Source organism: Pongo abelii, chromosome 3 (genome assembly GCF_028885655.2).
Source record: "Pongo abelii isolate AG06213 chromosome 3, NHGRI_mPonAbe1-v2.0_pri, whole genome shotgun sequence".
NCBI lineage: Eukaryota > Metazoa > Chordata > Mammalia > Primates > Hominidae > Pongo > Pongo abelii.
Window position 1 is genome coordinate 195,366,970 of NC_071988.2, and position 229,611 is coordinate 195,596,580.

The 229,611-nt window shown below is 38.7% G+C and overlaps 1 protein-coding gene across 2 annotated transcripts; it reads left to right on the top strand.

Moving 5' to 3' along the window:
* Positions 1 to 72,769: 72,769 nt before the first annotated feature.
* On the top strand, positions 72,770 to 222,097 carry GALNT7 (polypeptide N-acetylgalactosaminyltransferase 7). 2 transcript variants are annotated; one of them, XM_009240459.4, is made up of 12 exons: positions 72,770 to 72,983; positions 150,308 to 150,768; positions 190,179 to 190,345; positions 193,468 to 193,598; positions 193,836 to 193,915; positions 195,882 to 196,064; positions 200,142 to 200,259; positions 202,104 to 202,226; positions 212,057 to 212,275; positions 215,760 to 215,858; positions 216,561 to 216,689; positions 219,711 to 222,097. In XM_009240459.4, the coding sequence occupies exons 1-12, from the start codon at positions 72,858 to 72,860 to the stop codon at positions 219,846 to 219,848; spliced, it is 1,974 nt and encodes a 657-aa protein (XP_009238734.1). In that variant the 5' UTR covers positions 72,770 to 72,857; the 3' UTR covers positions 219,849 to 222,097.
* The last annotated feature ends 7,514 nt before the right edge of the window (positions 222,098 to 229,611 follow it).

Consider the following 229,611-nt stretch of genomic DNA (forward strand, 5'->3'; position numbering starts at 1 on the left):
GGGTTAGAGCTTCAACATATAAATTTAGGGGAGTGGGAGGCACAATTCAGTCCATAACAGCATCCCCCAAAGTATCCACAATACCATGTAAAATGATGCCTGAGTGTAATTTCTGAGCACAATGGATGCTGTTTTTAACTTACTTATTAATGGTCACTTATGTTCTGGAATCGTTTAAGATGGTAAAGAATAATTCATGACTTAGTTTTTCTTTTTCATGGCAGATATTCTTTCTCTCTTTCACACACACAGAGTATATATGGTCATGTATAACCAAATTTTAACTATGTATGCTAGTGAAGCTGTAGAGTGGGTATTCAGATTACCTAGGAATCACAAGTATTGTTGTAACTGTTCTATTCTAGTAATCAAGTGTTCTGCAGGAAGAAGCAGTACAATTCAGATGATACAGGCCAAAACTTTGCCATGCCTTTATATGTAGACATACAAACTTTAAACTTAGTAGGAAAAGGTTGTCTATTAGAGTCATGTAGATATCTCCATCCTATCTCATTTTGTAAGGGAGAGGACTGCAGGGCAAGGAATCATGAAACTGGACCTCAAAGCAACAGAAGCGAGTAGATGTAATAGCAAAGCTAAGGGAACTCTATAATATGCAGAAGTCAAATTAAGTACATCATCTTTATCCTACTACTCAGAAGATTCTAACAATTTAATGGTGACTGGAAGAATTCCCCTTTAAACAAATGCTTCTCAACTCTGTCACTGAAATTCATTCACTCAAAGCCAATGACTTACTATTCAAATACTACTTGGGTTCCACTCTGAAAGCAAAAATCCTAATATCTCAGGAGCTTAGGTATATTGTTCTACTGCAAGCAAATACTTCTGAATATTTTGGTTTTCAGAGAGCTAGCAATATGAAAATATTTTTAAACTTTGAGCAAATCAAAGACTGCCCAAAGAATGCTACCCTAACTCTGCCATGCCCAGTATAGCTACCAATGAGAGGAAAGGAAACTGACACTGACTGAGCACCTACTATGTAGTAGCACATACATTATCTTATCTATCCAGAATGTTTTTATTTCTTGTGAAACTACTGATAATCAGACACCTCCTTCAAATATAGAAGATAAGAAATAAATGAAAATCTACCATATTTGTCAATAAATTAATATTTGTAATTTTTGTTATATAGCTATAAAGCATATGCAGTGTAACATAGTGTTTAGGGATAAGAACTCTAGAGTCAGAATGTCAAGTTTTAAACTCCATCTCTTATTAGCTATGTGACCCTAAGCAAATTACTTAAGCTCTCTGTGCTTCAGTTCCCTCATTATTAAAATGGATATAATAATAATGCCTACTTCATTGGGTTGTTGGAAGGATTAAATGAATTTATAAATGTAAATTCTTAGAGAAATGCCTGGCACAGAATTAGTACTATGTTAGTTTTTGCTATAATTACAACTTCTATTATTTCCACGTTAACTACTGTGGTAGGCTCACTCTAAAATGGTCCCCACTTCCTGGTATTCATACCCTTGTATAATCCCTTCCCTTGAAATATAGGTGAAATTTTTGAGTTGCTTCTAACCAATAGAATACAGCAGAGGTGATGAGAGGTCACTAACATGATTAGGCTAAACAAAACTAAGACGTCTGTCTTAGACTCTATTGACTTGCGTATTTTGATGAAGCAAGCATCCAGATTAGAAAGGTGGCATGTGTGGGCCAGCTGCAGTGGCTCATGCCTATAATCCCAGCACTTTGGGAAGCCAAGGCAGGCGGATCACTTGAGATCAGGAGTTTGAGACCAGCCTGACTAACACGGAAAAACCCTGTCTCTACTAAAAATACAAAATTAGCCAGGCGTGGTGGTGCATGCCTATAATCCTAGCTACTTGGGAAGCTGAGGTAGGAGAATTGCTTGAACCCGGGAGGTGTAGGTTGCGGTGAGCCGAGATCGTGCCATTGCACTACAGCTTGGGAAACAAGAGTGAAACTCCATCTCAAAAAAAGAAAAAAAGAAAAAAAAGAAAGGTGGCCTGTGTGGAAAAAAATTGAGGGCATTTCCAGCCAACAACCATCTGGGAACTGAAGTTGCAGTCCAACAACTTTCAAGGGATTAAATTCTTCCAACAACTATGTGAGCTTGAAAGTGAATACTTCCCTAGCTAAGCCTTCAGATGAGACTGCCTCCCTGGCCTACATCTTGACTGCAGCCTATGAAAGACCCTGAAGCAGATGACCCATTTAAGACACGCCATGACTGCTGATTCATAAAAGTTGTGATATAATAAATGTATGCTTGGTATGGTTTGAAATGTGTGCCCCAAAAGTTCATGTGTTAGAACTTAATCCTCAGTGCAACAGTGTTGGGAGATAGGGCCTAATAAGAAGTGGTTGGGTCATGAGGGTGGTGCCGTCATGAATGGATTAATATAAGTATCTTGGAAACAGGTTAGTTATTCCAAGTCTGTCTGTCTCATGCTCTCACTTCCATTTTCCACATGGGATGACTCTTGCCAGATGATGGCATTATACTGTTGGACTTCCCAGCCTCCAGAACTGTTTTCTTTTCTTTTCATTTCATTTCTTTTCTTTGTAATTTATCCAGTCTGTGGTATTCTCTTACAGCAGTGTTGTTGTAAGATGCTAAGTTTTGTGGTACTTTGGTTTCAGCACTAGATACCTAATATCCCTACATAGTGCTTAACACAAAGTGATTGCTCAGATAAATATTAATTTTCTCTCCATCCTCAGTTATATTTATTTTTTAATGTGATTTTTGCCTAAAGGCAATTCTTTGAAGCATTGTTTATTATAACACACATGGGATTGGCTCACACTTGGCTTATGTCTCCTTTGGTCATCATTATTCTGTTGCTTTGATTCAGTTTCTTCAACAATACTAAACACTGCTTATGAAGTCCCTACATGCAGCAAGCAGAGTATGTACCAAGCACCTTATCCATAATATCACATCTAATCTTCATAAAATCCCTGAAAGGTGACTGTTATTTCCTTCATTTTAAGGGAGGAGACCACCCCTCATATTGTTTTATGCCCAATTTCTGCCTCCAAAGAAAGAAAAAGTAAAAACTAAAAGGCAGAAATGACATCCACAAGCAGACAGCCCGGCGCCACACCCTGGGCCTGGTGGTTAAAGATCGACCCCTGACCTAATCAGTTATGTTATCTATAGATTACAGACATTGTATAGAAAAGCACCGTGAAAATCCCCATCCTGTTTTGTTCCGATCTAATTACCAGTGCATGCAGCCCCCAGTCATGTACCCCCTGCTTGCTCAATCGATCATGACCCTGTCACGTGCACCCCCTTAGAGTTGTGAGCCCTTAAAAGGGACAGGAATTGCTCACTCAGGGAGCTCAGCTCTTGAGACAGGAGTTTGCCAATGCCCCTGGCCAAATAAACCCCTTCCTTCTTTAACTTGGTGTCTGAGGAGTTTTGTCTGCGGCTCGTCCTGCCACATTTCTTGGTTCCCTCACCGGGAAGCAAGGTGATTGGCAGACGGTCGAGGCAGCTCCTTAGAAGGCTTAAGCCTGCCCTGTGGAACATCCCTGCGGGGGATGTTCCCAGCCCAAGCGACACAGATCCTGAGAGCGCTCCCGGGTAGGCATTTGCCCTGGTGGGACACCTCGCCAGGGCAGTGTGTGGCAGGCCCCTGTGGAGGATCAATGCAGTGGCTGAACACCGGGAAGGAATGGGCACTTGGAGTCTGGACATCTAAAACTTGGTAAGACTAGTCTTTGGAACTTCCCCACTCCATTTGAGTGGAAGCGTGGCCTGATCACCCATGGCATGCCTTTATTGGCACTTTGGTTTTGGTTTTGGTTTTGACTTGGTTTGAATTGCTTGACAGGACTGGTCTTGGGAACTTGCCTACTCCATCTGAGTGGAAGCGTGGCCTGATCACCCACAGTGTGCCTGTATCGGCACTTTGGTTTTTGTTTTTGATTTGACTTGGATGGCTTGACACTTTGGTTTTTGTTTTGACCTGGCTTGGATTTCTGGATACTCTGATTTTGGTTTTGATTTTGGTTTGGTGCAAACTGCAAAAGTGTGTGTGTGCCCTTTTTACCTGTTCTTTGTTTTGTGGTGTGCGTGTGGCGTAAGCATGGTGTTTTGTCTCAAAGAAGCACAGGTCAGGCACAAATAAGCCCACCCTACTAGGAACTATGTTGAAAAATTTCAAAAAAGAATTTAAGGGAGACTATGGAGTACTATGACACCAGGAAAACTTAAAACTTTGTGTAAGATAGACTGGCCAGCATTAGAGGTAGGTTGGCCATTAGAAGGAAGCCTGGACAGGTCCCTTGTTTCAAAGGTGTGGCACAAGGTAACCTGTAAGCCAGGGAACCCAGACCAGTTCCCATACATAGACACTTGGTTACAGCTGGTTTTAGACCCCCCGCCCCCAACACACAGTGGTTGAGAGAAAAGCAGCATAAGCGGCTGGCAGAGGCAAGGAAAGACCAGCAGAGAGAGAGAAAGGAAAGAGACAGAGAGGAAAAGAGGCAAAGAGAGAGAGGAAGAGACAGAGAGGAAAAGACAGACAAAGAGGGAGTCAAGGAGAGAGAGAGAGAGAAAGAGGCAGAGAGAGAGAGAAAGAGACAGAGGCAAAAGGAAAGTCAAAGAGAGAGAGAAAAAGTCAGAGAGAAAGAAAGAGAGAGATATACAAGTAGTTAAGAAAAAAAAAGTGTACCCTATTCCTTTAAAAGCCAAGGTAAATTTAAAACCTATAATTGACAATTGAAGGTATTCTCTGTAACCCTATTACACTCCAATACCACTTTGTTTTCAGTGTAACCAAGGGCATATCCCGAAAGCACTGAGGCCTTCCTATCAAAAATCCTTAACCCAGTAACCTGCGGATGGCCCACATGCATTCAATCTGTAGCGGCAACTGCTTTGCTAACAAAAAAAACAAGCAAAAAAAATAACTTTTAGAGGAAACCTCATTGTGAGCACACCTCACCAGTTCAGAAGTATCCTAAGGGAAAAAAAAGGAAAAAGGGTGGGGGGGGGGGGGCGCGGAAATTTATACAAAAAGAGTATTATATGGTAAATTCTTGTCCTGAAATAAATCAACTGCTTATTTAAAGAAAGAAATATTTGTAATAAGTCAGAAAGTTGAGGCATGTCGAAGAATTGTCTGTGAAAGTCATGAAAGAGAAAAATGTTATAAAAAAGAATTTATGCAAAAAATGTTGTATAATTTAAAAGTAACTAGGCCTCCTGAATGTAAAACTATTAAAAAAAAACAGTTGATGTGCAAGGTGTATAAGAAAAGTAAAATATACCTTTGGTAAAAGGATTATAAGGAAGCATAAGAATGTATATTTTTACCTACATTAAAAAGTTAAAAAAAATCATTGTCTTGAAAGTTTAAGCAAGTTTTAAAACGTTAATTGTAAAGAAAATTCTGTGTGTAAAAATATTAGCTAAAGTTAAAGGAGTATCATCCAGTTTTCCGTGAACTGGACATTAAAGTAAAAGCATAACAGGCTTTTCTTAAAGCACCAACCTGCTCTTTAGCAAAAATTATAAAAGGTTAAAAAGAGTCTGTAAAATCTTACCTTATGGGCAAACATTAAAAATTAGATATGTCTAGAAGGTTTTATTAAAATTAGGTTTAACATTAATAACACACTAATATAAAGATAAAATTTAGCTTATCTGGTATAAAAATCATACGAGAAGCACTGTTAAATGTAAAATGGTATTTGGCTTTCTTTGGTTTAAAAACTAATAAAAATAGGTGCTAAAGGAAATTTCTCAGTAAAAAGGCACTAAGAACAATAAAGTCCATTGCCGAGGTCCCCACATTTAAAACAAAAGGTCAATTTCTTAAAAATTATATACTTGGTTTATCTTCCACTTTCCTTTCTCTCAAAACAAAGTCTTTTAGCACATGTACCACCCCTAGAATTTCCGGTAAACCAGCACCAGCCTGAAGATCATGTTCTCATCAAAAGGTGGAAAGAAGAAAAACTCGAGCCAGCCTGGGAAGGACCCTACCTTGCACTGCTAACCACCAAGACTGCTGTTCATACAGCAAAACAAACAAACAAACAAACAAACAAAAGGATGGACTCATCACACCTGAGTCAAGAAAGTGCCACCCCATCCAGAGTCGTGGGCCATAGTCCCAGGGGAAAACCCTATCAAACTAAAGCTAAGAAAAATTTAACTCTTTTCATCTATTCTATTACTCTTTCTTCTTTCCTTGTTCTACTGCTGACCATCTAGTTATTAACATAACCAAGTCAATTTTGCCTCAAACTACTGCATTTCATGCTTGCCTTTTTAAACCCTGTGAGGACTTGCCAAGTCAAAGACAGCTTTCTACTTCAGAAAATTACTTCTGTCCCTCCTGACTCTCCTCAGACTGGGCATTAGTAAACAAGGACCATTTAATTCGGGGAGATTTCGATAAAGACGCCAATGCCAACCAGGAGTCTTGCCCCCCGATGTACAGCTTTTATGCCATAGTTGGTCCAACGTTCTGTGGACCACTAAAGAGCAAGGATGGACTGCCCCAACCGGTTTTTGTAATTTCCTAAAACCATACATCCATTTTACTAGAGAATCATAGAAGTTAAAGACTTAAAACAAACTTTAGCAATATCAAGATGCAAATGCCTGGTTAAAATGGATCCAATATTCCATCTGCACATTAAACAAAAGCAATTGTTATGCTTGTGCACATGGCAGGCCAGAGGCCCAGATTGTCCCCTTTCCACTAAGGTGGTCCTCCAGTCGACCAGGCATGGGCTGCATGGTAGCTCTTTTCCAGGATTCTACAGCCTGGAGTAATAAGTCATTCCAAGCTCTCTCTGCTATATCCCAAAGTCCAGCACCCTGCAGGTCAGCCCCCGAGGGCCATCCAGCCTCCGTCTCCCAACACTAAGTTCACTTCGTGTCTCTCACAACAAGGAGGAAACTTAATGTTCCTTGGAGACCTGAAGGGATGCAGTGAGCTTAAGAATTTTCAAGAGCTTATCAATCAGTCAGCCCTTGTTCATCCCCGAGCGGATGTGTGGTGGTATTGTGGTAGACCTTTACTGGGCACTCTGCCGAATAACTGGAGTGGCACTTGTGCTTTAGTCCAATTGGCTATCCCTTTCACCCTGGCAATTCATCAACCAGAATGAAAAAAAAAAGACTTCATAAAGCGAGAGAAGCCCCTTATGGGTCTTTCAACTCTCATGTTTATTTAGACGCAATTGGAGTCCCACGAGGAACACCAGATCAATTTAAAGCTTGAAATCAAACAGCTGCAGGATTTCAGTCAATATTTTGGTAGGTGACAGTTAATAAAAATGTAGATTAGATAAACTACATCTGTTACAACCAACAGCAATGAGATTTCCAAAAGTTAAAAGAAAAACTCATGTCGGCCCCAGCCCTGAGGCTACCTGACCTGACAAAACTCTTTACACTCTATGTGTCAGAAAGAGAAAAAATGGCAGTTGGAGTTTTAACCCAGACTGTGGGGCCCTGGCCAAGGCCAGTGGCCTATCTCTCAAAACAACTAGACAGAGTTTGCAAAGGCTGGCCCCCAGGTCTAAGGGCCCTAGCAGCAACTGCCCTGTTAGCACAAGAAGCAGATAAACTAAACCTTAGGCAAAACCTGAATATAAAGGCCCCCCATGCTGTGGTAACTTCAATGACTACCAAAGGACATCACTGGTTAACAAATACTAGATTAACCAAGTACTAAAGCTTGCTATGTGAAAAATCCCCACATAACCATTGAAGTTGGCAACACCCTAAACCCCACCACCTTGCTCCCGGTATCAGAGAGCCCAGTTGAACATAACTGTGTAGAAGTGTTGGACTCAGTTTATTTTAGCAGGCCCAACCTCCGAGACCATCCTTAAACATCAGTAGACTGTGAGCGGTACGTGGACGGGAGCAGCTTTGCCAACCCCTGCAAAGTGACTCTGAAGAAGACGACAAGCCCTGCTCCAGTCACATCCAGAAGCTGACTGGTCCATGCATGGCCGAAGCATGAGAAAACTCATCGTGGGACTCATTTTCCTTAAAATTTGGACTTTTACAATAAGGACTTCAACTGACCTTCCTCAGACTGAGGACTGTTCCCAGTGTATACATCAAGTCAGTGAGGTAGGACAAAAGGTTGCTACGGTCCTATTGTTTTATGGTTATTGTAAGTGTACTGGGACTCTAAAAAGAATTTGTTTGTATAATGTTAATCTATACAAGGTTTGTAGCCCAGGAAATGACCAACCTGATGTGTGTTATGACCCATCTGAGCCTCCCATGACCACAGTTTTTAAAATAAGATTAAGAACTGAGGACTGGTGGGGGCTCATAAACGATACAAGTAAAGTGTTAGCCAAAACAGAAGAAAAAGGGGTGCCCGAACAAGTCACCTTAAAATTTGATGCCTGTACTGTCATTAATAGTAATAAGTTAGGAATAAGGTGTGGTTCTCTTCATTAGAAAAGAGGCTATATGGCAGAAAATAAGTACATCTGTCATAAATTAGGACTGTGTGGAAATAAATGTAAACACTGGTCTTGTGTCATTTAGGCCACTTGGATTAAAAAAAAATGAAAAGGATCTAGTCCACCTTCAGAAAGGAAAAAATGGCCCTTCCTGTACTAAGGGACAATGTTACCCCTGAGATCTAGTAATAACCCATCCCCTTGATCCTCGCTGGAAAAAACAGGAGCGTGTGACCTTAGGAATCGATGGGGCCGGACTGGATCCTCGAGTAAATATCTTAGTTCGAGGAGAAGTTTACAAACGCTCTCCTGAGCCAGTGTTTCAAACTTTCTATGATGAACTAAATGTGCCAGTACCAGAAATTCCACGAAAAACAAGAAATTTGTCTTTGCAATTAGCCAAGCATGCAGCCCAGTCTCTCAATGTCACTTCATGTTATGTATGTGGAGGAACTGTAATAGGAGATCAATGGCCATGGGAAGCCCAAGAATTAGTACCTACAGACCCAGTTCCTGATGAACTCCCGGCTCAAAAGAATCACCCTGATAATTTCTAGGTCCTAAAAGCCTCAATTATTGGACAATATTGCATAGCTACAGAAGGAAAAGAATTCACTCACCCCGTAGGACGACTTAGTTGTCTGAGACAGAAACTGTATAATGGTACTACAAAAACAGTCACTTGGTGGAGTTCAAATCACACAGAGAATTTAGTAAATTCCCAAAGTTGCAAACCGTGCAGACCCACCCGGAGTCCCACCGGGACTGGACAGCCCCCACTGGATTATACTGGATATGTAGGCATAGAGCTTACACTAAATTTCCTGACCAGTAGGCAGGTAGTTGTGTTATTGGCACTATTAAACCATCTTTCTTCCTACTGCCCATAAAAACAGGTGAACTCCTGGGCTTGCCTGTCTATGCTTCTCATGAAAAGAGAAGCATAGCTATAAGAAATTGAAAAAATGATAAATGGCCCCCTGAGAGAATCATACAATATTATAGGCCTACTTAGGCACAAGACGGCTCGTGGGGATACCAGACCCCCATTTACATGATCAACTGAATCATACGGTTACAAGCTGTCTTAAAAATAATCACTAATAAAACCGGCAGAGCCTTGACTATTCTGGCCCGGCAAGAAACTCAGATGAGAAATGCTATCTATCAAAATAGATTAGCTCTCGACTACTTGCTAGCAGCTGAAGGAGAGGTCTGTAGGAAATTTAACCTTACTAATTGCTGCCTACACATAGATAATCAAGGGCAAGTAGTTGAAGACATAGTTAGAGATATGACAAAACTGGCACATGTGCCAGTGCAAGTGTGGCATGGATTTGATCCTGGGGCCGTTTGGAAAATGGTTCCCAGCACTGGGAGGATTTTAAACTCTTATAATAAGAGTTATAATAGTAATAGGAACCTGCTTACTGCTCCCTTGTTTGCTACCTGTACTTCTTCAAATAATAAAAAGCTTCATCGCTACCTTAGTTCACCACAAAGTGTACTATATGAATCACTATCGATCTATCTTGCAAGAAGACATAGGTAGTAAAAGTGAAAGCGAGAATTCCCACTATTGAGTGACAGTCTCAAAGTGGGGCAATAAGGGAGGAGACGATCCCTCACATTGTTTTATGCCTAATTTCTGCCTCCAAAGAAAGAAAAAGTAAAAACTAAAAGGCAGAAATGAAATCCACAAGCAGACAGCCCGGCGCCACATCTTGGGCCTGGTAGTTAAAGATCGACCCCTGACCTAATCAGTTATGTTATCTATAGATTACAGACAGTGTATAGAAAAGCACTGTGAAAATCCCTATCCTGTTTTGTTCTGATCTAATTACCGGTGCATGCAGTCCCCAGTCATGTACCCGCTGCTTGCTCAATCGATCACGACCCTCTCACGCTCACTCCCTTAGAGTTGTGAGCCCTTAAAAGGGACAGGAATTGCTCACTGGGAGCTCAGCTCTTGAGACAGGAATCTTGCCGATGCCCCCCGCCGAATAAACCCCTTCCTTCTTTAACTTGGTGTCTGAGGACTTTTGTCTGCGGCTTGTCCTGCTACAATTTCACAGGTGAGGACACCGCTGTTCTGAGAGATTGAACCTCTTTTCCAGGGCCACAGCTAGGTCCTCTCAACTCTCAAAATACACTGGAAAGCCACTTCCAATTATGCTCAAAGCTTTTCCCAAGATAAATACTATCTTTATACAAATAGTATATAAAGACTTCCAAGATGTTATTTCTCTTCTTTCTCCATTTCTTTCCCCTAGAAAATTCTAATACATCAAATACCATTCAATCTGTCCTTCTCTGTGTATTGATACCGCAATCTAAGCAATGCCCATGCTGAAGGGCAGTGAGATCAAGTTGGCATCCTATATGAGGAGATACCTTCATACCCAGCTGTATCTGAAAAAACCTAGACAGCAACTACAATAGACCAGAGTCAGGCCAAATGCTATTGTTACAATATGCAAATAAGCCTCTAAAACATTTTTCCTCCTAAGTTAAAGGCTTAGGTAGAAACAGGGCTGAGATTTATGCCCACAAATATCAGGTTCAAAATTATGGTTCCCATGACAGTCATAACTTACCCCCAAGCATATAGGTAGTATTTTTAGTTGTTAGGCTGTAGCAGGAATGTTGCAGCCTAAAATATATATGTGATATGTTCAGATTACAGCTAATACAGGACCAGTTTATTTAGATTTCCTTTACTCTAAGGTTGTTTATATTTATATGTAAGCTGATTCACTTGAGTGTGATTTTTGCACTTAAAGAAATCTGTGCATTTCAAATTCAAGAGGTAATAATTATTTGCAAATTTAAATTAAAGTACTTAGAGCTTAAAATAGCCAGCGTTTGAGCTCAGCACTCGATGACAGGTAGTGGGAATAAGGTAATCTCAAAGCACATTCAAATATTTAAGTTTAGGAGACTCAGGAAAAAGAAGGGCTGTCTTGTTTATAAGGTAGGAGAGAAGTCTCATGGTTAAAATAAACTAAGCTAACAAATGTGTTTCTTGTTGTATTTTATGTCCTAATGATCCTATACATGCATATAAGTAATTCTTGTAAATGCATTCATGCATGTAAAGTCATTCTCAAAAACATAGTATAGAGCAGATATGAACATTTAATCTAGAAAACTAGTACATAATCATGTGCCTGGGCCTGAAAATGAATTCTGAAGAAGAAAGGAGAAACAGGATATGAGACTAAAGGAAGCAATATATATTTAGCTTCCCTCATCTGTTTGGATTCCTTAGGTACTAGTGGCTACTTTGGGAAAATCGTGAGTGGATTGGCTTCAGGAGATGATTAAATTATCTGAGTCAGTCTCAGACAATGCTGTAGAAATGTACCTGACACATAGCACTTTTTAAAAACTATTGTAGAAGTATATGTTTCTGAAATAATGTTTATATATCTAAATTATTCTTTGTCTGTAAAGCCACATATTTAAATATATGAAGATATTAAATGTTCTTACACACACTGATTTTTTTTTCTTCATTCAAAATTTGAATTATGTGAAAACATTGAGTTCCAGAAGACAATAGGGGCTATGAGGAGTGAAATATTTGGAATAATTTTAAATGGGTAAGAAGCATGGAGAAGGATATTTATAACTTGAAAGTAACATTGTATTTGGTTTTCCTCTGAGCTTTGACTACTCATTATAAAAATCTTGGATTTTTAAAAATAAAATTTGTTTAAAATGATTCAAACTTATGAGACTGAATCAATATGGAAAACCAATCACATATGCAGAGTTGTCTTTCCAAATGTCCATTAAGTAACAGTATGACTTTTTAAAGTGACTCTCAAATTGTGGTTCCCCAGGCCAACAGCATCAGTATCATCTGGAAACACAAAAATGTAAATTTCTTCAGCCTCTCCCGACATCTGCTGAAACATTGTGGGTAGGTTTTAACAAGATCTCCAGGTGATCCTGATGCAGGCTAAAGTTTGGGAATACCTGGTTTAAAAAAATAAATCCAGAGAAGCCCAGAAACCTAGAGTACCATCATCAGAAAAAGTTTTTCGAGCCATTTCTGGAAATAGAAAGCAAACCAAATCCAATTCTCCAAGTAACCATATAAGAAAAAACCTACAAATCTTATTATGTGTAAGAGAAAACATCATTAAGGTAGACGCAGTTCATGCAAAGGATTACTTTACCAAGAAAAGTGGTCAGGTGTGTTGGGGAACTTAGTGGCTAGTGGACAGGGTGGGAGGTGTTTAAGAAGCTCTTGGTGATTAATTAGGCAGCTGTGTTGAATGGCTGGCTACTCTCCTCATTTTCTGTGCCCCTCTTCTACCCCACTAATGGTTGCAATATAGCTGCTAAAGCTCCAGACCACAAAGTAAAAAGTAGAAGACATAAAAATGACAGTATCAATGAATTCGGCTAGAATTATGAATGTGACTATAAATTCCAACACCTAGGACAGAGACAGGCAAGGTTGTGAACCTACAGAGGATCTACCACATAAGCATAATTATTGTATTCAGAGATTTAAGAATATATTGCATTGGTGAAAACTTTTAAATGTAATTGACAAACTAAAAACTCAATTGATGGACTTAATTGCAGAATGGACATAGCTGAGGAGTAGATTAGTGAGTTAGGAAATCAAACTAAGCATTGTTAGAAAATGTCCCAGAGCCAATGTCTTCACGAATTTCTAGTAGGATTTGAAATACATTGATGGAGGAATTTCAGAACACCAAAGACAAAATTTAAAAATCCAAAGAGCTTCCAAAAACACAAAACAGGTTACCTATTTATATTAGCTGAGAATAAGCCCTGTCTGTGGTCTGTCCCTCCACTCTGCAATCACTGAGCAGGCAATGCTAAACTCTGAATTTAGGATCATTATGGTTGATTAAAGATTTTCGTCTTCAGGCAGAGAGCTGTAATAATGTGTCAGTGGACTATGTCTTAGTATATTAGTCTGCTCTGGCTGCTACAATACACAGTTTTAAAGGCTGGAAGTCCAAGATCAGGGTGCCTTCCATTTACGTTCCCCAGTGAGGACTCTCTCAGCTTGCAGACAGCCACCTTCTTGCTGTGTCCTCACATGTTGAAAAGAAAGAATCTGGTCTCTCTTCCTCTTCTTCTAAGGACACAGATTCCATCATGGGAGCTCCATCCTCATGACCTTATCTAAATCTAATTACCTCCCAAAGGCCTCGCCTCCAAAGGCCATCACCCCGGGTATTGAAGCTCCAACATATGAATTTTGGGAGGACACAATTTAGTCCAGAGAACCTAGATATTATTTGGGCGTTGCATAAAATATAAAATAATGAGTAGGTAGGCTTTTGACTGATCTGTATTATTTCATATTTCTCATATTGCAATAAGACAAATAAAATTATGATATGAGCCAGGCAGCTATAGTGTAGGCAGACCTTAAAGCAAACAAAATTACAAAAACAGGTGAAAAATAAAGTGATATAAAAAGAATGTAACAGACTAATTTTGGCAAAAAGAAAGGAGGTATGGCAATATTAATATTAGACCAAACAGAATTTAAAGAAAAAAGCATTTGTTAGTTTTTAAAAGGCATATTTTACATTTATAAAAGATACAAGCCACAAAATAGTGTAACAGTAGTAAACTTTTATGCATCTGTGAGCACAGCTGAGAAACCTATGAAGCAAAGGCTAATAGAAAAACCAATAAGAAATTGAAACTTTTATAATTACGTGAGAATGTGCTACATCTCTTGTAGAAATAGGCAGACCAAATAGATCCAAAAAAGGTAGTAAGTTTGTTCTAGTTTATATTTGTTCTCTCTTTCTCTCTCCCCTCACCCTTCTTTCTCTCAATATAAATAAAAGCTAATACTTTGGAAAGACCAATAAAATAAAGTTTTGACAAGAAAATAAGAGAAAACACACACACACACAAAACCACAAACAGCATTAAAAATTAGAATGGAGTATGCCTCAGGTAAAGATAAAAATGTTTTTTAATTATAAGAGAAGATAAAAAATAATTTTGCTCCAGTAAATCTAAAAACCTAGAGAATATATATTATTTCCAAGGGAAAAAACTGACTCAAAAACTGGTAAAAACAAAACAAAACAAACCAGGCTGGGTGTGGTGGCTCACACCTGTAATCCCAGCACTTAGGCCGAAGCAGGTGGATCACCTGAGGTCAAGAGTTCAAGACCAGCTTGGTCAACATGTGGAAACCTGTCTTTACTAAAAATACAAAAATTAGCTGTGCATGGTGGCGGACACCTGTAATCCCCTACTTGGGAGGCTGAGGCAGGGAGATTTGCTTAAACCCGGGAGGCAGAGGTTGCAGTGAGCCAAGATCGCACCACTGCACTCCAGCCTGGGCAACAGAGCAAGACTCCGTCTCAAAAAAATAAAAATGAAAATAAAAGCTTAATGTATCAATAACTACAAAATAATTTTTATAGACAAAACAAATGACACCCCTAAAAGTACACCAGGATGTTTTAAGGCAAGGCTACCAAATAAAGAACAGATCATTTTGTGCCATATAAATAAATCCAGAACATAAAGAATATTTTAAACTTGGCATATAATTTTGATACCAAAGCCGAAAACATAATACAAATAAAAAGGTAGGCCTATATCACTTTGTAAACATATATATAAATCATAAATATGGTATTAGCATATAAAATCCATCATTCTATGCCTAGGTAGGGTTTATGCAAGGGATACAAAGATTCACTACAGAAAAGGAAAATTTGAGAAAAATAATCATTAAACTTGGAAACAGAGGACCTGTATTCTAGTTCTAAATCATGCAGATCACTTACCCTGTCTGAGGGGTGATAGTGTTTATTTTTAAAAATCTCTTCAAACTTTAAAAACAAATTATTAAAAATAATATTGCAGAGAATGGGGAGAACATTTTCACAATGCTCTTGTCAAGGATTATTAAGTTAAATGTCTTAAACACGTATTTCTGTAAACATGAAAGTGTTTCCTGAGTCATAGCTATATGGCCACTCCTAGCCATTTAATGAAACACCAGATCTCTGAAGTGAAAGAAGAATGAGGATTAAATAGTACTTACATTATGCTGATTGCTCAAAAAGTAGTTACAGAAGGTAAATAACTAGGGTGGACCTGTAAATTAATAAGAGCCACTCAAGCACATTTAATTGTCAAGAGTGAATCTACAAAAAAGCCGAAAAAAACCTGAGAACCATTAAATCAAACAATTTAGGTCAAACATTATATTTTCTAGGCACAGACTGAATTAACTTTAGATTATTCCTCTGTAGTTAACCTACATGAGACATTAATAATGAAGTGTTGTTATGCAACTTTATGAAGCATCATGACATAATGCAATATCCATGGATGGAATATTATGCAACCAATAAAAATAAAGTTTATCAAGGATAAAAATATAACTTTAGAGAGAATATCTCTAAAATAATGGTAATTTTAAAAAGCAGAACATAAAAATTTTGAATATAGTGTGATATTAGTGTATTTCAAATAAACACATTTTATATATACATGAAATGCATAATATATATAAGCTTTAGGTCCCAATATCTACAGGCATTTGGATTCACTCTTTCCTTCAAAGTCAATGTTATGCCTTCTTCAATTTTTCTAAACTTTCCAGCCTTTCCTTGCTTATCTATTTCTGCACATAGTTCCATTTCTGGCACCAGCTTTTTTAAGGTGGACACTCCCAATCCCATTATTCCTGAGAGGACCACTAACATAAGGCTATTGGTGTGAAGACCTTTACTAAAAATTGGGGATTACAGAGGGAAATTCCTATAACACATACAGGAAACTACCTAAAACAAGCTAGAATAAGGGGAGATTTCCTGACTAAGTGTTAAATCTATTGTAAAGTTACAAAATTAAAGCACTGTGGTACTGCATTCAGAATAAATGGATTGAATAAATGCTATATCCAAAAATTAAATCCAATATATATATAGTTAGAATATAATTTTTAAGTGTTCCAAAACAGTAGGAAAAGAACAGACCCTTCAGTAGTCAACAAGAAAACTGGAAAACTACTTTTCTAAATTAAGTTAGATTTCCCATCTGATGTTGTATTCCAAAATGAACTTAAGATGGGTTAAAGATTTATATATACAAAATGAAAACATTCAAATTAGACATTAATAAAAGTAAACATTGATAAAATAATCTTGCAGTAGGGGAAGGAATTTCTGAAACATAAGAGAAAAACCAGAAGTTTTAGAAACGAACTAGCAAGTATACTTCCAAAAAGTGGTCCAAAGGAAATACCTAGGTAAGAAGACAAAGGTATAATTAAAATGGTGCTTGAGGGAGTGTTGTTTATACAGTCTAAATGTCTGAACTAATTTAAACACCTACCAAGAGAATTGAGTGAAATAAATTATAATACTTCTATGCAGTAAGATATTATATTGCAATCAAAAATAATATATGTTTATATTTATTGACACAAAAAGATGTCCAAAAAACTTAATCAGTGGGATGGAGAAGAAGAAGTTACAAAACAATATGTAGTGTTTGCTTTTTGTTTTAAAACAGTCTGGCTTCCTAGGCTGGAGTGAAGTAGCAATAATCATTGCTCACTACAGCTTTGAACTGCTGGGCTCAAGCAACCACTCCGAGTAGCTGGGGTGGGACTACAGGAATGAGCTGCCACAACCAGTTAATTATTTATTTATTTATTTTTGTTTTATTTATTTATTTTTGAGACAGAGTGTCGCTCTGTCTCAAAACAGAGAGCCTGTTGCCCAGGCTGGAGTGCAGTAGTGTGATCTCGGCTCACTGCAACCTCCATCTCCTCGGTGTGGCCACACTGCTTCTTAAAGTGGGTCCCCAGTCCTGTTCCTCCTCACTGGGCAGGACCTCCCAAATGGGGCCTCTAGCCACCCCCACCGATGTTCTCTGGCTGCTAGAGATTTGAAAATTTCCTGGGACAGACCTCCCAGAGGGAGGGGTGGGCTGCCATCTTTACTATTTGGGCAACTTAGCTATTCCAGCCTCCAGGCTTTCGACAGCCCAAGCCAGTCATGGGTGGAAGCAGTACCCCAGCACAGCACGGCTGCTCTATGAAAGCGGCCAGACTGCTTCTTTAAGCAAGTCTCTAATCCTATTCTTTCCAGCTGGGTGATACCGCCCAACCGGGGTCTCCAGCCACCTCCTACAGGTGTGTTTGGGCCGGCAACTGGTCTGTACCTCCCTGGGACAGAGCTCCCAGAGGAAGGGTCAGGCTAGCATCTTTGCTGTTTTGCAGTCTTCACTGGTGATACCTATAGAGTACTAGAAGATCTGAGGTGACTAGGTACTGGAGTGAATCCCCAGCAAACTGCAGCAGCCCTACAGTAAAGTGGCCAGACTGTTAAAAAAAAAAATTCCAACTGTCAAATGGTCAGCAACCTCAAAGACTGAAGGTAGATAAGTCCACAAAATGAGATAGAATCAGCACAAGAACACTGAAAATTCAAAAAGCCAGAGAGCCTTCTTTCCTCCAAATGACTGCAAGGGTTCAGAGCTGGGTTCATAACTGGGCTGAGGTTGAGATGGCTAAAATGATAGAAGTAGAATTCAGAATATGGATTAAAAACAAACTTCACTGAGCTAAAGAATCACATTGTAACCCAATGCAAGGAAGCTAAAAATCACGATAAAACATTGCAGGAGCTGATAGATAAAACAGCCAGTATGGAGAAGAACGTAATCAACCTGATAGAGCTGAAAAACAGGATATAAGAATTTCATAATGCAATCACGAGTACTAACAGCAGAATAGACCAAGCAGAGGAAAGAATCTCAGAGCTTGAAGGCTGTCTTTCTGAAATAAGAAAGGCAGACAAGAATAGAGAAAAAAGAATGCAAAGGAATGAACAAAACATCCAAGAAATATGGGATTATGTAAAGAAACTAAATCTATGACTGATTGGTGTACTTGAAAGAGATGGGGAGAATGAAACCAGTTTGGAAAACATATTTCAAGATATTATCCACGAGAACTTAAACTAGCTAGACAGGTCAACATTCAAATTCAGGAAATGCAGAGAAGCTCAGTGACATACTCCACAAGAAGACCACCCCCAAGACACATAATCATCAGGTTCTCCAAGGTCAAAAGAAATAAAAAATGTTAAGGACAGCTACAGAGAAAGGCCAGGTCATCTATAAAGAAAATCCCATCAGATTAATAGTGCACCCCTCAACAGAAACTCCACAAGCCAGAAGAAACTGGGGGCCAATATTCAACACTCTTAAAGAAAAGAATTTCCAGCCCAGATTTCATATCCAGCCAAACTAAGCTTCATAAGTGAAGGAGAAATAAAATTCTTTTTAGAGAAGCAAATGCTGAGGGAATTCATTACCACCAGATCTGCCTTACAAGAGCTCCTGAAGGAAGGACTAAATATGGAAAGGAAAGACCATTACCAGCCACTAAAAAAATACCATGAAGTACACAGACCAGTGACACTAGAAAGCAACCACATAAAAAGTCTGCAAAATAACCAGCTAACTTCATGATGACAAGATCACATCCACACATAGCAATACAAACCTTAAATGTAAATGGGCTAAATACCCCAATTAAAAGACACAGAGGGCTGGGCGTGGTGGCTCACGCCTGTAATCCCAACACTTTGGGAGGCCAAGGCAAGCAGATCACCTGAGGTCAGGAGTTCAAGGCCAGCCTGGTCAACAAGGCAAAACCCCATCACTACTAAAAATACAAAAATTAGCTGGGCACAGTGGTACATACCTGTAATCCCAGCTACTTGGGAGGCTGAGGCAGGAGAATTGCTTGAGCCTGGGAGGCAGAGGTTGTGGTGAGCTGAGATCATGCCACTGCACTCAAGCAAGACTTCGTCTTTAAAAAAAAAAAAAGACACAGAGTGGCAAGCTGGTTAAAGAACCAAGACTCAATGGCATGCTGTCCTCAAGAGGCCCATCTCACATGCAGTGACACACACAGGCTCAAAATACAGGGATGGAGGAAAATCTACCAAGCAAATGGAAAGACAGAAAAAAGCAGGTGTTACAAACCTAGTTTCTGAGAAAACAGAATTTAAACCAACAAAGATTAAAAACAAAAAGACAAAGAAGAGCATTACGTAATGATAAAGGATTCAATTCACCAAGAGGAGCTATTCTAAATACATATGCACCCAATATAGGATCACCCAGATTCATAAAGCAAGTTCTTAGAGACCTACAAAGAGACTTAGACTCCCACATAATAATAGTGGGAGACTTTAAACCACATTGACAATGTTAGACAGATCATTGAGACAGAAAATTAACAAAGACATTCAGGAGCTGAACTCAGCCCTAGATCAAATGGACTTGATAGATATCTACAGATCTCTCTACCCTAAAACAACAGTATATACGTTCTTCTCAGTGCCACATGGCACTTAATCTAAAACTGATCACATAATTGGAGGTAAAATATTCCTGCACAATTGCAAAAGAATTGAAATCATAACAGTCTGTTGAACCACAGAACAATCAAATTAGAACTCAAGACTAAGAAATTCTCTCAAAACCATGCAATTAAGTAGAAATTGAATAAGCTGCTCCTGAAGGACTTTTAGGTAAGTAATGAAATTAAGGCAGAAATAAAAAAGTTCTTTGAACTAATGAGAACAAAGATACAACATACCAGAATCTTGGGGACATAGCTACAGCGGTGTTAAGAGGGAAATACATAGCACTAAATGCCCACATAAAAAATTAGAAAGATCTCAAGTTAACAACCTAACATCACAACTAAAAGAACCAGGGAACCAAGAGCAAACAAAGCCTAAGGCTAGCAGAAGACAAGAAATAACGAAAATCAGAGCGGAGCTGAAGGAGATAGAGACACAAAAAACCATTCAAAAGATCAACAAATCTAGGAGCTGGTTTCTTGAAAAATTAATAAAATAGACTGCTAGCTAGACTAATAAAGAAGAAAAGAGAGAAAATTCAAATAAACACAATCAGAAATTATAAGGGGATATTACCACTCAACCCACAGAAATACAACCAACCATCAGAGAATATTATAAATACCTCCATGAATGTAAACTAGAAAATCTAGAAGAAATGGATACATTCCTGGACACATAAACCCTCTCAAGACTGAACCAGGAAGAAATTAAATCCCTGAAGTTCTGAAATCGAGGCAGTAATAAATAGCTTACCAACCAAAAAAAAAGCTGGGACCACATGAATTCACAGCTGAATTCTACCAGCTATACAAAGAAGAACTGTTACCATACCTACTGAACTTATTCGAAAAAATTGAAATAAAACTAACTCATCCTATGAGGCCGGCATCATCTTGATACCAAAACCTGGTAGAGATACAACAAAAAAAGAAAACTTCAGGCCAATATCCTTGATGAACATCAAAGCAAAAATCCTCAACAAAATCCTCAACAAAATACATCAAAAAGCTTATTCACCACAATCAAATAGGTTTCACCCCTGGGATGCAAGGTTGGTTCAACATACACTACTCAATAATCAATAAATGTGATTCATCACATAAACAGACCTAAAGACAAAATCCACGATTATTTCAATAGATGCAAAAAAGGCTTTAGATAAAATTCAACATTGCTTCATGTTAAAAAACTCTCAATAAATTAGGTATTGAAGGAACATACTTCAAAATAATAAGAGCTGTATATGACAAACCCACAGCCAACATCATACTGAATGGCCAAAAGCTGGAAGCATTCCCCTTGAAAACTGGCACAAGACAAGGATGTCCTCTCTCACCACTATTCAGCATTGTATTGAAAGTTCTAGCCAAGTCAATCAGCCAAGAGAATGAAATAAAGGGCATTCAAATAAGGAGAGAGGAAGTCAACCTGTCCCTGTTTGCAGACGACATAATCCTATATATAGAAAACCCGAGTCTCGGCCCAAAAGCTTCTTAAGCTGATAAGCAACTTCAGCAAAGTCTCAAGATATAAAATTAATGTGCAAAAATTGCTAGCAATTTTATACACCAACAACAGTCAAACTGACAGCCAAATCATAAGCAAACTCTCATTCACAATTGCCACAAAAAGAATAAAATACAGCTAACAAGAGAGGTGAAAGATCTCTACAAGGAGAACTACACTCCACTGCTCAAATAAATCAGAAATGACACAAACAAATGGAAAAATGTTCCATGCTCATAGATAGGAAGAATCAATATCATTAAAATGGCCATACTGCTCAAAGCAATTTGTAGATTCAATGCTGATACAGTTTGGCTGTGTCCCCACCTAAATCTCATCTTGAATTGTAGCTCCCATAATTCCCATGTGTCATGGGAGGGACACAGTGGGAGGTAATTGAATCATGGGGGTGGGACTTTCCCATGCTGTTCTTGTGATAGTGAAAAGTTTCACAAGATCTGATGGTTTTATTAAGGGGAGTTCCCCTACACAAGCTCTCTTGTCTGCTGCCATGTAACACATGCCTTTACTTCTCCTTTGCCTTCCACCATGATTGTGGTGCTGAACTCCCCAGCCATGCTGAACTATGAGTCCATTAAACCTCTTTCCTTTATAAATTACCTCGTCTCAGGTATGTCTTTATTAGCAGCGTGAGAATAGACTAATGCAAATGCTATTCCTATTAAACTACCATTGACATCCTTCACAGAACTAGAAAAAACTATTTTAAAATTCATATGGAACCAAAAGGAGCCTGAAAAACCAAGGCAATCCTAAGAAAAAAAAAAAACAAAGTTGGAGGCATTACAGTACCTGACTTCAAACTATACTACAGGGCTACAGCAACCAAACAGGTACAAGAACAGACACATCAACCAGTGGAACAGAATAGAGGATCTAGAAATAAGGCCACACACCTACAACCATCTGATCTTTGACAAAAACAACAGAAACAAGCAATGGGGAAAGGATTCTCTATCAATAAATGGTGTGGGGATTACTGGCTAGCCACATGCAGAAGATTAAAACTGGACCCCTCTTCACACCATATACAAAAATTAACTCAAGATGGATTAAAAACTTAAAAGTAAAACCCCAAATTATGAAAGTCCTGGAAGACAACCTAGGCATACCATTCAGGACATAGTCACAGGCAAAGATTTCATGAAGATGCAAAAAGCAATTGCAACAAAAGCAAAAATTGACAAATGGGATCTAATTAAACAAAAGAGCTTCCACACAGCAAAAGAAACTATCAACAGAGTAGACAGACATCCTACAGAATAGAAGAAAATATTTGCAAACTATGCATCTGACAAAGGTCTAATATCCAGCATCTATAAGAAACTTAAATTTACGAGAAAAAAAAACAACGCAATTAACAAGTAGACAAAGGACATGAACAGACATTTCTCAAAAGAAGACATACATGCAGCCAACAATCATATGGAGAAAAGCTCTGATCATTAGAGAAATGCAAATCAAAACCATGATGAGATACCAACTCACACCAGTCAGAATGGCTATTATTAAAAAGTCAAAAACAATAGATGCTGGCAAGGTTGCAGAGGAAAAGGAATGCTTATACACTGTTGTTGGGAGCATAAATTAGTACAACCATTGTGGAAGACAGTGTGGCAATTCCTCAAAGACCTAAAGACAGAAATACCATTCAGCCCAGCAATCCCATTACTGGGTATATACCCAAGGGAATATAAATCGTTCTATTATGAAGACACATGCATGTGTATGTTCACTGCAACACTATTCACAACAGCAAAGACATGGAATCAACCTAAATGCCCATTGATGATAGACTGGATAAAGAAAATGTGATACATATACACCATGGAATACTATGCAGCCATAAAAAAGAATGATATTATGTCCTTTGCAGGGACATGGATGGAGCTGGAGGCCATCATCCTTAGCAAACTAGCACAGGGACAGAAAACCAAATACCACATGTTTTCACTTACAAGTGGGAGATAAATGATGAGGATACATGGACACATAGAGGGGAACCGCACACACAGGCCTATTGGAGAGTGGAGGGTGGGAGGAGGGAGAGGATCAGGAAAAATAACTAATGAGTACCAGGCTTAATACCTGGGCAATGAAATAATCTGCACAACAAACCCCCATGACACTCGTTTGCCTATGTAACAAACCTGCACATGGACCCCTGAATTTAAAAGTTAAAAAAAAATACTCAGCAAAGTACTTAATAATTCTACCCCCAAGACAATCTGTATTAAAAATTTAATACATATACTGATATCACGGGGGTGGTTTCTAATGGTTTAGTACCATCCCCCTAGTGCTGCTGGTTTAAAAATGTGTTAGCACCTCCTCCCCCAACCCCACTCCTTGCCATTCACGTGAAGATGTGCCTGCTTCCCCTTCACCTTCTGCCATGATTGTAAGTTTCCTGAGGCCTCCTCAGAAGCAGAAGCCTGTATCATCCATAGAACCATGAGATGATTAAACCTCTTTTCTTTATAAATTACCCAGTATGTCTTTATAGTAGTGTGAGAACGGACTAATACACAATTTGTTTTATGTATATGTGATTTTATGTATATATGATTTTACCCTTACACAATTTGTTTTATGTATATATGATTTTGCTTCAAAAATTGCATCATATCAAAATTTTTTTCAGATTAGCAGATTCCTCTCCTTAACTTTCTGATTAAAAAAATGCAGAGTATCAGTTTTCTTCAAGATTCTTCCTGCTTCTTTCACAGATTAGACCAGGCATTTATTTGCTTTTCATTTCATTCAACTCCACCCATAAATCCTCAATTTTTCAGGTCCTTTTATTATAAGGAGGCAATAATTCATGGTCACTTGGCTTGTCTGTCCAGACTTGCGTGTCTGTCTGACTCATGCCTTTCACCCAGTCTTGGTTGGGCTGACTTTGAGCCTTCTCATTACTGGGCTTATATGGTCCTAATTACATGTTACTGGGGTACACACAGAAATCACCAATTAGCTTTTGACTTTAAACAGATCCCTTACCTCTCTGGGGTAAGTGATTCATGCAATTGTTTTCCAATCAACTTTTGAGCATCTTTTGCACACCTAACCAAATGTTGGGAATTCTACAATTAATATGACCCAGCCCTACCTTCCAGGAATAATAGGGAAAAGCAGAGAGGCAAATAACCACAGATAGGTAAAAGTCCATGGAAATGAAGAGAAAAAGACAGCCTTGAAAGAGTATGACCACAGGTTTGCCAAATCCCTTTTAAACTCTAAAAATATACAGTTCCGATGGAAAGAAAGTAATTTTTTCATGATCTGAGGTACTGTATTTAGATTTCCTCCTCAAAAACACTGAAAAATAGGGATGGAACTTGGAAATATGTAATGTGGGTTGACTCGTATATTCCCCAAAATACAAGCCTCCCAAGGTGGTCTGGAATTGCCACCAACATTCGGACAGCAGATGTGGGGATGTTCCTGTCAGTGTCTGCCACATGGGAGAGTTTCATGAATATTTGGTGAATTAACTAGTAAATAATTAGCAGACATAACAGACCAGAGTAGAGGAAACTGTATAGCTTTTTTTTGTTGGTATGGATTTGGCAAAGGCTAAGACGTGGTAAATGTGACTCTGGGGACAAGAGTGGAGCATGAATTCCTTGGGACATGAACTTGGGCCGTTATTCATCCTGCTGTGTTTCCAAAGCTGATTTTCCAGCAAAACAATAATAATAATAATAATAATAATAATAATGACAACAACTTAGCAAGCTTGGAGATAGTTACCAGAACTCATAGAGTTACAGATTAATGCTTCGGCCTACAACAAAGTGAAACATTTTTCAAACATAGAATATGCCTTTACCATTAAGCAGGCCTACCACAATTCTATGTAGACATTTAAATTTTGGCAAATCATTTACGATGTCTGTAAGTTTCAGACATGTGTAGGAAGGAGCAATGACAGACTTCTCTGTGGTATGCATTGCCTGCTTCAGTCTGTCCAGTGACATTCTGGGCTTCCAGGTGTGGCAATCAAGCAGGAAGTGTGCTGGGAGGGTCACAGCATAAGGCAGCTGCCTGGGGAGCAGATTCAAAGCACAGCTGTTTGGCTCAGAGAACAGCAGATAGGAAGAACACTTCTGCCTGCCACAGAAATCAGCTGGGATATCTGCTATTCTTGCAAATTGGTCTATATTAAATACGTAATTCAGAAACTAAAATTAAAACTAAAACGAAGCCACAATTTCTGGAGCAATCTTCAAACATTCCAGTCATAGCAGCACTTCTTTTAATACAGCCAGCTATCTTTTGAGGCTAAAAAGGAATTTCCTCTAAGCAGAAAAGTCTGAAGAGAGTTCTTCAGAGATCCTTGAGGGGAGCTCATCTGACAGCAGGAAAGGAAAGTTCAAGATGCCTCAGAGACTACATGTATGGAAAAACACTTTACACTGTCAAGGGGAGAGGAGGTCATCTTAGATGATACATGAGAATGCAGTATCTAGGTAGAAATCCTGCTCAAAACTAAAAGAAGAGTATGTAAAGCTATAACCTTGTAAAATAAGGACTCAAGAATGTGTGTGTGTGTGTGTAATACATTATATATATGATTGCACATATATTAAAGGCAGGGGTGATGTCCAAAATATTTAACAACTGCTGTAACAATATACAGTGATCAATGGCCTTAGTTTGTCTGGAACTAAGGGCTTTTCTGGGACATGGGAATCTCAGTGTTAAAACTAGGACAGTCCTGGGCAAACTGGGATGGTTGCTCACCCCAGGCACTAATCAACTGGAATACATGCTAGCAATACACAACTGATGTGGCCTTAATAACAACACACCTGATCTCTCATCCTTAATACCTGAGGATGTTTGTACAGGATAAGTCCTGGGAACCATGCAGTCTTGCATTTCTCCAAATTGCTCATGCATTCACCTCCCTCTGTGCCTTTGCACACACTGTTCCCTCCACCTAGAAAATCCTTTCCTGACTTGGCCAACCCCTGTTACTTCCTGCAAGAAGACTTCCTGGCCCTTCAAAAACTATATTAGGCACCTCCCTGAAGGTGATCCCTAGGACTCTGTATTTACTCCTATATTTAGAATTTTGGAGGAAAAGATAAAGAAGAAACATAAATCCAAAGAAGCAAGACTATGAATCCCAATTCATTTATGAATGAGGATGAGTGGGAGAGCATCTCCCCAAATTCGGAATCAAAGTAATTCAGTGACAGTTGGTAATGTTCTCCAGGAGGCCACTAAAACTACTACAGTCTTTTGTTCATGCTGCCAGATCCCCCAGGCAGAGTAGAAAAGAATCTGAACCTGATGATTTCAGGCACAATAATGAAGACGAGATTTTCTGCAGGTGTTAACCAGAGTTCTGCTAATTAAAGAATTTCCTCTCCTCAAGTGATCCGCCTGCCTCGGCCTCCCAAAATGCTGGGATTATAGGCGTGAGCCACCAGGCCGGGCTCACAGTCAACTTGAGTTTGGCCATAAGCCAGATGAGGCATGGGTGTGAACTCAGGTGGAACCAGGTCAGGAATGGGGGAACATCCAAGAGACTGCATCAGTTAGGGCTTCGGCAGGAAATAAGTGGCATGTTCATAACAGGAAAATTGAAGGAAATTTTAATAAAAAGGAGAAATCGTAAGGGGTTAGTGCAATCTCTGGGGCTGGTACAGCAGGTGTTACCACCCCAAGGCCTGAAGTGGAGTAAGGGAGGGAGTGGTTACCAGAACCCAACAACAGGAAGGGCTGCCTGGGAAGGGCCATAGGACAGGAGCTTGACACTATGGGGGCAGGATTCAGCCAGCAGGCCGTGACATGCAGAGGTAGCCTGTGTGTTAGTTAATGGTATACAGTAGGTGCTCAATAAGTGTTTGTATTAATGTTTCTGTTATCATTATTACTGCTTTTTGATACACATTATATATTCCATGACATCTGATGTTTTCCCATTGAAGAGGCTGAAGTGTCAAGGGAATAAGGGAAAAGTAAAGGAGGGAGGCTTCTTCATTACATTCTCTCCAGCACAAAGAGAAGACAGTCTCTGAAGGTGTTAAGAAACAGAGGCTACTGTGGCAGCCAAGAAACCCAGAATGCCAGAGACAGCAGAGGGATATCTGCAGGAGAGATGGTAAGGCCAAACTTCTGGATTGTCTCATGTTGTTTAAAACATCCGCCCCTAGGAAAGAGTTGGGAGGCTCACAAATTCCTATTATACTTAAAAGAGGAAATAGACCAGAAAGGTGAAATTGAGTTTATGTAAAACAATGTATGTATTACACAGAGAAATGAAAACTCTTCAGCAATTCATTGGCGATCTTAGCGCATGTCTCAGAAAGCAGAGAAAACTGGTTACCTCCAACAACTGCAAAAAGTCATGGTCTGCATAAACTTTGTCCTGTATAATCGGCCACAACATAAGAGCACTTGCAGAAATTGATGCTGTTCAAGTGTCCCCTATATTTGGGAAGCCAGGATTTTCTCCTCTCTACCCCCAATAAGTATAATCTTTTATAATAAAAATTTATATTTTAACAACCTGACATAGCTATGTTTAAAATCAAAAATTAGTAATGGCAAGTTAATAGAATTCTGTGGATCCATGAGTCACTAAGTTCGGCATCAAATAAGAACACAGAAACAGAGAACGCAGAACACAATTTCTACCAGGAGAGTTGGAATGAGTTGAGGGCAAACAAGGGACTAACACTATGAACACATAAGATAGAATCCCTTGGCTTAACATTTCAGTCTTAGATTATCTTGCCTGTTTTGATTCAAGAAACTTGAATAGACATTGATAGGTTGTGGAATCCTTTTTTTCTGTCAGTTTTAGATTTTTCTTTAAAAAAAAAACAGTTTTATTGAAATATAACTCACACATCATATAATTTTCCCATCTAAAGTGTACAATTAAGTGGATATTAGTATATTCACAGATACATGCAACAATAACCACAGTCAACTTTATTATTTTTATTTATTTATGTTTTATTTTTTAGACAGAGTCTTGTTCTGTGGCCCAGGCTGGAGTGCAGTGGCACGACCTTGGCTCACTGCAACCTCCACCTCCCGGATTCATGCAATTGTCCTGCCTCAGCTTCCTGAGTACCTGGGAGTACAGGTGCGTGCCACCATGCCTGGCTAATTTTTTTGTATTTTTAGTAGAGATGGTGTTTCACCAAGTTGGCAAGACCAAGTTGGCAAGACTTGAACTCCTGACCTCAAGTGATCTGCCTGCCTCAGCCTCCCAAAGTGCTGGGATTATAGGCATGAGCCACCATGCCGGGCCCACAGTCAACTTTAGAACATTTTTATCACCTCAGAAAGAAACCCTGTACTCTTTAGATATTGCCCATCTGTCCCACATCTTCCACTGACACCTCCCATTCCAAGCAACTACTAATCTATTTTCTGTCTCTATGGGTTTGTCTATTCAGGCCATTTCATATAAATGAAATCATATAATGTGAGATCTTTTGTGACTATCTCCTTTTACTTAGCATAATGTTTTCAAGGTTAATCTATGTTGTAACCTGTTATCACTGCTTCATTCCTTTTTATGGCAGAATAACATTCCACTGTGTAAATATACCACGTTGCATTACTACTCATCAGTTGATGAAAATTGAGTTGTTTCTATCTATTCTAAGATGAGTTAATGCTGCTATAAACATGCGTGCATGCATTTTTGTATGGATATATGTTTTCATTTCTCTTGGATAGATACCTAGGGGTGGAATTGATGGGTCATGTAGTAACTCCATGCTTAACTATTTCAGGAACTCCCAGACTGATTTCCAAAGTAGCTGCACTATTCTCCATTCCCATGACTCCATTTTTCTTACTTCCCTTAGGACTGTTACAAAGTTAGTCAACTTAATATCCAAGTGAAAGCACAAAATACTAGGATGGTCTATACACAGTCACAACCACAAATAATTCTCAGAATAATTCTGTTTTCACTTTCCTATCCATTCCCAAAAGTATACTGACCTTCTACAGCAAGTCACAGCAAATCTTGAGAAGATTCACGTAAGAACTCTGTAGTCCTTTGTAGTAGCTCTGTGAAATGCAATCACCTTATGTATTTTATCCTCAAAAAGGAAGTGAGATAGGAATGAAGGGCATGACTGTCTCCATGAAGCAGATGGAAAAACAAAAACACAGGCAAATTAACTTCACTTGCCTTAAGACACATCTAAGTGGTGATGTCAGAGAAAGTATCACATATTTCAATCTCTTCCCTCAAGGAAGTTATAATTGAGTAGGAATAATAAGGTCTTACTAAGATCATACATGATAACAGTACAAGCTGCATGTGCTATGAGTCAAATGAATGACAAGCCAAAATGTAATAAGAGCATGGTAAAATGTGAGAGCAGCGGGATAAGCGTGTACTGGGGAGGATGAAGGAAGATACAAGGAAGACCTCCTGAAGGAGAAGAAAAGGAGGCACCAGAACTGAGCTTTAGAGGATGCATAGGAGTTTGAGAGTTTGACTCAGACTAAGTTGAGAGAAGACACTCCTGGCCTACAGAGCAACAAAACCAATGATTTCGAAAATGCAAGCAGAGCCAAGGAACAATGGGTAGTCCAATCTGGGTGGAAAATATTCCCTTAAATTTGGCTGCGTAGTAACAGGTTTTGAGTTTGGTTACAGATGACAGATTAAAGAGTCTGGTCTTGGCCGGGCACGGTGGCTCATGCCTGTAATTCTAGTACTTTGGGAGGCCAAAGCGGGCAGATCACCTGAGGTCAGGGGTTCAAGACCAGCCTGGCCAACATGGTGAAACCCCATCTCTACTAAAAATACAAAGACTAGCTGGGTGTGGTGGCTCATGCCTGTAATCCCAGCTACTCGGCAGGCTGAGGCAGGAGAATCAATTGAACCCAGGAAGCAGAGGTTGCAGTAAGCCAAGATCATACCACTGTACTCCAGCCTGGGTGAAGGGGTGAGACTCTGTCTCATTTAAAAAAAAAAAAAAAAAAAAAAAAAGAATCTGGTCTTTATTCAGTAGGCAGTAGAGAGAAATTGGCAGAAATTTTAGCAAAGGATTTTCATAAACAATGTGGTGTTTTCATGACATTATTTTGGCAATGCTGTATTAAAAAAAAGGTAAGAGGATAGGTAATGAAAGTGGAAACAGTAGATATAAGACCAGCAAAGTAGGCCAGATGCAGTGGCTCATGTCTGTAATGCACTTTGGGAGGCCGAGATGGGTGAATCACTTGTGGCCAGGAGTTTGAGACCAGCCTGGCCAACATGGCAAAACCCCATCTCTGCTAAAAATACAGAAATTAGCTGGGCATAGTGGTACATGCCTGTAATCCCCGCTACTCAGGAGGCTGAGGCAGGAGAATCACTTGAGCCCGGAAGGAAGAAGTTGCAGTGAACTGAGATTGTGCCACTCAAACTCCTATGCATTCTCTAAAGCCCAGCTTTGGTGCTACCTTTTCTTTTCCTGTAGTGAACAGACATCCCTTTGAGACAAAGGGGACTCTGTCTCAAAAATAAAATAAAATAAAATAATAAAATTTAAAAGACTAGCAAAGTAGTCCAAGTGTAAAATAACAAATGTCTAAATCAGAGATTCTAAACCAGGGGATTATTTTGCTCCTAAAATGTCTGGAGACATTTTAGGCTGTCATACCAGGGAGAGTGCTTCTGGCATCCATGAAGTAGAGACATCCTACAAAGCACAGGAGAATACCCTACCAAAAAGAGTCTCCTGACCCACAATGTAAATAGTGCCCAGGTTGAAAAAACCTGGTCTAAATCAAGGTGGTGGCAAGGGAAAATAAAAGCAAATGACAGATATGAGAATTACTTTCAAGGAAAAAGTGATAGGATTTGATGACTGATTGGGTTTGGGGGCAAAAATTGGGGAGTAGACAGTTTATAACTTGCATGGTTGACAAAATTATGACAGTGAAAACAATTTTTTTTGAGACAGGGCCTTGCTCTGTCACTTAGGCTGGAGTGCAGTGGCACCATCACAGCTCACTGCAGCCTTGAATTTCCAGGCTCAAGCAATCCTCCCACCTCAGCGGATCTACAGGCATGCACCACCATGCCCAGCTAATTTTTTTTCCTTCCTTCCTTCCTTCCTTCCCTTTCTTTCTTTTCTTTCTTTCTTTCCCTTCTTTCTCTTCCTTTCTCTCCCTTTCCTTTTCTCTTTCCTTGGCTGATCTCAAACTCCCAGGCTCAAGGGATCCTCCTACCTTGGCCTCCCAAATTGCTGTGATTATAGGCATAGGCCAGTGTGCCTTGCCAAAAACCAAAACTTTTTTAAAGAAATTGGTAGTAGGAGGAAGGAAGAGTGTAGTGAATATATATTTTTTAATCCTCTCAGTATCCCAATTTTTGGAAACAACCTCTTTCCCAAAATGTAATGTGATTTGGGTGAGGAAGGTAACACCCGTAACCCCACCCCAAATGGTACTTTCCTTACCTAGGTCTGGCCAATCAGAATCCACTGTAAACTTGGCCTTAGGGAATGGTTCTCTAGGTGGGCATGCGATCCAGGCATCCCAATTAGAGTTCTTGCAGGAATTCTACGCATATCACACATGAAGCTAGCCTGTCTGAGAGCAAAATTAAACAAAGGCAGGCAGAGCAGAGTGAGTGAACGAGAGAGAGAATGAATTTAAATAATATCGTTTAAGCTCCTGGATTCTGCTATGCCTGAAATATAAGATTTAGATTTAGATTTCCCAGTTAGATTAAGCCTATATGTTTCCTACTTTGCTTATGCTAGTTTGAGTTGGATTTCTATCACTTTTAAATGAAGAAGTCTCAGCTAATTACAAAAGGATGAGATTAGTTTTAGATATGTTAGTAGATGGAAAATATATTGAATAGGTGTAATTTGGGGAGTGGCTAAAATTTAGGAGATTAGATTAAATTAGAAAATATATTTTGGAAATCATTTCTTCATACGTTACATTTGGATGCGAGAATAGTTGCAATCCTTTGAAACAGGCCAAGGATAGACAGAAATACTTTGTATTTTATAATTTATAATAAAATAAAAGGGATTACAAATTATTATTTAAGAAGTCTAAATTATTATTTAAGAAGTCTAAATTATTAACTTGTGATCATTCAGAAATAGTAATCCCAGGAAAGATGTTGCAAACAAGTTACTTAAGAGCTATTTAATTATTTGTAGTTTCCATCACATGTAGAATAGCTTTGAATGTGTTCAATTCTGCTCTATCAATGTGTTAAGCATTTGCCCATTTACTCTTAGATTTCTTTTTTCTGCTTCCCCTGTTCTGCTCTGTATCACAGAGGGTTGATTTCTGCAGAACACATTACCAGTGCTTCTTTGCTAGCTGGCTCCTGTTTAGTTTGGTTAGTAAGCATCACTGGCAGGAGTCTGGAATGTAGGCGGGGAGAAGCCAGTGAATGCTCTTCCATTCCTTGCTTTGGCCAGTACTTCTGATATTGCTTGTGTCTCCTCCGTGGTCCCAGCTTCCCTGGGGAAGCCTTACCCTTGGTGGTCCCAGCACCCACTGAGCAGCCCCAGCTCCTAAACTGTGGTGAAACCACCTCCTCCAGAAAGGTGATGGTAACTTCCTACTTTTGCAAAGACCTGCCTTCACCATTTGTTGTTTGCCTTTTTAGCACTTCCCACCTCTTTGTTAAGTTCCCCATGTTAAATTTTCTCAGTGAAACCACTTGGTCTGGGTTCTTTTTTCCTGACTGTACTCTGACTGATTAATTTCGCTTGTAGTCTCCAATTCAAACAACCAGAAATGGGATGATGAACACGGGAACCAAAGGAGCACATTGACCATTTTTGCCCCTTCAATTAAATTATATAAGATGTATACAACTATTGCGTTGCTAGTGGTAGACACAGACATAGAAAATATAGTTCATAAGGAGCATATAATGTAAAGCCACATATAAACAAAATAAAAATATAAAATAGTATAGCTGTAAGTTTTAAAGTTCAGAGGAAGGAGAGGTTGGTGTTAATAGTAGGTAATGGAGGAGATAAGACCAGAGCTGAATTCTAAAGGATGGAAAACCAAGTGGTGAAAAAGAACAGCCAGCAAGATGTGGGGGAGAAGGGTGGGGCACAAGCAAGGAAGCAGGATCAGGCCCAGTGTGTTCATGGATGGAAGATGGACTGAAGTGAAGGCATGGCAGGTAGGGTGTGTAAATTGTTTCAAATAGTCAAGGAAAAGTCACACCACAGAGGTTCCTCAATAACAGGAAGAAAATCATGAGGTCTCTATTCAGAAAAGCTGAATGGAGAGACTATGTCCTTAGACGATGAGGGCTGTAGCCCCTTCTTCATCTGGTTATGAAACACAGAACAAGGAGTCTGAAAGCCAGATTTTATTCCCATGAACCACTTTGTAATCTTAAAATCCTTAGGGTCTCGGTTGCCTAATTGCAGGGGAGTTCATAATAAGTCAGAGTCACCTAAAAAAAGTTCTTTGTTCTGTTTTTCAAGTTGCTAAGTGTTTTAAAGATATTTACTACACACCTAATCTTACACTCTAGGAGGTTAGTTTTATTTTTGCCAATGCCCAATGTACTCCTTCACAATAAAGATGACTCTAGGTTGCATAAGAGTAACCAGAAAGAAGGGTATTTTTCCTAGTACCTAGTTCTAGAACATGCTGAATTGAGTGTAACTCTGACCTCAAAAAACTAGAGTAGATAAAATGAAGTAATACTTTTCACGTAGTATATTAATTGCTATTAAAAAGTGAAAGCATACATAACCCCTAGAAAGGGCACGTCATTTGAAATTTGATGAATTTTTTTGAGAATGAAAATGAAAAGCAACATTAATGCAAAGGTTAAAAACAACATTAGAATTTCTAAGTCGGTTAGTTTGACAAGTGGCTGATGAAATAAAATTCTACATCCCACATTATATTAAAGTGAATTTGTTTTGTCAGGTGTATTATAATTCACATTAGAAAAGCTAGTAATCATTTTACTGTTACTTCCACCTTTATTGTGGGAAGAACTTGGAGAAGCAATAGCTTAGTTCTTATCCAATGCCAGGAATGAATTGCAGTCGGAACAAACAAAAGACTTAATTATAACCTTTAAGTGAAAGCAGGAATAGCACACATGTAACTGACATCTTATCCCAGACAGATTTTTTTAAAAAGAACAAGAAAGAGAATAAAAGAAGTGATGCTAACTGGAACTTTAGCATCTGGAAGAAGAAATCAAACTTAACTTCTACCATTGTATAAATTAATATTGGTAAAAATTAGGTTTACATTTTGAGTCTTTGAAAGGATTTTCAACTGTCTTTGAGTCTGTTTTAACTTCCACCAAAACTGTCAGAATTTCAGTACTGATAATAAAAAGAATTACAGTAGATATGGTCTATATAATGTTATGAAATGAAGACATATGTGACTCGAGCATAGTTTGCAAAACATGTAATTTCATTTATGGCTTAAGCTGGGGGTAAGGGGCCTTTAATAGAAAGTAGGTAAAAATAAACCTCTTAACAGAAGGCGAATCAAAACTTGCCAGGGTCCCATAACCACGTCAATCAATAAAATGAGCAGGCTGGGAAATGAAGAAAAATTAATACAAAGGGCGTTTTCAGTTCTGAATAACAACATGGCAAAGCAAGAGCTTAATTGTTGCACTTCCACAAGATGATGATGATGCTGAGCAGTCTCCTGAGTTTGACAAGAATTTCAGTGAACCCTTAATTGTTAAGTCATAACAACTACCGATGTGTCATCCCTACTATAATTGCTTTAGGCTCTTTCCAGCACCTGTTTTGCATTTAGTGTTAGCATTAAGAGACTTAACACACATGTAAAATAAGACTATTACTCTGTCAGCTGCATGTATACATTTGTTATAAAGCTTTTTTAAAAACACACACATAGCCAGGCGTGGTGGCTCACGCCTGTAATCCCCAGCACTTTGGGAGGCAGAGGCGGGTGGATCACCAGAAGTCAGGAGGTGGAGACCAGCCTGGCCAACATGACGAAACCCCATCTCTACTAAAAATACAAAAATTAGCTAGGCGTGGTGGCGCATGCCTGTAATTCCAGCTACTTGGGTGGCTGAGGCAGGAGAATCACTTGAACCCAGGAGGTGGAGGTTGCATTGAGCTGAGACTGGGCCATTGCACTCCAGCCTGGGCGACAGGGTGAGACTCTGCCTCAAAAACAAAACAAAACAAAAAAACACACACACAACACAATGGAATAACCTGCATCTTTTAGTGCTGTGCAAATGAGATTGCCTCTTTGAGCTCTGAAGTTCAAAAATTATAAAAGGAAACACAACAACAAAATTCATGCAATCAATCCAAGAGCAATTTTACAAAAACCTTGAAAAAAGAGAAAAGCAATAATTTTCACATAGCCAATATTCTGAGGAAAGAGGATTTATTTACCTTGGCAGCCACTACATCCTCCACACCTCCTAAAATGCCTGTGCCCCAACATCATTTACATGGCCAAAGCTGCTTTCAGCTCAACCTCCTGGCCCATGAAAAGGCTGAGAAGTCATGGAAAATGGAGTCACTGGAAACAGAAGTGAGCCACGACCCCGCCCAGTCTGCTCTTCTCATAGCACCCCTCCGTAACGAGCGGGCAATTTGTAAAAAGAAAGCCCTTGAAAATCACCTGTTTACATTCCAGTTCTTTCTCTAAAAACAACCGTGGTCCTGATCTGAATAGATTGACACTGAATTTATGCAGATAATTTACATGAATATTTCAATCTCCATTGATGGAAGTAGAGGTTTATGGGATCTAACCTCAGAGCCTCATTTGTCAAAACAAAAACAGCCATTATTGGGAGCCTCAGAGTAATTTATTCCCATCACAGTATTAAAAATATATGTATCAGGATGCAGCTGTGAGATCAAGGTACCTTCAGTTCCCCTCTCTTGTCAGTCTCTGGAAGGATAAGAAAATGTCCCCACTCTGATCACTGAGTCAGTGCAGAACCACAGGTCCTGGGTGGGTTCTGTGGGATGGCACTTCTGTGAGAATAACTTAAGTTACACTTTAGCAGGAGCGGCCTGTGTGACCTGCAGCATTCCGTCAATGGCACACTGGGCAGCAGCTTCATGTTGATGCCTCAGGGTGGGTATATAACTCATCCTCCACAGGGAAGAGGTTTTGAAATACTAATACTTCTGATATCAAAACTACCCAGTAGCAGGCTGGCCTCCTCAGCCCCAGAGCTGGTTATCTTGTTTTAGAGATGATGTTTCCATTCTTTCTTTAATATGAAAGCACAGTGGATAGACAGAAGTTTTGAAAACCTGTACCAGAAAGATTTATCAACTAGTCCATTTTATCATCACTTGAGAAGAGTTCAGAAAGTATACTTTCCAACATGAATAATCTAGAAAAGAAGAGAGTTAAAATAAACTGCTCTCTAGAGGTATTACACTAAAGGAAAACATAAAGACCTATAGTGGCTATTCAGGACCTACTATTTTTGGTTTTGGTGACAAAAAATAATTTGGAATAATATCAGTAGCTAAAATAGTGGATATGCAGGGACTGCAAAATGAAACCACAACACAGATACAATCTGAAAGTAAATGAGCTGTGACTCTTAAAAAAATTAAAAATTCTCATACCAAAAAAATGCAATGCTAAGAGAGTTCTCAAATATTTTTTTCTCTTCCTACTGTAGTAGATAAAAGTCTGTGTATATTTTACAGAAAGAGAATTCCAAGTCACAGGACACCCAGAGAGTAAGAGAGTTGTCAAAGACTACATAGCAAGGTCATTCTTGATTTTCAGACTCTAAACACACTGCTCTGACCACATTACTGCACTGTTGTTTCAGAGGTCATTTTACATGAGAGCATGTTTTCTTTCATTGCCAAAGAAAAAGAAGTAAAAGATTTCACTAGATATATCGGACCAGGTTTAGGTATTAGAGGAAAAACAAAATCACTTGTTTGTTGTGGTTGACTTAATGCCTTATAGCCTCATTTTCTTAATGCTACAAGCCAATAAAATGTTTTACTTTGCACTTGCTTGGAAGCCAGTTGAAAGTAGGCAGATAGTTTCACAATGGCCTATCAAGGCACTTTTTCTGATCTCTAACTTTGTGATGGATGTAGCATAGTTTTAAACCCAAAAATTTTATGGCAAACTGTGAGGTTAGAAGGAAGAAACAGGTGTTGAGTGATACAAAAATACACAGGATCAAGTTACTTGAAACACCATTTTCATTTTTTTTTTTTAATACTTGAAAGCCAAGGAAGGGGTTTACTCCCTACAGCGAGGATATTTTGAAGATGAAAATGCAAAGTTCGGGATTTTGGACTAAAGTTGTCTCTCCATCATAGAAAAAGCATGAGTTTTATCGCTTTTGAAGAAGATTAAGGGAGAGATGGGTCTTTGAGAAAGGCCTGTTAAGGATATGAATTGTTAGGATAGAATAGTGCAAGTGTAGCAAATTTCTTTACTCTCTGTGAATGGCATGGAAGGAGATATACAATTGTATTTGTGGAATTAAAGGCATTCTAAAGATTTATGACTTTTAACATTCATTTTAAGGCGTTCTGAAGATTTATGTCTTTTTACATTCATTTTAAGGCATTCTAAAGATTTAGAACTGAAACTGATTGTAAAATATGAGTCAGGCAATGTCTGCTTTTTGCAGCTATTGCAGGGTTTGATTTGCAAATGCATTTGATTTGGAGAAATGGCACTTTGTAATTTATCCACTGGCATAATAGATGATTCAACATTCATTTAGTCCCTTTCCCCATGCTGCTAACAAAATGCATTATGATTTAGTAAAATTACCTGGTATTTGGGGCAGGAAAGGGCCTCGGGAGATTAAAGGTGAGAAGGGGTTATATTACACAATGATGTCTTCCAGGAACTAATCTTGCCCTAGGGCGATACAAAATGAGCTACTAGTGAAGGCAGTTACAGAATAGCTCATATTTGTTTTTTTCAGCTGAGTCCAGTAATACTTGATGGTTAGCATTATCAGTACATACACACAACTATACTGCATTTCCCTTGGTTTTGCTTTCATCTTATTTAATATTCCTTCATAACTTTTCACTTAAAACACAGCGTAGAGATGTAGCAAGAAAATCATATGGGTACATAAATAATTCATGTGCACCTGAAGGCGTAAAATCATGCTAGACAAAAACAAGTAGTAAGAAAGGTGAACGAGAAGTTAAATTTAAATGTTGTTAGAGGGGGAAAAACACCCCAGTGTAAATCTAACTGAAGGAGTCTGAAATTTAATAAAAAGTGACATGGCTCTCTCAATGAGAATGTATGTAACCTTAATCTTTGGCCCACATCAGAGCAATTAAACTGATTCATCAGGGATTGTCTTGAGTTTGAATAATTTTAGTGTCTAGAAGATTGTTAATGTTAAGATACAGAACTATCAGCTCAATATAAAGATTTCCAACTCTATTTACAGAGTGTTCTTCTTTACCTTCTAAGATAATTTTCTGAACTATGCCCACACTTCTTAGGAGCCTGTCAATCCGCTTGCAGACTTCAGTGGCAGTAGCATTATGTCTCCAGACTTTAGAATTAGAGGTTCAGCACTGAATAAGGGATAGTGACTACTTTTTAAAGATAATATGTGTATTTAAAACATAAAACATATTTTCAGGGAAAACAATTTTAATAGCCTTAGGTTTGATGAGGCTTTACAAAGCATTTAACCATGTTGTATATACTTTAGAGGGATATTTGATAGATTAATATTCATTAATTTATTTTCTGAAAGTATTGAAGCAAGTACACCAGCAGAAAAACAATGCACGGTAACCTAAAATCTCAAAGAAATGTAAGTGCACAGGTATAAAAGGCAGCAAAGCTACCTTTTTACGTATTAGTGTTATACTTCCTTAGGTATATATTTCCTTTAATTCTATATACTGATAAACTAATGATACTAACAATGGTTAATACTTATTTAATACTATGTCAGGCACTATGCTGAGTATTTTACAAGATCTATCCCATTTAATCCTCCCAACAACCGTATCAGTTACCACCAATGTATAGATGAGGGAACGTAGTACAGATGAGGGAATCTGGATAAGAAACTTACACAAATAATTAATGCCACTAATGACAGAACTATCTGCAATCCAGATCCACTAGAATTTCTCTCTGACTTCAATCATTCTTCTTTATAATGAAAGATACTTGCAGCCAAGGAAAAGGGAGATCATTTGCAAGTGACTGAAAGGCCACATCCCTATCTAGAATTTTCTTCTCTGTAACGGTTAAGATTCTCTCTCTCTCTCTTTCTCTCTCAAGAGATGGTGACTCACTCTGCTGCCCAGGCTGGAGTGCAGTGGTATGATCCTAGCTCACTGTAGCCTGGAACTCTTGGGCTCAAGTGATCCTCCCACCTCTGCCTCCCAAGTAGCTGAGACAACAGGCACAGACCACTATGCCTGGCTATGTTTTTTTTTTTTTTTTTTTGGTAGAGATGGGATCTCACTATGTTGTCTGTCCAGGCTGGTCTTGATCCTGGGCTCAAGCAATCCTCCTGCCTGGACCTTCCAAACTGCTGGGATTACAGGCGTGAGCCACCATGCCTGGCCTAGGTTTGTCTCATAATTATCCTTGGTTTGGGGAATAAAGAATCAAGGAAACAGTCACTGCAAGTCCAAAATCATTTCAGACTCCTCAGACTGGAGGTTGAATGGGGCACCAACTGCTTGGCTGGAAGGAAGTAAAGAGGAGAAAAGGAGAGATGGGGCAAAGGCAGAGAAGACAATGGTGGAGACAGCAGCAGTGATGTTACCTGGCTCTATGATTTCTCTTTACTGATCAATAGCCAGCCCTTTATTTAATTTTCCTGTGCTCTGTCCAGGACAAAAGTGTTCTTCCTAGAAAATCCTTGATTTATAAGAGAAAATGTATTCTAAAACAAAAATTGAAAGGGTGTCTATGAAAGAGATTGTGGGAAAATGCAATTAGTCTAAAATACATGCAATTATTTTCTAAATATTTAGAATTATTAGTCTAAATACAATTATTAGTCTAAAATACATGCAATTAGTCTAAAATAAAATCCTTCCTGAGAAAGTTCATGTAAAAGAAACAGTATTTCTAACAGATTTGTCTCATGCTTTTTACTTACTATAACATCATACTGGAAGTTGGAAGCAAAGTCAGGGGTCATCCAAATAGGAGTTTCTTCTAAAACTCCCCAAGAAGTAGTCATGTGCTAAACACCATCTGTGGTAGAGAATTCTACCTTCATAAGACAGTCATTTCTTCCTTATTCTGAAATAGAGTCTGTCTCCCTTCATTATTCCACTCATAGGTAAGAGATCAACTTCTTGGAGCATCAGAAATTTCTAATCTCTCTGCCACCTAGCAGTCCTTTTACATTTGAAGACAGGTGTACGTATAGAAGCCCTTTCTGTCTTGCTATTTTGCAGAGAAAATAACATGGGATTTGGGGTCAGTCCTAGATTCAAAACCCAGCTCACCATAAAGCACTTACAGAAACCTAGATACAATATTAAATGTCTCTAAGTCTGTTTCCTTAATGAGAAAGCAGAGAAAATAACACCATCCCATTTTATTGATAAATGGATTAATGAGTTCATATATGCAAAGTGCCTTACATTAGAGGTGCTGGATTAATTGTGGCCTGTATAATGACTAATTTTGTGGATTCTGTTTCCCTCGCCCATCCCAGCTGGTTTTCTACGGACACAATAGACTACAGCTTCTCAAACTGGGTGTTACAAGTGTGCCAACATATTATTTTCTGTGGGTGTCATGGCACTGGGGTGTGCATGACAGCATTATAATCATTTTGTTTCCTGAGTATTACAGATTTTTTAGAATAAAAAAGTATCCCTCCTTTGTCATATAAATATTCTCTCATTATCAGCATTTAAACAGCAACTAAGAGAAATTTGTTAGTTCTTGACAGCGTCTTAGTCCCCCAGCCTTCAGATGAGCAAAACCTTTTTTACCCATTTGTATCTTACAAATATTACCATTTTCTAGGGTCACCAGGATGGAAAAAAAAAGTTAGGGAAACACTGCACTAAAATGTATTAATGTCAGTCTTTCCTGCTGTGTAGTACTATATTTAACTAAGTGTTATACTCCAGAATGAATTATGTTCTTCATTTATCCTGGATCTGACACCTCTATTATTGCAGCCTAAAATGGCATTTGGGTTTTAGGAGAACCACATCAGACTGTTAACTCACATTGACCTTGCAGTTAATGAGTACTTCTAGCAGAAATGCAGATTCATTCACTTAAAAAAATATGTATTTTTGAGGTACTTATAATGTGCACTATTCTAAGCAGTAGGGATGTAGTTTCTAACAATATCAACAAGATTTGTTCCCTCATAAAAATAAAAAAAATAAAAATGCAATTTTAAATAAAGTCAAAGGAATCTACAGTATCATTTGAATGTCTTTTTAAAAAGGAATAAAAGGACTCCCAAGTTGCTGCCTTGGCTAATTTCTGATCAGGAGAATAAATACCAGAACCCAAATGGGATAGGAATAAATTGCTTTAAAAAAATAAACTAGGCTGCTGGGGCCTGTTGTGGGGTGGGGGAAGGGGGGAGGGCTAGCATTGGGAGATATACCTAATGTTAAATGACGAGTTAATGGGTGCAGCACACCAACATGCCACATGTATACATATGTAACAAACCTGCACATTGTGCACATGTACCCTAAAACTTCAAGTATAATAAAAAATAAAAATAAAAAAATAAACTAGGCTGGGCGCGGTGGCTCACCCCTATAATCCCAGCACTTTGGGAGGCCGAGGCGGGCGGATCACCTGAGATCAGGAGTTGAAGACCAGCCTGGCCAACATGGTGAAACCCCGTTTCTACCAAAAATACAAAAAATTAGCTGGGTATGGTGGCGGGCGCCTGCAATCCCAGCTACTCGAGAGGCTGAGGCAGGAGAATCACTTGAACCCAGGAGGTGGAGGTTGCAGTGAGTCAAGATGGTGACATCGCACTCCAGCCTGGGCAACAGGAGTGAAACTCTGTCTCTAAATAAATAAATAAATAAACAAACTAATATTTTTCCTGTTCATTTAGTATAAATAAATGCAGAAGGATGCACAACAGGCTGCCTGACATTCTTTCAGCCAGTGTGTATTATAATATGCAACATCTGTCCTACTTGAGCAGGCACAATTTTGTAGTATTCAAATTAACTGAGACAATTTGGGATAGCTTTCTCATAGCAACTACTAGTGGTTCTTTTGTTAAAGCAAAGCAGAATTGAGAAGAGAACCTGTCTTTATTTCACTCTTGATGATGATGTCTAAAAATCAGATAGATGCTTGCATACTTTTGCACATGGCATTGTGACAGGACAGACTAGGTTGTGACACAGTGACAAACCCCAAAATCTCAGCAGCTCAAAACACAAATTTTAACTATTTCTTGCTATGCTGTATTTCTTTTGCAAGTTGGAAGCAGGACTCTGCCTTTGGTAATTGTTCAGGGATCTTGGCTGGCCAAGCAACTGCCATCTTAAATGTTACTCATCACAAAGCCAGAGGGAAAAACAGATGCAGTGAAGGAGACGCTGTCTCTTAAAGCTTTCACTGTCTCTAGCCAGAGAAATTAATTGCCACACCTAATTCCAAGTGCACAGCAAAGTACAATCCTACCATGTGTTGAGAAAGAGAGACAGTCTGGGATTTGTAAACCGCCATATGATGGCCACAGGAGCACAAATTTTATTCTTCCCTCCCAAATTACTATCAGAATTAGAATACTAATTGTATTCTTCCCTGCCAAAGTAATACTACTTTAGGGTCTTCTGAATCTTACTTTGACAATTATTCTAATATGACTATTGGTGCAATTTTAATAGTGCATTAAATTTAGGAAGTTCTTATATTATCTGTCAGTTGCCATCATAAATCTGGAGTGTATGTATTCTCTAATTAGATATTTCACTTTTTTAATGTCAAAGAAGTAAATCATTTTATCCTTTTGTAATAGAGTAATATTGATGTAAAGTACTGACTTAGGTCTCTGAGAGGTATAAATAAATCTGGAATGATGTGGGGGCATTTATGGTTTTTTAATAAATTAGGATTTAGGAATTTACCAATTGTGGGTGGTTTTGGTTGGCCTGAATGGTGACACTGGCAGAATATTTTTGTGAACTGTTCTGCTTTAGTGTTGGATATGGTACTACTGGAGTCCTTATAAAGTGAAACACTGTCTGGAACTCAGTTTGAAAGAAGTATCTGGCTAATAGTCTGTTTGGGCATGTCTTTATTTTATAAAAATTCTGTTGCAAATAAAATTGTATTTTTTTAATACCGTTTACCTCTAAAGAATGTGGCTTTGATCTTCCTTTCCTGAATTCCTACAGGCTTTGTGGCTAGTGCCTGTTTTGTTTGTTGATGCTCTATTGCTCGCATGTTGGATAGAAGTGAATATTTTTCTTATTCTTTGTTTAATACAGAAGGCTGCACTGTGCACTCTCCTGTTACTTGAATGCATCTCAAACAGTCTTTCAGAACTCCCACATGAGGATGACAATGAAAGTAGTCAGTAATTGTTGATGAAAGCTTTGTAACTTCTGCATCATGTAACAACATTGAATTGTTAAGAACAAAAGCTAGTCCCTTGACCTCCTTTGTATTCTGAGACGGTTTACAGGAAATTCAGGTATGGCCAAAGTTTTGTTATTCTTCCAACTTAGCAAATGCAATATAAGACAGAACTTGATGAAAAATTAACAAGATAATCTGACAAACTGAATATGTATATGACCAGTAAATATTCTCTCTTACTGATAGGTTTGGTGTTATGTCCCTGAGATATTCTAGAACTGAACTTGCTGAAGAAGATTTACTCATCTTTGCATTTATTATTGCAGTAAAGTCTCCATAAATTATCCATTGTTTATTATAAAATGTTTATTTTTTGGAAGGCCTGAGTTATAAACACTTATTTGTTGGGAGCATAAACTGAATCTAATGGTTTGTTCAGATTATTTATTTATTACCTAGCCCATCCATTTTGATACAACTCACAAAAATACTACAGTGCAAAAAAAGAGAACAATAATTGAGAAAATTCAGGATATACGGAAAACATGAATGAGAAAAATGAAGCTATGACAGCCATTAAAACTGAGAATCAAAAATTGATATTGCAGCCACATCTCTGATGCTTTGCATTACTAAGACTGCAGCAAAACTTCAAAAATCACGAAGCTTATTAAATCACATTGCTCTTCCTTTAATTTTAACAAGAATTAAAAATTCTTATTAATAATATATTTAAGAGAAAACACGTTTTTGTTCTTGAATAAATAATGTAAAATAATTATTATCTTTATTATAGTCTTTTAAACATTTTAAATATGAGTAATATGGTATCAAGGTAGTACCTGTGTATAATAAATACCTCTGGAGGCTACTGATAGCAGAGAGCACAACTGTAGGGGAAGCCTGACCATTAACTTTTGTTCTAAATAGTGAGGGTAGGGGCATGAATAGATTTATATTTTGGTGACTGTGAGGAAGATGAATCCAAGGGGTAAGACCAGTTAGACAGTGACAATAATACCCCAGATTAGAAATGACAAGGACATGGGGCAAAGAACAAATACAAAAGGAAAGTGGGGGCAAGTTCAAGAAATATTTAGGGGGGAAATCAATGATTTAATAGATATAACAATTGTCTTCGTTTTGCAAATTGTATCCAGGCCAACTTCCCAACGTGCAGACTCCATACACATCTCTAAAATATTTTATCATGAGATACATCACACATGCAAAGGGTTTAGAGTATATATATGCACAACTTAAAGAATAACAATAACACGAACAACCTTGCTTCTCTACCTTGCTTCAACTTAAGAAAGGGAATATTATGAGAAACTTAGAAGCCCCTGGCGGCCCCTCACCAAACAGAGCTGCCTTTCTTCTTCTAGAGCTAACCACTATGCTGAAACTTGTATTAAGCATTCTTTTGCTTTCCTTAGGGTTTTACCATTTGTATTATATATAAAAAAGGTATTTCTAAACAACATATCACTTAATTTTGCCTGCTTTTATGTATCCATTAATATACAAAATTGATATAGAAATACAACCGTGTTTTGATATACCAATTAATGATACACCAGCACAACTATATTTTGTGTATTACTGTGATACATTTCTTTTGTTTTGCCTTAGGTTTGTGAGCCATCTGTGTTGACATATGTGATTGTAGTGGAATAATTTTTGTTACTTAATACCTTCCAGTGTATGATTATACAACAGATTATATATTCATCCTCCTGTTGATGAGTGCTTCTAACTTTCTGCTATTAAGTATAGCACCCTATCTACCAGTTAAGACTAGTTGTAACAAAATAAAGAAGAATGCTGACAGATGCTGTGGTGCATGCCTGTAGTCCCTGCTACTGGGAGGCTGAGGCAGGAAGATCTCTTGGGCCCAGGAGTTCTGGACTGTAGTGCGCTACGCTGATCAGGTGTTCGCACCAAGTTCAGCATCAATATGGTGACCTCCAGGGAGTGGAGGACCACCAGGTTGCCTAAGGGGGAGTGAACCAGCCCAGGTTGGAAACAGAGCACGTCAAAATTTCCGTGCTGATCAGTACTGGGATCACGCCTGTGAATAGCCTCTGCACTCCAGCCTGGGTGATATAGTTTGGCTGTGTCCCCACCCAAATCTCATTTTAAATTGTGGTTCCCATAATCCCCATGTGTCATGGAGGGACCCCATGGGAGGTAACTGAATCATGGTGGAGGTTACCTTCATGCTGTTCTCGTGATAGTGAGTTCTCACCAGATCTGATGGTTTTATAAGAAGCTTTCTCCTTATTTGCTCAACACTTCTCCTTGCTGCTGCAATGTGAAGAAGGCTGCGTTTGCTTCCCCTTCTGCCATGATTGTAAGTTTCCTGAGGCCTCCCTAACCATGCTGAACTCTGAGTCAATTAAACCTCTTTCCTTTAAAATTACCCAGTCCCGGGTATGTCTTTATTAGTAGCATGAGAACAGACTAATTCACTGGACAATATAGTGATACCTTGCCTCTAAAAAAAATTCTTGGGAAGCCGAGGCAGGCAGATCACTTGAGGCCAGGGCTTCGAGATCAGCCTGGCCAACATGGCAAAATCCTGTCTCTACTGAAAATACAAAAATTAGCCAGGTGTGTTGGCACGGGCTTGTAATCCTAGCTACTCAGGAGGCTGAGACATGAGAATCACTTGAACCTGGGAGGTGTAGGTTGTAGTGAGCTGAGATCATGCCACTGCATTACAGCCTGGGTGACAGAGCAAGACTCTGTCTTAAAAAAAAAAAAAAAAAAAAAAAAAAAAGCCCTATTAACATTCTTCAACATGTCTCCTATTCAATTTGTGCAAGATACAGTACACCTAAATGTGAAATTATTGTGTCACGGGTTATGCATATATACTACTTTACTAGGCAATGCAAAATTTCTCTACAAAGGGAATGTACTAGCTTCCACCTCTGTCAGTAATGAAAGTTTCCCTTGCTTAATATCCTCAGTAACATTTAGTGTTATAAGAGTTTTCTAGGCCGGGTGCGGTGGCTCACGTCTGTAATCTCAGCACTTTGGGAGGCCGAGATGGGTGGACTGCCTGAGGTTGGGAGTTCAAGACCAGCCTGGCCAACATGGTGAAACCCCGTCTCTACTAAAAATACAAAAATTAGGTGGGTGTGGTGGCAGGCGCCTGTAATCCCAATTACTTGGGAGGCTGAGGCAGGAGAATCGCTTGAACCCGGGAGGCAGAGGTTGCAGTGAACCGAAGTCACGCCACTGCACTCCAGCCTGGGTGACACAGCGAGACTCTGTCTCAAAAAAAAAAGACTTTTCCTTGTTTTTCGTTGACATAATTATTATATCATTGTCTTTTATTTGCATCTCGCTGATTACTGATGTGGCTCAGCATTTTTTCCTAGGTTTATGGCCATTTGTATTACTTCTCCGAAATGTCTTTTCATATCTTTTGTCTATTTTTTTTTTTTACTGGGTTACATGTATTTGTGAGAATTCTTTCTATTCTAGATATTAATCCATTGTCAGTTATATGCATTAGAAATGTCTATTTCTAGTTTATCTTTTCACATTCATTAAGCTGTGTTTTGTTTACTTCATAATGTAATCAATTTTTCTAATATTTTTCTTTTCATCCATTTCACACAAGAAATAACCCACATCAACTCCTTCAGTTTTACTTCATGATATTTCTATTTGTTCATTCACATATAAATATTAATGTATGTATAATATGGAAAATAGCCTTTACATGTTGAGGGAAAAAAATAACATACTATCTTACCCTTCACAATAACCATGCTATTATACTGACCACTCATTACATAATTTACCAGAAAAATTATGCAGAAGGTAGCATAAGTCTTTCCAACATTAATGCAAAGACATCATCACTGATTTTGATTTTGAGATGTGGTCTCAGGTAAAGTGATAATTGTATTAAAACTAATCTTTTTTCAAATGCATTCCAAGATCTCAATTTTCTCCCTCAAATATTACCATAAAAATTGATGTGTTAGCCCACGCAATCCTTTCTATCAAATTCCTCACAACCAGGCTTTGGATAGAGGGAATATCTAAGCCCTGCTGTGGTTGTCTCCACCTGCTCTTCCACGCCATTCCTCCTTCTTCCATGCCCACATTTGTATCTCTAAGAACCTATCTCACGAATCAATATTCTACCTCTGTTAGCTCAACTCTCCCAGTCATTCTAGTTGAGGAAAAAAGAGTGGGAAAGTAAAATTACCACTGTGGTCAAGATTAAGACAACTTAAACCAGAAGCTGAATTCCAACCTCTGTGAAGCATGAAGAACACCGAGAAACACAGGCTGCTAGGAATTACTGCCTTGACTCTACCTTGAGATTTCAGCCTTTCCAGTTCCCCTATACCTAGTAAAGCATCATTAATTTGGGGCTTCACTAATTCAAAAATTGTTAGAGTTCACACAGGTACTCTGTTGAAGTTTAATTTTACACTAAGAATAATGACAGATGGCAAACAATACTAGTAGCATTAGGAGGATATTCACCATAAAAAACCCTATCTTCACAATACATATAAAGAGGATAGTCACAAAAAATGTATCTTCATAAGATATAAGGGGGATAGTCACAAAAAAGATCTTCAAGTACTGCAAAAGAACTTGTTTGTTTACAATATTATGCTTAAAATATATGTTACATTCCCTCTCAGGAAATTCTACTAAGCAGTCATTACATTATTACACATTGCTAGAAAGAAATGATAGTTTTCAGACTAATTTGAAGTAGCTTTTCTCCCAAAGATTTCCAAAATATTTTTTAATAAACACAAACACATTGCAATACTGTTTAGTGCATTTAATAAAATGGGAAATAATACTGTGATTATACTTTAGTTTCAAGAGATAATTGTTAATATATATGTATATATTTTAGATAGGGTCTCACTCTGTTGCTCAGGCTGGATTGAGGTGGTATGATTTTGACTCACTGCAGCCTGGCCTCCCGGGCTCAATTGATCCTCCCACCTCAGCTTCCCAAGTGGCTGGGACTACAGGCACACACAACCATGCCTGATTAATTTTTGTATTTTTTGTAGAGACAGGGTTTTGTCATGTTGCCCAGGTTGGCCTCAAACTCCTGAGTTAAAGCAATCCAACCGCCTTGGCCTCCCAAACTAATTATTAATTTTAAAATGTCCTGTTGGTAACCACTCTTAACATATTTTACCCGTAGGGAATTTTTCTGGAGAAAAATAATTAACATAGAAACAGAAATGTCAATATTTGTCTAATTATCTAATTTACTCATTACTGACCCATACTGGTTTTATTGATTTTATTTATATGCTATGTGTTTTAATTATCTATTGTATAATAAATTACCCCAAAACTTAGCAGCTTAAAACAACAAACATGTATTATCTTACATGGTTTCTGAGAGTTAGTTCTCTGGGGGTGGCTAAGCTGGGTGGCGCTGGCTTGGCTGTCATTCCAGCTGTTGTCTCAACTGAAGGCTGAGGGAGGATCCACTTCCAGGCTTGCTCCATGGTTGTTGGCAGGCCTCAGTTACTTGCCTGAGTTCTCAGGCTGGAGTCCTCAGTTCCTTAGCAAATGAGACTCCAGTGGCTGTTTGAGTGTCCTCTCATATGACAGTTTGCTTCCCCACAGCAAATGATCCAAGAGAGAAAGAGTGTGACCGCCTACGATGGAAGCCATGGTCTTGATGACCTAACAACATACCATATGACATATCATCACTTCTGCTCAGTTCTACTGCTCACATAGACCAACCCTGGCACAAAGTGGGAAGGGACTTCACAAGCATGTGGATACCAAGACACGGGGTATGAATACCAGGAGGTGGAGATCACTGGGATCCATTTTGGGGCTTTGCTAACACAATATGATTTTTTAAAAAGAAGAATATTAAAAAAAGGGAAGAAAACACAATATGGGGGAAGGAAATGTTCACTCAGAAGGTCCAGAAACACATTCAAATATATATGAAAATATTGTATACAAAAGAATGGTCTCTATATATTTGAGTATATTTCTGGGCTTTACTTTTTTTATTTTTTATTTTTTTGAGATGGAGTCTCGCTCTGTCGCCCAGGCTGGAGTGCAATGGCACGATCTCGGCTCATTGCAACCTCTGCCTCTGGGTTCAAGCAATTCTCCTGCCTCAGCCTCCCAAGCAGCTGGGATTACAGGCGCACACAACCACACCTGGCTAATTTTCTGTATTTTAGTAGAGAGGGGTTTCACCGTGTTGCCCAGGCTGGTCTTGAACTCCTGAGCTCAGGCAATCCATCCACCTCGGACTCCCAAAATGCTAGGATTACAGGCGTGAGCCACTGTGCCCAGGCTTTATTTTTATTTTTTGAGACAGGGTCTCACTCTGTCACACAGGCTGGAGTGCAACGGTGCAGTCACAGATCACTATAGCCTTGACCTCCCATGCTCAAGTAATCCTCCCACCTCAGCCTCCTGAGTAGCTGGCACTACAGACATGTGCCACCTCACCTGGTAATTTTTTTTTTTTTGAGACAGAGTCTCCCTCTGTCACCTAGGCTGGAGCGCAATGGTGCGATCTCAGCTCACTGCAATCTCCACCTCCCTAGTTCAAGCAATTCTCTTGCCTCAGCCTCCCAAGTACCTGGGACTACAGGCGTGCACCACCATGCCCAGCTAATTTTTGTGTTTTTAGTAGAGATGGGGTTTCACCATGTTGGCCAGGCTGGTCTCAAACTCCTGACCTCGTGATTCACCCCCTTGGCCTTACAGGTGTGAGCCACTGCACCTGGCCATCTGGTGAATTTGTTTAATCTTTTGTAGAGACAAGGTCTCTCTATGTTGTCCAGGCTGGCCTTGAGCAATCCATGTGCTCAGGTGATCAAGTGATCTCGCTATGTTGCCCAACTCCTGGTCTCAAGTGATCTGCCTTGGTCTCAAAGTGCTGGGATTACAGGTATAAGCCACCATGCCCAACTCATTTCTGGGCTATTTCAGTCCATTGATCTGACTATTATAGCATCACCATTATACTGGTTTTGATTATTATATTATTAAAATATAGTATCTGGTAGAAGAAAAAGAGAAGAAAATTTTAATTTTTAACAATAACAAAAGTGTAATTAAAAAAAAAACTTTGCAACAGCTTTTTTTGTTTGTTTGTTTGAGATGGAGTCTTGCTCTGTTGCCCAGGCTGGAGTGCAGTGGTGTGATCTCGGCTCACTGCAACCCCTGCCTTCCAGGTTCAAGCGATTCTCCTGCCTCAACCTCCCAAGTAGCTGGGACTACAGGCATGCACCACCATGCCTGGCTAATTTTTGTATTTTTAGTAGAGATAGGGTTTTACCATGTTGCCAGGCTGATCTCGAACTCCTGACCTCAAGTGATCCGCCTGCCTCGGCCTCCCAAAGTGCTGGGGTTACAGGCGTGAGCCACTGCACCCGGCCTTTATAACAGTTTTATGCTCAAATAATCAATTCTGTTCTCTTCTTTTTGCCAAATTCATTAATTCCAAAAAAGTGGTTATCAACAATTTCTGAAAAAAAAATCATTTTTTAAAACTTGGAAATGGAATGCAGGATAATAATGCTCAATAATCAAGGGGAAAATGTTGTGAATGGAATAAATGAACTATTGGATTCCAGGGGCCAGTCAAGAAATATGTCAAGGGAAATGTGATACAGATATACAGAATTTACTTGAAGAAAAGAATGGATGGTAGTGAGGTACTCAACCACATTGGATCCCTGATATATTGGTTTGGTAACTTTTTGTTTATGTCTGACACTTCTATCATGGGGTATTACTATTACCATATTCACTTCCACAGGGAGTTATATGCAATTAGTGGCAAACTATAAAGCGAAGATATCTGCTTTCTCATTCTCCTACCCACCATCTTCCTTTACCAACTGTATTATTCATCACGTATTAACTGCAATGATTAAAAACTAAAGCATCTGGGTATAATGCAAAATAGGTTAATTTCTTGCTCAGGTCACAGTCCAACACAAGTTTAGTGGGAGGAAGAGAGGTAAAACTATTCTGCACACGCCCTCAGTGTGCCTTTCCCATCCCCCTAGACCTCAGCCTTTCCCTGAATTCTGTGCATAGTATGGGCAGATAAGACAGAACTTGGCTGGGCATGGTGACTCATGCCTGTAATCCCAGCACTTTGGGAGGCTGAGGCGGGTGGATCACCTGAGGTCAGGACCAGCCTGGCCAACATGGTGAGACCCTGTCTGTACTAAAAATATAAAAACTAGCTAGGCGTGGTGGTGGGCGCCTGTAATCCCAGCTACTTGGGAGGCTGAGGCAGGAGAATTGCTCGAACCCAGGAGATGGAGGTTGCAGTGAGCCGACACGGTGCCACTGCCCTGCAGCCTCGGTGACAGAGTGAGACTCCATCTCAAAAAATAAAAATAAAAAAAATGACAGAACTTTGTGGACTATGCAAGATGAGTTTTAGGGACCAGGCCTGCAAGTGTTGCACATCATTTCCATTGGTTAGAACTCAGTGACGGGACCCCACCAAGGGCATTTGGGAAATGTACTAAAGCTGTGTGTCCAGAAAAAAAAAAAAGATGGGAGTTTGGTGAACATGTAGTATCTCTATATATTGCCCCATTAGTCTACCTGGAGGATGAGTGTGGGCTCTGAGGAGAATGTTAAATCCTGATAACTAGTCCTTCAATGTATACTTTTCTTGTATTTTATGCTTTGAAACAGTTATCCTTCAAATTTGTAGAAATAAGAAGAGACTTCACTGAATCTTAAAGCTACCTAATAAGCTCTGAGCTTGGTGGTAGACAATAGGCTCAGAATGAAGGGAAAGGACTCGTTTGGAGCTTCTGTGAGTTATTGAGTGAGGTTGTGCTATTATTAAAATCACTTGTGCTCAAATTCTGAGTGTTCAATAAATACAAGTTTATGGCAACTCTAAATGGCAAAGTTCCTCTTTTGATGTTCTGATCCAAAAGTATGAGAATGTATATTTAAAATGATGTAGAGTTTTTTTTTAATTGTCTACTTGCCCTAGGCAGGTGTGAATTCTTATTCATAGCACCTTATCTCTGTGCAATCGACATTTTTAAAAGCTATCAAGTAAATCTTCACTTTAAAATTTACATATGTAATTCTATGAATTCAACAGTCACTTGAGACTATTTGAAGAAAAGAGAAATGTAATGACAAATTCTGATTTCTAATGCTGAGATTTAAAAATTAAAGAAGTGAAATAAGTCTCAAGCCTCAAAACCAACAGATTAGAACTGCTATTTTACCTAACCCTTGATTGATTTACTTTTGTTATTAAGCATTAGATGACTCATGAAATCAGACATCACTTATTTCTTTGCAATCATTTATCTAATTGACCTATTTCTAGGCAAGAGACATAATTCTAGTCACTTGGTAGGCTTTATATGGGCAATTGGTGGCTGAAATTTTATTTCTGGCTGAATTAAGGAATTGCAATACATTATTTCCTCTTGATGACATATCTAATTTAGGATCTTCTCAATCATTAGGTTATGTCATAGGCTTTTATTTAGATTGCATTAACTATTAACCTTCTGTTTTCCCAACCTTGGTTAAAAATAATTCTGATTTGTTGTACAATTCTACCTATATTTCACTTTGCCTTATCTCTGTGCTCTCAAATTGCCGCTTCCCAAATTTTCCTTCTTTTATTATACATGTACCATAAAAAGCTTCAGAGGTAGCTATGTTAATCCTTCCTTCCTCCCTTCCTTCCTTCCTCTCCTTTTTTCCTTCCTTTCTTTCCTTCCATCTTTTTTTTTTTTTAAACAGAAAAATTCACCACAGTGAATCATGGCAGTAATCTTCCTTTATAAGTTCATGATGTGAGCCATTGTAGCATCAAATTAAAGATACCTAGAAAAGCAGTGGTTTTAGGCAATTCTAATCAAAGACAGTATATGAAAATACTAATAAAGTATGACCTTCAATTTTTTGTTAAAAGTATTAGTAAGAAGAATGGTCAAGAAAAAGAATCACCTTCTGTAACTATTCATTACGCCATCAGATTCTATAGGCTCTAGGTGCTCTAAGGGCAGGATTCTGTATCCTCACGGTCTGATACAACTAGTCACTCAATACTTACTGAATACATGTATCAATAAAATCTTATGTGAATGGTAACAGTTATGACTCATTTGCATATTTTGAATAAAAGCAGAAACCTTTCCATGTTGATTTATGAAAAATTGTGTATAGCATTTAAGAAGCAAGCTATACAAATGCTTTTAATACTACGAATGAAGTCTGTTTTTTTAAAAAAGCAATGGACATTCTTAGAAAGTTTTCTGGGATCTAGTGTATTGGTTGATTTTCTTTAACCTGTGCTGACAGAAAACTGCCTAATCACACTGAAAATGTCTCCTTCTGATTAAAACAGTTTCATTTTTGGAATGCAATTTGCTACCTGTTCCTTTTCTGATTACCAAAAGACTAATTCTCCAAACAAGAAATGGTTCATGACTCTTATAACTTTATTAGACAAATAAATGTTCTATTTAGAACATTTCAGAAGAAAACAGAAATGTGTTGGATTTCAAGCATTTTATTTAAAATTGTGTCAATAAAAATGCAGGAAATGGGCTGGGTGAAGTGGCTCACACCTGTAATCCCAGCACTTTGGGAGGCCGAGGCAGGTGGATCACCTGAGGTCAGGAGTTCGAGACCAGGCTAGCCAACATGGCGAAATCCCGTCTCTACTAAAAATAACAAAAATTAGCTGGGCATGGTGGTGGGCGCCTGTAATCCCAGCAACTCAGGAGGCTGAGGCAGGAGAATCGCTTGAACCCAGGAGGCAGAGGTTGCAGTGAGCCAACATCGTGCCATTGCACTCAAGCCTGGGCAACAAGAGCAGAACTCTGTCTCAAAAAAAAAAAAAAAAAAAAAAAAAAGCAGGAAATGCATTATTCTCATTTTGCAGTATGATGGAATGGAATAAATTAAACAGGTTTACAAAGTTGCCCACATTACTTTAACATCTTCTAACATTTTTATAGCACATCCCACCATAATATATTTATTGTTATAGTTCCCACTTGTTTGCAAGCTTCTCAGAGGCAAGGAACAATGTCCTCAACTTGTATCACTGGTACAATGCCTGGCACATAATATGCACTTATATTTTTGAGCAAAAATTAATTTTGTACCTGTACTATAAAACTGAAATTAGTTCTAAGTCTTTAAAAAATAACATTAAAAACCAAAAATTCTCTTATTGTTGGATATAACCCTGAGATCAACTTGGTTGTTTATTAAAACATTAAGCAGTGTGCATAATACCTGTTTGTAGACAGGCCTAGTTGCTTATTTTGTTGTGTCCTACTTCCAGTGAGATTACTGTAAACGAGGCCCACAACTTCATTTATAATCACCACAACTCTAAGAGTGTAATGGGAAAGCACTCAATAAATATTAACTTGTATGTTGAATGTTCAACAGTGCTTAGCATAACGTGGTACATGCCCTTGAATATACCAGATATTCAGTAAACATACATTAAATAAATTGAAGAATAGCATCCAGTAAGAGAGCACTGGCTTCTCTTTCCCCAGTCTACTTTTAGGAAAGCAGATATATGTGCATTCTTAACAGTATCAGATAAGATGAGGCAAGGGACTCTAAACTGAACTCTGTATATTCTGGTGTGTTAAGCTAATCCTGGTGCTCTCTGTAGCTCTCCACACATAGTCACTTGATAGTCTGTTTTCCTCCCTTGCCCATTGTCTTTAGGATTGCCTCGAAAACCCTGGGTTTAGCTACTGCCTACCCTGGAATACTCACTCCAGCCATCCGGATTTCCTCCTATCACTGTAACTCATCTCAGGCATTCTGCACATTCTCCTTTCCACTCTACCCCCTTGCTTGGGTAATATCTGTGCATCTGCCAGTGTCCTCTTGAATGGCCCTTGTTCCAGAAAGCCTTTCTGGATCACTAGAGTAGATTAGATATCACTAGGTGCCTCCAGCATCCAGTGCTGGATCATAAATATCTCTTATCATAGCATTCATCATATAATTTAATGTCTGCCTTCCCTATGGACCTATAAACTTTGTGGAAAGTAGAATTCTTCTACCTTGTCTATCATCGTATCTCTAGCACCCATGTTCAATTTATAGTTAATGAAATCCAACAAACTAATCATGTCTTCAACTTGAAATAGGAGGCTCAGTAGAGTAAAGGGAACTCTAGACTGGGAGTCTGCAGAAATGGGTTTAAATCCTATTACTACTATGGTGTGGCCATCTGCTTTGACTCTAGTCCTTTTCTTCCCCTACAAAGCAAGTTAAATAGCATAATTTAGTTTGCTCATATCACAGTTTGTGAAGCTAAGAAATACAACCACTATTGTAAATTGAAGAGGGACACTTTGGTACCCTAGAGAAAAACTGTTGTCCACAATGGGGCTGAAAAGGCCAACAATTGAACAACAGTCTTTTCCATGGAGCTTGTCCCTGGCTGTGCAGCTGGAACTGCTTGCAGTGTAGTTGGCTGGGTCTGCCTCTTTGCCTCGCTCGGATGCACCAACCTGGTGACTCCTCCAGCCTACTCACCAAAGGGGGCCGAGGGGCACATCGTCTATTGTCTCCCTGGCAGTTTACGCAAGACAGAATCGTCTATATAATTTTATTTATGAACTCCAGGCATTATACCTTGGCGTCAAAACAATGGAAATGTACATTTGTAGGTCTCAATGATTCCCATTTAAAGTCTAACGAGCTCAGTCAAAACAGGCTAAATCCATGATCTTTTATTTATAACTTGTATCCAACGTCATAAAAGATGAGGCTGTGTAGGGTAATACACACATGAAACCAGCTGTTTAGATAATATATGAAGACACCATTGGAGATGGAGAAGGGCGTGCCAGGACATGTGATCACTGCAGCTCCGTAAGGTAGAGGTTGGGGCTCCGGCATGTTGTGGGGCAAACGGAACATTTATTATGGGCCTAAAGCCAGAGTGTCTCATTCCTCTATTTTCTTGATCTTTCTCTTTATCTTGTAGATGTGGAAATATTTCTATTTCATAAAAGGGGAAAAATCAATTCATAGTTCCTCACTAATAGGACAATACAGAAGATGGATATTTTTTCTTAGGTATCCTTTCTAATTATTCATTTTTTTTGTTCAATAATTAAAATACACCCATAAATTGAATCGCATGATGGAATGACTAGGTATAATAGAAAGTCAGTCACACCTCATTCGTAATAATAAAAAATAGCTCAGCCCGTGTGTTCATAGCCATCAGTACGCAGGGAAGGGCTTATTCCAAAAGTCTGTGCTCCACAAGAATGCTAATGTTCGTTTATCAGCTGTTGTTTTACAAGATTCTGCATGGACTTTGCAGGTGGGGTTTGTGCTGAAAGTTTTTATTTGTCTTAAAAACACAGAAAAAATAAAATTATACAGGTTTTCCACCTTAACCTGTCTAGTGTAACTTATTAATTCATTTGGTTTAATAACTACTTGGGTATGAATCACAATTATTAGATTGCTGACTTCACCCAGTCTTGCCTTGCTCCCAACCATTTCTTAATACTTAGCATTAAGAAAATGAGACACTTAATCATAATAACCACAAAGTCAGAAATAACCTAGAAACAACATCCATATTTTCAGACATCCCATAAATTCCAAACAGGTCTCTATTGTAAGGATTTCCCCCGATCAATTCTATAAGTTCCTTTGTATTTTTTAAGTGTCTCAAAACCTAAAGTTTGCCTATTCTTTATCATCTAAAAAAAAAAAAACCTTCATTCAAAGTGTAAAATTAATGATTAATCTTCTTTTATTTTAGTTACTTATCTTCTCTGAGAAGAGGATTATGATCTCAAGAAACAGTAGTTAACTCTCTATTTTACTCACTTGAGCAAGGTACACACCAAAGCAATCTACTTTTAAAATGTTTCCTAATTAACCAACTTATTAAGTTTTGCCATAGAAACATTTTATGTCACATCAGTGAACTTCCACTAAAAATGGGGTGGTGGGAGAGAGACAGAGTATTAATTGTTTAAAAAAAAAAAAAAAAGCAAACTGGCATGCTTAAGAAAAAATCAGCCCATACAGCACCTGTTAAAGCATTCACTTTTTGGTACCTATATATATGCACATATATAAACATAAATGATGAAACTAGATCATAAATCATAAAAACTAGATGACAGCTGGGCAAAACATATGATGTTCACGGTCCCCAAACACATAGAAGTTTGAACCTAAAACATTAAATAGGGAAGTACAATATATTATAAGTTAGTTAATCCTAAAGTGTGGTAAATCCAGGGGTAAAAAGATGATTAAGTAGGCTGGGTGAGGCGGCTCACACCTATAATCCCAGCACTTTGGAGGGCTGAGGGAGGTGGATCACCTGAGGTCAGGAGTTCGAGACCAGCCTGACCAACATGGTGAAACCCCGTCTCTACTAAAAATACAAAAATTAGCTGGGCATGGTGGTGGGCGCCTGTAATCTCAGCTACCTGGGAGGCTAAAGCAGGAGTATCGCTTGAACCCAGGAGGTGGAGGTTGCAGTGAGCCAAGATCATGCCACTGCACTCCAGCCTGAGTGACAGAGCAAGACTCCATCCCCAAAAAAAAAAAAAAAGATGATTAAGTAGATAGAACACAAACATTTAAAATTTCAATAATTACACATTTATATTTTAATATGTGTAGAAAAAATTGGTGTTTAATACAATGCTAAATTTAGGTTAATAAAAAGTAAGTAATTTTAATGAAAAATATGAAAGCAATAGGATATTGCTAATTTAGGTAGGACTGAAAATAGTATACATAGTACCAATATGAATAAAGTTCAGGAATCATTAACACAGGTAACTCACTAGTATTAATGCCACACTTATGGTATAATTTAAGTGTTATAAAACTGAAATCAAGGTAATCATATAAAGAAGAAAGTATGGTAATTTGGTTCATCGGTTATCACATTTTATATGGTGTCACTAGGGAAATAACTTTCCTAACACTTTGTTCTTAGGCTATTTACACTTAATTATTCTATTCAATGGTACAATGATTCAATCAGTGAATATTTATTAAGCATCTACTAGGAGGACAAGGTCCTCTAATAGGTAATTTTAGGGAATAGAGAAATATTTTTAAAAACACACCATTGTCTTTAAAAATTTTTTTGGTAATGCTCATTTTGAAAAGTAATAATTTCACTGTTAATAATGTAGGTACAGAAAAACATTAGGAATATTCCCAGCGATCCTACTATTCAGATATAGATCAAAATGTTAATGGGTTATTTTTTAAAAGTTGTTTGAAAAATGAAAATATACAGATTTCTTTTATTAACAGAATTAGAACCAGAGTGTGTTTAGCTTTGTATCATGTTTTCTTCTCCACTTAATGGTCTATTGTTTCCTTTACTAAATATTTTTTAAAACATAAAGGAACAGATACACTGTTTAATGATTCATCTACCAATAGGCATGTGGCTGAGTTCTGGCAACAGAACTTGGGCAGAAGGGACATTTCCTGCCTCTAGGCCTGACTCTTAAAACACTTCCTAGGCTGGGCGCGGTGGCTCATGCCTGTAATCCCAGCACTTTGGGAGGCCAAGCGGGGTGGATTGCCTGAGCCCAGGAGTTCAAGACCAGCCTGGGCAACATGGTGAAACCCCGTCTCTACTAAAATACAAAAAATTAGCCAGGCATGGCGGTGGGCACCTGTAGTCCCAGCTACTTTGGAGGCTGAGGCAGGAGAACTGCTTGAACCCGAGGGGCGGAGGTTGCAGTGAGCTGAGATTGTGCCACTGTACTACAGTCTGGGTGACAGAGCAAAACTCTGTCTCAAAATAATAATAACACTTCCTAGTGATCCTGCAAGTGCTCTTTTTCACCTTCCACTGCCAGCTAGTTGCAATGCATCAGTGGAGGCCTTTGACATCCCAGGAGATAGCAGATCTACCAAATGGAGAGAGTCCCTTCCCCACCCCTCAGCAAACCCACAGAGAGAAATGGGCTGTGCTGTGATGAATTTTTATTGCATTAAGCCCCTGAAATTTTGGAGTCATCACAGCAACTATTCATTTATGTTCTTCTTCCAAGTCTTAAAAACTTCCAATCCTCTGTTCCCTTGTTTTGCAGCACTTTTTCTATGGGCCTGATTTTGATTTTTTTTTCTTTTAATCTCAAATGAAGACGTCTATCTAGTGGTCTCCCCGTTGAGTGAATATACTTGATTTCACTTACAACCACTTCTCAAATCCAAGGTAGGAGAGTAGGTTGCTGTGTACATCACCTAAGACAACTTTTAATGAAAGATTTATCTAATATGATCCTACAGAATGTTCTCTTTCTCTGCCATCTATCTAGTTTTCTAACATTCGGTATCAAAAAGTCCATGAAAAGCTATAATCTTCTTGATGTTCTCCAACCAGGACACTGACGCTGTACTTTAGTGCTTTATTTGAGATGATACTTCCCAGGATGCAATGAATGACTACATCTACGGGTGAACCACTAAAGGCTTTTGCTCCAAGAGTGGTATGATTGAACTTATATTTTAGAAAAATAATTCTGGTAGTGCTAGAAATTACGGTTTTAAGAAACAGGATCCTAGAAGGTGGGAAAATGATGAAGGAAATGGCAAGGGACCCTGAATCACAGCAGTGAGAATAGATGCAAAAGTAAATACCAATGATAGAATGGTCTTGACTTGACAACAACTAAATCTGGGAGGAAAAAGTGGAGGAAACTGTGGAAGATGTCAGAAATTTCTTGTTCAAGTGTCAATGACTAAATCAGGAGCCTGCAAAGAACAGGTGACTCAGTGGGGAAATAAATAAATTCCATTCTGGAAATGCTGACTTTGAAGTGCTAAAGGAACATCCATTGAGAAATGTCCTGTAGGTTTAATGATCAGCAAACAACCCGTGCCAAAAGTTTAGGTGTGGGGATTATTAACATAAGTTGAAGCCTTGTGAATGGGTTAGTCCAGGAAGAGATTACAAACTGAGGAAAAGAAAAAGAACTAGAACGGACTGAATTCTAAATGATGCCTTTTTTTTAGAGATAGTAGAATTTCAATGATAATTCCAATATGCAATTTAACCCATTTAGTAATAAAAAATTTTTTTAATTATATTTTTTATTTCTGGAAATTAGGTCTTTTCTCAATTTCATTCATATTTTCAGGCCTCTTTTTTCACTTCTTGAAATGTATTAAACACACTTATTTTACATTCTATGTCTGATAACTGCAACTGCTAATTTTTTATGTATCACATTTTGCAGTTTATGGATTTTGCTGGCTCTCCCTTATGGCATCTTGAGTGTTCAGTGATTGTCAACTGTGAGTAACCCATTGTTTTAGAGACCACATGAACAAAACATTTTTCAAAGCATGAGGTGAAGGGGTTCTTGCAAAAAGTATTTGTATTTGCTTTTCAGATGCCTGTGCCATTATTGGCCTGGAACCACTTTAAACTTATTGTACGTCTTAAAATAACTAAGAGTATAATTGAAATGTTTATAACACAAAGAAATGATAAATGCTTGAGGTGATGGATACCCCATTTACCCTGATATGATTATTACAACATTGTACTCATGTATCAAAATATCTCATGTACCATATATATATATATATATGTGGTATATATATATATGTGGTATATATATATATGTGGTATATATATATGTGGTATATATATATGTGGTATATATATATGTGGTATATATATATATGGTGTATATATATATGTGGTGTATATATATATGTGGTGTATATATATATGTGGTGTATATATATATGTGGTGTATATATGTGGTGTATATATATGTGGTATATATATGTATATATATACACAGACACCTACTATGTACCTATATACATAAAAAATTAAAAATAAAAGAATAGGCTGGGTACAGTGGCTCATGCCTGTAATCCCAGCACTTTGGGAGGCCGAGGCAGGGAAACACTTGAGCTCATGAGTTCAAGACCAGCTTGGGCAACATGGCAAAACCTCATCTCTCCAAAAAATACAAAAATTAGCCAGGTGTGGTGGTGAATGCCTGTAGTCTCAGCTACTTGGGGGGCTGAGCTGGGAGGATCACTTAAGACAGGGAGATCCAGGCTGCAGTGAGCTGTAATCGCACCATTGCACTCCAGCCTGGGTAACAGAGTGAGAACCCATCTCAAAAAAAAAATAAAAAATAAAATAATAGAAAAAGAAACAAACAACCATCTCCCCCCAAAATTATTGCTTTAAAGTTCTTCTAGCCATCCAGATAGTGTGAATTCCTGACATGAGGGCCAATTTATGATTATGAATTTCTTAGATGATGGTGTGAATACGTGTAGAGGGAGATTTCTCTTCAAAAGTTGAGGAAATGAGTTAATTTTAGTTCTCTCTCACCTTGGGGATACAGCCCTTTGGGAATCCTGGTTTTGGCAGACCTATCTGGTTTTCCATTTTGGGGAGGGCCCTCAATTGGTTTTTTGTTCCCAAACTCACAAACTGAGAATATATATGATACTCAGGTTCCTCAGTTCTGGCCAAAGCCCTTAAAGTAAAAGCCAGCTTCAGTGCTCAGCTTACCTGCCTTATCAGTCTTTGACCTTAGCATTCTTTATTTTCTTGTTACCAATGGATGCATTTAATTTTTTTTTTTTTTTTTTTTTGAGACAGAGTCTCGCTCTGCTCTGCCACCCAGGCTGGAGTGCAGTGGCGCGATCTCGGCTCACTGCCACCTCCGCCTCCTGGATTCAAGCAATTCTCCTGCCTCAGCCTCCCAAGTAGCTGGGATTACAGGTACGCGCCACCGTGCCTGGCTTATGTTTGTATTTTTAGTAGAGATGGATTTCACCATGTTGGCCAGGCTGGTCTTGAACTCCTGACCTCGTGATCCGCCTGCCTCGGCCTCCCAAAGTGTTGGGATTACAGGCGTGAGCCACCGAGCTCAGCCTATATTTTCAAAGGCAACAACCTGTATTTAGAAATTAAATCTCCTATGCAACACTGGCAGTTTAGGGGCCAGGACAACTGATCTCACAAAAACAACTGAAAATGCCAGGTAAAATATTTTTTAAATCTTTTTAAGGCCGGGTGCAATGGCTCATGCCTGTAATCCCAGCACTTTTGGAGGCTGAGGTGGGCAGATCATGAGGTCAGGAGTTCGAGACCAGCCTGGCCAAAATGGTGAAACCCCACCTCTACTAAAATACAAAATTAGCTGGGCGTGGTGGAGCATGCCTGTAATCCCAGCTACTTGGGAGGCTGAGGCAGGAGAATCACTTGAACCCGGGAGGCAGAGGTTGCAGTGAGCTGAGATCGCGCCATTGCACTCCAGCCTGGGTGACAATAGTGAAATTCCATCTCAAAAAAAAAGGAAAAGAAAATATTATATTATTTGATACATGAAAATCTAAACAAAGATGTTTAACAAAATGCCAACTAATTGCTTGCAGTTTATTTAAATAATGTGTGATGCCAGAGCATTTCGAGTTTGCTTTACAGGTTATTAATTTAACTACTTATAGAGAGCCAGGAACCAAAACAACAAGCCTAATTAGTTGGAATCATAATAGCTGAAGAATAATCAAAATATATCCCCATTCTGACATATTCTACCCACCTCTACTCTTACAAACCTACTCTATGCTATCACAATGGCCTCCTAACTGATCCTTGCTTTCATCTTTTTCTTTTCCAAACCAAACCCAGAAGCCAGAGGCTGTGATCCTATTTAGATGTAAGTTAGATGACACCACCTCTCTCCAATGGCTTCCCCTGTCACTCTAAATAAGTGCCACAGTCTTTACTATGATCTAATGCTCTCCCTTCACTTTCTTAGCTACAGCTGTCCTTATGTCCTTGCTTTTCCTCAAACAAGCAGAACATTCTTGCCTCAAGGCCTCACATTTGCTGCTCCTTGTGCTTGGAGCCATCTCCCTTCAGATACCCATTTGGCTGTGCCCTTATCTCCAGGTCTTGTTCACATATTATCTTCTCAGACAGTGTAAAATGGAAACCTCCCCTCACCCCTCTCCAGCATTCCACATTCCATTTCCCTGGCTTATTTCTCTCCATTGCATTTATCTTCTAACATGCTATCTAAATGAATGAGTTAATCTTTGTATACTCTTAGAACAAGGCTTGGCACATGGTGATACAGCAGTTTATTCAATAACAGTATGTAATAATACACATATTTGGCTTATTGTCTGACTCTATGGGGACAAGGATTTTGGCTTTTAGTTTACTGCTGTATTTCCAGCATCTAGAACAATGAATAGCACATGACACATGCTCAAAAAATGTTGAATAGAAATATCTAAAAATATACAAGAAAAGATCATAGAAAAGGATGCCATTTGTTAAAAATAATTTTATATGGTTTGAAAAAAGAAGTTATCCCATAAAACCAAGTCCTCAAAGATCACTCTCCAAAAAAGAAATGTAATTAAAATTCAAATTTCATAACTCTTTGCAGTATGCTAAAAGGTACATTTATCTAAATGGCAGTATTTTGAGCTCCCCGGAAGATCAGCACTCTTAGCTCACAACTTTGTTGTGGCTCTCCAAATAGTCATTTAATACAGAGCCACATGTTCAAATAAAAGAGAAAATGTACTTGTCATTGTTCAGTTGTTACAAACTAAAGAAAGGATGAAATTTCTGGACATTAGCAAGATGGCATAGTTGGGAAGTAAAAGGTTTGGAATTAACAGATCTCTAGTCCCTGTCCAGCCTCTTAATTCCTGGATCATTTGGGAAAATCTCTCGCATCATAATCTCTCTGTAGTCTGAACCTCAGTTCCTTTATTTGTGTGTAACTGTTTATGTCGTCTCAAATGCCTAAAAAGGCTTGAAGACATACTCCATTACTAAAATAACCCAATTTTATACAAATTAATCAAAAAACGTTCAGAAGATGGTCAAGCACAGGAATGTCCCCTCCTCCCTGACTTTTTTCTCCTGTCCACACATCTTCACACACCTCCAGGGATCCTGCTTATCCAGCTATGCCCAATGTAGTTTAGCCAAACCTCTCATTTTACATATGGCAGCATGGGTTATCTGGCCTTTTCACTGACATAGTTTCTTTCTATTCCACCCCTGTTGTGCCAAAGTTATGCTCTAAGAGATAACCACAATATTAACAAGAGAGAGGCTAGTTTGTCTTATAGGTTCCCACAATAAAGAATGTCAGGTTCTAGGCATAGCTAGATAATCAGGATCTCTGGAAGGATGTGATAACAAATTGATAACTGTCTGAAACTAGTCTGCTTGCTGATGGAGAGGTTTATGTGCACAAACTGTAAGACGACTTACAGTAATACCTTGATAAATACCAGTTTTCAGGTCATTTAACTAACCGCACTGCTGAGAACCTGAGTCTTTCTTCAGTGCATTTCATACCCTAGTTTTAAGAAATTTGAGCATTTGAAAGGAAATTAGAAATTTGAGTCTAGCCAAATCTCTTAATCTGCATATAGCAGGGCAGGTTCTCTAGCCCTTTCACTGACAGAGTTCCTTTCCATTCTACCCATTATTTAGAAGTTATGCTCTAAGAGATTATCAATAGTAACAGAGAGAGGCCAGTTTGTCTTGTAGGTACTGGGTTCCCACATAAAAGATATGAGGTTGTGGGCAATGCATTTTCCCTTCAGTGAGCCAACAGGCAGTTTCAAATAGCTATCAGCTTATTATCTAGGAATTACAGTACTCATTTTGGTCAGGTAAAATGTAGAATACCGTACCCTTCTTCCCCAACACCCAAATAAAGGCAAAACCATCTACCTATAAAATGCTTCTGCAAATCATTTAGATATTATCATATTTTAAGAGCTATTAAAGAATGCTTCTTAAATCAGAAGAAGACTACTGAATTACAGAAGTCCAAAAACAGTACCAAATTATGAAGAGGTGGTGTTCCACACTGTGAAATCTGAGGGCTTTTAAATTAGTATTTTTACTTATGCAACTCCTTTTTCCCCACGCTTAACAGTGAACACAGGAAATATATTTTCACTCGTTCAGTCTCTTAATACTGAGCATCTCTTCTGTGCCAAGCGCGGTCAATATCTAGAGACACAATGCCAAATTCGAACATGGTCCTTGCCCTTAAGGAACTTGGTCTAGGCCAGGCACGGTGGCTCACGCCTGTAATCCCAGCACTTTGGGAGGCCAAGGCGGGCGGATCATGAGGTCAAGAGATTGAGACCATCCTGGCCAACACGGTGAAACCCCATCTCTACTAAAAATACAAAAATTAGATGGGTGGTGGTGCGCGCCTATAGTCCCAGCTATTTGGGAGGCTGAGGCAGGAGAATCGCTTGAACCCGGGAGGTAGAGGTTGTAGTGAGTTGAGATGGTGCCACTGCACTCCAGCCTGGCAATAGAGCAAGACTACATCTAAAAAAAAAAAAGGAAGAAAAAAGAAAAAACTACTTGGTCTATATGCTCTGAGGGAGAACTTACAGAGTGCTTTGAGAGCATGAAGCAGGGTCTTCTAACCTAGCAGTGGAGTCGGGGGCTGAAGACAATTAGAAGTTTCTGAAAGAACTGATGTATAAATTGAAATCTGAAGGATTATCAGGGAGTTCATGGGAGAGGGGTTGGTGTAAGAACTACAGAGAGAGTGTTCTAAGCGACAGAATAACACACACAAAGATCTAGAAGTGAGAGGGAAGTTAGCCTATTTCAGAAATGGAGAGAAAATCAACATGGCTATAATTTAAGTTGCAAAAGAGGGGATAACTGACCAGCCATGGGGCTGCAGACGTAAGCAGAGGCAAGCTCACACAAAGGCTTTGTAATAAATGGAGGAGTTTGGGCTTAAATCTAAGAGCAATAGGAAGCGTTGAAGAGGTTTTAAACAGGAGTGGTAAGAGACAAAATCCATTTCAATCACCTCTTAAATAAATGGTTAGATCAGAAGAGCACTTCTGAATTATGGGAGTCCAAAAACAGTACCAAATTATGAAGAGGTAGTGTTCCACGATGTGAAATCTGAGGGCTTTTAAACAAATATTTTTGCTTTCCAAACACTGTAGGAGACCCTTAACCTCATCAAATGGAAGCCCTTGACAACAGTCCTTTATTCCAGATGAGCACAACTCAGGAATTATCCATCTCAAGCTCATGATAGAGATAGTACCCCATGTCAGAAAAAAAGTACAAAGGCAGGATTTTATCTCATAGTATTCCACATGAAAGCACAAATTAGTCTCAATCACACATCGGCATCATAGGAAAATCTCAGAATTTCAGTATTGGAAAGAATGTTAAAGATCATTTGATCCAACACCTTCATTTTACATATGAAGGCAGTATACAGATTATTTCTTATACAAGACTGTGGATTCTGCCTTGGGCTCTCTCTCCCTCAGATCTTTCATGAAGGGGGGAAGTCAGCTTGGCATGTCATGAGTAGCCCTGTGGAGAAGCCCACGTGACAAGGAACTAAAGCCTCCCACCGCCTGCCAGTGAGGAACTGAGGCCTGCCTGCTGGCCATGTGGGGGAACTTGACAGCAAATTCTCCAGGCCCAGTTGGTTATGATAGTGGTCCCAGCTGACAGTTTGGCAAGAACCTCATGAGAGACCCTGAGCCAGACTACCTTGTTAAGCCACTCTTAGATTCCTGACTTCAGAAACTGTGTGAAATAAATGTTTGCTGTTTGAAAGTGCTAAACTTTGGAGTAATTTGTTAAGCAGTAAGAGGTAACTAATGAACAGTACACAAAATTAATAAATTCTTAACAAACTTACACTATGCTTCCTTTGATATCTAAATAGTAGTTTTTTTCTAAATAATAAAATGTATCTTCCTTTAAAGATACTACCAATTGTGCTCTTCTTCTTTGAAAAGAGGTGATTAAATGGCTTATAGAATAGGTGATAGGATATTTAGTCATTTAGAGGTCACTGACTCTAATTTAACCTGAGTTCTTGGCAACCAGACATGGTTAATATTGAAATCTGTTTGCAAATAATTCCCTATGGCTACATATTCCCATTTTAATGCAGCTGTTTTTTTTAAATCTCCGTACATACAAAAATATGAACTTAAATTAAAATTACCCTTTCTTCTTAGTTCTGAGTAGCCTTAGTAGGATGCTGAGTAAGGGGGAAACAACAGCCTATCAATTGATGATGACCATGTGTAAAATGATCACTTTTCTAATTTAATAAAACCTCCAAAGTTTTATCCTTGGAAGAAAAACCTCCCAGTGAGGAGGAATAGCATTTGAAGTAAACCCGGCCCCTCTTCTAAGTTTCGTCTGTCTTTTATATTTTCAATCCCATTATTCATTCAGCATTCCATCAAGAAACACTCACTGAGCCCTTTCCACATACCAGACACAGATAACAATAACGAACTAGATAGACAAGTCTCCACCTTCATACACATTTTTATCTGGATATAGGAAAAAGAAATTAAGCAATTACAATATAGTGGTAATCATTAGGGAAGAAGAAGTAGAGGGTGCAGTGGAAGCACCTAGCAGGATACCTACCCTAGTACATTGGTGGGAAGAGATATAGGGGTGTGGAGTGGGACATGTGAGAGAGTCTAGAAAAAGCTTTTTGTAACTGACATCTAAGCGTAATGTTAAGATGTCAGAAGGTATTTCAGGCAAAAAGAACTCCCTGTACAAAGGCCTGAAGGTAAGTGAGTTACATTTAGAAACTTAGAAGTTCAGCTTGGCTGCAGCACAGCATTGGGGTAGTGTAGCCCCAAAATGGGTACAATTCCCTCTGCTCGGCTTCCCTGTAACAGAGTTGACATGGTGGAGAAATTAAAAAATAACAAAGCTTTAGGCTCCGGTCTCTTGCATATTATGCTGCCTGAAAACATTTATGTTCCAGATGCAGAAGGCTAGTCACTCTGGCAAGAATTCTGAGGTTGGAAAAACCTGCTTTGAATCCCAGCTTGAGAGCAGTAATACCCACAACAGGTTGTGTAGAGGTTAGGTGAAATAATAAATGTGAAGCATCTTACACACACTAGGTGCTCAAATAATTCTCTCCCTTCAGTTACCTTGCTTCTGAGCCCCCAGCTGGACTCTGAGCTGAGGACACCATGTCACCATCCACCACACATGACCCCATGACTTGGCAGAGGACGATACTTCTCTTGGCCATCTCTATGTCCATCTCATTCAGTTCTAGTCTCTACCCTCTTCTTCAGTGACTATTATCCCAGGAACTGCAGCATTCATAAAACAAGAATTATAGCCACACGCACCTGAGACTTGTTCCATTACACTAATTGTACTTTATATTTGTATATGTACTTGACCTCAATTATTCCTTTTGAGAACATTGTGAGGTTGAGTATTGTAATCACTATTTGGCAGATAAAAGCCCTAGGTTCAAAGAGGTACGTGATTTATCTTGACCAAAGCTTTGAATGTAGCTCCTCATTTTCTAAACAAGTTCGTCAACCCTACAAAGGCTGCCTCCCAGCAAATACTGCAATGGGCATATGTTTTAAGGTATATTTGCACTTTTTTTAAACTTTTAAGTTCAGGGGTACATGTGCAGGTTTGGTACATAGGTAAACTTGTGTTATGGGGGTTTGTACAGATTATTTCATCACCCAGGTATTAAGCCTAGTACCCACATTAGTTATTTTTCCTGATCCTCTCCGTCCTCCCACCCTCCACCCTCCAATAGGCCCCAGTGTGTGTTGTTCCCCTCTATGTGTCCGTGTGTTCTCATTATTTAGCTCCCACTTATAAGTGAGAACATGCAGTATTTTGTTTTCTGTTCCTGTGTTAGTTTACTTGCAGTTTCTTTTAAAAGTTATTAGAACTCAGAGAAACATAAACTTTTACAACTATATACCTATTCATCAATATACAACTGTATAACTATATACTCTTTCACACATATTTTAAATTCTGTATGTGTAAAACTAAAGGTGGGGGTTGGTAGTGGTGGCAGGATGTTCTCAGAATACTAGGGCCTTCAAAGGACCATCCTCAATACTTTGATGATAGGTATCACTTTCCATTTGCATACTTGCCCAGCTATGCTCATAACAGTAAAAATAAAGCTTCCTACCTTCTTAAGAATAAAAAACTGTCTCCCCTGTGAAAATAACACAAGTGAAAGATTTAATTATTCAGGTGGACTTCAGCTGCTGATTTCAAATGGAATTATTCTCTTATGATCACAAGATACCTTGTAAGTTACCTGTTTCAAGCCCAGTCTCTGCCTAGGGAACTGTCTCCTATGAAAAGGAGTCCAGGTGGACCATGGTGGCTCATGCCTGTAATACCAGCATCTTGGGAGGCCAAAAAGGGAGGATCGCTGGAGTCCAGGAGTTTGAGACCAGCCTTGACAACAGGACCAGACAATAGACCCCGTCTCTACAAAAAATAAAAAAAAAATTAGCTGGGCATGATGACTCACACCTGTGGTCCTAGCTACTCGGGAGGTTGAGGTGGGAAGATCACTTAAGCCCAGGAATTCCAGGCTGCAGTGAGCTATGGATGTGCCACTGCACTCCAGCCTGGGTGATAGAGCAAGACCCCTACTCAAAAAATACATAAATAAAAAAGAAAAGGAGTCCACCTCACTTCTGAACAGTTCAAGCTGAGTCCATAAATGAGCCTATTCCTGCCTTCCAAAGATATCCATATAAGACTTTTCCCAACCCCTCCTGCCACCCACCTTGCTTCCTTTCAGTGTTTCTCCAAAGGTGGTGCCCAGATTACCTGGATCAAAATCACCAGGGTACTGATTAACAGGAGATTCCTGGATCCCAACGCTGACCTGAATCATCACCAAGAAATGGTGCATTCGCTTTTCATATCACATTACCCAGCAGATTCATACTTCGTGAATTACACACTGGAGATCTCTGTCACCAAAAAAAAATGGTCTTAGGCAAAATCTCTCTCATCTTCTACTTAAAACAACTAGTTTTAACCTAAGGGGCTGATATAAATGCTAAGTCAAGCAGTGATTTGTGTTTAACACTTGACAGTCCCTCTTCCAGGTACTCTATATAGTGGACTTTTATACAATATGATGTACAGTCATTCAGCCAACCAATACTACACCTAACTACAATCCATTCTACATTTCCAGAACCACGCTGTTCATGAGGATATCACTTCAGATATTTTGTGGAAATTCTGAAATCATGGCATCTACAGAACTCCCCGATATACTAGCTATTGTAAGCCAAGCCAAAAAGCACATGAAGGTAGTTTGGTACAATTCTTTATCTATCTTGATGATTGAAATTGTTTCACTGTAAAACTTTACATAACTGGGCTTTGTTTTAAAGCAAAAAACTTGCAGATATGAGACAGTATGAGAAAAAAGAATCAGCTGTCACCATCTTAAAACTTAGGATAGCCTAGGCGTGGTGGCTCACACCTGTAATCCTAGCACTTTGGGAGTACGAGGCAGGCGGATTGCCTAAGCTCAGGAGTTCGAGACCAGCCTGGGCAACACCGTGAAACCTCGTCTCTACTAAAATACAAAAAAAAAAAATTAGCCGGGCGTGGCGGTGTGCACTTGTAGTCCCAGCTACTGGGGAGGCTGAGGCAGGAGAATTGCTTGAACCCGGGAGGTGGAGGTTGCGGTGAGCCCAGCTCGCACCACTGTACTCTACTCCAGCCTGGGCGACAGAACGAGAGACTCCGTCTCAAAAAAAAAAGAAAAAAAAATCCAAAAAACTTAGGATAAAATCTTAAAACGTTTTGTTCGATTTAAATTTAAATTAGCAGTTTAGGTTATAGTACACTGATAATGTAATTACATACATTCTGCTATAAAGGCATAAAGGCATAGACATCTTTATTGGGAGATATGGGCAGAAAAACTATTTCCTCAGGGTGGGGCATTAGGCTAAACACTTGCCAACATCCTTTACTGTGTAATTTAGGTAACACAGGCAGAAAAGGCGTTTGAAAAGCACAAATCAAGTGGCAAAAATCAGATCTGAGGGACGCAATGAGGGTGGAGTTGAAATCCGTGGTCCTTGGATTTGAAACTTACCAGCCCGTGAACAAGGTTGGTATTGCTTTTGGCGTAAGACGACAGCCTTTCTTTTCATTAGCTCAGGAGAAATACTGGCTTTCCAAGTGAGCTCCTCCAATCCAGTGATATTTGCACATCTCACCTGGGCCTTTCGGTTACAAATTCACCACCTTAAGGAGCCGTGTGAAAAAGCAAGAACAATCAATAAGAAGGAAAAAAAAAAAAACCCTTCAGCTATAAATCAGCCACGTGGAGCTGCTGCAGCAGCAGCGGTAGTCCCACTTCCTGGTTGGCTTCCTGAAAGCCTCTCGGCAGGGGGCTCAGGGAAGTGGGTCTAAAGGTGCAGACAAGAGCGACTCCAGGTCCAACGGAGGGGGCGGCGGGCCAGAGGATCCCGGAGGGCACAGGCGTTAAGGACGGAGTTATGGTCCATAATTACAATAAAAGTTTGGGGATCTGAAAGCTTTAAGGAGCTGAGCTGCAGGGCAAAGGCTAAGGACCAGACTCGGGGAAAGTGCAAGTTAGTTGCAAGGTAGCAGGAGACTGTGAAGGGGGCTCGCGTGGAGAGCAGGGGACTGCGGATCTGGAAGGGGGCAGGTAGAGAGGAAGGCAGCCTGGCAGAGCGAGGCACACGGGTCAGTCGGAGCTCTGCGGTGGCCGCCGGAGGGGAGGGGGCCGCGGGGAGGGGCGGAGGAAGAGCCCGGGGAAAGGTGTAGCCGAGGGGAGTTCCGGATCTGGAGCTGGAAAGGGCAGGCAGCTGAGAGGGCGGTAGCCGTAGCGGTAGGGGTGGGGGAAAGAGGAGGAGGAGAGCCGGAGGAGGGGGAAGGAGGGAGGGGAGAGCGGTGGCGGCGGCTGCGCCGGGCTGTGAGTCTCTCGCCGCCAGAGGAAGATGAGGCTGAAGATTGGGTTCATCTTACGCAGTTTGCTGGTGGTGGGAAGCTTCCTGGGGCTAGTGGTCCTCTGGTCTTCCCTGACCCCGCGGCCGGACGACCCAAGCCCGCTGAGCAGGATGAGGGTGAGTGACCCGCCCGGCCCCCTCCCGCGGCAGCGACCGGCAACTTGTTTTGTTTGCCCGCGTGTGGAGGGAGCAGGGGGCGGCGGGGTCGCGGCACGGCGTGGGCACCGCAGCTCCGCAGGTGGTGCTGGCGCAGCGCGGGCCGAGGGGGTGCCGAGCCCCGCGCACCCCGACCTCCCTGGCCGCCGCCGGCCCGCCCCCTCGCCGCCCCTTCCTCCGCTCTTCCCCGCCCCGGGCTCCGCCGCCGACACCCGCGCTGCCGCGGCAGCGGCTCGGGCGGCCGCTCTCCACGCCGGGACTGCGGGCGGAGCGGGCGGAGAGCCGGGTCCGGGGGGCTGCGGCCGCCCGGCGTCCCACTCTGGGGGGCCGGGACCGCAGCGCTCACGGCCCGGGGACGCGGGGTTGGTCCAGGCTGCGGCCTGTGGCGCGTGCAGGCCTGAAGGAGGCGAGATACCGATGCCGCCACCGCTGGTCCGGTGGACCAGGCCCCTTGGTCCAGCCTCCCCTCCCGCAGCCGCCCGTCTAGGGGTGTTCGCAGCCCCACGCTCCCCCGGCCCGCCCGCCGGGGAGTGGGAGGGCGATGGCGCCCCGCCTCCGGCTCTTACGGAGAGCGCGCCTCCCCCTCAACTCTGGCGGCGGGGAGTCGGGGTGCGATGCGCGGCTGAGGCCTCGCCCGGACCGCCGGTCCCCCTCGCGTCCCTGGGCGAGGGAGGGGCGGTTGGCCGGAGATGGCGGAGGGGCGTCCCCGCCCCGCCCCGCCCGCCGCCCCCAGCCCTCAGCGCCTGGGGAAGCCCATGCTCTGGCAGGGCTCGGGCGCTGTCCGGGGGAAGAGGAGCAGTTCCTCTTCCTTGGCTGCGGCAGGGCTGCTTGGGCCGGAAAACTAACTTGTGTCGGCGCCCGGCCGCCCCGCGCCGGCTGCCGGCTCGCTCAGGCCGACGCCGAGGGGAGCGGCGGCGTGGAGCTAGCGGCGGCTCCGCTGGGAAGCATTTGTCTGCCGCCCAGGGCGCGAGTGTTAGCGCTGACATTCCTTGGATTTGGAGGGTTTAGTCAGGCGCCTCGGAACATTAGTTACCCGGAGCCGCGCCGCGCGGGGAAGGGACCGCGGCCACTGCGGGTTCCCTGACCGTGCAGCGGGCGGCGCGCACCGTCCTCGCCCCCGACCCTGACCTGCTTCTCCCGGGATGAACCGTTGCACCCCCTGCTTCCTCCTCCCCGCTGGGACAGCCAACTGGGCCGGCTGCCAGTGGGGGTAGGAGAGGGTATGAGGGGCTCACGACCGCCTAGGCGGCGGGGCTGCAGGAGGAATCGAGTCGCTGTCTCTGTTGTAAAGTGCTTTTTGCAAATGTGATCAGCATCCCTTCTAAGTCATGTTTATTTAACTTTCCTTCTGGAAAGTTAGCATCAGGAAGTTGGGCAAAAAGGCTTGTGGCGTCCTTTCAAGAGTAAGAATCGTAGGAGGAGATCCCATTATCAGCTCTTTGCCTATATCATGAGATTAGATGTAATCTGGAAGTTTGAGTATTTGAAGTCTCTACAGCAGTGGAATCCCTTTGTAATATCTGGGATAGATTCCCATCTAAGTCATCTAAATTGATGGTAATAAAAAGTATCAGTTTTCCTTTTCAGTACATTTGCGGTTTTAAGCTTCTCAGCTCATGGAGTGATGGTGATTTTTTAATAATTTTGCTCTGAATATGACTTATTGACAAAGGATAACTGAATATTGCAATTGAGGATATTTGTTTTAAGTCATCAAATGGCTTTTTACATGTAGCTAGAAATGTTTAACCCCGTATTTTCTGTTAGAGAAACTGACGAAAAACTGACAAAACTAGCTAGGTTCAGAATGTCCCGCCCTTCTGATGATCTTTTAAAGAGGTGGCGGAACATCAGCATCACTTGCCAACTCGTGGAACATTTTATTAGTGCAAATAAAGGATGGGCCATAATGCCCATTTCAATACTATATGGTGATGGTAAAGAAGGTGATGATATCTTGATTTTTTGTTTGTTTCAGTGTACTTGATAAAGTTTCTCAGTGGATCCAGTGTAATTTCTGTCATTTGTCAAAAACAAAAGTTAGATTTTAAAGACTTAACATAATTAACATTAAGAAGAATGCTTAGGTATCAGAAGAGCAAGAAAGACCGTTTTATTGGCTTCCCAGGTAAATAGTAATACAAGCAATTTAAAGTGTAGCTTATAAATAATAAGAGCATAAATAAGGGATTATTGTCTTCCTTTAATAAAGACTAACCTAGGAGTTTTTAAGGTACAGTGCTAGAAGGACAAATCCTGTAGGGAGGATTCTGACTCCTGAGTTTCTCCTCCCCCTTGTGGTTCTTTTACTTCGATGATTATTGCATATATTCCACCCATTGTGAGATCTCTGCTTCTCTTTAATGCTGATCTACACATGGACTTTTTTGGATCCCTTTAAATAGCCTAAACGATACAGTTTACCAGGTATGGGTTCTGCCTCTACTCCAGCAAGCTTGTACCTGTGGCTCCATTCACCCTGTGCCACTTTTTGTCTTGAACTATGAATATTTCAGACACTAAATTCTGTTACAGCCTTGACAACTTGGGATGGTCCTTCCTCATCTGCACTATTTCCTTGTTTTAGGTCTGTCCACCTGTGGAGTCAAGACAAAAGAAACATGTTTCTTATTTCCTTCCCATCTCTGGGCCTCTTGCCCTTTCTCTGAAGTGAATGATGTGAAAAATGACCTTACATTTCCAATCATATTCTGTTGTGTGATTTTAAATATTGATTTATTTGAACATTTTTGAGTGCCAATTATGTACCAGGCATGGTACTAGTTGTTAAGGAAGTACTCCTTGTCCTTAATCTCATGGATCTCGTAAAAACCACACAGCAATCAAACCTCGATAAATATATAAATAAAAATTGTGCTACTGCTTTCATAGTGAAAACCATAGGGGGCAAGAAAATGGAGGAATTTGGTCATAAAAGCCTTACTTGAAGAAATGACTGTTAGCAGTAGCAAATCCATACAGGTCTGAAGCAACTCGATTCTTACCTCCTGTGGGAAAGAATTTATTGGAGGGGCATAAGGCAGAGTGAGAGACCGAGGCAAATTTTTGAGCAGGAATGAGAGTATTAAAAAGCTTTAGAGCAGGAACGGAAGGAAGTACACTTTGAAGAGGGCCATGTGGGCTACTTGAGAAATCCAAGTACCTCGTCTGACCCTGGACTTGGGGTTTTATACATTGACATGATTCCAGGGTTTGCGTTTCTTCTCCCGTGATTCTTCCCTTGGGGTGGGCTGTCTGCATGCGCAGTGGCCTGCCAGCAGTGGGGAGGGGCTGCATGCAGTGTGTTTACTGAAGTTTTACTCATGCTCACTTGAGGCATTTTTCCCTTACAATTTGAGCCTTCCTAGAGGAAGGGCATATACTAGTTAAAAGCTGCCATTTTGCCTATTAGTGCACATGCTGGAGCCCACTTGCCCAACTCCTGAGATCTTAGTGGGAACCTGCTGATAACCAGCTTTAGGTGTTTTCCATCTAATGGGAGACTGCCTTTCCATGGTGTTGGCACAACCAATTATTATTTTAGAGAGACAGTTTAACAACTGCCTGACCATCACCTGATGGCCGCCTGACATTCCTGGTGGTGGGGGGCCTTTCCTGCCCTGCTCATGTCTGCCTAGCTGCCTACTCTGACTTTTGAGGCGAAATCTGAACATTTCAAGACAAGTAGTTAATCTGAAAGTGGGTGGCAACATTCTTGGGAAGGAGCATTTGGGCAAAGGTCCTGAGGCAGGAGGTAGCATGAGTGAAATAGTGAGAAACTAGGAGATAAATACTGTTGGAACGTGGAGAGTGACAAGTAGAATGATGCCACACAGGAAAGCATGGGTCTCGTAGTCCATGCTAAGGAGGAGATCTGAAGTGCAGTGAGAAGCCATTGAAAGATTTAAGTAGAGAAGAGTGGATTTGTGTTTTGAAAAGATCACTCTGGCTGCCTACAGAAAGTATGTATTTGTCTATAGAACAGGTAGCAGAAGTCCTGGTGGGGGTCGTCATTATTCAGGTGGGACATAATCCTTGCTTAGATTGGCAGGGTGGTGGTAGAGATAGAAAAAAATAAATTGATTCAAGAGCTCGTTAAGATGCAAAGGCATCAAGATTTAGCTACTGGATATGGTAGTGAAGGTGTCAGGAGGCCTAGGATGATAGATTATTTGTTCCATTATGGAAAGTTCTCAAAGCAAAATGTATACCTTCTTGTATTGTATTTTATGATTATGGGAAGTTTTTTTTTTTAGTGTTTGTCCTCTGGATATTTTAAGGTCAGCATTTATTAAGATTATCTGTTTGGACTTGCAAAGCACAGAAAGTTCCTTTAAGTAAATAAATTGTGTCTCAGACTAACACCATTTATCCCAGGTTTTAGCCCTGAGTGACTGTCTACAGTTGACTCATAAGCCTCTGAAAATAAAGGTTTTTAAAGGAAATGTTGACAGATCCATTAAAACAGCAGTCCCCCACCTTTTTAGCACCAGGGACTGGTTTTGTCAAAGACAATTATTCCACAGACTGGGGGAGTTGGGTTGGGTGGGGGATGGTTTGGGGATGAAACTGTTCCACCTCAGATCATTAGGCATTAGATTCTCATAAGGAGTGCACAACCCGGATCCCCTGCATGCAGTTCACAATAGGGTTTATGCTCCTGTGAGAACCTAATACCACCACTGATCTGACAGGAGGCGGATCTCAGGCGGTAATGCTCACTTGCCAGCCCACTACTCACCTGCTGTGCGGCCTGGTTCCTAACAGGCCATGGACTGGTACCTGTCCATGACCCGGGGTTGGGGACCCCTGCATTAAAACATTCAGTACTGGTGAGAAGCTGTTTGTAAACTAATGACTCTCTGGATATGCAAATACAACTTTAGTAAAGTCATTAATGCCACTTAGGTTCAGGGTGTACGTAATAGGACTAATTCAGGAACTACTAGGCCAAGAGGTTTTATGTGATAGGCAAGCTAACAGGTTTGAAAGGAATATAGCTTAAATGAGGATTAGCAGCTGAATTGATTACCCTGGCAGTCAAGTTCCACCTTACCAAAGCCATTTTATCTCAGTGATGATCAGTTGTAAGCTGAAAAATTCTGCCCTTGAACATGAGATTGTACTTCAAATGGAAGCTCTGTTTATGCTATTAGGGATGGAGCTATCACTTAGTGAAAGTGTAGTGTCTTAAGTGGTCACTCTTCTCTCAGTTTCCCAGGCTATACACCTTAGGATTGGTTTTTGTTTCCTTTGCTGTTTTCAGTGTCCCATCCCCCTTCTCCCGCCACACATAATAATGATTAAAAATCTCACATGACCAAGTCTGAGAAGTTTGGGGTTTATAGACTTCCTGAAATTAATGCAGAACTTTTGCATACATCTACATTTTTTTCTAGGTTGATAATCAGAAGCTTTCATGTTTCCTAAAGTGTCCTCTAAACCATACAAGGCTTCCAACCACTGACCATGTGCCCTTTGAAGGCAGGGTTCATGTTTCCTGTTTGTTGAGTATTTCCTCCATCTTCCCTGGTGCTAATTTTATGGAAGACACATATTAAATGTTTTTCAAAGAAACTAAGGTAGATCCATTTATGTCTCCCACATAGGTCTGAACATTTCGGGAATGTTTGGTGAATTCCTAAGAATTGCTGTATTTAAAACTTCTGTGGAAATGTTTTCCATCCAGTGGTCTATGTGAGGTCAGGCATCAGCCCTGTTACCACCTGCTTGCCCCTCCTCCGTCCCCATCCTCCCCTCCCTAAGACCTCATGAAGAATACTGATAACACCTGAAGTGGGAGTTCCTGCTCTCACAATCTAGTTGGGGGTGGGGAGAGCTATTCCTTAATCCAGTAGCAATGTAAAGAAATAATATAAGAACTGTCATAAGGATATGTTTCATCAGTAGTCAAACCAGTAGGTGGAGAAGGCTTAAAATGGCCTTTGGGGAATGCACAATTATTAGTAAAGAGAGAATGAAAACTGTTGAACAGCAGTCTATTTTGTGACTTAGGCTGGTTGCATGGGATGGGAGATAACGTGTAAGATACGATTTGGGTTTCTGTATAAAGTGTGTTAGACAAAAGTAAATTGGAGAAAGAGGAAGAGAGAAAATAATTCATGAATGAAAAGCAAAATTCTGAGCTTGAGCCATCTGTAAACAGAATATGTGGAAATTCTAACTTGAGTTATTAAAAAAGTTGGTCAGCAAGACTTGAGTAGCTATTGAATGAAGGAAAATGACTGTGATTATTTAGCTCCTAACTAGATAATTGTCTTTGTTCATATTTTGAATTTCGATTCTCATTCCTGAAGAATGAATGTACAATCTGAAAAGTAACTAAATTAAGGATTTCAGTAATAACAGCAACAATAATAGTTTACATATATTGAATCCTTTCTTTGGGCCTAATAAATATTCTACAGGTATTTGGTTGTTCATTTGTAACAACCACCCTCTATTGCAAGTCCGATGGAATCCCGACTTTATAGATGAGACTGTCGTGGTATAGAGAGGTGAACTCTTTGTCCAAGTTTGTTCACTTAATTAATTGTAGAGCCAGGATTCAATCTTAGGTGTTCTAACTTCAGAGCTGTGCTCTCTGATCTTGCACTACAGTTTTTAACAACACAGACAAGTACACATGGACTACATTGAAAGGTGGATATGTAGACGCTAGCTGGGTAATTTCAGATAAACACTGAAGACAATATAGATGGTCCCTGACTTACCATGATTCAGCTTACGATTTTTGACTTTTCAATGGGTTTATTGGTGTGTAACCCTGTCATAAGTCTGAGCACATCTGGACTTAAGATGTCTTATGATTCTTCAAGTTTACGGCGGGTTTGTTGCAGGCTGTTACACCCTGGTAAGCTGAGGAGCATCTGTACATGGTAATATGAAAAAGAATGGGAGGCAGGTGCGGTGGTTCACACTTGTAATCCCAGCGCTTTGGGAGGCCTAGGCAGGCGAATCGCTTGAGGTCCAGAGGTTGAGACCAGCCTGGCCAACATGGTGAAACCCCATCTCTACTAAAAATACAAAAACTAGCCAGGCACGGTAGCACGCCCCTGTAATCCCAGCTACTCAGGAGGCTGAGGCAGGAGAATTGCTTGAAGCCAGGAGGCAGAGGTTGCAGTAAGTGGAGCTCACACCACTGCACTCCAGCCTGGGCAACAGAGCGAGACTGCATCTCAAAAAAAAAAAAAAAAAATTAAAAACAAAAAAAAAAGAGAATGGGGTGGAAGGGACCACTTAGGGAATGTCAGGGAAGGTGATGGCCAGAGCAGAGACTTCAGGAGTAAGTGTAAGACTATCGTGCAAATCTGGGGGAAAGAGCATTCCAGGCAGAGGGAACAGAAGTGCAAAATTCCTGAGGTTGGAATGAGGCTGGTGTGTTTGAAACCAGTGTGGCTGGAGTTTGTTGAGTTTGGAGGGAGTACAGTATGGGATGAGCTTGAAGATGTAGTCAGGACTCAGATGATGGGGGTGTGTGGCTCCCGTGGTCTGTTATTAGGGTGATTATTTGTTTTAGTTTACATTTGCTGCCCGTTAGCCATTATTATCCTTTCACTCTCAGAAGTGTCCTGGGTTGGATGGTAAATTATATGGATATCTTGCTTAAAATGTATGTTCCTAGATAAATAAAATGAGTAATAACCCTTTTTGGCCACAGTTTGTGGGCCAGATGCACAAGTAAACAATTGTGTTGGGTAAGACAAAAACTGTGTTAAGTCCACTGAGTCCTGTGGGATCACAGAGAAAGGAGCATCTAGTGTATGGGGCTGGATGCTGTCAGAGAGCTTGTCTTATAAAAAGACATGCTGGAGAGATGAGGACAGAGGAGACTGTGCAACAGCATAAATGACTGTGACCAATCCTGGGGACTACATGGCTGAAAATTGGGTTGGAGGGGGTGGAATGGAAGAGAGGACCCTAGAAAGATAAATAGAATCTGAGCCATGAAAGACTTTGAATGGTCAGAGCTGGGCTATAAGGAATAATCTGGAAACAGTGCAAGCTAGATTTCAGTGAGGAGAAAATTATGTCCGAGACATCACGAAGCTTAAACTAAGGAGAAGGACCTAGAAACTGAATACAGAGGAAGAGATTACGGAAGTATAATAGAATTGCCCAGTGGGAGGAGGAATCATTCTTGATGGTAAAGGAAAGGATGTTGATGCCTTTAGAAGGAATACAGCTGTCCAAAGCACTGGCTCTCAAACTTCTTTAGGCTTCGGAATCACCTAGAGGGTGTGAGAAAACGGATTACTTGGCCCCATCCCCAGAATTTCTGATTGAGTAGATTTAGGGTATAGCAGATAATTTGCATTTCTAACTAGTTCCTGGGGATGCTGGTGCTGCTGATCCAGGGATCATGCTTTGAGGAGTGCCAGTCTAGAGGTTATATAGATTTAGGGGCTGCAAAATGAAAATGAAAAATTTGGTTTGGTTTGGCATATAATATTTTATAGGCCACAGGTCAGTCAAGTGAAGGTGTCTTAACCAGGTAGATGGAGCTCATAATGGAATCGGAAGTGGATGCATTTCATTGGCCAGAGGGTGGTGTCTGAAGCCCAGGGAGCAGATTGGTAAGTTAAAGGAGCCTGTGTGGATGGAGGAGAAAAATGTGTATATTAAGAAAGAAACATGGAAAATGCCTTCTTTTAGGCTCTAGGAGGTTGGTGGGGAGAGAAGAAAGAAGGCATAGACAGGAGTAAAATGACTTAGACAGTATTGCCTAACCTTGAGCAAAAATAATTTCTTTAAGGGCAGGGCCATCAGCAAATTCAAATGTTACAATATTTGAGAACTGATTAGAATGAAAGCTGAAACAAGTGGCTGTGGAAGCATCACCTGCCTGCTAAGCTAACCAGTAGTACTTCGGTCTAGAGAGGGACTACAGCAGCATCATCATTAGCATCTCAGTAAATATTGTGGCCCAGGAAAACTGGTTCAGATGATAAAGAAGTTCAGGTCATGAAGAGTCATCTTCACTATGGGAAAAATACAAATAGAGAAAAAGGTTTATTAGAGAACTGTAACTATCAAAGAGGAACTTAACCCATTTTTGGTTATATCTGGGCTACCATGACTTTATGTGCCTTTCCACCTCTCCCTACCCACAACTCTGTGTGTGTGTGTATGTGTGTGTGTGCGCACGCGTGTGCGCGCAGACACCTATGTATATATATTTTAGTTGTGATCATATATAATACTATATAAGATAGATATTGCAACACATATTAGTCATTTTTTTACTCATGTCTGAAATCCAGTGATTTGAAAAGCTGTGACTAGAAAACCAATTTAATATTTAAAGTTGGAAAATAAATTTTATTCTGAGAACATTAGGCAATTTTTAGTTTTTAGTACATTAATTTGACTGAAGGGTATTAAAAAAAACAGAATAGCAAAACTATGCTGTTCTCAGCGTAGAGAAAATGTATGTTCAGCATTTCAGTACTCTTAGTTTTTAAAAATGAGGTTTATCATTAAATTATAGTTCAGCCTTGTGATCCTGAAAGCAACACTGAGACAACATGAACTGCAGTCACCTAGGGCCTATGTCGTTTTGGAGAGGGAAGAGCTAACTTTCAGTTGCTTCATTTGCTAAGAATCCTGAATATTTCAAAATGAGAAATGTTCTCATTTCTGCACCATTATAAATTCCCTTCTGGGCTCCCCAGCCTTCGAAGCATTTTCAAGCGTCACTCCCAAGGAGCATTTAAACATGCCAACAGGGAGACCTGATTCACTTCACTGAATACAAGAACTGGTACACTGAAACTTGAGGAAAAATTTAACTTTACATCATCTGATTAGGTTTATAGAATTGGTGCAGAGCAGCCTGGTTTCCCAAATCTAGAAGGTACAATTAACTACAGTATTATATCAATACCAACTAGTCTGCGAATAGGCTTCTAAACAATAGGAATCTGTTATTACCAAGAATATTTTAAACTGGATAAGTTAAAATTAAGTCACATACTATCGGAAACCATTCTGTATGAGAATAGAGTAGATGACCTAGTCATTTTTTAATTTTAATTTTTACCAATTCCCTGGGTTTAGGAATACATCTGAGCCTCAAGAGGTATGCTACTGTCTTCAGTAGTAAACTTAACATGCTCAATGATTATCTGGCTTAAGTGTAATTTTGGCATTTGTAGTTACCTTTATGAAATTATTTTTTATGCATAGCTGTTTACTATGAAAACTGTATTCATTGGTAAAGCTATGCTTCCTATGAAAACTGTGTATTCGCTGGTATCTTATAAAAAGAAATAGTATTATTTATTATGTAAGTATATCTTAAACAGGCAGTAACTGAGAAATTGCCAAAACTTTTTTGGAGGGAATTCACTCTTATCAGAAGTTGGGTATGTCAGCATTTTTATTTATTAAACTGTTTGTATTAATAATTCTCCTTTAACTTTTGGTTTTCCTTTTAATAGAAACATCAGCAAGGTGTGGTGGCTCATGCTTATAATCCTAGCATTTTGGGAGCCTGAGCCTGGAGGATTGCTTGAGGCTAGAAGCCTGGGCAATATAGCAAGACCTTGTCACTTATAAAACAAACAAACCAAACCTGATAAGATATTCTTTAATGTGAGCAAGGTTTGCAAGTAGCTTTTACAACTGTGCAAATGCCTAAATCCTTCTACAAGTGGAACCCTTGATTTACAACCAACCCATTGATTCTAGTTATTAAAGTGAAACAATAGTTTCAATTCCTAATGTAGTATGAAGAGACCCCTTTGAACCGTTTCACAGAATTTTAAGAATTAACACTTGTAGAGAAGTGATATCATGACAACATCAATGTAGTATCTTTATGTGTCTGTGAGAATTTGGTTTTTAAGAAATATATTCCTTAGAAAGCCTAAATAGAAAACAAAACAAAAAAAAGAACAGTAAGGTACAGTTGTACATTGCAAAAAAGAAGTCCTTAAGTCATGATGCGTGAAGTTCTCTAGAAGTTCTTGTCAGTAGTTACTGCTGTACTTCAAATTTTTTATTCTGTAGATTTGAAGTAAATATTTTATATACTTTTTATTAACATTTATTATTGCAAAAATAGTTCCCTTACAACCCTAGTATAAATTAAAACTATCAGTATACTTAAGTGAGTCATGCAAGTGTCATTTTGCCAGGATATATAAAAGATATCTGAGTAATATTTAGAAGTGGAAAATGTGAAAATAGCATCATTATAGGAAGATTCCAGTTCTGTTTAGATTTATAGTTTATGGTCATTTATATAAACATTTTAAAAATGACTTAGGAACAGTCTAATTAGGTTAAGTCAATTAAGTTTTTTTTTTGCTTGATTGTTTAATGCTCTTATGAAAAACACATATTTGTGAAAGACATTATTTGCCTAGAAAAATTTACCATGCAATATATTTCATCATATTGGAGTTCCTTTTTTTTTTTTGAAATGGAGTTTCACTGTTGTCACCCAGGCCGGAGTGCAATAGCACAATCTCGACTCACTGCAACCTCCGCTTCCCAGGTTCAAGCAATTCTCCTGCCTCAGCCTCCCGAGTAGCTGGGATTACAGGCGCCCACTACCATGCCCGGCTAATTTTTGTATTTTTAGTAGAGATGGGGTTTCACCATGTTGGCCAGGCTGGTCTCGAACTTCTGACCTCAGGTGATCTGCCTGCCTTGGTCTCCCAAAGTGCTGGGATTACAGGCGTGAGCCACTGCACCTGCCCAGTTCTTTGTTAATAAAAGCCTGTGTACCTGGAAGTCAAAGGTATACTTTGCATAGCCATTTCAAAACTTGTCTTAGGTATTTTCTAAAATGTTTGTCTCATTGGATACAGGTTTTGATTGTGCTTACTTGAGAAGACTTAAATCTTTACCCTTCTCCTGGTAGTTTTCTTCTGGCAGTTCAGTATTTTGCCATGCAATTTTTATTAGACAATTTGATCATTGTGTTTCTTATTGCCTAATCCAACAGATTTAATCTTTTAATCTCAAATACAGCAAGGTGTGCTGTGCCTTTACAATCTGTTTGCAGAGTTTTACATCTTCATTTGAAAGGAAGTGTTTAAACACTCCTTTTCAAAAATCTGCTAGTTCTAGCTAGGATGATTTAAAATGAATTTTAAAAATCCATTAGATTTTTGGCAAATAAGCTCTCAATTATGGTACAGAATAAATGACTACAAAGTGCTTTTTAGAGTAATGGAATAGAAATGACTGAAATTTTATTACTTGTGGTACACATGCAGATTTTTCTACTGTGGTAGATGTTCTTAAACTAAAAGATTACTGTCAAGATTGGAAATTTTTATCACTTAAAATATATAATTATATTCGAACATTTAAGCGAAAGATTGCTGGAATGGGGATATACAGGCCTGCAGTTTCGTTAACTGTTGCTCCCTGTGTGATGGCCTCGGAGGAAATTCTAAGTCCAGTGTTCGTCAAAGAAACTGGAGAATGTTTTTCCATTTTAGTGATCAATGAAAATAAATTTGCTTACAGTCCAGGGAGATCATGGTAGTAGAGAAAAAAATACTTTAGCAAATAATTTTCTAAAATTCTCTATTCTAAAAATGTACCAAGAGAGGATGATTTTTAAATACCTTGGTATTTTAAAGAAATACATTTTCTGTATGAAATTAAGATAACTCTATTCCTCTTCTTATAGCTAACATTTAGACTCTAAATCATGGCACATGTAACACTTCTATTTTAAAATAAATGTAGGGTACGTAAAAGCACAGTTGTTAACTTTGAAAATTTTGAAGAGTGGAATCACCTACAAACATAATAGAGCTGAAATACCATGCCTTTTCCCAGGTCCTGCTGTTTGCTTAGCCTGAGAAAGGAACTGCCGGTATCATCCAAGTATTGGTCAAAATACGTATATACTGTATGGTCATTCTCAGATTATTTTTCCCAGTGTCCTGTTTGAAAATCTGAGGAAGTTTTTAATGAATGTGGCTTCGTCTTACTTTCCATTAATTATGACTGCAAGAAGAGTACAGCCACTCTTGTTTGATCAGCCTATACACTATGACTAATGGAAAGCGAATCACAGCCAGAGAGTCTAATAGTTTCACAGTGGTAAAATCATGTTTTGTAAGAAGCAGTTACCATCCTTGACTCCTGCTCTGTTAACTGGTAACAGTAAGATAAAAGTAAATGTTAAAATCTTTCTTATACGTTGGCAAAAATCACTTCCTAAAGATAAATGAATGGCTTGAAACATTTATTTGCATCTACTTCTTTAGCTTAAGTGACAGGTACTTATGTTTAAAAATAACGTGTCTTGTGTAATGATTTATGACTTCAAAGGGCTGATAAATGTAGAAAGAATAACTAAAAGGAATTTGTAAGTGTCAGTTAAGGAATAGATGCTTTTTTAAATATAGAAAATTAGAAAACTTAAGATAACAGCAAAAGTAATACACATTTTTTCAGTATTTTTGTTTTCTGGTGAATTAAGATACTTTTCCTACTATTCCTTTAATTCTTTTTAAAAATAACTACAATCTATTTTTTTCTCCCTTGGGAGAGTGGATTCCTTTCTCTGATTATGAGGCCTGGAATTTGAGTGATTCATTGGTCAGTTTCTTTTGGGTTCCAGTGGGTGCTAAAAGTAAGAATGATTCTTTTAAGGATAAAAAATGTCAGTTGTATATTTTATAGAATGCAGGTAGCTAGAAAAAGTAAACTTGCCATGTGGGCACACTCTGAATGATGAGGCTAGCAGGTTACTCATAATACACACACACACACACACACACACACACACACACTGAATGATGAGGCTAGCAGGTTACTCATAATACACACACACACACACACACACACACACACACACACCCCCCGTGTTGCCCCTGAATGATGAGGCTAGCAGGTTACTCATAATACACACACACACACACACACACACACACACTCTGAATGATGAGGCTAGCAGGTTACTCATAATACACACACACACACACACACACACACACACACAGAATGATGAGGCTAGCAGGTCACTCATAATACATACACACACACACACACACACACACACACACCCACACCCCGTGTTGCCCCTGAATGATGAGGCTAGCAGGTTACTCATAATACACAGACACAACAGCGTGTTACCTCTGAATGATGAGGCTAGTAGGTTACTCATAATACACACACAAACACATACACACACACACACACACACACACACACAGAGCTTTTTCTCTATGTATCTGATTCTTTTAAAGATAACCAAACCTTTGAATGATGAGGCTAGCAGGTTACTCATAATACACGCACACACACACACACAGACACACACACTGCTTTTTCTCTATGTACCTGATACTTTTAAATTAAAGATAACCAAACCTTTGAATGGTGAGGCTAGCATAGCAGGTTACTCATAATCCACACATGTAAACACACACACACACACCGCCCCCCCCCACACACACACTGCTTTTTCTCTGTGTACTTGATACTTTTTAATTAAAGGTAAAAGGTAACCGAACCTTTAACTCTTGAGCCAGTGATAATGAGAAAATAAAATTTCATTTCTAAAATTAGAGATAATGGAACTTTAAAAAAAATGTGTTCTCTGTGTCATCTCTGTGCACCCCCCCCCCACTGTTCCTCTCACATGCTGCACTTTTTTTTTTTTTTGAGCTGCATTAAGAGGCTGTTATATCCTTTGAGATACCACAGGTCTTGAGAGGGATGAATGATGAAAATTAAAGATCAGTGATTGAGCAGGAATGGGAGAAAGATTAGGGATTGGGTTTTCTGGCACAAGGCTCCTTTCTGTCAAAGGACTGCAAATTTTCCTGGGTTGATGTGGGCTTAATTTAAAATTGCTTTATATATGCAGTGATGAAAATCAAATCAAATTTAAATTACTATATGGAACATCTTCCTGATAATGTAAAAAAAACTGATTTAGGAGAGGGTTTTCGGTACTTTGAAATATTAATATTCTGAAAGTTGAACACTGATGTTTCAATCTGCTTCACTCCATCCCCATTACTTCTTGTCAGCTGTCTATGAGCATTGGGCCACTTGCCACAGTTTTACATGATAACCATATTGAAGTGGTAAAAAAGATCAGAACATATACAGTGCCTTCTTAAGTCAGGTTCCTGATTTATTTCTGGTACTTTCCATTTAGATACATATTGATTTACCTAATTTCTTAAATCCATGGACCAGTACTGATATTCCTGTTTGTCTTTATTTAGGATTTTACATGTGTATGTTAAAAAATACATTGGTAACAGCTGACTGACAACCAAAAAAGTAAAAAAGCAAAACAAAAATCACCATGCTTTAACAGGTTTGTCATGAAGCAAAATGCATGAGAAATTTGATCTGTTTCAGTTTGCTTGTTATCAGTCAGAAATCACCTTTGCCTTGCCCAGAGAAGACTCAGGTTCATTGAATTCTCTTCACCACTCTGTGAAAGTGTATAGCAGCATGGACAGCACATGTTAGGTATATGTACAGAGTAAATGGTGCACTGGGTGGCATTTGGAATCTTGAAAGGACAGTGTCTCTTAGATGCTTAACTTACTACTGGGAGTGAAGAAGATCAATGATTCTCAAAAAAAAAAAAAGTGGAAAAATTCCTTGTGGGGAAAAGAAGCTAGGATAATTTAGGGTTTTAATTATTATCATACTTGATTGAGAGAAATCCCTTATTCTTAAAATAATACAGGTACTGCATTTCTTATTTTATAATACTGTTTAAATGCTTCCTGTCCCAGGCAGTATAATGAATTAAAATGTAGTAGATATTTAGCACAAGCAAAAAGGACCTATAGTTTAGGAATACTAAATTCAGAACTTTGTATTGTAACAAGTTACCAGGAAGTAGTGGGGGTTAAATCTGTGCTGCTGGGAAAGTGCGTTTTGTTTTTTTTTTTTTTAATTTCCTTGTATACACGTTAGAGTCTACAGTTTGTATGAACCGTGTGCTAGTCAAGAAAGAGATAAATAAGCATTTTTTAGGTTCAAGAGATTTAGCAATGTTACGGTTTTGGGATAAGCTGCTATCCTAGTGATGTCTTCTTGTCACTGTCTGATTGAGATTTTTAAAAACTCAAACACATCCTTAATCAATTTGAAAGATTCCTAGGGAAATTACATTCAACTTGATTATGGTATTCCTTATGAGAGCTTGGGCATGGGGCAAGGAGAGTGAACTTTAAGGTGTGGGAAGAAGATAAGTATGTGCCACATAAAAGGAGGAGGGGCCTGCTATATAGTACAAGGTCATGGCTTAAGCCAATCATTTGTCTTGGGGTTGGGGAGTCGGAAGGATGAGTGGGTCTATTTAAAAAAAAAATTGAGTTGATAACCATGAACATTAATCCTTATGAATACTAAATGTTCTAGAGAAATTATATTCATGTGTAATTTTCCTTAGTGTGTAACATATAGCTCCCCAAGGACAAGGTGGCAGCTGGCGGATTAAAAATAAAAGCTGACATCATTATATAGTAGAAGTACACATGGACTCTGACATGGGTTAAAATGCTGGTGCAATCACTGTTAATGGCGTTAGTGAGCTTGGCCGAGTGATTTACTTTCTGAGAGCTTCCTTTTCCTCATCTGTAAAGTAGACATAAAATCAACTTCATAGCAATGTTCTTGTGCTTCCTTTAGATACGTTTATCAGAGCTTCTATGGCAGGGTTTAACTTGCACTTTTATGCATACTGTTTTTCCTTCCTTCTGTTTCTTCTTCTTGGATGAGCACCATAATTTGTACATAGTTTCAAGAGTGCTTTAAAAATGAAAATACTTAAGTTCTGCAAACTTATTATGAATTCATTATTTTGAATTATAAGTGAAGGAGGGCTGAATATTGTCTTTTCTCCTGGACTTTTAGACTTTTGCCTTAAAAGTTATATCCTTAAATGAACCAGTGTTCTCAAATGGGGAAAGAGGAAAATATTATTGTTTACTTACTTTTTTTTTTTTTTTTTTTCAGATGGAGTCTTGCTTTGTTACCAGGCTGGAGTGCTGTGGTGCAATCTTGGCTCACTGCAATCTCCAACTCCCTGGTTCAAGCGATTCTCCTGCCTTACCCTCCCGAGTAGCTGGTATTACAGGTGCATACCACCATGCCCAGCTAATTCTTTTATATTTTTAGTAGAGAGGTGGTTTTGCCATGTTGGCCAGGATGGTCTCGATCTCCTGACCTCGTGATCCACCTGCCTCGGCCTCCCAAAGTGCTGGGATTACAGGTGTGAGCCACCGCACCTGGCCTACTTACTTTTAAAATACATTTACACTAAGAAAAAAAGAATGTATGTTCATTGTAGAAAATATTACAAAGTTAAAGCAAGTAAGAAACAAAATTATCTACAACCCATCCTATCCAAAGATAATTATCATTAGCTATTTGGTGTATTTCTTGCCTAAATATATGTACTATACATAGACATAGTCCACAGTATAAATAAACTCTGTGGATTGCTTTTTTAATTTCACTGTAGAAATATTTTAATTGTTTTTAGGATATGTATAGATTTGTAATTTTTTTTTTAACCATCTGGTCATTTTAGTATTGAGACGGTTTAAGGAAAGAGGACATTAGGAAAAAAAAACCTGTGTGCTGGGAATTAGAGATCTGAAATTGTCATATACACCACATTTGCAAAATGTTTTCACCTGCCCTTGAAAAAAAACCAAGGCATGATTTTGAATTTTATAAGATGGTCTATTAAGATGGCTGAAACTTGGAGTGCTTTCTGGCAAAACCAGCAATTAAATGAAGAGAAACAGAAGCCATCACTAGAAGAGCAACTATTTTGTGGCAGTTACTTATTTCACTATCTCTTCTCTATTCTTTACCCCAACATAGTTCATAACTTAAAGTTGTGGACTTTAAAGCACTCTAAAGCTTTTAAACTTCTGCCTAGTGAGTTAGTATTAAGAAATTTAAGTCACTGCCATGGGGTTAAATATGAGGTTTAATAAAAATATTGGTTTCTTAATTTTGTTTATTAGTCTTACTCCTATAGTCTGTGTGTCGTGAAGCATAATTTCTCTCTTCTTTCTCCTGATGCAACTCAGCCACTCCAGGATTTTCTCATTTTCCTTCATATTATGAATATGTAAAAATTAAAACAATACCTTTTCTTTTAGTCATTGCATAATTGGACTACATGTATTTCACTCTGAGGTTATAGGGCTCTTCTTTTCTATGTCTTTGCATCTTAAATACATACAGACATTATGCATTTATTTATAATACAACAAGTCAGCACAGTCACTCCTCACCCATGTGGGGAGCCAAATTCCAGTCTGAAAATTGAGCATCAAATACTAATAAGTAACTTGTACTGAACTCTTAGGTATGTTTACATTCTTAATTTAATCTTCTGACATTTTACAGTTGAGGAAATTTGTGGCTTAGAGAAGTTAAATTACCTTGCCCAAGGTCACTTGGTCTTGTGGGTAACAACTAGAGTTCAAACCTAGGCTGACTGCAGAGCCTACCTTTTCAGGTGGGATTCAGTACCACCAAGTAGCACTTTCTGAACTGTGTTCTATGAACCAAGGTGTATTAGCAGGCATTACTTTAAAAAGGAGTTTTGGGCCAGTAAGGTTGATAAGTGTTGCATATTGTATCACCCCCTCAGAGATTTCACAGCGTACATTGGTATGTTAAAAGCTTTGAAAAGTACTATTGAAAATTAACTTCAGCATTTTAGCACATCTTTCACAAACTGACCTGGTCACTGATCCAGTTTTTAAAGAACATCTAGTTTTCTTTAAAGAACTTTAGTGTCCTGAGAGAAGAGAAACCACTGTGGACAGATGGACCTGTCTTCAGGGGAAGAATCTGGCTGCCTCAGCTCGCTGAATTCTGCCTTGAGGCCTTCCTTACGTGTTCATGTGCAGCATGCTATCATCCAGCTGTGTAAATCTTACCATCCTTCAAGGTCAGTTCAGGATCTACCTGTTCTCTGAAGATTTTCCTGACCACTTGAGTCCACACCGATATATCAGACCTCAGCAAAATTCCTCATTATGTACCTGATTATGACTGATGGTAATGCTCTTTAGCATGTGGCTGTTTCCTCAGTTGGTTCCTAAACTCCTCAACAGCAGACACACCCTACTTTATACTATTCCCCTGTCCGCTGCTGAGTAGTCCCTGGCCTTACTGCCCTCGAGGGAGAGGTTAAAGTGTTCCAGTGGTTTTTGTTTGGTTTACAAATACTCATTGTCTCCCTGGTCATGAACCCTCCTGAGACCTGCAGTTCATTCTTAATCCTCAAACTTGAGGTGCTCATGTGATCATCTTACACTCATATCAGCACTTATGCTCCCCATATTGTTTCCTATCTGAACACATCTCACTGATCTTGTGGTTATTTATCAAAAAAGATTTCTGTTTACAGTGTATTTCACAATTACAGAAAAATTCTACTGATAGTTAAAATAGGTTTCCTAGAACAACCCCTGCTTGGCAGTCACCTCCATCTTGCTACATTGCCACAGAGCGTGATGAATCTGCTAAGTATTTTGTTTAGGAATTTCTTTTATGCAGGGAACCCCAACATAAGTGGTTCCTTGACTCTAGTTATGAGTCAAATGGTTTTAAGTATAACCCATATTAGATTTCTATTCATATAGAAATAGATGTCCAGTGTATGAATTATGTTTCAGTTATTGGAAACTCATTTCATATCATGGAAATATCAAAATAGTTCCCCCAAATCAAATATACTTCCAAGAACATTTTGCAAGCACTAGAGCCATATTGTGTCTATTAGTTGGATAAATTTTTCTGCATAGGCAAGATTGAATGAAGTGCTTTAAAATATTAGTCTAATAAAAGTATGCACCGAAAACACCACCTTTTCTTTTGGCAACTCCCTGCAGTAGTCATGGATATTCTTCCCTTGCTCCAAGGGAATTCTGTGTACAAAATTAACATTATCTATCTTCAACATTTTTACTCCATATTCAGTGTTCATGAATGGCTCTGGAAGTCTTTGAATGGTACCTGCTGGGAAACATTATTTCTACCACTATCCCAATCTTAATGGAAATACATAAAGGCTGAACGATAGATTCAACTCTCAGCTGGTTCTATTGACTCTGCGTGAACTTTAAGGGATAGTAAATATTTGAAGTTTATGTTAATTAAAATATAGATTTGGCTACTGTAACAGCAATCCAAAATGTTAGTTTTTCTTTTTTTCTCTTACATAAATACCCAAACTGATAATGGCAAAATAGACTTCATAGTCTTTTATGGTACTGTTAGGGATCCACGCCCCTTTTCTCTTGTTACTCTGTCATTCCTGGAGAGTTGCTTTCATCTACGTGGTCTGAGATTTTACTACCATGTCCACATTGCAGCAGTAGGAAGGAAGGAAACAGAAGGGATTTGCTTCTTCATCTGTACGTATCACTTTCAGTATCTTTATTCTAGGTGGCCATGTGCATAGCTAAGAATGGTTTTAGTGAGTGGGTAACTAATGAGATAGAAAGGGAGAAAGGACATTGGGAGGAATCGTAGTCTTTGCTACGAGGTAATACCGTATAATTTTTTAAATGATAAGTTGTGTAAGTAAGGGTCAAAAGTCACTTGTAGCTGACTTTCATTTGTTCCACCTTCTCCTTGCCTAGCACAGTTAGCATGGTCTTGGTATCTAGTGTAAATCTGATCTTATCCAAACATAAATTTGTTACTTTTTATATTACTTGGTTAACTGTTGATTTCAAGTCTCTTTTCAGACTTGTCTCCCAAGTTCACATGAATAGGGCCAGGCTTTAAGTTTTTTTTAGTGCATTCATTATTACCAAGCAGTGCTTTTTAACATTAGTGTTCAGTAAGTTTATTGAACATTGGGTTATGATGATTTATTGAAATTCTACATTTATTGCTTTGCTTGGTTGTTAATAGATTCAATGTCTCTTGTCTTTTTTCTGCCAACTGAAATAATCCCTACTCCACGTATGTGAGCTGTATCCTGTATCAGAAATGTAGAGGAGGCATGGAATTGGCAAAGATTTGTTACCAAAAATCACTATCAGACCCCATTGCTGTTGGCAGTCAGGGAACCATGGAAAAGATTATGGGTCATGGAAGGTTATAAGCAAAAGTCTGTGGATTTGCATGGCAGCATTGAGAGGTAGGTCTTACAGTGGGCAAGTTGTATTGGAGGACTGAAAAAAACAAAATGGAAATATTAAGGAAACACACAGATAGTGATTCCAAGAAGAACTAGCACCTATAGGGCTAAGGCAATAAAAGGAAGAGGTTGGGTTTATCAAAATTTGGAAGCTCACAAAAGCGCCTGGCAAGTTGGGGTTCAGATCTCTGGGGGGTGGGATGGGGGAGTACTTGGCTGGCTGGCTGCCTGTTGTGTCTCTAGAAAATAATGGGGCTGGTTTGGGGAGAAGGAGTAGGGTTGAGTAAATGCTGGGACCTCTCCAATTACCATGGTGAGTTGCCTTTATGCAGTGAGCAGAAGGATGTAAGTCTCTTCCGCCAGCCTTTCTGCTTCTGTCTAGTGTCCCCTGTTTGGTAAAGCCTAATGGGAAGGCTGTTGGCAAGAAATTTTTGCAAAGTTCTAGAGCCAGATTCACAAAGCAAAATATAGAAAGGTGGGTTTGGAACTGAAAGATAATAATCACTGGCACAGTAGTGGATATAAAGTCTTCCTTTGGAAAGTTCAGCTGAAAGATATTGTGCCAAACAGTACTGTGACAGAAATTAGAGGTGGATCTGGGCCAGACGGTATGTACAAGATTGAGTACAAGAGTGGTCTACTCAGTCTTGAGGAGTGTCTTGCACATATACCAAAGTCACTTTTACGTGAGAAAGCATGCTTTCTATGGCAGTCTAGAGTTTCCTTTCTTTCCTTAGAAATCCATTGTGAATCTATTATTCATGAGTTTCCATGACGCTTTGTTGAATTTGTTTGTTTTTAGTTTCTGTGACTCATCGAAAAACTACTTAGTGGGTTTTTTTAGGTGTCTTTTGTTATACTGGACTTTGAGGAAACAAAGGTGTCTAAGATATAATCTCTGTTCTCAGGTAAGCCACACCCTGGTTTGTGGTAGAAGGTGAATGTGAAGACACTGACATTGTATGTTAAATACTAAAATAAAATGAATCATACCTGGGAAGTGGAAAAGGGCAAGTCTGGAGAATTAATTTTGTGCTTGTCTTTCAAAGTAGGACTTTGTCAGGCTGAGGGAGAAGTGTGTGGAGGAGTGTGTGGTGGGTGAGGACAGCAAGTAGAAAACACAAATTTAAAGGGCATGGAGAAATAATTATTAAGATGACACGTGCTGTATATTTACCAGTTACTGTGTAAAGAAGCGTTGTTCCTTTGCCCTGAAATCTTTCTTCTTTTGGCTTCAAGGGGTCTTCCTTGTTTCACAATTTTGTATTTGATATATACCCTCCCCCATCCATTATGATTTTTCTGTACTTCAGCCATATTGCTGAGATATTCAACTTTATAAGCAACAGGTTCCTTTAAAAAAAATACCTTTGTCTTCAAACTGAAAGCCGTCTCATCCCTGTTTTTATATAAGTTGCCCTTTGCAGAACAATTTGTAGTTTCTGTATGTGGATCCTCCCTACTTCTGAAAGGTTGTCTGGAGAGGTATCAGAATCACCAAACAATGAAAGATGCCCAAGCTGCCATGCCACCAGAAGGGGGCATGTCTCATTCATATGTACACTCGAGTTCTTGAATTATCATCGTTGCCTTGAAAGGCTGTAGAAGTAAATTGTTGGGAAACCATCAGAATGCACCTGCCTGAGCCTGTCTCCCCTAGTCTTCCTGTTTGTGTTCAGTGGTTAATATTATCCTCTCCACGTATAAAATTTGAATTCAGCAGGACCTTGTAAGACACATGTGTTTCATTTTAAGCTACATCCCATTCTCAGTTCTCTGTCCCTATCCATGGGTGGGAAGGTTCAACCCTGTTCCATGGACATAGCTGATGGGACAGGAGTATCCAAGCTAGGTCAACTGTATTCTGTGTCCTGGGATTTTTGAATCATGTGGTGTTGTCCACTAGAGATGGCACAGAGTTGGTTGGTAGGCATGGTACCAGGGTCAGCTCCTTATGCATCAGTCACATACCAGGCAAAGTTAAGGGGGAGGAAAACCTAAAAGGTTTGCCAAGGAAGCCAGTCTATAGAGAAAGGAGTGAAGTAGATTTTCACTTTCTTTCCAGAAAAAGAGATAAAAGAAAGATGATATGGAGAGGAACAAACAGACGAAAAGGCTCAGCCTCTGCCTCTGCCTAAGGACCTTCTAATATTACCATGAGACGTGCCTGTTCTTCCTGCTGATTAGGTTGTGATATAGGCCTGAATCCTTATAACAAACACTATTTTATTTAAGCTAGCTTAAATTGGTTTCTGTAACTTGTACATAAATCATTCTAGAGTAACATACACTCCTTACAGAAATAATCTCCTGCTTTACCCTAAAGGAATTTACTATTATGGAAAATTCACAAGGAAGCCAGGAAGGGAGATTTTTGAGCAGGACCCTTAAATCACATACATGAAGTTGCTGCCTAGCCCTTGTGTCTCATCTGTCTTTTCTCTCCCCTCACCCCAACTTTATTTTTTTTAAAGGCATTACATTCACAGAAGACAAAGCATGTTTTCGAGAACCGTAAAATTATTTTTCTATAATTTTTTAAAGTGATACTTAGCTTTTTGTTGATCTTTTTTGACAATAAAATAATCATCAACTGTGATATATAGTAAGAAATTTGAAGAAATTTCTGTGTAAATAAGCGATAAAGCAGAAGGCAGCAAACAAGAAAAAGGCATTTACCAACCTCCCAAATAATGAGTAGTGTGTTTGCTTTGATTACAATCCCAAAACTAGTTTTTTTGGGTGGCTAAGGTTTTCATTTTTAAAATCCTTTCTAAATAATATAAAATTAATGAATTTGAAATAAATCTGTTATTAGGGAGGCATCCGAGTGGCTTATAAAATAGATGATTTTACCAAAAACTATTGTTTTTTTAAAAAAGGAGGCTAAATATATTCGGTTGTTGACAATACTAATTATTGCTTTACTTACTATGTAGTTACTGTAAATTTTATTCATATGCTATGTAGTTATAATGAAAGCAATTAGACTTTAGTTTTCAACTTTCCTATTTGTAAATGGATTTAAAGTCTTTTTGATAGTCTAGGAACCAATTAAATATTTCTTTAATGGCTCAACTAATTGCTTTATAACTATTACTTATTTTAAAGTGTTTGCTTAGGGTACAGAGAGTTAAAAGCATTAAGAGATAATAGGCTAAGGAGACTAATGATGTAAACTAATTGTAAATCTTATTGTCAGATTTAATATAACATGTTAACATACAGCATTCTTTGTACATGCCTTAGGTTGTTTAAAAGGGCAATTTAAATTTAAAGTAGGCAATTTACTTATCGTCTCAGAAATTCTGTCTTATTGCCCTAGGGCTAGTATACACCATATTGCATTTAAAAAAATGTTTGGAAAGCTGTTGGAAACTTTTTGTCAACACGTCCACATTTGCAGTAATATTCTGTGGCTTTGAATGTAAATTTAGGAATTTATCATGTTCACAAATAAAGGAGAGATGAAGTTTACCAATAATAAAATGAAACTGATAATCAGTTTTGAATCTAAGCAGTTGTTTCAGAGGCGGTTTCATGTGAGTCTTTGATTAGGATTTTGCCTTATAGGAGATAACTTTATTTATTTATTAGTTTTTTTTTATATTATACTTTGAGTTCTAGGGTACATGTGCACAACGTGCAGGTTTGTTACATATGTATGCATGTGCCATGTTGGTGTGCTGCACCCATTAACTCGGCATTTACATTAGGTATATCTCCTAATGCTTTCCCTCCCCGCTTCCCCCACCCCACAACAGGCCCCGGTGTGTGATGTTCCACTTCCTAGGAGATAAATTTAATCTGGTTTTCAGCCATAGTAGCATTCAGACTGAATCCTGAAAATGTCCTCTCCACTTTTTGCTGCTGTTGAAGAGATCAGTGAAGGGTTTTGTAAACCTGAAAACTCTGGCTTAGATTTTCTTAGCTAAATTTCTACTTAGAATCAGTGAGTAAGTGACAGATGTTAATTTTCAGTGCTAGTTTAATAATAACTTTTTCATAAGATTTGGTTTCACACACACATAAAGTCTTTATAAAGCCATTTGTTTCCTTTAATTTCAAGACCCAAAATATTAATTTGGAATTAATATTGAGTGTTTTGCTCCTGATAAAGTGTCCTTAAACAAGTCTGTCATATTGTTTGAACTTTTATTTCTACTTCCTCATCTTCAAGTATTTGTGACTATTTCTCATGTTGCTAAATTTAGTTATTTCTGAAAAAGTACCAAAATGACCTATAAACGCAGGAAGAACAGTCTTCCAAAGCCTGAAGGGGGCTCTGAGTGACTGGCTCTGGGTCTAGGCTACTTTGAAGTGCAATTCACATTTGAAACAGTTCACGGAGCCTAATGCCCTTCCATTCAGAAGACCTGTAAATGCTTGAGTTGTTTCTCCATCTTCTCTAAATAAAACCTGACTGTGTAATTTCTCTAGGATCTTAGGGTCATCCTGCAAAGGAATAAAGGTGACATTTAAAAACACTGTACTTCCTAGTTGCCAATAATACCTGAGTATAACCCCAAAACATATTTCTTCTCTAGGAACACTAGATCCTGAAGGTAATCTCTCAAAGTAGGAGCAGAGTTGTCCTTACCTGGCTAATCTCCTTGGACAATCCGTGATTACTGTCAAGAACTTCTGTTCCATTCCATGCTTACAGTGAAATCAGATAAGATGATGACTTCCATGAGACAGGCAAAGGAATTTATATGTGGTTTACTCAGATGCATAGTCTCTTAGTGAAGACACTAGATCTGGCATGTGGGATTTAATAGCGAGGACAGAGAGTGCACACACATATCACTATGTGGTTTCTATTAACAATTTAAAACCTAAAACTAAAACATGCCTCTTATTAATGTTATACAGTCAAAAGAATAACTGCCTTCAAGTTAACATGGACATGACTGATAACTTCAGCTGCTTACTTTACTTGCTTTCAGATGTGGAAGAGATACTTACTCGCAAATTCCCTAATTAATAGGGGAAAAAAATCTAACAGTTGGACAATACAGAATTACATAGCAATTTGCTAGTTCATATTTTAATACAGAAGACAGTTTTAAGTTGGAATTTTTTTTTTTTTTTTGAGACAGAGTCTTGCTCTGTCGCCCAGGCTGGAGTGCAGTGGCGCAATCCTGGCTCACTGCAAACTCCACCTCCTAGGTTCAAGTCATTCTCTTGCCTCAGCCTCCCAAGTAGCTGGGATTACGGGCGCCTGCCACCGTGCTCAGCTAATTTTTGTATTTTTAATAGAGACAGGGTTTCACTATGTTGGCCAGGCTGGTCTCAAACTCCTGACCTCAGGTGATCTACCCACCTCAGCCTCCCAAAGTGCTGGGATTACAGGTGTGAGCCACCACGCCCGGCCCAGAATGTATTTTAAGCTGTTTAAAATGGAAGCATTTTATATATTCTATAAGACCTTCTAAAAAGAACTTGGAATTTGGAGCAGGGATAAGGCACTGTTATTTGGTAACGTGAAGATTTTTTTTCTTCAACTTTTAAGTTCCGGGTTACATGTGCAGGATGTGCAGGTTTGCTATATAGGTAAACATGTGCCATGGTGGTTTGCTGCATGCATCAACCCATCACCTAGGTATTAAGCCCGGCATCCATTAGCTATTCTTCCTGATGCTTTCCCTGTCCCCACAGACAGGCCCCAGCGTGCGTTGTTACCTACCATGCGTCCATGTGTTCTCATCATTCAGCTCCCACTTATAAGTGACAACATGCGATGTTTGGTTTTCTGGGTAACATGAAGATTGTTGTTGTCATGAAAACAGGTTTGATGACTATAGTGCAATAGTGTAATAAGGGCCTAACCTCAGAGACACTTTCACATTTGGATTTTTCTTTGCTTCCTAAATGTTATCTTTATTCCTGTTGCTTCAAGAGCCAGTTTAATGCATATAAAATTTGGGTTCTTTGCCCAGACACCCAGAGGTACACTTGATAGGTACATGTTTCAGAGAAGGTGAAAATTTTAGATTATCTATCTCTCTCTCTCTCTCTCTTTTTTTTTTTTTTTTTTTTGTTGACAGGTAAACAGAAGGAACTATCATTTGGGGGTATCAAGATGTGGGTAGTAGATACCTAATTCCATGAATACCTTCTCTGTGCAAGTTCTGGAAAGTAACCTCAGAGTTCCAGACTCATCACTGAGATTCTTTTTCTTAAGCAAAATAGTGATGCTCTGCAGGATTTCTACAACTGAAGTTTTCTAAAAGATGAATTTATATTGCATTAAGAGGGTAAAGGGTAGTATTTAGAGCTATGCTCTCTTAAAAAAGAGTAAAGAAATTTCATGTATATGAAGGAACAGAAAGCATGGGGATAAGTTTTATACACCCTAGAGTGGACTTTTATGATAAAAAGTAATTTACTTGTTAAACAATTTAATTCAGCAATGGGAAAAAGATCTTTCTCTTCTTTCTGAAATCTTACACAGTAAAGGGATGAAAATGGTTATACTACTGGTAATCAGAGATGTTCCTATTTTGTTTTGATGTGTAGATTCCATAGTACCTAGTGTTGTTGGATATTAGGAAAAACTCTAATCCCTGTTCTTGTGGGAATTGCACAAGGAGCAATGTAAACACAGGTAGTGGAGGTAGAGATGTGCTGTCGTCTACTTCTGCTCTAACTTGAGCAGCCACATCTCACTCAGGGTCATCCCACAGGATGTCCAGGCTGTGGTTGGAGAGAAGTCGGGGGATGAAGACGTGGGGTGCAATAATGGGAGGAGGATGGGCTTTGGGACCAGAAGGTTGTGAATTTGAGTTCTGGTCCATCCTCTTGGCAGCTGGGTGGATTAGGATGGTGAATTAGCTGGCTGAATTACTTCACAGATCAGAGCCTCACTTTCCTGGTTTGTAAAATGCAGATTGTGCCCCTCTCCCAGGGCTGCCACGAGGGGTAGGGAGGCCAGGAATTAAAACATGTAAACCATGCATTACGCTGCATTTAAACCACTGCAAGGGTGATGCAGCTAGCTTTACCTGATTTTACTTGGATTGTTTCTTTTTTCTTTGAGATGGAGTCTTGCTCTGTCACCCAGGCTGGAGTGCAGTGGTGTGATCTTGGTTCACTGCAAGCTCCACCTTCTGGGTTCACGCCATTCTTCTGCCTCAGCCTCCCAAGTAGCTGAGACTACAGGTGCCCACCACCATGCCTGATTTTTTTTTTTTTTTTTTTTTGTATTTTTAGTAGAGACGGAATTTCACCGTGTTAGCCAGGATGGTCTCGATCTCCTGACCTCATGATCCGCCTGCCTCGGTCTCCCAAAGTGCTGGGATTACAGGCATGAGCCACCGCACCCGGCCTGGATTGTTTCTTTAGTGAAGAAAAGACTGGGGAGAAGGGCACTTCTTAAAGCAATGTCAACAGCCTCTCATATAGTTAATACATCTCTATGTGGCCCTTCCCAGAGTGTCCTTCTGTGAGGAGGTCCATTACAAATACAAAAAATTCCTGTGGCCAGATAAGTTCTATGACCAGATAAGTTTGGCAAAAGCTGTTTATTATACCTGCCTCTTAAAGATTCACAAGCCTGAAAAGTCCTGAAGGAATGTAACTTTCTGTAACCCAGCATTTCACAAACTTATGAAAACAAAATCTTTATTTAGTATGATAACCTATTGGCATCATTTCATGTGTTATTTCAGTAAATGTTTGAGGACTTGCTGTGTGCCACAGACACCATCACAGGCTGCTTCAGCGAGGACTGGGGGAGGATAGAGAGATGAGTAAAAAGATTGAAATGATGATTCCAGATCATGAGGGATACGTTGAATATAATAAATCAGTGTGGGTATTCTGGGTGAGAAGTGAGAGCTATTTTAGATCAGATGGTCATAAAAGGCCTCTTGAAGGGGTGATATTTGAGCTGGAATCCGAATAATTCAAGTTAACTGGCCTTGCAAAAATCTTGGAGGGTAGAACCTTCTAGGCAGACATAAAAGCAAGGGAATTAGTGTTCTTGAGAGCACACTTTGAGGAAAGCTGTTGCAATAAGAGCAAAGAGCATGTATAAGAAGTATTTCAATCAAATTTTTGTATACAAAATATGTAGTAAATCTTTATGGAGCATTATGTGCTAGATACTGTGTGCCACAGACACAGAGATGACAGTTACATTTAAAGAGTAGAGTAGTTCGGAGAAGCAAGACTCAACATCTAGGGCACTGAGTGACAAGTTGCGTGGTGGAGGTAGCATGTTGTAGTGGCTGAGGTTAGAGCCAGACTGCCCAAGTTCAGATCCTAGATCCGCCACTTACTTGATAACCTTGGGCAAGCTACTGACATCTGCATGCGAACATTGGGGACATTCCTAGTGCCTCTCAGTGGATTGTTAGTATACGCAAAGTTGTTAGGATAGTGCCTGGAACATAAAGACCACATGCTAAAATTGAAGATGATGATGTTAGAGATATTCCTGTCATAACCATCATCGTTACAGTTGTCATCACTGTAATCTTTTAGTGCCATGGTCCAGCTCAGATGCCCGAGTCTTCATGCCCTCCTACTGGGCCCCAGGTTTGCCCATCAGAGTCTTACACATGATCACCCACACCATGTAGGCACTATTCTTATCCAGCAAAGAGATTAAAACTTGCTTCATCTGTTTTCTACCCAATTTAACTTTGTTAACCACCCTCTTAAAAGAAGTTTCTTGAGGATTTATCTCTGGTTGTCTTCTAGTTTGGGCGGCGGGTCGTGGGTGGTGATGGTTGGTAATAGGGTTGAGGTAGGATGGAACAAATCAGAATCTGCAATGAACCACTTGCTGGATAATTAGGGTAGATGAGAACCACAGTACTGTAATAAAAATGGATTATCATAACAATGACCCTACAGTGCTAAATGATGCACCATGTTCCTTTTGAATCAACAAAAGTTAAAGTCTTCCTGGAATAGTTTTAGTACATTATTGATTTCTAATTCTTAGAAAATTGGCAATCCATGTATAGAATAAGAAAGTCTCCATTGCTGCAAATATTCATAACCTGAAGAACCCATTCCCTAACCATTTTAGATAAATAAGATTTTTATAAAGTTAAAGCAATTATTAAAATTCTATTTGTGCATGGAAGAAGCCATTTAGCTAACCAATTATATATCTAACTTCTGTAACAGCACTTTGGAATTAATCTAATTGCATCCTATTGAAAGTCAGTCACCTTTTGCAACATGACAATTTTATGCCAAGAGAATGAAAATGTCAGGTCTTTCCATTACAGAGAGTCATTCTGACTCTCTGTAATCAGAAATCAATCTGATTGTTTAAGGCAGAAAGAAAGTGACTCAGATTAATCTGTTTAGAACTATTTTCAGTTATCTGTATATGTCATACATGCTGTCATGTTCTAAGACCACTTTGTTCTTGGATACTGCTTTCCAAAATCTATGGGATTCTACTCTTAAAGAAAAAAAGAAGATCTCGCTTTACATATCATTTTATTCTGGGGAAGCCTAATTAGCACACTAATATCAGAGAGCTGACAACCTCCTACATGTTATTTTAGGATTCCATGTGCAAGACCATATTATTCTAGTTATTTGAGTGGCACATATTCTCCACAGCTTGCTAACAGCAATTTTGTCTTTTAAAATTTATGTGTTTCCAGTGTTTAGGGTATGCTAAGGAGTGGGAGGTGAATGTGTAATCATAAAGAATGTTGCAGCAAATATATTTTGCAGGATACAGCCATTTCCATTTTTTTGTAGTACAAAGATGCTATAATCCTGAAATTTTATATTGTAGATTGTGTTATGTGCTGCTTTTTATTTCAGTGAGATGAAAGTAATACTATGAATGAGAAAAGAATTACAGTAGCATTTCTCAAATACCAGTTTTGAACCTAAGTTTAAAATAGAGAGATTTATCACTGAAAAGATTAAGAGCAAAGAAAGAACATTTATGGAATAGGGATTACACTAGGTATTTTCATAGAGGTATTTAATTCTTGCAGTAAACCTTCAAGATCTGTGAGATTTATCCATCACAAATAAATGTATTCAGATTAAGTATGTGGCCTAGCAATTTTGTGAATTACTGTTTTTTACTTTGCATTTAACATTTGTGTAATTCCAAGCCAATATTTTGAACCTACTTTTAACAGTTACATAAGACCTTTTAGAATGAATTTTGTATTTATCTTTTTTCTCCTGATTTTCTGGCCTTCATTTTTCTGCCAAATATTTTTAAAAATAGTGTTTTACTGTATGTTTTTAGATAAGCCACCTCATGTCATTCTCGATATAAGTTGTGGTTATTAAATTAATTTAATAAATTAACTAATTATAAACTTGGCCAAAGTCACACAGGTAAGAAATGGTAGGTCCAAATATATAAACCTAAATATGATAAATTTCCAAGTACTTGCTGTTCTCATTGCACCTTGCTGCCTTATGGAATCAAGGTAAAAATAAAGAAAAAAATTTAAGCGCTTTGAAAGGGTTCACAGCTATTTGTATAACTAGAATATAATCTATTTTGAGCAAAGAGAATTGGGTTATATGCTATTTCTAGATTGAGCCAAACCAGTAAGTCATTTTCGCTTTACAGGATTCAATTCAACATTGTATTAACATTAATGAAAATGCCAACTCCCATTCAGAGCAGATGAGCAACAGGTGATATCAGAGAGGACATCTTAGAAAAAGCACCCTTTTTTTCTAGTAACTGCTGATTGTGTCCTACAACCTTCTGTGTTAATTAGCTTGAAGTGCCTCAATAATGCATCGGCCAGGTTGCCCAGAACCCTGCAAACATCTTTTCATCATCCCGCATGTTGTGGGCTTTCCTTAATAGGAAGGCAGATCACTTCAGATCTTTATGTCTCTTAGATTTTAAAGTTTTGAAAAAGTGACAGTCTTTTTGTCAATAGATGCCTGGGTCTTATACTTCTGAAGAGAGGAAAATCAATCCAAAAGAAAACACAATAGATTCTAATTTTATGAACTGTTCATTAGGAAGTCTGGTTTTGCTTAAGACAACTGTGCTGGTCTAGAATTTCATAGTATTTATTGATTTTTCTTCTTTCTGATGATCATTATTGCCATTTTGTAGCAATATTGATATTGTATGATATAAATTTTTTTTATTTTGCTAAAGGGAAATGCTTCTGTATTCTTAAAAACTGAGAATCAAACAGTATTTAAAGTACTTTTTCTGGTTTATCCCCAGTGTCTATCATATGGCATAGCTCTAAAGAAGTTCACTCAGATATCAAGGGTGAATGAAAATTCTCTGAAAGAGAAGTACAAATTATTGTGGGTCCAACTCTTTACCATACATTATAGAAGGCAGAGAAACCATGACCACCTAAACTTGTAGGACACTGTGGGGATAAGAGCCTATGAAGTTGATTCCTAATGTAGGTCTGCAGTGGCCATGGAGCTGAGAAATCACTGAAATGGGAAGGAGAGGAGGGATCTGTCTGCCTAACTTTGGTAATATTACTGCCTTTTCTTAGATAACCCTCTTTACTCTTTTCTGTCTCCTCAATCCTTATCTAGCTGTCAAAGTCTAGTTCAAATCCTGCCTCCTCCAGGAAGCCTTATCTGCTCACTACAACTCAAACTGATTTGTTTACCTGGCCGTTTACAGCATTTGTTTGACCATACCACCTGGCCCTTAAGACTGCCTGGCATTTTCTAATAAAAGCTATCATTTTTCTGAATACAGACTATTTGCTTGCTTTTATTTCTCAGCAGCTCCATGAGATACATACTGTCATTGTCCCAAATTTATATTGTCTGTCTCTCCCTTCACATCTATTAATATTTGCTTTATGTTTTTAGGTGTGCTAATGTTAAGTGCATATATATTTATAATTATTCTCTTGATGAACTGTATCCTATACCACTATATAATGACCTTCTTTATCTCATTTTACAGTATATTTTTATCTAATACAAATATTGCTACCCTGAAAGTATAGCTCTCTTTTGATTGCAAGTTTCATGGACTTTTTTTTTTAAATTTCTTTACTTTCCGTCTATGTGTCCTTACAGGTGAAGCGAATCTGTTGTGGGCAGTAATAGTTAGGTCTTGTTTTTTTTTGAGAGGGAGTCTCGCTCTGTCACCCAGGCTGGAGTGCAGTGGTGCAATCTAGGCTCACTGCAAGCTCCGCCTCCCGGGTTCACACCATTCTCCCACCTCAGCCTCCCAAGTAGCTGGGACTACAGGCACCCGCCACCATGCCCAGCTAATCTTTTGTATTTTTAGTAGAGACGGGGTTTCACCATGTTAGCCAGAATGGTTTCCATCTCCTGACCTTGTGATCCTCCCGCCTTGGCTTCCCAAAGTGCTGGGATTACAGGCATGAGCCACCGTGCCCAGCCAGATCTTGTTTTTTCATCCATTCAACCACTATATATTTTTTGAGTGGAGAATTTAATCCGTTTACATTCAAAGTAATTATTGACAGGTAAGGACTTATTATTGCCATTATGTTCACTACTTCCTGGTTGCTTTATAAATCCTTCATTCTGTTCTCTCTTGCTGTCTTTTTTATGATTAGGTGATTTTCTCTGCTGCTATGCCTTGATTCCTTGTAATTTAAATTTTGAGTATCTGCCTTAGGTTTTCTTTGTGGTTACCATTAGGTTTATATATAACATCATCTAGTTATAACAGGCTATTTTAAGTTGATAACAACTCAGATTGCATTAAAAACCTACACTTTTACTCTACTTCCTCCCAACATTTTATGCTTTTGATGCCACAATTTATATTTTTATATTGTGTATCAACAAATTACATTATAGCTATTATTATTTAAATAATTTATATTTTAACCTTCATACTAAAGTATAAGTGATTTATACACCACTATCACAGTATTCTGAATTTGACTGTGTACTTTTACCAGTAAGTTTTATGCTTTCATATGTTTTCGTATTACTAATTAGCATCCTTTTCTTTCAGCTTGAAGAACTCCCTTTACTATTTCTTATAAGACAAGACTAGTGGTGATAACTCCCTCAGCTTTTGTTTGTCTGGGCAACTCTTTTATCTCTCCTTAATTCTGAAGCACAGCTTAGCCAGGTACAGTATTCTTGGTTGGTGATTTTTTCTCTTTCAGCACTTTGAATGTATCATCTCACTCTCTCCTGGCCTGTAAGGTTTCTGCTGAGAAGTCTACTTCCAGTCTTTCTGGAACTCCCTTATTACGTTATTTGCGTCTTTTCTCCTGCTTTCTTTATCCTCTTTTTGTCTTTGATTTTTGACAGTTTGATTATAGTATGTCTTGGTGTAGTCTTGTTTGTATTGAATCTGAGTGTAGATTGTTGACCTTCCTGTACCTGGATATTTATATCTTTCCCTAGATTTGGAAAGTTTTCTGCTTTTACTTCTTTAAATAAGCTTTCTGAGCCTTTGACTCTCTTCTTCAATTCAGTTCAAATATTTGCTGTTTTGATGCTGTCCTGTAAATCCCAGAAACTTCCTTTGTTCCTTTTCTTTTTTCTTCTCTGTATATTTTCAAATAACCTGCCTTTAATGTTACAGATTTTTACTTCTGCTTGAGCAGTTCTGCTGCTGATGCTCTCTATTGCATTTTTCATTTGACTCTTATATTTCAGCTTTAGAATATTTGTTTGAATTTTAAAAGATACTTTCATTTTTTCTGTTGTTTCTCATTTTGATCATTTATTGTTTTCTTTACTTTATTGAATTATTTCTCTGCATTTAAGTTTCCTTAAAACAATTATTTTGAATTCTGTGTCAGACAGTTCATATATCTCCATTTTGGCAGGGGGCAGCTCCTAGGAGATCTTTTGTGTTCTTTTGGTGGTATTATGTCTCTTTGGTTTTTCATGTTTTTTGTTGCTTTATGTTAATAATCTGTGCATTTGAAGAAGTAAGGACTTATTCCAGACTTTGCATACTGGGATTTTCTGGGGAAGCCTTTCACCAGTCGGCTCATCCAGAGATTCTGAGCAGGTCATCTGGTGTGGTCCTCTGGCAGACTTACTACTGGAGCCATTGGACTTTGTGCCTGGATCAGCAGGTGGGTGGGCCTGGTACCTGGGTCTCTGGGTCTGTGGGGTTGGACCTGGAGCCTTGGATCCCCTGTTCATTGGATCTGTAAGGGTAGGTCTGGATCCCATATCCTCAGAGGTTGATCTGAAGCCTGGGGCCACAGGGGCTGACCTGGTCCTGGGGTAGGTCTTGAGTGTGAGTCTACAGAGGCTGGCCACGTACTGGGATGGGCCTGGTACCCAAGTCTGTAGGGTTGGTCCTGGAGCCTTGGTTCATGGGGTCCAGCTTGGCAACAGGGTCTGCTGGGCTGGGCCTGGACCCTGGGTCTGCTGGAGCACGGGGCTGCAGGGACTTCATTCTGTTCTTCTCTCTTGCTGTCTTTCTTTTTTTATGATTAGGTGGTTTTCTCTAGTGGTATGCTTTCATTTCTTGCTGCAGAGACCAGACTGGCACTGGGAAATCTTGAAGCCTATGTCCAGAGGTGCCAGCCTGGTGCCTCAGACCCAGTCCAATGACAGGTTAGCCAGCCAAATGACAGACCCAGCCCCTGTCATTGGGCTGGGTCTGAAGTCTGGGGCTGTGGTCTGAAGTCTGGGGCTGTATAGGGCAACCTGGCCCTGGGATGGTCTGAAACCCGGGGTGGGACCTGGGGTCATAGAGGCTGGCCTGGTGCTGAGTGGGTATGGAGCCTATACCTGCAGAGGCCGGCCTCATGACTAGGGCTGCAGGGCCAGCTTGGTAGCTTGGGTGGGCCTGAAGTCTGGGGCTAATGGGGCTGTTGCGGTTGGCCTGGTGGTGGGGCAGGTCCAGAGACCAGGCCTGCCAGGCTGGCCTAGAGCCTGGGGTTGCAGGATCCTGCCTGGTGCTGGGAAATACTTGGAGGCTCAGTCCACAGGTAGGTACCATCCTGGAACCTGGAACCTCAGGGGCTGGCCTGGCTCTGAGTGGGCCTGGAGCCTGTATCTGCAGCCGAGAAGCAGGGTCTGCACGTGCAAGCCTGATGACAGGCTGCAGGGGACAGCCTGGTGCTGGCTTTTATTGAGGCAAGCTTCATTTTGCCGGCAGATCCAAAGCAAAGTCTAGTGCTTATTTCTCTCTCCTTCCCCCATGCTGAGGATACCTTGCTTTAAGCTGTGCTGCCTGGGGTTGGGAGTGGGGTGATGCAAGTGATGTCAAACTGTCCTTCCTACCTTCTTCAATGCTACATCCAGGTGCTATAATCTCTCACTTGGTTTCCTTAGTTTTTGTGAAAGGTGTTTTTCTATGTGGATGGTAGTTCAAACTGCTATTTCTCTTGGGTGGGGGGATGTGTACTGGAAAGTCCTATTCCTCCATTTCTTCATATCTGTCTCAAATTGTCCCAGATTTACAGATGAAGAAACTAAAGTTCAGCAAACTTGAATATCTTGCCAAGGACACAAAACTATTTAGTAGAGCCAAGGTTCAAACTTCAGTCTTTGTGAATTCAGAGGTTGCTTGCTTCCACTGTGCAGATGTGGAATCTCAAACTAGTCTTTAGATTCTGCGAGATTTTTCTTTCTTATGTCCTAAGAAATGGGAAGTGGAAAAGAACAGTGATGGATGAGGGAGAACTGTCCTTGAGTCTGCACCCTCCACAGGAGTTTTGTTGCTGGGGAAGGTTGGGGAGGGGCTGTGGAGAGAGGGTCCTTAGTGCCCAGCTGAAAGTATTTCTCCTACTGGAATGGTTCCAGATTTACCAAACTGCCATGAAACTTGCAACCAAGGTGTGACACTACCCCTGGATACAACTGTCTACCGTTGCCAGGCCTTTGGAAACTGCTGCTTTTGCCACCAGGGCCTTTGTGCAAAAGGGCACTTTGCTTTCTGTCCCTGTGGCCATCACCAGCTTCCCATTGATAGCTCCTGTCTATAACTGTTGGGGTTTACCATCCAACAAGCAGACTCTATATCAGCTCTCTTCACCTGTGTTGTCTCATATGTTGCTGTGTGTCTGAGGTGTGATAATTTGCCCTTTCTTCACTTGTTTTTCATAGCTGTCTAATTTATATTGTTCTGAGTACCAGGACTGTGCAGTGGGCTCCAGAACTTTCTCCACAGGGAATCTGTTGCCTTTTAACTGGGGCTGTTCTAGTGTGTGCTACCCAAGAATGCCCCTTTATATGCTTTTTGAAAACCTTAATTAAAAAATACATTTTTTGTGAAAAATACCAAAAAGAATAAAATAATTACCACCCAAAGACAACTTGCTAAATTTAGTATATATTATTCCAGCATTTTCTACATTTATGTATATATATTTACATAAAGAAAACATACTTTTTAAATAAAATGGCTTGTTTTGTACCTATAGCTTAGTGTCCTGACTTTCTCTCGAAACTATCTTTCATACCATTAAATATTTTCCATATCGTTTAGTAGTAAAATTGTTCAGCTAATCCTCTATTAAGGTTGTTTCTCACCTCTCCGCTGTTGTAAACAGTTCTGTAATAAGAGTTGATGTAGCTAATTCTTTGTGCACATTCTTAAATATTGTACTTTTCTCCCCTTTCTGGTTTATTTTTCAAGTAATATGTGTAAATGAGGGAAGTAACTAAGTTGCTCTCCCTGCTGATCCACAGTGTCATGATTTCTTTAGGGTACATTTCTAGCATTTTAATTGTTGGATCAAAAATTATGCAAAATTTTAAGTCATTTGCATTTTAGAAAGGTTATGTAAGTTTACTCTTTTACCAATAACTGAAAACCTTTGTGGACAATAGATATTTTCATTTCAGATTTTGTCAACTTCATAGGTGAAAAATGAATCTCATTGTTTTTAACTTATATTTTTAAATCGATAGTGAAGTTGAATGTCTTTTTAATTTACAAATTGGTTATTTGGATGTTTCTTCTTTTGTAAATTGCCTGTTTGTTTTTTCCTATTTTTTTACCATTAATGTGTTTATGTGTTCCTATTGATTTGTAAGAGTTCTCTAGGGGAGGGAACTTGGATTTAAGAATATTAACAATTTGGGTGTCATAAATATTAGTTACTCCCCCCAGTTGTTTTTGTTTTTATTTTATTTGTGATATTTTAAAATATTATTCAAGGTTACAGAAGATGTAAAAGTTAAAAATGAAAAGTATAATCATGCTGTTTTCATATTTTCTACCTAACAGCATTAGAAAATATACAATTCTTTATATTTTTGTTTTAGCAATAGAAAATTTCTATACACTTCTTGATAGAAAAGATGTGAATTTGACTTACCCTTTCCCATTTGCCTCTTATCCTATTAATATTTGAGATTTTAAAAATTATTGTTATTTACCCTTATGAGTTGAAGTAACTCACCTAATTCTATTTTGTATTCCATTGTCATTCAGCGGCATCTCTTGACTCCCTACTTTATAAAATGAGAATATTAGCACCTTTATCCCTTCTTACCCCCTCCTCTGCACCCGCAGACTGAGCCCAGAGCATTTCCAGGAGTTTCTCCTTCCTCCATAGTCTACACAGGACAGGCTTTGATCTCCACTGCAGCTCTTTCAGCTGGTTCATCTCCCAGCTGGCTCTCATCTGCTTCCTGTCGTTCCAGCCCATCTCTTCCCTGTTACAAGTTTTCCTCCTTGTACCTCCGTCTTTTTATTTAAATGGTTCTCTAAAGATGAAAGGCAAATGTGCCTAGCTTGCCATCTTGAGCTGAACATTGCAGTGCTTTGGATATATAGAAATTTTAAAATTTTTATGTGATGAAACCTGCAAGTGATTCCTTTTGGTTTCTACCTTTGCTGCCATGTTTAGAAAGTCCTTCTCCAATTTAAGATTATGTTTTCTTTTGTACTTTTGTGAATTACTTCTTACTTTGAAATCTTTGTTCATTTCTAGAATTTATTTTGGTGGGTAGAATAGTTTGGAGATTCATCTTTTGTTCAAATGGTTAGCCAACTACTCAGTATCATTTATTAAATAATACAAAGTTTTGAAGTACTGAATTCTTACGTATATTTGTCCCTGTTGCTGAGCTTTGCTTCTTTAACCTGTCTCTGATGCACACTGGTGCCAAACTTTTAATTATTGCCATTTCAGAATTTTAATATCTGGAGGGCAGGTCTTCACCACCATCCCTCGACATCATCGTTCTTTATCAAAATGTTTTTAGCTGATGTTGTATTCTCTCTTCCCTGCTGCAAAAGGAGAAGTTTACTGTAATATACACGTTTGAATGAGGCTGCCTTGGTCAGCCCACGTCTTAGCTCTTCTTGAGTATTTCTTTCCAGCTAGGCAGAGAGAGTAAAACTTCTGTGTAATACTAGTTCCCTGTTCCATCCAGGTTTTGTCTTCACTTGCTTTTAGGTCTAGGACTGGAAAATGCAGTACATGCCAATAATTCTAGTCTTCTCTGATCTGTGAACATATACCTCCACTGACATTTATGTAGTTACTTGGAGCCAAAAGGAAAATGGTCACTTAACCAGATTTCACTCTCAACATTTCAGGTCTCCTTCCGGTACCTGACACCTGCTAGTACCTCCCAGTCACCCAGTCTGATCTCCTAATCTCTGGCATCTGACGCAGCCTCCATCACTGCCTCCTCCCTCAGGAATGTGTAGATGGCCTTCAGGCCATTTCGTCAGGCTCCCTCTTTCCCACCCTACCTGCCAGTCTATCCTTCGCCTGCATGCCTTCCTTCCCGGGTGCCAGCACAGAAAGTTTGTGATCTCAGGTGCCTTTGTGCTCAGGCAGAATTAGGCACCTAGCAATTTACGAAACACTCATAGCTGGGTGCGGTGGCTGACGCCTGTAATCCCAACACTTTGGGAGGCCGAGGCAGGTGGATCACGAGGTCAGGAGTTCCAGACCAGCCTGACCAACATGGTGAAACCCCGTCTCTACTAAAAATACAAAAATTAGCTGGGGGTAGAGGTGTGTGCCTACACTCCCAGCTACTCAGGAAGCTGAGGCAGGAGAAATCGCTTGAACCCGGGAGGCAGAGGTTGCAGTGACCTGAGATCGTGCCACTGCACTCCAGCCTGGGCAACAGAGTGAGACTCCGTCTCAAAAAAAGAAATACTTATTTAATTATGCTTACCTAGAAACATTGCAGCATCAACATAACTGGCTCCAGCCAGAAGAATGAGTACTTGTTTCCTGGCAGGAAGGATGCCAAGAAGCCTATGCTTTGGAGTCTCTGTGAGCACGGAGCCTGTGTTTGAGGCAGATGGAATTTCATCCGTCGGAAACTCGCCGTCATTGACTCTTTCCTAAACATACTTAGAGCTAACTGAAAAATGGTCACCTTTGCACTTTTGCACAAATCTCTATGAAAAGCCAGGGAGAACAGAAAATCCCTTTTACTACTTTTTTATTTTCCTTTTTTTTTGAAACAGGGTCTTGCTGTGTCGCCCAGGCTAAAGTGAGATGGCGCCGTCTTGGGTCACTGCAGCTGCCACCTCCCGAGTCCTAGCGATCCACCTGCCTCGGCCTCCCAAGCAGCTGGGACTACAGGCTAAATTTTTTGTATTTTTGTAGACACGGGGTTTCACCATGTTGCCAAGCTGGTCTCCGACTCTGGGCTCAAGCGATCCGCCCACTTCGGCCTCGCAGAGTACTAGGATTGCAGGGGTGAGCCACCATGCCTGGCCTATTTTTTCCTTTTTCATTTGCTGATTTTTGTCCCATCCTTCTTTTTGATTCTGCAACAAAAAAATTAAAATGTTGAATATTAAATATATTTTGTAGAAGATACTTTATTAAAATTCTATTTCAGTGCTATCCAGTAGAAAAATAAATGCAAGTCACATTTATAATTGTAAATTTTCTAGTAGCCATATTAAAATAGCTTTAAAAACCCAGATGAAATTAATTTTAACATTTAAGCTAGTGTATTCAAAAGAATGTATCAGCATGTAATCAATATTAAAAAATATTGAGATGCCTTACATTCTTTTTTTTTTCCATTTGATATCTGGTGTGTATTTTATACTTCTAGTACATCTCAATTTGGGCCAGCCACATCTCAAGTACTCAATAGCTACATATGAAATCACTTTACCTCCAAATTCTGAGTGATTTTACTAGTGTCTTTATATTGGAAATAACCACATCTAGAAGTTCTTATCTAGGGATGCATGTTCAGAATCACCTGGAAGCTTTTTCTAAATGTGCATTCCCGCCTGTACCCTCACTAGATCTATTAAGGTAAAAATCTCTGCTCTGTGTGAGCCTGGGCATGTTTGTCTTGAGAAGGGTACATAGGTGATATTGACAAGTACATTTAATTAAAAACCACTAAGATGGTCCAGCTTCTTCGGTCTACCTATGACTAAACACGTCCGGTGTGATCAAACAGCTTTCCCACAGAGAGTAATGATACAGACCTCAGTCTTCCATTCACAAATCTGGTGTCCTTTTTGCCTCATCATTTCTAACATATAGGATAAGAATGTAGACTAATATTATACACAGATTTGTTCAATAACAAGAGTCAGCAACAAAAGGGATTTTCAAGTTACTCTTTAGATTCTCAGGAAATTAAATGTAAAATATCCTACCTGCACATGTGTGCGCGTGCACACACACATTGTCTAAATAGTCTTGTTAATTGAAGTTTCATTGTGATGGGCATGACTGTGTAGATTTTATATGTATTTCCATGTTCTTGATACCTTTTAGACTCACCTCATAGATTATACTTTTCTGAAACTGCTTTTAAAAATCTATATCAAAATAGATACCAAGGGCTATTGTAATTATTTTAGTATGTCTCTGGACATCATGACCAAATACAAAAGTTCTTCAGCCTGTCAAGTTTTCAAAGTGTCAGCTCTGGATTTTTCGGGTTAAAATTTCATATCTTTAATAACAAGGCTGCCAGATATCAGCAGGCAGTGTGGTTGACTACTCTGTAATTTAATGGGAATTCTTTATAGGTGAGTCACAATGGCTTGCTTCTCTTTCTTTCACATAGTGCTGACAGGGACAGCACACGTGCTATACTGAAAGATAATAAGTCTCAGAAAGGTCATCCAAAGGTAATTCGTGGATTATTTTTGATGAGTTGGAGATACGGAGAAAAATGTTTGCTCTTTAACACTTAATTTTGTATGAAGTGACCAAGCTTAGATTATCTAGTTTTATTTCATGCAAGTGAATTTAACAATTAAATATTTTCATAGTTCTTTAATCCATATCCTTATTAAAAATCAACTTAAGTCTACAAAAGTCACAAGTAATTAACAAGGCCTGTCAAATAAAATAATGGTATCCATAATAGCCTACAAATAACTACTAGAATTTTTAAAAAGCATTTTAAAGGTCCAAAACGTTTAAACAGGTTATTTAACAGTAATCAGGATGGTTATATGACACTCACTTGACAGAGACTTCAGTTTAGATTATCTAGACTAACTGTCTTTTTACAAATGGAAAATTCAGAGAGATCCAAAGAGAAGAAGGGATTAACTCCACTCACATAGATTCCCTTCCAGTGCTAGTTTGCCACTGTCTTCTGACTCACTTCAGTTGGCTTTGTTTTTCTTTTAATCAACTATGATGACTTCCTTTTGCTAGAATGTAATAGCATGTTAAGGTGTAGTGATTTGCTTATAATAAAATGATTTAAAATATTTTGACACATGTCTATTGGACATATCAATACAACAGAACAAAGACAATAGCAGCATGACTTCAGTGCTTCAGAGTTCCATGTGTGTTTCCTTCCGCGTGTCTACCAAAAGACATTAAAGAGCGTGATCATTTCTTCAAAAATAGGTTCCTTCGAGCTGAGTACAAGATCCAAATTTTAAAAATACCTTTTGTGGAAAATGCTAAAACTTGGAACCACAACCTTGTTTCTCTCTTTTAACATAATTGCTCACTTCATGAAAAAAACATCCCCTTTGGACAAATGGATGTAATTGTATATGTAATGCACTGGGAAGTATGAGTTACTATTGATTAACTTGTATTAAATATCTGAGAAAAAGGTATGTATTTTATTTGTAATTTTAAGTTGATGAGATGATAAATAGAAAACCCCTTATTTGGAGTTCCCTGATGTATTCTTAGTGTTCAAGACCCTTAAAACAAAAAATATGATTTCTCGTTTTATATTATCCTCCTTTCTAGTGTTTTTTTTCTTCTTATGTAGAACAGTGATTTTATTGTAGAATTAAAACAGATAAACCTGATCCCTCAGCTCTGTGCTATTTTGTTTACCCCATGAGGAGTTGCTCCCCATAAACCTGAGAGTTTGTTAGAAGGTACCTTGTTCAGCAGATTATCAGGTTTAAGCAATTGCCATTCGAGAGAGTAGAGAAGAACTAGTCTAGAAGCTGGCAAGAAAAAAAGAGTTGTTATTTGTAAGTCAGTGTTTGTAGAACAATTGCCTGGTTAGGCAATGAAATAGTAGTGTTTAATACAATTGAGCTGTGATGTATAATATGAGTAGTCATACACTATTTTATAAGAGTCTTGGATTGATATTTTTGTTATACTTTGTAATCAAATAAAGGAGGCTGTTTGCACATACCCTGAAAACTATGATTTGATAACTATATAGTGATTATTTCTTAGTAATTTTTGAAGGTCTACTAACCAAAAAATTCTAATAAAATTCATTCTTATGAAATTAAAGATTAAGTCACAAAAATACAACTGTTTAGATAACTATTCAAGCACTGACAGGCATACAGCACCTCAGTTCTGTTTGTTTGCTGGCCATTATGTTTTTACCAGCTTTTGTTTTAAAAGTCCCATCTTTCTCCTTGATTAAATTAAATGAACATCCTTTCCTATTACTCCAGAGGATTCCTTATAATTTTTTTATAGCACCTTTGATTTTAGACTGAGGGCTTTTAGATAGACTTAAATAGATTCTTCTACTGTATGTTTCAGAAATATTGGCCCCTGTACTTTAGTAACATACATTTCACTTTATAAAGTTAATGTAAGGGCTTTTCAGTGACTCCAGGCAAACCTCAATCTCTGATTTGCAAAAAGATCAAGATACCTCTGGAAATAACACACAACCCAGTGTTGTTATTATTATTTTTTTGCAAGACCTAACTAGAGAAGTGATCATTATACTGTATATTCTTTAATCTTGATGTTTTTAAAGAAGTTTAAGTGTTGTGTCCTTTAAGCAATTAAGTTCAGTTCGAAAGACAGAATAAATACAAAGCTCTTAAAAAAAAAAAAACCCTTAAGAGACCACATTGTGGTAAGTATTTCAGCCTCTGGATTTTGATAAACTAGAAAGCTTTATTTTGAGGAGTCATTAACTTGCAATTTGGCCCAGATCACTCTGTAAGGTCATGGTAGCTTCAGGCCCCTTATCTCTAACTAGCCTGCCCGCTGGGACAGAAAGTGTGTTCCAAGAGAAAGAGCAAGATCTCTGTGATTAGATTGAGTTTACAGGGGACTGAGAGCCCTAAGAAAACTCCAGATTTTAAGAAATCTTCAAAGAGAAAAGGGACTAACAGATCCAGATGAGCCATGGGAACAGTGAAGTGCTTGGTGCATGTATATATAAGTTCTCAATAGAGCTGTTTCAACCACTAGTCCAAATTCAACGTCTCAAGCCTGGTAGAGTCAAATTTCTGGCACTTGGCAGCAGAGATTTTATAGAATGCCTTGATGGAATCAAGTAGTAACCTGTCTTCCTTGTCTTCCTTTTGCTTCCAAACTTATGACTTGGATATTTTTTTTGTTGTTGTTAATGCTCCTTCCAGCCCTAGTAGTGACAGCATTTTCCAAAATGTTACTCAAAACCTCTCAAATAGCAGAGGCAGTACCAACACATCCTGGCATCTAGCCTACGGTCGTGCTTCAGGAATACACTGACTGCCTTTGTGATGGCCAAATGCCAGTTCTTATAGTTAAGTTGTGGCTTGGACATGTGGACCCATTCCTTTCTGTAATCCTATCATGATCCCCTACTTACTTTCTTCCCTACCAGAATCTAAGCTCCTGGAAAGCAAGTGCTATGACTTTTATCTCTTGTATTCCCACAGCCATGTTGGCTAGAAACATGGTGGATGCACAAAGATATTAGTTGAAAGAACAAATCCAACTATCCCAGAGGTTCTGAATACCCACTGGCCCCACCACCAACCTCTGCTCTTCTTCTTCTGTTTTTTGAGATGGAGTCTTGTTCTGTCGCCCAGGCTGGAGTGCAGTGGTGTGATCTCGGCTCACTGCAACCTCCGTCTCCTGGATTCAAGCGATTCTCCTGCCTCTACCTTCCAAGTAGCTGTGATTACAGTTGTGTGCCACCATGCCTGGCTAATTTTTGTATTTTTAGTAGAGACAGGGGTTCACCATGTTGCCCAGGCTGGTCTTGAACTCCTGACCTCAAGTGATCCGCCGCCTCAGCCTTCCAAAGTGCTGGGATTACAGGCGTCAGCCACCATGCCCGGCCTGCTCTTCTCCTTTTAATGCACTCAAGTCCTGGGGAACCCAACTGAGGATCAGAGCTGTCAGCTGGGGGAAGGCCCATTGTTTTGACCCTAAGACCTGGCCTGACTTGAGAAGTTTCAGGATGTGGAATTTCATCAGGCTCAAGGAATCCTTTCAAGGAGCAGTCTGACAATAGAACCATATAAAGTCCACTATTCTTTTTGTCAATTATTTTAAAACTGTTCTAGTAATTAAGATTGAGCTAGAAAATATGAACTACATTTTTACAAACACTTAGACCTTCAAAACTGGTTTTAAAAGGCCGGGTGCAGTGGTTCATGCCTGTGATCCCAGCACTTTGGGAGTCCAAGGCGGCAGATTGCTTGAGCCCAGGAGTTCGAGACCAGCCTGGGCAATATGGTGAAACCCCTTCTCTTTCTAAAAATAAAAAAATAAAAATAAAAAAAAGAAATCAGCCGGGCATGGCAGCATGGGCCTGTGGTCCCAGCTACTTGGGAGGCTGAGGTGGGAGGATGGCTTGAGCCTGGAAAGCAGATGTTGCAGTGAGCTGTGATCACGCCCCTGTGCTCCAGCCTGGGTGACAGAGCAAGACCCTGTCTAAAAAAAAGCCCACAAGCTGGCTTTAAAGTGAACTAATAATGATGTCTATGTTATTATTCTATATGATATTTGAATATGTTCACCCTTTTCTCTTTTAATATTGTTTCAACTACTGATTTACTTTAGCAAACACTTTCTTCATTAAAAGTGCAAAGGTAAACTTAAACCATCCAAATAATCAGCCAAATCAGTGGAATCTACATGAAATATACAACAATCTAAATGCTTAAAATAGATAAGTACAGCAGTGGAGGGCATTATGTGTTACTGGGCTTTTGACATCAAGGACATCTATGTTCGAATCCTGACTTTGTCAGTTGTTAGTACCAGTTGTATTGACTTAGATAAATCATTTCACCTTTCCAAGTCTCAGTGTTTTCTTTTATAAAAACTATGTTTGTCAGGAGGATTTTGTGAGATAATTATATATGAAAGAACCTACTAGGATGTATTCTTTAGTAAACATTCAGTATTTGGCTCTCTATTTGGCAACTGAGTGGTGGGTGTGTTCCCCAGGTGTGAGGGTTCCTGGGCTGGGCTGGGGTTACTGTCTTGTAGTTTCAGTAATTTGGTTTCTTGTGTACTATTCATATATATATATATATATATATATATATGTTTTTTTTTTTTTTTTTGAGACGGAGTCTCACTCTTGTCCCCCAGGATGGAGTGCAATGGCGCGATGTCGGCTCACTGCAACCTCCGCCTCCCGGCTTCAAGTGATTCTCCTGTGATTCTCCTGTCTCAGCCTCCCGAGTAGCTGGGACTACAGGTACCTGCCACCACGCCTGGCTAATTTTTGTATTTTTAGTAGAGACGAGGTTTCACCATGTTGGCCAGGCTGATCTTGAACTCCTGACCTCGGGTGATCCACCTGCCTCGGCCTCCCAAAGTGCTGGGATTACAGGTGTGAGCCACCATGCCCGACCCTTATTATATATTTTTATATACTTTAGAAAATTTAATCTGTGGAAAATCTGGTTCTTGTTTTTTGGCCACATTATCAGATCTATCACTCATCTACTCTAAGTACATTAAAAAGAATACATGGTCACTTTGCCCAATTAACCAGAGAATGGTGCCATTAAGTTAAAAAATGCCTATACATGTATAGGCATGATCCTCATAAAGATTAGTTTTGTTAGCTGCACAGTCACAAACCAAATCCTGAGTTATTACCCTTCTTACAGAAGGGTGTGTCGCTTGTTCATGGTGGGGACAATGTTGTCAGTGAGGATAGCTTGATAGTAATAAACTATTACTACCATTGGAAGAACATTTCAAAATACAATATTATGCATCCTACTTAGGTTATTTTCACTTCATGTGGTAATAGTCCATTAATTTACCCTAATAATATTTAGTAGATTTTGACATCTACTAGAACATAAGGTTGAAGTGAAAAGCATGTTTTAGTTTGTGCATTTTAAAACAATTTTCTACAAAAGAAAACCAGAATTACCTTGCATAGCTTTCTTATTTAAATTAGACTTAATATTTCTATTGTTTTTAAGATTCACCTCTTGGAATCTTCTACATTTCTTTGCCTAAGTAATAGGGGATGGTTTATGTTTTTTGCCATTCATAATTTTTCTTAAACCTTCATACCCACATTTAGCCATATGCGCTTTAAGTCACACAGTGAAGATGAAATTTAATACACATCAAACTTCTGTGCAGACTTGGTGAGAAACAGATATTTTGCAGCCTGCTTTCACTCTGTGAGTCATTAAGGAGTGGGTTGATAAACTTGCATTGCAACCTTGGCTTATAGAAGATTGTGCCTATTGTAAGATACTCCCCATAAAGCCAAAAGATAAAAAAATGTTAAGGGTACTGACAATTGTTTATAAAATACAGTCATAAAGACATCAGCCTCCAGAGAGTTCTCTGATTAAATTTCATAGTAACTGTAATTTCTCTGCCTGAATCACTTTGTTAAATTTTGTCTTGGCTTCTGGAGACAGGGTAGGGAGACAGATTAAATTTCAATACCTTATGCTATTCATTGGGCTTGGGAGAGTTTCTTCAGCTTAAATGATAATGAAGATAGATTAGTGATTCTGGTTTATCCTCTAATCTTAGCATAGACATTTTCTGTAGATTAGAAGTCATTTCATTTATGAACAAAATACAGCTTCTGATATAAAAAGAAAAATGAATCTTACTCAGTTCCCTAAGGCTTAGAAAAGATTGCTGGAATTTAGGAGTTGGGTAAACGGTTTTACTTTAGCTACTACTCTAATTGAATAAACGTGAGATGATTTTCTGAAAAGCTAAAAAGCTCTTATAGTAAATTTGAGAGGATTTTTTAAATTATGGAGAACAAGATAGTATTGCCCTTACCTAAAATTCTCCCTCAATATTTTGTTTCCTTTGCTTTGGAAACAGCATCCAAGCAGGGCCACTGAGAAGGGTGTGTCGGGGTGGGTGTTTTGTAGACAGCTGTTTGAAGGAAATTATGCACAGGTACCTAAAAAGAGCAACTCAGGCAAGTTTCCCAGCCACTTAGATTTCCTGTTTCTTTAAGTTAAGCATTGCTATTCACATTGTGTTGACTGTAGAAGGATTGATAGTGTCCAGTACAAATAATAATAGTAAAATAGAATTTCTGCTTAGAGTTTGTGGTAAATATCAAAATATCTTAGTGATAAGCACATGTATTCTTTTAAATTTTGTCAGTTGCCCAGTGCTTCCATTCATTTATCACTTGTTTATTTTATTCAACCAGCATTTATTGACCCCCTGCTGGTTCTGGGTTTCCTCTCATACTGTGCTAGATGCTTGGTATGCAACGATAAATGAGTCATGGTCTCTCCCCTCAAGCAGCCACCAACTAGCAAATTCTTGGTCATTTTAGTTGTTTTCTTTTTTCTTAAAAAAATTTTTTTTTCAATAGGTTTTTGGGAACAAGTGGTGTTTGTTTACATGAATAAGTTCTTTAGTGGTGATTTCCAAGATTTTGGGGCACCCATCATCTGAGCAATGTCACTGTAGCCAGTGTGTAGTCTTTTATCCCTCTCTTCCCTCCCAGTCTTTCCCCTGAGTCCCCAAAGTCCATTATTTCATTCTTATGCCTTTGTGTCCTCTTAGCTTAGCTCTCACTTATGAGTGACAGCATATGATGTTTGGCTTTCCATTCCTGAGTTACTTCACTTACTTACCCTCCAGTTGCATCCAGGTTGCTGCAAATGCCATTATTTCATTCCTTTTTATGGCTGAGTAGTATTCCATGGTATATGCGTGTATGTGTATATATATATATACATACACACACATACACATACATACCATGTTTTCTTTATCCACTTGTTGATTGATGGGCATTTGGGCTGGTTCCATGTTTTTGCAATTGCAAATTGTGCTGCTATAAATACGTGTGCAGGTATCTTTTTCTATAATGACTTATTCTCCTCTGGGTACATACCCAGGTGTGCGATTGCTGGATCAAATGGTAGATCTACTTTTAGTTCTTTAAGGAATCTCCACACTATTTTCCATAGTGGTTGTACTAGTTTACATTCCCACCAACAGGGTAAAAGTGTTCCCTTTTCGCCACATCCATGCCAATATCTATTATTGTTTGATTTTTTTGATTATGGTAATTCTTGTAGGAATAAGGTGGTATCACATTGTGGTTTTGATTTGCATTAGTGATATTGAGCATTTTTTCATATTTTTTGGCCATTTGTATATCTTCTTTTGAGAATTGTCTGTTCATTTCCTTAGCCTACTTTTTAATGGGATTATTTTTTTCTTGCTGATTTGTGTGAGTTCCTTGTAGATTCTGGATATTAGTCCTTTGTTGGATGTATAGATTGTGAAGATTTTCTCCCACTCTGTGGGTTGTCTGTTTACTCTGCTAATTATTTCTTTTGCTGTGCAGAAGCTTTTTGGTTCAATTAAGTCCTGTGTATTTATCTTTGTTTTTGTTGCATTTGCTTTTGGGTCCTTAGTCATGAAGTCTTTGCCTAACAAAGCTATTGTCTAGAAAGTTTTCCCAGGGTTATCTTCTAGAATTTTTATGGTTTCAGATCTTAGATTTAAGTCTTTGATCTATCTTGAGTGGATTTTTGTATAAGGTGAGAGATGAGGAACCAGCTTCATTCTTCTACATTTGATTTGCCAGTTAGCACCATTTGTTGAATACAGTGTCCTTTCCCCACTTTATGTTTTTGTTTGCTTTGTTGAAGATCAGTTGACTGTAAGTATTTGGCTTTATTTCTGGGTTTTCTATTCTGTTCTATTGTTCTATATGCCTATTTTTATACCATTACCATGCTGTTTTGGTGACTGTGATCTCATGGTATAGTTTGAAGTTGGGAAATGTAATACCTCCAGATTTGTTCTTTTGCTTAGTCTTGCATTGGCTATGCGGGCTCTTTATTGGTTTTATTTCTTTTCATAAATATTATTTCAGGAGATCTACTAGGTGCTGGAGTTACAGCAGAAGAAAGACAAGAATAGTTTCTTCCCTTATGGAGTTATTCTCTAGCCTAGGAATAAAAGTCAACGTGAATAAAATGGAGAAGCAATCAATGCTGAGCTGAATTTTTCAAATAGAGTAGAGCTATTAATCATATTAGGTCAGAGATGTAATTCTTTGGTGAGAGACTAATAAATGAAATAAAATTAGAGGTCTTTTTGAGACTAATCGAAATTATGGAACAACCAGTATAGTAAAACTACATTCTAAAATTGTAGTTTCTAGATTCAGACTTAGAATTCTTTAATTAACTTAGCATTTGATTTATAGAGAACTTTAATATTTCAATAGTATTATCTATCAAATAGTTAATGAACTATTTTAACTTTCTTTGAGAAAGTTAAAAGGAAGATATCTCCAGTTTTAACATTTGGCTCTGACTCAAATTTTGGTTAAGTTTTGCTGTCACATCTGTTACATAAGCAAAGATTTAAATTAATTACAGTAATTTCAATGGGATATATAATTCAGATTTATTCAACTTCACTCATTCTTTAATTACTACTGTTCAGAGATTGTTCTTGTCAGAGATACACTATTTTAGCATGACTCAGAAAAGGGGCCACAAACCTTAATAACAAAGTGAACATTTTAAAAGCATACAAAATACAAGCCCAAATTAGATTCAGAAGACATAAAATTAAGCTATCGGATGCTGTAGTTTCTCAGTGCTGGTGTGACTCTCTGCCCCTGCCTCATGATGGAACTAGGAACCATAACAGTTCACTGAGTCATGCTAGGCCATGGTGTCAGCGCGTGCTTGGCAGACCCTCAGTAAACCTTTGTGTGAGTGGGGGCATTTGTTGCATGATGATGATCTCAACATCACTTTAATAATCTATACCCCATATTTATGCTTGGTATTGGTTTGTTTTAAAATGCGATTTTTAATTTAATTTTATTATTATTATTTTTTTGAAATGGAGTCTCGCTCTGACCCCCAGGCTGGAGTGCAATGGCGTGATCTCAGCTCACTACAACCTCTACCTCTTGGGTTCTAGGATTCTCCTGCCTCAGTCTCCTGAGCAGCTAGGATTACAGGTGCCCACCACCATGTCCGGCTAATTTTTGTATTTTTAGTAGAGGCAGGGTTTTGCCATCTTGGCCAGGCTGGTCTCGAACTCCAAAATCAGCTATTCTTTAAAACTTATGTGTTTGAAACAATGAAGATTTAGCCATTCTAAACACTTCTTTAGAAACTTTATGCCTGCCCTTCCTTAATCGATTACATTTAGATGGAACTTTTGTACAAAGTGCTCTCCTACACATGATCTCCTTTGATCTTCTTGACAGTTCTGTGACTGATATTGGACACTTATTATTATCCCCATTTTATCAATGAGTTAACTGCTATTTACCTGCAATTATATAGCTAATTAATGGAAGGCATTGGCTGTACCATGGGATTTGTGACTCCCACTTTACAGCTGAGCTCAATCCTTTCTACCATTGACCTGCAATGATGTTTTAAATAAAATGACTACTAAGGTTAGACTACTAAGGTTAGAGGTTAGACTGCTAGTTTCTGCCAATGGATCATTTTTGCCAATAATAGGATAATTTTTTTTCACAATAAGAATCATCCTAAAAAAAAAAATTCCATCCTAGCCTCAGCACTTCTCTACATCAATTCTAGGAAACACTTGTACTTAGGTGGAGTTTCCTAAGGACCAGCAATCTTTTTAACAAAAGATGAGCCCTTCAAAAGCTGCCTGATAAGTGAGTGCAAGAATTATAACCATTGATACTCACTGTAGTCATCAAAAAGTCAAAGCACACAGTCTATTCTGCATACGACTCCATTCATTGCCTTTTAAATGCAATAAATTTCCCCTCCCTTTTTCACACCATATCCTGCCTTTTTCTAACCTATATTAATTATTCAATACATATGGTGAATAAATTGATAGAGTTTTTTTAATTAGCAAGATTTTTATATAGCAAGATATAACCTGAGTTATACCTGTATTTCACTTTGATCTAAGAGAAGCAAATCATACTAGCTCTTATATAAAAACTCTGTAATGGTAGCGTAACTATTCAATAATAATAATGTTACTAAATGAAAAAGAACTGCACAATGCATTTTGTTATGCATATTTTCTTTAGGAATTCCTTCACTCTTGGAATAAACTTAACTCTTTTCCATAAATGAGACACCCACCCCCCGCAGTCCAAAATTTATCAAGCTGAATGATCACTAAAATCACCTAAAGAACATTTTTAATGTTATTTTTCTCAAGCTTTTTATAACTAAAATTTTCTTCCCGTATACAAAAAGCTGAAAGACTAGTACAATGAACATTCATACAAGTACCTCGTAAATTCAATAGTTGTTAATATTTTAACAAATTTGGTTTCTCTCTCTGCCTTTCTCTCCCTCTCTGTGTATATACATAGACCTATCTTATAAGTCTTGGCTTGATTTGAGTTTAGGTAAAGCATTATTGATAAAAATACTTCTTTACTGATGTGTGTACTTCATATTGCATTACATCAGGTGGCAAATGACGTCAGGTTGTTTCATTGCTGGTAATTGTATTTAATCATTTGTTCATGGTGGTAAGTAGCAGATCTCTTTTTTTTGTAAATAACAAACGTGCCTGGGTGGTACTTTGGTACTATGTGGATATCCTGTTGCTAACATTTCACCTAAAGGAAACCATCCTTTTGTCCCTACCAGAATCTATTGTTCCATCAGACTCTGTTGTTACATCTACATTGATTAGCTGGCCTTCTTCTGTAAAGGTGAGCATTTCCTTATCAACTGTGGGTCGACTACAGTTTCTTCTAAAAAGTTAGGGTAATTTGTAATCCTTCCCCTTTACCATGTTTCGAGTAGATCTCACCATATCGAATTTTTCCCATTATTTTTTCAAGGCTACTTTTCTTTCTGACACAACTAAATTTGCTCACTTTCCAATTTCCTGCCTCAGACCCCAAATCAACCATTTCTTCAAGGAACCTCAGTTCTTTTTAGTGAAGGATGGTATGTACAAATCAAGCTCTAAGTGTAGGCATGCCTATTGTACTTGTATCATTGCTTCTAGACCTTTTCAGTGTACAGTGCAAGGAAATATGTGTATTTCTCTTAATCATGAGTTCATGTTAATATTTGTAATTTAAATTTAACATTAATTTTAAAAATTATATTTGTATATCACATTTAAAACTTGCAATATATTTATTTGATTCATATATACATATATAGTTTTAAATTACAATAAAATTCTGAACAAAGTTTAAGATTTCTTTGCAATTCTTTTTGTCCCTGGGGAGTTTTTAAAAATACAAATATTGGCCGGGCGCTGTGGCTCACGCCTGTAATCCCAGCACTTTGGGAGGCCGAGGCAGGCAAATCACGAGGTCAGGAGATCCAGACCATCCTGGCTAACACGGTGAAACCCTGTCTCTACTAAAAAATAAAAAAATTAGCCAGGCGTGGTGGTGGGCGCCTGTAGTCCCAGCTACTCAGGAGGCTGAGGCGGGAGAATGGTGTGAACCTGGGAGGCGGAGCTTGCAGTGAGCCGAAATTCTGCCACTGCACTCCAGCCTGGGTGACAGAGCGAGACTCCGTCTCAAAAAATAATAACAATTATAATCATATCTGTGCCCACTTCCACAAGATCTTCTGAATTAGAATCCTGGAGAGAGAATTTTGTCAGATTGTAGGTTTGTATTTTAAAATAACAAATCCATGATCTCCTGCCCTAGTCAGCCTCAGGCCTCCTGGAATATGTGAAATCTGTTTTACTTTGGGTCATATCTCTCAATCCTCCCTGCCCTCTTTTTTCCTTCTTAGACATTTTTATAATTTTGTTATAATGTAATTACAAAATTATTGGGCACAGGGAGAAATGTTTAAGGAAATGGGAAAAGGGTTGACTGGGAAGTAAAAAGAAAAATCAAGAATTTGCAGGAAGATGGTATAGGGAGCTTAGAAGCTACTGGCATGAACAGTAGCTTTTCATAAGCTATCATTATCCTCAATATCTTCCTTACAGTTCTTCAGAGGATTTTAAACAGTAATCCTGTTTTAAAAAACAGGACTTATTTAATAATGGCTTAGCATTTATTGCATATTTAGGGTTGCCAGGCAAAGTATTTTATATAGTGCCTCATTTAATCCTTGCAGGAACCTTATTGTGCTCACATATTATTATTATTATTTTTTTCTTTTTATTATTATTATTATTATACTTTAGGCTCTATGGTACATGTGCGCAACGTGCAGGTAAGTTACATATGTATACATGTGCCATGCTGGTGCGCTGCACCCACCAACTCGTCATTTAGCATTAGGTATATCCCTCCCCCCTCCCCCCACCCTGTGCTCACATATTAATATTCCAATATTGTAAATGAGGAAACTGACTTAAATATATGTACTCTGCTTAATGAGCTACTTTCTAAGGAAAACACAAGTTTTATCTTTGCCACAGGTTGGGTTACCCAGGAAGCGCACTCTGAGATTGAGATTTGGATGCCTTATGTTGTTAGAGATACCTGACAGATCTAACAGAATTGATCTCTGGGGATCAATACCTTTGGAAGGGAGGAGATGCAACCACAACCACTCAGTGAAGCTGAGCTATGAAGTGGTTCTCCACCAAGTCCTGAACCAACCCCACAGAGAGCTCTGGAGCTAGGGTAGTTGTTCAAAGTCTTTCCAATTTGGAGCAGGAGGACTGGCCTTTTTACCTCTGCATTGACCCATCGCTGTGTGCAGACTGCCCCTGGAAGGAGGCTTGATCTTGGATGGGGACTCTTTTCTGCTGGCACTCTCTGCAGCCAGGGGAATAAGTTTTTTAATCCTGAAAGGGCTTCTGGGGTAGAAGTGATCACTGATCACAGTGTCCACCACATCTCCAAAAAGTTTGCTATAATTTCTTCAAAACAAATTTTCTTGATAAAGACTTTTTCCCTATTGGCTATTCTTTTCTTATTTTTCCCATTGCAGAATATATATATTCAGAGACATTTGCTCTTATGTCATTCACCATAAACTCAAAGTCTTTTTTAACCCAGTTTTACCAGCTTTTAACTCCTTGCCTTATATTACATCGGATAAACCAAAATATTTTTATGCAGATAACTTGCTGTTTTTTTTAAACATCAGGCATTTAGCATCTCCAGTTCTCAACATTTTACTCTGCTTGTCTTTACAGCCATTCTTGAGAAGGTTCTCAAAGAGGTCAATGCAAGAGAAAGTCTTCATATTAATCCATGCTTAGGATCGCCTCAATTTCAACCCCTTCTTTGTTAAAGCATCCTCTTTGACACTCAGCATACGTCCTTCATCCCATGATTTTCTGATGGAGAAAATTGCTCACTCTCAGCTTGCCGGCTGACTGTCCCAACTGGCTGTCTTCTCTGTGAACTTGGAGGCAGAAGGGCTGTGTGTGCTATCACTCCCTGGTGTAGAGAAACACGTCCACCTCCTCCTGCCTCTGGTGTACCTGGTCCCTTGTGTATGGGATTATATGCTCTCAGCATAAGAAATGCCTGACTTTTCCATTTAAATGAGGTGAGGCTATGTTACAAATGCACTATTTGTTCTCTTCTTCCTTTGGGAGTATTTCTGGTCTTCATTTTTATTGGAAGAGCTCAAAATACTTTAAATATGTTTGTTCTATAGTTTTTTAAAAATGAATCATTTTTGAGTATATTGAAACTCAGTACCCAGCAATATAATTTTCTTTGGTTAATAATTTTTCTAAACTAGAAATGAAATGCCTTAAAATTATGCATTTGTCATGTATGCTTTAATATATGGTTAAAAGCCAATCTAATAAGGAAAAATAACCTAAAAATTAGTCCAACCATTCCTTTTAATTCCTTGCTTCCAATTTACCACGCATATCTACCGCTTTGGAGAGAAAAACTGTTGATTTAACCTTAATTTTTAGTTTAATTTAAAAATTTTAAAATGTAACTGCATTTAAAGAAGTATCTTGAGGAAGATTGAACCTGGGAGCAAGTAAGTAGGAGGGATCACTAAAGAGCAAAGTGTAAGGTAGAGCATTTGTTTCCTTCTTTTTTGTTTGTTTGTTTTTGTTTTTGTTTTGAGACAGTGTCTCGCTCTGTCGCCCAGGCTGGAGTGCAGTGACTCGTTCTTGGCTCACTGCAAGCTCCGCCTCCCGGGTTCACGCCGTTCTCCTGCCTCAGCCTCCCATATAGCTGGGACTACAGGCACCCACGACCACACACCCACGACCACGACCAAATACTTTGTATTTTTAGTAGAGACGGGGTTTCACCGTGTTAGCCAGGATGGTCTCGATCTCCTGACCTCATGATCCACCCGCTTCGGCCTCCCAAAGTGTTGGGATTACAGGCCTGAGCCAACACTCCCGGCCTCCTTCTTTTTTATAAGGATGTGTGCCTCTTCACATAGAGTGCTGTGTAGGACTTGAACTTCTATCTCATGAGTGTCTCATGTTGGGGGAGGTCATGCAGCATGATTCTCATTGCTTTTAAGTGATGGATAATTGAGTGATTAATAATTGATTTCACTGCATTCTGTGTTTTTTACACCTTTTTTTAAAAAATCGCTTAAGCTAGGGTTTTTGCTTTTGTTTTTTAAATGCTACCTCAAGTTCGGTTGTGTTCTCAAGGGAAAAATATTGCTAGCTATGCCGTGTGTGAACTTTCAGCCTAGTCATTTTGTGGCCATAAATATTGTTTCTATGAGCCTCTTTTCAGCTGTGCTAGTCATGTGTTTTCTGTTTGTTCCTTAAATTATGTAAAATGACCCCTTTGGCAGCCAACAAATTTTTTAGCTTACTATGATAAAGAACTTCCTTATGGAAAAAATATTCAAGTTATACAAAGTGTTTTCCAGCAGGTCAAATTTTTTCTGAATAAATAGTTTTAAAAACAAATTTAACAGGAAGCTTAACAATTTTTTGAAAATTTGTACAAGCAGTGCTCAATGTAGGGAATAAGGAAAACCCAAGAGATGAGAAAAATTAACACCCAAAAGCTCATCACCAGAGAAAACTGCTTTTACTCTCTCTTCTTCTAGTCATTTCTATGCCCCATTATTATTTTTGCATATTTGAGGTGATGTGGTGTAAACAGTATGTATATTCAATGTGTATATTCTACTTCTTCAAACTAATATTATATATAAGGATTTTCCACAAAAATTATTTTTTGAACGTTTTATAATTATATACTATTCAGTTGTGTTAAGTTCAGTTAGCATAATTTTTCTAACTGTTCTCATTAAGGGCATTTTGTTTGTTTCTAGTAAATTGGCTAGTATACAGGTTGCAGTGAGCATTTCTGCATAAAGTCTCTTCTGTAATTAGAATTGTGTCCCTAGAATATAGTCACAGGTCTGAAATTTTGTAGTCAGGAGGAATGAATGCTTTTAAAGATTATGATACTCACAGCCAGATGGCTTTACGAAAAAACTCTACCAACATTAAATTGTTTTTACTTTTTCCCCCCCTAGGAGGGTCTAAGATCTTTGTGACCCTAAAAAGGTTAAGAGCCACTGGTATGTTTATGAAAAACAGATTTTATGCTTCTTGAGGTCATCACTGCCTTTTAACTTCCTAGAAGCCTACCAGTAAGCATACCCTGAAGTAGATGTGCAAGAAATTTGTTGAAAATAATTATCTTAGTGAGATCTGCATGTGACCAAAATTGAGGATGCCTTTCAGGAATCCTAACATGCCTTAGGCAGTGGAAAGGGTGGCCAACTCCTCTTTGGTGTCAATTTGAAAGCCTTATTTTATTTACTTCATATTGTCAGTGGCAGACAACAGATTTTTGAAGACCATTTTGTGTTTTTGCAAAATCAAAATAGCAAGCACAGTAGCTCAGTTTAATGGTCCTATGTGCCAAAGTGACTAGCTGAAAATAAAGTGTTTCTTTTTTATCTGTAGGAATCAAGTCACATGAGATGAATATATCATGTCCAACATACTACAATTTATTACATCTTAATATTCACCTACCCTAGTGGGCGTCATAGTAAGTTTTTACTTCTATTACAGTAGCCTTTCCTGAGCTACTTTATTATGAATTCTAGTTAGTAGTATTTTATTGGTTTGAAAATAAAGGAAATTTTTATTGAAATAAATGTATTGAAATTAACAGTGATTCTAAGGAATATATTTGTTTTAGCATTTAAATAGTCTACAAAGATAACTATCAATTTATTTAGCTAGAAGTTCCCTAGAAATTCTAGTTAAGGATATGAAAAGCATGGATGCCTCCCTCTACCTAGAGAGAGTACAATAGTTTAAGAACATGGAATCTGTAGCCAGAGACCTTGGATTTGAATCCTGCCTTTACTGCCTCCTTGGAGCACGGCTTTTATCAAGTTACTTAAACTCTGTGCCTCTGATTTCTTAACTGTAAAATGGGGTAATAGTGGTATCTAGCTCAAAGAGTTGTTGCAGGAATTAAAAGAGATACGTGTAATGCAGGCGGAATCATGCTTGTTTCATTGTATGGGTTCTTCTACCTTCTCCTCATCCTATTATCGTCTTTGTAGCAGTCATCATGATGGAAGTCAGTATTCAATGAAATACTTTCTCTGATAAATTGATTTACTACCTTTTTTTTTCTTTTTTCATTTGTATCTCTTCCATTTTTCTTGGTAAGCCTTTGGAGGTTCTGTTCCAACTTTGACGATGCTTTGACTGACACATTGGCAGGCTGTCTTAAGTGTGTGCTGTAGTAACAACATGCTTCCTTTTTCATTTATTTGTAGATACCAGGTAAACGTGCTGCTTACCTTCATTATACCAGGTAAAAGAAGGAACCTTTTTAATAGAAAACAAAAAACCTGTATGACTTAGGGTCATCAGAAGAGTATGGCAAAATAAAACTGAGATATTCAGTAAGACTTGCCAGTGTAGTCTTCCAATAAATTATGGCATATTATTTGCCAGAGCTTCACCTTTTGTTGCAAACAGATAGCAAATTTCAGTTGTACCACTTTGGCAGCTTATGTGTGAACAACTGAGGTTGGTTGGAATGTGTCAGACCAGCTAAATTTAAGCATATGTGATTAGCTTTTTTCAGTTAATTGGTAGAGTTGCTTCCTGTTGCTCAACTACTGCTATGTTTCCTTCTCTCAAAGTGCCAAAAAGTTTTTTGAAATAAAACGATTACTTTAATTGTTTAGTATTGTGAACATGGTTATGATAAAATTAGAATATTGCTTCTTTCATCTAAAAGGTGGTAGGTAGCAAGATGAAGAAATGGAAATAGAAAGTAATGGAAAGTTAAAGTTAACTATCATATTTGTAATGTTTTAATATAAGTATAATCTGTTTACTACATAAATCAGAAATTAAATTAGGAAAACATTCCATATTATTCTCTATGAAAGTAGTGTTTTGATATGTCACTCCTAATCCTCACTTGGGTTTCATAGTGAACATTCTCATGTGTCCTAGAAAATAGACTGTTGGTTGTATTTCTGGATAAGTACTCTGTGAGGGATTTTCCCCCTTTCTGTCATTGATACCTCTTACATTATGGGAGGGAAAAAAATGGAACTCTGGTCTTATATATAATATAGTTAGCATGTCCTGGGAAATATAGTAAATTCTTCTGTGATAGTGTAATTATCTTCTGCTGTTTTTATGGAACCAGGCATTTGATAAATTTTTGGTTAGAGTAGAATATCAGCAAAGCTATAGGAATGGGCTCAATTGTGAATAATTTAGTTTTCCTCCATAGCCACAGCACTACTTTTGGTCACAAAAAGGCAAGAGTATTCATGAGCGATAGTTTGAACATCTAAAAATTCACAGTAGTACCTCAGTTGGAACAGTCTGCTTAACATAGGATGAAAAGCACTTTAGTCCTTACTTATGGGACAGACTGATTTAATTCTTTGTATCAAATTTTTCAAAATGTTTTTCTCTTTATTTCACAAGCTGTCAGGGGAAATCATGACCTAACACATTGAAGGAACAAAACACGTTTGACAGGCAGATCTCATTGTGCAGTGTCAGAATTGGCTTCTTTGGTGTAACTGGTTGCCAAAGATAGCCTTATAACATGATTTTAAAAAGCAGAATAAAGAGACATTAAAGTATATATTCATCGCATGTTTTAAAGGCCCCTCAAGTTCATTGTTTTTGTAAATTTCTGGGTTTCTACAAAGTAGAAGTCATTATCAAGCAGTCTTCTTGAAGTTGTTTAGCATTGTAGCCACCAGCACAGGATCAGGAGTCACAGGCCAGGGTTCAAACCTAGATCAGTGGCTTACTGATTGTGTGACTTAATGATGTATAATCTCCTCTCTAATCTTTGGCTTCCTCAACCATAAAATGTGAGAGTAAAATTACAGGTCCTGTCTCACTGGATAGTTGTGAGGATTGGAGTATGTAACATACTTAACAGTGTCTAGTAGTTTTATTTTTTAAAATCAAAAATTGCACTGCTGTTGCCCCAAAAATCCATCTAAAAAACATAAGGCAGACCCTCCTTTTAATATATGGAGGCCAGGAAACATGTTTCCTCTTGAATAACTGTTATTATTTTGTATATGGGAGTAGAAATAAGGGAACTAGAAATGGCACAGAATTTAGGAGAAACGAAGACACATAATAGAAGTTCTTCCTGTGCAAAAGGATCAAAAGAATAAGACTCTCCTCAATTAGAGCTTTTTAGTCTGGTTGGGGAAGAAAAACTAACATATAGGACAGTTAGAGAATTATAAAAATATTGAGTAGAAATTCGTAAGAGGGAAAAATATCACTGGAACTAGAGCAGATGGTGGGGGCTGAGTCTTTATAAATGGAATTGGAACTGAACTTAGAAGGAAGAGAGGAGGAAAGCAGGGCAGTGCTGTAGGCTAAGGCTGGTAAGTGAGCAAACCCTAGAGGCAGGACTGAAAATAATTTTTTAAAATCATCTCCTGAAGGGACATGACTGACTAATGAGTACAGGGACACCTTGAGTGAGTACATAGTGGGTAACACTGAAGCCAGGCAAAGAGTTTGAGCCTGGTTAGGGAGCCTTTCAGTCTCTTAAAAAAAAAATCCCTGACATATACTAGAAAGCAGTGGTTTTTATAAATTTTTGATTGATACATATGAATTGTACATATTTATGGAGTGCATGGGATATTTTGACACATGCATACGGTGTGTGATGATCAAATCAGGGTAATTAGGATATCTGTTACCTTGAACTTTTTTTTTTTTTTAGAGACAGAGTCTTGCTCTATTGCCTGGGCTAGAGGGCAGTGGCACGATCATAGTTCACTGCAGTCTCGAACTCCTGGCCTCAAGCAATCCTCCCACCTCAGCCTTCCAAGTAACTGGGACTACAGACACACACCACCATGCCCTGCTGATTTAAAAAATTTTTTTGTAAAGATGGGGGTCTCTCTATGCTGCCGAGGCTGGTCTCAAACTCCTACCCTCAAGAGATCCTCCTGCCTCAGCCTCCCAAAGTGCTGGGATTACAGGTGTGAGCTTGTAACATTCCTTTTCTTTGTTTTGGGAACGCCTCAGATCTTTTCTTCTAGCTATTTTGAAATGTACAATAAATTGTTGTTCCCTATGGTCACCCTACTGTGGTACTGAACACTAGAACTTATTCCTTCTATCTAAGTGTATGTTTGTACCCATTAACCAATCTCTCTTTACCCCTTTCCCCTTCCCAGCCACTGTTAACCATCATTCTACTCTACCTCGGTGAGATCTACTTTTTTAGCTCTCACGTATGAGTGAGAACACGTGGTATTTGTCTTTCTGTGCCTGGCTTATTTCACATAGCATAATGACTTTCACTTCCATCCATGTTGCTGCAAATGACAGGATTTCTTTCTGTGGCTGAATAGTACTCCATTGTGTGTATACATACCACATTTTCTTTATCCATTCATCCACTGATGGACACTTAGGTTGATTCCATATCTTGGCTATTGTGAATAGTGCTTCAGTCAACCTGACAGTGCAGGTATCCTTTGATATACTAATTTCCTTTCCTTTGGATAAATACCCAGTAGTGGGATGGGTGGGTTGTATGGTAGTTCTATTTTTAGGTTTTTGAGAAACCTCCATACTGTTTTCCATAATGGCTGTTGTAACTTACATTCTCACCAACAGTGTATGAGAGTTCCCTTACTCTGCGTGTTTGCCAGCATTGTTATTTTTTGTCTTTTTGATAATAACCATTCTGACTCAGATGAGATGATACTTCATTGTGGTTTTGATTTGCATTTCCCTGATGATTAGTGATGTTGAGTATTTTTTCATATATCTGCAGTGTTTAACAGAGCTAAGTCTAAATGCAACATATAGAATAGGTTAAATGGGAGACACTGTTGGATTAATTCAGACTGCAGTGGTTGAGGATTTGGATCCCAAAGAAGAGAACAATGCCAGTATCTTCACCAATTCTATCTTTCCTATTACATCAGAGTGGGTGTCCGCCTCCCAACCAGGCCAGTCCCCATGACTTCTTTGGCTCCTATCCCTTCTTCATTCTCAAGAACTTTCTACACTTGATTACCCCTTCTCTCACATGCTTTTTAATGTCTCACCCTTGCCTTTGCTTTTAAAAACCTTCAAGCTTTTCCTATTAAAAACAAACAATTTTCTCATTCCACTTCATATTTCTTCTAGCTGCCTCTTCATCTCTATTCATCCCTTAACAGGCAAATCAAATTTTTCAAAAAATGTTGTCTATTCTTGTTTGTATTGTTTCCACATCTCCCAACTCCACACTTCCACTCACTCCAGTTGGGCTCTTGACACTATTACCCTACCAAAACAGCTGTCACTAAAGTTATCAGTCAGCTTAAACTTCACGTTACCAAATGGAATCCTCATCTTGCTTGGCTTCTTGACATAGTTCACCGTGCCCTGTGTCTTGAACACAGTTTTGGTTTTTGGTTTTCTTTCCACATATTGGGCTAGTCATCTGTCTCTTCTATGGTCTCACCCTCTTCCATCAATCAAGTAAGGGGTGGATTCCTCGAGGCGGGATCCAAGGTCCTCTCCTTTTCTCACTTTATGATCTCTCCATCATTCGTCTTATTGGCTCTTGAGTCAGTTATTATCTGCATGAAGATTTCTGCCAAATTATATTCTCCAGTCCAGACCTCTTCACTGAGCTATAAATTCTATGTTTCCATCTCCTCTTGAGTGTTTCAGAAGCACTTCAAATCAGCATATCTAAAAGGGAACTCATCAACTTCAATTCTGGTCTATTTCAGTGTTTCCTCTCTCAGTGAATAGTATCCAGTTGTATAAGTTACAAATCTTAAAGTCATTCTTCATACCTCCCTCTCCTTCATCACACATATGCAATCCATCATGATTGGATAGCAAAAGTAAACATTTGCTCATTTTACTTCCTAATTGCTATAATTTGGATGTCTGTCCCCTCAAACTTCATGTTGTAATTTGAGTCCCAATTTTGGAGGTGAGGCCTAATGGGAATTGATTGGGTCATGGAGGCAGATCCCTCATGTATTGTTTTATTGCCATCTTCACTGTAATAAGTGAGTTCTCATTCCGTTAGTTACCAAAAGCACTGGTTATAAAACAAAACAAAACAAAACAAAAAAAACTGGCACCTCCTCTCTGTCTCTTGCTCCCTGTCTCGCCATGTGATCTCTGCACACACCTGCTCCCCTTCCCTACTGCCATGCATGGAAGCAGCCTGAGGCCCTATTAGAAGGAGATGCTGGTACCATGCTTTCTTACACAGCCTGCAGAACTCTGAGCCAAATAAACCTCTTTTCTTTATAAATTATGCAGCTTCTGGTATTTCTTTATAGCAATACAAATGGACTAAGCCACTAATTAACCCTTGAATCTGTCCACTTTCCACTTTTTTTCTTCCACCACCAAGATTCTCATCCAGACTACTGCTGTCTGTTCTGGAATCTATCCTCAGTCACTCTGGCCTGTTTCCAGGTCTGTTCTCTGACTACTTAGCCAGGGGATTGTTTTCAAAATGCTTCTGTCCCTTCCAAGGTACATTAAAGCTATTAACTTGCTTTTTACTGCTCTCAGATGAGGTCCAGATGCATTACCATGGACATCAGGCCTGGCTTGATCTAGCTACTACCTAATCTTCAGCCTCACCTTGCCCCAGGCATGCCTCACTCTGTACTCCAGCCATATCTAGTCCTTCTTGCTTGGCATAGGCCTTCCTGCTACAGGCACTTTGCACAACACGTTCTCTTCCTGGGATACTCTTCCCTCCTCTCTTTACCTAACTAATTTCTCTTCTTTCAGATCTTTGCTCAGTGATATACTCATTCTCAAGAAAGCCTTTTATTTTACTTTATTTATTTTTTTTGACACGGAGTCTTGCTCTGTTGCCCAGGCTGGAGTGCAGTGGCATGATCTCTGCTCACTGCATGCTCCACCTCCCGGGTTCACACCATTCTCCTGCCTCAGCTGGGACTACAGGCGCCTGCCACCACGCCCGGCTAATTTTTATATTTTCAGTAGAGACGGAGTTTCACCGTGTTAGCCAGAATGGTCTCGATCTCCTGACCTCGTGATCCGTCTGCCTCGGCCTCCCAAAGTGCTGGGATTACAGGCGTGAGCCACCGCGCCCAGCCACAAGAAAGCCTTTTCTAACTTCCTAAATTGGATCAATTCTCCTTGAAGCTTCTTACAGCACCATGTTTATATGATTATTTGTTTATCTGTCTGCCCCACTGGACAGAAAGAGCCACAAAAGCAGGGATGTATTTGCTTACCTTTGTATCTCTGTAACCTGGTACACAGTAGATACTCAGTACGTATTTGTGAAACCATCAGTTAGGCATTTGAAAGGAATGTCTAGGGCACAGCAACAAGGGGATCACAAAAATGCTTTGTGTGCTGTAGAAGGTAGAAAGCAGTATAACAGATCCATCCCCTAGCTGGGTAGGAGAGAACTGTGAGGAGTCCGGAGGCCTTTCTAGTTCCATGCTCCTGGGGCCTCCACTGTTGTCTATCAGAGAGCTGGGAGCGAGCCCCACTGCAGCACTGCCATTACCATACTTCCGTGGCCTGTACCTTCAGACTTTGTCATTCTTGTTACTTCAACATCATGACTGCAGTTTTTAGCCCTGTTGACCACTCTGGTCTTGAAATTCTCTCCCACTTTGCCTTCTGTAGTATTTTATTTTTAAGTTTTTTCTTATCTCTCTGACAACATCTTGGCTTCTCTTCCCACTCATTTGCTCTATCCGTGTACTCATTCCAAAATTCAGCTTTGATCTCATGGCTCCCATGTAAGAGGATAAAGTCTGAACCTCTCAGCAGTTCTTAAGAGGCCCTCTGAGGAACTTGCCGGTATCTCAAGTTTCATCTCCTGGCCTTCTGTTATAGCAAATGATTTGGCGTTCTCTGACCACTCCATGTTTTTATGATTTTGTGCCTTTTCCTCTTGCCCCACCTTGCATCCCCACCGCCTGTGTCCTGGGGAGCCTCTACTATTTTCAAAATGCAGATCAGGTCACTTAGGCCTGCTCAGGCATTCCCTTCCTCCAGTCTGTGACTCCCTTAGAGGCAAGGCCTTTTTCTATAACATGGCACTTTTATATAGAGTACCTGGCATATAGTAGACCTGTAATAAATATTCAGATAACTAAAAGGACAGTTCTTTTATCTTTTAATGATGCGTATAAATAGTAACCTGAATGACAAATAACACTCATGATAAACCAGAGTATCACTGAAAAAGCATTTCCTCTTGAGAACAGACCTCTTGATAGTAAAAAAGTAAAATGTCAAAAAGTTTATTACATAAATAACCTTGATCTACTCTGACTGTATTTTTCTGTCTCACATAATTCTGTTACATTGTTACACCCTCCTAAAATGGATGTCTAGTCATGACATGGTAATAAAATGTTGTTCCAGGCTTTAAAATGATACATCTGCCCTGAAAGCTTTGAGGTATTTTTTTCCCTGGGGTGGTTATTTTTTCAGATTTCCAAGAGAAGGTTATCATATACCAATCATAATGTATGTGTTGTAAAGCCACACATTGCAATACTTTTTTAATGAGCTGTTATGTAAGCCATGCTTCAGGGCAAAGCGGGGATGCAGTGGAGGAAGAGCCGTTTTATGCATTTCCAGCTGCACAAAGTAGTAACATTTCATGTGGCAGTGCTATATTCATTCTCGAGTTTCTCCCCTAGAGGGATAATAGGACATTGCTTTTTTGCCTTTCAAAAGGGTATAACAAAACATTCTCTCCCAACACAAATGCCGCATTTGACCTCATTCTGCTCTCAGTCAGTAAAATGTTTTTCTTAGTGTCATAAGAATTATTTTCTGTTGGTGACTTTAATTTCCTATAAGGTTTTTAGGGAGGTTTGGAAATCATTATATGGTTTCACTGGGTTTGCCAGATGTGAAGGAGGATTAAGAATTAAACTGTTTGCTTGGCTTTGGCTAGTATTAGATTATAAAATGCACTTTTATTGGAAACAAGAATCAAAGGATGGGCCTAAATAAGTACTTCCCTGGATTAAAAAAAAAAAAAAAAAGTGTTAACAGTGTGGTCTCCAGGGATTGATATTCGGAATGCTATTTTAAAATATTTTAAAGAGGATCGAGAAAAGAGAGAGTCTTAGCTCTTCTAGGTACTAAAGTAGGGTTGATTGGCACAAGCTGAAAGTTCATTCCAAAACATGATGTGAGTGGGCAGAAGAGGAGCAGATGTGACCTCATTTTCAATCAGTTCAGCTTTTAAGCCGTTCCCCTTTCTCCACCTGATGAAATGCTGTGGTTGTTCTTTTGAAGGGTCTGTTATCAGGGTTAATTTCTTATTATCCTACTAAGCCATTTGGTTTTTAAATGTATATTTCCTCTCTCCATGTGCATACATAATATATATGCGTACATAAATTATTCATATGTGTAAAATTTCTCAGAGATTTTATTTTACAATCTTTCTTTCATTACTTTGCTTTCATTTTTTTTTTCTCTTCACTTTCCCAGTACCTTTCTTATTTTTAGACAGATCATTTTGTAGGAATAATGTGGTAAGATATTTCTTGTAAAATATTGACTTTTATTAAAATATTTTGTGTAATTTATGATATCTCATCTTTAGAATAAAAATGCTACTTAGGAGCTTTCTTTTTAAAATTCAGGAATTGCTTAGCTCCTAAACATGAAGAGTTAAAATCTACTAGATCCTTTTATTATTTCTAAAAGGTATAATTATCAGCCTTTTACTACCTATGGGAGATGGGCTTTTCAGTGGCATTCGTATGCCTTGTATTTATAGGCCTATCTTGGCATACGTGCTCTTACCACTGAAATGATGGCATAAACTTTGACAAATGCAATTTTATCACCTTTTGAAATATACTACAAAACGATGTATTGACTGTTTAATATTTATGTGTGATTTTTTTCAAGTTCAGTTCAAATCAGCTAAGGAGTTAATGTTAAATATTCACAATAAAAAATATTTTTTTAAACCTGTAATGCATATTTATGATTCAGTTTATGAACCAAAGCATGAATTTTTATAAGTTCTCTGAAAGATAGAACTTACGTAGATTTCATAAATATTTTCAAATTTCTTGTGTTACATAGACTTCTTAATTAGTTGTCTATGATGATAACTTTGATCTGCTCCAAATAAACAGTCTTAAGAATAAAAGTTTTTCTGTAAGACAATAATCAATTTGTTGTTTATTTTTCTGTTGCAAAAATTAACCTGTATTTTGGTCCTTTAATTACTTGGTTGTTTTTAAAATTTATTCCCACTTGAGTATTAACTCATGTTTTTCTGACCTGATTTAGCAGGGAACTGTTTGCAAGACAAATTCGCCAAGAGAACTAAGACTAACATCAGCAGATTTACTTTTTCATGTTTAAATAAAGTACTCATTTTCCATGAAGTGCCAACATGATTTATCCAAATCTGAGGAAGAGAAGAAACTAAAAAAAGGATTATTCAAATTTTAGATTTGTAGGGAAATAATGTTTTCACTTATCTCATTTGGATTCCCAAAATGCTAGCTTAAACCAAGCCAAGCAGTGGCATAAGATAATAGACCCAAAATCAGTTTATCTTCCAGCAGGATAATAGATGAGCCACAGCTGGATGTTCTCCATTTACTCATCCATGAGCAAACATGCACTGAGTACCTGCTGTCTACTAGGTACTCGGGACACACAGATAAATAATACACAGTATCTGTCCTCAAAGAGCCCTCAGTCTGACTGGGGAGAAACATACAAACAGATACTAAGGCAATACAGAAGTGCAATGTTAGAAATATTCACAGGTACGAAAGCAGAAAGTGCATCTGTGTAAACAAAACAAAACAAACAAACAAAACAGGACCCAGGACCGTGGGAGGAGGGCAGAGTTTCCCAGGAGCTGGTTCCTGAGTTTAAATGTGCTGGTTTGAGCTATTGTGTAGTTAATGGTAAGTTCACATTTACAAAATAGAACATTAGACATTACAGTGTTAACACAAAGAAGGGTTTTGTATGAAATCTCCCTTTTTCCAGTAATAATTTTAACTTATATGTTGAGAATCGAAAGTTTTTATTTTGTAATTTACCCTGATGCCTTTAAAATATGCAGTGCATTGTTATGGTTCTTTAAAAGTAAATTTAGCATAACTTTAGTAAATTTGATCACCTACTTCAGTTTGGATGAACTAAATTTTGTTGAAAATTGTACTGTATACTTCTGAGTAAATATAATGGATTTGTTACCCATATTTACTAATATCACTACCAAGACCACTTTTAAACTATACCTAATCACTGGAATAATCTAGAGTTCCAAAAGATCAAACTTGTGACTTAGAAGATTTTATATTTCTGAAGTTTTTCTTCTTAATATAGCCTCTTATCTCGGAAACACTTTAAATAAATGTATATCATCTAAAGAAAGTTATACTTGTCCATTAAGATTGGGTTCTGGTAAAATAAAGGTAATATTTCTTGTCAGTTGAAGGGCAGTTTTCCTAAAGCCTGAGTGAAGAGGTGCCTCCCCACCAGAAAGTATATTCACTCACAGTGTCTAATGATCTGAGATTAAATGTCAAATACTTACTAATGTATCTACTTGAAATAGAGATGGCGATGGAAATTGGACACTGGCTAATTTTTTTTTTTTTTTTTTTGAGACGGAGTTTCGCTCTTGTGCCCAGGCTGGAGTGCAATGGCGCAATCTCAGCTCACTGCAACCTCCGCCTTCCAAGTTCAAGAGATTCTCCTGCCTAGGCCTCCCGAGTAGCTGGGATTACAGGCATGCGTCACCACGCCTGGCTAATTTTTGTATTTTTAGTAGAGATGGGGTTTCTCCATGTTGGTTAGGCTGGTCTCGAACTCCAGACCTCAGGTGATCTGCCCACCTTGGCCTCCCAAAGTGCTGAGATTATAGGCATGAGCCACCGTGCCTGGCCGAAACCAAGACTGGGGATACCATCAGTGCATAATTATTGTCCAAAGACAGAACATATGGGACTAATGTGTCAGTGTTTTTTATATACTAAATTGAAATAAATCTGGTGGGAACAAACCTGTTTAACCCTTGTTTGGCTTCTTCAATGTTTTAAATGCTTAGAACGGTTCAAAGTTTTTCACATTGAGATCCAGCTCCCCATCTTTCCCCTGGAGGAAGAAGCTCTGTGGGGTGTTAGAAACAGGGGGATGGCTGTGCATGCTTTGCTTCTGTTTAAGAAGGGAATTCAGTCTCCAGAAGGGAGGGGATTGCACTGGATGCTTGGAGCAGGCATCAGAACCTGTAGATGGTTTTGGATAATCTTCATATGAGGTTATCTTCAATAACTCAAAGAGTTGATTGACAAAAAATAGTTGATTAGCCAGGCACAGTAGTTCATCCCCTGTAATCCTAGCATTTTGGGAGGCCGAGGTAGGAAGATCGCTTGAGTCCAGTAGTTCAAGACCAGCCTGGGCAACAAAGTAAGACCCCATCTCTATTAAAAAAGAAAGAAAAGAAATAGTTGGTATTTTTCTGATGAGCATGTAGTGTTTTTGGTACATTTAATTTTCCTGTTAAGTCAGGCAAATCACGAAATTATACTAATGATGTAGGAGAAATTGCATTAAAACTGGGGGAAAAGAGCCCAGGATTTAAAACTTACCTCATCTAGATATTCTGTAGTTGATCACAATTACTGTACAGAATGCAGAGATCTTTAGACAATTATCGTGTTGATACAGATGGGGACTTCTTTTAAGAATTCCAAATGGTAATGCATAAAAATCCTAAGATTGGTTAACAAGTTGCAAAATTGTGAGATTTATTGGGAGGCTCTTATATAATGGAAATCTTCCTTTTATTCAGATGACTAGGTGTTCAAAAATGTGATATAGACAACTTTTTAAGAAGATACCTTTGTTTTTGAAACAGGGTCATGCTCTGGTCCGCAGGCTGGAGTGCAGTGGCACAATCATGGATCCCTGCAGCCTAGGAAGATACTCATTTATTTCAGTATTCTTCATTATAGTACAGGATAGATCTGTATTATATACTGTGTTATATATTTTGCTTGTTTGGTTAAAGGGGGGTGGCATTTAATTGGCTCAAAATGCCCCCTTAGAAACCTGATAAAATCTTTCCAGTAGATGGCTAAAACTGCTTCACAGACTTACCCACTTGTAACTGCAGTTGCCATAGTGTATTAGAAGTCTTGAGATAAAAATAAAAGATATAACTATTAGCTATTCCATAATAGGCATCACTCCATTGTCAAGAGTCCCAGTGTTTCAATCCGTAAAGTAAGTTTGGGACGAACTGGTTTACTGTGTAGTACTCAGCCTGGTTACCCTGCTTAAGTTTAATATACAGTATTAGAGTTGCTGACTTTGATTTCTTTTAGTGGAGCATTATGATGTCAACTCTACTATTTTCTCTATTTTGTTACCCTTTGGTTTGTATCTTGGCCTGATACTTAAAGAAAGGGAAAAAAAAAAAAGATAAAGAAGAATAGGAATTCCTCTAAGCGAGTCTATTTCTTTGAGCAGATAATTCTTACCAGAATGTCATACTTTAAGCCACAGCTAGAGCTTATATAGAATTTTTATATTTCCATGAACTTACCTGAAAGCACCCTTCATCCATTTTCAGTTCTGTCCTGGTTGCTAACAGAGGCATTGCCATTGGAAAGTGGCCTTCAATCTCTTTCTGGTTTAGGGATATTAAAATATACTTGGAAATGGGTCCTTTCCTGTATGGATGACATTCTAGATATTTAAGGACTGGTAAGGTCTCTGTTTAATCTTGGGCTTATCCATTTTAAGCCCTGATTAACCGCAGACAAATTCCTTGACCATGCCCAGCAGGGCTACAGCTCCCAATGCAGTCATCGCTCAGTGCTCTGAAAGGAGCAAGACATGGAGGTCTTCAGTCAGCCGGAAATGTCTAGTCCATCCAGCTGTAACTAAGCAGAGAGAAAGAAGGGTACTGAGGCTGGTGCACTCCACATTCCCACCCACATCCTGCCACATGTTGGTGAGAGTCTGGGGAGCCCCAGCCTACTAGCACGCCTTGTTCCCTCTGAATTTCTGGAGCTTATTTATTTTTACCACCTCCCTCTCTGCTTTTTGTGTCCATTCCTTCTGCTCCTTTTAGGTAAGTGCAGCCAGAGAAAGGATGCTGATACGATTTTTCTGATGAAAGATGTGTTTGATCAAGAGAGTTAAAATCACAGAATGAAGTTTGGCTTGTTATGCCTTTAAATTCTGTGGCTCATGAAGTATGATAACCAAATAGTGTGCATGTTGTTCAAGCAGTGGCCCTTTCCTAAAGCTAAGTCGTCATTTCTCAAGAGATCATGTGACTGCATAAGCTCATCATTAAAAGCTTAGTTTTCTAGGCTTCACCTGTGATTTCAAATTCAAACAAGCCTATGTTACTGTCATTTGCTCTAAAGACCATTTTTCTAAATCCCTTTGGATTTATATTATCTCTACCAAGGCATGGCCATCTTGGAAAAATATTACATATAAGCAGGATTTGGGGATAAGAAGGGATACTTTGTAAGTTGTAAGGTGGATGGTGACTAGCCTGACCTTACTTCTGGTAATCCATATTACCATCCAGTGATAAGTGATTATATTTTTCAGTCCATTTCTACCTTTATGAACATACTGATCTTGGAAAATTATCTACTCATCCTCTTTTCCATTTCTATTTAACAGTGATTCATTGGTTTGGGCTGTAGAGTGGATCAGCTGGTGTTTACGAAGTTATCATAGTACCAGTGAGTCACAGAGGCATCTACTGATTCTCATTCACTCTCAGAAAGGAGGAGTATGTAGCTTTCCTCCTCAGGGGAGTAAAGTATTACACCACTTTATAGCCGTTGTTTGAATCATATAATTAAGATTTGATGTAATTATTCTTAGTTGACTTGGGATTAGACAGACAATTCTTGTATTTGGTTTTGCCTTCAGATTTAATGACATGCAGCCTTTGAGAAGTGAGCAAATTCAATTTTTCTGGTGCTATTATATAGCATTATTAAAAGTACAGTGCCGTGTAGGGAATATAGAGTTATGTTCTTGGTGAATTCATAAGGTATTGCCAGTACGGGTCTATCTGATCTAAGCCCTGCTCTCCCATTTTGTATTTTCCATTCTTTATCTCCCCTTTTCTTTTCGGAGTCTATCTTACCACCAAAGCAGAAATTTTAGGATTCTTTCATTTATTCAGTGAGTATTTATTGAGGAATTATGTGCCAGGATAAGCATTGGGCATGCAGTGGTGTGTACGATGGACATAGCCTCTGCACTTTCACAGAACTTACAGTCTAGTGCAGGGATTAGGGGACCAAATCCAGCCCAACACCTGTCTCTGTAAATACATGGTTACTGGAACACAGCCATACCCATTCATTTACATATTGTCTATGGCTGCTCCCACACTGCAGAGGCAGACTTGAGTAATTACCACAGGGACCCTGTGGTCTGCAAAGCCAAACATGTTTACTACTTAACCCTTTGAAGAAAAAGTTAGCTGACCCCTCTCTCATGGATAGTGCTGGAGACATTTCATAAATGCAGTCTAGAACCGGAAAAGCCTTGCCAACCCCCTTGAGGAGTGTGTATTCTCCAGAGGACAGTGGGCTACTGCTGGAATATTGTAAGCAGGGAAAGAAACATGTTGATGTATGAATTTTAGAAAAGTCCCTGTGGCTGCTGTGTAGGAAGTATGTGTCAGGCCGAGAAGCACTAGGTCATAGTAGCTAAGAGTATAGATCCTGAGCCAGACTATTTGGATTGAAATTTTGACTCTACTACATACTGATTCTAATCTTAGGTAACTTCCCTGTCAGATATCCTGTCTATAAAATAGACATGGCAATCATAGTACCTAACTCATGGGATTGAATAAGTTAATGTATTTGAAGCACTTAGGACACAGTGTTTACCATCATCACTATTATTCCTATTGTAATCTTGTTCAGAGGTGAGGATGCCTGAATTAAGGCAGTAGCAGTGAGGATGATAGAAAGAAGTGGCCAGATGGAGGCTCTACACAGGTGATAGAATTGACAGGAATTTATGATTAATTGGATGTCAGAAGGGTAGATAAAAGAGAATAAAAAGTTGAGGATGATTACAGGTTTTGGATTTCATCAGTTGAGTGAATGATGGTTTCAGTCCCTGAAGTAAGGAGACAGTCAGTGAAACAGGCTTGTGATGTGAGGTGAATGATAGCTTCAGTTTTTGGTATGTTAAATTTAGGTACTAGAGAGATATGAATAGAAATGTTCAGGAAGCAGTTGCCTATAAGGTTTTGAGTTCAGAAAGGTGATATGGGCTGGGGAAATGGATGTAGCAATGATCACTATAAAACTGGTCACTAAGCTTGGAAGAGAATGAAATAACCCAGAATGAGGATGGAATGACAAATAGACTAATAACAGAACCCTAAAGAACACTAATAGTTTAAGATTAGACAAAGAACCATTAAGTTAAGAAAAAAAAAAACTTTTGGAGGAAAATAAACATGAATTTTTAATCCATTAAAATTTCTGTCGTTGAAATAGTTGAATTTGAAAAATATTTAAATTTGCAATTTTGGTATTAGCATAGGCCAACCTAAACTATAGCATGTATTTCACAATTTGATTTCATGTACTATCATATTCTATATTCTTCTAATATTCAATTTCTTCTCTATGGAACATTAGGTAACTTAGTAGATGCTATGGCTATGGATGCTGACATCATATGAGCTGTTCAAACTACTCTTCTATATTTAATAACATTTCCTTACCTCCCTGTTTACCAATTCACTTGAGCCTGTGATAGGAAAAACTGAAGTGGAGGAGAATTTCTTTCTCCTTTTTGTGTTATACTTGTTTCAGCATCAACAACTTGGAACCAGTTTGTTACAACATTTTATGATATCTCTATATTAATTTACCTACAACACTAACATAAGTAAGTATAATTTTGGAAGGAGCCAGGAGATAAATTGGAGAAACGAACACTTTTTCCATCATCAGAATCACCCCTTACCTCTCTTACAGTCATGCGTGCCTTACACTTTACTTAGTTAATTCCCAAGAGAATCTTCCTGAATATGATTTCCAGCAAAACAGCCTTCTACTCACTTACTCTGACCCTTAGTAGGGCTCACAGATTAGGCTCAAGCTAAGTCCCTGAGGTGGGACAATCAGAAGGCTGATCCAGAGGCTTTCTCAACCCTGTACCACACATGCCTGAAGAAAGGCATCACATTTATACAATCAGGCTGTGTTGCCTTTTCTATTTAGGGGGGAACTTGTGAAAAACTTTGAAATGCTCCCAAAAGATGACTGTCTAACTCAACTTACCAGCTTATCTCACCCTTTCCTATTTTACAGTCCTGGAAATTACAGAAAACTGAGAGTGATGCAAAGGACTCTTGTCCACTGAAATGGAAATAGTTCTGGTGGAATGCAATTGATTATTGCCCTATGCAGAGTGACCAATTGAACCAGATTTGCATCTATTTGTAAATTCTTTGCAATATTCTTGATGTTTATGTTTGTCCTTTGGATTTATTTTTGAACCAGTTGTAATATCTTACAGTTCCTTTTTTAATGAGTTAGTTAAAATCTATGTCCCGTCTTCAAAAAAAATTATCTTGTTATATATACACGTATGTTTATACATGCATATCACATCTGTAGAAAAATTCACAAGAAGTTGGTAGCTGTAATTAGCCCTGCAGAAGGAAAGGCAGGAAAGCTTGCTTTTCACTGCATGCCCTTTTGGATGTTTTGAATTTTGTGTTGTATGCCTGTGTTACCTAAACAAATACAAAATTTTAAAAAGTTTCTTTTTGAACTCTTGAAAGTCAGGACTTAGCGATCCCTTAACTACTAACTTCACATCTGAAATAACTGACTTTCTATAAAGGTTTTTGCCTCTAAATAAACTACTAATAGAGAGCAGCCTACACATCAACATCATACTTAGAGACTTACTTTTGTATTTTTTAAGGCAAACTAGTAAACTTTACTTTTCAAGGTAGCTCTAACCCTGTAGAAAGATTTTGGTCAGGTGGTGCTAATATTATGACTAATCTGTTGGGGAATCACACAGTCTTAGTGTAGAGGGAAGTGGCAGACCCATCAGCCTATTTTGCATTTATTCTGTGTGCACCTTGCCTCTTCACCAGCTGTGTCCTCTATAATCCCCTTGTCTAATTATAACGAGCAGCCCTCCCATTAAGCCAGTGATTCTCAGGCTCAGATGTGTATTAAAATCACCAGGAGTGCTTTTAAAAATCGAAATGCTTAGACCAATTAAATCACAATGTCTGAGGGTAAGACACAGACATTGGCATTTTTTAAAGCCATCAAGGTGATGCCAATGTTGAGAAACAGTGTCTTGTGCAAAGAATGGTACTGGCTTAGGAAAAAACTTAACATATAATACCTCAGAAGCAAAAGCACTCAGGATATCTGACTGGAAGATCTGCATAGGTGATGAAGATGGTCCAAACAGAAAAGAGAGGCACCCTTTACTGTGAATGAATATCCTTGTACAAAGAATCTGTTTTGACCCATGCCGCTTCTGGAATGGGGCAAACTAGATATGGGGGAGTGGTTTAAAAGCCCAAGCTGACTTAGTGACAGGTATTAGCTTTTTTTATACTTCTGAATTCAGATAAACTCTCAGTGAGTAAAAAATACCAAATTGGGACTCTGCACATCCCTGCCTTGTTCCTCTGCCATTTGGGGCACTGATCCAGCCTGCTGAGTGACATCCATCTAATACCACTGCCACCATATGGTTGTGCTACCGACAGAAGGTCATATTTATCACACACGGGACAACTGGGAAAACCACATACTGTACAAACATGACCTATTAAGCATCTGTTTTAATCAAAGATTCTAGCACTTCTTTGCTCTGACCCTTAAAAATATGCTTTATTAAGAGGTCTTTGATAGAGAGGTAGATTTGTAAAGGGAGAAGTAAAAATGCATCCTGTCATTAATTTTGAAATAGTGAGGCGAGGAGATAGCCTATTTCTTGGTATTTCCTCTCTACCCTGAAAGATATCTTCCAATGGGAAGTCCTGATTAATGGCCTGCTTATATTCCGAACTGTTTTATTGTTGCCTCAGCCTTTTTTAAAACCTGAAAATTGGTCTCATGAGCTCTACTGTGGTGTTTTGCCTTCATGTACTCATTGTATATCCCCTCCCTTTTGTATAGGAAGACAGAGATGTCAATGACCCCATGCCCAACCGAGGCGGCAATGGACTAGCTCCTGGGGAGGACAGATTCAAACCTGTGGTACCATGGCCTCATGTTGAAGGAGTAGAAGTGGACTTAGAGTCTATTAGAAGAAAAAACAAGGCCAAAAATGAACAAGAGCACCATGCTGGAGGAGATTCCCAGAAAGATATCATGCAGAGGCAGTATCTCACATTTAAGCCTCAGACATTCACCTACCGTGATCCTGTGCTTCGCCCAGGGATCCTCGGTAACTTTGAACCCAAAGAACCTGAGCCTCCTGGAGTGGTTGGTGGCCCTGGAGAGAAAGCCAAGCCATTGGTTTTGGGACCAGAGTTCAAACAAGCAATTCAAGCCAGCATTAAAGAGTTTGGATTTAACATGGTGGCAAGTGACATGATCTCACTGGACCGCAGCGTCAATGACTTACGCCAAGAAGAGTAAGCACACATCCTCTTCTTTCTAAAAATGGGGCAGCTGTTGTTTTCATAGGTTTTTAGGTTTAGTTAGATTGTTAGAATGGAGAAATTATTGATGCCTTTATTTCAAGGAAATAAGAGGATCTTTGAACAGCATGATGGTCAGAAGGAGGCAGTCCCTCCATTTATGCTATTGTATTGAAGGCGGGCTGTATAAAATTCCGGGGCCCTCTACGTCAGTGCTATTCAAAATATGGTCCCCAGACTGGCACTGGTCAATGAATTTTTTGTTACCAGTCCACAGTGAGAAAATGAGCTTGCACCAGGATGTAAGTCAACTACACTATTAAATATGTTGTTTAGTTTTAAGTGACAATTTTTTAATAGCAAAACTTCCTTGATTTGTTGATTTTCATTCTGGAGCAAGTGCCTTATCTTATTGTGGAACAATAGCAAACAGTAACAGTGTTCTGGGTGTCTCGCATAATTAACTAGATTTATGTTTCCTTTAATTTTTTTCCTCAGTACTGAAACTGGGAATTGAAACACTTTACTATATGCAAAAGTAACACTCAGATAGATAAAACTGTGACCTAAGATTTCCAATTCTTTTCATGTAGTATGATTTTTAAATGAAAGATTTTCAGCTCTTAACTTTTGATGGATAGTGATTATTGAATGAACTCAAAGCTTTTCTCTTTCAGTTTATTCAATAACTGGTTCTACTACTATAGGATCTACATAGCTTTCATTAATGTAGTTGGAAATTTAATTCACTGCTACTAGAAAACACTCAAAATGTATTCCTGATGATGTATTGTTAGCATAATCTTCATTTTTAAAAGGTTAATACAGCAGGTGCTCACACTCCCATACCTGTTCACATACACGTATGCATGTACACACACACACTCACACCTATTCACCAGCATTCTTTATGACCGCTAAGTAAAATCCTGTGTCCAATGTAATGCCATTCAATAGACTTTGAGCATTCCTGTACATTTACTGGTAAAAGTGAGAAGAGATCAGTGAATGTGCAAAGAAAGTAGGAGTGGAAGTGCAGCAGTGCGATGGTGAGTGATACAACCTCTTATACAGAGAAGAGTCAGAGCATCTCCCGGGGCTGTGAAGGAAGAACCTTAGAGTAATTTATTCCCAGTAGAGACTTGCCTAGTCATGGATAGCACTGCCAGATTTAGCAAATAAAAATACAAGATGCCCAATTAAATTTGAATTTCAGATAAATGGTGAAAAAATTTAGTATATGTTCCAAATATTGCATGGGACATATTTAAAAATTTTTTTTTAAATTTCAGGGAAATCCAATTTTAACTCGGTGTTCTGTGTTTTATCTGGCAGTCTTAGTCAGGAGATAAAGATGGTTGTTAAAGAGTTAGAGCTGCCATGTGGGGACCCTTTAGGATCCCTAACAGGATCTTGAGTCCCTCGTCTAGAGTGTGTCTCAGTTATCTTCAGTATAGCACTCAGTCAGATCCCTCATCTCTGTTACAGAGGTGCTTTGAGAAATGACTGGTGGCATTTCATCACTGTAATGAGGGAGAAGGGAAGGGAGTCTAACATTTATTGACTTTCTGCTGCAGGCTGGGACTTAGTATAAGTTATTGAATTCTCACAACCAAACTGTGAGAGAGCTCTTACCTGTGTGTGTGAAGTCTGAGGCTCAGACAGAGTTGTGACTTCTTTGCATTTACCCAGAAGAATGGCAAAACTGTGAGTCACCCCTAGGTGATTTGGTGCGAAAGCCCCTTCGTTTCCATCGCTGCACACCTGAGGTATATATATCTCTCTCTGAGTAGCGTACCTCAGTGCAGATGTTACAATCAGAGGGTGAGCTTAACAGTGTGGAAACAAGAGATTTTAGCACATAAACTGTTTATTTAAAAATATGTCACTTAAAACACCAATATAAATATAGCTAACTTTTCAATATAAGAAATAAGAAAATTAAATGATGTACAAGGCTTAAAGCACGGCACAGGATTTAGAGACATCCTCTGTGCCTCCCTCCCCTTCACCCCTCACATCCAGTCCACTAGCAAGGCCCCTTGGTTCTGCCACCAAGATGTAGCCCAGATCAGTTTTGAGGTCCGCTTCTTTCCTCTCCTCTGCCTCCACCTGAGGCCATGCAACCATCATCTCTCCTGGAATCCTGCAGAAGTCTCCTTACTGGTCTTTCCATTTCTACTCTTGCCTCTTACTGTCTATTATTCAGACAGAAATCAGTGTGGTCTTTTAGAAACCCAAATCTAAAACCATTCTGTGCCTTCCCGTTGCACTTAAAACCCAAACTCCTAATGTGCAGCATCCCCCACGCTGTGGCCCTTACCCACCTTGCAGACCTCTTCTTGCTACTATACTTCTTGCCCACATAGTCCAGCTGTGCTGGCCTGTCTCAGGTCTTCTGCATATGTTCTTCCCTCCTCCATGAATGCTTGTTCCTTTCTTCCCATGACGGGCTGGCTCCTTGCCATCCTTTAGGCCTCACTTGCACTTCTCTAACCATGCTGTCTAATTTGCTAAGGCCCCATTTTATTCTCTATTACTTCTCTTTAGCCATTTTGTTCATGGTATTTTATCAAATTTTATGATTAGATATTGGTTTATTAAGTTGTTTATTGGCTGTCTTTCTCATTAGATAAGTTCCTAAGAGCAAGAACTATGCCTATTTGTAAGCCTAGTAACTGACAAGTAAGAACTCAGTAGTAGTACCTAGTTGGTAAATATCTGTCGAGAATGAATGAATGTGTGAATGAAATCAGCCAGGGTTCAAACCTTGATGCCATCACTAGATGTGAGATCTTTGACCAGTTACTTGTCCTCTCTAACCCTCAGTTACCTAAACCTTAAGACGGATCTAACCATACCAATCTCTCAGGATTAGCATTAGAATTAAATGACATAATTGACTACAAAAAGTCTTTTATTAGCCTGTTGGTTAGAAACCTGAGTATTATTAGCTGTTTTTACTGCTATGGTATTTTCTTCATTACCTTGTCAACATTCGAATGTTTTCAGTTACTGTTTAGCTTTGATAGGCTCTGTTGCTTTTTGGAAAAGATAAATGTCACACATTGCCTTATCTACATCCTCTTGCTTCTACTAGTACCTTCCATGATGCTAAAGCCTTCATCTCCTTTGAAAATTTCAGACACACTGATTTCCATGGGAACCTCGCATCTCTGAGTCCTCCTTGCACCCCGCAGTTTTGTTCCTGTCTCCTTTCTTTCCTTCTTCCATGCCTTGCATAGCCAGTTGCGTCCCGTGTTCTTTCCTCTGGCACAACTGGAGCAGTGCCTAGAAATAGGACATTGCATGTTTTTGTGTATTATTTCTGTAAATATTGTGTCTCCAATAAAATTAAAAGGCCCAAATCTATTTTAGTAAATGCTCCTAAGCCTCTCTTTGAAATCCTATACTAGTGATAAAAGTCATTTTTTAATATTTCAAAATGCCCAAATATAATAAATCCCAGAAACTTTTTTAAACTGAATCCAAATTATTTTTTAAACTGGATTCTTTCTCCCACTTAAAAAAAATGAGATAGACTTCATTCCTTTTTGAACACTTAAAATTCAATGTAGAGTATAACATAATTTTCTAAGTAAAATTATTTATACTTTAGAATGTGGACAATCTTTGGAATTTTTCTCTAAAATAAAAACCAACCATGAATAAAAATCGCCTAAGTGTTGCATATTACCTAATATGCATATTAGCACTTGTCTGCTTTTCCTGGCAACATATTGAAAACATATCGCACATCCATATTGTGCACATGAGGATGCACCCTTCCTCATCCCTCATGGTGAATGTGCTTGGAGCCCCTCAGAAGCTGGCTTGCTGTGGCTGGCTTTTTGCCACTTCAGAACACAGGCCCTAACAGCCTTGTTCTCCTGCCTCTGTCTGTCATAGAAATGAGGCACCTGCATAGCTTAGAGACCAGGCTTGGGCTGTTTGTCCAGCTGTGACATCTGACACTGTGGTTAGCTTGTTCGTTCTTGCGGCTGTTCTGTAGTCTTTGTAGATGAATGTTCTCTTCCCTAGAAGCAGGAGAGAACTGTCCAGCTGCTGGCATGACTCACACTTCTGTATGTGATAGCTTTGAATTACATTCACTGACTGAGTAATTTATTGGCTGTTGATTGCTTGTTAAAAGGGTGAGTAACAGTATTTTGAATGAACTGGAGGCCTGCTTCTTTTTTAAAGACTTGAGCCAAGAATGACTTCACCTGCCTTCACACTTTTTTCTATAAAATACAAATATGATTTTCTTCACAGTTCAACAGATATTGAGTATCTCTAATATGTAATGCACTGTCCCTGCCTTCAAGGGGCTCACCATCTACCATTAGGGAGAAAGGAAAGAATGCCATAATGTAAGGCAGAATGTAAGAACCATTAGAAAGGTATTTTAATAATGTGGTTCAGAGGAGTGAGAGGTCAAGTTACAGGGGAGTCAGAAAAGGATACTTTGCCAGGCATGGTGGCTCATGCCTGTAATCCCAGCACTTTCAGAGGCCGAGGTGGGCTGATCGCATGAGTCCAGGAGTTCGAGACCAGCCTGGGCAACATGGTAAAACCCCATTTCTACCAAAAGTACAAAAAAATCAGCTGGGCGTGTTGGCGCATCCCTGTGGTCCCTTCTACTTGGGAGGCTGAGGTGAGAGGATCCCTTGAGCCTAGGAGGCAGAGCTTGCAGTGAGCCGAGATCACGCCACTGCACTCCAGCCTGAGTGATAGAGAGCCCATCTCAAAGAAAAGAAAAGGATAGTTGAGGGGGATACTAGGGAAGACCCTGAAGAATGAGTAGGGTGTCTTTAGGAAGAGGGCACTTGAACATGTAGTAGAAAACATGAGCACATAGTGCGGTTTACTTGGATCTGGAGGTATGTGGAGGGAAATACAGCTGGGAAGATAGTAGGGCATTGGAAGACTACATGCCATTCACAGAGTCTACATTGAATCTGGTATTTGGGAAGACCCACTGAAGGCTTATAAAGAGAACTTGGGGGATTTCAAACTAGTAGAGGTGTTAGAGTAGATCAGGGGGTGGAGACCTGTTAGAGGGTTAGTGGCATTCGAGTGGGAACTCCAGTGGAGGTTATAGAACCAGAAAAAGGAGATGCAATGTAAGAGAACAAAAGAGTTAGAAGCAGTAGGCCTTGGGAGGTGATGGAGTGGAAGGGGAAATCAAAGATAAATCCAAGGCTTTGAAGCTCAGTAACACGAAGAGGAGTGGTGCCATTAACAGAAAGAGGCTGGTTAGGATAGAACAATCCACTCTGTCCAAAGCTCGTTTACCTGAACCGGTCTGCTCCCTGGTTTAGATGAATTCATGCAGAGCCAGTCAGGATGAGGAGCCTGTTTATGAGAAGAAGTAGAAAGTTCTATTTGTGGATAGATTAGATTTTCTTCTGATAAAGTTTGGGATTTTATTTCCTTTTACTGTGAACTGCTGACGAAACACTTGGAAATATTCTTACCCTTTTTTTCTGCCCAACAAAGCAGACAATCAGAGGTATTTTGATTCATACAAATGAATTAAATATTTTGACTTATTGAATGAATTCATTTGCTTCTCATATTTAACCTTTTCTCCCACCTACACACCTTTTGCATTTCTGTTTTGTAGAAAGCTATCTTAGTTGCAATTACAAAGTGAGATGATAGATGTAAAAGTGCTTTGAAAATTCTAAGAGCTATGCACATGTTAGTAAGATTGTTAATATCTTTCTTAAGCTTGCCTATGGGAAATATTTTTTAAAAAGATATTTTACATTTACACTCATGCCTTATATGCCAGATAATTCTCCTCTTACCTGAGTCCAAAATAAATATTGATTCTTATACTGTAATTTTATCTAAGGTGTATTGTGTTTGTGAGGTTTTCTTATTCTCTATCCATGTTAAAGGTTCTCTTTGATATCTACCAAGCTATTTAGAATGTATTGCTATAATTTATAAAGTAGTTGCTATTTTTAAAACATTGATTTAGTTGGAATGCTATAGCTTTCCTTTTAATTTGGTTTTATGTATCTTGATCCATAGATTTCAGCTAGAGCTAAAACCTTAAACTACTCATAAAACGTTAAGACAAATATTTAGAATATATAGAAATCATACATACACATACATATATGAATCATGTATATGCAGAAGTATTTGTACTTTGCCCTAGTTTCTGTTTTTGGAATATGTAGTAGTTCTATATGACCATCCAAACTAATTGATGACAATTTTTCACACACAATCCCTTTTTTACATAGATTGCCCAAAACATGTTTTATTTTTCAGACTACAGTTTGGCAACTTTAGGTCTGATGTTCAGAAAACACATTTGAAAATGGTTTCAGATGACCCAAGATGGACATGTTGCTTACTGACCTGAAAATTTTTACTCTTGGAAACTAGACTACTTTGTGAATTCAGGGGTTTTCCAGATTTACTTTAAAATAAGTCCTTGTGTTCTGATGTCTACTTTTCTTCTTCACATACCTATAAACACAAAAACATATACACATTGCATGTTAGAATTTTCTCAAGTTGATTTTTGTTTAAGGTTCTGGCTAACGACACATGTATTTAGACAAACTGAAATTATTTTAAAAAACAGGAGTTAAACTTACGTTACCCCCATTTCTACAGCAGTTTAGGGAGGTACCATATTTATTTCAGTGAGGCTACAAAAACTGGAAATTGAGGTAACTTGTTTCTCTAAACCTCCATTAGCAGAGTAGCAGCAATCTTGAATCCCTCTCTCCCTGAAGTGCCTTCTTACCCTTGATAGGTTCTAGATGGCTCCCTTCCCTTGGTGGAAACGTCCTTCTGCTGCCCAGACCTCATTTGGTTAATGAGAGCCTTCCCACTCTCTGGTTATTGTCCAAGTTGCTCTATTGACAGAGGATTTATCTTCATTTCCCCTCCCTTCATCCCTGTAGCTCTGCCACCAATGTTACAATTCACAAAGTATGCCTGATAAAAAGTTATAAACTCACATTGCGTTTGTTGTATTTTCACAGCCCTCTACCCCCAACTACGAATTTAGAAAAAGTTTCCTGGAAACTAGTTTGAAAAATATTTACGGTGGCACTACTAGATATCCCATAACATCCCACCCCAGTGACAGACAATTTCAGGAAAACTTTGACTCTTTTTTTCTCTCAGAATAAGTCTTTTGCCCATGGGAAACAATAACACAGAGATTAAGGGATGTTTTTTTTACCCTTTCCTCCTAGAGCATCTCAATGTTTGAGCTAACAGTCTTTTCAAAGTATTTAGTCATTGTTCTCTGCCAAAAGGTTATCAGTTCCTTCTGAAAGACAGCCTGTGCCAATAGACCCAGACATGCTAGAGTGCAGTGTGGATGGCGGGACACATGCCCCTTTCCCTCAGTGGGTCAGCATGGTCACCTTTGGTAATTTAGCTCAGACTATTCCAGAACCATTAGATACAGGCTGTCTACTACAATATATGTTCCTTTGATGCATATTGGCTCCTGTGTGTTTGGTAAATAGGGAAATTATATCAATTCAGTGTGTAAGTTTTTATGGTTCATAGATTTCCTCTTGCATATTAATGTTTGGAAGTGATCAGGAATAAGGTTTCTCACAGCTAAAGAGACAGCCATAAAAAATTATTTATGAAGACCTTAAGGGGAAAAAATTGTCTTCTGCGGAAGTGTTTTTCTTTAGTGAAAGAAAAGGGGAGTTTACTGGCTTTAAGACCCACTCACTGTACTTGCCGCTATATTTAGCTGTCTGAAGAAGCTGCACATGCATCCAAAGAAACTGAGAGGGACATTGATTGATGAAGAAGGCCATCCTTGGATCATACTTTTAATTTTGGTGAAATTGCTCTGTATTAGAAATGAATGTCTCCAAAGACCTACAAAAAAGAAAACACAAGCCTATGGGTTTTAAGTTTGCAAAGGATGGACTGTGATACGAAATGCAAAAATTAGTTGCAATTTTAACTGTGCTGATTGGTTTTGGTTTCTTTAGGGCTCTGGTCCCAAAGTTCCTTAAGTTTTGTGTGGTCTGGTCATTATCCCTATTTTTTTTTTTTTTTAAGTCCTATTGCCCTCCCTCCCTCCCTTCCTTCCTTCCCCTATTTTTTTCTGAAGTCTTTCTTTCTTTCTTTCTTTCTTTCTTTCTTTCTTTCTTTCTTTCTTTCTTTCTTTCTTTCTTTCTTTCTTTCTTTCTTTCTTCTTTCTTCTTTCTTTCTTTCTTTCTTTCTTATACTCTTGCAAAACAGAGATTTCTAGGACTACATATACGAGGGAGAAATGCCTATAATTGCACCTAAAAAGCAGGCATAGTCAGACTGCTGGGCTTAGGGCTATGCTATGACTGCTTTGCATAATATAGCCATAATATAAAAGGAAGAATGGGAGATATTTTCTATATTTTAGGTTAATAATTTACATGACACTGTCTAGCTGGTAAACCAAGCATAAACCAACATTTATATAGAAGGAATATCTCCTACCTCTCCATTTATTGTAGAAGTAGAGCATCTATTCTGAAATATAGACCACTCTCAATAGACAGCAAGGATTACATATGGCCACAATGGGGAGAAACTTGGCTCAGTTTAGAACCAGGACTCACTTTTGCCACAGTCGGCTATAAAACTCCAGATGACTTCACTCTTTTTACATTTACACATGTAGATGTTTACCTCTGGAATATCTGGTAAAAGGACCTGTGTTGGAGAGAAGGCACTCTTTAAAAGTAGTTGAACCAGGTTCGAGGTAGTTAGGGGAGGCTTCCTTCCTCTCATTCTGAGTTTAAAATTGACTTCAACTCCTTAATCTATAGGAATCATTTGTGACAGTTTCCCCATGGTTAAGACAAGTCATTGGAGAGAGCTGTAAAGCAGGATCATAAGCACCAATTTTTTTTTCTTCAGAAAGGATTGTAGAAGTAGTAATATGAATAATGGTTGAATAATTGTTATATAACTTCTTGAATGCACTTATAAATAAGTTAATTATCTTTGCTCATTTTAAGCTGAATATGTAAAAGGTACACTTGGTGTATCATAGATAGATTTAGTCTTTCATCATTTTTGCAAGATACAAGTTGAAAGTGCTAAGAAGGAAAAAGGGCTTAGCACCAAAGCCAAGCTAATTACATGAGTTAAAATTATATAAATAATATAGTTTAATTAACATTCAGTAAACTTTTAGTCTTTCACTGGGAAATGACCTGTAGCTTTGCTTCCCTCTTCACTGAATCCTAGGGGAGATTCTACTCTTCAAAATGTAGCTATTGTATAGGAGGTAAGTCACATTTTTAATAGCCTGGTGACTTATTTTAGAATGAGCCCTGCCATTTTAATCAAATGGAAAATATCTGCGCATTCTCCAGAATAGAAAGGCTCAGTGAGCAAACTAAAACATGGTAAGGGCTCTAGAGAAAGATTTGAGAATCTAAACTCCACATTCTTAAGACCCTGGAGATTCACAACTGTCACTTTAAAGGAAAGCATTGTAGTCTTCAGTAAAAGGATGTACTTCATCTTTTGTGAGGTAGGAGCTCCCTCCAGAGTCCACACGTGGTAAGCTGCAGGCCTGCTGGAGTGGGTCCCCATCCAAGGAAGATATTTAAGGCTGATTTCTTCTCCCGTTGAGATTGAGTTGGGGAAGGGGCGTTAAAGGAGGACAGAGAAACTCTCTTGAAAGCTTCTTTTGAAGTCTGTGTAAACACAACTGCTTAAGAAAGCAGCTTTGGGTATTCTTATTTAAATCAAATACAAAGATGAATCTATCTATCTTCTGGGCAGACAATAATGTAACCTAGACTAGAGTTTGGTTGGTTCTTGACCTCATATCTTCTGTCATTGTGGTACTAGTCGCTGGCTCCAGGGTCATATGCCAGATGTTGAGGCTGATGAGCAGAAGGGCTGGAATTAACAGTGTGCTAAGGGTGTTCACCAGTAGACATAGAGTGGCCCAGAAAGGGTTCAGCCCTAGTGTACTTACTTACACTTGTTTATATGGTTTTCAGGAATACTTCTCGATCACTTCAAATGAGGTCTAAGCTGTGTCTTCCATTTCCACATAATTAACTCTGTTGCTGTGACTGCTGCTTTTCTTATCTCTCTGTTGCAGCAGCTGATGGAGACGGGGGGCCTCAGTCAGTGACAGTAAGGATCAACAGCGTCACTGTCCCTGTGTTACACCTATATGTCTAGCAGTATGCTGGGTTTTTAAATATACTATCTCATGTGTTTATAACCATACTGAGATAGTATATTTTCAATTTCACTATATTTTTGGATGATGAAAGTGAGGCTCAGAGAAGTAGAAAACTTGCAGGTCACATAACTTGAAGATGGAGATCCTGGGACTCAAATTCTGCCATACACACCCATTGCCTTGTTAGGGATGCTAACAGCCAAGAGGTTGTGTTCCAGTTTGCTACAGGACATTAACTTTTTTTTACAGGGAAAGTTAGAAAAAGGTAAAAGGCAAAGGTTTAGTGTGTCATTATTGCAGAATTTTTTCCTGCCTCCTAAGACAGGGTTTCACAATCTCGGCACTTGACATTTGGGCTAGATAATTATTTGTTGACAGTTCCTTGTCCTGTACGTTGTAGGATGTTTAGCAGCATCTGTGGCATCTACCCACTAGATGTCAGGAACACACACACCCGCTTCCACCTCCCTAGTTGTGACAACCAGTTCTCCAAATGTTGCCACATGCCCCCTGGGGGGCAAAATCACCCCTGATTAAAAATCCCTGCTGTAAGGGGTTAATCGAGGTAATGTTGTGGGAAGAGGGTGTGACTCAATGAAAATAATAGAGTTGGATTTATAGGATTAAGGGGAAGAATTGGAACAGATTGATGGAATGGGACAAATAGATAGGAAGACTTTGTCCTAAGTAAGATGAAGATAGTTGTTAGATTAGTGGAGGGTTACATGAAGGTTCACAGGCTCCATTGTGGCAGATCTGAATATTGTTGATGGTAGTATAGTAATCATTCATGGATGCATTTATAACTCTTTCTCTCTTCCTCCTCCTCCCGCTTTTTTTTTGCTGTTTTTTTCTTAATAACAAATACCGGGAGTGGAGTGGAGGGAGCCATCCTTTTTGCACTAAACAAGAAAAAAGATCCAATCCTGCTATTTCTCTAGTTCTACCTTTTGGCCAGTTGGTGGCCACTGAGGGCGTCTCAGAATTTGGTGTATATTTGTCCAAACTTTATTCTGAGTTATATTAAACTCATTCTCCTCTTGAATTATCCCCCTTATTTCTTATTTCCATTACTTGGTTTTGTTTTTTGTTTTGTTTTTGAGAGAGAGCATCTCCCTCTGTCGCCCAGGCTGGAATGCAGTGGCACGATCTCAGCTCACTGCAACCTCTGCCTCCTGGGTTCAAGTGATTTTACCACCTCATCCTCTCCAGTAGCTAGGATCTCAGGTGCCTGCCACCACGCCCAGCTAGTTTTTGTATTTTTAGCAGAGACGGGGTTTTGCCTTGTTGGCCAGGCTGGTCTCGAACTCTTGACCTCAGGTGATCTGCCCACCTCAGCCTCCCAAAGTGCTGGGATTACAGGCATGAGTCACCATGCCCAGCCCATTTCTTGTATATTTAATTAGAAGAATTGCTAATACCTGTGGGGGAAAATTATTTGAAGTAACAAGAAAAATATCAATAATGCTTATTTTATTAACCTTCAAAGATAATTTTACAGTATACTTATCAGGACTATTATAAGAAATTTTCTTATAAATATTGTAGTTACATACCATCGAATGCCAAAATGAATTATACAAAGGTAAAGTACGTAACAATACTATGAGTCCTTGCTCAGTGTCTTCAATAGGTTCAGGAAGAGGACGTACAATGAAGCTAATTTTACCATAGGCAAATTGATATTGTTGACTGAAGGAAAAAAATTTAAGCTTTTAAATAATTAAAGTTAGTTCTATTTGGAAGTCTTACTGAGGACTATAGACTGAGGCTTAGAACCCAGAAGCAATTCTGTCAGGCTGTTTTAAGGCAGTATTTTAGTTTATGGTTTACATGTAGGTGGTGAAGATTAATATGTGTAAAATTATATCTAAGTTTCAGTGTAAGAGTATATCTGGTGATAGGTTATAGAAGTATAATCATTAATTTTGTCAAATGTTATTTTATGTATAGGAAAAGGCAAGGACTAGGGTAATTTATCTTTTAAGAAATGTAGTTACTGAGGCAAGAGTTGTGGTGGGGCCATGTGTTTTATTTTGTTTTGTCTTTAAAGTATTTTTTACAGAGCTGTATGTCATCACTGAATCCAGAGCTTTGTGAAATTGTGTTGGCAAGTAGAAATGAGCGTGCCTTTTTATGTTTGTTATTGTGCCTTACAACATAAACAAGAGTCAAGTTCCTATGGCATATTTCTGGTCACAAAAATATCACCAAACTTCTAAGTAAGGACCAAAATACTTCTAGTATTAAATATTGAAATAAATGTGAAGTATGCATACATTTAAGAAATATTAATAAAAACAAGTAAGATGACGATTTACTCAATTTTCGGTGAACCATGAGTGATGGTGGTCATAGTCGTGGTGAATTTAATCAACGAGTAAACGTTTACAAAGAGAAAATTGTCAGGAGTACCTTCCACCACCGTGCAGTTCAAAAACAAGCAATAACAGACGTGGGGAGCTTGCTGAGCACTTCTGTCCCACATCATTTATTGTCCTGCATCTGTATAATTGTTGTCTACATTGCACATTTTTATTTCACAGCAATTTGTATTTATTCATATAATTTGCAATCCACTCATTCCAGTTTAGGGTGGTGTGTAGCCAGAACCAATTTTGGCAGCTGAAAACACAAGATGGGCACCCTCCCTGGCCAGGACACCATCCCATCACAGGTGTACTCACACACACCCATACTCATTCACCCTGGGCTATGTAGACACAGCATTTCACCTAATGGGCACAGCTTGGGGATGTATATCCAGAGAAAACCTATGCAGACAAGGGAAGGGTGTGCAAACTCTACCCAGACAGTGGCATCAGTTTTTTTTTTTTTTTTTTTTCCTCATCAGCATTAAAACAAAACAAGGTTGAATGAGGTAATGTTATTCAAGGACCTACACTACACTTATTTAATAACTTGGCTTGTCAGAGCTTACAGAGCATACTTTAACGTGCTTAAAAAATAGATAGCTGCGGCTGGGCGTGGCAGCTCACGCCTGTAATCCCAGCACTTTGGGAGGCCGAGGTGGGTGGATCACCTGAGGCCAGGAGTTCGAGACCAGCCTGGCCAACATGGTGAAACCCCATCTCTACTAAAAATAAAAAAAATTAGCCAGGTGTGGTGGCACGCACCTGTAATCCCAGCTTCTCAGGAGGCTGAGACAGCAGAATTGCTTGAACCCGGAAGGTGGAGACTGCAGTGAACTGAGACTGTGCCACTATACTTCAGCCTGGGGGACAGAGCCAGACTCAGTCTCAAAAAAAATTTTAAAAATAAAAAATAAATAGATAGCTGCAAATAATTAGGCTTTTATTTATGTGGGTTAACTATCAAAATATACAACATTGAAATTAAAACTATTTTAATCGTTAATTCATTTTTGAATAATAATTTCATTACATATTACATATTTTATGAAAATAAATTTTTTAAAATTAAAAGAAATGAGTATCATTTTCTTAGATTTTTACCAACTTCTGTAATGTCTGGCTTATAGAAGATACCTGAATTCCAACACCTACCTCTGCATTAAGTCTATGCCCCTGGGTTGTTTTAGTTGAAATATATGAAGAAAATCTGGCCTCAGATATGTAATTGCAAAAGGGGGGAACATTTTAATAGCTTTTTTCAAGTAATTGTGGGTACTCCTTTTTGATACTGTACTAAAACTCAACAAGTGGTAGTTTTTTAAAAAAGTGGTTGCAATATAGAATCTGAAAGCATAAAAAAGAACCTTTAGTACTGTTTCTAGTCTGTCTTGCACTTTAACAGGACATTTTACCATTGTATGATGCTGTAACATCAGGAGTTGGTCATTTGGAAAATACTGGTTTCCCAAGTAATGCAGATCTTTTAAATACTGACAATTTCATTATATAATGATAAGAACAATACATTTGTTAACATCATCATCAGTCTCATTGGAAACGCCTTAACTCCTGAGAGACTGTCATATTTCCAAATTTCTTAGTTTTGCCTGAAAGCTCAAATTTTGTCATTGGCAACAAGTGATGTCAGTTGTTTTTGTTGAAGTGACAGGCTCCCTTCGTTCATGTTCAAAAAACTTCCAGATAACCAATCTCAGTGACCATAGTTTGTCCTTTGTTTCTTTCAAGTGAAAATGGCATTCTATTAAAAAATAAATCATAAAAACTTATTCAGCATACAGATCAGTCTCAGACGCTTTTCCTTGACACACCCATCATAGTTGAATATCTAATAGAAGTCTTTCATGCATACTTCCCATTTTGTCTCACAGAATATTAAAAAGGCATACACTCAAGGGATTTAATAAAATTAATCTTCATCAAGGAAGACTTACTGTTTCATCAAGATCATTCAGTGTAAGTGGAATGTGTTTTATATTTAGGGTATATTTATGAAGGTATATTAGGTATATTAGGGTATATTATTATGAAGAATAACATAAATATGGGTACCATTTGGTGTCATTGCCTTGATTTATGCTAAGGCACCAGCAGTTTTACCCACTTTGCTTTGGTACCATCAGAGTAAATATCCACACAGTGAAAAAGATAGTATCTTTATATGATCAGCAAAATAATTTTGACCTCACCAAACTTCAGAAAGGGCCTTGGGGACCCCACAAATCTGTGGGTCATACTTTGAAAAAGCCACTGCTATAGATTTTAGAATGAAGAAGGTGAATAATAAGTTTCCTCAGAAAAAGTTTGTCATCACCAGTCTTCCAGTTTGATTATTGACAAATACAGCATTATTTTATAAAGTAAAATTCGATCTCTTATACTTGATTTACTGGTAATTTCAGAGATTCTGTGCTTAGTGATAATTTAGATAATTAAGATGCTCACTCAAAATTGTATTGAGCTCTATTTTAATTAACTGATACAGAAGAAAAACTTGATTTTATATTGCAGAAGCGCAGTCAACATCTGCAAAAACATAGATGGCCGGATAGTATGAAATCCTATCTCTACACTAATTACTTAGGATTGATGGATAAAATAATAGCAAATTGGCCAGCTTTAATATTCCTGGGACTAAAATGGTTTTAAATGGTATAGGGCAACCAGCCTCCAAACTGGAAGGAGTAATTTATTTTACCATCATCCTATTAATTAAAATTAAAGGAACTCATGGGAACAAAACCCAGTGGCTCAAGGTTCATCAGTTTATTAGTTGGGTATTTTATTATAATATCAGTATTTTGTAATGATTGCTTTTGGAATGCCAAGAATTCATTGAACAGGGTTCCCAAAAGTTGTCCATATTTTTTAAAGTCTAGAGATAGTGCTAAGATAAATGTAAACACATCATAAAATAAGATCAGTGGTATTTACATGATGAATACCTGTGGTCAGACATTAGTCTGATTACCTAAGTTCTAAACTGCTAGCTCATTGGTTTGGAACATCTGCAAAGCTATTCCATGCAAAGCCTTCCCCCTTTAGCAAGTTACTTTTATCATAAGTAGTGTTTATATAGACAAAATAATTGTTTTAAAGTTAGTCTTAGGACCAAATTTTCAGTAGGAAAATAATATACCAACCTGAGGGCATATTTCGATTTTTCCACCCCCTCCACCCTTCCCTTTTCAGAAGAAAAATATCTGCTATATGATACCTGAGTAGTCAGCAGGAACTTACTATTTGTATTCTAATGATTGTGAAACGTTAAGCAGATATATAATGGAATCAGAAGAATTCACCCAAAGCCAGAGTAACTAAGATATGAGTGGTTATGATACCAGGCAAAATGTTATAAGACGAAGCCAACCCTGCAAGATGATAAATTGTCTTATTTTTTCCGTCAGTGTCCATTATAAGGTATAATGTGTGAGTCTACACACTGTGGTGTTGATTCTTGTATCTCTGTCCTAATACGGTGTGAGTTCTCTGAGCACACAGTAGGGTCAGATGGGTATTGCTCTTCCATATTCTCCTCGGAGTCTCAATTTTCTTATCTGAAAAAGACAGAGTTGTCAATGTTTCTAACTTGTTTTAACCACAAGAAGCCCCAGAATCCTTTTTCAAGTGACTTCTTAGGCAACTCTATACTTTTGTTCTTGGCACCTTCTTGAAATCCCTGCGCTCCTCCAACAAATTTGGAAACCTGAGACCTAGATGTTTTCCCAGGTCTCTCTCATTTTAAAATTAAGTGTTTCTGTGTTTCTACATTCTCCCCTGGGTGTTCCACAATCGTTTCTCTAGATAAAAAAGCTGAATAGAACCAGCCAGCAAGCAGCTGGTGTGCAGCTGTTATCACTCGAGCCTGAGCTTTGTGACATGCTTTCTGTTGTGGTATTGCGTCTTCCTGCATCCTGGAGGGTGGAGTGGCTTCACAGCCCTTGGGCCACTGCCAGGTGCGACAGCTCTTTTTGGAAAATAACGATAGATGCGGCATCTATTGACTTGGCTACCTAGTATTGGTGCAGAAGCAAATGCTGCTTTGATCCCAGCACTTTAGCAATTTGCACTGTTTGGCAAAACTTGCGCTTCATGTACAAGCCACTCAACACTGTGCCCATCCTGGCAAGGAGAGCATCAGATGCAGCCAGGATACCAGGCTTGCCCTTCTTCAGTTTCCCCAGGAGCAGGCAGGGGACCAGATGGATTAGCTAGAGGACAGTCAGCCATTTTATATTGCCAAGCCCAACCCTGCTAGCATTTCCAGGATATAATCCTGTTATGAGAACGTCTCCCTCTATTAGCCTTTGTTTGTGCCAGCTCCAGGGGTGGAGGAAACCCATTTTGCCTGACATACCAAGAAGTGACCTTTCCAGAGCCAGCTACCGTTTGGTGAATAGTTGTCATGGTCTTTCCCCATATCTCTGTATACACATTCATGACTTTTAGAACATAGAAAACTTATTTTTTGTTCTAAAAGCTTATCATCCCCTGTATTTCCTTATCCTTTAGGCTTACCAGCCTTCTCTACATGACCTCAGGTTTGTGACATGCTTAGCTCACCACCTAACACATGGTAAGCAGCAAGTACATGCTAGCTGTTTTACTAGCAGTGATGGTGACGTAAGCATCTCTCTCTCTCTGTCTCTCCACCCCCCAGACCCGCTCCTTCCCCCAGTCTCCCTCCCTCCCCCACCCCCTACCCTGTCTCTCTCCCTTCTTCCTTCTCTGAAGCAATATGGGATTATCTTGAATTTCTTCCACATGTCTTTTCAGAGTTTTTACCTTTTTCATTTCTTTTTTCTGAGTCTAGAGCTTTGCTTTCATCTCACTCTTCAAATGGCCCAGAAAAACTGCTTATCAGAATGGATGGGAGCCCAGTGCATAAGATTGCATTTTGGGAGTCACGTGGTAGCTTTTAAAGGGAATGGCTTGGATGCTTCAAGAGCCTTACTCATAATATATTGCATGTGTCATAGAGTTTTAGAACTGGCCAGGCTCAATGGCTCATGTCTGTAATCCCAGCACTTTGGGAGGCTGAGGCAGATGGATCACTTGAGGCCAGGAGTTCGAGACCAGCCTGGCCAACATGGCGAAACCCCATCTCTACTACAAATACAAAAAAATTAGCTGGGCCTAGTGGCGTGCGGCCGTAATCCCAGCTACTTAGGAGGCTGAGGCACAAGAACTATTTGAACCTGAGAGTCAGAGAGCTTAGATCGCACCACTGCACTCCAGCCTGGGCAACAGAGCAAGACTCTGTCTCAAAAAAGAAAAAGAAAAAGAAAAGAAAAGAATTTTAGAACTGAAGGGGGCCAGAGGGGTTCCTTGGTACTATGAGAGATCCCTCACTTTGTGGATAAGGAATCCCAAGTGTAAACAGTATGTGATCATCCGGGATTAAATTAAGTGGCTGAGAGGAATGAATCCAGGTCTTCTAGGACCAACCTTTCACTATACCAGACAAAAGAGCAGGAAAGTTTGTTGATCAGAGCAGTAGTTTTAATTGTAGTATTTTTGATACATTTGTGAAACATTTTGTAGTAATAAAAATTTTTACTTAGGAGCAGAAGAAGTATGTTATCAATCCCAAGGTAACTCTCTTTAAATGTGGACATATAAAATTCCAACTGTATGTAGAAGGGCCTCTGCTTAAATCTAAGTTGTAAGAAGTCATACTATTAATAAGAGAACACACATAAAAATAATGAAATCCTGCCATTTTCAGCAACATGGATGAGCCTGGGGGACATTATGTTAAAAATAAGCCAGGCACCAAAAGACAAGTATTGCATGTTCTCACTCATGTGGGAGCTAAAAAATTTGATCTCATGGAGGTAGAGAGTATAATGACGGTTGAGGCTGGGAAGAGGATGTGTAGTGTGTGTGTGTGTGTGTGTGTGTGTGTGTGTATGTGTGGAGGGCTGGGATGTGGAATAAAGAGGGGTTGGCTAATGGCTATAAACATACAGTTAGCTGGAAGGAATAAGTTCTAATGGTCAATAGGACAGCAGGTGACTATAGTTAACAACAATGTATTTGTATTTCAAAAGGGCTAGAAAAGAATATTTGGGATGTTCCCAACACAAAGAAATGATAAATGTTTGAGGTGGTGCATATCCTAAATACCTTGCTTTGATCATTACCCATTATATGCACATATCCATATATCACATGTATCCCATAAATAGGTACTATTATCATATATTAATTTTTGAAAGCCACCTTAGTGTGGCCTAGGAGTAGAGGATCAGTATTGGTATGGGCAAAATTTACCATTGTACCATGCCTGTCACTTAGATCACCCTCCAGCCTGGTCCCTGGAACGCATACCTGAATGCTAGGGAGATACACTGAAAGAACGTTTCATTAAAATGCCTGTCAAACTCAAGGATGGCAAATTTCTGTACTTGAGGGTTTGTGGACACTCGTGGGTAGATTACCAGCCAGTGGCTTCTGCAGCGACAGGAAACCATGCCTGGGCCCAGCCCAGCAAACGTCATCAGCAATGGCCATTCCTTAGAATAGGCACAGCAGGGGGACCAGCTTCACAGGAGCAGGGGCCCCTTTGCAGCAGAGTCTTCACCTCAGCAAGCAGAGCTCACAGAAAATGAGGGGTGCTGCATGGTATCCGAGAGTGCCAAGTTCGTAAGTACACATGAGGTTCACTTTGGGAATCCCATACAGAGCTGAAAGAGTTATGAGCATGATATTGAGCATTTAGGGAGCTTTGATTTCCTCTTCCAGCAATTGTGGATAATAATACTTGGCTTATAAAGTTATTGTGGGGAACAAATGTGCTAAAGGACATAAAAGGCATATCACACGTGAGCCCCACTGGTTGGAGGTCACAGTTGTTGGAGGCCATCTTCATCCCTAGTGTGGCATAGAGAAGCTTCAGAAGCTCTTTTTTCTGTATAGGCCTCTCATCATGCCAGGTGTGTGGTATTCAGCCTTATCTTTAAAATATGGTACCCTCTTTATTGTATTTCATCCTGCTGTCTTACTACAAAAGAGGAGGAGTCCTAAAGGTACTGAGTGAATACAAAGAAGTTCTTAAGGTCAACCTAAGATAAAGAAATGCTTGCTTGTAAGTGCTGGGTGATTGAATCTATAATTTGCGTCAAGAGAAGTGAAGAAAAATGTTAGGGTGGTGCAAAAGTGATTGTGGTTTTTGCAATTTTTTAATGACAAAAACTGCAATTACTTTTGCACCGACCTAACCTTGTTTTAGGCATGTATCTATTTAAAGACACTTTATTTTACCTATAATGTTGATGGGTTTACACTGAACTCAGGGCCAGTAGCACTGTAACTCTCACCCAAACAAAGCTTGTCTCACGTGGATTTTCTGCACAGGACACAGCACAGCATCTTTGTGCTTAGGAATACCAGGTAGCACACTGACATTATTCTCGGGAGGCTGTTTTAAACAGCAAAATTACCAACTAAAAGCACAAAAATGAGAAAATCTGTGGCACCAAACAAACTGCAAATAGGACACTTGTTTTCTCTCTGGGTTTTTTTTTTTTTTTGGGGGGGGGGAGGGGGAACAGAGTCTCGCTCTGTAGCCCAGGCGTGGCGCGATCTCGGCCCACGGCAAGCTCCGCCTCCCGGGTTCACGCCATTCTCCTGCCTCAGCCTCCCGAGTAGCTGGGACTACAGGCTCCCGCCACTACGCCCGGCTAACTTTTTTTTTTTTTTTTTTTTTTTTTTTGTATTTTTAGTAGAGACGGGATTTCACCGTGTTAGCCAGGATGGTCTCGATCTCCTGACCTCGTGATCCGCCCTTCTTGGCCTTCCAAAGTGCTGGGATTGCAGGCGTGAGCCACCGCGCCCGGACACTTGTTTTCTCTATGAGCAGAAACAAGAAACAGAACATCCTCGTGTGCATGCCCATCAGGCATCTCCAATTGCAATCCACATTTGTGGACATAGAATCCACAAATAATAAGGAGCCACTGAATTTTTGTATATTTAGTATGGGGCTCAGGTTAATCACAGAAATATTTACTATATAGTTAGTGGGCAAAATGCTCAGTACCCCATTATAATAAACCCAAATCTCAATAACAGTTAAGATGTTTCTCAGAGGGGCATGACTCCTCTGACGTTTGTCAGATAAGCATGTCTTATTATACGGGCACTCAGACAACAGAGGCACAGAACAAAACAAAATATTTTTTGCCTCTTAATTTATTTCAAAAATGAAATCTGATAATGGCTTTTAGAAATGTCAAGACCAAAAACCATCAAATATTGTTTTTCCATTTAAAGAATAGAAATAAAGTGGCCAAGTTATTATTATATGTTCCCCCCATAATTAATCTTTCTTTGCTCCTTCCCACCCCTCCCCACTTTATCTTCCACCTCCTTTTATAGATACCTAACTGCTAAAATGGGCTTGGGAAGGCAGCTGGAATCATGCCAAGGTGTACCCAACAGAAGCCGCTGCAGTTAGTGACATGAGCTATGGAACACAAGAGGTCTTTTGCACTGATTGGAATATTTATTAGATTTAGTGCTGAAATAGTCTCTGCTGATAAGCAGACCTAATCTGAATTTCAAAGGTACTTATGACCACGTAAATGTGATAGTATCATATCCTCAGGCCCCAAGTGCATCAACCCTTCCTAAATGGTTGGATGCTGTATTGAATCTATTTAATATCCTGGTAACTAGCTTTGACTTTTATCAGGAATACTTATTAATTTTAGATTTAATCTTCCCTCCTTTTCCTCCTCAACAGAAGTAATTTAAATTCTTTCCAAGTAGTCATTGCACCTGTTTCTTACTTCAGTCTTGGTCTCAAAGAAATATACAACAAACTCAGATAGACCACGGCCACAAAGTCCAATTTTATAATCATGCAGGAAAAGGAATGCTTTTTGAGGATCAAAAGTTGCAGTCATGATGCTAGGATGTTTCATATCCAGTAAAACTAGAGACACCCCACCTCATCAGCTGATTGTGGGAGAAGTCATTTACAAAAGTCCTGTGAAGAAAGAACTAGATGATATAAATGTATGCATATTTCTAGAACCTGAAAAATATAAAAAGATAATCAAGCGTACTTGGACCCATAGCCACTGGTTTTAACCATTCTGCAGAAGTATAGCACAGCTATTATTGGCAATATATGAAGATATGGATGATTTCATGGGGAAATCTTCGAAATTGAAGTGGGATAATTTGGAGGTACAGGGGAAACGTTTTTGCCTTTAAACTGTGGCAATAACCCTTATAATTGCATGTGCTCTCTGGAATAAAGAGATAGCAGATTGACATCAGCTTCAAGAAATGAGACATTGGGTACCTGAGGGATTCAGTCAAATTGCTCCTATGAAATCTTGAGTTTTGAAGATTGAAAAAAGAATGCTTGTTTTTGTGACAAGTGTTTTGGGGAATATTTTAGGGGATAATTGATGTTCTGCATTCCAATACCTTAGGTAATGAGGAAGCTGCGGAAACAGCCTCCTTTCTTTTATGAAGGCTTTAGAATTCAAGATCACCATAGAGGTCAGTGCTGTGAAGCTAATCTTGGACGCCTATCTCAATTGCTTCAGAGTATTTAGGATTTCTAAGGTTTTTGATGGATTTTTTTCATCAAAAGATATAATTTTTCCTCTGCATGAAATGCTTTAAAGTGGTGATAATTAAACATATTTACTCACTAATATTTGGAACATTATACTGGAATTCAGAAGCTCTGGCTTTCCTCTTTGGATTTATAAACCACCAAAAGTTGGCAACTGGCCCTTGTAAAAGATTTCTTCCAGCAGAGCTCTTGTATCTTTGTTTGTGTTTTCCTTTCCCGCTTAAGCACATTTATCTTTGCTTTTAGCTGCTGCAGCCCTCTGAGAAACAGCAGTCTTCTTGGCAGCTGCATTCTGTGCAGGCTCCTGCTCTATCAGTATGACAGCTATCTAGAAGGACTATATATTAGATGGAATAACCATTTAATATCAGAAGGGAAAAAACTGGAAGCAACGAAGCACAAAGTTCCCTTAAGTATAATTTGCAAATCTTTCAATTAACCTATTGAATCAAAATGAGAATGGGTATAAATAGTAATGATTTTTAAAATATGCCCTTGCTTTTTAGAATAGATGCATTTTCAGCAAAGCCATCTGCAAAGTGAATACCAAAATTTGGTCTAATTCTGTTAGTAAGGTGACATTGTTGTTCTGTGGAAAGCTTTAATGTATTATTTTTTATGAGAATAAAGGTATCAGGCTAGATCTTTTGCCCAGGGGTTTGCTGATTATGAAGCTGCCAGAGTAATGTTCTGTTCACTTGTAGTTGTCTTAAGTAGCAATTTTAAATATTTTGAAAAAAGAAGTATTTATGTTTAGTAGAATATTTAAAAGAAGAAAGTAAAAACAATCACCTGTAATCCTACAAGCCAAGTAATACATAGATTTATGTTAAACTATTTATTTATTTATTTATTGAGACAGAGTCTTGCTCTGTTGCCCAGGCTGGAGTGCAGTGGTGTGATCTCAGCTCACTGAAACCTCCTCTGCCTCCTGGGTTCAAGTGATTCTCCTGCCTCAGACTCCCGAGTAGCTGGGATTTCAGGTGTGCACCATCATCAGGCATGGCTAATTTTTGTATTTTTAGTATAGATGGGGTTTCACCACGTTGGCCAGGCTAGTCTCGAACTCCTGACCTCAGGTGATCCACCTACCTCAACTTCACAAAATGCTAGGATTACAGATGTGAGCCGCTGTCCTGGGCCCCAAGTAGTATATTTTAAAAATATGAGGTCATTTTAAAAGATGAGGTTAGATGTTATATATTATTTCTAAAATTTTATTAAAATTGTTTTTACACATTTTTATGTATCTTTAAATATTTTTTGTGCAACACCATTTTGCTAGCTATATGATCCGCTGCATGGATGACCACAATGTATTTCATCCATCCTTTATTTTGGGACATTTGGATTATTTTCAGGTTTTCACTATTATAAACAATGCTGTGAGGAACCCGCTTATGGCTCAATCTTTGTGCCCATCATTGATTATTTCAAGAGGACAAATTCCTAGTGGAATCACTAAACCAAAGGATTAATAACTGGTTCCTTTTACTTGGTAGTGCATTGTCAACTCTGGAGTCTCTCGTCTGCTCTCCATCCCTGTCCCTCACTGCTTTCACTTCATACAGAATATATTTGTTTTGCCCTTTTCCATTTTTCTTTTTTTTTTTCTCCTTTGGTAATGGTCTCCCCTTGTATATGGACTATCTGTAGACCATTAGAAATTGAGGGACTCTCAGGAGAGAATGCAACAAACTGATACTATTTCAAGATGACAGTTGATCATAGCTTACATGCAGTGTTCACATGAGTTAAGTCATTGGGTTCCCTGCCAGATTTTAAGTGAACTAAAATGTTTTCTAAAATTTTGGTTTGAGATTTTTCTGGCATCTGCCTCTTTCAGAGTGAGAATTAACATACCATCTCAGTTCTTATAATTCCATCCCATCTTTGAGCCATAAACTATTTGATAACTAACTTCAACTCACTCTTCATGACTCACTCGCCTCAGAAAGATTTGATTTTCTGGAAAATTACAACGAAGCAGAGATGTAAAAAGAGAGGTAAAGATAACTCAGTTGATTCCGGAAATGAGGTAGACTACTGCAATAATTTTTTGAAATAGTATTACCAAATTTTCTCCTCTACAACATTTTTAAACATCTCATATGTATCAATTATAAGCTAAATGAACTACTTGTTTCCTAATACCTTTAACAAGATAAATTACTAAGTGTAGCCAACATATATTCTTACTAACCCCAGAAAATGTCTCTTCTGTGAGTTAATAAATGTTAACTGTTGTATATTACATACTCTTTTCCATATTTATTTTACAGTGGAGAGGGTCTTCAAAAAATGATCTAGTACATCTCTTCATTTTGCTATAGGGACATTACTATCAATGTTTAAGACTTCCGTAAGTAAATATTACAACCTATCTTGCAACCAATCCTGTAATATCTAACAATTCTCTTTTGAGAAATTATTTACTAACTCCAGCCTAGTTATCACGCTGCTACTGTAAGACTGTACCTCAGTCATTAACAGTGTTAAAATTTGCTTTTGGAAATGTAAGTCCTCCATATGGTTGATGTCATTTCCTCATTGTAATTAGAGTACATTGAGAAGGCATATAATCACTCACTGAGTGATGAAACATGGATTGGGAGAGATGACTCAATAAACATTTTAAGGAATGTTTGTAAAGTGTGATTTTCAAATCTGTGTTGAACTTAAATTCCCAACTTGTTCTCTGCACAACTGTTTTGTACTGACTTGCACCTTGGTACAATGCCATTGGTCTCCATTGAAGTCTTCATGAAAAACAGCACAGTGAAACTCATTACTGTGTTTACCATAAGGAGGACCCTATCGTTGTTTAAAAACAACAACAAAAAATCCCATCTGATCTTCACACCATGAATATTGTACTTCTTCTGAACAACTGGTTTGTTAAACACAGACCTCACCACGTTTTCTTGCTAGAAAATTCAAGCCAATATTGTGATTTACCCATAAGAAGTATTTGGTATACCCAACCCACCACGCTACTCACTTGGGGTGGTGCATTCATAGTGTGCTCATTGTCAGTCGTACCCCAGAACTGTGCACACAGGAGCCCTTGACCCTCTGGTATATACTTCTAAAACCTCATTCTTGATTCCTCCTTCTTTTTCCTCTCATTCTTTATCCATCTTTTTCCCTCCTTCTATTTTTAACTTTTGTAATACTGTTTTATTCTGTGTGTCTTTCTAAGCTGCTCAAAGTCCTTGTGGAATAAGGTGTATCATAAATTAATAACTAAGTCAAAAATGCAGACCTTTATTTGCTCAGACTGTTACGTTATCTATACATCCATGCATGGTGCCCAATGTTGATCCTTACTCCTGTTGTTTCAGCTCAAATATATTGGTGTTTGATAAGCCGGTACTTCTGTAACACAGAATATGGCATGTAAGCTCATATTTGAAATGGGAGTTCAATATAGCTGTAAACATATGGCTTACACTGTGAAATGTTCTTTTTTTCCTTTCCCAGGGAGTTTTGAAGAAATATACAAGAACATATGTCCAGTCCTAGGAATCCCTGCCAGATATTTTTTCTCTAAATTGTGGTTTGAGATTTCAAATCATTAACTGGATACATCTGTCTGAGTATGTTTTCCTTTTCAAAAAAAGAAAATTTGAAAATAGCTACCCAAAAGACATAGTTCAGTATTCTTAATTTTCCATAACATATTTAGTGTCCTCAACCTTTAAAATTAAACTGACATTCTCTGAGCTGTGTGCAGTCATTTTGTTGGTGGCCATGTATTCCCTGGGTATTGGGTGAAAAATAAGGAATTTATTTTCCTGTATGTTGTTTAAGCATATATTTGTGTGTAATTCTTAGTAAACTTGTAGGTTTAAGGAAAGAGCCTTCAAGTTAGAGTCAAAGGATTCATTTTTAAATCTTGCTGCTGTCACTAACTGTGTGACTTTAAGCAAATCATATAACCTAACAGAGCCTCAGTTTCTTTATATATAAAATGAATAATAATAATAATGCCTGCCCTCCCTATTTCACAGGGTTACTGTGAAACTCACATGAGATAACATGTATTAAAGTGCTTTGAAAACTAATAGCAGAGCTATTAGAACTGCATTGCCTCAGTCTGGGATAAAAGGAGATCACAATAACTAATAGCAAAATCACCATTTATTTGGCTTAAATACTATCTACTCTGCTAGAATTTTAACTCCCTCAAATTCACAACTAGTTCTGGGAGTCAGCTGGGGATGTTGAACATATGCTTGGGAATGGATCCTGTTGGATTCCTCATGGATGCTCATGTGCCTTCTGTGTGGCTCACTGCTGTGGTCTCTCCTCAGCTGCTCTTGCAGCCAGTGCTCAGTGACTCCATGGTCATAGCCCCTGACGCCTCTAATGTCCTCACCAAAAGGAAATAGTCATCCCCATGCAGCCACTCTTAACACCTGTGAAGTGTTAAGAGTCAACTGTGAAGTTCTCACCTACATCTTCTCTCATGGTATCTCAACATGGGGAACATAACTTTCTCATTTGTTTGGGTTCATTAGGACACTAAGTGAGGAGGAGCATCAGGGGATGGCTGAGACTGAGGTGTTCTCTAAAACTGTATTCGAACGTTTCTGTCCCCGAGTTTGTACACATTATTTAAGGTTATAGTAGACACCGCAAGCTGAATGGACCAATGACGATGTGACCTTTAAGAAGCCTCTGGCTTCCTTTGTGAATTCTAACCATACTGTTACTGTGTTTGAGGATCATTGGCAGCCGAGCTCTGAGTGGGGAACTGGGATAAGAAAGGTGTTGTCATGATAACGCCTGGACAGCTGCATCCCACAGACTATCGGAGTGCCAGGAAACTGGCTACCTCACAGCAGAGTAGAGAAAATGGAAATAAACACAAATATAAGCTTTTCAGTGAGCTGTGGGTCAGAGAAGGCCACAAGTGGTCTGGCAGATCATGGTGCAGCTCTTTGTTTCGTGAGCTACATGCAGCAATGGTTTTTATGAGCTCTTTTTGTAGCTTTCCAGGCCTAGGATTCAGCCACGGTAAGGTGGAAAGTTTCTGGTACTACCCCCGCTGTTCTGCTAACAATGGTCCACTTTCCTCCAAACCCATTGATTATTTAGACATGAAATAAATCTATGCATCTCAACTCTCTGCCTCAGAAAATGAAATCTGTCCCAGGAAAAGTTCAGATGCAGTAACCTGCTTGGAACTAGGGATGCTTGTCTTAAAACCCTACACACATGGCAAACACTGTTTTATTTAGATTGAGCTGATTGGGAGGGGTGGACCTGATAGGGATATGGGCATGATGAGCTAAAGCCACCAACTGGCGCTACCTTCAAAAATGGGTCCTACCTTCCAACTATGGCACCATACAGTACACTCCAAAGCAAGGATTGTAGTTAACAGCCATACTTTCTTAATTATCTAGTTTCATCCTGAAAGGCAGACCCATCCATTGATTCCATGAGCATTGATTTTGACTTTCAGCCTTAAATAGAGCAACAGGTAAACATTTTTATTCCCCTTTTCATTAATATTTAATTCCTTAATGAGGAAAATGGGTAATGTTCTGTGATATAGTACTCCTGTGACAAAGGAGTAGTCCCAGGAAAATTTTTGGAATCAAATCAACAAGCATGTATTGAGTTTTGACATAATACATGAAAATGCTGTTTTGGCTAAGAGCAGAACTTCTGATGATTAGTTTTGCTGACATTTTAATCTTGGAGATGATAAGGTAGAATTATAGGCTTAATTTTGACCTTCATGGGGATTGATCTTAGAGTCTCTATTAGCCAAGGAAAAGAAGAGAAAGTCTTCAAGGAATTGAGGCATCGATTGAGAAAATGATTAAATAAAAAACTATAACCTCAGTTTTATTTTGTCTAGTTAAAATAAAGAATATATAGTATTATCAAGAAAAGAATAGTCTACATGGGGGTTAGAATAAGGGAACCTAAGAAAAGATGTGATTATTGTACCACTAGCTATCCATCAGAGAGGGAGCTTGAGTCAGTATAAATTTAGTCTGTTCAGCACACCCTATTGTGGAGGAGGAAGCAGGGAGCTTCAAAACTGTAAGGCATCAGCCATTAAAACAGATTCTGTGTTTGCCAAGCAACATTCTCATTGTAACCAGAGTTTGCAGGCGAGTTTCCAGTGATGACTAGGTTGCATGAAAATTTGTTTTATTTTTTTCTCATTTCAAACAATATTTTATATATCAGCTTCTTGTTTGGTGAGCATATGTAATTCTCTTAAGTTTAATCAATTTTGCATATTTATAACAATTTTTAGGACCTACCAAGTATATCATCTCTGTCTCTAGCTTACCTTCCTGTAACTTCAACAATGACCATAGAGGAAGATCTCCAATAATCCCAAATTTAAAGAGAAGATAGATAGATAGATTGATTGATTAAAACTTAGTGAAAAGCTCTCAGTTTAACTCTTAGTTCATTAATATATAATAAACTAAAATTTACAAAAATATCAAGTGTAGCATGTTAGACATGGATTATTTGCCCATAAACAAATCTGTTTAACTAGTTTAACCTTAAAACAAACAAAAAATGTGGAGCAGGGTGGTGCGAGCTACTAGTTGAAAGGATATATGAGTATCTCATAGAACCCAAGGTCAGGAAGTACACATGGTGGCTGTGGGAGACTCGGAAGTACAAACTGAAAAGTTGAGAACTAAAGTCACATGCTCTATCTTTCTCAGAATTCATGAACTCTTATCTCTACTTCTTTCTCTCTGCTTCTCCGTGAAAATAGCTGCCCAGTCCTTGCCTGACAATGCAAGAGCCTAGTAGAAACCAACAAGAGTTTCAGAAGCTCAGAGTTTGCAGAGAAGGACTCTGATTGGCGATTCTGAAACAGGTGTGCACTCTGAGTCCATTTTGATGGCCTAGGGATGATGTCACATGGTTGCTTTTTCTTGGGAACTGCTGTTTAAGGAGATTCTTAGAGAAGGGGACCTCAGTAGGGCCAAGTGATGGAGCGGCTTTCAGAAAAACAGGAGACATTCTAGATATGTATTCCAAATGCAACCTACAAAATGGGAGAAAATTTTCGCAACCTACTCATCTGACAAAGGGCTAATATCCAGAATCTACAATGAACTCAAACAAATTTACAAGAAAAAAACAAACAACCCCATCAAAAAGTGGGCAAAGGATATGAACAGACACTTCTCAAAAGAAGACATTTATGCAGCCAAAAGACACATGAAAAAATGCTCATCATCACTGGCCATCAGAGAAATGCAAATCAAAACCACAATGAGATACCATCTCACTCGTTAGAATGGCAATCATTAAAAAGTCAGGAAACAACAGGTGCTGGAGAGGATGTGGAGAAATAGGAACACTTTTACACTGTTGGTGGGACCGTAAACTAGTTCAACCATTGTGGAAGTCAGTGTGGCGATTCCTCAGGGATCTAGAACTAGAAATACCATTTGACCCAGCCATCCCATTACTGGGTATATACCCAAAGGACTATAAATTATGCTGCTATAAAGACACATGCACACGTATGTTTATTGCGGCACTATTCACAATAGCAAAGACTTGGAACCAACCCAGATGTCCAACAATGATAGACTGGATTAAGAAAATATGGCACATATACACCATGGAATACTATGCAGCCATAAAAAATGATGAGTTCATGTCCTTTGTAGGGACATGGATGAAATTGGAAATCATCATTCTCAGTAAACTATCACAAGGACAAAAAACCAAACACAAAAAACCAAACACTGCATGTTCTCACTCATAGATGGGAATTGAACAATGAGAACACATGGACACAGGAAGGGGAACATCACACTCCGGGGACTGTTGTGGGGTGGGGGGAGGGGGGAGGGATAGCATTAGGAGATATACCTAATGCTAAATGACAAGTTAATGGGTGCAGCACACCAGCATGGCACATGTATACATATGTAACTAACATGCACATGGTGCACATGTACCCTAAAACTTAAAGTACAATAATAATAATAAAAACACTTTAAATTCTGTTCAGAGTAAAATAATGAAAAGGCAAAGAGTAGGCAGATTATTAGGGCATATTACATGATTTTAACGTATGAGAAGAAAGAAAGATGTGCAATACTTTTTTGTTTCTTTCTTAGTTATCTGCAGGAGTGATTTCCATATTGAAAGTATTATAACTGACATCTTAAGAGTGCACTAGATTTGTTAAAGCTTTTAAAGCCTCTTACAGCACCAGCTATTGAGGAACTTGCCAGATGAGTTTGAGAGGAAGTACTGTCAGTAATCCCCAGGTACTGGAGAGACGAGGAGAAATTTTAGGAAACTGGAGGTGGGAAAATAGTACCTTATATTTTTCAAAGGGGAGAGAGAAAACTTGTTCTTGGAAACTTGTCACTGACACACAGTACTTAAGGGAGATCGTTTAAACATATTTAAAAAGTAGCCATCACTAGGTACCAGCATGGGGCTATGAAAAAGAGTCAGACCAAAGTCATAGCTATACCTAAAAGAAGACATGTGTTTACCTTAGTAGACCAGGAGACTATGTGATAGATACCTCATGCAGTGTGAGTTAGCAAGATATTTGAGTAAAGTCTTCAGATCCCCATGGAGAAGAGAAATAAATGTAGTTTGAATGATAGTGCAATTAGGTGAAATTGATAAATGGAGTGATATCAGCCTCTCAGGGAAAACACGTAGCTTTAAAACAATATTTGACCTCATATTCCTCCATATAAACAGTAGATAAAGTGGAATCATATTAGTCCAATTTTCAGTGTAGAAAACGGGGAGGGATGGTTATACACAACAAATGACAAAAACCAAAGAGGGCAGAACCTGCTGGAACATGCACCTAAACCAACAATATAAAATGCAATAAATGTAAACATGGTATTTTATACTAAGTTCAACTGCTAAAATACAAAATGGGAAACATTGGACTTAATAGTAGTTTGGGGAGAAAAATTCTAGGGAATTGTGAGATAGCAATATGATATAGTTGCAAAAATACAGTGCCAATATAATTTTAGATTATACTTGTAAAGGAATTACATCCAGACTAAGAGTTGTAGCATTGATCTCATATGTTGTCCAGTCCACATCTGAATTATTATAGCAGTCTTTTTGGGAAAGACATTGACAAAATGGGGCATTTCCAGAGAGGGATAATGAGGAATTTTAATCTATAAATTTCCTTCGAAGCTTAGATTTTTTATTTTGCTATGTGTAATGCACTATATGGAATAAAATCTACCATACTGTGTTCCCAAGCATAGTAACTGAACACTTGGGTAAAATTCACTCCCCTCAAGTCTATTGATTTTGATAGTTGGGTTTAACAGTGACATATTAGGCCATTCTTGCATTGCTGTAAAGGAATAACGGAGACTGGGTAATTTATGAAGAAAAGAGGTTTAATTGGCTCATGGTTCTGCAGGCTGTACAAGCATGGCACTGACATATGCTTGGCTTTAGGGGAGGCCTCAGGAAGCTTACAATCACGGCAGAAGGCAACGGGGGGAGCAGGTCTCACATGGTGAGACTGAGAGCAAGAGAGAGTGGAGGGTGAGCTACACATTTTTAAACAACCAGATCTCACCAGAACTCACTGTTGTGAGGAGAGCACCAAGAGGATGGTTCTAAACATGAGAAATCCGCCCCCACGATCCAATCATCTCCCACCAGGCCCCACCTCTAACACTGGGGACTGCATTTTAACATGAGATTTGTGGGGGGCAAACATCCAAACTATATCACATGATAAACTGTCCTTCCACTGAAAATGTATATTGATTTCTGAATGGTAAATTAAACTTTGTATTCTACATTAGTAACATATTCAAGTGTCAGCACTGTTTCTTATAAATTGTAAGCATTTTTCCACTTCCTTTTATGATGAAAATGAGCAAAAGAGGTTTTAGATGAAAGCAGGAAAAGTCCTCAATTTATTTTAAAATAAAAATGGAGGCCGGGCGTGGTGGCTCACGCCTGTAATCCCAGCACTTTGGGAGGCTGAGGCAGATGGATCACCTGAGGTCAGGAGTTCAAGACCAGCCTGGCCAACATAGCAAAACCTCGTCTCTACTAAAAATACAAAAAAGTTAGTCAGGTGTAGTGGCGTGCACCTGTATTCCCAGCTACTTGGGGGGCTGAGGCACAAGAATCACTTGAACCCGGGTGGCAGAGGTTGCAGTGAGGCAAGATCACGCCACTGCACTCCAGCTGGGCGACAGACAGAGCGAGACTCTGTCTCAATAAAAAGGAAAAAAAAAAGGATAGTTAAAAAAAAAATCAGTGTTTCTCAAATTGAGGATTTGTTTCCTATGCCTTAAAGAATCTTGCTGGTTATATTTACTTCAGAACTAAGGGAAGAGAATCAAAAATGACTCTTTGTCTTGAGACTCCTAGTGAATGGTCTAAAAGTAAGAAACAGCCTTTAAAAAGAGCGAGAGATGAGTAACTTCCACACACCAAATACACAAAAGCATGCACACACGTATTATTGTGGATTAATGATAGTGTATATTGAGTGCAGGGACTCGCAGCCTCAAAATGTTACGTTTTTCATAGTCTGCTGAATTAGATATTATTTATTGATGAAGTCTAAATATAACAAGGCTTTATATGAAACTACAGACGTTAAAAACATAGCTGATACAGAGAAAATGCAAGTGAGACATTTCATTTTTATTTTTGAAATCTATTTTTTTAAGTTATTGGAAAATCACTATGGAAATTCGTTATTCTCATATTTTCTGCTAATGCCAAGCACCTGACCCACATAGCTACCCTGGAAATATTCTGTAAAATTACTCTAAGAATAACTCTAATCATTGCAAGCCTGTAATCTGAATGTGAGTATATGTGATCAGAGCAGTTCTACAATGTAGCTGAACCAGTATTGTCCTTGATGTTAGAGGATTTTAAAGCTTTCTTGGGAAATGAGATACCAAAGAGGAGAAATTAGTCAAAAATATATATCAGGGCCCAACCATTTAAATGTTGTCCTTCCTTCTTATTAGAACTTACTACAAATGCTACACCAGTAAAGTGAGAGGAATGATGCAGAATAGGGGGTTTTACCTCAATGCAATGGGCATTTCTTTCTTACTAAATGTTAATATCAAGGCTTTGTGTATTATCAATACTACTTCTGTGTGCTCTACCCAGTGGCTTCGTCTCACAATGACAAACCAGAAAAGAGCTACACTTTAAGATCATGCCTTCAGGCTGACGGTGGCAAATGAAAGCTTGTAATTGAAGGTAGCTCAATCTGTGTTGGGCTGAAGCTTTCATTTGGGATAAGTGTCCAATCCAGTCGGCCCAAAATTCAGACTCCCTCTCTGGGCTGTTTCTGTGCTCCAGAGGGTCTCTTTTCCTCTCTTCCTTTTCTCTTTAGCATCCAGGTGACAGGAAGATTGTGTACCCTTAAGGAACATGTTTTAGGTGGTTCTGGCCTGCTTACCTCTGTCTCTGCTGCCTCCTCCTGGTTCTGGGTAAGGTGTGGCTGTCTTCCCAGGTATACTGTCACCCTTTCATCTGCTGCTGAAGGAACCCCTGCTGCAGTAACTTCTATTCAGTTCTCTTGCTGCCTTTGGGACCAACGGTCCTTTCTTCGCCAGCCCCACTTTGGGGACTCATCTCCACTTTGGCTCTCACTGGTACTGTGGATCCTCTGAAGCCCGCTTGTCTACAAGAGCCTGTCCTGTCTTAAGCCTTCCATCCCATAGAGTTGCCCCATGTCTTCCTATTCCTTATTACTGGGACGCCTGGCAGGCCACTGGCTCTCAACTCTTAGCTACCATCCATGTTCCCCACTGGAAGCATGTGGAAATGTCTGGGCTCCCTGGCTGCACCCTACAGCCAAGGGAGACTGCACAGCAGATGTGGAAAGGGAAGTTGTCTCTAGGTCTCCTGCCCAAGTACACTTCAGCATGGTTTCTCTTTCACATGGCAACCATCTTCTATTGGATAGTCTCCTCCCAAGCTGGGAAATGGAGGCTGCGCACAAATCCGTTCCTTCATCTGCTTTTGTTACCTTCCATCCCCTTGTTCCCTCCAGATTTTCCACCTCTCCCTAGTAGAAGAGCTTCTGCTTCCCTTTTCTGTGGAAGAGGAACATGTCCTCCTCCACAGAATGTGGAGCCATGTAGACTTAACTTGTTCTGTTGCAGTTTTGCCAGTGCACCTTAAAGTAGCAGTTTCTCATTGTCTGAACAAGTACCCGGGGTTCTTTGTCCTGCATCCAAAAAAATTAAGGAGCATGGACACAAGGGTAGGGGTGGAGTGAAAGTTTAATAAGTGAAAGAAAGCACTTCGCAGCGGAGAGGGGAGTCCGAGTGGATTGCCAAGTTACAGCTGACTCCAGAAGCTTTTATAAGAAACTCTACTCATCTCTGTAGCAGTTTGAGTAACTTCTCATATCAGTAAAGCTGTCTGTGCAACTCCCCTTATCTTATGCAGCTGTGGGTATGTCTCTAGGCAAGCACAAAGCGCCACTTCTCTTTTTTGTATAACTGTGGGTTTGTTTTAGGTAAGCCCCCATCTTCCCTGTGCAAGTTTCCATGGAGCCCACCATGTATATGCCTCAAAAGGGAAGGAAACCTTTTCCTGGAAGCTTGCTAATTATACAAAGAACAAAGGGCTTCTTTGCTGGACGCTGTCTGCTTCTCTGTGTGCAGGTGCAGCCTGACTTTTTGTCCCAGGTTGTTTTGTTTTTGCCCATCGCTGTGACTTTTCAGGCAGACCGCTTCTACATTCTAAGTTTGCCCCAACTGATTTTTCTTTTCCCTCACCCTCATTTCCCACTTCAGAAGTGGGAACTCTAACTGCTGTTAGGGAGATTGGGCATTGATCTTTCTGGCTATTTCTTGCTGGAGAGGGGCATTGTGTGAGGAACAGCAGCTAAGATTCCTCCCAAGGCTGGTTTAAGGGTCCTCAGAAAAAAGGTGCGTTTAATGCGTGGTTCCATTTACATTACCATTTGGAGCTTGATAGCCTCTAGATGAAAAAAACAATTTGGGTTATTAGACAACATGTATTAAATGAGACAAGGAAGGGGGTAAGGACAGCTTAAAAATCGTGAGGCTGCTGACATGCCCTGATAACTGGTGGCTAAAGTTACGTCTGTTAAGATTGGGTGTATGGGGCTTGGCTTTGGTTAGCTTCCTTGGTTTGACCTTCCCCAAAAAGGAAACCTCCAGGTTATGGGGGCACTTTATTTACTCTTTTATGACCTGGCAGAATTTGTAGGATAATTGCCCAGAACTAGAATATTGTTCCAGATTTTGACATTACCCATCCCTTTCTGTCTCCTCTGAGCTGCAGCCAGAGATGGCTGGTTGGTTTACAGGAATAAACAGGGTTAGTCTAAAATGTAGGCAAGAACTTAAAAATAACTAATGAGACTAGAAATTAATGACCACTGTATGATAAGTTTTGAAACATAATTTCCCTCTCTCCAGTCCTCCTTTTTGTTAAAAACAAATCATGATAGGACTGAGTTGTTTGCAAAATAGACTTTAGTTTTAAACTTGGTCTGATTATTTACATAAGTGCAGCAAGAATCCTTATTTTTACATAGGCCTTTTAGATTGGCTTTGGTGGAACTTTGTTCCACAAGGAATCTTAGATAGGACTTTCTAAAGCCGATCTAGACGTGGTGGGTCATGCCTCTAATCCCAGCGCTTTGGGAGCCCAAGACGGGCAGATCACCTGAGGTCAGGAGTTCAAGACCAGCCAGACCAACATGGCAAAACCCCATCTCTATGGAAAATACAAGAATTAGCTGGGCATGGTGTCAGGCACCCATAATCCCAGCTACTTGGGAGGCTGAAGCAAGAGAATCCCTTGAGCCTGGGAGGTGGAGGTTGTGAGCCAAGATCATGCTACTGCACTTGGCCTGGGCGACAGAGTGAAACTCTGTCTGAAAAAAAAAATAAAAAAAAAACAAAGTGACATTCTTTACTCACCACAGGTTAGGAACCCTGTACAGGGGCCATGTAGACAAGGTATGAGGCCGGTTTTCCAGGAGGCTTTTATTGGCTCTGCAAGTCGAACTTGACTCTTTAAAGGGAAACACACCCTTTCAGTCAAAGCCTTGGTAAAACAACCAGTTTTTCCAATTGTGTTTTGTTGCAAAATAAAGTGGATTCTTATTGCACTGATGCAAACAACTATATTGTTATAAGTCAAGAATACTTACAACCAGTTTCTGAATTCTAGAGAAACCAGGCAGAGAGAAACAAACATGTTCCAAATTTTGTTCACAGGAGTATACCTTGCTTAGTTGTTAAAAGCTGTAGCTAATTTGAAAGAAAGTTTCCCTGACTCTGAAAAACAAGAATTAGCAGTGTTTAAAGCAAAAATCAAAAAGATTTGTTTAGTTTTCTATTAGTTTAGTCCATTCCGTTAACTCTTGTTCTGCTTAATATTTGTAAACATTTCAGCTTTTCATGAATCCTTTACATTTTTCTATTATCAGAAACCTACATTCAAGAGTACCTATTTAAGTTCCACAGTGATTATAAACCATTTTTTGAAGAAGATTAAAATAAGACAACAATTGTCCATAAATGACAAAATGTCCAGGGTGGTTACAGTCAAGAACATGATTGACAAATTTGGTTATTTCTGTGGCATACTATAACCCAACATAACAACCTTAATTGTGATTGATAGCACATATTCAGACATTAGAACCTTACACATCCCATACAATTTTGGACACATGTTAATATTTTTCCCTAAAACATAACCTGAAGAATATTAGACATCATTTTGGCAATCCCGTATACCTAAACATGTTAAATAATCCTGTTTACCTCTCTTCAGCATGCTCCAGGGACCCTTTGTAGCACCCAAAAGCAAGGGGTCAGGAAAGACAACCTTGAGACTGAAGTTTAATTTTGGGAAGCCTGTGAAATATGTTAGAGGTTTAAAACACTGGATATTATGAAACAAAATTTTACTGTAAGTCATTTGTTTTGCCAAAACAATGACTTAAAAATTTGGAAAAAAAAAAAACCAAAAACTTTTCATTAGCCCTTATTACTATATGAATAGAGAGCCAAATTTCACCCTTTCATTAGTCTCACTATTAATGTTAACCCCAGTTTTTAATGAAGCCTTATAGACAATCCTATTCAATCTTAACCAGTTTGACCATGAATGAGGTGAGATTTTTACGTACATTTTATGTATGGTTATTTTATAACCCTTTACAAGTTTTGCTAAAGAGTAGGTCAGCATCATAAGAAAACCTTGTTTTGCTTTTATTTCAAAGTTTAATTTACAGAAAAAAATATATAATACCCTTTTGAATTTAGTCAGTATGTTCACACACACAGTTTCCTTTGCAAGATTAATATTTATAGTCTTTTCACAATTTGCTTAAGCCTTCTGCTTTATTTTATCTAATTTAAGACAATCCTTTATCCCTAGGCAAAATGGACATTTCCATGCCTTCTTAATAATCTTTTAACTAAAAACACATTTTGCATTTTTACACACCTTGCATGCAAATCCATGTTCAGTAGTCTCAATTACATGTCATAATGGTAACTCTTAGCGATTTTTAACTTTAATGTAAAGCCTGGTAAATTATTTTAATTATGTGCTAGGTGCAGATAAAATCTGATTCCTTTCAGCATAGTTAGGAGCATGGTCACTTCTATTTGTTCCCAGACCATACTAATTGTGAAGCAGGCAAGTTGACAGTTTTTAAAAGGCCAAAGAAGCAGTCTGCAACTTTAAAACATAAACTTCTATGTTTTTTGAATTTTGTACAACAAACTATGCATTACTTTGTAATTCTTAAGACAAAGAATATAAGTAAGACAAATACATACCAATAGAGTTATTCTGGCGCACAACCTGGTTTACGTTTTTTGAATTATTATTTGTAAACTATACATTGGTGAAAGGAGATGGAAAAATTATACAACACACAGCACAAAATTATGCTCTATTCCAGCTCTGTTGTCCCTTGTCCTCTGTAAGAATGCAAGGCCTGCAGATGTTCCCCAAATGGAGGTCCCTAGGACAGCAAAGGGGTCCCTCACCACCTTCTGTCACCTTCACCGCACTCTTTTCCTCCCTCCTTCAGCCCCTTTATGTTTCTAACTCCATCCTGTCTCCCATTCAAAGTTTCTATCTTGCCCTTTTCCCCAAGTTGCTATCTTCTGCCTTAGAAGCAAGTCCCAAATTTCCTTTCATGTTTTACATATTTTCGCCAATTCTGGTGTCTGTTGTAAATCAAAATTGCTGTCTTTCTCACCCAGTTCTGCTGTTTTAAGCCCAGTAGTTAGAGTCAGAGGAAGAAAAATGTAGCCTGAGTCCCCATCTGGGTTATAGTTTGTTTGGGGGGATTATTATCCCTACCCATCTAAAATTAGGCATACGTTGCTCTGCCTGCTTCAGTTTCTCTCCAGAAACATTACATCTTCCTACAAGATCTGCTTTTCCCTACTACTGTGTTTTTGAACTTATTCTGAAAGAGTGTTTGGTCCCGCCCAACACTGGGTTACACTGCAAAGTACTCTTTCAGAATCAAAATGAGTCTTTACCAGTCCCTGTTTGGGGTTTCTTCTATTTAGGAAGAGGCTTCTGGAAACTGTACTCCTGCTACAGTTGTTTCAGATAGTTGTGTAGAACAACTAAGCTCTTTAGCTAATCTAAAAGCTCTAAACAATATTAGCACTTTGTTCATTCCACAGTAAATTTCTGAATGCTTGCTATGTGCCTCAGGTCAACCTGTTTAATATTTTTCTGAATATTTTAGAAAAACATAGTAATATAATGTGTTTAGCTTTCAAATGCAGTAATATAATGGTTTATTTATAGCAAGTGAAATAAATCTCTTGTGCCAAAAGCTCATTTCAAAAAGGAAAATAAACTAAGATCCAGGTCATGGAAAAAAGAAAAAGCCAACCACCTGATAGCTGTAAATACTATCTTAAGCATCCTCAGCATAAATTCACAAATTAATTCTTTTTATTACAGAATAAGTATTGGTTATGCAGTAGCTTTATCTAGGAGTAACTTTATCTCATAACAGCTTCTCTCTTTTATCTTGTGTTTCTGTTAAATATTGAAGGCTATATTTCATTCCCTTACCGTAGTTAAGTCGATAATATGTAATCCAATCAGAAAATATAGTCAGCTTGGAGCCAAGCATTATAGATTGCCTGTAAATAAATATGATGAAATTTTCTCTTTACAGATGCAAGTATTGGCATTATGATGAAAACTTGCTCACTTCGAGTGTTGTCATTGTCTTCCATAATGAAGGATGGTCAACCCTCATGAGAACAGTCCACAGTGTAATTAAAAGGACTCCAAGGAAATATTTAGCAGAAATTGTGTTAATTGACGATTTCAGTAATAAAGGTAATGGCTGTAAAACTCACATTTTGTCTATAAAATAAGTTAAGCATGAATAATTGCAAAAATGTGATTTCAAAATAATTAGCTTTAAAAAATTAATAGCATCTATTGATAGCATCTGTTATCAACAAGTTGACACTGTGCCAAGCATTGTATGTGAGTTATTTTGTTTAATACTAACGGTATTCCTTGCAGTGGATATCATTATGTCCATTTTTTACACGCTCAGAGATGTACAAGTAGTACACAAAAATTTGGTTGTACACGAAAATTCAGTAAAAGTATACCACTGATTATAATGTTAGAAGCGAAGATAAACATAGGTAGCATGAAAATATCATTCAAAATGGCTTTATAAAAAAGCTTCCTCCAAAATTTAATTGAGAATTCTTGCAGTCTGGATAAACCTTTGCTGGTTTTGCAAGGACATGATTAGAATCTTGAAACTGTACACATATGTTAGCATGAATAAATAGAAATATGGCCTATTTTTCCCTTCATCTCTGTGCAGCTGATCCTTTTATTAACTAATCATTTTTAAGTATCCTAGAGAATGTATAGCTTTAAAATTTTTAGTCATATCAAATGCATTTAGAGTAGAGGCTTTAAGATACTTTAAAACTTTTCTTCAGTTCTCATGTTAATGTCAAATCTAAAAGCTTTTAGGCACCACATTTTGTGCATGTCCATTTTGTTTATGTCCATCTTTGTTGCAAATTTCTATGACAGTAATGTTTTCATTAAAATACTATTTCTATGTCAAGACAAATGATATTGTTGGTACAATAATAATTGAGATGAACAAAAATCTAAATCTATAAAATAACTTTTCAAAATCCCCCAATTTTACTAATTTTAAGAACCTGTATATTATTAATACCAGTAAAAGTTTATCATATCCTAAAAAAAGTGAAGATACACCAAAAGGTATTTAGCATCCTAAAATAACTGCTTTGCCAAAGAAAAGAACACAATTTCAGACCTCAGAGTATTGTGTATTTTTTTTACTGTTGTCTTTTTTTTTTATCTTTACTTCTTTCACAAATCTCTAATGAAGACAATCATGCAGGGTCCCTTGAGTTTAAAGTAGGCAGAGAAGTTTGGGCTACCCTTGAACGAAAGTACAGCTTTAATTAGTTTTTTCAATTTCAAAACAACCTGAAAATTTCAGTCGTATCCTTAGTAAAATTATATACTGTTTGGTTAATCAGACTTGAGTGATAACTTGGTGTGTACATTCCCTAATACATTCAGGAAGTAAAACTTTTAAGATAACGATTTTTCTTTTAAAGACAAAATGCATATAAAAGGAGCTAACTCATAATAGCACTTGGGTTTCTGGGCATCACAGTATCCTCTATAAAGGTTTGGAGCTTTTAACTAGAGCAAATTCCTCCACACACGTGTGCATCAGCTAACTGCGGCTGAGTTGGGCCGAAGTAAAAGCAAACCCACACTCTCAGTGGCTCGCACAACAAAGGGTTAGCTTTTGCTCAAACTACACGGTCCCTGTGGGTCAGCGCTAGCTCTGCGCCCCATCCTCACCACAGGACCCAGGCGTGCAGAGCAGCCTCAGCTCGGACACTGCCTGCAGAGAGGCAGTGGGAAAGAAGACACACAAGCAGCCTCTTAACGCTTCTATGCGCGTACTGATGTCATTTCCACCCACATCTCATTGGCCAAGGCAAGTCACACATGTCCTAGCCTGCAGTCAGTGGGTTAGGGAGGATAATTTTCACCCAAGGAAGGGCAGTGAATATTTTGAGCCCTTAACACAGTGTACCGCAGTGTGAAATACAAGGAAGCCAGAAGGCATTGGATGCACCATTTCCCCCTTTGGTCCATGGTAACCAAGAATCTAAACTTGAAGAAACCATCAATTCATTTCTGTCCATAAAAACTTAAGATGTGTTTAACTTGCATATGCAAAAAATTCTCCTAATGGAATTCAAAAAGGCTTTAAAAAAATAATTTAGGACTGCACTGAACTTTAAAAAGAAGAGGATAAAGGCTTTTTTTTTTTTTTAAGTTAACTTGAAGGGAAAATTACTCAGGTTTTCTGAGGGGAAAAAACATGATTAAGCATGAGAATTTTATTTATAATACTTATTAAAACTGGGTACCAAAATAGAAAGTTTTTTTTTCTCAATTCCAGATACCCACGAGTATCTTACTAATAATAAACACCCTGAAATGAGTAAAATATTAAGTATACAGACTGATTTGCCCATTTAGCCACTAACTCATCTCTAAATACAGCAATTTTCCTGTGATTGCATATTCATGGGCCAAATTTTTAAACAATTTTAAAACAATTTGTGTGTCCTCAAGAAGCATCTTTTAAATGATCTGCAGCTCATTCTGACCGTGGTGAGCTAATTTCATGGGCTCATAGTGGTACAAACAAAAGCTATTCTCTTGTAATGGGAAGCCAAAGATGGAAACTTTGCCAAATGTGTCTGGTTTTTATAACACAAAACTTCCTCTACTAAGTTACAAACACATATATACATACATGTATGTATAATTAGAATTATATTTATAATGTGTAATTATACACTTGATGCTTAAGATAAAATGAGATTTTTTTGTTATTTGCCAACTTGATGGGAACCATATTCATTACACCAAGGTTACAGCTTTCAACACTGATTGTGGTTGGGGAAAGATGTCCCAGAAACAAATGTTAAATAACCTATACCCTGTATGGATTCCAGTGAAATTGCATAGTATTGTTAGTAGGCAGTGCATCTTCAGAAACCCTAACCATTGCTTCTGCCGACAGCAAACAAAATGTTCCTGAAAGCATTCAGATTTGACATTAACATGTGAACAGGAACAAAAATTTTAATATATCTTAAAACCTTAACTGTCAATTCGAATAATCATTGTTTAGAGGGATGTTTGATAACTCTCAGACTAACCAGTTCTCTGTAGGCATATTAAACTCAAAATTAACTTAAATAATATACTTCGCCTTCCTTCTTAATAGATAAAACATTCAATCTGGTCCATGTAAAATTACTGTATACCCAATGCACCTGTATTCTTGTTTCCTGAGAAAAATAATAATTAATTGGTTTCTATTAGTCTAATTTATAATATCGATTGATTTTTCTTAACAGAGCACTTAAAAGAAAAACTAGATGAATATATTAAGCTGTGGAATGGCCTAGTGAAGGTATTTCGAAATGAAAGAAGGGAAGGTTTAATTCAAGCACGAAGTATTGGTGCTCAGAAGGCTAAACTTGGACAGGTAGGAAGCATTTGATATCTACAATGCCAACATTTTGGGTTTGGTAACTAAATCATACACATTTTTGATCATTCTTCAGTTTTTTTAATTGAAATGAGAATGCTGGCTTAAACAGATAACTTATGTGTCAGAACTGACTATAATGCTAATTTTTATTAGCATCTAATTTTAAATTGTGTGTAATATATGATGTAATGTATATGAGGAGTATTCTTTCACCTGCCTCTTTTTTTTAAGGTTTTGATATACCTTGATGCCCACTGTGAGGTGGCAGTTAACTGGTATGCACCACTTGTAGCTCCCATATCTAAGGACAGGTAACATTACCTTGCTTTTTTTCTTTCCTGGTTGAAAGTAAACCTTGTCCTAGAAGGGCAAATAATATTTTCATCCTTTGATTCCAGTTCCATTCAGTGCATCAAGTGTGCTTTAGTGTTATCCCTCATCTAGTTGTTTCCTTGGGTGGAGCTAGACTAATATTGTGGACTGACTTAAATGTAGGCAGTCTGGCATTTGGGAGAAACCTAGGGTTCCTCACTCAAGAATCATTTTGTGGTTGGGTTATTAAGACTCTTCTATCTCCAGGCACTTTCTCCAAGAGTAATATGAATTGCTACCTCTAAACTGGGGTAAGAGTTCTAAACACTTGAAGAACCATGCTTTGAAATTATACCTGTTGATTTCTGATTTCTGTGCCTTTTAAATTAGTACTTTCAATAGTAAAGACCAAGTGTTACTTGTGTCAAGGCTTTGGGTTCCTATAGAAACTTTAAAGTTTAGAAATAGACAACTATTCCATGGAATTGTGGCAATCACCATTAAATTTCCAGAAATGTCTAAAACAGCATAAGGCACCATCAGTTTTCTAGCTCCAAAAGCCTTCCTTGTTTCTAGTCCATAATTAGGAAAATAAAACACGTCCATGTGGCAAATGGCAAATGACATGAATCAAAGGCAGAACTTCGGAGGATTTAATCATGAGAGGATTTAATGTGAAGGCCAATCACGAACATTTTTCACATGCTGTCTGATTTAATCCTCACAGCAACCCTACATGATAGAGATTATTAGCCCCATTTGACTGAAGAGGATACTGAGGCTTAGAGAAATTAAGTAATTTTCCCCAAATCAGATAGCTAATAAACTGTCAGACCAAGGCCTCCCTGGGAAACTTTACACCACACCATGTATTTAGGAATGTGAAAATCATAAGAAGTGAGGACGGTTAACTGACCAAGTGTCAGATAAGTCTCTAGGCGAATACCAGCAGGCTTCTGGGCAGTGAGGAAGTGGTTTTCCAGATTTCAGTGGCAGATTCCACGAATCTGACAATGACCCTCCAGTGTAAGTTCACACTTTGGAGAGAAGGAAGCACCTTTCTAAACTCTGCTTCCTCCATATTAAAGTTCTAAGCCCTGTAGGTTTTCCCTTTTCCTTGGTTTTTAAACTTCTAAAAAGCACCTTGACCTGGATGTAAAAAGCTGTCATTTTCATTTTAGGAAAATAGATTTTAAAATCCTTTCTGACGAGATGAACATTGCAACAAGCAGGGTACCAGATAATCTTTATAATGTCACTTTGACATCTAATTGCTTATAGAGTACTAGCATTTTCGTGAAGCCCAAATATAAGAGATTTTTTGTTCCAAATTCTCAGACCACTTCTTAAGTTCTTCAGCAAGTTTTGAGGGATTTTTTTTGCTTTTTTTTTTTTTTAAGCAACAATACCTTTTTTTTTGTTTTGCAATAAAAGCTGTTTTCTGCAGTTAGAGGAGTGAGGAAGATCAAGTAAACGTACAGAAACACATTTTCCTAACCGTTCCCAAGAAACAGAAAGCAACAAAGGGTTGAGAGAACCGCTAAGAATGTGGCAAGTACTATCTGTGACCCCACACACACGCACATGCATGCACACGCACACGTGAGCTTTTTCATGGGTGATAGGGAAAATAACAGGCAAGAAAATCTTATAAATAAGATAAAATTACCAAAAGAAAGTTGCCTTTAGGACCAAAGTGAAAAGGAGAAAACTCTATTAAGCTCAGTGATATAGTTCTTTGTCCCTGACATTTGTCTGTAAGCCTAGGGGGAAGCCTTCTCTCTCCTGCCCTTACGTAAACAGGCTTTTTGGCTTTTATGGGACATTCATTTACTCTATTTCCCGTTAGATATTAAAGTCCCCTAGTGCACAAACAAATCAACAACAAAAAGAGATAATGTAGTTAGGCATGCTGAACTAGTCTTGGGTTCTTAAATGCGTTTTCATTTTCTGTAAATGTTTCAGAACTACATGTACTGTGCCTCTAATAGATTACATAGATGGGAATGATTATTCCATTGAACCACAGCAAGGTGGGGATGAAGATGGTTTTGCCAGAGGGGCCTGGGACTGGAGTTTACTATGGAAACGTATTCCTCTAAGCCACAAGGAAAAGGCCAAAAGAAAACATAAAACTGAACCTTATCGGTAAAGACTGTTACTTTATTTTCTTATGTTGAATGTTTATCTAAGTTCTTTTTTTTTTCTTCCCCATGAACTCATATAAATGTGTGGGTCCATACATACGCTTCCATTTGATCTTTGCTGCCATCATCAACACAATACAGAACCATTTGCACTGTGCCGCTTATAGATGTCATAAATGGCAACACATATGAAATTATACCCCAAGGGGGTGGTGATGAAGATGGGTATGCCCGAGGAGCATGGGATTGGAGTATGCTCTGGAAACGGGTGCCTCTGACCCCTCAAGAGAAGAGACTGAGAAAGACAAAAACTGAACCGTATCGGTAATCACTAAATCACTTACATATTTTTCTTTTCTCCAGTTGCTGCTAACCTATTAACCTCTTGCCAAGCTAAAGATTTGTTATTAAAACTGTAGATGCTGTCTCAGATTCTGAAAGAGCATCTTTCGTTATACTGTTTCAGAGCTTTCAATCTGTTCCACTTGCTCTATTGTAATTGCTTTTACCCTAAATGTGATGTCCACTACTGAGACGTACACACTTTCATTGGGGAAAGAAAAATAATGTAATATGGCATTTTTTCCACATACAAGTGAAAAAAAAGAAAATCTTAGTTATCCTGTCCTACTGGATTAGACATCAAATTTTATTCTTTTGATGACAGTGTCATTCTATAAATTTAAAATACATAAATTACTTTAATCCAACCAAGAGTTTTATTTCCACGTTCATGCCGTGGGTATAATGCTAACAATGAAGGGCACTAGCAAGAGATTTTTGGGTTTTTCTCCCCTTCTGCTGTTATGTTAACTCTCAAATACTAATTTTATACTAGTTAAATCTGATGAATCACAATACATGACTTTAAAAAATGTTACATAGAATCGTTTATTGCTTCATTCTCAGAAAAGTGATTGATTAAAAGAAAACTCTATTCAAAAATCAGCTTTTGTCCCTTCTTGTGGTTCTTTCAGTAGAACAACTTGTGCTACTCTCTTCTTTTGATCTTGTAATTAGAACATTTTACTGTCTCTGTAAAAAGTGACCCCAAATGAAATGTTTGCTCAAATGTTAGTGTAGCCTTCTCCTGAGTGTGTCTAATCTTATTTTTCTGGTCCTATGGTTCTGCTTTTGGTCTCTCTCTCCCTGTTAAACTGCTGATAATGTTAGAACTCTGTTTTGGGAAGGTGCTTCCAATGTCATGGAAATGCTGGTGGGATTTGGGCATGTCATGATATCAAGATACTGAATGGCAAACATAAAGAAGTTATAGCACTTAGTTAATTATAGTAGCTTAATTGGACATTTACCAAAATTTTTTTGGTAAATTTCTTATTCAGAATAGTCCAGGAATCTACTGCTTACGTGCTTAACTTAACAAATAACTGCAGGAGAAAAAAAAATAAAAGGGTCTGAGCAAATTTATATTTCTGCTAATTCCATAGGCCAGTAAAGAAAATGTTTAAAGTGAGCTAGAAAAATTAAAGGGAGGTTATCTGTTAACTCACTGGTGTCCATGTTAAGATGCATTTTCAAGTATATACTGAGATGAATGGGAATATATTTAAAGAAAAAAAAAAACCCAGCTGCCGGGCAAGGTGGCTCACACCTGTAATCCCAGCACTTTGGGAGGCCAAGGCAGGTGGAACACCAGAGGTCGGGAGTTCGAGATCAACCTTGCTAACATGGTGAAACCCCATTTCTACTAAATATACAAAATTAGCTGGGCGTGGTGGTGTGCGCCTGTAATCTCAGCTACTCGGGAGGCTGAGGCAGGAGAATCGCTTGAACCTGGGAGGCGGAGGTTACAGTGAGTCAGGATCACGCCATTGCACTCCAGCCTGGGCAACAGAGTAAGACTCGGTCTCCAAAAAAAAAAAAAAAAAAAAAAAGACACAGCTATAATGGAATAATCTTAAATGACAGTTAAATAAAGGTGACATGAAAATATCACCTAAAATGTAATAGTGTTGTTACTGAGTTAGGCAGAATATTTTAAGAAGAAAAAGCATGAGAGAAGAACTTTTTCCTGATGCTATTTTCTTTTAGTATTGAAAATATTTCTTGATTCATTATCCACTCGACAAACATTTATTGAGTGCTTACTGTATGCCAAGCACTATTTTCTGGGGATACATTTTTAAAGATATGTTTCCTCATTGTATTTAAAATACAGTGAGTCAGACAGAAATTAAACAGATAACTATATAAATAACCCTAAAATTAGCCTGGTGCGGTGGCACGTGCCTGTAGTCCCAGCAACTCAGGAGACTGAGGCAGAGGGATTGCTTGAGCCCAAGAGTTCAAGGCTTCAGTGAACAATGATTGTGCCACTGTACTGCAGCCTGGGCAACAGAGTGAGACCCTGTCTCACAAAACAAACGAAACTCTGGAACAGCAGCTGTGATAAGTAGTATGAAGAAAAATCACAGAGTACGAGTTTATGGAAAGATGAACCTAATCCAGCTTGGGAGATCAGGAAAGGCCCTTCTGACAAAGTGTCATTTAGGCTGAGACCTGAAGGATGAGGGACCAATTCTGTGGAAAAGGAGAAGGAACATTTCAGGATCGTGAATAACATGAATGAAGGCCTTGAGACAGAAAGGAGGCTGGCACGTTCCCAGTGGGAGCAGAGCCGTGAAGGACTCAATGGGAAGAGAGACCACGGTGAGCCCAGAGAGCCAGGAGAGGCTGGTACCATGCAGGCGCATGTGGAGGAGTCTGCTCTGGCTGCTGTGTGATTAGCCTTGAGCAGGGGGCAGAAGAGAATAAAGGACACAAGCTTGGGAGATATTGGAAAGTCCAAGCAGTGTTGGCCTGGTCTAGGCTGGTGGCAGTGAAGTTGGAAATAAGTCAGCAGATTCGAGATATATTTTCAAGGCTGGGTGCAGTGGCTCATGCCTATAATCCTAGCACTTAGGGAGGCCTAGGCAGGTGGAACTTTTGAGCCCAGGAGTTCTAGAGCAGTCTGAGCAACATGGCGAAACCCTGTCTCTACAAAATACATTAAAAGGTAGCTGGATGTGTTGGTGTGCGCTTGTAGTCCCAGCTACTCAGGAGGCTGAGGTGGGAGGACTGCTTGAGCCTAGAAGGTCAAGACTGCAGTGAGCCGCAATCATGCCACTGTACTCCAGGCTGGGCAATAAAGTGAGACCACGTCTCAAAAAAAGATATTTTTTTTTTTCAAGGTAGAATCAATGGAACCTTGAAATAGGTTCCATTAAACCTATTTGAGTAGATTGAATATTATGTATGATGATGAACTTACCCTAATAATATTGAGTACCCTAAAATTTAAGAATCATGATGGATTAGTAATTAATTGTTCAGGGGAGGGGAGCAGGGAGCAAGATAAATTCTGCTGTAATTTCTCCCAATGTTGGGAGTGACTTGTCCCTAAGAAGCTACCAAATCTTTTTTCTCTTGGACCTAAAAAGTGTCCAATTTAAGATCCATTCAAGAAGCCCCACAGATCCACAGGTCACCCTTTTGCATTCCTACCTCCTGGCACAGTAAATATCTATGTCTAATTCTCCTGTGTCATTTCTGTGCTACATTTGCAAACTCTGAATGAACTGTGGTTGTTCTACAATGATTTACACCCTTATTTGGCGAGCCCCTGAGCTATAAAATTAAAAAATGACAGACTACTTCCATGGTGTATGGTTTTGTTCATCCAAGAATGACTCATAAATCAATGCAGGAGCAGTTAGCAGACCACGGCTGTATGGCTCAGTGTTTTTAAGAGTGAAAGAGAAAATTCTGTTTTAACTAGAACTAAGGCTTAATTTTTAAATCCATAGAGGTACCAAGGCGCCCTCTAATGGTGAACTGAAGCAATGCTCTATTTGGTAATGAACTGTAGTTTCAGTTAGAAATTGTGGTAAATTCATTAGGGAATTATGAACAGATTTTTTTCTTTTTTTGTAAAGGCTTTATAATTTCTTAATGTTTGGCCATCAGTTTTGTCTCTTCTATGCATTTTCAGGCTGTATTCTACAAGGCTTCTTGCCTATTGGTGAAGGGTTATTGGGGGTTTGTCTGTAATGGTTATTGCAGTGTTTCTTTTTCTTAGGTCCCCAGCCATGGCTGGGGGATTATTTGCCATTGAACGAGAGTTCTTCTTTGAATTGGGCCTCTATGATCCAGGTCTCCAGATTTGGGGTGGTGAAAACTTTGAGATCTCATACAAGGTAACATTTTATTTCAACAGATGGAATTCTCCAAGTAGTTACTAACTTCTGGCTTTCAGATAAAGCTAGTTTTTTGTGGGGGAAAAAAACACACAATTATATAACGCATTTCTCCAAATTATAAAGAATGATTTAATGAAAATAGATGCCTTTGAGGAAAAAATAAGGCAAAATGCAAGCTCCAGACTTACCATATATTTACAGGGCTTAGCTCAAAATTGTGGCTAGCAAGCTTTAGAAATGAAAATATCTACCCCCACACCCCAACTTTCTATATATTGGAGCTTTTTATTATAGAAGCCGTTGGAAGAATCTGCATGCGTTAGGGCCACAGTTGACCACCCACTGACATAGTCACCCTTTATCACTGTAGGACATGATTCAAGACAGAAGCAGAGCCCCACAATGACTGCATCCTCAGGCTGACTTTGGAGCTGTCTTCCTGCAGCGCCTACCCTGTTGTTGAAGCAGCCTTGGAGCAATACTACCTTCCATGCTCCAGCCCCCACCTCAACCCCCATTCCTACCCCCATTTTCCAAAACAAAGAGAGAGAGAACTATATCAGAGTTTGAGTTAAACAGGTATTCATTACCTCTTGTCTTAAATGTCCTGTGCATAGCACTGTGAGGGATAGAAGAGGAGTAAACCAGTCGTTGCTCTCAAGGAACTTGATAAGAAGATATTAGAATTATACTTAAATTCATAATACAAGAAGGCAGAATGGCATTCAGTTGGTGTGCTTAAAAAACAGCGTCGGCCAGGCGCGGTGGCTCACGCTTGTAATCCCAGCACTTTGGGAGGCCGACATGAGCAGATCACGAGGTCAAGAGATCGAGACCATCCTAGCCAACATGGTGAAACCCCATCTCTACTAAAATACAAAAAATTAGCCGGGTGTGGTGGTGCGCACCTGTAGTCCCAGATACTCGGGAGGCTGAGGCAGGGGAATTGCTTGAATCTGGGAGGCGGAGATTACAGTGAGCTGAGATCGCACCACTGCACTCCAGCCTGGGCGACAGAGCGAGACTCCATCTCAAAAAAAAAAAAAAAAAAGAAAGAGCAAGCATTATGCTAGATGTAGAATTTGAGGCAGAAGTAGGAAGATGGGTATGATGTTAGTAAGCACAGATAAGGGATGGGAGGGGGACTTCTAAGCAAGTAGCATGGGGAAAAGTACAAAGAAGGGAACACAAAGAACATATTCAGAGAACAGCAAGGAGCACACTTTGGTAGAATCAGGCAACATGAATAAGGAAGACATCTAAGAAGATAAAATGGGAAGGTGTATTAGGGCCATATTGAAGAGAGCCTTTAAAGCTGAGTTAAGAGATTTTTATTTAATTTGATAAGCAGTAGAGAACTATCAAAGATATTAAGCAATGGAATAACATGACCCAAAGCTGCCCTTCATCTATAATAATCTCTTGCTATAAATAAGGATAGTTGAGTAGAGAGAAAATGAAGGTGAAGAAGCCAGTTAGGAGGTTATTATAATAATCACCCAAGTAGGAAATATATTAGCAATGGAAATGATTAGTGAGTTAGGAATAAAGAATCCACATGACTTTGCAAGGTTATATTGGGAGAAAGTTGCTAGGGGCTATGAGTATACAGTAAGAGGCCCCTCAGTAGCAGTTTATTATTAATACTATATTCCCTGTTGCCTTCTTGGTTGTTACATGAGCTTTTCAAAGCAAATTATTTTAGGATTTGTTTAGTTTAAGAATTCTGTGTGGACACTGTATATAATTTAGATTTTAGATTTACACTTACAAGATAAATTTTCGGTTATGGTTTATGTTTGTATTGGAAACAACTTTCACAACGTGTTTTTCCTTCATAGATATGGCAGTGTGGTGGCAAATTATTATTTGTTCCTTGTTCTCGTGTTGGACATATCTACCGTCTTGAGGGCTGGCAAGGAAATCCTCCGCCCATTTATGTTGGGTCTTCTCCAACTCTGAAGGTGAGTTTTTTGGATAAAAGGGGAGGATAGGGAACTAACATTTATGTACCACATGCTATAGTAGTTACTTAACAATTGTCAGCTTATTGAGTGGGCTCTTCAGCAGTCATGTTGATTCTCACCTTTAACTTAGCTAGACTTATTCACGAAATATCTTATTGTTCTTTAAGATTATTCAGCTGAAGCAGGAGGATTCCTTGAGCCCAGGAGTTCAAGGCTGCAGTGAGCTGTGATTGCACCACTGCATTCCCCCCCCGGATGACAGAACAAGACCCTATCTCTTAAAAAAAAAAAAAGATTTCACCCTATTTTTTAATTGACAAGTAAATATTGCATGTATCTTGTACAATATGATGTTTTGATATATGTATACATTGTGGGATGCCTAATCTGGCTATTTGGACATGTATTACATCACCTACTTGTTTTTGTGCTGACAACACTTAAAATTTGTTCTCAGCAATTTTCATATATGTAATATATTATAAATTGTGGTCACCATGTTGTATAATAGATCTCTTAAAACTATTCTTCCTAACAGAAGTTTTGTGTCGTTTGACCAAAATCAGCCCACTCCCCCCAGTCCTCACCTTCTGGTAACCACCATTTTACTCTCTGTTTACCTGTTTACACTCCACATGTAAGTAATATCATGCAGTGTTTGTCTTTCTGTGCCTGGCTTATTTCATTTAACATAATATTCTCCATGTTGTTGCAAGTGACAGGATTTTTGTATTATTTAAGGGTGCATAGTATTAATACCATCATGTATATATACCATATTTTCTTTACCCATTCATCTATTGATGGACATTTAGCTTGATTCCATATCTTGGCTATCGTGAATACTGCTGCAATGAACAGGAGTGTAGATACCTCTTTGATATACAGATTTTATGTCCTTTGGATATATACCTAGTAATGAGATTTCTAGATCAGATGATAGTTCTATTTTTAATATACTGAGGAACCTCCGTACTGTTTTCCCATAATGGCTGCACCATTTTGCATTCCCACCAACAGGTGGGAGGGGTATCTTGTGGTTTAATTTGCATTTCTCTGATAATTAATGATGTTGAGCATTTCTTCATATAACTGTTGGCTATTTGTGTGTCTTCTTTTGAGAAACATCTATTCAGGTCCTTTGCCCAATTTAATCAGGTTGTTTCCTTACTATTGATTTGTTTGAGTTCCTTCTATGTTATGGATATTAGCCCTTACCAGATGCATGGTTTGCAGATGTAGCCTCCCATTCCATAGATTGTCTACTTTGTTAATTGTTTCCTTTGCTTACAGAAGCTTCTTAGTTTGATATAATTCCATTTGTCTGTTTTTATTTTTGTTGCCTGTTCTTTTGGGGTTGTTACATCCAAAACCAGTGTCATGGAATTTTTTCTTTTAGAAGTGTTACAGTTTTAGTTCTTCACGTAAGTTTTTAATCCATTTTGAGTTGATTTTTATATATGGTGTGAGATGAAAGTCTAGTTTCATTCTTTTGCATATGGATATCTAGTTTTCCATTTATTGAAGAGACTATATTTTCCCTAATGTGTTCTCAGCATCTACCTTGAAAATCAATTGACCATAAATGTGTGGATTATTTCTGATCTCTCTGTTTTGTTCTTTTGGTCTATGTGTCTGTTTTTATGTGAGTACCATACTGTTTTGATTACTATAGCTTTGTAGTAGATTTTGAAATCAGGTAGTGTGATGCCTCCAGCTTTGTTCTTTTTGCTGAAGATTGCTTTAGCTATTCAAGGTCTTTTGTGGATCCATATGAATTTTAGGATGGATTTTTTTATTTCTGGGAAAAATGTCCTTGGAATTTAGATAGAGATTATATTGAATCTGTAGTTTGCTTTTATAATATGGCTACTTTAATAATATTAGTTCTTTGAATCCATGATCACAGGGTATCTTTCCATTTATTTTGTGTATTCTTTATTTCATCAGTGTTTTATAGTTTTCAGCATGTAGATTTTTCACCTCCTAAATATTTTATTGTTTGGCTTAGCTATTGTAAATGGGATTGTTTTCTTAGTTTGTTTAGCATATAGAAACACTACTGATTTTTCTATGTTGATTTTCCTGCAACTTTATTAGATTTGTTTATTAGTTCTAACAGCTTTTTAGTAGAGTCTCTTTAGGGTTTTGAATATATAAGATGATGTCATCTGCAGAGACAGTTTACTTCTTTTCTGATTTGGATGTCTTTTCTTTCTTTCTCTTGTCTAGTTGCTCTGGCTAAAACTTCCAGTAGTACGTTGAATAGAAATGGGGAGAGTGGGCATCCTTGTCTTGTTCTTAATTGTAGAGGAAGAGCTTTCAACTTTTCATCGAGTATAATGTTAGCTGTGGACTTGTCACGTATGGCCTTTATTGTGTTGAGGTACAATCCTCATGTAATTTGTTGAAGCTTTTTACATTGAATTTTGTCAAATGCCTTTTTCACATCTATTGAGATGATTATATGGTTTTTGTCCTTCATTCTGTTAATGTGGAGTATCACATTTACTGATTTGTGTATGTTGAATCATCCTTGCATCCCAGGGATAAATCCCACTTGGTCATTGTAAATGATCTTTTAATTATTTCTCTGTGTTTGATTGAAGTTAACTGAGCTTCTGTAAAACAATTATTTAGAATTGTTTATCCAGGTCTGCTACTGGGAGATTATTGTGATCTTCTAGTGGTATTACATCCTCTTCATTTTTCATGTTTCTTGTTGACTTACATTAATGCCTTTGCATTTTGTGGACCAGTCACCTCTTGAGGACTTTACAGGCTGGTTTCAATGTGGAAAGACTTTCCTCTATGGGGGAAGGAGGGTGTGAGGGTACTTGCTTGGTGGGATATAGCAGTTCTGGGACTACTGAGGATACCAGCTATGTATTCCCTGTGCAGATCAGCCCATCAAGGTCAGTGTTGGCAAAGATTCCAGTGCTCCTCAGTGGCTAATGCTGTAGATATCTATAGTGGCAGTGAGGCATGTTGGGGTCTTTGGGTATGGCTGCCAAGGTCATCCTGATTTTTCTCTCATTGCAGAAGATGAATGCCCCTTGGCACTGGTTCTGACTCATAGGCTCACTTGCAGCGGCAGTGGCACTTGTAGAGTGGCTGTGGAGCTGAGGACTGAAGCACAAGCATGAGTGGAGAGACTGTGGCTACAGGATCTGGGGCAGTTTAAAAACCCCAGGTCTTAGGGCACAGGTATTTCGCTACTGTATTGATAACAGAATGCGAGGTACCAGATGCTTGTGAGACAGCTGAAATAGCCAAGAATGAGAGTACAGATGTGCTCAGAATTAATGCAGCTCTAGGGACAGAGTGGTGCCTAGGTCTCTATGGCAGCTGAGCTGGTGCTTGGGACATAGGTACCTCTGCTGCCATGTTGGTAGCAGTATGTGAGGCCCAGATGCTTGTGAAGTAGCTTTTAGAGCCAAGAAAAGGAGCAGAAGCATGTGTAGAGTTAGAGCAGCTCTTGAGTTGGGATGGGTTCTAGCTCTCTGTTGCAGCTGATCCAGGGCCTGGAGATGGGGCATGCACAATAAAGGCGTGGCTCTGGGGCCTGGAGCATGAACGAACTATAGCAATGGTTCCAGTGTCGGGGCAGGCCCAGGGCAGCCACAGAGCCCGGGGCTGCAGTGTGGACACTAGCAGAGCAGCTGTGGCTTCAGGATCAGGGCTCACTGGGCCACGGGAGAATTGGCAGAGCAGCTTGCCCAAAGTAATCCAAGAGTAGCTGCTTCTTGGATGGTGGTGAATGTTCAGATGCATCTCCCTCTCTGGGGTTCCCCAGCAAAGGGGCTGTTGTTTACCTCAGTGGCAAGTGATGCCAGTGTCCTCTAGGGAGCAGGCCTCTGGAAACTATGGTAGTTCCTGCTGCATGACCGATAGCAATAGCATCTGCCTTTCTTCTTTGTTCCTGGCTATCTCCTTGTGCCTCAGGTATGTAGACCTCACAGGTGATCTTGTCCTATGTAGATATTCTTCGTTTCTTTTGCTCCATTGTGTTGCTGCAGATTCTTCAATGGGCCCTGGAGCTCTCTCTGGGCTGTTTGGGTTTGTGAATAGCTGTCTGTATTTGTTTTTTAGTTGGGATGGAATAAAGGCTGGTGTGTCCTACTTTGCCATCTTGGTGACCTCACCTTCCATTATATTCCATTCTGATTAAGATTCCTATATTGAATGTTCTCCATGAATACATTTCAAATAAACTCAAAAAAGTCTGACAGTGTGTAGGGAAATAGTTGAAGGGAAAAATACTAGCTTCTGTTATTCACACATGAGTAAAATATGGTTTGTTTTAATTTAGATAATCATGTTAGGAGTTTGCATAGTAAGCAAAATCAAATTTTTGAACAGTGCTTACAAAAAATTAATATCTCTTGTCCCTCAAAGATTGAAAAGTTAATGTGAATATGCTTTGTCCTGTTGCATTCTGCCTCCAAATTCTCCATCTCTGTCACATAAAATAGAGGAAAATTGGCCAGGCGCAGTGGCTCACGCCTGTAATCCCAGCACTTGGGGAGGCCGAGGCGGGCAGATCACGAGGTCAGGAGTTCGAGACCAGCCTGACCAACATGGTGAAACCCAGTCTGTACTAAAAATACAAAAATTAGCCGGGTGTGGTGGTGGGTGCCTGCAATCCCAGCTACTCGAGAGGCTGAAGCAGGAGAATCACTTAAACCCTGGAGGCAGAGGTTGCAGTGAGCCGAGATCTCGCTGCTGCCCTCCAGCCTGGGCAACAGAGGGAGACTTCATCTCAAAAAAACAAAAAAAAAGAGGAAAATCCCACTGACTCTTTTCATTGTGACATCCAAATTGTTCTACTGTAATAAATATTTTGCTGTGATTATTTAATAAAAATTTCATCTCCTATGCCATAAATATAGAACTAGGATTGATAATCTATATTTTACCAAAACTCATGAACCTGCAGAAAAACAAAACATTGGTTTTTAAAACATTTTGGAAATGTTAAAAAATATTTTTTGAATAAATAAAATGTATTTAACTTAAACTGAACAGGACTGTTTTAGTGGGATGAGCATCCTCCCAGGCTTCTTTCCCAGTCACACATTTATTAGGAAATAAATCATAGTTCTAGTTCCTTCTATTGATTCTCACCATTCCATGGAGTGTAAGTTCTCTCTCTCAGCTTCCTAAAATGAGATAATGTCATAGTTGCCGTATTCCAAGAGAATGACAGTTTCTAGCTGGGGAGGACAGATTTAGAAGTAGTGTAGTGGTGAATGATGATCTGGTGGTTATCCAGCCATGTTGGGGTCTCCCAGTTCTTTGACATTTCATCCCAGACTAGTGACACTTAGGGGTGGCATTTATTTATGAAACAAACCAAGGAAGCTTCATGTAGAAATCCAGATGTCCCACTGCTTGGAGGACAAAGACCTCTATGCCTGGCAAAACAAACTTTGAGGTTTATTTGGTTGGGCTGCTTTCATAAGTTCTAAGAGGCATGCAACTCTGATGCCCCTCATTTTCTGGAACGCTTAACCAAGTCAAGTTTATTGTTGGCTGTAGACACAACTTGGGACAGTTCATAAAAGGGGAATAGGTAATAAGCAGACAGCTAAGCTTTCAGAACCAGAACATCCTTCTCATTGACCAAATGAAACCCCAGCTACAACAGGGGATGAGATTTAAATGTCTGTGATAAAACAAAAATAGTACCAAATTAACACCAGGCATGATTGACATTGCAGGAAATTCCCCTTGGAGTTGGACTCACAATCACGAAGAATTGGTGAAAAGCCAAATTGACTCAAAAAAGTCTATTCTGAAAGAAAAACTAAAAGAGCTGAGAGGTGGCTATTTATCCACTCTAAAAATTAGCTGAATATACCATACAAACTACCCAGTAAGTGTGAATTTAGCATACACTTAAGTGAGTACCCAGCATATGCCAGGCGCTTTCTTTTCTCCAGTTTTGACAGCATCTGCTTGAGCCATCAGGGGGCCAAGTAGAGAGGTCTGTTTCTCCAGCTCATTTGTCTCCTCTGAGCCTCAAACCATCTAGAATTATCCTCTTTGATGTCCTTTAGATCTTCCACTCAACAGAAGTCAAAACTGACCTTTAACTTTTCCTCAAAAGTGATTCCTTCCACTGTGTTCTCTATTTTCCCGTGAATGAAACTTAGGGGGCATGTAGAGTTGTTCCTTGTCCCTCCCTCTTACCAAGCCCTGGTGATTCTGCCTCACACATAGCTCTTCAATCCATCCCTTTCTATACTTAGTGCAGCCCCTCAAATCTCTCCCATGAATAGTAAATAGCCTCCTACTTGGCTCTTTGCCATCAAGTTCAACCCCGTTCAGTCTACCCTCCACTCACTACCAGTGTCATTCATCTGAAAATTAAATCTGATGTCACTTACCTGTTTAAAACATTTTTATGGTTGTCATCTCAAGGGTAAAATTCAAAGTTCTTTTAAAAATAATAATAATAGCTAACATATGGTAAGTACTTACAGTGTACCAGGCATAAATCTAAATCCTTTATATAGATTAACTTCTTAATTTTCACAACACGCTATGAGGTAAGGACTATATCCTCATCTAATTTTTTTTGTTTGTTGTTGTTTTTTTTTGAGATGGAGTTTCACTCTTGTTGCCCAGGCTAGAGTGCAATGGTGTGGTCTCAGTTCACTGCAACCTCTGTCTCCGGGATTCAAGAGATTCTCCTGCCTCAGCCTTCCAAGTAGCTGGGATTATAGGTGCGCACCACCACACCTGGCTAATTTTCGTATTTTTAGTAGAGACAGGGTTTCACCATGTTGGTCAGGCTGGTCTCGAACTCTGCCTCCCAAAGTGCTGAGATTACAGGTGTGAGCCACCACACCCGGCCTATATCCTCATCTTAAAATGAAGAAACTGAAGCAAGTTTTCTCTCAGTGAATACTGCATTCCAGTTTTTGTAAACTACTTGCTATACTGCAATACACCATGATTTATCATACTGCATTTGCTTTTCTCTTTGCCCTGAATACCATTCCCACCTAATTAACCTCTCCTTCGAGATGGGGCAACACAGTGCCACTCTGGCCCTGTCCATCCCAGAAAACTAATTGCTTCTTCTTTTTGTTGCCATAATCTTACACGTGTATGCATAACTCTTCAGGTTTGTTCATGTCTGGAGTACATGTACTATGTCTAATTTCGTATGGATTTGCAAAGATTCAGAATGTTTAGTGGTATATTAGTCTGTTTTCACACTGCTATAAAGATATGCTTGAGACTGGGTAATTTATAAAGAAAAGAGGTTTAATTGGTTCACAGTTCTGCAGGCTGTACAGGAAGCTTGGCAGCTTCTGCTTCTAAGAAAGCTCAGGAAGCTTCCAATTATAGTGGAAGGCAAAGGGGGAATGAGGCGTCTCACCTGGTGGGAGCAGGAGCAGGAAAGAGAAGCAGGAAGGTGCTGCACACTTCTCACCAACCAGATGTCACGAGGACTCACAGTCACAAGGACAGTATAGGCATGGGGGTGGGGGGTGGGCTGGTGCTAAATCATTCATGGAGGATCCACCCCCATGAACCAGTCACCGTCCACCAGGCCCCACCTCCAACACTGGGGATTATAATTGATCCTGAAATTCGGGTAGGGGCACAGATCCAAACCATATCAAGTGGTAATATCGTATGTTCTTTTATCATGCTGCTTATAACAGCTTTTTTTAAACCCATGGGCTTTTGCGACAACATTGCATTTAGGGGCATGTTCACCCTTTGATAGTTATCTTGTTGCCTAGAAAACATTTCATCTGAACACTAGGTATTTCTTTTTGGAATGTAAAACATGGGTCAGCCACATGGCTGACAGGCCAAATCCAACCCTTTTTAGTAAATCAAGTTGTATTAGAAGATAGCCACACTCATTTGTTTGTGTGTTGTCTATGGTTCCTTTCACACTACAATAGCAGCGTCGAACAGTTGCCACAGATAATGTGTCGCTCAAAAAGCCCAACATACTTACTATCTGGCCCTTCATAGAGAATATTTGCTGACGCATGATGTAGAAGATTAAGGGATTGAGTATTATTTTAGTTCACTTAGTGTTGCTACAACAGAACACCTGAGGCTCGGTAATTTATCAAGAAAAGAGGTTTATTTATTCACGATTCCGGTGGTGTGAAAATTCAGGCTTGGGCAGCTACAGCTGGTGAGGGCCTCATGCTGCTTCAACTCGTGATGGGAAGCAGAAGGGGAATGCACATGTGCAAAGAGATCATCACATGGCGAGAGAGGAAGCAAGAGAGAGACCAACGAAGCCAGACTCTTTAACAACCTACTCTCATGGGAACGAATCCACTTCTGTGAGAGCAAGAACTCACCCCCTCACCTCCATAGGAGGCCATTAATGTATTAACAACCCAAACTCCTCCCAGTAGGCCCTGCCTCCCAGCATTGCCACATTGGGCATCAAATTTCAACATGAATGTTGTTAGAGACAAACCACATGCAAATCACTGCAAGTGTGTACCAGTTTGGTCACATATATTCATGCAAGCATTCATTCATCAATTAAAGCTTTAAAAGCTAGATATTTGTCAGCTATCACAGTGTCAGCATATTTTATTGCTCTATAGCTGCTTTTTCTTAAAGTGAACCAACTGGGGTCGGGGGCAGTGGCTCACGCCTGTAATATCAGCACTTTGGGAGGCCGAGGCAGGCAGATTGCTTGAGGTCAAGAGTTCAAGACCAGTCTGGCCAACATGGTGAAACCCCATCCCTACTAAAAGTAGAGAAATTAGCCAGGTGTGGTGGCGGGCACCTGTAATACCAGCTACTCAGGAGGCTGAGGCAGGAGAATCGCTTGAACCCAGGAGGCAGAGGTTGCAGTGAGCGGAGATTGCGTCATTGCACTCCATCCTTGGTGACAGAGTGAGACTCCATCTCAAAAAAAATATATATTTTTTAAATTAAAAAAAGGAACCAACTGGGGAAAATACCCAGTCCATTTGGGGTTATAGTAAAATGGTTCTATTATAGTTATAACAGGATCAATAAAATCACCTGCAAAAATGTGTTTTATTAAACAGAGCTTTTGTTTCTCATGATGGTTTCTGAAATGAGATTTTTTTTTTCCCTACACTTACCAACAGAATGATTCTAATAGAAAGAGATTGTAGGCCAGGCACAGTGGCTCACACATGTAATTCCAACACTTTGGGAGGCTGAGGTGGGAGGATCTCTTGAGGCCAGGAGTTTGAGACCAGCCTGGGCAACAGAATGAGACTCCATCTATACAAAAAAATAACAAAAATTAGCCAGGTATGGTGGCATGTACCTATAGTCCTAGCTACTCGGGAAGCTGAGGTGAGAGGATCGCTTGAACCCAGGAAGTTGAAGCTGCAATGAGCCAAGATTGCACCACTGCACCCTAGCCTGAATGACAGAGCAAGACCCCATCACAAAAAAAAAAAAAAAAGAAAAGAAAAAGAAAGAAAAGAAAGAGATTATTATAGGGAAAGAAGTACAGTGTCCAGCCAGGCTCTCATAAACTCTCTCTGAGATTCAACTTACTCTTCCGTTAGCAGAATAGAATACTTATCTCAGCATATATGATCTTCCAGCTCAGGGATATCAGGTTTTGTACAATACTTTTTACTTAAATATACATGATATTTTTAATCCTTGGCAGATGACATATTAGAGTCACTAACTTGCATTTGTTGTTTAATTAAATGCCAGGTCCTGTTGAAATGAATTTGTGATGTGTAGGCCATATTTCATGTGTCTAATATAGGCTGTTTATGATATGACATTTGTATTTTTATAACGACATATATATATATATATATTTTTTTTTACAGAATTATGTTAGAGTTGTGGAGGTTTGGTGGGATGAATATAAAGACTACTTCTATGCTAGTCGTCCTGAATCGCAGGCATTACCATATGGGGATATATCGGAGCTGAAAAAATTTCGAGAAGATCACAACTGCAAAAGTTTTAAGTGGTTCATGGAAGAAATAGCTTATGATATCACCTCACACTACCCTTTGCCACCCAAAAATGTTGACTGGGGAGAAGTAAGTAGTCACATCTCAAAGTGTGTGTATTTGTAGACTGATTTTGGGAGAAGGCAGAGAAAGGTGGAAATATGTGAGTAAGAGAGAAGTATTCTTGGGGAAAAGTTAGGGTAACAACTGTCTGATAGCATCTACCACCTTTCCACTAAACAGCTACAGCTGCCAGACTAGCTTGCCACCATGCTGTCTCCTGGCAGCCTTTGCACATTGGCCCCCTAGCCTGCAACACGTCCACTCTTCACTCCAGCTCCTGGCGCCTCCATGCCCCTTACTCCAACTCCCTTCCTTAACTAATTCCAGTTTATCTTACTGCTCTCAACTTAGAGATCACCAATACTGAAAAGCCCTTCTTACTATTCCCCACTTCATCAAAAAGATGCAGTTCTATGCTCTTTCCAGGGGTTCTCACAACACCCAAAATCACCTATCTCCCAACCAGTCTGAGTGCTTCAGGACCTTGATCACTTGTGTCCAGGTGGACTGATGCAGGGACCCATATACAGTAGACACTCCAACAATGCTTTTCAAATGAATTAAAAATAATTAAAATCAGACAAAGGCACTTTGACAATCAGACATTGTCATTTCTTTGTTTATCCAAACTTGTCTTCAGACTCACTTCTGATTGCTCCCCTCAGCCCCGCTGTATGCCTCACAGGTACACTAAACCGGCCATGAACGTTCAAGTCTACATCCCTCTGCTTAATTATGTTCAGCAAATATTGGTTGAGGGCCTACTATGTGCCAGTCACTCTTCTAGACAGAAAACAAGAGAAGCAAAGTCCTTTGTCTCAGGGAACTGGCATGCTACCTGGGGAGAGAGACCAAAAAAGTCTGAGAAAACAAAAATGATAATGACATATGGTGATAAATGTAAATGACACATAATACTGTCAAGAGGACTTAAGGACAGGGTAAGGAAAGCCTCTCTGAGGAGGTGACATTCGCTCTCAGATCTGAATGATAAAGAATCAGCCAATCAGAGAGTGGAGATGAAGGGAAGCAGACCAACTGCAGAAGCATAGTTCATCTGGGAGTGGATTCCTTATGGGTTGGTGTGTGAAGGGATAGGGGCCAGAATGACATTGAGGTTGTTCTGAATAGCTGATTAGGTGGCTGCTGAGATTGGGAAGATAGTAGGGGAGTGAATGGAGGGGGCAAGGCTTCTGTTGGTGTTCTGGGCATGTGAAGTACCTGCTAGGCGTCCAGGTAGAGCCGTTAAGGCCTACTGATCACAGATTGTAGGTTGTATGATGCCAAAGTCCAGAAGAGAGGCCACTCTGGAGATGTGCATTTGGGGCCATCAGCAGGTAGATCATTTCATGGGACTGAATGAGGTCACCGAGGGAGAAAATACAGATAGAGAAGAGAAGACTAGACCCATCCCTCAGAAACGCCAGCATTTAGAGTTCAGGAATAGAAGGAAAAACCAACAGAGGACACTCCTGCTACTCTCTCTGTACTTCTTGCTTTAATATACTTTTTCCCTATACTCTTATTTTACCTGTCCTATTACAGCAAATTATGTTTAACTCCCAACTAGACCATAAGCCCTTCAACACACAAATCTCTCTCTGAGGGCCCAGACAGGTATATCCAACTGCATGCTTAACTTCAGGACTTGAATGTGTAACAGGCATTTCAAACTCGACATAACCTAAATTGAACTTCCTATCTCCTCCCACCAACCCATCTTTGCTGATTTCTCGGTCAAAAACTTTGGAGTCTTCCATGAATCCTGTCTTTGTCTCGCACTTCATATCTAGTTCCAGAATCTGATCCCTTCTTGCCTGGTCTAAGCCACCATTATTTCTCACTGAGACTAACGTGTTGACTGTCCTACGGCCTGTTTCAAGTACAGCAGTCAGAGTGACTGTTTTAAAATGAAGGCAAATCATGTCCTTCTTCTGCTAGAAACCCTGCACCTTCACCCCAGAGTGAAGACAAAGTCTTTTCTGGTGGTCTCCAAGATCCACAACATCTGTCCCCATTCCTCTCTGGCCTCACCTGCTACTGCTCTCCCCACTGCACTCCAGCCCCATGTCCTTACTGGTCCTCAGACTCCCTCCAGGCATATGCCTGCCTGTGCTGTTCCCTCTGCCAGGAATGCTTCCCTGCAGATACACGCATGCGTGGCCAGCTCTCACACCTCCTTCAAGTCTGCTGACCTACCACCTCTCAGTGAGGTCCACCTTGTTACTTCCCAACGCCCTAGCTCCCACCCTAACTTCCTCTTCTTTTCCTTTTTTTCACCACACTTACCACCTTTTGCCATAACAGACAAATTGTCTACTATGTTTTTTAACTTATATTCTGTCTTTTTTCCCTTACATTCCCAGAGTGAATGGAGACAGGGGCCCATATTCGCTGTGGCATGCCCATTACTGGGGTAGGGGTCTTTATTTTGTTCACTAGTGTTTCAGAGCCTACAACATGCCTGGCACACATCAGGTACTTAATATTTGATGATTGAATAAATACATGAATGAATGAATGGAATTTTCTGTCCTCCTTTTACTGTCTCACTCCCAAATATATCTTCAGTTTAACCTCTTCCCATTCTGACATCTGCACTTTATACTTCATTTCTCGGCATTTCCTTAACATTCCAGGGTAAACCCCTACCTGTTTTAAAGGTGTCTCTTGGGGCAGTCTTCGGAGCTCCTCCAGGCAGGGTGAGCAGCTCTTCCTCTGCACATTCACACCTCTGTCCTGACTGGCCCACTACCCCTCTGTCTCTCTACAGGCGGTGAGGACCATGACTTGCTCTTCTTCATATCCTCAAAACCTCTTATCATTATAGGTACACAGTCCGTATTTGCTGACTGAATGCAAGAATAAAACATTTTATCCAAATAGTATAGTGATTTATAATTCAGAGAAATATATATTTTTTCCAAAAAATATATTTTCCAAAAATAGTTATTTTCATACAAAATGTACATTCCAAAGATGGAAACCTGTGTTTGCTTTTCATCTACGTTTATAGAGAAAAGCCTCACTGCCTGTCCATGCGCCATGCATGACCTATGCACCCTAGACCCCTACAGGCAGCTACCACAAGTGCTGCACAGCCATCTGGGAGAGGTCCCTTACAAATCCAGTCTGTTCTAGATATCTAGGGCCAGGCCAGTGTTTATTACCACTGTGGTTAGGTAGCTTTCCTCTATTTGCTTCTCATTCACATGAATTACTGTGATTCTGAAATTGCAATTAATGGTAACTTTTTTTTTCTCTGTGGTATTTTATGGAAATGTATAGTCCTTTGCTCTTAGAGAAAGAACCCATTCCAGTGTTGACTTCAAGACCATAAGTTATTTCAAAACTATGTAAAGATTGACAGTCCAGTAATTACCTGTCACTACACATACCCAGATTTTCCCTGTAAACTGTAATATTTAACATGAAATATTAAATTCTGATGCCAGAGTTCATCAAAAACTAAACTGTTGCCTGCTTTTTGCGTCTTTGTTCATTTTTTTAGATCAGAGGCTTTGAAACTGCTTACTGCATTGATAGCATGGGAAAAACAAATGGAGGCTTTGTTGAACTAGGACCCTGCCACAGGATGGGAGGGAATCAGGTAAACCACCTTACTTTTGTGTTTAAGTTGTTCCGTATTAAGGGCCATCAGGTTTATTGATCACAGAGTGATCTTTGTACTTTGGTTTTCGATTTGGCAATTTTGTTTGTTTTGATAAAGTGAAACATTCTGTAAAAAAAATTGACAGTGTTAAAACATTCACTTAAATGATGGAAATAATAGCAGTATTGGTTTTCACATAAGCAGTGAGAATCTAGAATTAATATCTAATATAAGAGATTAAAATATATTCCTGTGGGAGTATATATTTGTCACTACCATAACTATGTAAGCCTAGCTCCCTAACAATTTTTTGCAAGTATTGCTCACTAATCCTCATCTTTTTGGAAATAGAGTGTTACTGCCAGTAATGTATATTTCACTAATATATATTCTCTTACTTATGTGGGTATGGTTTTGCTTTTTCATTTTCTCACATTGTTGGTACATAATAAATTTGTGTTAGTGACCCATTTGGTATCTTAGAGACTAAAGAACTTAATGATTTCAGTGTTAATAAGGAACTTCACTAACATCAAAATAAATATAATTTGTCTGTGGACTTACAGTTCTAAACAGAAAAATTATGGAAAAATAAGTTAGTCATTCAATTTAATTATAGGAGTTAAGTTTCTTTCTTTTCAAATGCACATCAGCAGGGAAGGTGCCTCTGTTACTTAATTCTCTCTTTTCCTTTTACAGCTTTTCAGAATCAATGAAGCAAATCAACTCATGCAGTATGACCAGTGTTTGACAAAGGGGGCTGATGGATCAAAAGTTATGATTACACACTGTAATCTAAATGAATTTAAGGAATGGCAGTACTTCAAGGTATTCTGCATTTTAACTTCTGAAATATTATATGCTATTTCATTTTCAATAACATCTAGCATGTGGGATTTAGATAAATAAATCTTAAAACCTGCATTCAAATTCACTTGCATTTTCCTCTCATTTAGTCCCTTGCATAGGTTTTCCTGAGCACTGGATGACTCATTGTTCTATAATGAGGCATCACTTTTGTTCTCTCGTACAATATTGTCATGTAATGAGGCCACGATGATGTCTATAAAGAGCACTGCTAATTTTAGTAATACAAGAAAGTCAGTGTTCTATGAGGCAGTCATCATCATTGCTCTCATCAAAATCTGATTTTTGAAATCTAAATGAATCATTCATTAAAGTAAAATATATTTAAATATATTTATACTATTAAAAAATTTGGTTAATATTTGATATTGTCCAGCAGGTGGAGATAGAGACAAACAAATAAAACTTGAAATCTAGGCTTTCATAATGTCTTTATCATTGTTGTGTGCTAAATACAGTGGGATAAATGTAGCTAGTTGCTTGCTTTAATGGTCAAATTTAGTTATTCACGTGACACTACTGGGGTAGCTTTGTGTTTCAGCTGTGAGTATTTAAAGCTCTGTGGCAAGTTGAGGATTACATCATATTAATAGATTTATGTATAGTTTTCAAATTCTAGATTTGGCTAACATAAATCAATTTATTATGAAACAAAAAGTGGGGAAAGCTGCCTCACACTCAAAAAATCTGTCAACCCTCCATTTTATTTACTCACCTAGTATTTGTTATCATATCCCATCTGTCATGCAAGCAAGGACTTGTTTGCTATGTAATAATGATATGACCTAGCTTAACATTCCCTGTTACTGTCATTTACAGATAATTTCCAAGAAGTGATAAGCATGTATCAATTGATGATTTTGTTTCTTATAACAACTTAGGAAGGAGAAGAATAGCATAAACCTTAAAGAGTGGAGCATTTATTTTCACAAAGAAAAAGGAAATATAATAGCAATAAATAGTAGGGGTCAGTGAGAACAATATTAGCAAAATAGTAAAAGAAGGCTAACACACCAGAAACTACATCAAGAAGTAATTGACCAAAAAATGACACATAACATGTTTTAGGTATTTTAAAGACGCAGCACTGAATATACATTTGTGTGTTATATATTACTGAACATTCACTTGGGGGCCAATAATATGTTAGACTGTAGGGGAATTCAAAAATATAGCTAAAGCATGCTATTATATAATGGCAGAGAAGAAAGAAATGCAAAAATAGAGATAAGCAAAATGCCATAGGACAGAAAAGAGTGATTCATGGGAGGAATTACTGCTGAGGAGTTTCATAGAGGAAGTGTCATTGCACAAGTCCTGAAGTGTAAAAAGGCTTTCCATGGGAAGTAAATAAGAAAGACTGGATGAGCAAAGACGTGGCATGAAAACATGTAGAAAATTCAAAGAATTGTATTTCATTTGGTATCCCTCAATAAGCTTTGGAGGAAAGAGCACCGAACTTCATTTTTTAAGTTTTGGAGAGGGATCGACCTTATTTGAGGAAGGTAGTGATGGAAAACAGTGGCTACTTTTAGGAAAATAATTCTGGAAATGTGAGTTATGGACTGATGAAGCAACGAGATCAGCTTGAGCAGCAGTTCTCAAACTTTCTGTCCTCTGGATTCCCTTTACACTCTTAAAAATTATTGAGCTCCCCCACCCCTAAATTGCTTTTGTTTTTATAGGTTATCACTAACAGTATTTCCAGAACTGGAAATTGTCTGAGAAATTTGTAAAGTTTTTATATATTAATTCATCTAAAAGTAATAATAATATACCTATTAAACATTAATATAAATGACATTTTTAATGAAAAATAACTATGTTTACCCACAAAAAATAGTGAGAAGAATGGAATTCTGTATTTTTACAAATCTCTTTAATGTCTGGTTTAATAGAAGAAGACAGCTGGATTCTCATGCTCCTGCTTCATTTGGTCTGATCTGAAATGTTGTTTTCATTCAAGTATATGAGGAAAACCCAGCCCCACACAAGCATACAGTTTGTAAAGAGAGGCAGTAATTTAATAGCCTTTCATATAACTGTGGCTGTTTTTTTATTGTACACCACAACTTAATAAGTGGTAGTTTCTTAAAAGCTATTTCCAGTGTAGACTGATATCCTTGAGCATTGTACCTCATTATATGGAAGTACTTGATACGTACTTCCCACTTCATCTCATAGAATTTTTTTTAAGTATACTGAGGGGTCAAGACTGAATAAAATTAATGTTTTGCTCCGTCATCAGTGACATCCTTAAGTGAAACCGGCATTTACTTTTTAACTGTGTGTGGCCATGAACAATACAACTACAGGTACTAGCATAGTTTGATTCATGCTAAGGCACCGTCAGTTTTACTCACCATTGCTTTTGCACTATCAGTATAAATGTTGCTAAAGTGAAAAGGCAATGGTGTCTTTGTATTATTATGAAAATAGTTTCGGCCTTACAGACCCAATCCTGGATAGTCTGAGGACCAGACTTTGAGAAGCTCTGAGCTATATTGAAGAAACCTACAGCATACAGTGAGGGCCAAACCAGGGCATCTGCAGTGGCGATGGGAAGGAATATAACCAGAGACATTGCACATATCCATCCTTAGTGACTGGCATGTGAGTGAATGAGGGAAAGTGCAGTATTTCCTAAGGACTAGCCTAGAGCGGTGGGATTGTCATTAGCCAGGATAGGAACAAGAGACATAGATTTGGAGGGGCAGATAATGAATTTAGGTTTGTATACAGTGAATGTGAGATACCAGCAGTATATTGTGACTTAACAATGAAAGATCTTAGGACTTAGAAAACTGACAGTCAAGAGAAATCCAGACAACTGACAATCAAGAGAAATCCAAAGTCTGAGGTGTGGTTGATAAGCTTTTCCATTTGCTTAAAGTGTCTCCTCATGAAAGCCAAGTGATGATTTCTGATGTCAGTGATATCAAGGGTCCAAATTTGAAACTTTTTTCTTACTGTGTTTTCCAGAACCTGCACAGATTTACTCATATTCCTTCAGGAAAGTGCTTAGATCGCTCAGAGGTCCTGCATCAAGTATTCATCTCCAATTGTGACTCCAGTAAAACGACTCAAAAATGGGAAATGAATAACATCCATAGTGTTTAGAAAGAATAAAATAAACCAATAACCTACCTACTGACAAGTAAATTTATACAGGACTGAAAACCGCCTGAAACCTGCTGCAACTATTGTTATTAACTCTGTATAGCTCCAAACCTGGAACCTCCTGATCAGTTTGAAGGACATTGATAAACTGTGATTTTACAATAACATTATCATCTGCAGTTACTGTTTACAAGACTGCTTTTACCTTAAACTTTGTAGATGTTTACATCTTTTTGTTGTGTTTTAAGATGATGTTGGTAATTTGTGCCTTTAGCTCTGTTTTATTAGACAGAGTTAAAGCATGTTGTCTTCTTTGGGATTACACTCAGGGGTCTGAAAGGCAGTTTGATTTTTATTTTTAACACACTTGAAAAAAGGTTGGAGTAGCCAGACTTTCATATATAACTTGGTGATTATCAACCTGTTGTGTCTTTATTTAATTTTACATCTTTTTGAAGCACTGCCACAGGTTATTAGCCAAGGTGGCCTTCCTTCACAGTCATGCTGCTTTTTTGAAAGGTGAATTTCAACACATTTAGTGCCTCTTTCATTTCTCAGTATATATTTCAAGAGCTTGTGATGAAATTTATAGGATGGTAATGATGGACTTGTCACCTGTATGGGGAATACTTTTACTACTCAGAAATGAATTTATGTGCTGCCATTTGCTATAAAGTTGAACTTTGTATGGCTTGAAAAAGAAATGACAATATGGAACATCCCAAGGCTGTCCCATAGGGTTGGAAGTTGTGTAGCATTCACTCCCTTACCTACTGGCATTCCCAGTGCCCTCTGTCCATACCTACTTCTAGAATTGCAAACGAGTCTTCCAACTAGAGAAAAATTGTCCACTGACATTTGGGATTTACTTTTCTCCAATACCTGCCACTATAGAAAACTATTTTCAGTTGTTATTGTTATCCCTTGAAAGCGAGGGTGACAAAAACAACAAAACACCGTTATAAACACATCTAAGGTTCATTCTGAGGTAGGACTTTCCAAGCCCTTGTTAGATTAGGCCTTATAAAACTTGTGTGCATTGTAACCTAAGCTGTGCCACCTGTGAAGCCAAGAGTGAAATGATGTTTCATTTAAATTTTCATCCAAATGACATTATCTGCACGTTTTTAAAATTTAAAAACAAAGGACTATTGAAAAACACAGTTTATTAACAAATGTGAACTACTTTCTGTTACATTAGGTGTTCCCTAGTGTTTCTTAATTTCTTTTTAGGAAGTGTATTTTTATTAGTATTTTTCCGGTAAACAGAAGATTTGTTTGGATTTAAACATTTACTAAAACAGTACCTATTAGGAAAACCAAATATTGCAAATGGTCAATTCGATTTTAATTTCTCAAAAGACACTCTGTTATCCAGAAGATTAAAATGCCTACATTGAGTGCTTAAAAAAAAAAAAAAAAAACTGTGATGATGTGAGCAGAATGGCAAGTAAGTTTAGCATTTTTGATCCTGTAATCATGGTATCATTACAATGAAAGGAATTCACAAACTACTGCCAGAGGAAGTTTGTTTTTTAATTTAAGAGGGAAATATAACCTATAAATTTGTTTCTTCCAAGCTTAGCTCTTAAATTTGGAGAGTCAAAGTTAAACATCCTCAACAGAGTTTTATTTATAATTTTGAATTGTCAATTTGTATTTTGCTACTGATCTGTGATCAGCCATTTAAACTTTCATCTCTAGGGATGTTTAACATTGATAATTGCAAAATAAACCAACTATAAAAAAAGAAACTAAGAGAGAATTGGTACTTTAATTACTTGTGTGTTTGCAAATAGGCTCCATTTTCCATGTTGAATAGATTATAACCTTATTAACTATGCATAGGCCTAAGAAAGGTGGCAATGAACTGTGCATGTAAATTTTAAATGGGTACTTTGTGCAATTCGTTAAAAGAAGATACTCTATGAATATGATTCTATATATTGAAATCAGAAAACCTACCAAACAAAAACATCAGAAGCTGCTGCCATAATGACTATTTTCTACTGTAGGCTGCTTTGGAAATAATTCCCATATCCTTGCTTTGTAAGTTGGTAATATCACTATGCATTTCTACACATTTTATAAATTTGATTTATGCAGATTTTGATACACTGTATGTTTCTGTAGAAATTGTATAAATATTCAGAATTTTATTAGGATAAATTTGAGAAACTTATGTATATCTTAATTCTGGGTTGCTTGTTTTTTAGGTGACAAAAAATAAAATATTGTATTTTAATTCATGGGTTTTTTTTGGTGCTTGTAATCATTTCAAATCTAAACACTGCACATTTGAAAGAATTACTTGATTTTACTATTTACAAGACACACTTAATACCTAAAATATTATAGCCCATAGTTATTAGTTGAGTATGTGCTTGAGTGTTGCTTAGCATTCTGTTACACATGCTCAGAATACTCAGAGCTTATATATCTGTTGGAAGGAAACAAAGGTTTATTTTTACCTGTTTGCCTATGTATACCAATTTTTTAAGTTTATACTTTTTTAATTAGAAAAAATTACCCCAGCAACGTATATCCTTCTTGGCAGTATATGCTACTATAAAATTGCCTATTAGAAGCAAAAACGCCTTTAAATCAAATTTGTTTACAACCTGACAGATCAGGTTAAGTGGAGAAAAATGAAGACAAGGGAAGCCTACCACAATGAAATTAGAAATAGTCCATAGGACCTTGTGGTACAAAACACATCTCAAGAGAAGATACAGTTGCTAACAGATTCAAGTAAGTGGCTGTGTTGATTTGGGAAACTTTCTCTCAACTGACCTGTCTATTGTCATATCTCCCAATTCTTAGCTGCTGTAGAAGTAGGCTAAGAATTTGAAAAAGTGACATAGCACCAGACTAGAATAAATGGGAGTTTCTTTATTTCTTAAGTTTCTCATAGGGATCTTGGAATATATTTCATTTCTGGACATAATTGGGAAAAAAATCCATATATAATTCAATGGAAAACATGACAAGTACCTCACCAGAGAGCCAGATACCTAACAGGCCAATAGTTTAGGTACGTGAAAATTATTCCATGTGAAAGTACTTTTTAAAAAGTGTTGAGCATTATGAAACTGATGTGATAAGTGCATCTTCAAGAATATCTAAGATATTGTATCCTTCAAATTACCTTTAAATGAAATTTCTCTTGGACTTTTGGTATGAGCAAATAAACCACAGCTGTATTAAGAATTAACTAACCAAAACAAAACTAAATATTTGAGTAGAAAATAGTGATGAATAGACTTCCACTTCCGGCTATAATTGTAAGTGGACTTATCTTGCTACCTCAAACAACAGTTAATACTGGACAAAATATATGAAGCAACTGTTTTCAGGAATTGGAAGCAGTTCCAGTTCAGGAATTGGAAGCACTAGTCAAAGCAGACTGATATCTAAAAGAAAGGAAATACACAAGGTGAATCCCAGGTTCACCACGTCTGTCTCCTTGGGAGGACATTCCCAACCATGGTGCAAGGAATGCGGCGCAGAATGGTGATATTGCTGAACTGAGGAGGCAGAGTGGAGGCTTCCGGCTGCTGAAACAGCTAGAATCTACAATCCAGGTTATTAGAGGGGAAGTACGCTTGAGTGTCAGGAGAGCTATACAGGAATTTTTATATCACAGCCATTTGCAATAGTAAAAACCCTGGAAGCAACCTAAATGCCCATCAACAGGAGAAAGGATTAATTGTGATATAATCACACAACGGAATATTACAGAGATTAATATGAATAAACTAGTTGTTATAAACCAGTTTTAGGTATACAGGATTGAATGAAAAAGGCACTTCCCAAAACACTTTATTCAGCACTTTTTATCAATATCAAAAGTGACTAAAAGTAAACATACAGTATGTTAATACATTTATACATGATAGGTTAAATAACTTGTCCAAGTTCACAAATTTAGTACTGGGGTCAAGGACATCATAAAGTCCAGTACTCAATATCCCTCTAACTCTGTGGGATGAATATTTACTTGGTGCCAGGAAAAACTCTCCTAAAGAATGTATGTTTTCCACATAACTTCTTTAATTTTCCTCTCTACCTAGACTATCAAGAACCTCAGGGCTGGAACAGTGGCTCACACCTGTAATTGCAGCACTTTGGGAGGCCAAGGGGAGAGGATTGCTTGAGCCCAGGAGTTTCAGACCCGCCTGGGTAACATAGCCATGTGTGGTGGCACACATCTGTGGTCCCATCTGCTTGAGAGGCTGAGGCAGAAGAATTGCTTGAGTCTGGAAGGTGAAGGCTGCAGTGAGCTAGAACTTATCTAATTACTCCATCATAGTATCTGTATTAACCCATGTATATTGGCATATATACTTTTAGCTAATATTTATCAAGCATTTACTATTTCTTGCCACAAGGATAAGCGTCTTAAATGTATTACTTTATTTAATCCTCAAAAACATTCAAATTTTACAGATGAGGAAACCGAAAGGTTACATGAGTTGTCTGATGTTACAAAACCAGTAAGAAAAACAGAGCCCTATTCAAACTCGTGATTCACTACCTTGCTTTGAATTTCTTTCATAACCTTGTTTTTTCTCTTTGTATATTTTGTTCTTGTTTTTCTTTGTATAAGCCATTAATTTTTTTTGGAAAAAATGTGGAGAATCAAAGAATTACACAAATATGAATGGATTATGGTATTTTACTATCTCTTATCTGCCCGAGGACAATGTCCAAGTTGGTCCTGCTTTTCTAATGAAAGACTAAATGATACAAAGGCCATTTCCAGTTCCAAAATTTAGTGCTACATAATGCTGAAAAGTTATTTTTCCTTTTAATGCGACAGTCTATTGCACTCCTGAGTTACTATTCTATAGATGTGGTGACACCTAGGATGAGGATCACCAGAAGTCTGCACTGTTAACTTTTGAAGAATAAAGGCCCAAAAGCACAATGAAGTTCAATTGAAACATTTTTATTTACCTTTGCTGCAGGGTAAGTTGAGTTTCCAATCAGGGCAAGAAGGGTTTCTGACCTATAAAAACAATGGTTAGCTGTAAGGCATATATAAACTTTTATTAACCTTGGACCTGACTCGAGTAAAAATTATTACACTTATATTTATACTATTTAATTTATAGAAGTGTCAAACTGGTGACCTTTGGGCAGAATCTTACTTATAGACATGTTTTGACCCCAAAATTGGAATTCATTGCCAATACTGTATTTAAAATTCAGAATTCACGGAAGAGTTCTAGTTCCACTTGAAAATTTGAGAGATCTGGGAATCCTATATTCACATTTCCATCTAGCAACAGGACTGAGCTAAACAGTGGCTATCCCTTTTAACCTGGGTATTTGTATATTTACAAACATGCATAGAACACTGTTTCTTGCATTAGAGACAAAGCAGTATACAAAAGTGAAAATTTGACTGCCCTTACAGAGCTTACTTTCGAAATGTTCTTCACTTCACCACATCCAGTCCTTTTCCCTGGCTAGTCTCTATAGGTCTTGGCATTTCCTAATGTCAATAAATACTCTGCCTTTCTCTAAAACTGTCAGTCTCCAACAGGAATCTCATGAAGAACTAATCCAAACATGGTGAGGTATGAAATTTCATTTTTAAAGAACTAGATCTTACACAGTGGCATAGCAGCTCCTTTAGCTTTCTTGATTTTATTCCCCAAGAAATAAAATCATTACTGCTTTGTAAAGCATTTTTAGTGATATATTTAGTAATAAAAAGCCAGGTTCAAGACAATGCTATTTTTCTACTATGTAAGACAACCTTATGATTTACAGTAAGTGAAACTGGTAAAAGGTAAAATACAAAAAAAGCATACTTTCCTCTATTGATCAAGTTTGCAGTTGAGTGCTTTGTTTGATATATAAGAGAATTTAGGAAATTCTAACCCAGTGCCCTGCTTTCATAGATTAAAAGACCAAAAGTAGTGGCTGACATCGGGAAGGAAATATGAGCCCCTACCTCAGTCCTTGCACCAAAATTAATTCCAGAAGGATCAAAGATGTAATCAAAAATTTAAAAAAAGAAACCAAAGGATAATTGTTTTTATAGTCTTTTATGATCTTTGAGTGAGAAGGACCTCACTAGAAAAGTTTTTAGTGAAAGAATTGCTAAATTTGCCTACATAAAAAAATCTCTGCATTAAAAAAAGCATCATAAAGTCAAAAGGGTCATTTTCCTTAATATACAGTATTCCCAAAAACTATTAATAAAAAGACCAGTGAGAAAAGACCACAGGAAAGAATACAAATGGCTTTTTTTTTTTTTTTTTTTTTGAGACAGAGTCTTGCTCTTGTCGCCCAGGCTGGAGTGTAGTGGCGTGCTCTCTACTCACTGCAACCTCCGCCTCCCGGGTTCAAGCGATTCTCCTGCCTTAGCCTCCTAAGTGGCTGGGATTACAGGTGCCCATCACCACACCTGGCTAATGTTTTTGTATTTTTAGTAGAGATGGGGTTTCACCATGTTGGCCAGGCTGGTTTTGAACTCCTGACCTCAAGTGATCCACCTGCTTCGGCCTCCTAAAGTGCTGGGATTACAGGCATGAGCCACTGCGCTCAGCCCCACAAATGGCTCTTAAACATAAAAAAAACAACTAAACTCATAATAGAAAACATTTTATCTATATCAGAATAACAAAGACTAAGAAGTTTGAGAACTATTATGTTGCTGAGATGAGGAAACAGGCACTCCAAAACATTTCATTGCTATGGAGTGTCTACTCCATAGTGTAGTACTTCTATTGTTGAGAAGCAGTTTTGTTTAGCAGGCTCCATTAATAGCACCAGAGCAGTTTCCGGCATATATTAAGTACAGGTTTTAGCTAGTATAGTTCGCACATTTTTAAATGTGCATGTCTTTTGGCCCAGCTACTTCACTTGTACGTCTTTTTTCACATGTGACATCAAATGGTTTTGTTTTTTTCATACCAAGTCTTGGTCTGTTGCCCAGGCTGGAGTGCAATGGCACCATCACAGCTCATCATAGCCTAGACATCCCAGGCTCAAGTGATCCACCTCAGCCTCCCAAATAGCTGGGACCACAGGCGTGCACCACCATACCCAGCTAATTTTTGTATTTTTGGTAGAAACAAGGTCTATGTAGCCTAGACTAGTCTCAAACTCCTGGGCTCAAGTGAGCCTCCCACCTCACACTCCCAGAGTGCTGGGATTATAGGCTTGAGCCACCATATCCAGCAACGGTGTTCTCTAACTAAAAATAGAAAAAATTAGCCGGGCGTGGTGGCAGGCACCTGTAGTCCCAGATACTTGGGAGGCTGAGGCAGGAAAATGGCGTGAACCCGGGATGCAGAGCTTGCAGTGAGCAGAGATGTGCCACTGCGCTCCAGCCTGGGTGACAGAGCGAGACTCCGTCTCAAAAAATATATATATGTATATAAAACAAAAACAAAACAAAACCCATAATTATCGTATATCCTTAGGGAACTGGTTAAATTATGATCTATTCAATGGGATACCATACAGATAGCTATTTAAAGGAAAATGGCAGCTCTGTTACTCTGTCGTACTGAAAACAATCTCCAAAATGATGAGATGAATACACTTGTATATAGGAAGCTTCTATGTAATACTGTTAACATATACACACATATATATTTTTTACACCTATGTCTTTCTTAAAGGATAGATTATTGCATTGTTGGTGTTGCCTCCTGGGACAGGGTAGCAGAATCAAGAAAGAGTATAAACTATTACATATCCTTTTACATTCTGAACTATTAAGATATGATCTATTTTTAAAGAAAACAGGTTTCACAAACACACTTCCAAGTAGTGGCTGGTGTGAGATCTAATTCTTGCCCTCATTTTAGTGCTTTCCAATATGTTCACTCCTTGAAGTCACCTGGTCTTGATTATTGAGAATTTTGGGATTGAATTTTGATCCACACTTACAAGAATATCAAACATGAGCCAGGAAGGACCCATCTCAAATCCTGAGTTCATTCTGGAGGAACTCTTGATTAAAAGAATAGTTGTTCTTAGCTTAGAAACTTAAAAGTATATTTTATGGAAAAGAGAAATGAAAGAAGTCACAGACTCCCAAAAAGAAAGGTGACAAGGAACCCAACAGGTCTGCCTCTTGGATCTAATTTATTTAGAAATTCTTAAATAAACAAACTTACTCTATTTCAGTTTTAGAAACTCTTATTTGATATCCTTTATGCAGTAGTTACTACTTTAAAATAACACTTCGACCATTAAAACACTGTGAAGTAGGTAAAGTTCATACTGCTAGCATTTGGTAGAGGTAGGGAACTGGGTCTCAGACATAGGTATGTATCTAAAATAGATTACCCCAAATGTTTTAGCATATTAAGTCATCTACCACCAGGAAACACTGAAAATTAGTTTTCATCTTATGATAAGTGAAAGCCCCAAGTCTGAATGTAAGATTTCTTATTTTTATGTAGGCCAATTTATCAATTCTTTCATGGCTTTGGGAGGCCTCTCCCACTCCGAATATAATTAATAGAGGGCAATCATAAAGATGATTGAAGATTTTACTTGTCCATTTGTTCTAATACCCCACTATTTAACAGAGGATTATCTTACCAAATATGACATGAGACAGCCAAAGCTCCCATGGTTGGGTAACAGAGATCCTGACTTCTATTTTAAAGTTTGGTAGGTAACCAAGATTGTCAAATTTAACTCTAAAATTGTCAACAAATAGCTTACTTCTATAAGCACGTAGCCAACCAGATGGCCAACCTTCACTAATAATCTCTAATGAAAGTTATCTTAATTCAAATACAGCAACTGCTTCCTTAAACAAGCATTTTTAAAATAACTGCCTTCCCCGTAAATAATACAATTCCCAGGTAAGTTTAAATTAGTCATGGAATATAACCATCTCAAACGGTTTCTTAGTTACCCATAATTCTAAAGCTTAAGACCAAAATGAAGATACAGTAGTCCTCCCTTACCACGGCTTCACTTTCCCACAGTACAGTATTTTCAGACCACATTCACATAACTTACTACAGTAGTTATAAATGTTCTCATTATTGCTGTTAATCTCTTACTGTGACTAATTTATAAATTAAACTTTATCACAGTTGTGTATGTATAGGAAAAAACAAGGCTTCAATACTCTTGGCTCTTTCAGGCATCCACTGTAGGTCTTACACCCCACAGATAAGGAGGGACTACTGTAACTCAAAACCTAATCGGGTATTCTATCTTGAAATAGCTCAACTTAATAGCAGAAAACTTAATCTTGTTATTGAATTTTGTTTCAGTTTGTCCTTTTAGATATGAATTCACATTCCAGCCCCTCTTCTTCCCATTAAAGAGAATTTTTCACCCAAAATAAACTGTTGTTAAACAATATACTGGGCCAGGCGTGGTGGCTCACACCTGTTAATCCCAGCACTTTGGGAGGCTGAGGTGGGCAGATCATTTGAGGTCAGTTCCAGACCAGCCTCACCAACATGGTGAAACCCTGTCTCTACTAAAAATACAAACAAATTAGCTGGGCTTGGTGGCACATGGCTGTAGCCCCAGCTACCAGGGAGGCTGAGGCAGAAGAATCGCTTGAACCTGGGAGGTGGAGGTTGCAGTGAGCTGGGATTGTGCCACCGCACTCCAGCCTGGGCAACAGTGAGACTCCATATACATATATATACGTATATACATATATATGTGTGTATGTATATATATATATACATACACACACACCTGAGGAACTATTTAGCTAATAAACAAACGTCAAGTATAAAACTTAACATTCTGTAAAACT

Bases quoted from the DNA above. Each gene is read 5' to 3' on its own strand.
- GALNT7 (XM_009240459.4), top strand. From the start codon at position 72,858: ATGAGGCTGAAGATTGGGTTCATCTTACGCAGTTTGCTGGTGGTGGGA. The intron at 190,346-193,467 runs GTAATGGCTGTA...TTTTCTTAACAG, and splicing joins TGACGATTTCAGTAATAAAG to AGCACTTAAAAGAAAAACTA. The intron at 200,260-202,103 runs GTAACATTTTAT...TTTCCTTCATAG, and splicing joins ACTTTGAGATCTCATACAAG to ATATGGCAGTGTGGTGGCAA.